This window comes from Phyllostomus hastatus, unplaced genomic scaffold (assembly GCF_019186645.2).
Source record: "Phyllostomus hastatus isolate PE091 unplaced genomic scaffold, TTU_PhHast_1.1 phas_scaffold_28, whole genome shotgun sequence".
NCBI lineage: Eukaryota > Metazoa > Chordata > Mammalia > Chiroptera > Phyllostomidae > Phyllostomus > Phyllostomus hastatus.
Window position 1 is genome coordinate 7,776,348 of NW_025334022.1, and position 247,368 is coordinate 8,023,715.

The 247,368-nt window shown below is 38.5% G+C and overlaps 2 protein-coding genes and 2 pseudogenes across 10 annotated transcripts; 1 reads left to right on the plus strand and 3 right to left on the minus strand.

Moving 5' to 3' along the window:
- Window positions 1-17,194: 17,194 nt before the first annotated feature.
- Window positions 17,195-184,195, minus strand: MID2 (midline 2). Of its 9 annotated transcripts, none has more exons than XM_045817650.1 (11): window positions 183,436-183,724; window positions 144,842-145,557; window positions 130,308-130,403; window positions 61,898-62,005; window positions 52,861-53,009; window positions 35,785-35,912; window positions 34,321-34,464; window positions 28,254-28,316; window positions 27,105-27,266; window positions 25,279-25,486; window positions 17,195-17,714 (listed from the first exon to the last, which is right to left on the minus strand). In XM_045817650.1, exons 2-11 carry the CDS (start codon window positions 145,499-145,501, stop codon window positions 17,312-17,314), a joined length of 2,121 nt encoding a protein of 706 aa, XP_045673606.1. In that variant the 5' UTR covers window positions 145,502-145,557; window positions 183,436-183,724; the 3' UTR covers window positions 17,195-17,311. The 9 variants fall into 9 exon arrangements, with proteins under 9 accessions (XP_045673606.1, XP_045673604.1, XP_045673602.1 ...); XM_045817648.1 differs by lacking the exons at window positions 28,254-28,316; window positions 183,436-183,724 and adding exons at window positions 146,348-146,433; window positions 182,794-182,993 and having other exon boundaries at window positions 34,231-34,464; XM_045817646.1 differs by lacking the exons at window positions 28,254-28,316; window positions 183,436-183,724 and adding an exon at window positions 184,065-184,195 and having other exon boundaries at window positions 34,231-34,464.
- Window positions 184,196-209,877: 25,682 nt separating this feature from the next.
- On the minus strand, window positions 209,878-210,363 carry NCBP2L (nuclear cap binding protein subunit 2 like). The gene is given in 1 exon segment (XM_045817457.1): window positions 209,878-210,363. A coding segment is annotated over 1 exon segment (486 nt).
- A 1,039-nt stretch (window positions 210,364-211,402) lies between these two features.
- Window positions 211,403-211,993, plus strand: LOC123805025 (annotated as a pseudogene).
- A 14,497-nt stretch (window positions 211,994-226,490) lies between these two features.
- On the minus strand, window positions 226,491-227,019 carry LOC123805026 (annotated as a pseudogene).
- Window positions 227,020-247,368: the final 20,349 nt, after the last annotated feature.

The window sequence follows — 247,368 nt, forward strand, 5'->3', positions numbered from 1 at the left end:
TTTACTCTCTATGTCATATAATTTTGCACTGATCTTTGTATTTCCTTCCTTCTACTTGCTCTGGACTGTCTTTGTCATTGTTCCTTGGGTTCTTGTAAGTGTAAAGTTAGGTTTTTTGCTTGAAATGTTTCTATCTTTTTTAGGTAGGCATGTATCACTTTGAACTCCCCTCTCAGGACTGCCTTTGTTGTGTCCCATAAGTTTTGGATTGTTGTGAGTTCATTTTCATTTGTTTCCAGAAACTTTTTGATTTCTTTCCTAATTTCATTCTTGACCCATTCATTGTTTAGTATTATGCTATTCAACCTCCATGCTTTTGAGTGTTTTTGTACTTTTTCCCTTGGGGTTGGTTTCTAGTTTCTGTCCCTTGTGGTTGGAGAAAATGCTTGGTGTGATTTCAATTTTCCTGACTTTTTTGAGGCTTGTTTTGTGTCCTATCATGTGGCCTGTTTTTGAAAATGTTCCAGGTGCATTTAAAAAGAATGTGTATTTATCTTATTTGGGAAGAAGGACTTTATATATATACCAGTTAAGTCCCTTTCATGTATGGTATTGTTGAATGCCACAATATCTTTGTTGATATTTTATTTGGAAGATCTGTGCATTTTTGACAGTGGGGTGTTAAAATCCCCTCCTATAATTGTGTTGCTGTCAATATCTTTTTTGAAGTCCTCTAAGATTTTCTTTATGTATTTGGGTGTTCCTATGTTGGGTGCATATATATTTGCAATGTTTATGTCTTCTTGATCGATTCTTCCCTTGATTATGAAGTAACTTTTTCAGTCTCTCTTTATGGCCCTTTTTTAGAAGTCTATTTTGTCTGATATGAGTATTGCTACCCCGGCTTTTTTTCCCTGTCTGTTTTCTTGGAAAATTTGTTTCTAGCCCTTCACATTCAGTCTGTGTAGGTCTTTTGTCCTGAGGTGGGTCTCTTGTAGGCAGCATATGTGTGTGTCATGGTTTAATATCCATTCAGCTATTCTATGTCTTTTGATTGGAACACTTAATCCATTTGCATTTAAGGTTATTATTGATAGGTACTTATTCATTGCCATTTTCATGCCCGTGTTTCTCTCTATCTCTCTTCCTTTCTTTCCTTAAAGCAGTCCCTTTAGCATCTCTTGCAGAGCTGGTTTGGTGGAGGTGTATTCTTTTAGACTTCTTTTGTCTGGGAAGCTCCTTACTTGGCCTTCTATCTTGATTGAGAACCCTGCTGGATAAAATATCCTTGTTTGCAGGCCTCTGGTTCTCATTACCTGGAATATGTTTTGCCATTCTCTTCTGGCTTGGAGTGTTTCCATTGAGAAGTCAGCTGCTAACCTTATCAGGGCTCCCTTATATGTTACTTCCTGTTTCTCCCTTTCTGACATTAAGATTCTCTCTTTGTCTTGGAATTTTGCCATTTTAATTATGATGTGTCTTGAAGTGGGCCTCCTTGTGTTCCTCTTGATTGGGACTCTGTGTTTCCTGGATTTTCATGACTTTTTCTCTCATCATTACTTTTTCAAACAGGTCTTTTATTCCTTGCTCTTCTTCTTCTCCTTCTGGTATCCCTATTATATGGATATTATTACCTTTCATGTTTTCTTGCATTTCTCTTAATCCCTCTTCATTCTTTCTGAGCCTCTTTTCCTTTTCTTCCTCTTTATGGGTGTTTTTTTCTACTTTGTCCTTTAGCTCACTGATCTGATCTCCTGGTTTATTGATTCGGCTTTTGATTCCTTCACTGTGTTCTTCAGTTCAGAAATTGTATTCTTCATTTCCTCTTGGCCCTTGTGGATAGTTTCCATTTCCTTTTTCAAGCTGATATAGTTTGCAGTGAGTTCATAGTAGTTTCCCTGTAGTTTCTTGTAATTCATTGTCAGCTCATTGAGCTCATTGATCACCACTGCTTTCAACTCAATATCTGATATTTGATTTGACTCTATTTCAGTTAGCATTCTTTGTGAGGCTTCTTCCTTTCCTTTCATTTGGGGACTGTTTCTTTATCTTCCCATTGTTTGTGAGACTCTTCTTGTTAGCCTCAGCTTCTTAAATTGATCTGTTCTGGCTACTTGCGTTTATGGTGTGAACTTCTGTGGTAGAATGCCTGTGAGATTCAGTGGTGCAGTCTCGACTTCCCAAGCTCACTGGTCTTGGGGTGTTGTTTAAGTTCTCTCTGTCTTTGCCTTTTTGTTTTGATTGTTGTTGGGTCTTTCGTTGGTGGGTCCTTCTCACCAGCTTGTTAACTGAAGGTCATTCTGTCCACCACCTCTTATATTTTGTTGTGCTCATGAGGGCAGATTGGGTTGAATCTGATTCTTCCATGTGTACAAGGTTTTGAGGATTCTCTCTTGCTCTTGCTAAGTTATTTGTACTGGGTAGTTTCTCCACTATTTGTTTGTATGTCCAGGTAGGTCCTGGATTGATGTTTGTGTCATTTCCACTCCCTCCTTCACCTTCTTATGTTGTTATCTGTTAGTGGTTCCTTTGTTGTTGGGTTTCCTCCTCCAGTGGGTATCCTGGTGTTCACCGCTTCCACCTACTCTTTTTTATGATCAGTTGGAGGGGGAAGGCAAAATGGTTTAAAACAACAGGAGATTATTCTATGATATTTACAGTAGCAGCCAGTAGAGAAGAGATAGGGGATCCTTTGGCTATGTATAGTGTTAACCGTGATCTTCCACCCAACTAGCCACTTTTTAGAAAGGATGGAGAGAAGATAAGACTCTTGTTGGGGAGCAAAGTATTGTGAGTTGGATGTAGAAAGCAGTGAGGTTGTGGGAGTTCAGATTCTGAGGTAAGGTGAGAGTAATGGATAGTAAATAGGTGTAGTGTGTGAGAGAATAGAGTTAACCACTATAGTAATAGAGTTCAGGAAACTGTGAAGTGGGCTCAGATCTGGGAGGGTTGGTGTGAAGTATTTACAATTGTATGGAACAGCTATTATTTACAATTATATTAGGCAACAATCATATGACAGAATATATGTGGTCTGGATAACAAGAATAGGGAGTATAGGACCTTGAGTATTGTGCTAAAGGAACACAAGTGAAGTGAAGGACAGTAAATTAGCAATACACTATGAAAGAGAGAACTGGGAAACCTGTCAAATGATACAATATATCCAGCCAAACAAAGGAGACTATACAGGAAGAAGAAGAATACAAAAGTACTATTAAAATAAAAGATGTAAGAATAATAATAAAAAAGAAATAGTAATACAAATATGCAATAACTTGCAGGTTCTCTGTAATAGCAAAGTGCAGTTTGTCTCACTCTCTCAGCTATTGGGATGCCCCCTCTTTGGATTCAACTCTGGTCTTTTCATAGTTTCAAGTTTTTTTGTCTCACTTGAGAGTATTTAAAAAAAAGCAGAAGAAGGAAGGAAGAAGAGAAAATTGGAAAGCAAGGAAGAAGGAATAAAAGAAGAAAGAAGGAAAGAGAAGAAAAAGGAATTGAAAGATAAAAAATAATAAAAATTAAAAAATTACTTTAAAAAAAGCCTCTTGTTTATTTCAAACCGGCCAAACCAGCTTTTCTGGTCTTGTGTGCTACAGCAGGCTGATGGGCGATTGGTATGGCTTTTCTCCCTTCCTGATCTGCATTAAGTCAGCCTCACGCACCCTCTCCCCAGAGATAGCCTTGCACCTCTTTCAGGCACCTTGGGTGTGGGATCCAAGCCTTCCTCAGCGCACACTTTCCCTGAGGTTATTACTGTGGGCTAGGGTGCAGGCCCACACGTGTTTGGCCAGATTGCCTTGGTCCCATAGGTTCAGACATGCACCCTTCCCAGTGGTATGGGGTACACAGGGCCTTCCCTGGAACCTTCCACAGATCGCCGCCCAGCTGGGTGGGGAGGAGGCCAGAGCAATTGCTGGAGGAGAATTTCCCAAACAGTGTCTTTCTTTTCGCTTTTTTTTCCCCCATAAATTCCTCCTACTCAAGCCTGCCACTCCATACAACAGCCTGGCCTCTCTCACAGCCCAATTCTCCAACCAGACCAGTGACTATCGGAGTCAGGGCCCATCACTGCGTGACTCTTAACTGTCCCCAACCAGTGTCCACAGACTCTGTGGGTGCTCACAGCCCCTGTGTGTTTGCTACTTATTCCTTATTCCCCTCTCTGCGAGCTCAAGCAACCAGGTTTCTCCTGATGCTGCTTAAACCTTGTTTTGGTGGGGAGGGAGCAGTTGACCCGGCTCTCTCCCAAGGACCCTGTGGTAGACCTAGCAGGTGCCAGGCCTGGGGCTGCAGCCACCCTGGTCCCCACACGAGTCCCTAGGATCTTATTGTCCTGAGTACTTTCCTTACTGTCTGGTTTTTCAGTGTCCACTATAGTTTTTGGTCTCTTATTTTCATATATGCTGGGTACTGTTGGCTCTTTGCTCTGTTCCTCTGTAGATGGGTTAGGTTTTTCTCCCATGTGTAGGGAGAAGTGGAATCTACTCCCTCCTACCTTGCTGCCATCTTTCTCCTCAGTCTTTTTACTTTTTCTTGCTCTTTTTGGGAGATTTTTTCTACTTAGTACTCCAAGTCAGTGATTAGGTCCTTTGTTTCATTGAGCCTGCTTTTGATTCCTTCTACTGTGTTCTTTAATTCAGAAATTTTATTCTGCATTTCTCCTTGGCCTTTGTTGATTCTTTCTATGTCCTTTTTCTTGCTGATAATAGTTTGTCACCATTTCCTCATAATTTCCTTTTAGTTTTGGTACCTCACACTGAGTTCATTGAATTTCCTTATAACCATTGTTTTGAACTCAATATCTGATAGTTGACTTGTGCCTATTTCATTTAGAATTATTTCTGAGGATTCCTCCTTTCCTTTAGATTGACAGTTGTTTCTTTGTCTTCCCATTGTTTGTGGGACTCTTCTTGTTTGCTTCTGTTTATTAAATTCATATGTTTTGACTTTCTGACTTTGTGGTGTGGAGTTCTATGGTGGCAGGCCTGTGAGATACAGTAGTACAGTCTCCTTGATCACCTTATCTTGATGTTCTTGGGATGTCCTTTATGCTTTTTATGCTGATTTTGTGGATGTAATTGGGTATTGATTGATCTTGATTCATTCTTTCATGGGTCCTTCCCTGCTGCTGGTTGACTAAGGGTCACTTCGCCCACCAGGTCTTGTGTGCTGTTGTGTAGGCACTGCCTGAACAAGACAACAGAGCCCAAGAAACAAGCCCACACCTGCAAATATAACTGCCCCCCCCCAATCCCACTATCAGTAGCAAATGAAGTAGTATTTATAACAGTGTAATGAGATTGACCATTATAAGAAAGAGAGTAGATATGATAAAACCTACTGAAAGAGAAATGATTTTGAGAGGGTAGAGGGAGGAGCACTAATAAGAGTTGGGAGTTGGAGAGATGGAAGGGGAGAAGGTAAAATTTACCCTATGAATAAAGAAAGGGAATGAGGAGTGTGGAATAGAATATAAGAAAGGAAATGTATAATATTAGGTTAAAGAAAAAATAAAATTGTATACAATAAAGTGAGAGAGAGAAAGAAAAAGGAAGGAAAATATTAGATAATTAATAAAAATATAGGAGACAAATTGGGGAGAAAAATCCACTGGAGTACTATCAACAAGAAACAACCTAAAATTAATATAGGTGGTATGGGAATAAGAGGGAAAAAGAAATGTCTAAGAGATGTTTAGAGGAATGGGAAGTGATTTTGTAATGATAGAGGGAGAGAGAATACTAGGGGTTAGGAACAAAAACAAGACTAAGTGAGGGAAAATTAAAATTTTGGGTGTAAAGGAAAATAAAAAAGGAGAATAAAGTAAAATAAAAGGGCAGGATGAAGGAGAAATAAAAGAAAGACAAAAAAAAACATGCTAAGATGGCATAATTAAAATTTGAGTTAAAAAAAAAAGAGTAGGAGAGGGGTCCAGTAAAATTTGTTGTTTGAAACACAGAATTAGTGAAGCTCTAGAGATAACCTTGAAAAAACAATGCAATAACAACTACCCTACCCACAAGCAACTAGCAAAGTTTGTTACAGGTGTAGAGAGAACACAGGTATTTTAATAGCTGGATAAAAGGTCGTGAAATTACCCTTGACAAGAGAATTCATTTTGAGAGTCTGGACAGGGGAGAAATAGTATGTGTGGAATGGAAACAAGTTGTACCTAGAGAGAAAAACAAATTTGAAATGAGAATATTGCAAGGAAAGAAGAAGGTAAGATGGGCTAAGAGAAGGGAGGGGCAAAATACGTGAATTGAAATACTCTATAGTATACAATCTAGTGACTTATTACATACAAATTTGCTGGACAAGACATGAATGTTATAAAGCTATGCAGGAACGAAAGTACTGCAAATCATGAAGAAGACCACAATGGCTTTCATATTGGTAGCCTCTTGTCTTTACCACTGTATTTTGTTTTTTTTCTTTCTGGATCTACCTCTGGTGATGTCAGATGTTGACCCCATCTGACCTAAGGCAGCCTGTTCGATACTTCCAGCGAGCTGCTGTGACTGGCTGTCTCCTTCCATTGTTAATATGGTCCCTCTGCACTCAGCAGTCATGTTTAAGCACTGCAGGGCAAGGCTGAATCCCTCCTGTGGTGGGGGCTATTGTTTCTCCTTAGGTAGCTGGAGGGTAGTGGTCTGCCTGAGCAGGATGATTGCTGCATATGGGGGTTGGCTCAGCACTGGCTCCTGGTGGCTGCTTTCTCAGTTCTCTCCCCAAAGCCTCCATCCCCAGTTTCTCTTCAAGTCTCTCTAGTCCACTCTTCCCCTCCTTTGCCAGTGAGCTAATGTCTCTGGCTGTCTCCTTCGGTTGCCCATCCAGTCACTAGGACTCAGCAGTCAGGCTTAAACACTGAAGAGACAGGGCAGAGACCCTTCTGGGGTCACGACTATTGTTTCCTCTGAGGCTCCTGCCACTCAGAGACGAGTGGTCTGCCTGAGCACAAAGGCTGGTGCTGTCTGGGGGATGACTCAGCACCAGGATCCTGGCTGCTACTTTCTCAGTTCTCTCCCCAGGGCTTCCATCCCCAGCCTCTCCTCAGGCATCTCCAGCCCACTCTGCCCATGCCTTTGCCTCAGCCCCGAGTAAGTGGCTGCAAATGACAATTTGTGTGTTGGCCCATTAAACAGCCCTTGCATCTCCAATCATCTGTCTCTGGCAGAGAGCAACCCTGCTGCTTTTTCCAGTGGTTACTATCTGTGTACTTTTTGGGCTCTGGTGTTCTAGGCTGGGAATCCTAGTTTACAGTTAATTCTCCACTCTTCTTCAGGGATCTAATCACCTGCTTAATTATCCTGCTGGCACTGCTGCCTGCAGGTATCCAGCCAGCCCTGCTGACTGCAGGCATCCAGCCAGCCCTGCTGCCTGCAGGCATCCAGCCAGCCCTCTCGAGTCTCCACTGCACTCCTTAACAGACCAGTTGTACCAAAGCTGGTTCTGTATGTCCAAAGTTATATGCCTCTCTCTGGCTATTGCTAAGTTGTTTGCTCTGAGAGGTTTCTCCACAATGAGTTGTAATTCCAGATTGGTCCTGGAAGGAGGTTGGTGTGACTTCCATTCATGCCTCTGCCATCTTCTTTCCTCCATGTATGATCTTTTTAATGTATTGTTCTATTCAGTTTGCTAATATTTTATGGAGGATTTGAGCATCTATGTTCTTCAGAGATATTGGCCTGTAATTTTCTTTCTTTGCTGTGTCTTTATCTGGTTTTGTATTAGGATAATAGCTTCACAAAAAGAGTTTGTGAGTTTTTTCTCTCCATTTAATTTTTTGGAGTAGTTTGAGGATTGGTGTTATTTCTTCTCTGAATGTTTGGTGAAATTTGTCTGTAAAGTCATCAGGTCCAAGGATTTAGTATGGAGGGAGTGTTTTTATTACCACTTCAATTTCATTCAGGTTTTCTGCTTCTTCCAGACTCAGTTTTGGAAGACTGTATGTTTCTAGAAATTTATCCATTTTGCCCCGGTTGTCCAATTTCCTAGCATATGGTTGTTCGTAGTAATTTCTTACAAACTTTTGTATTTCTGTGGTGTCAGTTGTTACTTTTACTCTTTCATTTCTGATTTTATCTTTTTGGGTCCTCTCTCTTTTTTTCTTGATAAGTCTGGTTAAAGGTTTGTTGATGTTATTTATCTTTTCAAATAACCAGCTCCTGGATTTATTGATCCTTTGATTTTTTCTTTTAGTCGCTGTAATTCTGCCCTGATCTTGATTATTTCATTCCACGTACTCACTCTGTGCGTTGTTTGTTGTTATTCCTCCAGTTCTTGTAGATTTAGGGTTAGGTGGTGTATTTGAAATGTTTCTATCTTTTTTAGGTAGGCCTGTATTGCTATGAACTTCCCTCTCAGGAGTGCCTTCAGTTGTGTGTTCATTTTCATTTGTTTCCAGATACTTTTTGATTTCTTCCTTGATCTCATTGTTAATCCATGCATTATTTAATAACATGTTTTTCAACCTCCATGTATTTGGATGCTTTTTATTTTTCTCTTGAGGTTGGTTTCTATTTTTAAAACATTGGGTTCTGAGGATATGCTTGATATGACTCTAATTTTCCTGAATTTGTTGAAGTTTGTTTTGTGTCCTGTCATGTGGTCTAGCTTTGAGAATGATCCACGCGCATGAGAAGAATGTATATTTTGCCTCTTTGGGGTGAAAGGTTCTGTCTATATCAATTAGAGTGTTGTTTAGTGCCACAATATCCTTGTTGAATTTTTGTTCAGAGGATCTATCTATTGTTTATGGTGGGGTGTCAAAATCTACTACAATGACTATATTGCTGTTTATTCCTTTATTAATGTCCTCCCAGATTGCCTTTATATATTTAGGTGCTCATATATTGGGTGCATATATGTTCACAAAAGTTATATCCTCTTGTTGGACTACTACTCCCTTAAGTATTATATAGTGACCTTCTTTGTCTCTTGTTATGGCCTTTGTTATGATGTCTCTTTTGTCCGATATAAGTACTGCTACCCCACCTTTTTTTTTCATGTCCATTTCCATAGAATATTTTTTCCATCCTTTCACTTTCAACCTGTGCATATCTTTTGTTCTGAGGTGGGTCTCTTGTAGACAGCACATATATGGGTCATGTTTTCATTTCTTTTTTAAAAAATATTTTATTTAGTTATCTCTAGAGGGGAAGAAAGAGAGGGAAAAAACACTTATGGTTGCCTCTCACACACACCCAACTTGGGACTTGTCCCATAAATCAGGCATTTGCCCTAACTGGGAACCGAACCTATGACCTTTCAGCCTGCAGGCCAGCACTCAACCCACTGAGCCACACCAGCCAGGGCATGGGTCTTGTTTTTTCATCCATTCAGCTATTTTATATCTTTTGATTGGAGTATTTAAGCCATTTACATTTCAGTTTATCATAGTTGTTTTTCCTCAGGGAGTGGCTTGCTCTTCTGAAGAAAAATGGCTACTGTGGTATAGTGTTACATCCTAGCACTGGGAACCTAGCAGCTGTTCCCCCATGCCTCTCCAGCAAGCCTCCTTGTCCAGATTCTCCTCACTGGACTGCAATCCATTCTGCTCTCCCTTCACTGGAGCCAAATTTAAAAGTGGCTGGGGATGTGAGTCCTGTGTGTTGGCCTCATAAGAAAAGAAATGGGAAAGAAAAAAAAGTGGCATTGTCTCCAGCAGGCTCTGTGTCCAGCAAGCAAAAATACCCATGGCCTTTCAGCAGTAGATACTGCATGGGCTGGTGATCCCAGCACTGGTGCTTCTCTTTGTTTTTATTTTCAGCTTGGTCGTGGGAGGTAATGTGAGATAAATTCTCCCACTCTGCCACCATCTTGCAACAGTATATTAAAAAGTAAAATTTTTTAAAGATTTTATTCATTTACTTTATGCAGAGGGGAGGGATGGAGAAAGAAAGGGAGAGAAACATCAATGTGTGGTTGCCTCTCATGCATCCCCTACTGGGGACCTGACCTGGCCTGCAACCCAGGCATGTGCCCTGACTGGGAATCGAACCAGCAACCCTTTGGTTCACAGGCCAGCACTCAATCCACTGAGCCACACCAGCCAGGGCTCAAAAGTAAAATTTTAATCTTAGAAAATATCTGAGCACTTCATCCAGATGATAAGATGATTAGCCCAGGAAAATTCACAATTATATATTGATTACTCTTGCAGTCCCCTCAAGTTACTTTCAAAATATGATACTTGTATGCCAAGTGTGTTTAGACACCTCCAATATAGCAGTGAACCAAGTAGATAAGGCACCTGTCATCAGAGAGCTTGCCATCCAGAAATAACTGTAGTTAATCAGTTTCCTTTCTGATATTTTCCATGCAAATAAATAAATGTTCAGAGATAAAATAAATTTAAACTTGTTGTACAAGAGATAAAAAGATAAATTTATGGACACTAAAGAGAGATCACCAGCTCTTCTCTAAAGATGTATGATTAATTGTATCTTTACCTGTTGAATCAGTTAGAACTTGGACTCCACCTTGCCTTGTGTGCTCAATAGCTGCTTACTGTGAATTTCACATTTTTGGCAATCAAAGCACCCTCTTTCATCACTAAGGGTGTTGAACTGAATAAAAAAAATATGCAGACAATTGTCTAATCACAGTGCTGTACACTTGAAAGTAACATAAATATATAAATGTCCATTTTAATTGAGAAACAAAATTAAAAAACTATTTTTAAAATATTTATTTATTTATTTTTAGAGATAAGGGAAAGGAGAGATAAAGAGAGGGAGAGAAACATCAATTGGTTGACACTTGCACATCCCCAACTGGAGACCTGGCCTGAAACCCAGGCATGTTTCCTGACCAGGAATTGAACTAGCAACCTTTTGGTTTGCAGGATAGTACCCATCCCACGAAGTCACAGCAGTCAGGGCTAAAAAAAACTGCATCTTAAAAAATATATGCAGATCATAACGGTTTTTTCCTGTTGCTGTACATCAAAGAGAAAGTCAGCCCAAATTCCATTTTCTGGGACTTAACACTCTGGCTGTACATTTATTGATAGCTAATTTATTAATTCTTCTAGTTATTTTCTTTGAAGCAGACTTGCCTTAAAGAACAATAGTCTCTTACTGAGAGGCAGTTGTAGGAATGCTGGACCAGGCATACATATCTGAGATGGGTTATAGGAGTGGTGATAGAGTTACTCTAAGAAAAACCTCAGTGTAAGAGGTGGCCCACTTGTCATTCTGCTTATCGGGTTTGAATTCTATTCAACCAGTATTTACTAAGTACGTTCTACGTACAAGTCTGGTAAGAGCTTCCATTGTCATACCAGCATTTCCAGTAAAGGCTTCCATTTTCAGCTACCACTAATAACTCAAGTTTATAGATCAAAAACTACCATATTTTGTTGTGTATAATGCACACTTTTTGCCCAAGTTTTTGAGGGAAAAATAAGTATGTGCATTATACATGGGTAGTACTAATTCCATATCTATATAAATGTTTTTAATTCTTTTATTTATGCTTATGAATTAAAAGTATAACTCTAGAAAGCAATAACAATATCTGTATGCAAAACAATACCTTGGAATATGATAATCAGTTTTGTTTCTAAATATAAATAAACAAAAAATTGAATTAAAAAATTAAAATGAAAGATTTTTTTCCTGAAAGTTCGGGCCAAAACTGTGGCTGTGCATTAAACATGGGAGTAAATTATACACGCCAAAATACAGTACTTGGAAATAATTATTATATTGGGTACCCCAATAGATTATAAATGTTAGGAATGCTTTCATCTTAATATTCCCTGACAGAAATGAGAAAAACACTTGGAATGTAAAGAGTGATCAATAAATGCCTCTTGAATTACCAGGCCAAACTAGGCACAATTATGATTTGTACATTATGCCCAATAGTTTTAGGAAGACCACCTAGATCTTCCACCCCTAGAAATTCAGTGGAGGAGAGGAATTCTTATTTTATTACACTATGTACACTTGCAATATCCATGTAACAACCTACTTGGCCTCTTTTACTCCTAACATTTGTAACAGACCCTCTACCCTAGCTAAAGACTCAGCTTCTCTTAGACTTTAGGACCAACCCTATTCCTAGGTGGGGGAACATAAAGGACCCAATGTCTGTTCTGGCCTGGCACATTGAATGGAGCCAGTCTTTCTAAAAAAAAAAAATCACACTTCCAAAAATTACATGAAATCTTAGCTGTGGGTAACAGGCCCAGATTTGGTTTTTGCCCAGGTTGCTCTCCAATTAGACCATTAACCCCAATATTCCAAATTCATGACTCCTTTGTATTTTAATCCTCTTGCCTTTGGGCTACAGTTCCCATAGGCCCTTGGTCTGACAACCTGTTTCAAGTTATTCCTCTAGCTGCTACCCTTGACTAGCTGGCTTTGCTTCATATTATATGTCCCCTTTAGTCTCAGTGCAACCACCAATTCAAGTATGCCCAAACCCCATATCCTGAACCTCCCAGGCTCCTCCTACAGACCAGCAGTTGAATAGCAAATCAGCTCACTTCTGACCCTAACCTGACCTTAACCAACAGGTTTCAGCACTGGGATTTTCTTTGGTTTTCCTTAATTTCCACCTTCTGCCCCAGTCCGTGAAATTGTGCCATGTTTTCTTGGGCCTTATACATTTATTTCTTGAGTCTTCCTGAATGCATACTGCTCCTAAAACCAAAGCCTTCATGATTGGATCTCAATTTCAATATGCCCTGGATCCTCTTGGCCTAAATCTCCATCTATTTCCCCCAAGTCATTTAGATAATTCCACTAACTTATGGCTTTCTTTCTTTTAATCTACCCCCCTCCACAACTTAAACTCCAGTGAGAGACAATCAATAACTCTTGAATACATATATATTTATTTAACTCGTAATATAGCATTTTGGATAGGCTAGGATGTTTTACAGGGATGAGGCTGTGTAATCCACAGATGGTCAGATTTCTGTCACTAGGAGAGGCACTATTGGGCCAGAGCTCTCAGTAACAACAAGATCTTGGGTAAAATATTTGATGAAAAATAGTCAATAATCATCTAATAAATATTCTAGCCAACAACAACACAGCATTTGTCTGAAGCTGACAAATCAGCCTATAAAAAGCAGTTTCACTTGGCCTGATGATATTCAACCTGGCTAACCTGTAATGCACAGCCAAATACAGCCCGATAGCATCAAGGCTACAATTGGCTTGAGAAATTGAAATAATTGTGGGGGTGGTTCTTATCTGTCACATTCTCCATTCTGTAGAGGAAATGGTATCAAATATTGGAACTTTCCAAAAAGACCATCCATGGATTGCTTCATCCAGGTAGTCATATATAAATGTGTAAACCATGAAACATTAGAAAATTCACTTAGTGTATTTTAGCTGAAAAGAGTATGTAAATGATTTTTCTGCAATCTGAATGTCACTGCATCCAAAGTTACACAATGGAATTGCATGGTAAAAACATACAAATAAAGTTACTCTTACTTACAAGTAGCTAGAACTCCAATGTACTATTAAAATTTCTTTCATATACTCAAAACAGGTTTGACTTTATTTTTTATTATTTTGTGCTTTCTTCAATAAGACAGTATAAAAATGGAAATAAGCATAAATTGTAGACAGATAGAACAATTTGCTAGCAGAAAGGATTGTGGTAGAATAGATTGAGTACAGCAACAACAACAAGAACTTATGGAGTTACCTTCCTTGAAGGTGTTAATTTAAATACAGGTCCTATTTCCTTTTCTTCAACTGGGTTCAGTTGAAGGTACTCAATGATTTCTCTTAAGGTTCCTGGCATTGCCAATATCCTATGAAAGTCTTAAGTTTACTGAAAGTAAGTATCTGGGGCACACCACACTCCCACTCAATACTTTGTTACCATGTTGTGTCTTGGAAAGTAATTTTCATTTCATTATTTGACCTAGAAACTTCATTGCTTACCTCAAACCCAGTTTCATTTCATACTTTATTCAGTAGGCTTAGCTCTGAGTGATTTTTGACTATAACTGAAACTTAAATCTACCTTCAAAGAACAAAGCTGGAAAAGTGATTGAAAAGAATGGTGCCACATGCTCCAGACAATTCCCCAAGTCAACTTCCAAAGAGCTTTTGAGGAGGACAATGCTCATTTATGTATATGAGTCTTGGGAAATCTGCAAAATAATATCAGTATAACCCAAATGGAGATAGAACCAAGCTCTTCTGCCCAGGAAACAACAAACACCAGTAACTTTGATTATTCACTCACTCATTCATTCATGCATTTGTTTAATAAACATTATCCAGGCAACTGCTCTGTTCCACACACTATGTCAGGTGTTAAAAATACAACAATAAAAACAAAGACACAGCCCCCACCCTCAAAGTATTCATAATCTAGTAGGGAAGATGATTATTATACATTAAATATTTGTGTGCATCAGAATTACCTGAAGAGCTTGTTAAAATGTAAAATTTGTTTAAAATGTAAAATTTCACCTGTGTGTCTAAATATTCTAAGTAGATCATGGGTGGGGTCTCAGAATCAATTATCTTAACAAATGGCAAAATTGATTCTAACAGGTGGCCTGAGGACCACACTCGGAAAAACATTGCTATCCAATATGACTATTACTGAGGCATGCAGGGTAGGGATGCTGAGTGTGCCATGGGAGCTCCGAAGAGAACATAACCCAGTCTAGAGGGTCAGAAATTAATTTGATTAAGAAGGGTGAGGATGGGGAAAGGTAGTACAGGCTAGGCTCAAAAGTAGGGTGAGGAAGTTGAAACTTTATCTCAAGGCACTAAAATCCAAAGGGCACACACAAAGAGAATGGCATGGAGACCCAAGGACAAGGTAAAGGAAATTGGACTGAGGTGGAAGTGAAACATTTTTTGCACTTTTAGCATTTTTATTCTATTCCCTTGAGAAAAATTACTACTGTTTATTTCCTGTAGGTATCAAAATCATTATGTCTCTGTTCTAGGCCCAGAGACCAACTTGTGTAAATAGTTGAGCTTGGCTAGGGTAGCCAGTGTGAGGGAGAAAGTGACATCAAAGATGAAGCTGGAACAACACACAGACCTGAAAAGCCACATCCTAAGTAACTGGGACCTTCTACTGAATGTTATGGGGTATAGGGGGCAGTGAAAGGTTTTATGAAGGGGGAAAAATAATTTGTTTTGTTTAAGAATTTGAGGATAGGCAATAAAGGAGAGACCAGAGTAACTTTGAAATGAAAGGCATACATTTTAAAACACCCCTACACTCTACTGGGGCACGGGTTGGGAGAGGTAGGGGGGAGGAGCTTAATATTCATTATACACTTAACTAAATGTCAGGTGCCATGCTTAGCAGTTTACATGGGCTATCTTTTTAAATCTTTTCAACAGCCTTGCTAGGTAGGTATTGTATAAAAGAGGAAATAGTTTCAGAGAAATGAAGAACTTGCCCTAGGTCATATCACTAGTAAACAGCAGGGGAACTACATTTATTTTTGTCCAAAGGCAATGAGTTCTCCATTACAGAGAGCTATTTCCCAGCACTGCAGAATCTTATTGAGGTTGCTCATTTTCTGATTTAGCAGCAAGTACATATGGGTTTTTTTTAAACCAAAAGGCTCACTATGTCACTAGATATGTAAGTTTGAGCCTGCTATTTGTATCTGTCTTCACCTTGCTTTCCATGTTATGTGAACAAACAATACAAAAGTGTTATTTAGAGGATTTATATACATAGTTTGTCTCTCCTACAAAATAGTAAGTCATTTGACAACAGAAACTGGGTTTTATCAGTATTTCAGCAGCAGTATAGTACCTGGCATCTAGTAGTTTGTTGGATGAATTGATGAATCAACATCCACCAAGGTAATGGAAAGAAAGACAAGAGTTTTGGCTTTGTTTCAATGCTCCAATCTGGGGGCTTGTTACAGTTACCACTTTGTACAACAGTAATGTTTTCACAAATCTCCAAAAGTAGACTCCTTGAAGCAGACTCAGCTCCTAGAAAGGAAAAAGCTCTGGTTCTGACATCTCTAATCCTTGCAGTGGAATTGACAAAAGTACAAACCATAAAGCTTTATTCCCTTTGATGATAGTGATAAGGACTGGGATAAAGTTTATAACTGCATTTGCAATGGAGGGTTGGTTAAGCAGATAAAGAGTATAAACAAAATTGTAAAAGGAATAACTATTTAACCTGTTTAAGAAGACAAACTTGGGGGGGGGGGCTGGGATGGGGGTAAAAGGCAGAAAACTGTACTTGAACAACAATTTAAAAAAATAAAAATAAAAAAATGAAGAAAAAAGACAAACTGTTCTCAGGCATTGTTAAGAAAATTCAAGTACATTTATGTGCAAATAGTTGTATTTATAACACTCCACTCTGATTATGTAAATAAAGCATATTCTTAAAGAACATCTATTTTTTAGCATAATTTTAGTAACTGTATATACTCCACAATAAAAACACACTGTTTTGAAATATTCTGTCTCAGAATTTTTAACAATTCAGAGGAACTGCCTCTATTAGGTAGTATTGATGAAACTCTTATATGTAACACTTCTACCTGGATCAATTTTCTATCCAGCAATAATATCTCCTATGCAGTGTTGTCCCTCAGTCTCTCCTAATCCAATCTAGAGCTCTTCCTACCATCTATGTCATTACTGCATGTATATGTGTGTGTGACAGAAGGGAAAAAAAGGGGATGAATGTAGGGAGATGAGTAATGTTGACTGATTTTATGTTCCTTATAGGGGACAAAAATGAACAGTATAATTTTTTTCCCTTCCAGTATATTTCTCAACCAAATGAACAAATTATAAAGTTTATTATGTATATATGTTCTAAAATGAATATATTTATATTTATATATTTATATTTATAAATATATTCATTTAATATATTTTATATACATGTTTTCTCTATCCTTGACTGTAGATTTTATTATAAGCAATTATTATTATATGCAATCATTTAACAGTTCAAAATTCTAGTGGGCCAAATTGGCCAGTAAAAAAGCTGACACCCCCCTTTCTGGCTAGCTAGCTCCTTGTTTAGAGTATCATTCTACATTTTTATCTAGAATTATCTTAATTCATTTCAATATAATTTATATTTCTAAATCACTGGAAATTTTTAATTCTCCAATGACAAAAGAGGCATTCTCTATATTTTTTCTCCAATGGCTTGAACACAGACTACTCAGATAATTTATCCTGAGAAACTCAAAACATTAATAGAAATGTAAGCTTTAATGCACAAAAATTACATCTATAATATCTAGTTATTTTAGATGCTTCAAATGAACTTTATTTTGTATCTTGTGTATTAGACACTAACTGAAGTTTAGGAGGGGAAGAACTGCTGAACTGGAGAGCCAATGAATTCTATGTTCACTTGAAACTTAATGGCAAGCTTTCATCCCAGAAACATAAGGAGATTCTTGTGGCCTGCAGTTGCATTCTTGCCGTTCAGCATAATCAATAAAATCTGGGGCAGGCAAGCCAGACAGGATCATTAGGGATTTGTTCCAGATTGTGAATGTTGGACAAACTGGAAGAATAAAGGTCACATCAAAAGTATGAAGATGAAGAGAGTTAGCTGGGTCATAGAAAGACAGCATGTTGTTGTCATAATCCAGAAGGACACCCAGACGCTTCAACTGTGGGGGTACATCCACCAGCATTTCTTTGTTGTTATGTCTAACTATGAAGTTACTATTGCATCTAGAAAAAACCCATGAAGAGGCATTCTTGCCAATCCATTCATTCTTGGGAGCTGATTTGTAAGCAATACCAATTGCATACCTGTGAGACAGTGGAAAGGAGAGAGAAATAAACATTTATTAATGATCTGAGTTATACTAAATACTATACAGACTATATACGAAATAGAATACATTTCTTCCTTAAACAGTTTAAATTTATATCCATAATGTTGATACTACTAGAGTTTTAAAAAGTTAGCTATTAGGGTTCCAAGATGGCAGCAGAGTAGCTGGCAGCTCCATTCATCTGCTCTCAGACACGAACAGGATTTGAAGTCAGAACACAGAGTGGAGAGTGAGTAAGAGTCTGTGAATGGGAGCATATGCAGAGGAGAGCATGGGGAGTAAGCAGGGTGACATAGGAACCGGCCGCCTGTGGGGTACCTGGGAGCCAACCACCTGGGATTTCTAGATGGACCACCACTGCTGCCCAACCCAGCACTGCTGGTTGCATAGAGTTGAGGTGGTTGTAGATTTGCTCAGGACCCACGAGCTACCAGGGCAGCGAGAGAAGGCCTGGGAGGTGCGGATTCCAGAAACAGCACGGCAGGAATAGGCAGACTCAAGGGTAAAGACCTCCAGAGGGAGCAGGGACAGCATGCTGTCACCGCCTTGTATTACTGTATAGCTGAGGGGATCTTCCCAACACCATCCGGGAAAGATTCAGAGAGAAACTTTATCTAAAATTGTTGTAGGCCCACCCTGGCTGGTGTAGCTCAGTGGATTGAGCATGGGCTTGCAAACCAAAGGGTTGCTGGTTCAATTCCCAGTCAGGGCACATGCCTGGTTTGCAGGCCTGGTCCCCAGTAGGGGGTGTACAAGAGGCAACCACAGATTGATGTTTCTCTCCCTCTCTTCCCCTCTCTAAAAATAAATAAATAAAATATTTTTTTTAATTAAAATTGTTGGAGGCCCTGTAAGGAGCTGGCTAGCCCTGACCATGAGAGACTGTTATTTTTGGGGGAGAGGGAGTATGTGGGGAACAGGACCCCCAGGGATTCATGCTATAGTATGCGGGCCAGAGAGAAACTCTTTTAAAAGGGGGAGCTGAGGTGAGATCCAAGGCTTGGGCAGGACCCAGGTATTCAGGCCTGTGTGCGTGGGCAGGATGCAGCAGCCTTGCTAACTAAAGTCAGAGCATACACTGAAGGAAAGAGAAGACCTTACCCAACATGGCTTGCAAGCAGAGGGCAAAGCAGAGTTGTGAATTTAGGCCAAATCTCCTACAAGAGAGCAGCAGGCTTAGTTCTGAAAGGCAGGAACTGAATGCCTGAGATTTGCTCCAGTCAACCACAGGCTTTCACAGACAGGCGAACCCAACCCCTATCTGCATGGATTATAGGCCCTGCGGAGTGGTGAGGTGAGGACCAGGAATTTCTTGCTGCTGTGTACATTTCCTCAGAGGAAAGAAGAAAAAGGCCCTACACAAGACACTATGTGCTACACTGATCCTTGGACCTCAACATACTAAACCCAGCAGAGCAGAAAAAACAGAGACAGGCACAACAAGGTTCTATCTTCTCTCCTTTATAGAGATTTGACATTAATTTCATATCCTTCAAGTTTGGGCATAATATGGCACCAAGTTTTATAGTATAGTTTACTTCAAATCTCATATATTGTTCTGCTCTTCTTTTACTCCATAATAATTCCTTCTTCCTCCTTTTGTATATTTGTTGTAAATTCTATTTTCTCTCTTGCTACAACTTGTTTCTAATCCAAACTATTACTATTTTTCCCCCTTCCAGCCTCTCGGAACCATTTGTGAATGTCATTAATCATCTCACATTCCTTCTTCCATTCTTAAAATACCCTATTCTCTCTCCATCTTTATCAATCTTTGCTCGCAGGTTGTGGATAAGGTGGTGGTTGTTATAGTTCTTCAGTCTTATTTTAGATAGTGACTATCTTTGTATTTCAAACTTCAAATTTCACTGTTCCCATCTTCCATACCATTTTGCCTTCCTCCTGCCTTTCCATTTTTTGTTTTAAATGTTAATTTTTCTCCATCTTAGCTGGATTTTCATCCCACATTCTTAGTATTCCTTCTCTCTCTAACCTCTCAAACTAACTTCTCTTTGCTCTAGACATCCCTTAAGCTCTTTTTTCTTTCCTTGTGCCCCATTATTCCCATTCCACCTGTATAAATATTAGCTCATTGATTGTTGATATCTCTGTGGTGGAGATTTTTCTGCAATTAGAGACATATTATTTTATATATAACATATATATTTCTTATATATATTGTTATTGTTGTTGTTATGGTTGTCTGTTTTTTCTCTCACAAGATATATACATATATATATATATATATATGTTTTCTTTAAATTTCAGTTTTAACATAATACTACATGCTTCTCCTCTTATTCCATTCCACTTTCCCTCCACCCTTTTTTGTTACAAAGTAAACTTTATTTTCTTTCCCACTTAGCCTTGTCTCTATTCACTACTCTTATTATTGCTCCTCTTTCTACACTTGTGAAATAACTTTTCTTTCCGTTAGCCATCTCATATTCATTTTTTCACTCTTATAATATCTAAATCTCTTTACACCTTTATTAATCTTGATGCATTGGCTGTTTATAGTGTAATTGTGGGTGGACGATACCTTTGCAGGTATAGGTCTCATTTCTGTGCTGTTTGCTTTTTGTTCTGGCAGCACCTCTACAACAGCATACGAGACATGGAGGGAGGAGTGACTCTCAGTAAGACCCCACCAAAGAACAACAAACAATAACCTAAACCCAATTATAACCACATAAAAGGCATAAAGAGCAGGGAAAGAGTATCAAGTGCAGGTGATCAAGGAGACTGCACCACTGAGTTCCACAGGTCTCCTAGCACAGAAGATCACACCACAAAGTAGGGTGTCAAAGCAGGTAAATGCAACAAGTAGAAAAAAACACAAGAGTCGAATGCTCAAGGAGCTCAGTGAGAACTTCAAAGAACTCCAGGGAACCTCCAGTGAATGACACCAGCATGAAAAAGGACATAGAAACTATCAATAAAGGGAGGAAATAAAAAATAAAATATCTGAAATGAAGTACACGGTAAAAGGTATTAAAAGCAGGTTAGGTGAAGCACAGGATTGAATCAGCAAGCTGGAGAACAAGGTAGAAAAAAAATTCCCAGACAGAGCAGCAAAATGAAAAAAGACTGAGAAAGAATGGAGAGGAGTTAAGGGAGCTGCAGGACAACATTAAATGTAATAATATCCATATGATAAGGATACCAGAAGGAGAAGAAAAAAGCAAACAATACAAAACCTGTTTGAAAAAGTAACAACAGCAAATTTCCTTAACTTGATGAGAAAAAAAGTCATGCAAGTTCAGGAAGCACAGAGGGTCCCAATCAAGAGGAACCCAACATAACAAAGAAAAAAAAACTTCACACCAACATTGCTGATGAACATATATGCTAAAATCCTCAACAAAATATTGAAAAACCAAATCCAGCAATACATTAAAAATATCATACATCATGACCAAGTGGGATTCAGCCCACGGATGCAAGGATGGTACGATTTAGAAAATCAATAAACATAATACATCACAGAAACAAAAGCAAAGGCAAAAATCATATGATCATATCAATAGATGCAGGAAAAGCATTGATAATATACAGCACCCATTTATGATAAAAAAACATTCAGCGGAGTGGGAATAGAGGGAGGATTCCTCAACATAATAAAGGCCAGATATAAGAGACCCACAGCCAACATCATACACAATGGCCAAAATCTAAAATCTTTCCCACAAAGATCAGGAACAAGACAAGGTTGTCCACTTTCAACACTTCTGTTCAACACAGTATTGGAAGTCCTAGGCACAGCAGTCAGATAAGAAAATGAAAAAAAAAGGCATCCAAATTGGAAAAGAGGAAACAAAACTGTCATTGTTTGCAGAGGACATGATAATGGACATAGAAAATCCTATAGACTCCACCAAAAAACTGTTCCACCTAATAGATGAATTTGGCAAAAAAGCAAAATACAAAGTCAATATTCAGAAAGGCATTTTTGTATACCAACAATGAAACATCAGAAGCAAAAATCAGGAAAAAATTCCATTTGGTATAGCAACAAGAAAAATAAAATACCTAGGAATAAACCTAACCAAGAAGGTAAAAGACCTGTACTCAGAAAACTACACAACACTGAAGAAAGAAATGAAGGGAGACACAAACAAATGGAAGCATATACCGTATTCATGGATGAGAAGAATTCATATCATCAAAATGTCCATACTACTCAAAGCAATTAATAGATTCAATTCAATACCTATTAAAGTACCAATGGCATATTTTACAGATACAGAACAAACACTTCAAAAATTTCTATGGCACCATAAATGACCCCAAATAGTGGCAGCAATTTTGAGAAAAAAAAAAAAAGCAAAGTAGGAAGGCTCACAATACCTGATATCAAACTGTATTACAAGGACATTGTAATCAAAACAGCCTGGTACTGGCATAAAAACAGACAGATAGGCCAGTGGAACAGAACAGAGAGCCCAGAAATGAACCCAAGTCTCTATGGTCAATTAACATGTGACAAAGGGGGCAGCAACATAAACTGGAGTATAAATAGCCTCTTCAACAAATGGTGGGAGAGCTGGGCAGCTATATGCAAAAACATGAAACTTGAGCACCAACTTACACCATACATAAAAATAAATTCAAGGTTGATAAAAGATTTTTTAAAAAGATTTTATTTATTTATTTTAGAGAGGGAAGGGAGGGAGAAAGAGAGAGAGAGAAACATCAATGTGTGGTTGCTGGGGGCCATGGCCTGCAACCCAGGCATGTGCCCTGACTGGGAATCGAACCTGCAATATTTTCGTTTGCAGCGCACGCTCAATCCACTGAACTATGACAGCCAGGGCTGGATAAAATATTTAAATATAAGTTTTGATACCATTAAAGTCCTAGAGGAGAACATAGGCAGGAAAATTTCAGATATTTCATGCAGCAGTATTTTCACTGATATGTCCCTTAGAGCAAGGGACATAAAGGAAAGAATAAACAAATGGGATGTTATCAAAATGAAATACTTCTGCATGGCTAAAGAAAACAGTATTAAAATAAAAAGAGTACCAACTGCATGGGAAAACATATTTGCCAATGATACCTCAGACAAGGGTTTAATCTCCACAATATATAAAGTACTCATATGACTCCTCTCTAAAAAGACAAGCAATTCAATTAAAAAATGGGCAAAGGACTTGAACAGACACTTCTCCAAGGAGGACGTAGAGAGGATGCAGAGACACATGACAAGATGCTCAGTATTGCTAGCTATTAGAGAGATGCAAATTAAAATCACAATGAAACACCACCTCACACCAGTGAGAATGGCCATCATAAACAAAGCAACAAACAAGTGTTGGAGAGGTTGTGGAGAAAAGGGGACCCTAGTGCACTGTTGCTGGGATTGCAGACTGGTACAACCACCATGGAAAACAGTATGGAATTTTTTCAGGAAACTAAAAATGGATCTGCCTTTTGACCCAGCAATTCCACTACTAGGATTATATCCTAAGAACCCTGAAAGACCAATCCAAAAGAACCTATGCACCCCAATGTTCTTAGCAGCACAGTTTACAATAGCCAAGTGTTGGAAGCAACCTAGGTGCCCTTCAGTAAATGAATGGATCAAAAAACTATGGTACATTTACACAATGGAACTCTATGCAGCAGAAAGAAAGAAGGAGCTCCTTTCCTTTGCAACAGCATAGATGGAACTGGAAAGCATTATGCTAAGCAAAATAAGCCAGACAGTGAAAGAAAAATACCATATGATCTCACCTTTAACAGGAACCTAATCAACAAAACAAACAAATAAGCAAAATATAACCAAAGACACTGAAATAGAGAACAGGCTGTCAGTGACTAAAGGTGAGAGGGGAGGGAATTTCAGGGGAAAAGGGGAAGGGTTTGCAGGAACAAGTATAAAGGACAGGTGGATAATAACAAGCGGGGGAGGAAATGGGAGGGAGTTGGGGAGGACTGGGGAGGTGAGCTGGGATGAGGGTAAAAGGCAGAAAACTGTACTTGAAGAACAATTAAAATTAAAAAAAAGATGCTCAATATTGCTAGCTATCAGAGAAATTCCAATTAAAATCACAATGAGATACCACTTCACACCAGTGAGAATGGCCATCACAAACAAATCAACAAACAACAAGTGTTGGAGAGGATGTGGATAAAAGGGAATCCTAGTGCATTTTTGGTGGAATGCAGGCTGGTGGATCCACTGTGGAAAATAGCATGGAATTTCCTCAGAAAACTAAAAATAGAACCGCTTTTTGTCCCAGCAATTCCACTGCTGGAATTATACCCTAATAACCCTGAAACACCAATCCAACAGAACCTATGCACCCCAATGTTCATAGCAGCACAATTTACAATAGCAAAATGCTGGAAGCCACCTAGGTGCCCATCAGTAAATGAATGGATGAAAAAACTATGGTACATTTATGTGATGGAATACTACATAGCAGAAAGAAAGAAGGAGCTCCTGCTTTTTGCAACAGCATGGATGCATCTGTAGAGCATTATGCTAAGTGAAGTAAGCCAGGCAGTGAAAGACAAATACCATATGATCTCACCTTTAAGTGGAACCTGATCAACAAAACAAAAAAGCAAGCAAAATATAACCAGAGACATTTAAATTGAGAATAAACTGACAATGACCAGAGGGGAGGTTGGAGGGGATAGTGGAGGGAAAAAGAGGAAGTGTTGTCAGGAACATGTATAAAGGACACATGGACCTAACCAAAGAGGGGTGGGATCAAGGGTGGGAAGTGGGAATGGCTGGGGTGGGGGGCAGTCATGGGGTGAAAATGGAAACTGTACTTCAACATCAATAAAAAATGTGAAAAATGAAAATAACATCGAATGTCAACTATAATTTAAAAAATCAATAAATATTTAGTTAAAATAAAATTAACAATTTCAAAAAAATACTGTGGTATATTTACACAATGGAATGCTATGCAACAGAAAGAAAGAAGGAGTTCCTACCCTTTGTGGCAGCAGGGGGGAATTAGAGAGCATTATGCTGAGTGAAATAAGCCAGGCAGTGAGAGACAAATACCATATGATCTTATCTATAAGTGGAACCTAATCAACAAAACAAACAAAAAAGCAGAAAAGAACCAGAGACAGGGAAATAAAGAACAAACTGACAGTGACCAGAGGGAGTAAGGAGGGGATAATGAGGGAAAGAGGGGGATGGGTCAAGTAAGGAACATGTACAAAAGGACCCATGGACAGGGACAATGTGGTGGTGATTATCTCTGGGAATGGGGGATTTATGGTGGCAGGGGAGAGCTATTGAGGGAAGAATGGAGACAGCTGTAAGTAAGTAATAATTAAACAATGGGGAAAAAGTTAGCAATTACGGTGATGTAGTAATTTCCAACTCCTAGCTCAGTATATATTTCATGATTTTATTTTTAAAGGCTGTCACATTTTTCTAGGAGTGGTTTTCATCACATCTTTTAACCTTGACTTATTGGTATTATATTTGTGGTATAGAAATGGATCTCCCTGGAACCTAGCAACAGGGGAGAGAAGTGAAATGAAAAGTGAGACCCACTCACCATGTTGAGGAACCCATGACCACCTCCCAGTAGTGACAACCACTGTCAATGAATATATTTCCTGCTGCCCCATAGCACCCAGTGCCACTAAATCTCTCTGGGGTATGGCTTTTTTTCAGAGAGCTTTCATCTTTCTCCATCTGCAATCCATCATTTGAGATCTTCAACTTCTTGTGAGTCATTTTGGGATCCAGTTTAAAGGGTTGGCCTGAAAAAAGTATAAAGGAGAAAATGCATGAGGATGTATTTAAGAATTCTTTGTCTTCCTGGAACATCACTACCAGAGAAGCCCCAATATGATGATTATTCTTGGGTCAGTACAAGTTGGCTGATGTTTGATTATATTAAGGAAGCAGGCCAGAAGCCACCATTTTCAATAAAATAATAATATGCTGCCCCCTTCATATATTATGAAATTGAAAGGGAATTCTTAGGGTCTCATTGTGTTCTTTACTTAGCTTTTATTTAACTGGATGGATTGGTATTTGGGTAGATTTTAGGGGAAGATGTGTTTGAGCTAAGCAAAGTGAAGAAATAGATGAAATAATTGCTGCTGGGTGACAACAAAAAGCCAAAAATAACTCAGCAACAGGACAATTTTTTCCCCTCTTACAACTGGGATGTAAAAAATATAATTAGGGAACTTCATTAGAGTGACTATTATATCATCAATAGTCAGGGAAAATATTTACTGGACAGGATCATTCACAACAGAGAATTCCTTATCGTCATATGACAAAATCAAGTTACTAAGAACCAATTGCTCTGTATTGCAAGGGCTGTATTATACAAAATTCATGTGTGCCAGCCATTGTTGGTGAACACAACATCCATTCCCTACTTTCTCTCTCTTACCCACTTTCACTATAGAGGCTGGAAAAGCTAAATATTCCAGACCTAGCCTCCCTTGCTGCTACAGGTGGCTAGTAAATGGAAGTAGTTGGAAGCAGAAGTCAGACGGGGTGGGAGAATCTTCTGGGAAAAATGCATGTTTTCTTGATGAAAGGAATACTCATCATGTATACCATCCCTTTCTCCCTTCTTCCTACCTTGAAAGAAAATATGACATCTAGAGTTTGCAGTGGCCATACTGTGGCCATGTGGCAAAAAGCCAACATAGAAAAGGGGAAAAAGCATGGATCTTTTATGACATCACAGAACTGCTACAACAGCTCTACCTTCAAACCCCTTGCTATGTTAGAAAGAGAAAAAATACATCATTAAAGCTACTAACAAATAACTATTTGTTAAGCTAAGTTGAATTTTTTTGTCATTTGAAGTCAAAAGCATTTCTAACAGGTATGGCTTCTCTGCTGTAGGATTTTAGCAGATTATTCACAAATATAGTCATGTTCCACATATCAACATTTCATTCAATGATGAAACACATATAGGACAATGGTATACCATATAGCCTAGGTGTGGAATAGGCTATATCATCTGGGTTTGTGTAAGTATACTCAATGATGTTCACACAACAATGAAATTACCTAATGATTCATTTCTCAGAATGTTTCCCCATTGTTAAGTGGTGCATGTTTGTAGTATTCTTTTATGCAACTGTCCCACAAGCATGAGGGTGGGGTGCAGTGAAATACTCTTCACTAACATCTTCCCAAGCCACCAGGTGTTTTATGTATATCTGTGTCCACATATATTCCAAGGCCTTGAACAAACCCCTTGACCAAAGCACAAACTACAACAGTAAAGCTCCTCTATCCTGGGCCTGTGCTCTCCTGCACAGCTGTGGATGTCTGCTCAGGCTAACTGTATTCCCTAGCACAAAGGGGATTCTGATGGCTCCTTTCAGAATCACTGTAACATACTGTTTGTTTTTAGTCGGGTAGGTTCACTGTTCCGGCTGCCTGCTTGATTTATGGCTTTAACAATGAAGATGTAGCGTGTCCCACTCTGGAGTCCATGCACTGTGTAATGGTTCTGCTTAATGTTGGGCACAATCATCCAGCTATCCACCGAATTATACAGGCCTGTAACATGTGGAAAGACAAGGACATTAGCTAGCAGGTAATAGAAATAGAATGAAAAATACACTGAAAATTCATTGTAAGCCCCTCAAAAGTGAATTTTATTTTGTTTTCTTATGACTCCTGGAAGACATAGTGATATGAACCTCCTCTACTTCCTTCCTCCCATAGAGCTAGGTTCATGCCCGGTAACTTGCTTCTGATAATCGAACGCAACCACTAGCAAAAGTTAGGTTAATTCAATTTTCTTCCAAACAATATAGGAAAAACTACTCTACAAAATTACAGAATCACCTCTTTTATGGAGTCTAGATTTTTTCCACAAAGATCCAATCTGAGGCTGAGTTTGGCCTCATATGGATAGAGCAGTCCTGTGCATAGCATAGGAATATTGAATCTCATATTCGAAAAGACACCTAGACATATATTTCCCTCATTTCACAAATGGGAAACAAATGGAGAGAAGAAAAGTGACTTGCCCAAGGCCACAGATAGCTGGTGGTGGTGCTGAGAGTAAAACCCCATTCATTTTAATCCTAGTCTGGTGTTCTCTCCACTACATCACAAGTCACAAGGTGAACAACAATGTTTTGCTGACTCTCTAAATTAACAACTCTTTCAGGGCTTATGACTCAACTCTTTCACCTCATCCTCACTCTTACTTCCAAGACTAGTTGGGCTCCAAGGTATCATATGGAAGCCAAGGAGATAACACAATAACCAAAGCAAAATATCATTTCTTCACTTGACACTACAGTTTTATCAGTTCCTGGTTCTGATTCCAATAGCTATTTGAGGTTAGATGGCCCAGAAACACACTATTGTCTGGAATCTTTTTTCATCCCAAGTAGGGAAAAGGATCAGAGATCTATGTTTCTGCTTTTGAAACTCTTTAGACCATAAACATTGACTTAAACAGAGAAAAACGTACATAATTAAAAACATGTATTTAGATATACATGTACATGTATATAGGTATCTGTGGATTACCTATGTTTCTTCTCTCTTCTGTTATCTTGTTTTCAGTCAGTTTACTGCCTTTTAAACACAATTCTATCAGAGGGTGGAAAGGAAAGGGCAATGAAAATGAGTAGTGAATTTAGTCACTTCTATGCAGCTATAGTAAAGAGTTTAAGTGAGGCTGAAAATAAAAACAAATTAATTTTTGAAAGCAATCTGATTGGAAGGGTTTATAATTAGTTTGAGGGGAAAGTATAAAAATTCTGAATTAAAAGTAGAAAAAGAAGGACAATGGAGGGCACACAGATATGCTATACGAAGAAGAATAATTGGTGGAAATGCTCAATGATTCTTAGAAAAAGACAATAAAGGATAAGAACCAGGGACGATGTTTGAGGGTTTGGCTGTCTATGTATCAATGCACAGTATTAACCATAAACTGCATATGGAACTTTAATACAAAGAGGGAAATATATGATCTTTCAGACACACTTCTAAAACTACGAAACAAAACAGACTTCACAATGAAGTATTATGCAGCTGTAAAAAAGTATGAGGATGACCTCTGTGAACAATACAATAATTTCCAGGGTATACTGTTAACTGAGTAAAGCAAATTTTGTAAGAGCTTATATATAATATACTAACTTTTTTCAAGAAAGAAAGACAAATAAGAAAGCATACATACATATGCCTGGAGCTATAAAAACAACAATAACAACAGGAAGGAAAAGCCAGAAAATAATGAAATTGGTTATCTACAATGAATGGGGATAGGGGAATAGGATTTAAAAGATATAAGAGAGAATGACATTTCTCTGAGTATACATTTTTGTACAGTTTTTCCTTTTGGAAACATATAAATTTGAATATTAAAATGAAATCAATATGACTGGGAAAAGTGAGGACTAAAACTGTAGGCAAACTGAAACAAATGAACCCAACTGCATTTCAAATGAAAAATATCCACACCAAAGGGATGGGGGCAGGAGGAGAATTGCAAACAAGTGTTGAACTATTGTTTGTTTTTGTAGTGGTATGGGCAAAGCAAAATCTGAAACTATTGTTGATATATTATGGGAGTGAGCAAATGAGTACATGCATTAATGTTGGGAGCCAGGGTTCTCATTGTTGAAGTAGGAACATATAAATATGGAATGGGTAAAGGCAAGAAAGAACCTATGAGGATGGACTGGAATTGGAGGTACTGACAGAAAATCATATTATCTAAATAAATAAATAAATATGTGTGTATGTATGCATGTGTATACATATGTGCACATATGTTAAGTATATGTGTATATACAGGGGTGGGCAAAGTAGGTTTGCAATTGTGAGTACATGAAACAGTTTAATCATGTATTATTATTTATTAATTATTATACTATTTTCCATATGAATAACTATAAACCTGCTTTTGCCCACCCTGTATTATGTGTGTATATGTATACATACATGGGTGGATGTATGTATTTCTAGTTGTCCAGGTCTTGGCCTCTAATACCATTCTCTCCCTAAAAGAAACCAGGATTTGTTAGGAAAACAGTTTATTAAAAACTGGGAAGGATAAGTTCAAAATGAGCCTAGAACCTCTTGCTATGCTGGAAAGTAAGGAAGTGCTCAAGAAAATGATGGGACAATATAAGGACCCAGGAGTCAGTTTAAAAGGCTTTCATTGGCTAAATCTAAGCAATTGGAGTACTAAAATAAGTAAGGACAGTAAAGAATTATCAACCATTCAAAAAAGAATCCAGGAGTCCATACAAATATGCAGATTATTAAATAAACAAATGGAGGGTGGGGCTTTTGCTTACAGTAGAATGCAGAGTGCCAGTTTGCAAATGTGGGAGGGGATGCTCAGTTGGAAAATCATCATTTTGCAATCATCAGAGTAAAGATCAATCAGGCAAGAATTATTGATGTTAAAACAGGAGTGAGAGTGGAACAGGTCTGATGAGGAAGCAAGATATTTTCATGGTCTTAAAGCATCACATAGAGATTTCTTATTATTTGCAAAAGGAAAACAGTACACAGTGAACAAATCAGTCAGCACCTTTGACCAGGAGATCAAAGTTAGCATCACCAATGAAGGATAAATGGACATCATGTGCCTCCAGATGTGATGTTCAAAGGATGAAATTTAAGTGTAATACGTAATCCTAGACAATAAAAGACAATATTGGGTCCTTTATAGGTTATAAAAGATATTATTGGGCCAACTGTTAAGACTTGAATATTAATGGTGGGTTAGATAAAAGTATTGCACCAGTGTTAAATCTCTTGAAGTTGATAACTATATTGTAATTATTTAAGAGAATTTCCTTATCTTAGGAAATGATGAAGAATTTAGGAGCCAAAGGCCATGATGTATGCAATTTACTTTCAAATAGTCAAGAAAAAAAGAGGAGCATAGAGAAATCCAGAAAATGATAAAGAAAATGGGGAAAAATAGTAACAATGGGTGAATCCAGATAAATAGTATTTGGGAATTCTTTGCACTAGTCTTGCAACTTTTCTGTAATTTTGCAATCATTTCTAAATTTAATAAAGGTAAATATGTGATCCTCTAGGTATGACTGAGTCTTGGTGAGATAGGGTTTACGATTGAATTATGGTAATGGAATTATACACCATGTTCAAAAGGGAAAGATCAGCCCTGGCTGGTGTAGCTCAGTGGTTTGAGCTTGGGCCTGTGAACCAAAAGGTCACCAGTTCAATTCCCGGTCAGGGCACATGCCTGGGTTGCAGGCCAGGTCCCTAGTAGGGGGTGCGTAAGAGGCAACCACACATTGATGTTTCTCTCCCTCTCTTTCTCTCTCCCTCCCCTTTTCTCTAAAAATAAATAAATAAAATCTTTAAAAAAAGAAAAAAATATTTAAATAAAAAAGGGGAAAGATCACAATATGGAAATCCATGAACCTGAGTGTAAATGTGTGGTGGAAAGCATTCCCATGAGAATGAAAAGGAGGGGAAATAGAAGTTACATCTTTGTGGCAGTATATTACAGACTTCCTAGCCAGACACAGGTTGTAGTCAAAGCTTTCATAATACAAAACACAAAATTTAAACAACGGAAAGCTGTATATAATGGAGAAGACAATCATCCAAACACCTGTTGGAATTCTTAGTCAGCTAACATTGTCTGAAACAAAACTGGCTTATGACTATTCCATATCTTAGATGACGTAGGGATAAAGTTAAAAATGAAGGAAGAAAGTTGAAAAAAATAATGGGAACTACTCCTGACAAAATTCTAACCAACAAGGATAAAATTTCTAGTTAAAAAAATGTGGAGTATGACTATTTTAAGATTCCCCATATAAGCTGTATCATAGTATCTGTCCTTATGTGTCTGGCTTATTCCACTTAGCATAAGGCCATCCAGGCTCATTCATGCTGTCACCAGGGGCAGAGTTTCCTTCTTTTTTAAGGCTGAATAATATTCCATTGTGTGCATATACCATATTTTCTTTATCCATGCATCTGTTGATGGATAACTTTTTGTATGCCAATCATACCTAAATAAAAAGGTTTGAAAAGACAGAAAATGTAGAAAACAAAGGAAAGTAGCTCTTGGAAGTGAGGTTCAGTCAAGAGTGGCAGGCCAGACTGGCAGGTAGGACTGGGACCTTGAACCTTCATGAATACTTATTCTCAGTAAAATAGTTTCAGCTTCTCTGCCCACCGCCATCCAAAATTTTGCTTCAGGGTCTGCTATTGTCCCAGTCCTATTTCACTTTTCTATCAATGGTCAGAAGAAAGACATGGAAAGCAGGCTGGGAGCAGAAGTAAATCTATTAGAAGGCAGAAATTTGATTCAAATGGATATTGGCAGGCTGGAATGAGGAATCAATGCTAACTAGATTAAATATAATAGGGATGAATTCAAGTTGTTGTATTTCCATTTAGACAATAAATTGAACAAGAATGGGATTTGAAATTCACAGGAATGTCAGCTGACCATATGCTCAGCCAATATTCAGTAGTCAATGTGACTACTCTTTTAAAAAAATGGTTCTGAGTGAGAGGTAGGACATCAGCTATATGCAAGATAAATAATTCAGCTATTCCCTGAACTGGTCAGACTACTTTTGGAGTGTATTCACTTTTTTTCACAGCACATTTATAAAGCATTTTGACAAAGGAGTGTGTTCATAAGAAGAATACTAGGATGGTAAAGGGTCTGAAACATGAGAAGCAATTTAAAGAACTGAGAATGTTTAGCCTGGAAAAGAGAAAATTTACAAGGGACATAAGAACTACCTAAAATTATCTGAATAACTGTCATGTGAAAGATTGATCAGGGTTGTTAGTGAGGCATAAAAGAGCAGGCCGAGGACTAACTGGTAGCTGTTGTTTAATACAAGGAGCATTAGGTTTGAAGTCTGACAGGCTTGGATTCAAATCTTGACTCCATCAGTTTGTAGCTTTGTGAACTTGGGCAACTCACTAAACTTGAGCCTCAGTTTCTTCATCTATAAAATAGAATTAATATCATTTCATAAGGCTAAGTAAGAACTCTTGAGGACTAAATGAGATTATATAAGTGGGAGTATTTGTAAATGGCAAAACATTATACACATGTAAATTATTATTGTCATTATTTACTAAGAGAAAGAATGAATCCTTTTATAAAGAAGCACTGACAATTAGTTACAGTTGCACAACAATTAAATGGGCTGTTTTGTTACAAGTGAGTGATCCATCACTGGAAATAGTCAATCAGAGACAAGATAATCATCTACTGGGTGTCTGGTAGAACAGAAGATTAGAATAAATGACTTTGAAGGTCACTTCAAATTTGAAGATGCTGTAATCTGATTCCTATTAAGACATCCTTCAAGCTTTTCTTTACAAAGAATTATATATACTTGAAAATAGAGATGACAGCCTTTAGATCTTTTCCAATTCTTTGACTTACTCTCAATTCCAGGAGACCACTGTTCTCCCCATATTGGGAAGAAGCAGCACAGTTGCTGGTTCTAAGACTTTCCCCAGCAAGAGAGACAAGTGCAGAACAGCATGTTGGGAAGGCCTTGGAGTTTGTGACTTCACAAACTGAAGAAACACCCAAGAACACCCAAGATCACAGCTACCTGGGCTAAATGGCTTAGGTTGAAGCTGCACAAGGCAAGTGTCTTTGAGAGTTTGACCCCCAAAGTCCTCTCACCTCCCCACCCCACTATGTGGCTCAGAATTCTCACAGTTCAGGAAAAGGAGACTATTGGGATGGTTTCACAACTCCTCTCATGCAAGCTTGTGAAGTCAGAAACAGAATCACAAACACACAGGTAAAAGAAAATACTAAGTTTCAGCTATGCAGATGTAAACTTAGGGTGGGAATCAGTTTCAGTCTTGAATGCAGCTTTAATTCTGCTTTAATTTCCATTTTTCCCCAGTGCATAGAGGAGAACTTGAACCTCGAACACTCTGGTTTGACAATCAATGAGTTAAGTTCTTACTCCAATTCATCAGAAGCTGAAACCATAATGTGAGAGCTAAATGATGCCTTTTTGAACATCCTTAATTTTGTGGCCCACTGATACAGTTTTGTATTTGGTGTAATTCTTGGAGGAAAGGGAGAAGGAATAAAGGGGAGAGTGACAGAGACAGGAGGCTTGTCACTATATTCACTAATACAAATGGATATGGTAAAGGAAATAACTAGTCTTTGAACATAATTATTGTATTTTACTATGATAATGAAGTGGAAGAAGAGTCAAGGAGAGAGATGATAACATGTATAGAAAGCAATGATGGTGACTTAGCATCCCAGCAATGAATTGAGTTCTTTTCTGACTTGGGAGAGTGAGGTGACAAAGATTAACTGAGAAAAGGCTAAGAATTATATAAACAAATGGGAGTGGCCCCAGTGACTTCCCTGCAAGAAAATATACAACTTTCTGATGGGCAACACTTTAGTAAGCCCTCTGCAAGGCCCTGGGAGAGTTTACACTGTCTATAAAACACTGTTCTAAACAACCTAACATGTCTTACAAACACTTGCCTCGTGGCGCCCCGGCCAATCTTGAGCAGCTTACTGCTTCCTTACATTTCCTTATCTCTGGCCACAGGCCCCAATTACACCATGACTTACTGATGAAGTTAGCCTGGCCAGTGAATATGGTGTACTGAAGCTCATAGGAGCTGATGCTGAATTCATCATCTGAGATCCAGTGGACTGTAATGGTGTCATGGGAGGCAGTACAGAGTTCTTCTCGGATAGATGGTGGGTTTGGGGCTGTAGGGAAAGGGGGAAAAAAAGGTAAGGAAAGTACATTCTCTGTTCTGGAATTTTACAATCATTACTCACACTGCCCAACCCAACATGTTATGGAGAGATTTTAATAAACAGTTTTAGATTGCACATAATACAATCTGAAGCAAAGAGCTAAGAGCTCCAGTTCCCTCAACTCACTTTTGCTTCATTGATAAAGATATTTTAGGCAAAGATATAAGCTTAAGTTATTGAGATGAATGACCAATTATCTACTCTGTCTGCATAAATACATGTAAATATTAGACCAAAATGGTCATACAGTTTTTTTATTACATGACCTTCAACCTATTTCTTTTTATGTCAAACTTATGCCAAAATAAGTTTGGCAGTATAGCCAAGTGTAAAATATGCTCTTCCCCATCTGTAAAATAGAAATGATAATTACATCATAGATTTGTTGCAAGGACTCATGATATAAAATTAATATACAATGTCTGGCACAAGTAGATGTTCAATAAATGACAGTTATTTTAATATATTAACAAAATAACTACAAATACAAAGTTATTATATGTGTGTATTTTCCTCATAAAATAATAATTCAAATAATCCTGAATGTAGTCAGCATTTTTAAAAGGCTGGTTGTATTCCTTTATTTTATAAAACTATTTGTAAGCCAGATATTTCTTACATTTTTCTTTCCAATCTGCTAATTCTTAAGTTTCCTTAAAACCATTTGAGTGGTATCTGTACCTATGTGGGGCACTCTCTAATATTCCATAAGTGTCAACTGAGTTCTACCCCCATAACAAGTAACAATATATTACTGACAGGCTCCTAAGGAGGAATCCATCAGCAACTTCTTGTTTTTTTACCTTTAAGTATAAGTGGTATCCTTATTCTGCCCCCAGAAATATTTGACAAATCATCTTTCTTTTCTGTTACATGAACTAAAATGTGTTCTATCTAAATAGATACATGTATCATCCCTGGCTGGTGTGGCTCAGTGGACTGAGTGCCAGCCTGTGAATCAAAGGGTTGCTGATTTGATTCCCAATCTAGGGCACATGCCTGGGTTGTAGGCCAGGTCCCCAGTGACCTGGGGGGTTGGTGTAAGAGGCAACCACACATTGATGTTTCTCTTCCTTTCTTTCTCCCTCGCCCCGCTCTCTCTAAAAATAAATAAATAAAATCTTTTAAAAAATAAAACGATACATGTATCATTTTATAGGTTATAAAAGCATTTTAATTATAAATATTGGCCTTTTCACATTATTTCAAAGTATAAACACAACAAAAGAAAATAATTAAAACAAGAAAAGATACACAGTATTTTCACACCTGTTAAATAATCTAGCCCCTCCAGCAATTTCTTTTCTCTAGAAAAATCTAAAGCAAAGTTTTCAAAGGCATCATTAAAATTGATGTCTGGAATCAGAACTTGAGAAGATGCAGTTGCCATAGCGACCCTGTAAAGAGAAAAGTACAATATACATCAAAATACATTTGCAGCCTTTATCCAGTGTTTGATTTCTGGTTTAACAAGGTGAAAATAAATTACTTGTATGGCTTGATTCATTAAGTGAAAAATATATCTGTTTTTTTGCCAATGAAAACATTTTAATGTTAATTATCAAGAACCAATTATGGGTTATATCATCTTTATTCACATATGTTCACCTCTCAAACACATTGCCCCATTCTGCCTTAATTTTTAGAAGTAAAAACAGAATTTTTTTCCCCTCTGCATCAATTTACATCTGGCAGGCAGCATCAAAACTAGACCTATGAAGGCTTAGTATGAGCAATTTGAGAGATTTTTTTCTCCACATATTTTTTTTTCTGCTAGTCAACAAGCCAGCACACTGGGGCTGAGTTAAAGCCTTCCCCTAAATACTGTAATTTATTTTATCTTTTTATATCATTTACATTTCATTGTATTATTCTGTAATTGTACAATGTTATGCTAGTTTTATCTCTTCAAGTAATTCTAAGCACCTCAAGAACAAGGCTCATATTTTGTACTTCCTATCTTCCATGGTCCCTAACACAGTGCTGGACATATAGTGAATAAATAATTGTTGAATGAATAACTGAATGACTAAGAACAATAACACAACTGCTAATATTTATTGAGCATTTAGTATTTTACATACATACTTTACCTACATTATCTAACTTATTCCTTACCATAACCCTGTGTAGTGTTATCTCCATTTTGTAAGTGAGAAAGTTGACACATAAAGAGGTTAAGTAACTTGCCCAAGGTCACACCATCAGTAAGGGACAGGAAAAAATATATAACTGAACTCATGTTCATTGGCTTTTCAACTATATACCCTTAATCATTTAAGACAGTTCCTTAAAAAAAAAGAATGTAGGTATGGATTCCAAGATGACTGAAGAGTAGGTGGAAGGTACACTCACTTGCTTCCAGTGCCAAACCAGATTTACAGCTAAATTATAGAGCACCCAACTTGAAAAACCAACTGAAGCCTAGCTGAACTATTATAACCAAGGATTTGCAGAAGAAGCTACACAGAGACTGGTAACAAAGGCAGAGATGTGGAAAGGCCTAGCCCCTGCACACATGTGTGGCAGTTTGGCTGGAAGAATATCTCAGCTGCAAAACTTCCTCTCCCACCAGGAGTATGGGGTGTGAATCCCATGCAGGAATCCCCAACCCAGAGTAATGGAGAGAAGTAGAAGAGTCTGAATAGCACCTGGTAGTGATAATCAGTGGGGATTCAGTAACCTGGGAGAGAAGAGCATCTGCTAAACGCCCAGATGCCACCTTCCCAGGTTGAGCTCTCCTGTTGTTACAGCACCAGCCTGGGAATCCACTGCCCAACTACTGGCAGCACCACTCTATGGTGCTTAGGTCCTGCACAGTGGCCTGCTGGTTGCACCCAGCAGGAACTTTTGGGGTGCTCTTCATCTGGAGAAGCTCTTGGTGGAGACTCAGACAGTGAATTGTGTAGCTTTGGAAAGGAGACTGTTCTTACCCACCTTGAGTGCAAAGCCAGTGCCCCTCCCCACACCTGTTGAATTGTGTGTCTTGCCCTTCCACTTCCTGTGGCCCCATCCTCCTGAATTCAGTAATGCAGGAATATAAGAGTGCCTGGCAGAGCTGAGACTTTTGGAGCATGTCTCCTTAAGAGGCTTTTTGTCTGGGAATCAGATGGGCGGGTGCTAGATCATGAGGCTACATCATGGGGTGGGGAGCATTCCTATCTCTACTGTGAGCTCAGTCCATGCTATTTCCCTAACAGGATTCATTTGAACTGCCTTTCCAGCAGCTGCAGGCCCTGCCCTTCTGAGCTTAGTCTTGGGGTATGGGGAGGCAAGTCTTCCTCAGGGGTTCTTGCCCAGAAAAGGGAAGAAGTGCCCAACCCCTCTCCTACAGGCTTACTAGCACCACCCCCAATGACATACGGTTTGGATCTGCCCTCCCAAGTCTCCATGGCCTCATCCTGTGGAGCTCAGCTCCATGGCTGGGGGTGCGGGAAGGATAGGGGGAGGTAGTGTTGCTTGGAACTGGGACATTTGGAGTGTGTCTCCCTTGGAGGCTACTATCTGGGACCAAGATGAAGTGCTTGGTCCCCTCCTACACCACTGTCAATGGGACACTCTTTTGATCTGTCCTCCATAATTCCACTGGTTCCACCCTGCTAAGCTTCATCCTGAAGAGATGATGGCTGGCTGTACCAACCTGAACCTGCAGCATGCTCCTCCTGAAGGAGCCAGAGTTGGAGACTGGCAGAGACTGACTGGCATAGCTCTGCAGTGGGAATCACTCTCCCCTCATTGACTGTCTGACCATGTGTACCCCAGCAGAAAATCGACTAGCCCCATCCTCCCGACCCCATTCACCCTGCCCTACTGGGCTCATTACCTGTTGAAGGGTCTGTGGGTCATGGCAGCCTGGGTTCATTCTATAGTCTTTCCTCAGAAGTCTCTGGTGGAAGACCAGGCAACTTTAGGAGGAGGTAGGGTAGCTGACAGGTAGAGGTGGACCTCAAAGAGCCTCAGGACTTTTACCAACCTTCCCCCAGATCTAAGCTGGAGGAAGCTGACCCTTGTATACAGATTGGCCCCTCACAGGCACACCAAGGACCAGGAGACACAGCCAAAAACATTAAATAGCATGACAGCTCCAGACAGGTAGCCCAAAGCTAGTTACACAGAACATCTGACATCTACCTGTACCTGAACTCTGCGGAAGTGGACCCAGAACCAACACAACCATTAGGGGTCTTCAGACCACACCGGAGCTCAACAAAATTAGTCACACAAGTGGTACATGTAAAGGGGAATTCCAGCAGACACCACAATCTGCTGGGAGCAACAACACCTCAGGGGGCAGTCCATGCATAGTGACTCATACACAGTGATTGAGATTTATGCTAATAGTCAACTAGCCTGAAAGGTTAACTCCACCCATCAAATAGCCAACAGTATTCAAGTCTCAACTATAACAGGAGGGGTCACACAACACACAAGAAACATTTTTGGAGCACTGAGCTCAGATGATCTGGAAGAATGCACCACTATGCCCCGAAAACACCTACATCATAAAGCCATCATAGCAAGTTTATGAGTCATAGAAGATCTATCTAATACACAGAGACAAAATAGGGAGACAGAGAAATATGTTCCAAATAAAAGAATAAAACAAATCCACAGAAAAATAATTAAATGAAATAGAAGCAACGAAGATTCCAGATAAAGAGTTTATTTTTTAACAGATTTTATTTCTTTTTAGAAAAACTGAAAGAGAGGGAGAGGGACCCTTCCTTCATATACACAGGCCCCACCCCAGCAAATACCTAAGGCTCCACCCCTTACTATGTAACAGGTGTGCCAAGACATAAAAATATGGCCCAAATAAAAGAACAGGTCAAAGCTTCAGATAAAATATAACTAAGCAATGAAGAGACAGCCAACCTATCAGATGCAGAGTTCAAAACACTGGTAATCGTGATGCTCACAGAAACGGTTGAGTATGGTCACAAAATAGAGAAAAAAAGTGAAGGCTATAAAAAGTGAAATAAAGGAAAATATATGGGGAACCAACAGTGAATGGAAGGAAACTGGGACTCAAATCAATGATTTAGAGCAGATGAAAGAAATAAACATTCAACCAGAAAAAAATGAAGAAATAAGAATTCAAAAAAGTGAGAAGAGGTTTACGAACTTCTAGGACTACTTTAAACATTCCAACATATGAATCGTAGGGGTGCCAGAAGCAGAAGAAGAAGAGCAAGAAAGTGAAAACTTATTTGAAAAAATAATGAAGGAAAACTTCCCTAATATGGCAGAAGAAATAGACTTCCAGGAAATCCATGAAGCTCAGAGTGTTTGGACCCAAGGAAGTACCCACCAAGGCATATCATAATCACATTATCCAAGATTAAAAACAAGCACAGAATATTAACAGCAGTAAGAGAAAAGAAGACAGTTAAAGGAGTTCCCATAAGACTATCAGCTAATTTCTCAAAAGAAACCTTGCAGGCAAGAAGGGCCTGGAAAGAAGTATTTGAAATCATGAAAGGCAAGGACCTACATCCAAGATTACTCTATCCAGCAAAGCTATCATTTAGAATGGCAGGGCAGATAATGTGCTTCCTAGATAAAGTCAAGTTAAAGGAGTTCATCATCACCAAGCCCTTATTATATGAAATGTCAAAGGGACTTACCTAAGAAAAAGAAGAAGATCAAAACTATGAACAGTAAAAGGACAACAAACTCATAACTATCAACACCCAAACCTAAAAAAAAGAAAAAGGAACTAAGCAAGCAACTGGAACAGCAACAGAATCTCAGAAATAGAGATCACATGGAGGGTTATCAGTGGGGAAAGGGCAGAGGAAGAATGGGGGAAAAGGTACAAAGAATATGAAGCATAAATGGTAGGTACAAAATAGACGGGGGAGCTTAAGAATAGTATGGGGAATGGAGAAGCCAAAGCACTTATATGTATGACCCATGGACATGAACTAAGGTGGGGGAATGATGGTGGGAAGAGGGTTGAAGAAAGAGGGAAAAGAAAAAAAAGAGGGAGAGAAACATTAATGTGCATGACTCCAACGAGGAACCTGGCCAGCGTACCCCCATCCAGGGATGTGGTCTGCAACCCAGGCATGTGCTCTGACCAGAAATTGAACTGGCAACCTTTGTGGGATGATGCCTAACCCACTGAGCCACACCAGTCAGGGCCAAAAGCAGAGTCTAAAACAATGGTTATAAGGATGCTCAAGTATCTTAGGGGAAGAATGGATGACTTCAGTGAGAACTTAATGAGACAGTAAGCATTGAAAAGGACACAGAAACCATAAAAAAGAACCATTCAGAAATGAAGAATACAATATCTGAAATGAATAATACATTGGAAGGAATCAGCATCAGGTTGGATGAAGCAGAGGAATGAATCAGCAATTCAGAGGACAAGATGACAGTAAGCACCCAAGCAGAACATCAAAAAGAAAAGAGAATTTAAAAAATGAGTAACGTCTAAGGGAGCTCTAAGGCAACATCAAGTGTAAAAAAACCCTTATCAAAAGGGTACCAGAAGGAGAAGAGAGTGAGCAAGGAATTCAGAAGCTGTTAAAAGAAATAATGGATGAAAACTCCCCTAACCTGGTAAAGGAAAAAGTCACACAAGTTCAGGAGTTCATTAACACCAAACCAGAATTGCAAGAAATGTTAAAGGACCTGCTTGAAGGAGAAGGGGAAGGATAAGGAGGAAGAAGAGGAAGAAGAAAGAAGAAAGAAGAAAAGAAGAAAAGAAGAAAAGGAGGAGGAGGCGGAGGAGAAAAACAAATATAATAGACAGAGGAACATAGGTCTAAAAATATAATAACAATAAAAGAGTACCTGTCAATAGTAACCTTAAAATGTAAATGGATTAAATGCACCAATCAAAAGACATAGGGTAGCTGAATAGATAATAAAACATGAGTCATATATATGTTGTCTATAAGAGACCCACTTCAGAAGAAAAGACACACACAGACTGAAAGTGAAGGGATGGAAAAAAACATTCCATACAAATGAAAATGAAAAAAAAAAAAAGCTGGAGTAGCAATACTTATTTCAGACAAAATAGACTTCAAAACAAAGGCCATAACCAGGGACAAAGAAAATTACTATATAAAATTAAAGGGATTGATCCAACAAGTGGATATTACCCTTATAAATATATATGCACCCAAATAGGAGCATCTAAACATGTAAAGAAAATCTTGGTGGACATAAAGGGAGAGACTGACAGCAATACAGTCATAGCCAGAGATTTTAACATCCCACTGACATCAATAGATAGATCTTGCAGACTAAAAAATGAACAAGGCAACAGTGACCTTAAATGACACACTGGACTGGATGGATTTAACTGATAATTACAGAACATTTGCTCCCAAAGCAGTAGATTATTCATTCTTTTCATGTACACATATAACATTCTCTAGGATAAACCACATGTTAGGACACAAAACAAGATTTAATAATTTCAAGAAGATTGAAATCATAGCAAGCATCTTCTCTGACCACAATGGTATGAAACTAGAAATCAATTGCAGTAAAAAACTTAAAAACATTAAAAAATATGGAGGCTAAATAACATGTTATTAAGCAATGAATGGATTAACAATAAGATCAAGGAAGAAATCAAAAGTTAACTCGAGAGAAATGAAAATGAACACACAACAACCCCAAATCTATAGGACACAGAAAAAGCAGTCTCAAGGGGGAAGTTCATAGCATTACAGGAATACTGTTAGAAGGAAGAAAAATCTCAAATAAACAATCTATCCTTACACCTACAAAAAATAGCAAAAACACAACAAGCAAAGCCCAGAGTAAGTAGAAGGATGGAAATACTAAAGATCAGAGCAGAAATAAATGACAGAGAGACTTTCAAAAACCCTCAAAAAGGCCCTGGCTTGTGTGGCTCAGTGAACTGAGCACAGGCCTGTGAACCAAAGAGTCACTGGTTCAATTCCCAGTCAGGGCACATGCCTGTGCTGCAGGCCAGATCACCAGTAGGGGGTATGCAAGAGAAAACCATACATTGATATTTCTCTCCCTCTCTTTCTACTTCCCTTTCACTCTCTAAAAAATAAATAAATAAAAACCATAAAAGGTCAATGAAACCAAGATCTGGTTCTTTAAAAACAACATTGATGAACCTTTAACCAGACTCATCAATAGAGTACTCAAATAAATAAAATCAGAAATGAGAGAGAATTAATTGACAGCACAGAAATACAAAGGACTGTAAATAAATACTATGAAAAATTATATGCCAACAAATTGGACAACCCGGTTGAATGGATAAATTCCTAGAAACATATAATTTTCTAAAACTGAGTTAGGAAGAATCAGTGAATCTGAGTAGAACAATTACAACTAATGAAATCAAAGCAGAAATAAAAAATCTCCCAGTAAACAAAGTCCTGGACTGGATGACTTCACAGGTGAATTTTACCAAGCATTCACAGAAGAACCAACACCTATCCATCCCAAACTATTCCAAAAAATTCAAGAGGAGGAAACACTCCCAAGTTCATTTCTTGAGGCCAGCATTATCCTAATTCAAAAACCAGATAAAGACACCACTAACAAAGACAATTAAAGGCCAATATTCCTGATGAATATAGATGCAAAAATCCTCAACAAAATATTAGCAAACCAGAACCAGCAACACTGTACATTAAAAAGATCACACACTATAATCAAGTGTGATATATTCTGGAGATGCAAGGTTGGTAAAATATTCACTAATTAATAAATGTGACACATCACATAAATATCCCTGGGTGGTGTGGCTCAGTGTATTGAGCACCTGTCTGTGAACCAGAGAGTTGCTGGTTTGATTCCCAGTCAAGGGCACATGCCTGGGTTGGAGTCTGGGTCCCTGGATGGGGGCATGTGGGAGGCAGCTGCACATTGATATTTCTCTCCCTCTCTTTCTCTCTCCCTTCCCCTTTCTCTAAAAATAAATAAATAAAATCTTAAAAAAAGAAAAAATGTGCCATCACATAAATAAAATAAAGGATAAAAACCACATGATCATGTCATGGGTGTAGAAAAAGTATTTGATAAAACCCAACACCCACTTATGATAAAAAAAAAACCTCTCAGCAAAGTGGGAATAGAGGGTCATACCTCAGCACAATAAAGACTGTATATGTCAAACCCACATCTAACATCATATTCAATTGGAAAAAACTAAAAGTATTTTTCTTAAGATCAGTAAAAAGACAGAGATGTCCACTTTCACCACTCATATTCAACACAGTACTGAAAGTCCTAGCCATGGGAATCAGACAAGAAGAATAAAAGGCAACCAAACTGGTAAAAAGGAAGTGAAACTGTCATTATTCACTGATGACATGACATTGTATACGGAAAATCTTAAGAGTCCACCCAAAACTACTAGAACTAACAGATGATTTTGGTGAAGTAGTAGTATACAAAATTAATATTCAGAATTCAGTGGCATTTTTATACACCAATAATAAACTATAAGAATGAGAAATTAAGAAAACAATCCCATTTACTATTGCAACTAAAAATAGGGTACCCAGGAATAAATTTAAGGAGGGAAAAGACCTGTACTCGGAAAATTTTAAGATACTGAAGAAATTGAGGAAGATACAAAGTAGTGGAAACATACACCATGTTCATGCATTAGGAAAAGTTGAAATCACTAAAGTGTCCATCCTAACCAAAGCAATCTACAGATTCAAAGCAATTCTTATTAAAATACTAAAGGTATATCTCACAGATCTAGAAAAAAATATTACAAAAATTTCTCTGGAAACACAAAGATACCAAATAGCTTCAGCAATCTTGAGAAAGAAGAACAAAGTTGGAGTTTTGATATCAAAGTACACTATGAGGCCACTACAAAACAGCATGGTATTGGCACAAGAACAGATCAATGGAACAGAATAAGGAGCCCAGAAATAAACCCACACCATTATGGTCAATTAATATTCAACAAAGGAGGCAAGAACATACAATGGAGTAAAGTTAGTCACTTCAGTAAGTGGTGCTGGGAAAATTGGACAGATACATAAAAAAAATGAAACTAGACCACCTTCTTACAACATACACAAGAATAAACTCAAAATGGATTAAGGAGTTAATCCAAAGTAAGTTGCAAAACTATAAAAGTCCTAGAAGAAAACAAAGACAGTAATATCTTGGACATTTTTCTAGCAATATTTTTTTCTGATATATAGCCTTGGGCGAGCGAAACAAAAGAAAAAAATAAACAAACGGGACTATACCAAACTAAAAAGGTTTTGCACAGCAAAAAAAAAAAACACACACACAAAAAAAACCCTATCAACAAAATGAAAACACAATCTACTGAATGGGAGAACATAGTCATCAATGATACCTCTGATAAGGGGTTAATATCCAAAATTTAAAAAGAGCTTGTAAAGAATTCAACACCAAAAAAAAATCCAATTAAAAATTGGGCAAAAGACCTGAATAGACACTTCTCCAAAGAGGACATACAGATGGCAAATAGACATGTGAAAAGATGCTCAACATTAGTAATCATTAGGGAAATGCAAATTAAAGCCACACTGAGATATCACCTTAATCTGTCAGAATGGCTGTCATCAGTAAATCAACAAGCATCAAGTGTTGACAAGGATGTGGAGGAAAGGGAACCTTCATGTATTGTTTGTTGGTGGGAATAAAGATTGGTGCAGCCACTGTGGAAAGTAGTATGCAGTTACCTCAAAAAATTGAAAATGGAACTGTCTTATGACCCAGCAATTCCACTTCTAGGAATATATGTGAAGAAACCTGAAACATGAATTCAAAAGAATATATACATTCTTATGTTCATTGCTGCGTTATGAGCAACAACAAAGATTTGAAAGCAGCCCAAGTGTCCATCAGTGGATGAGTGGCTAAAAAACTGTGGTACCTCTACACAATGAATTACTACTCAGCCATAGAAAGAAGGAAATTTTACCCTATGTGACAGCATGGATGGACCTCGAGAGCACTATGCTAAGTGAAATAAGCCTGTCAGAGAAAAACATGTACCATATGATTTCAGTTATATGTGGAATATAATGAATAAAATAAACTAACAATCAAAATAGAAACAGAAGCATAGATAGAGAACAAACTGACAGCTGACAGAGGAGAGGAGGGTTGTGAGACTGGGTGAAAAGGTGAAGGGATTAAGCAAAAATAAAAATATAAAAAGACTCAGACCCACACGATAGCACGATGATTACTAGAGGGGAAGGAGGGTGGAGGGAAGTAATGGAGGATATAGGGAGAATGAATGGTGACAGAAGGAGACTTGACTTTAGGTGGTGAATACAAAAAATACAGTTGATGTATTACAGAATTGTACACCTGAAACCTATGTAATTTTATTAATCAATATCACCCCAATAAATTCAATAAAAATTTAAAGTAAAAGTAAAATGAAATTGAAAACTAGTAGTATAATGATATTATTTAGCAACATAAAAATTATGCCAATAGAAACACCTAATACAGCTAAAATTGCTTGGCTTTGTTGCAAACATGTAGACTACAGTGCTGGATTTCCTAGGTTTGATTCCTTCATCTACTCCTTACTAGTTGGGTGACATTAGGCAAGTCACACAACCTCCCTGAGGCTCATTCTCCCATTTGTAAAATGGGGATAATAACAGTGTCTATGTCATAATGTATTTTGAGGACTGAGTTAATACTTATAAAGGTTTATAATAATGTCCAGCAACAAGTAAATATTCAATAGTATTATTGCTGAAGAGCAGAAATTGGGGTGAGAAGGAGACAAGTATCTCTTGCAATATGACTATTAGTAATATTGGACTTTTTAAAGGCACAAGTATTGCTTTAATATAAATAACTTTTAAAAGTTTAAGAATAAATCAGAAGCGAGGAAGTAGAAAGTCTTTCAAGAAGTTTACTCTGAAGGGAAGGAAAGGAATTGAACAATAGCTACATAAATTGGGAAGCAGAGGAAAACTGTGGATATTTTTATTCTTATTATTATTGATAAGAGAGACATGAATGAGTTTAAAAGCAGATGTGAGGCCAACTAGAGTGGGGGAGGAAAAGAAATGGGGGAGGAAAAAAAGAAGGCATGTAACCAAAGCACAAAAGAAGGAAAATCTCTTCCATGATAACCAGAAAGAAGGTAAACTGATGGATATGGTTGTAGGTATGCCCAGCAGTTCAGTATGAGAAGTTGAGGAGTTTATCATTTCATACCTACCAGTATTTACACAAAATAGGAGGTAAAGTCATTTGCTAAGTCTGAGCTGGAAGTTGGTAGGGTTGCAATTTTGAGATGAGTATGGAAAATTTGAAATAGACATTATAGAAATAAGCAAAAAGAAACATGAAAGAACTCCCATTTGATATAGCAACAAGAAAGACAAAATACCTAGGAATAAACCTAGCCAAAGAGGTAAAAGACCTGTACTCAGAAAACTACACAACACTGAAGAAAGAAATGAAGGAAGACACAAATGGAAGCATATACCGTGTTTACGGACTACAAGAATTAACTCATCAAAACATCCATACTACCCAAAGCAATTTATAGATTCAATGCAATACCTATTAAAGTACCAATGACATATTTCACAGATATAGAACAAACACTTCAAAAATTTCTATGGCACCATAAATAACCCCAAATAGCTGCAGCAATTTTGAGAAAGAAAAGCAAAGTAGGAGGGCTCACAATACCTGATATCAAACTGTATTACAAGGACACTGTAATCAAAATAGCCTGGTACTGGCATAAGAACAGACACATACCAATGGAACAGAATAGAGAGCCCAGAAATAAACCCAAGTTTTTATAGTCAGTTAATATTTGACAAAGAGGGCAGCAGCACAAACTGGAGTAAAAATAGCCTTTTCAACAAATGGTGTTGGGAGATCTGGACAGCTACATGCAAAAAAAAAAAAAATGAAACTTGATCACCAACTTACACCATACACAAAAGCAAATTCAAGGTGGATAAAAGACTTAAATATAAGTCATAACACCATTAAAGGCCTTCAGAAGAACATAGGAAAAGCTCAGATATTCCATGCAGCAATGTTTTCACTGATATGTCCCCTAGAGCAAGGCACATAAAGAAAGAATAAACAAATGGGGTCTCATCAAAACTAAAAGCTTCTGTAGAACTACAGAAAACAGCATTAAAATAAAAAGAGAACCAACTATAGGGGAAACCACATTTCCCAATGATACCTCAGATAAGGTTTTGATCTCCAGAATATTTAAAGAACTCATATGACTCAACTCTAGGAAGACAAAAAAAATTAAAAAATGAGAAAAGGATTTGAATAGACACTTCTCCAAGGAGGACATACAAAAGGTCCAGAGACATATGAAAGGATGCACAGCATTGCTAGCCATCAGAGAGATGCAAATTAAAACCACAATGAGATACCACTCCACACCAGTGAGAATGACAATCATAAACAAATCAACAAACAACAAGTGTTGGAGAGGATGTGGATAAAAGGGAACCCTAGTGTACTGTTGGTGGGAATGCAGTCTGGTGTAGCCACTGTGGAAAACAGTATGGAATTTCCTCAGAAAACTGAAAATGGAACTGCCTTTTTACCTGGCAATTCCACTTCTGGGATTATATCCTAAGAACCCTGAAACACCAATCCAAAAGAACCTATGCACCCCAATGTTCATAGCAGCACAATTTACAATAGCAAAGTGCTGGAAGCAATCTAAGTGCCCATCAGTAAATGAATGGGTGAAAAAACTATGGTACATTTACACAATGGAATACTATGCAGCAGAAAAAAGGAGCTCCCATCCTTTGGGAGAGCATGGATGGAACTGCAGAGCATTATGCTAAGTGAAATAAGCCAGGCGGCAAAAGACAAATACCATATGATCTCACCTTTAAGTAGAACCTGATCAACAAAATGAACAAGCAAGCAAAATATAACCAGATACATTGAAATTAAAAACAAACTGTCAGTAACCAGAGGGGAGGTGGGAGGGGGAATGGGGGAAAAGGTGAAGGGTTTTCAGGAAAAACAATAAAGGACACTTGGACAAAAATAAGGTGGGTGGAATCAAACAATGGAGGTGGGGATTGCTGGGGTTGGGGAGGAGAGGTGGAGGGAAAGGCAAACAACTGTACTTGAACAATAAAATTTTAAAAATGAAAAAAAAAAAGCAACACCAAACAATTTCAGGGTAGTACCAAGGGCCCAGGTGAGATTAGAGGCCATGAATTTGTCATGTAGTAGTACCAATCTCTTTGGTTATGTGTTTTTTTTTCTTTTTTTTAGTATATTTTACTGATTATGCTATTACAGTTGTCCCAATTTTCCTCTTTGCCCCCCTCCACCTGGTATCCACCTTCCCTCCAGCAATCCTCTTAGTTTACATCCATGGTTTATGCATATAAGTTTTCTGGCTTCTCCATTTCCTATACTATTCTTAACATCCCCTTATCTATTTTGTACCTACCAATTATGCTTCTTAATCCCTGTACCTTTTCTCCCATTGTCCTCTTTCCCTCTCCCGGCTGATAACCCTCCATGTGCTCTCCATTTCTATGATTTTGTTCCTGCTCTAATTGTTTGCTTAGTTTATTTTTTATTTTGTTTGAGGTTAAGTTGTTGATAGTTGTGAGTTTATTGTCATTTTACTATTCATAGTTTTGATTTTCTTTTTCTTAAATAATTCCCTTTAACATTTCATATAATAATGGTTTGGTGATGATGAACTCCTTCAGTTTCTTCTTCTCTGGGAAGCTCTTTATTTTCCCTTTGATTCTAAATTATATCTTTGCTGGATAGAGCAATCTTGGCTGCAGGTCCCTGCTTTTCATGACTTTGAATATTTCTTGCCAATCTTTTTGCTTGTAAAGTTTCTTTTGAGAAATCAGCTGACAGTCTTACAGGAACTCCTTTGTAGGTAACTCTCTTCTTTCTTCTTGTTGCTTTTAAGATTCTCTTTATCTTTAACCTTTAGCCTTTTAATTATGATGTGTCTTGGTGTAGTCCTCTTTGGGTCCAACTTGTTTGGGACTCTGTGCTTCCTGGACTTGTATATCTATTTCCTTTACCTAACTAGGGAAGTTTTCTTTCATTACTTTTTCAAATGAGTTGTCAATTTCTTGTTCTGCCTCTTCTCCTTCTGGCATCCCTGTGATTTGGATGTTTGCATGTTTGGAGATGTCCCACAGTATTCTTGTTCTGTCCTCATTTTTGAACTGGTTTTTACAGCCAGAAGTTATAAGGCTTCATTTTTTCAGTGCTGGAACCCTAGGCTGCACAGTCTGGCCTGGGGCTGGGATTGCCTGCTTCCCAGGTGTCCCTCCCAGTTTTTATCTGCCACTTGTGAATGTGGGACCACCTGTTTTGCTAGCTGCCACTGCTGCTGCCTCACTGCCATCCCCTTGCCACTGCCACAGCTCCCCAGCTCTGCCCCTCCTACCCATCTGGATAAATATTTTTTCTTTAAATCCTTGGTTGTCAAAGCAAGCAAAATATAACCAGAGACATTGAAATTAAGAACAAACTAACAGTAATTAGAGGGTAGGGGAGAGGGGAATACAATGGAAAAGAAGGGAAAGGGTTGTAAATGAACATTGTCCATAGGTCCATAAGGCAAAGCTTTTGTCCAAGGCAAAGCCCATGGACAAAGCCAAAGCGGGGTAGGATTGAGGGTGGGAGGTGAGGGTTGGTAGGGTGGGAGAATGTTTGGGTGGGAAAATGGAGACAATTGTATTCGAACATCAATAAAAAAAAAGAGGGAAATTCATTGGTTAAAATAAGACCATAGATAACCCAAAGTAAATGAGACACATGTTAAAAACTTAATTTATATATTATAAAACATATGGGAACAGCCATTTGATTCAAAATAAAGGCCATGCATTTTGTTTCGTTTTGTTTTCCTTAAGAACAATTGTTCCCATTACTGGGTTAATGTTGCTGTAGTCAGAAATCACTGTGTGGTATCAGGGGTGATGGGATACTAAGTATGAGTCTAACTTCTGCCATCTATTCACTTCTGTCACATTCAAAAAGACATCTCTGTCCATTTTAGCTTGTTTTCACCCCTATGGGATTTATCGAGAGAATAAAGTAACAAAAGTAAAAGCATTTAAGGTTTTGAAATGTTACATGTGAGTGTTGGGAACTGCCCTGCCTGGTATCAGAAGCTGTAACCCCTGCCAAGGCTAAGGCTGAGGGAACCTTGGAACCGTAAGCCAGTAAGGAGACAAAAGCTTATCTCCCTGGCAGGAGTGCCGCTTCTGCTCCTTTTACTTCATCTATAACTGGCCTCCAATGCTTGGTCAGTTAGCCAATGATGGGTAAGATTCCCCAAGGGGGGAACTACCTAAGATAGGCACGATCACGTGGGAGGCCCCCAAGGAAGGGCTTTGGGGGCTATAGCAAAAGGGGGTTGAGGACCCTTGCCCCTTGGCTTTGACATAGCCTGAGTCCTTATTGTCTGCGAGAAAATCTCCTTATCTCTTGGTTACCTTAGTTCCCTTGCTCCACCTAAGCCTGAAACAATGGCAGGGTGGTGCAGCCCTGTGTTGGAAAGGGTGGGTTCTCTGGGTGATCAGGCCTAAGAATGAATATGTAAAATCCTGTGAAACCTGCTTTGTTTAGAATGAAATGTTAAGGGTCCAGGCAAGAATTTTGTTTGTTCCTCAAAGTTTTACAGCTCTTTAGCTATCTGACCCTGACTCAAAATAGGCCCTCAGACTTCCTTGTTATCTGTTGTTTGATCCTTACTTCCTAGCAATGAGTAATGAGCTTTACCTGAATTCTTATGCAAATGAAACCAATAAAAAGCCTCTCTGGAGGGGGGCGGGGAATGGGGCGCTCCCCACTAGAGAGAGTGGCCATTCCGTTCCTACTTCCCCACAGGACCTGGTTGTCTCTGTGTATGTTTTTCTTGAGTGTTGACGAGCCATCCACAGCGTTCTGTGGTCACTGCTGGTCAGTGATCGTGTCAATGTAAGTGTTATTCAGAATATTGTCCTTTTTCTAGAAATGACATTGTCTTAACTTCCAAGCTTTTGTCTGTCTGAGTTTATATTTTCCCAACATCAATTTTAGATATTTTCAGTGCATATAGAATTCCACTTTGATAGGTCTTTGTATTGTTTCAGTGCCTTAAATAAGTCTTTCTGCTTCCATGGTTTCTTTTCAGCATCATAATCAAAATTCTCATTCCAGTGGTTCCAATGCAAGTAGAGGCACTCACAGTGACACTGCACAGGGTCTCCTGCCTTCTAACTTCTATCCAAACAGAGACGTCTCCCTACTCATTCCTTCTCCCAATCTTCTACAGTCCAGTTACCCAGATAAACCTCTTAAAGCATCAATCAATCAATCCTTGGTTGTCAAACTTCCATACACTTCAATGTTCTGGCAGTTCTGGTTATTTTTAGTTTTGAAGTTAGTTGTGATCCTCTTATGGTTGCACGAGGAGGCAAAGCATGTGTACCTATGTCTCTATCTTGACCAGAAGAGGTTATATGATTTTCTCCAACAGGATTCTGCAACTCAAATATACGCATGAAGCAGATGGGAATACCTGGGTTGGGCTATAATTAAGCTGGTATGATAAAAAGACAGTGGGGTGAGGGAACTGGGGATATGGAAGAGAGTAGATGAAATGAGAAATCACAGACCCTAAATAGGCCAAAGAAAGAAGTGAAGAAAGTCATGAAAACAGTCAGTAGCTGGTAAGTAGGAGTCAGAATTTAGAGGTTCCAGTGAATTTGAAGAATAGATATACTGAAAGAAAATCAGACAGCTTAAGTACAGAGGTTGTAGTTTGAAAGTGGAATGTTTTAATTTATGATTTATGTATAATTATGAGTGACAGTGAGGTTTAGCATGTGGACCACGGAAGTGGGTGAATGAAGTGGAGCAGAAGTGAGGGTCACTGGAGGAGAACCTGGCAAGGAGCCAGGAGACTAGATGGCTAGATTATTACATGAGTAAACCATGTGGATACTGGTAACATCACCAAGAATGAGGGCAGGAGCAGTAGAAAAGAATGCTGTGAACCTGGTGCCAAAGTCTTCAGTGAATGACAGAGATATAAGGAGGTCAAATCTAGCCTAAGGGGCTCCTATAGCCCTTTGAAGCCTTATTGAATATACTAAACACTGTTTTACTTTAGACTTCATTCTTTGCAAATGAAGAACTAATAGGCTGCAAAGACAGAGAAGGGTTCCAGAAATTCACAGGGCAATCAGTCACTGAGGCTTAGTAATGAACTAGCTGGTAAACTCTTCAGGTGGCAGCTGCTAAATACATGCCTAAATAGAATTAAGTGATTTTAAGCTGGTCCCTTTTCATAAGTGCAGGAATGTCAAAAGAATATAAGGAGCTCACCTCTCAGCAATATTTTTTGCAGACTGGAGAAACCGTGCTTGGTCATTTTCTTTCAAGATATGCTCAGCTTGGTTGATGAGGACTGTTGACCGCTCAAGACACTGGCGGCAATTAGCAACCTGCTGTGCCAACTTTCTCAGTTTCATAACCTTAAAGGAATTAGCAACAGAAAAATAAGACAAAATATCCAGTGCTTAATTAAAAATGATAAAACAACATGAGGATCTGCTGCAGTGATTCTAAAATTAAGGCCCATTAATATTAATATCCAGCCGCTCACTCTAGCAAGTACTCACCTTCTCACTCTATTCTTTATGTCTGTCATACCAAACCCTCCTCCCACCTAGAGTCCACTTACTTATCCTGGACCAGGGTCATATGCTCTAGGTTGTCTACTTCTTCTTTTTATTGATAACATTAATTTTCTGGTCAAAAAAGCAATGCATGCTCATATAGAAAATGTAGAAAATAAAAAGTATAAAAAGAAACACTACTGCCAAGGGATCACTATTATTTACACTTCATTGTCAACATATTTTCACATACATGTTTAATAAAAAGCATCTTCTTTTTTTATTGTTGTTCAAGTAAAGTTGTCTCCATTTGACCCTACCATGTCCCCCGCCTCACCCAGCCCCACCTCCCACCCTCGAACCTGCCCTCTTTGGCTTTGCCCATGTGTCCTTTATACATGTTTCTTGATGGTCATTCCCCTATTATCCCCTATTATCCCTCTCCCTGCTCCTCTCCTGTTACTGTCAGTTTGTTCTTAAATTCAATGTCTCTGGTTATATTTTGGTTGCTTGTCTGTTTTGTTGATTAGGTTCCACTTACAGATAAGATCATATGGTATTTCTCTTTCACTACCTTGCTTATTTTACTTAGTATAATGCTTTCCAGTTCCATCACTGCTATTGCGAATGGTAGTAGCTCTTTCTTTCTGATGTGCAGTATTCTATTGATCCACTCATGCACTGATGGGCAGTTAGGTTGCTTCTAGCACTTGGCTATTGTAAATGTGCTACTATGAACACTGGGGTGCATAGGTTCTTTTGAATTGGTGTTTCAGGATTCTTAGGGTATAATCCCATAAGTGGTATTGCTGAGTGAAAAGGCAGTTCAATTTTTAGTTTTCTGAGGAAAGTTCATATGGATTTCCACACTGGCTGCACCAGTCTGTATTCCCACCAACAATGTACTAGGGTTCCCTATTATCCACATCCTCTCCAACACTTGTTGTTTGTTGATTTGGTTATGATGGCCATTCTCACTGGCATGAAGTGGCATCTCATTGTGGTTTTAATTGGCATTTCTCTGATGGCTTGTGATGCTGAGTATTCTTTCGTATGTCTCCGGGCCCTCTGTATGTCCTCCTTGGAGAAATGTCTGTTCAGATCCTTTGCCCATTTTTAAATTAGATTGTTTCTCTTCCTGTAGAGGAGTCATGTGAGTTCTTATATATTTTGGAGTTCAAACCCTTGTCCGAGGTATCATTGGCAAATATATTTTCCCATATGGTTGGTACTCTTTTTATTTTAATGCTGTTTTCTTTAGCCATGCAGATTTTTTTATTTTTATAAGATCCCATTTGTTTATACTTTCCTTTATGTCTCTTGCTCTAGGGAACATATTGGTGAAAATATTGCTGTGTGGGATATCTTGGATTTTCCTGCCTATGTTCTCCTCTAGGACTTCCTTGGTGTCACAAATTATATTTAAGTCTTTCATCCACCTTGAATTTATTTTCGTGTAGTTTGGTGATTGAGTTTAATTTTTTTGCATGTAGCTGTCCAGTTCTCCCAACACCATTTGTTGAAGAGGCTTTTTTTATTCCATTTTATGCTGCTGCCTGCTTGGTCAAATATTGATTGACCAGAGAGACTTGGGTTTATTTCTGGGCTCTCTATTCTGTTCCATTGCTCTATGTGTCTGTTCTTATGCCAGTACCATATTGTTTTGATTACAGTGTCCTTGTAATCTAGTTTGCTATCAAGTATTTTGATCCCTCCTACTTTGTTCTTCTTTCTCAAAATTGCTGTGGCTCTTCAGGGTCATTTATGGTTCCATATAAATTTTTGAAATATTTGTTCTATATCTGTTAGATATATCACTGCTATTTCAATAAGGCTTGCATTGAATCGATAAATTGGTTTGGGTAGTATGGGCATTTTGATGATGTTGATTCTTCCAATTCATGAACATGGTATATGTTTTCATTTGTGTCTTCCTCAATTTCTTTCTTCAGTGTTGTGTAGTTGTTTTGTGTACAGGTCTTTTACCTCCTTGATAACGTTTATTCCTAGGTACTTTACTTTTCTTGATGCTATAGCAAATGGGATTTCCCCCCCAATTTCTGATTCTGATCTTTCATTGCTGGGGTATATCAATGCCTTTGACTTCTGAATATTGACTTTGAACCCTGCTGTTTTACCAAATTTGCTTATTAGGTCAAGTGGTTTTTTGGTGAAGCCTATAGGGTTTTCTATGTATACTATCATGTCATCTGCACACAGTGATAGTTTTACTTCCTCCTTTCTGACTTGGATGCCTTTAATTTCTCTTTCTCATCTGATCATGGTGGCTTGGACTTCCAATACTATATTGACCACAAGTTGTGAAAGCGGTCATCCTTGTGTCGATTCTGATCTTATGGGAAAGCTTTTAGTTTTTTCTCATTGAGTATGATGTTGGACATACATTTCTCATATATAGCCTTTATCATGTTGAGGAATGCTCCCTCTACTCCCACTTTACTGTGTTTTTATCATAAATGGGTGCTGTACTTTATTAAATGCTTTTTCTACACCTATTGATATGATTATGTGATTTTTGTCTTTACTTTTGTTTATGTGATGTATTACATTTATTGATTTGTGAATGTTGTACCATCCCTTGTGTCAATGGGATGAATCCCACTTGATCATGGTGTATGTTCTTTTTAATGTATTGCTGGATGCGGTTTGCCAATATATTGTTTAGTATTTTAGCATCTATGACACCAGTGATATTGGCCTGTAGTTTTCTTTCTTTGTTTTGTCTTTATCTGTTTTTGGAATTAGGATGATGCTGGCTTCAGAAAGAGAGTTTGGGAGTCTTCCCTCTTTTTAGATTTTTTGGAATAGTCTGAGAAGGATAGGGGTTAGCTCCTCCTTAAAATTTTAGTAAAATTATGTTAAGTCATCAGGTTCAGGGATTTTGTGTGCCAGGAGTTTTATGATTACTGCTTCAATTTCATCAACTGTTATTTGTGTGTTCATGCTTTCTGCTTCCTCTTAATTCAGTTATGGAAAATTATATTTTTCTAGAAATTTGTTCATTTCATCTGGCTTTCAAATTTCTTGTCATATTGTCGCTTGTAGTAATTTCTTACAATCCTTTGTATCTCTGTGATACCATTTGTAATCTCTTTAATTTCTGATTTTGTTTATTTGAGTCCTTTCTTTTTTTTCTTGATGAGTTTGCTTAAAGGCTTGTTGATTTTGTTTATCTTTTCAAAGAACCAACTCCTAGATTTATTGAATTTTTGGATTGTTGTTTTAGAATCCATGTCATTTAATCCTGCTGTGATCTTGGTTATTTCTTTCCTTCTACTCATTCTGGGCTTTGTTTGTTATTGTTCCCCCAGTTCCTGTAGATGTAGAGTTAGGTCGTTTATTTGCAATGTTTCTGTCTTTGTTAGGTAAGCCTGTATCACCATGAACTTTCCTCTCAGGACTGCCTTTGTTGTGTTCCATAAGTTTTGGACTATTGTGTGTTCATTTTCATTTATTTCCAGAAACTTTTTGACTTCTTCCTTGATCTCATTCTTAACCCATTCATTGTTTAATAGCATGCTATTCAATCCCCATGAATTTGAGTGTTTTGAATATTTTCCTTGAGGTTGGTTTCTAGTTTCAGTCCCTTTTAGTCTGAGAAATGCTTGCTATGGTTTCAATTTTCTTGAATTTGTTGAGATTGGTTTTATGACCTATTATGTGGTCTATCTTTGAAAATGTTCCATGTGCATCTGAAAAGAATGTGTACTTTGCTTCTTTGGGATGAAAGGTTCTATTTATACCTGTTAAGTCCATTTGATCTAGGACATTGCTCAATGCTGCAATATCCTTGTTGATATTTTGTTTTGAATATCTATCCAGTTTTGACAGTTGCATATTAAAATCCTCTACTATGAGTGTGTTGCTGTCTACATCTTTCTTGAAGTCCTCCAAGGTTTTCCTTATATATTTCAGTGTTCCTATATTGGATGCATATATGTTTACAATATTGATGTCTTCTTTATGGATTCATTCATTGAGTATTATGAAGTGTCCTTTTCTGTCTCTTTTTATGGACTTTTTTTGAAGTCTGTTTTGTCTGATATAAATATTGCTACTCCAGCTTTTCCCCCCTGTCTATTTGCTTGTAATATTTTTTCCAATTCTTCACTTTCAATCTGTGTTTTCTTTTTTTTTTTTTTTTCCTGAGATGGGTCTCTTGTAGGCTGCATATGTGTGGGTCATATTTTCTTATCCATTCAGCTACATTATGTCTTTTGATTGAAGCATTTAATCCATTAACATTTAAGGTTATTGTTCATAGGTATTTATTCATTTTTCCTCCTTTGTACCTGTGTTCCCCTCTCGCACTCTTTTCTTTCCTCTTCTTATAGCAGTTCATTTAGCATATCTTGCAGTGCTGGTTTGGTGGAGGTGTATTCTTTCAGCTTTCTTTTGTCTGGGAAATTCATTTCACCTTCCATTTTAATTGAGGGCCTCATTGGACAGAGTAGTCTTGGTTGCAAGGTTTTGCATTATTTGGAATATTTTTTTGCTATTCTCTCCTGGCCTGAAGTGTGTCTGTTGAGAAATAGCTGCTAGCTTTATCAGAGCTCCCTTGTATGTTACTTCTGGTTTCTCCCTTGCTACTTTTAAGATTCTGTCTTTGTCCATGTGTTCTTTATACTTGTTCCTGTAAACCCTTCCCCATTTCCCCTGAAATTCTCTCCCTTCTCCCCTCTGGTCACTGTAATCCAGTTCTCTATTTCAATGTCTTTGGTTATATTTTGCTTGTTTGTTTGTTTTGTTGATTAGGTTCCTGTTAAAGGTGAGATCATATGGGGAGGGGTGGAAATGGAAGGGAGGTTGGGAAGACTGGGAGCTGGGCTGGGATGGGAGTAAAAGGCAGAAAACTGTACTGGAACAACAATTAAAAAAGAAAAAATAAATAGAATAAAAATAAAAATAAAGATTCTCTCTGTGTCTTTAAAACTTGGCATTTTAATTATGAAGTTTCTTGGAGTAGGCCTCATTGGGTTCATCTTAATTGGGACCCACTGTGCTTCCTGAATTTGCATGGCTTTTCATTTTTCAGGTTTGGAAAGTTTTCTGGCATTATTTTTTTCAAACAGGGTTTCTATCCCTTTTTCCTTTTCTTCTCCTTCTGGTATTCCTATGATTTGAATGTTGTTGTGTTTTATGTTGTCTTGGAGTTCCCTTAAACTATCCATATTTTTTTAGTCTTTTTTCCTGCAGCTGCTCTACCTGGGTGTTTCTTTCCACCTTGTCTTCCAGCTCACTAATTCAGTCCTCTGCTTCATGCAGCCTGATTGTAATTCCTTCTAGCATGTTTTTTTAAATTTCAGAAATCATATTCTTCATTTCTTCCTGGTTCTTGTTTATAGTTTCTATTTCCTTTTTCACACTGTTTTAGTTCTCACTCAGTTCTTTGTAGTTGTCTCTGAGTTCCTTGAGTATTCTTATAACCATTCTTTTCAATTCTGTATCTGATAGTTGGTTGTCTCCATTTCATTTAGTTCTTTTAGTGGAGAGTCTTCCATTCCTTTTGATTACAGGTTCTTTCTTTGTCCCCCCCACATTAGGTGACTCTTTTTGTTTGTTCCTGTGTTTTCTGATGTTCTGCTTTGCTAGCTGTCTTTGTAGGGTGAACTTCTATGGTAGGAGTTCTGTGGGATTCAGTGGTGTGGTCTCTTTGATCTCTTTGTCAAATCCAGATGTTCTAGGGTTGCCCTTTCTTCTGTTTGTGTGAGTTCTCTTGTTGTACTTAGTTTTTACCTGTTGGTGGTTCCTTTGTTGGTGGGTTCTCTTCTTCAGCAAGTTTACTGATGTTCACAACTCCCACCTTATCTTGTATGTGATCAGTGGCAGGGTGAAGGCATAATGGATTAAGACAGTGGGAGAGTATTCTATGGTATTTAAAGTATCAAGAAGTAGAGAACAGATAGGAGATCCTTTGGAGAAGTATAGCAATAACTGTGATATTTTACCCAACTAGCCACTTATTACAAAATCTCAAAAATAGATAAAAGTCTTATTAGAGGGGAGAAGGAATGTGAGCTATATCCAGAAAACTGAGCATTGGTGGGAGGTTAGATGGTGAGATACAGTGAGAGTAAAGGATAGAAACTAGGCATAGCCTGTGAGAGAATAGGGTTAACCACAACAGTAATAAAGCTCAGGAAGATAGTGAAATGGGCCCAGAGTAGGGAGGGGTGCTGTATAGTATTTACAATAATATGGAACAATTATGTGCAATAATTCTGGAATAAGAATAATATGACAAGAAATATATGATCTGAATAAAAAGAATAGAAAGTAAAAGACCAAAAGTAGTGTGTTATTGGAATGAGTGAAGGAAAAGAAAAATTAAAATGCAATATGAAAGAGAGAAGAAGGAAAACTAGTCAATGTAATTAAACAAACAAAACAAAACAGAAAGAAAATAAAAAATAATCAAATAAAAGAAATAAAAATATCAAAAAATAATAAAAGTAAACAATAAAATGAGTTCTATAGGATAACCAAGTGAAATTTTTCTCAGTTTCTCAGTTGTTGGTGTTAGCCTTGTGATGCCTCTCTGGATCTGTTTTTGGTCCTTTCACAACTCCAGGTCTTATTGTTTCACACTTGGGAAAAGAAAAAAAAAGAAAGAAAACACCTCCTGCTGACTTTAAACCTGCTAAGAGAGTTCTGCTGACCTTCCTGGATACTGCAGGCAGGGGGTGGCTGGGCTTCACTTTTTTCTTTTGCTGTGGTTTTGCCAGGATGGAGGCTAGGTCTGGGCTGCAATATTTACAGATGCCCACCTCTAGCCCAAGCCTTCAGAGTGCTGCCAGGCCCCCATTGTCCATCTGCACTAGGCTGGTGCCTTTAATCCACCGTGTTGTTCCGCCTGTGAGGTGCCCTGATTAGGAGCAACTCACACTCCAACTCCTCCCTCTTTGCTGGCCTGGATGCTGCACACTCTCAAAGTCCCTTCAGGGCAGTTTAATTCCCCTCTTAAATTAAGTCTCTCTGGAGACTGCTACCCCTCTGAGCCCCTACTGTACCACTTTGATCAGTCCATGAGGCTCCCTGATTTGGAGCAAATCATGACCCTCCTCCTCCTTCTTTGCTGGCCCAGCCACTGTGAGAGTTCCTTAAACAGCAGCTGAGAGCCTTTTTTTTTTAGTAAATTCCTCTTGTTTATGCCTGCCATTCTTAACAAGTGCCTGACTTTTCACACAGCCAAACTCTCTGCCTAGTTTGTAGACTATCTGGGTCAAGGTCTGCCATGCCCCAACTCTTCGCCCTTTTCCAGGTGTCACCCAGCTCCCCAATTTCTCTGGTAATGTCCTATCCAGTGACCACAGTCCCATTGGGGGCATACTGCCTCTGTGCATCTCCCACTGCATCTTTCTTCTCTGTAGACACTACGCATCTAGGTCTCTCCTGGTGTGGGTCTGCCTTCCCTACTCTGGTAGGGGAGGGAGCTGCAGAGTTACAATCACTTATCTGGCTCTCCTTCAATGCTCCTGTGCCAGCCACTGACCCTGGCACCAGGCACCAGGCCTGGGACCACAGCAGCCTTGGTCCCCACTCAGGTCCCAGAGACCTTACAGTCTCAACACAATCTCCTTACCATCTGGCTTTCAATGTTCTCTACAATTTTGGCTTCCAAATTTCATAAAAGCTTGGATTCCATTGGCTGTTCACTGTGTTCTTCAGAAAATTGGCTAGGTGTCCGAGTTGGGTACACAAGCAAGTAGGTTCAGTTCCCACCTACCTCACTGCCATCTTCAGTCCCAGCATCTCCTCTTTTTTATTGAGATTCTACATTTCTATATATATATTTCTCTAAGTATCTTTGAACATACCTTTGTGTTTACAGACCTGTGCTCTTGAAACCTTCAGTTTCTATGTTAGCTGGAACCACCCAACATGACATAAAATATTGGTCATCACTCTGGGCTCTAATAACTTCTTACATTGTATGCACAGCATGAGATTCATAATAACACTGACCAGCAAACCAACAAGCCTAAAACTGTATAAATACATGGAGGCTCACATATGACCTTCTTGATCATCATTCTTTAGTTCCCAAGCTAAAAGTCTGGAAGTCTTCTCTGTGCCCTTCATCTTTTCTATCTAATTAATCAATGCTTCCCATATCTTCCTTTCTAAAAATGCCTGTTATATGCTTCTCTTCCATTCATGTTGTTACTTTATTGGTTTAGGTCTTCATCAACTCATACCAAGAATTAGTCCATAAGCCTCCTAACTGGCTTCTCTGACTTCAGTATCATTTCATTCTGATATTCCCTGCACACCTCTACCATATCAATCAGTGTTCTCTCTTCCTAGGAAACTAGAATGATTTACCAAGGCATTTCAGATTAAGCTCAAAGTACTTATGGCATTCATAGGCCTTCCATAATTCTGGTACACATTTCTACCACTATTTTTTTCTTTTTGTATTGACTTATACATACAGTTAAGTACTCTTATCTGAAGTGTGCAACTCAGTGATTTTTTTGCACAGACACACACCCATGTCACCACTACCAGGTCAAGTTATAGAATGTTTCTAATACCCCAGAAGTGCCAGCTTTTTTATGGGATTTATAGCACTAAGCCAGACATTGCTTCTTGGCCTTCCTCCCTAAAACCACTTTTTGTCTTGCTTTCATGATCTAAATTCAAACTGGAACAATCATGATGAAACCTTGACATTTGTAAAGTAAACTATGCCTTGGCCTCACTGAAGCACTGTGCTTTACCTTTGTCTCTTTGATTTTGACAGCAATCATTTGCTTCCTCTGCTGGATGATCTCTACCAGCTCGTCACATTCTTCCATAAGTTTTGCCTCATGCATAGCAGTATTCACCTGTCAAGAAAGTCCAGAATGTTACACAGTGATTGCTGCCTTTGTCCCCTGCTGGCTCTCTAAAAGGTTTGGACTGACAGCTAAGCATGCACAACTCCTTCCATACCTCCCTCATAAGATCCACTCCTAGAAGAAGAGTAGAGATGATGATATTAATGATGCAAGGGCATTGAAGCACCACAGACAGGAAACTCTCTGGCTTCTGGTAGATCATGATGGTTAATGGAAGGCTAGGCAGAAGGACAGATGAGATGGGGGCATGTTATTCCCACTGTGCAATTCTCTTTACTCCAGCACCCTGTTCTCCTGCTGTTCTTTTGGAAAGAGAGTAAGGAAATTTAAGTATGTCATGGAAAGTGTATCCCTTTTTATCGGCTTCATAATATTAAGATAACACTACAACACATTTTTACCATCCTAACAAACATGTTTTCAGCTTTCTTTATTCCCTTGTAATTTTAAAACATGAATGGGCAGGTATATCTTCACATTAAATACATATGTGTATAGGTGTATTTTCACACAGTTGTCATCATGTCTTAGTGATATTTCTCACCTTGGGCTGGCTGTCCAGTATCTGAATACCTTTCCGATTTGGGGACAATTGCTACATCAAAGTATCTCCACTGCAAAATCAGGGTTGGGTTGGGGAAAAAGCCACCATTGATTATTGTTTTTCCATGTACTCATTTTTCCTTATTTCTATCTCCACTACTATTGACATTAGATGACATGAAGCTCCCAAAAGGGTTAAATGAAAGCAGAGGATCTTTATGCTGCCCAAGTGTAAAGGGAAAGGAAGGGGAAATCAACTTACATCTTTTAAGCACTTAATGTGTCAACTACTTTAGAGATCAATTATTTCATGTAATTATCATAACCATTTTACAACATAGAGCTATTTTGATTCCCATTTTGCAGATGGGGAAACTGAAGCTCAGAGAATTTTAGTGACTTGCTCAATATCATACAGCTAGTAAGTGGTAAAACCAGAATTCAAACCGAGTCCTGTCAAAAGAGACCCCTGGGCTGGTTGGGTGGGCAGACGAGGTTTAGTTCCATTTCAGCTGTACACAGAGCAGTCACACAGGGAAGCAAAATCATTCCAAGAGTCTATTCAAGGATCACTTGGGCAGAGCTCTAGAAGACTGAGGAACAGACAATGGGTTACTTGAGAGCATCAAATCTCAAGGGCCTAGATGTGCTTCATTAGCAAGGTAGGACTGCATTTCCAATTGCCAGCTCTCTTCAGAGGGTTCCTTTATATATTCCAAACCCAGAAAACTACCTGTCATTGGTTCTCCTGCCTCCTCTCTCATCCTCTAAGGTTACTATTGGCAAATTTTCTGTTTCTTTATTTTTTTTGTTTTTTAAATATATTTTATTGATTATGCTATTACAGTTGTCCCATTCCCCCCTTCACTCCCCTCCACCCTGCACACCACCTCCCACCCACATTATCCCCTTTAGTTCATATCCATGTGTCATACTTATAAGTTCTTTAGCTTTTACATTTCCCATACTATTTTTTAATGCATTATCACTTAACTTTTTTTAAAGATTTTATTTATTTATTTTTAGAGAGGGAAGGGAGGGAGAAAGAGAGAGAGAGAGAAACATCAATGTGCAGTTGCTGGGGGCTGTGGCCTGCAACCCAGGCATGTGCCCTGACTGGGAATCGAACCTGCAACACTTTGGTTCACAGCCCGTGCTCAATCCACTGAGCTACGCCAGCCAGGGCTCCCATACTATTCTTACCCCGCCCCTGTCTGTTTTCTACGTAAAATCTATGCTACTTATTCTCTGTACCTTTTCCTCCTCTCTCCTCCTCCCATTCCCCTGTTGCTAATCCTCCATGTGATATCCATGTCTGTGATTCTGTTCTTGTTCTAGTTGTTTTCTTAGTGTGTTTTGTTTTGTTTTAGGTGTGGTTGTTAATAAGTGTGAGTTTGCTGTCATTTTACTTCACTTGTTTTTTATATTCTTTTTCTTAGATAAATCCTTTTAACATTTCATATAATAAGGGCTTGATGATGTTGAACTCCTTTAACTTGACCTTATCTGGGAAGCACTTTATCTGCCCTTCCATTCTAAATGAAAGCTTTGCTGGATAGAGCAATCTTGGATGTAGGTCCTTCCCTTTCATGACTTGGAATATTTCTTTCCAGCCTCTTCTTGCCTGCAAGGTCTCCTTTGAGAAATCAGCTGATAGTCTGATGGGAACTCCTTTGTAGGTTACTGTCTCCTTATCTCTTGCTACTTCTAAGATTCTTTCCTTAATTTTTATCTTGGCTAAGGTAATTATGATGTGCCTTGGTGTGTTCCTCATTGGGTCCAACTTTTGGGGGACTCTCTGAGCTTCCTGGACTTCCTGGAAGTCTATTTCCTTTGCCAGATTGGGGAAGTTCTCCTTTATTGTTTGATCAAATAACTTTTCCACTTGTTGCTTTTCCTCTTCTCCTTCTGGGACCCCTACAATTCAGATGTTGGAACATTTAAAGATGTCCTGGCACTCCCCTCATTTCTAACACTCCCCTCATTTTTTTTTTTGAATTCTTATTTCTTTCTTTCTGACTGGGTGTTTCTTTCTTTCTTCTGGTCACTCCATTGATATGAGTCCCAGTTTCCTTTCCATCACTACTGGTTCCCTGTACATTTTCCTTTATTTCACTTAGTGTAGCCTTCATTTTTTCATCTAATTTGCATTGATCTTCAACCAATTCCATGAGCATCCTGATTACCAGTGTTTTTGAACTGTGCATCTGATAGGCTGGCTATCTCTTTGTCATTTAGTTGTATTTTTTCTGGAGCTTTGATCTGTTCTTCCGTTTAGACCTTTTATTTTTCTTGACACACCTGTTACGTAGTGAGGGGTGGAGCCTTAGGTATTTGCCAGGGTGGGGCAACCCAGTCACTGGGTTGTGAGGCTGTATGTAGGCGAGGGTCTGAGAGGGAACTGTGACGCTTGCTCAGCTCTCTGCTGAATTTCAGTCACTTCCGCCACTTCTCCTAAGCAAATTGGGCCCTTCTGGTGCTGATTACTGTGTGGATGGGTTTGTGTATGTTCTGTGGGTCTCTCCAACAAACTCTCCTGTGAGGTTGGGAGTTTCTCCCGGCACCTCAACCCCCACAGGTGTTTTCAATCGGTGTTTTGAGACTTTATTTCCTGGTCCTGGGATCCTGGGTTGTGTGGTCTCTCTGGCTCCCCCAGTTTTGCCTGGTTTATCTGCTCATGAATGTGAGACCACCTGGTCCACCAGCTGTCTTGTGCACCATGCCCCTCCACAATCCGTGTCCTCATTAGGTCTACCTGATGCTGCCTTGCACTCCTGAGGTCCACCAGCTGCCCTACTGCAACCCCTCTCCACCTGGCTGCCCGACTCTGCCCCTCCTACTGGTCTGGATGAATGTGTCTTCTTTAACTCCTTGGTTGTTGGACTTCCATACAGTTCAATTTTCTGTTGGTTCTGGTTGTTTTGTTTTTAAATTGTTGTTGTCCTTATTTTGGTTGTGCAAGGAGGCACAGTTTGTCTACCTATGCGCCCATCTTGTCCAGAAGTCTGTCTGTTTCTTAACTGAAGTGAAATATACTTGCTAAATTTCAACCTTATTTTGTTTTATTTCCAGAATGAACAGTTGTACTTTGTCCATTCTAATATTTTTCTGACCCCTCACCCTTTCCCTAAATTGGATCTACCTTTCTAAGGAAATAATCTCACCCTCTCAAGGGACTCCTACACATCTCTTCTAGATGAGAATAAAAGATTCATCTAGTGATCCTTGGCTCTCTGCTTGGAGTATCTGGAGACTTAGATCATCCTTATTTATAGTTTCTTTTTGAGGCTGCTGATGGTGTAGTATACAATGGTTTACTGTCTTGTTTCTTGTACTTTTTTCCTTAGACTAACCTTTACATAACACTCACTGTATGCCAGGAACTGTCCTAATCAGCTTATATGTAGAGTCGGCCCTCCATATCCACAGGTCCTGCACCTTTGAATTCAACCAACCACAGCTTGAAAAATATTAGGAAAAAATGTTACATTGTTGCTGATATGTACTATGTAGTTAGGCCTATGAAGGTCGTGTCTGTACTGAACATGTACAGACTGTTTTCTTGTTATCATTCCCTAACCAATACAGTATAATAACTATTTACATAGTAATTACATTGCATTAGGTATTATAAATAATTGAGAGATATTTAAAGTATAGGGGAGGATGTGTGTAGGTTATATGCAAATGCAATACCCTTTTATATATGAGTCTTGAGTATCCACAGATTTTAGGATCTGCAAGGGGTCCTAGAAGCAATCCCCTACAGATACAACTGTACTAGTTCTCCCGATCACCAAAAAAACTCAGTGAGGCAGGTATCATTTTACAGGTGAGGAAGCCTGGACACAGACAGACTAAGTGACTTGCTCAAGGACGCACTCCTAGTAAGTGGCAGAGATGGGATTTGGATCCAGGTAGTGTGACTGGAGTCTACACCTTTAACTGTTACACTATACTTCCTCCTGAGTGAAGGAGGCAGTAACAAAATTCCTACCTTCAGTTTTTGACAATTGTTACCTCTTTTGTACAAGACATTATTCTGTTATTCCATTCTCTTTAGTCAGACTACTTGTTGTTGCCTTAGACTCTTTGTACCTCCATATCCTGTGCCTTTGATTGAGACCTTCCTTTCGATTAAGTAATGTCTCTTTTTGTTTCCTGAACAAACCTCTATTTATCTTTCCATGCCCTGCTCAAAGTTCATCACTTCTGCAATTATTTCTCACCTGCTTTGAAAACAATTGGTCCCTTATTTACATTTTTATAACTTTATATATAATTTGATCATACCATTTACTACCTTATACCATAGATATTTATTAGTCTGTCTTTCCCATATAAGCATGAGCTCTGGAGGTCAAAGACTGTGTCTTATTTGACTATATCACAAGGATAGTGAGTGGCATATGGTAGATGTTCAGTAAATATTTGTTGAATTGAATTAGAAGGGGAAAATATCTCACTGCTTGCTAGACATATTTATGTGGTTACTCAAGTTACCCTAAACTCAGAGTGTATAAAAAAAAAAAAACCTCATCATCTTCCTTCTAAATCTAGCTTCCATCCTTGATTTCCACATTTTTGTTAATGTTACTGTCATTATTGCAGTTATTCAGGTTTAGTTACCTGTGACTTCTATTTCTATCTCATCTCCCACATAAATCCAAAGCAGTCCCAAAGTCCTGCTTTCCTTTTCAATTTCACTAAAGTTCTTCTGGTAATACAGTGAGGCTCTGATTCAAAGGACCAATAAGTTGAAGTCCTTATCACCCTTTTGGACTGTTATTGTAACAGCCTCATTAATTCATTCCCCTTCCTTCAGAATCTTTCCTTTGCCCCATCCTATACCCTGAAACCAGAAAAAATCATCACCATCTTCATCATCAACCATGAATTACATATTTCCTTTATGCAATGCCCTCAAAAAATTTGCAATTTGGATGCTCAAAAGCCACATACATATAAAACAAACAAGTCAAGGCAGCATAAAATAAATATCAATGAGTGATATAGACTATAATCTACAGAAATTTAAAAAAATATCATTCTTGGTAAGGAAATGGAGAAAAAATATTTGAATAAAATGGGACTTGAATTGAGCCTGAAAAATAGATAGCATACAGATTAAAAATATGAGAAAGATGAAAATTTTGAGCCAAAGCTAATACTCTTGAACCTTGTACTTTATGTAATATAGTAACTTTGGAAAGTATTTTTGGGAGAAGGAGAGTAAGATGGTGAGAATATGACCACAGTTACATTTTTTAAGAAGATGAACTAGGTCCAGATCCAAGATGGCAGTAGACTAAGTGTATATTATACTCACCTCCTCCCAGGAACAAACTGGAATTACAACTAAAATATAGAACAATTGGCCTGAATAACCAACTGAAGACTAGCTGAACAGAAGCCTTATAACCAAGGATTTACAGAAGAAGCCACATGGAGACTGGTAGGAAGTATGGAGATACAAACAGGGTTGGCTCCACTCCCACAGGTGGTGGCTAAGGTTCTGGAGAAATATATCAGCAGCAAAGGTTCCCTCTTATCAGTGTGAGGTCTCAACTATCTGCTAGATTCACTAGCCCAGAGCTCCAAAACCTGGAAGAGGTGCCCACATAAAATCTGGTTGTGAAAATTGGTGGGGATTCTGTTTGCCAAGGAGAGACAGGAGTCTGCTAGAGACACAGGTACCCTCCTAAAGGGCCAGCACATAAAATGTCACATACACAGTCAGCTACCCTGGGTTCCAGCAGAAGGAGGGCAGAGTAGACTAAAGTGATGTGAGGAGAATCTAGGGTTTGTGGCTCTGGGGAGAGAGCTGACCAGAGAGTTGCTGGGCTCCCTATTCTTAGCATATGCCTACCCAGCAGATGCCATCTTCCTTGGGTGGAACATTCTCCTCCTTATGCCATCAGCTGGGGGAAATGCAATAGACCACCTTCTGGATGCCCTGCTGCTCCACTCTGCAGAGTGCATACCTAGATGAGGGGTCAGCTGCCTTGGCCATAGTGTAGACATCCAGGAAGACTCAGGGGGCATCAGTGACTAAATGGTGTGGTTCTGGGGAAGGGCCATTTCCCCTCCCTTTCCCATGACCCTGACTGGTGCCTCCCCTTCATGGGGTTAGTGGGGAGATCCACTAACCCCATTCTCCTGACTCCTAGTGGCCTTGCTATGCTGATATCGGGCTCCTGGAAGAATATGGGACAGTCTAAGTTGTGTGGCTCTAGGACAGGGGCTATTTCTCCTTCACATTCCTGACCAGTACCACAGCCTCCCTTCACATGGCCAAATCTTGGTCTATTTGGGCCTGATGAACTCACCTGGCCTCATCCTGATGACTCCCTGAGACCCTTCCCCACCACAAAAGTCTTCAGGAAACCAGTAGGTACCATGTAGACTCTGTATGCCCTGGGATGTTTGGTGAGTGGCCTCAGACACGGCACTGGCTCTGAGTTTGAACCTGTATCAATCTGGTGAAATCACTCACCCTTACTAGGTGACTCACTGAAAACCTACTTTGCTGGGAACCGCCCTGCCTGATTTCAGAAGTTGTAACCCCCCATGGCTAAGGCTGGGTATAAAGACCTTGGGACCATAAGCCACTAAGGAGACAAAGATTATCTTCCTGACAGGGGCACTGACTCTACCTCCTTTTACTTCACCCTACTTGGCCTTGGGTGGATGACTGGTTAGCCAATGATGGGTAAGATTGCTCAAGGGAGAGATGACTCAAGACAGGCATGGTCATGAAGGGGCCTTCAGGAAAGGACTTGGGGGGCTATAGAAAAAGGGGGTGTTGGACCTTCACCCCTCAGCTTTGAGATAACCTGAGTCCTCATTTTGTCTGCAAGAAGTCTCCTAATCTCTTGGCTGTCTTACTTCCCCTGCTTGACTTCAGCCTGAAACAAAGCCAGGGGTGGGTGCTGCCCTGTGCTGGAAATGGCGGGTTCCCCGCGGCAATCAGGCCTAAGAAAGAATACATAAAATCCCATGAAACCTGCTTTGTTAATACCCTCAATTTAAATGATGAGGGTCCAAGCATAGAATAAGTTTGTTTCCCCAAAGTTTTATGGCCCTTTGGCTATCTAACCCTGACTCAGAATAAGTCCTCATAGTTCTTTGAATGTTATCTATTGTTTGATCATTACTACCTGACAATGACTGATGAACTTTACCTGTATTCCTGTGCAAAATGAACCCAATAAAAGCCCATTGAGGAACAGGCTCCTGGCTCTTCTCCTTTGAGAGACTGGCCACTTTTCCTCTCCAAGCAGATCATGTCTTGGTAGACTTACTCTCATCCATGGTGGATGGAGCCCCCCACACTACTTCATGCAACTTGAGTACTACCAGAGGCTATTTCAGTGACTGAGCATAACAAGCAGCAGACAGATGAAGGCAGGTAGGAGGCTCTCAGGAGGCCTTTGGACTTTTGCTGACTTGCTCTTGGGCCCAGTGCAGATAAAAGCCAGCTTTGGTACACAGCTTGATCCTCCCTGCACCACAAACTGTATATAACTTTGTAGCTCCAAACAGGTTGCCCAGGGCCAGTCACAGGCAGCATCTGACATTGGTTTGTACCAGACTCCCTCCCAAGAGGTCCCAGAACAAACACAACCAGTGGCCAACTCCAGATAACATCAGAGCAGAATCCAATTAGCTTCACAAGCAGCATATCCAAAGGGAGATCTTGTCAAGGACCAGATCTAATGAAGAGAATTCTGCTTTATGTGGTCAGGGCCTGCATAGAGGCTGTCACTCAGCCTGAGGGTCAACCCCACACACAAACAGGCCAATAGCAATGAACACTGAATTACACCAGGAGGGGCCACAAAAGGGATATTCCTGAACCACTCAGGTCAGGTGATCAAGGAGACAGCGACACTGGATCCCATAGGACACCTACTACATAAGGCCAACAGACTAAGACTGGGAGTCATAGTACATCTACCTAATATATAGAAACAAACATAAAAAGGCAGCCAAAATGGGAAGACAAAGAAACCTGCCCCAAATAAAACAGGAGAAATCTAAAAAAAAAAAACAAAAACAAACAAACAAAAAAAAAAGCTAAATGAGATGGAGGCACGCTATCTACCAGATATAAAGTTTAAAAAATGGTTAGAAGGCAACAGAAGGAACTTAGTGAGAACTTCAACAAAGAGATAGCAGGCATAAAAAAGGACATAGGAGCCATAAAAAAGAACCATTCAGATATAAAGAATATAATATCTGAAATGAAGTATACAGTGGGAGGAAGAAACATTAGGTTGGATGAAGCAGAGGACAATGCCAGCGATTTGGAAGACAACATAGCAGAAAACACCCAGTCAGAACAGCAAATAGAAACTAGAAATCACTCACATGAAAACAAATGAAAAGACACAGAGACCTGTATGATAAATGATGATTGACTCAAAGAATGAGTTAACAAAGAGATCAAGGAAGAAATCAAAAGATAACTTGAAACAAATGAAAATGAGAACACAGTAACCCAAAACCTATGGTCACACACAATGAAAGCAGTCATAAGAGAGAAATTGTAGCATTACAGGGCTACCTCAAGAAACAATAAAAATTTCAAATAAACAATCTAACTTTACACTTAAAGGAATTAGAAAAAGAACAATAAATGAGGCCCAAGGTGAGTAAAAGAAAGGAAATAATATAGATCAGAAAATAAAAAAAACAAAATAGAGTCTTAAAAACAATACACAAAAATCAATGAAACTGAGAGTTGGTTCTTCGAAAAGATAAACAAGATTGACAAGCTTTTAACAAGATATAACAAGAAAAAAATAGAGAGGACCCAAATTAATAAAATCAGAAATGACTTTCAGACAACATGGAGACATAGGTAGAAATGCTTTACTTCCTCACACAACCAAAAGGAAGACAACAACCAATTTAAGAACAAAAAATAACTAGGACTGCCAGAAAATTGAACTGGATGGAAATTTGAAAACCAAGGTGTTAAAGAAGAAACACTCATCCAGCCTGGCAGGAGGGGTGAAGATGGGCAGGTGGGGCAGATAGGACGCATGGCAAGGTAGCAGCTGGTGGATCGGGCAGGTGAGGTGACACCTGGTACACCAAGTGGCCCCACATTCGTTTGCAAATAAATCAGGAGGAACAATTGGGGAGCAAGACAGACTGCACAGCCCAGGGTTTCAGCATGGGGAAATAGAGCTTCAAGACCTTGCTGTAAAAACCTGTAGGGGTTGAGGCAGCGGGAGAAACTGCCAGTCTCACAGGAGAGTCTGGTGGAGGGGCCCACAAGGCTCTAGAATATACACAAGCCCACCAACCCAAAAATAAGCACCAAAGGGCACAATTTGATTGTGGGTAGCAGGGGAAGTGACTAAAAGTGGGGCAAGAACTCAGTAAGTGGCATTGTTCCCTCTCTGACCCCTTCCCCAGAGATAGTGGAAAAACACAGTGAAGTGGGTTGCCCAGCCCTGGGAAATACCTAAGGCCCCACCCCTTACAATGTAACAGGTGCGCTGGGACACAGAAATATGGCCCAAATGAAAGAACAGAGCAAAGTTCCAGAAAAACTTCAACAAAGTGATGAAGAGATAGACAACCTATCAGATGCAGAGTTCAAAACACTGGTAATCAGGATGCTCACAGAAATGATTGAGTATGGCTGCAATATAAAGAAACAAGTAAAGGCTATATAAAGTGAAATAAAGAAATATATACAGGGAACCAATAGTGAAGGAAAGGAAATCATGACTCAAATCAAAATTTGGAGCAGAAGGAAGAAATAAACATTCAACTGGAACAGAATGAAGAAAGAATTCCAAAAATTGAAGAGAGGCTGAGGAACCTCCAGGACATCCTTAAATATTCCAACATACAAATCATAGAGGCATCAGAAGGAGAAGAGGAAGAACAAGAAATGAAAACTTATTTGAAAAAAATAATGAAGAAAAATTTCCCCAATCTGGCGAAGGAACTAGAACATGTAGGTCCAGGAAGCTCACAGAGTCCCAAAGAATTTGGACCCAAGGAGAAACACACAAAGACACATCATAATTAAATTACCCAAGATTAGAGATGAGAGAATCTTAAAAGCGGCAAAACAAAAGGAGTTCCCATAAGACTATCAGCTGATTTCTCAAAAGAAACCTTACAGGCAAGAAGGGGCTGGAAAGAAGTATTCTAAATCGTGAAAGGCAAGGACCTACATCCAAGATTACTCTTTCCAGAAAAGCTATCATTTAGAATGGAAGGGCAGATAAAGTGCTTCCCAGATAAGGTCAGTTAAAGCAGTTCATCACCACCAAGCCCTTATTATATGAGATGTTAAAGGGATTCATCTAAAAAAAAAAAGAAGAAGATCAACAGTATGAACAGTAAAATGACAACAAACTCCCAACTATCAACCGTTGAACCTAAAACAAAGCCCAAAACAAACTAAGCAAGCAACAGGAACTGGAACAGAATCATAGAAATGAAGATCACATGGAAGATTATCAGTAGGGAAGGGAAGGGGGGAGAATGGGGAAAAAGGTCCAGGGGATAAGAAGAAGAAATGGTAGGTACAAAATAGACAGGGGAGGTTAAGAATAGTATTTTCCTAGAAAATGGAAACGCCAAAGAACTTATATGTACAACCCATGGACATGAACTAACTGGGCAGGAGGAATGCTGGAAGGGGTTGCAGGATAGAGGGAAATAAAGGGGAGGAGAAAATGCAACAACTGTAAGAACATAATCAATAAAAATATACTTAAAATCATAAATGAAAGTAACTACCAATATCAAAGAAATACAAAGGATTGTAAAAAAAATATTATGAAGACTCTATGCTAACAAGTTGGACAATCTAGACAAAAAGGACGAATTCCTAGAAACACACAATACTCCAAAGCTGAACCAGGAAGAAACAGAGAATCTGGACTGATTACAACTAGTGAAATTGAAGCAGTAATCAAAAAACTCCTAACAAACAAAAAGTCCTGGATAGGATAGCTTTGCAGGTGAATTTTACCAAACATTTAAAGAAGAACTAACATATATTCTTTAAAAGTATTCCAAAAAATTCAAGAGGAGGAAAGATTCCCAAGCTTACTTTTTGAGGCCAGCATTATCCTAATTTCAAAATCAGATAAAGATACAGCAAACAAAGAAAATTACATGATAGGCTTCTGGTTAAGATGGTGATGTAGGCAGACATGGCTCACCTCGTAGCACAACCATAGCAAAATTACAACTAAAATGTAGGACAACCATCACTAAGGAATGTCAGAAATCAAGTTGAATGGAAGTCTGACAATACAGAATTGAAGAGAGCACATCCATCCATACTGGTAGGAGGAGTGCAGATTCAGAATGGGATGGCCCCACACCCACATGGATAAAAATTGAGGAAAATCTTGGGAGCAAGGAGTCCCAGAATGACACCAAGCCCCCCAGCCAAGGATTCCAGTGCCAGAAGCACACATCTCCACAACTTCTGGATGTGAAAACCAGCAGGGACAGAGTGTTGGAGGAGGATGCTGGACCCCTAAGCACTTCCTCTTGGGGAACCTACACACAGACTCACCTACTCAGACTCACTCCCTCTGTACTCTAGCACTGGGGTGGCAGCTTGAAAGGCACCAGTGGCATACAGGAGAGACTCTAATGTCTGGTATCTGGCCAAGCAGAGGCCACTGTCCCTTTGATGAGCCTTCTCCCCACAGAGCCCATAGATTAGTGCCATATCTGAGACTCCATCAACCTGGCTAACACTGCATAACCTACCTTGGAGATCCACAGAAGCTCGACCCTACTCAATTTATGGGCCCACTCAAGCTGCTTTTCCATAATGGCTCATAAATCCTATCAAAAAAGCAACAGCTGGCTTCAGTGAGCCCTAGCAGCAGCCAGATTAAACTCAGAGCTTGGCCCACCCAACCTTCTTTTCCATATGAATGGCTGGTCTTGGTTCATGCTTCACAACTTCCTAAATCCTATCAAACAAGCAATATCTGGCCTTAGTAGGCTCCAGGCCTGGCATTAACAATAGCCAGCCTAGATTCACAGCTTGTCTTCACCTGGGAATCTCCAAGCCCAGCATAAGTAGCAGCCATCTCAGATTGCTTTATAGCTCAGGCAGGGTGGTCCTGGGAAAAACACAGGTGGGAGCTGACCATGGTCTCTACCACCTGCGACACCCCAGGGCCAGTGCACTCAGTGGAGAACTACAGACCATGTTGGAATATCACCACCTTGCCCCTACACAGCTGATGCTCCAAGGAGGACAGAGGTTGGTGGTCAGTGGTCACAGCCTGTCCTTACAAATAACTGGCCTGAGTTAATCCCTCCCATTGATATGCCAACAGCAACCAAGGCTGAACTACAAGAGGAAGGTGTAATCAACCCTCAGAAAGGGTGCACCTTCAGTACCCATCTTGGTTAATGGTGGGGGTGTTGTGCCACTGGACCCTACAGGACACCTACTATATTAGGCCATGCTACCAAGACACAGAATCACAGCAGTTCTACCTAATACATAGAAACAAAGACAGGGAGGCTGCCAAATCCAGAAGACAAAAAAACATGGTCCAAATGAAAGAATAGAACAAAACTCCAGAAAAAGAGCTAAACAAAATGGAGATAATCAGTCTATTAGATGCATAGTTCAAAACACTGTTTATAAGGATGCTCAAGGAACTCAGTGAGGACCTCAGCAGCATAAAAAAGAACCAGTAAGAAATAAAGGTTACACTAATTGAAATAAAGAACAATTTACAGGGAAACAACAGTAGAATGGATGAAGCCAAGAATCATATCAATGATTTGGAACATATGGAAGGAAAAAACAACCATGCAGAAAGACAAGAAGAAAAAGGATTTTTAAAAACAAGGATATTATAAGCAGCCCCTGGGACAACTTTAAAAGGTCCAATATTCACCTTATAGGGGTGCCAGAAGGATAAAAGAAAGAGCAAGAAACTGGAAATCTATCTGGAAAAATAGTGAAAGAAAACGTCCCTAATATGGTGAAGGAAATAGACATGCAAGTCCAGGAAGCACAGAGAGTCCCAATTATGATGGATGCAAAGAGGCCCACTTCAAGAAACATCTTAATTAAAATGCAAAAATTTAAATATAAAGAGACAATCTTAAAAGCAAGAGAAGTTAGCTACCATAAGGTTGTCAGATGGGTGGAGGGAGGGGAAGAATGGGTGAATAGATGAGGGGATTAAGAAGTACAAATAGGTCTTTACAGGATAGCCATTGGGATGTAAAGTACAGTGTAAGAAATGGAGTAGGCAAAGAACTTATATGCATGACCCATGGACAGGAACAATGGTGGGAGAATTGCCTGAGGGGGGAGGGGATGCTGGGTGGAGGGGCATAATTAGGAGAAAATCAGGACAACTATAATAGCATAACCAAGAAAATATAATTAAATAAAAGATTATTACAGGCCAATATACCTGATAAACATAGATGCAAAGTCCTCAACAAAATATTAGTGAACTTGAACTAGCAATGCATAAAAAAATTCATACACCATGATCAAGTGTGGGTGGAAGGTTAGTCAAATATCTGCAAATCAATAAATGTGATATGCCACATAAACAAAATGAAAGATAAAAACCACATGACCATATCAATAGATGCAGAAAAAGCATCTGATAGACTCAGCAGCCACTTATGATTAAAAACTCTCAGCACAATGGGAGTAGAGGGAACATACCTCACTGTATTAAAGTCCATATATGACAAACCCACAGCCAACATTACACTCAATGGGAAAAATTTACAAGTGTTTCCCCTAATATCAGGAATGAGACAGGGACGCCCACTTTCACCACTCTTATTCAATATTGTACTGGAAGTCCTGGCCACAATAATCAGACAAGAAGAAGAAATAAAAGACATCCAAATTGGAAAGGAAGAAATAGCTGTCATTATCTGCTGATGACATGAAACTGTACAAGAGTGGTCCCCAACTTTCTTGGCACCAAGAACCAGTTTTGTGGAAGACAATTTTTCCATGGACTGTGGTGTGGATGCGTGGGAGAGAGGAGTATGAAGCACAGGCAGAAATGTGATGCTCGCTCACCCACCCTGATAGGAAGCACACATCCTGCAGCAATGCTAGCTTCACTACTCACCCACTGCTCACCTCTTGCCGTGTGGCCCCATTCCTGTTAGGCCACAGACTATTGGTCCTGGGGACCCCTGCTGGGGACCCCTGCTGTACAATATATAGAGAACCCTAAAGATTCCACCAAAAACCTACTAGAACTGATAAATGAATTCAGGAAAGTAACAGGATACAGAATAAATATCCAGAAATCAGTTGCATTTTTATATACCAATAATATACTATCAGAAAGTGAATCTAGGAAAACAATCACATTTATAGTTGCATCAAAAAATACCTAGGAATAAATTTAATGAAGGATGTAAAAAGCCAGTATGCAGATATCATGAGACACTGAAGAAAGAGAGAAATTAAAGAAGATACAAATAAGTGGAAGCATGTACCATGTTCATGGATTGGAAGAATTCACATCATTTAAATGCCCATACTCCCCAAAGCAATTTATAACTTCAATTCGCATCAAGATACCATTGGCATATCTCACAGAACTAGAATTAATATTCTGAAAATTTATATGGAATCATAAAAGACCCCAAATACCATGGCAATCTTGAAAAATAACAAAGAGAAATCATGCTACCTGATATCAAACCATACTATCATAGTAAACAAAGCAGCATGGGACTGACATAAAATCTAATATATAGATCAATTGAAGAGAATAGAGAGCCCAGAAATAAACCTATGCCTCTATGATCAATTAAGATTTGACAAAGCAAGAAGACACAAATGAATGGACGCATGTACCATGCTCATAATTGGAAGAATTAACATAATCAAAATGACCATGCTATTAAATAGATACTATTAAAGTACTAATGACATATTTCACAGATATAGAACAAACATTTCAAAAATTTTTATGGAACAATAAACGACCCTGAATAGCTGCAGCAATTTGAGAAAGAAGAACAAAGTAGGAGGAATCACAATACCTGATATCAAACTGTATTACAAGGCAACTGTAATCAAAAACAGCCTGGTAGTGGCATAAGAACAAACACATAGACCAATGGAACAGAACAGAGAGCCCAGAAATAAACCCAAGTCTCTATGGTAAATTAATATTGGACAACGGGGGAAGAAGCATAAAATGGAATAAAAATAGCCTGTTCAACAAATGGTGTTGGGAGATCTGGAGAGCTATATGGAAAGAAAGAAAAGAAAGAAAGAAAAGAAAGAAAAAAAAAGAAAAAGAAAGAAAGAAAGAAGAGAAAGAAAGGAAAGAAAGAAACTTGATCACCAACTTACACCACACACAAAAATAAATTCAAGGTGGATAAAAGACTTAAACATAAGTCATGACACCATTAAAGTCCTAGAGGGAAACACTGGCAGGAAAATCTTAGATATTCCACACAGCAGTATCTTCACCCATATGTCCCCTAAAGCAAGGGACATAAAGGAAAGAATAAACAAATGGGACCTCATCAAATTAAAAAGCTCCTGCATGGCTAAAGAAAGCAGCATTGAAATGAAAAGAGAACCAACTATATGGGGAAACATATTTGCCAATGATATCTCTGATAAGGGTTTAATCTCTAAAATATATAAAGAACTCACATGACACCACTCTAGGAAGACAAAAAAAAAATTAAAAATGGGCAAAGGACTTGAACAGACACTTCTCCAAGGAGGACTTAGAGAGGATCCAGAGACACATGAAAACATGCTCAATATCACTAGCTATCAGAGAGGTGCAAATTAAAACCACAATGATACCACTTGACACCAGTCAGAATGGCCATCCAAAACAAAGCAACAAACAACCAGTGTTGGAGAGGTTGTGGGGGAAAAGGGAACCCTTGTGCACTATTGGTGGGAATGCAGACTGGTGCAGCCACTGTGGGAAACACTATGGAATTTCCTCAGGAAACTAAACATGGAACTGCCTTTTTACCCGGCAATTCCACTGCTGGGATTATATCCTAAGAATCCTGAAACACTGATGCAAAAGAACCTGTGCACCCCAATGTTCATAGCAGCACAATTTACAATAGCCAAGTGCTGGAAGCAACCTAGGTGCCCATCAGTAAATGAATGGATCCAAAAACTATGGTACATTTACAAGATGGAACACTAGGCAGCAGAAAGAAAGGAGGAGCTCCCACCCTTTGCTACAGCATGGATGGAACTAGAGAGCATTATGCTAAGTGAAATGAGCCAGAGTCTCATGGGAAAGACAAATACCATATGATCTCACCTTTAAGTGGAATGTAATCAACAAAACAAACCAGCAAGGAAAATATAACTAGAGACATTGAAATTAAGAACAATCTGACAGTAACCAGAGGGGAGGTGGTAGGGGATGATGGGGAGAAGGGAGAAATGGCTTTCAGAAACTATTATATAGGACACATGGACAAAACCAAGGGGGCAGGGAAACAAGGGAGGGAGGAGGGTTTGGCTTGGGTGGTGGGTAGTGGTGGAGAGTAAACGCAGACAACTATAATTGAAAAACATGAAATAATTTAAAAAATTGACAAAGTAGGCAATAACATACAAAGGGTAAAATAATGTATTAAATAAATGGTGTTGGGAAAATTATACAGATATGTGCAAAAACTAGACCAACTTTTTACACCATATGCAAGACTAAACTCAAATTGGATTAAAGATTTAAATGTTAGACTCAAAACCATAAAAATCCTAGAAGAAAACATAGGCAGTAAAATCTTGAAAATTTCTTGCAGCAATATTTCTGATGTGTTTCCTTGGGCAAGTGAAACAAAAGAAAAAGTAAAGAAATGGGACTATATCAAACTAAAAATAATTTGGACAGCAAAGGAAACCATCAACAAAATGAGAAGCCATCCCACTGAATGGGAGAATATATTCACCAATGATACATCTGGTAAGGGGTTAATATCCAAAATTTATAAAGATCTTATATAGGAACAACCATAAAGGACACATGGACAAAACCAAGGGGGGGTGGTGGAAGCAAGGGAGGGAAGTGAGGATGGCTGAAGTAGAGGGGAGTGGTGGGGAGTAAATGCAGACAACTGTAATTGAACAACAATAAAGTAATTTAAAACAATTTATTGAAAATTTAAAAAATCTTATAAAACTCAACACTAAAAAAACAAACAAACAATCCAATTAAAAAGTGGGCAAAGGATATAAACAGACACTTCTCCAAAGTGGACATACAGATGGCAAATAGGCATAAGAAAAGATGCTCAATGTCACTAATTGTCAGAGAGATGCCAATTAAGACTCCTATGAGATATCACCTCATGCCTGTCAGAATGGTTATCATCAATAAGTCAACAAACAAGTGTTAGTGAGGATGTACGAAAAAAAGGAATCTTCATACACTGTTGGTGGGAATGAAAATGGGTACAGCCAATGTGAAAACTGGATTTTCCTCAGAAAATGGAAATGGAACTGCCTTATGACCCACTGATTCCCCTTCTGGGAATATATCAGAACACCAAAACACTGATTTGAAAACAATATGTGAACCCTTATGTTCATTTTGGCATTATTTACAATAGCCAAGGTTTGGAAGCAGCCCATGTGCCCATCATTAGATTAGTGGATAAAAATGCAGTGGTATACTTACACAATGGAACACTACTTGGTTGCAAAAAAGAAGGAAATCTTAACCTTCGTGACAGCATGGATAGATATGAAGAGTATTGTACTAAGTGAAATAAGTCAGTCAGAGAAAAAATATTTTTTCACTTACATGGAGAATATACTGAACAAAATGCACAAACAAAAACAGAAACAGACTCACAGATACACAAAACAGACTGACAGTTGTTGGAATGGAGGGGGTTTGGGAGCTGGGTAAAAAAGGTGAGGGATTAAGCAAAAGAAATCACTCATAGACACTGACAACAGCATGATGATTACCAGAGGAAAAGGGGGTTAGGGGAGGTAGAAGATGGTAAAGTGGAGATAAATTGTCATGAAAGGAGACTTGACTTTGGGTGGTGAACACACAATACAGTATACAGATGATATATTGTAGAATTTTACACCTGCAACTTATGTAATTTTATGAATCAATATCACCCCAATAAATTCAACAAAAATTTAAAAATAAGTACATAAATTTTAGTTTATGAAAAAAATTGCCACAATTGCTATTCAATTATTTTTTTTTCAAAACCCATCTTAGGTGAACAGAGTTAAAAACACTTTGTAAGCAAATGTTAAATTATTTTTCATTTTTATAACTGAAAAACATATTTGGTAGTTAGTATTATTCCCTTTTTAATGTCTTTAAATTTTTTTTTTTAAAGATGAAGTGGGTTGAGGCTTGGGGATAATTTAGGAGGCTGTTGTAATGTGAATTTGGCCTAGCTAAGGAGACAACAGGAATAGAAAAGAAAGGTCAAATATGAGAAGCACTCCATTTCCTCAAAATCCTCAATTAGATATTGTTGGGAACCGCCCTGACTGGTACCAGAAACTGAAACCCCCGCCTAGGCTAAGGCTAAGGGAACGCCCTTGGAACTGTAAGCCAGCAAGGACACAAAAGCTTATCTTCCTGGCAGGAATGCTGCTTCTGCTGCTTTATTCATGACTGAGCCCCAAAAAGCTTGTTCGGTTAGCCAAAGACGGGTAAGATTCCCCACGGGGGGAACAACCTAAGACAGGCACGATCACTTTGGGAGGCCCCCCAAAAGGACTTGGGGGGCTGCAGCAAAAGGGGGTGATGGACCCTCGCTCCTCGGCTTTGACATAGCCTGAGTTCTCAGCGTCTGGGAAAAAACCCTCCTTGTCTCCCAGTTGCCTTAGTTCCCTTGCTCCACCTAAGCCTGAAACAATGACAGGGTGGTGCAGCTCCGTACTGAGAAGTGCGGATTCCCTGGGGTGATCAGGCCTAAGAAAGAACATGTAAATTACTGTGAAACCTTCTTTGTTTAGAATGCTCTCGGTTGAATGAGAAGGGTCTTAGGAGGAAGTTATTTTGTTCCTCAGTCTTACAGCTCCTTGACCCCCAACTCAATAGGCCAGCAGAGTTCTTTGTTTTCTATGGTTCCTTACTTCCCCCTAATGAGTACTGTACTTTACCTGAATTATTATGCAGAATGAGCCCAATAAAAGCAGGTATGGACTGTAAATCGGCGCGCTCCCCACTGGGGGGGTGGCCATTTCGTCCCTACTTCCCCACAGAAACTATTTTGTCTCTGTGCATGTGTGTGTTTTTCTTGCGTGTTTATCGTCGAGCCATCCACAGCATTCCGTGGTCACTGCTGGCCGGTGACCCACGCGCAACAAGATATCAAGCTCCTTCAGAAAACTTTTTATGCCATTTTGTTTCCCCTGCTGTTACAGGTACAATAACTTACACAACAAACACTTAAATTTTTACTGATTGATTTAACAAACTAAAAAATCACAATAAACATGACAAACATTAGGAAATATACTATAATAACTGTATTCTGTAGAGGTAATATAGATTGAAGTGAGAGAGCTATGGACAGTTGCACTGAGTGAGATATAACAGCCAGGCACAACTAGGAGAACAGAGAGGAAAGTTGCCTGAATAGGCAAAATCCCAAACTAAAGGTAAAGCGGTAACATTAAAATCTTTCTGTGTCAAGAAGCAGCCTAAAAGAGCAGGGTTCTTAAGTGTTTTCTGAACAGAAAATACTCCAGGAAAAACTGTCTTCATGATGTGAATAAAACATCTGAAATTGCTTGGAAGGCACTTGAAAGCCCTGGTAGTTTCCTAGTCTGTAGTTTTCTCTGAAAATACAGTGCAGTATTTCACTTGCTTATTAACTCTTAGTTGAAAACAACTAGAGTTATCTTGATAAGAATTCTTGGTTGGTTAGTTTGTTGGTTGATTTGCAGAAGACTCCAGCGCCTTATTTGGCATTTGCTCTTTGGTTTGGGTAAGTGGGTTTGACTAAATGGCTTCATTCTGTGGAAAAACCTATGCTCCCTGAAAATACTATAATGATAATCCTGTCAACCTACTTGTTTAAATCTCTCCACCCCCAAAAGTCTTCTGGGGCAGTTTCTGATGCTTAAGACTGATTCTCAGAGGCAGTCTTCCAAGGCCTTACAGGGGTGTACAACCTGTGGCCCACAGGCCACATGTGATCCAGGACAGCTATGAATGCGGCCCAATGCAAAATCATAAATTTACTTAAAAAATGAGAGTTTTTTTTGTGATTACAGTACATGTAGCAATGTATTTAATGCGTGCCCCAAGACAACTCTTCTTCCAGTGTGGCTCAGAAATGCCAAAAGGTTGGACACCCTTGCTTAGCACCAGGGAACACAGGCAGTCCTATGAAGTCTCCTCCAGGTCCTCTTCTCCATTCTGTGCTTTTTTCTTTCTTCCTAAAGTCATCAAGAATTTGACTTGTATGCTTCTTCCCAACCTCCCCTTGTCTATTTTGTACCTATCACTTATGCTTCTCATTCCTTGTATCTTTTCCTCCACTCTCCCCACTCCTCCTCCCCACTGAAAACCTTTCATGTGATCTCCATTTCTGTCATTCTGTTCCTGTTCCAGTTGTTTGCTTAGTTTGTTTTTCTTTTTAGGTTCAGTTGTTCATAGTTCTTTGTAATATTTTTGTTCATAGTTTTGATCATCTTTTTCTTAGATAAGTCCCTTTAACATTTCGTAAAATAAGGCCTGGTGATGATGAACTCCTTTAACTTGACCTTATCTGGGAAGCACTTTATCTGCCCTTCCATTCTAAATGATAGCTTTGCTGGATAGAGTAATCTAGATAATTGCCTTTCATGACTTTGAATACTTCTTTCCAGCCCCTTCTTGCCTGCAAGGTTGCTTTTGAGAAACCAACTGATAGTCTTATGGGAACTCCTTTGTATGTAACTATCTCCTTTTCTCTCGCTGCTTTTAAGATTATGTCCTTATCTTTTATCTTGGCTAATGTAATTGTGATGTGCATTGGTGTGTGCTTCCTTGGGTCCAACTTGTTTGGGACTCTCTGAGCTTCCTGTACTTGTATGTCTATTTCCTTCACTAAACTAGGGAAGTTTTCTTTCATTATTTGTTCAAATAAGTTTTCAACTTCTTCCTCTTCCTCTTCTCCTTCTGGCACCCCTATAATTCAGATGTTAGAATGTTAAAAGTTGTCCCAGAGGTTTCTAAGCCTCTCATTTTTTTTCTGAATTCTTGTTTCTTCATTCTGTTCTGGTTGAATGTTGATTTCTTCCTTCTGCTCCAAATTTTGATTTGAGTCATGGTTTCCTTTCCTTCACTGTTGGTTCCCTGTGTATTTTTCTTTATTTCACTTTGCATAGCCTTTATTTATTTCTTTATGTTTTTGCCATACTCAGTTAATTCTCTCTGAGCATCCTGATCACCAGTGTTTTGAACTATGCATCTGCAAGGTTGGCTATTTCCATTTTGTTCAGTTCTTTTTCTGTTTTTTTTTTCCTGTTCTTTCATTTTGGCCCTATTTCTTTGTCTCCTCAATTTGGCAGCCTCCCTGTGTTTGTTTCTGTGTATTAGGTAGAGCTCCTTTGACTCCCTGACTACCACACCTGTTAAGTTTCATGGGAGGTATTCACTAGGTCAGGGAAACCTGCTTCACTCTTTTGTGGCTCTGTGTGTGAAGAGGTCTTGGAGAGGTAACAATGCCACTGAGTGGCTTCTGGAGGTTTTCCTAGCACTTGCACCATTTCCAGTCACTTCGCCCACTTCCTGTATGTGACTAGTGCCCTTCAAGCTGCTGCCCTGTTGGTGAAACTCAGAGCGGGTTGGTTTGCCTACCTTCTAAGTCAGTGATTTTTTAAGCAGCAAAAATCCTGCCATTTTCTCTTCTACCCCAACACTCTTTGGTTTCTATAGCCAGAAGTAATGGGGGCTCATCTTCCCAGTGCTGGCACCCTTGGCTGTGCATTCTGGCCTGGGGCTGGGATCGCTTGCTCGCTCCCAGGATATCCCTCCTGATTTTTATCTACCACATGTGAATGGGGGACCATCCATTCCACCACTGCTGCCACCTCTCCACCCCACACTGTGCCTCTACTGGTATCTGCAACTCTCCCCCCTTGCCCCATCTGGATCAATGTGGTTTCTTTAAATTCTTGGTTGTCTGACTTCCATACAGCTCAATTTTCAGACAGTTCTGGGTGTAATTTGTTTTGAGATCTGGTTGTAATTCCTTCAATGTTTGTGTGAGGAGGTGAAGCTTGTCTGCTTATGCCTTCATCTTTGCTGGAAGTCCCCTTCCTCTGAAAAAACTAAGCAGAGCAGGTGTGAACTCTTCTGTTGTCTCAAAGGCCATGTTTATGTCTAATGAAGAAATAAATACTGTTGTTTCATAGTGATAAAAATAGAAGATTCAATAAACACCATGCACCCTTTCCACTGTAATTACTGACACTTAAAATTCTGTCTTGGGAAATGTATGTCCTTTATAAAAATGCAGATGTCTGTAAAGCACTTTTCACTCATTCATGAAGGATTATAGATTTTGGTGTCCCAGAAAACAAGTTTCAAAGGAGATATTGGAGAGAAGAAAAACTCATCACTGGGCAAAAACAGAGAGTAAAAATGTTGGGGAATGCAAGAAAGGGAGCCCCAGAAATTGAGGAAGGAACACCATAAGGACAAACAAGGGGATACTTAATTGCTTAATCAAAACTACTTCTGATTTCTCTTTCTTCCTCTTTTGAAGCAACCTAGGCTACAAAGACTCGATGGTCGTATTTGAAACAGGAGTACTAGGCTTACTGGAAGACATATGTCAGTTTTGTTGACCCAAACCATAATATAGCACAAGTTCCTCCTCTCAACAAATGCCTGGCATCCAAAATCTTTTTTCTTAGAGAAGAGACAAAAAAAACTAGGTGTAAGTAACTGAATTCATAGCATTCCGAAACAGCATGGTAAAAGGAAATATAGAAAAGCCTCCATCTGCTCCCTTCTACATTTCTGGTAGGAGTATAAATTGCCTTGGAGAATAGAGATTGTTGACAACATGTATTTTTTTTTATTAGTTGCTTATTTATTGTAATTTTCTTTTTTTTCTTTTTTTTTAAATTTTAATCATTGTTCAGGTACAGATTTCTCACTTTTACTTCCATTCCAACCCACCCACCCAACTCTCCCCACTTCCCTCCCATTATCACCCTTCCCCTAGCTTTTGTCCATGTGTCCTTCAAATTTGTTCCTGTAAACCCTATCCATTCTCCCCTGAAATTCCCTCTTATCTCCCCTATGGTCACTGTCAGTCTGTCCTCTATTTCAATGTTTTTGGTTATATTTTGCTTGTTTCTTTGTTTTCTTGTATCGGTTCCTGTTAAAGGTGAGATCATATGGTATTTCTCTTTCACCGCCTGATTTACTTCACTTAGCATAATGCTTTCCAGCTCCGTCCAAGCTGCTGCAAAGGGTAGGAGATCCTTTCTTTCTGCTGCATAGAATTCCATAGTGTAAATGTACCATAGTTTTTTGATCCATTCATTTACTGATGGGCATCTAGGTTGCTTCCAGCACTTGGCTATTGTAAATTGTGCTGCTATGAACATCGTGGTGCAAAGGTACTTTTGTATTGGTGTTTTAGCGTTCTTAGGATATAATCCCAGCAATTGAATTGCAGGGTCAAAAGGCAGATCCATTTCTGGTTTCCTGAGGAAGGTCCATACTGCTTTCCATAGTGGTTGTACCAGTCTGCAGTCCCACCAACAGTGCACTAGGGACCCCTTTTCTCCACAACCTCTCCAACACTTGTTGTTTGTTGCTTTGTTTATGATGGCCATTGTGACAGGTGTGAAGTGGTATCTCATTGTGGTTTTAATTTGCATCTCCCTGATAGCTAGCGATATAGAACATCATTTCATGTGTCTTTGGATCTTCTGTATGTCCTCCTTGGAGAAGTGTCTGTTCAAGTCCTTTGCCCATTTTTTACTTGGGTTGCTTGTCTTCTTAGAGTGGAGTCATGTAAGTTCTTTACATATTTTGGAGATTAAACCCTTGTCTGAGGTATCATTGGCAAATATGTTTTCCCATACTGTCGGTTCTCTTTTTATTTTGATACTGTTTTCTTTAGCTGAGCAAAAGCTTTTTATTTTGATGAGGTCCCATTTGCTTATTCTTTCCTTTATGTCCCTTGCTCTGGGAGGCATGTCAGTAAAAAAGTTTCTGCATGAAATATCTGAGATTTTCCTACCTACATTCTCTTCTAGGACTTTAAGGGTGCCACGGATTATATTTAAGGTTTTTATCCACCGTGAATTTATTTTTGTATAAGGTGTAAGTTGGTACTAGAGTTTCCTTTTTTTGCACGTAGCTGTCCAGTTCTCACAACACCATTTGTTGAAGAGGAAATTTTTATTCTATTTTATGTTGCTGCTCCCTTTGTCAAATATTAATTGACTGTAGAGACTTGAGTTTATTTCTGGGCTCTCTGTTCTGTTCCATTGGTCCATGTGCCTTTTTTTATGCCAGTACCAGGCTGTTTTGATTACAGTGGCCTTGTAGTATAGTTTAGTGTCAGGTATTGTGATCCCTCCTACTTTACACTTTTTTCTCAAAATTACAGCCGCTATTTGGAGTCGTTTATGGTTCCATATAAATTTTTGAAGTGTTTGTTCTATGTCTGTGAAATAAGCCATTGGTACTTTAATAGGTATTGCAATTAATGTGTAAATTGCTTTGGGTAGTATGGACATTTTGATGATATTAATTCTTCCAATCCATGAACACGGTATATGTTTCCATTTGTTTGTGTCTTCCTTGATTTCTTTCCTGAGTGTTAGGTAGTTTTCTAAATACAGGTCTTTTACCTCTTTGGTTAGGTTTACTCCTAGGTATTTTATTTTTCTTTTTGCTATTTCAAATGGGATTTTTTCTTGATTTCTGCTTCTGCTGTTTCATTGGTGGTGTACAGAAATGCCTTTGATTTCTGGATATTGACTTTGTATTCTGCTGTTTTGCCAAATTCATTTATCAGGTCAAGCAGTTTTTTGGTGGAGTCTATAGGATCTTCTATGTACACTATCATGTCATCTGCAAACAGGGACAGTTTTGTTTCCTCCTTTCCAATTTGGATGCCTTTTATTTCTTTTTCTTGTCTGATCACTGTGGCTAAAACTTTCAGTACTATATTGAATAGAAGTGGTGAAAGTGGACAGCACTGTATTGTTCCTGATCTTAGTGGAAAAGCTTTTAGTTTTTGGCCATTGAGTATGATGTTGGCTGTAGGTCTCTCCTATATGGCCTTTATTATTTTGAAGAATGCTCCCTCTATTCCAAGTTTGCTGAGTTTTTTATCATAAATGGATGCTGTACCTTATCAAATGCTTTTTCTGCATCTATTGATATGATCATGTGGTTTTTGTCTTTGCTTTTATTTATGTGATATATTACATTTACTGATTTGCGAATATTGTACCATCCTTGCATCCCTGGGATGAATCCCACTTAGTCATGGTGTATGATCTTTTTAATGCACTGTTGGATGCAGATTGCCAGTATTTTGTTGAGGATTTTAGTGTCAATGATCATCAGTGATATTGGCCTGAAGTTTCTTTCTTTGTTGTGTCTTTATCTGGTTTTGGAATTAGGATGATGTTGGCCTCATAGAGTTTGGGAGTCTTCCATCTTTTTGGATATTTTGAAATAGTCTGTGAAGTATAGGGGTTAACTCTTCCTTAAATGCTTTGTAGAATTCTCCTGTGAAACCATCTGTTCCAGGGCTTTTGTGTGTTGGGAGTTTTTTTTATTACGGCTTCAATTTCTTTTGCTGTTATTGGTCTGTTCAGGCTTTCTGCTTCTTTTTCATTGAGTTTTGGAAGATTATATTTTTCTAGAAATTTGTGCATTTCATCTAGGTTTTCAAATTTCTTGGCATACATTTCTTTGTAGTAATTTCTTACAATCCTTTGTATTTCTGTGGTATCTGTTATAATCTTTCCCCTTTCATTTCTGATTGTGTTTATTTGGGTCTTCTCTCTTTTTTTCTTGATGAGTATGCGTAAAGGCTTGTCAATTTTGTTTATCTTTTCAAAGAACCAGCTCTTGGATTCATTGATTCTTAGAATTATGCTTTTAGTCTCTATGTCATTTAATTCTGCTCTGATCTTGGTTATTTCCTTCCTTCTACTTGCTCTGAGCTGTCTTTGTTGTTGTTTTTCGAGTTCTTATAGGTGTAGTGTTAGGTTGTTTATTTTAAATGTTGCTCTTTATTAAGTAGGCCTCTATCGCTATGAACTTCCCTTTCAGAACTGCCTTCACTGTGTCCCATAAGTTTTGGGTTGTTGTGAGTTCGTTTTCATTTGTTTCCAGAAACCTTTTGATTTCTTCCCTAATATCATTCCTGACCCATTCATTGTTTAACAGCATGGTATTTAATCTGCACGATTTTGAGTGTTTTGGGTTTTTTTCCTTCGGGTTGGTTTCTAGCTTCAGTCTCTTGTGATCCGAGGAAATGCTTGGTATGATTTCAATTTTCTTGAAATTGTTGAGACTTGTTTTGTGTCCTCTCATGTGGTCTATCTTTGAAAATGTCCCGTGTACATTTGAAAAGAATGTGTATTTAGCTTCTTTGGGATGGAGGGCTATGTATATATCAGTAATGTCCATTTCATCTAGGGTATTGTTCAGTGCCTCAATATCTTTGTTGCTATTTTTTTTGGAAGATCTCTCCATTTTTGATAGTGGGGTGTTAAAATCCCCCACAATAATCTTGTTGCTCTCAATATCTTTGTTGAAGTCCTCTAAGATTTTCTTTATGTATTTGGGTGCTCCTATGTTGGGTGCATATATATTTACAATATTTATGTCTTCTTGGTGGATTCTTCCCTTGAGTGTTATGAAATGACCTTTTGGGTCTCTCTTCATGGTCATTTTTTGGAAGTCTATTTTGTCAGATATGAGTATTGCTACCCCGGCTTTTTTTTCCTGTCCATTGCTTGGAATATTTGTTTCCAGCCCTTCACTTTTAGTCTGTGTAGATCTTTTGTCTTGAGGTGGGTCTCTTGTAGGCAACGTATGTGTGAGTTATGCTTTCTTATCCATTCAGCTATTCTTTGTCTTTTGACTGGAGCATTTAATCTATTTACATTTAAGGTTATTATTGATAGGTAGTTATTCATTGCCATTTTTGTACCTGTGCTCGTCTCTCTCTCTCTCTCTCTTTTCCTTTCTTTCCTTAAAGCAGTCCCTTTAGCATCTCTTGCAGAGCTGGTTTGGTGGAGGTGTATTGTATTAGACTTCTTTTGTCTGAGAAGCTTCCTATTTGGCCTTCTATCTTGATTGAGTGCCTTGCTGGGTAAAGTAACCTTGGTTGCAGACCTCTGGTTCTCATTACTTGGAATATTTCTTGCCATTCTCTTCTGGCTTGGAGTGTTTCCATTGAGAAGTCAGCTCTTAGCCGTATTGGGGCTCCCTTGTATGTTACTTCCTGTTTTTCCCTTGCTGACTTTAATATTCTCTCTTTGTCTTGAAATTTTGCCATTTTAATTATGATGTGTCTTAAGGTGGGCCTCTTTGGGTTCCTCTTGATTAGGATTCTCTGTGTTTCCTGGATTTATGTGACTTTTTCTCTCATCAAATTAGGGAAGTTTTCCATCATTACTTTTCAAATAGGTTTTCTATCCCTTGCTCTTTTCCTTCTCCTTCTGGTATCCCTATTATACGAATATTATTACATTTCATATTGTCTTGCATTTCTCTTAATCCCTCTTCATTCTTTCTGAGCCTCTTTTCCTTTTCTTCCTCTTTCTGGGTGTTTTCTTCTACTTTGTCCTCTAGCTCTCTGATCTGATCTTCTCCTTCATCAATCTTGCTTTTCATTCCTTCTACTGTGTTCTTTAGTTCAGAAATTGTATTCTTCATTTGCTCTTGGACCTTGTTGATAGTTTCTATTTCCTCTTTCATGTTGATGTAGTTTTCAGTGAGTTCATTGTAGCTTCCCTGTAGTTTCTGGTAGCTCATTGTGAGCTCATTGAGCTTCCTGACGATGATTGCTTTGAGCTCAATTTCTAATAGTTGAATTGCCTCTATTTCATTCAGCATTCTTTCTGAGGCTTCCTCCTTTCCTTTCATTTGGGGATTGTTTCTTTGTCTTCCCATTGTTTGTGAGACTCTTCTTGTTAGCCTCAGCTTCTTAAATTGATCTGTTCTGGCTCCCTGGGTTTCTGGTGTGAACTTCTGTAGTAGAATAGCAGTGAGTTTCAGTGGTGCAGTTTCCTTGATCTCCTGAGCTCACTGGTCTTGGGCTGTCATTTTAGCTGGCTTTGTTTGCCTTTGGGTTTTGATTGTTGTTGGGTCTTTCTTTGGTGGTTCCTTCCCACCAGCTGCTTAAATGAGGGTCATTCTGCCCACCACCTCTTGTATTTTGTTGTGCTGGTGAGGGCAGGTTGTGTTGAAGCTGGTTCTTCCATGAGTACAAGGTTTTGAGGATTCTCTCTTGCTCTTGTTCAGTTGTTTGTATTGGGTACTGTCTCTGCTATTTAGTTGTATTTCCAGATAGGTCCTGGATTGATGTTTGTGTCATTTCCACTCCCTCCTTCACCTTCTTCTGTTGTTATATGTTAGTGGTTCCTTTATTGTTGGGTTTCCTCTTCCAGTGGGTATCCTGGTGTTCACCGCCTCCACCTATTCTTTTTTGTCTTGTTGCAGCACTCTTCTTAGGGTCTGGTTTTTCAGTTCCGCCACAATCCTTGGTCCCCTATTTTAACATATGCTGAAGTATTTTGGTTGCTTGCTTCTGTACTCCATAGATTGGTCAGGATTTTCTCCCCTGAGCAGAGGGAAGCCAAATCTGCTCCTTCCTACTCCGACGCCAGCTTAGCCCCTATTGTTGACAACATGTATTAATAACTTAAAATATGCCTTTGCTTTAAACTGCCAGTTGCACTTCTAGGAAACAAATATTCTCAGAAATAGGAGAAATGATAAAATTAAAAGATAAAAAAGATATAGTGTGAAACCAACTGATTAAGCAGATTTCACACACATACAAAAGCAAGGATATAGAGGCTTTGAAAACAACTAACAGTGTAATAGTTACATATAGAACTTTGTACCCAATAGAAAATACAGTTGACACATAAATAACATATGGGCTAGAACTACACTGATCCACTTAAAGTATTTGTCTACCTTCTCTGGTCATAATTCTGTAAAAGGGGAAAGAAAATAAAATATGTGAATGCCTAAATCCTTATTCACTTGGAATTTTAGAAACATACTTTTAAATAATTTTGGAGTTAAATCAAAATTAAAAACTAAAATTCTTAATTTTATAGAAAATAATGAAAATGCACACACTTAATAATAAAATGTATAGGATACAATCAAAGCTCTATTCAGGAAAATCTCTAAAGATTGAAAATAAATAAATTAATTTTTCAACTTAAGAAACTGGAAAAAGAAAAGAAGTCAGAAGGAAGAATTTCATTTTTAAAAAGCTGAAATTAATAAACTCAAAATGAAACAATCAAATGATAATTAAGATTAAAAGTGTGTTCTTTGAAAATTCTGGTTAAGTGAAAGGAGAGAAAGCAAGACAACACAAAAAAACATGATACTAACAATGGAAGAGGAGATACACTCATAGATACAGACAATAATGTGTGAGTAACAATAAAAATGGGATCTCAAAAAAAAAGCCACCATTTGTAGTGTTTGCTGACTTTCACTGTGCAAAAACTCCCACTCTGGTGGACTTTAAACTAACAATGTGTAAGTCCCTAAAACCAAAGATAGGAAGAAATGTGCCAAGTAGTGAGCCAGCTCCAGCACACCACTTGGTAGATATAAAAGTAATTATATAGGAATATTATGTGCAACTTATATTGCATGGTTGAAAAATCTATTAAGTACACCCAATTTTACCCCCTACTCCAAAGTAACAAAACCTCAATACACTGATTGATGCAGACACCAGCCTGCAGTGTTTGCATCATTATGGAGGAAATGAGACATTCACATGGACTACAGAGTCCAGTGGAGGACAAGGGACAGCATGGCTTTTCTCTCAAGGGGAGCAAAAGCCTTGGCCCTTACCGTGACCGGTCTTTATTGGGTTTCTCAGCACATTACATGATGGTCCTCATTTACTGTGCACAGGTTCAATTTAGGTGGTTGCCTTTTACAGAAAACATAGTAGCCAATACTGCTAATCACATCACAGAAGAGGGATATTTGCAAATGAAAAGGCAAAAGTGGTTGAACTGGTTGCACTCATCCTTGGAAGGTTTAGCATGGATTTTAGGAAGTTACTTTGCAGTAAATGTCCTCAATTCAGGGTGAGGGAGTTTTTTAGCAAGAACAAGACTCAAAGAGGCCTAGGCACATTGCAGGCCTGATTCCCCACGGGAGAACCTATCTGTGGGCATGGGTCCTGTGTATCTCCAAGTGGGAGCTGGGCCCACACCATGCAGAACAGTCTCCTACAACTGATAACTTTAGTCCAGGTTGGAAAGGTGATTAAATATGTGTAATTTTTTTAAAGACTCCAAGTTCAAATGATTTTAGAGACAAGTTCCATAACTCTTTAAAGAACAGATCATTCCCATGGTGTTCAAACTATTTAAGACCACAGAGGAAGATAAAAAGACCCCAAACACATTTAGTGAATCTAGTATAACCACAATACCAGAACCCTAAGAAAGATATCGGAAATAGTAAGAATACTGATTGATTTCACTTCTGAATATATACAAAAAAATTAAATTACATAGAAAATGAAATCCAAAAGGGCAACAAAAGAATAAAATACAATAACCAAACAGGGTTTATTCCAGAAGTAAAAGAATGATACAACCTTGGAAATATATTAACATATAGGGCTATAATACATTCTAATGGGGTTTTAAACAAAATTTAGCAGTCAATCCAAATAAAAACTATAAAGGAAGACAATACTGAAATATGATTAAAAAACAAATTGCAAACATCACACTAAGTGGAGAAAATGCTAAAGTCCTTCTGAGATCAGGAACAACAAAAAGATGTGTGGTATCACCACTATTATTAAACAGTGTTTTTAGTGTTTGAGCTAAGACAAAAAAAAGAAAATTAAATAATTGGTATAAATATTGGTAAAGAAGAGATATAACTACTTCAAATATACCTAAGAGATGCTAGTCTTTTTAATCTAAAAGTATTAATTTGATAAGATTATTACATGCAAGATAATATATAAAATCAAGAGCTTGTCTCTATATGATTTTTAAAATAAAAATAGAAAAGTAACTCACTCACAACAGAGAAAAGACTATAAAATACCTAGGGATCAATTTAATAAGAAGGGTATCTATTTGAAAAATAAAATAAAATAATAAAGATAAGTTCGGATAACTAAAACCTTACAAAAATGTAGAGCATGATTTTATTTGGGAAGATGTAACATCATTTCATCCAAAAATAAATATATAACTGTAATACAATGATAATCACAATACAAATTCAGTATATTTTATAACTGGATAAAATTATTTTAAACTTCAAGTTCCAGCCAGGATGGAGGCATAAGTAGAGACCCTTTACTTCCATGCACAACCAAAAGGAAGACAAGAACCAATCTGAAATCAATAAACATCCAAAGGTGCCAGAAAATCAAACTGCATGGAATTCCAACAACTAAGGAATTAAGGAAAAACCTGAACAACCAGACCTGTAAGGTGGCGAGACCAGGCAGGCCAACTCAGAAAAACCACAGTCATGGGCAGACGTTGGGAGCTAGGCAGCCAGCCCCAGGGACTGCATGGGAGGGGCTCACTTAAGTGGACTTAGAGCTGACTATTCACTATGGCTGGGGTTGCTGTAGTAGGAGAAGCTCCCAGTCTTGCAGGAGAGTCTGAGAGGCTGTGGAAAAGTGAGTTAGAGATGAGCAGGCAAACCACACTGTTCCCTCTAGCCTCTCACCCACAGGCATCACCACTGCACAGCAAAAAGGGTTGCCCTACCCTAGTGAATACCTAAGGCTCTGCCCCCTTACAACCTATCAGTTGCACCAAGACAAAAAAATATGGCCCAAATGAAAGAATGGAGTAGAGCCTCAGAAAGAGAGCTAAGTGATGAGGAGATTGCCAACCTATCTGATGGAGAATTTAAAGCCCTGGTAATCAAAATGCTCACAGATCTGATTGAGGTTGGTCAAAAAATGAAAAAACAAATGAAGGATACCCAAAGTGAAATAAAGCAGAACATTCAGGGAACCACCAGTGATGGGAAGGAAACCAGGACTCAAAGCAATGATTTGGAACAAAAGGAAAAAAATAAACAACCATCCAGATCAAAATGAAGAAACAAGAATTCAAAAAAGTGAAGAGACTCTTACAAACCTGTGGGACAACCTGAAATTCTCCAATATCCAAATTATAAAGGTGACAGAAGGAGAACAACAACAGCAAGAAATTGAAAATTTATTTGAACAAATAATGAAGAAAAACTTTGCCAATTTGGTGAAGGAAATAGATTTCCAGGAAGTCCAGGAAGTCCAGAGAGTTCCAAGAAAGTTGGACCCAAAGAGGAAGACACCAAGGTACATCATCATTAAGTTACCCAAAATTAAAGACAAGAAGAGAATCTTAAAAGCTGCAAGAGAAAAGGAAAGAGTTACCTACAGAGAAGTTTCCATAAGACTGTCAGCTGATTTTTCAAAAGAAACCCTGCAGGCAAGAAGGGGCTGGAAAGAAGTATTTGAAGTCATGAAAGGCAAGGACCTACATCCAAGATTATTCTATCCAGCAAAACTTTCATTTAGAATGGAAGGGAAGATAAAGTGCTTCCCAGATAAGGTCGAGTTAAAGGAGTTCATTATCACCAAGCCATTATTATATGAAATGTTAAAGGGACATATCTAAGAAAAAGAAGATCAAAAATAGGAACAGTAAAATGACAACAAACCCACAAGTATCAACAAATGAACCTAAAAGAAAAGAAAAACAATGAAAACAAAAACTAAGCAAACAATCAGAACAGGAACAGAATGAGAGAAATGGACATCATCTGGAGGGATTTCATTGGGGAGGGGGAATAAAAGAATAGGGGGGAAAGGTACAGGGAAGAAGCATGATTAGTAGGCATAAGGTAGACAGGGAGAGATGAAAAATGGCATGGGGAACAGAGAACTCAAAGAACTTATATGTACAACCCATGGATGTGGACTAAGGGGGGAATGTTGGAGGGTTGGGGGAGCAGGGCAAAGGGAGAAAACTGGGAAAACTGTAATAGCATAATCAATAAAAAATATTTTTAAAAATTTAAAAATTATTTTAAACTTCATACAGAGAACAAACTATCCAGGAGTAGCCAGAAAATTATGAAAAAGAAATACCAGGTATGTCTTATATTAAAATATTAATATTAAAACTTACCAAAAAGGCACTATAATACAAAAATAGTAAGGGATTGGCCTAAGAATAAAAAAGAAAATCAATGGAACAGAGTATAGAGTAAGTCCAAGTACATAGGGAAACCCAATATATGGCAAAGTTGGCACATGTATTCAATTGAGAAAAGACTGTTTGAGTAAATGGTCTTGCCACAGTAGCAATTTATGTGGAAGAAAACAAAACTACATATCCTGAAATGAAATTCAAAACCTCATATCCTAAAATAAATTCCAGATATATTAAATACTTAAAATAGAAAGAAGAAAATTAATGAAAATATGAAAAGAACATGTATGGAGAGACCTCCCTCTACAAATGAGAAAAAAAGTCATGCAGAAAAATAAAGATAAATGACAATCTGTAAAAAATTGCAATGTGTGACAGAAAAAAAGTTTAATATCACTAATAACACAATGATATAATACTGAAGATATTATATATATATATATATATATATATATATATATATATATATATATATATATAGAGAGAGAGAGAGAGAGAGAGAGAGAGAGAGAGAGGGAGAGGGAGAGAGAGAGAGGGAGTGTCAGTCAGTGGGAGCAGTAGATGCCACTGAGTGAGCATGTGTACTCACTCAATGAGCATGTGGCTGTCCCATTCAAAATGACTGAGCGAAGGTTCCAGCCAAGATGGAGGCATAGGTAGAGACGCTTCACTTCCTCGCACAGCCAAAAGAAGGATAACAACCAATTTAAAAATAAAAACATCCAGAACTGGCAGAAAATCAAACTGCATGGAAGTCCAACAACCAAGGAGTTAAAGACACATTCATCCAGATTGGTAGCAGGGATGAAGACAGGCAGCCAGGGCAGAAAGGATGCACAGCAAGACAGCAGACCATGTGGGCAAGGTGGGGGCTGGCTGATTGTGTGGTCCCATATTCCCATGCAGATAAGCCAGGAGGAACAGCTGGGAAGTGAGACAGACTGTGCAACCCAGGGTTTCAGTGTGGGAAACTAAAGACTCAAAACCTCTGGCAGTAAAACCTGTGGGGGGTACAGTGGTGGGAGCAACTCCCAGTCTCATAGAAGAGTCCGTCGGAGAGGTGCATGTGGTCCTAAACTATACATAAGCCCACACACCCAGGGATCAGCACCTGAAAGGGCACAATCTTCTTGTGAGAGAAACAAGGGAAGTGACAAAAAGTGGGGTGAGAGCCGAGCAAGCAAGCAAGCAGCATTGTTCCCTCTCTGACCCCTCCCCCATAGACAGCTCAACAACAGCAACAAAGAGGTTTGCCCCCCCCTTTGATAACACTTAAGCTCTTCCCCTGACAACATAACAGATGCACAGAGACAAAGAAATATGGCCCAAATGAAAGAACAGATTAAAACTCCAGAAAAACTAAGGGAGAAGGAGATAGACAACCTATCAGATACAAAGGTCAAAACATTGGTAATCTCACAGAAATGTTCACAGAAATGATTGAGTTTGGTTGCAAAATGAAGGAAGAAATGAAGGGTTTACAAAGTTCAATGAAGGAAAATATACAGGGAACCAACAGTGAAGGGAAGGAAACAGAATCAAATCAATGATTTGAAACAAAAGGAAGAAATAAACATCCAACTGGAACAGAATGAAGAAAGAAGAATTCCAAAAAAAAAATGATGAGAGGCTGAGGAACCTCCAGGACAACTTTAAATGTTCCAACATCCAAATCATAGGGGTGCTAGAAGAGGAGGAAGAGTAAGAAGTTGAAAACTTATTTGAAAACATAATGAAGGAGAACTTCCCCAATCTGGCAAAGGACACAGATGTCCAGGAAGCTCAGAGAGTCCAAAAGACATTGGATCCAAGAAGGAACACACCAAGACACATCATAATTAAGTTACCCAAGATTAAAGATAAGGAGAGAATCTTAAAAGCTGCAAGAGAAAAGGAAAGAGTTACCTACAAAGGAGTTCCCATAAGACTATCAGCTGATTTCTCAAGAGAAACCTTGTAGGCAAGAAGGGGCTGAAAAGAAGTATTCAAAGTCATGAAAGGCAAGGACCTAGATTACTCTATCCAGGAAAGCTATCATTTAGAATGGAAGGCCACATAAAGAGCTTCTCAGATAAGGTCAAGTTAAAAGAGTTCATCATCACCAAGCCCTTATTATACGAAATGTTAAAGGGGCTTATCTAAGAAATAGAAGATCAACAACTATAAACAATAAAATGACAACAAACTCACAGCTATCAACAACTGAACCTAAAAACAAAAACTAAACAAACAACTGGAACAGGAACAGAATCACAGAAATGAAGATCACATGGAGGGTTAACAGTGGAGGGTGGAGAATGGAGGGAAAAAGTACAGGGAATAAGAAGCATAATTTGTAGGCAGAAAATAGACAGGGTGACATTAAGAGTAGTACAGGAAACAGAGAACTCAAAGACCTTATATGTACAACCCATGAAAATAAACTAAGGGGGGTACATGGAGGAGGGTGGGGATTGCAGTGTGCATGGGGATAAAGGGGAGAAAAATGGTACAACTTTAATAGCATAATCAATAAAATAAATTTTTAAAAAATGACTGAGTAGAGCAAAAAATCTGCATAAAATTTTGCATTAAGCTTGCACATTCCTCTGTGGAAACTATTCGAATGATTCAGAAGGCTTTCAGGGATGATGCAATGAGTGCAGCACAAATAAAAGTGTAGCACAAGTGGTCGAAGATGGTTGAGAATCTGTTGAAAGTGATCCATGTTCTGGAAGGCCTCCAACAAGCAAAACACCTAATGTTGAATGCATACTGGCTGCAATCAGCAAAGATCATCAACTGACTGTGCAAGAACTAGAAGATGATCTGGGGATTCCAAAAACTATTGTGTCTGAGATTTTGATGTAGGATCTTGTCATGAAACCTGTTGTGGCAAAATTCGTTCCATGGCTTCTGCTACCGGAACAGAAGGAACATTGCACTGTAGCTGCTGTTGACTTGATTCAAACCTCTACCAATGAACCAAATTTCCTCAAGAAGGTCATAGCCAGAGATGAATTGTGGGTCTAAGGCTATGATCTGGAGTGAACACTGAGTCATCCCAAAGGAAGGCACCTGTTTCTCCATGCTTGAGGAAGGCACCGCAAAGTTGCAGCAAGATCAAGATGATGTTAACTGTGTTTTTTGATTGGGAAGGTGTTGTCCATCTTGAGTACACCCCTCTAGGTCAAACAATTAATAAGGAGTACTACAGCAATGTTCTTCATCAGTTGATAGATGCAATACGATGAAAACAGCCATAGCCACGGGTAGCTGGTGATTGGCAGCTTTGTCTCGACAACACATACGCTCATGCATCACATCTCATGCAAACAATTTTCATGTTTTGGTGAAACATGAAATCACCCAGGTGACTCAGTACCCTTACAGTGCAAATTTTGTGCCCTGTGACTTCTGGATTTTCCCCAAACTAAAATCACTTGTGAAAAGGAAAAGATTTGAGACTGTTGATGAGATTCAGGAAAGTATGATGGGACAGCTGATGGCGATTCCAACAAAGGATGCTGAAGAGTGTTTTGAACACTGGAAGAGACGCTGGGAGAACTGTGTGAGGTCTAAGGGTGCCTACTTTGAAGGAGACTGAGGTATCATTGTCTATGTACAATTTTTCTTGTATCTTGTATCTTCTTCCATAAATGTCTCTATTTTTCATATTACATTGTTGGATAGAACAAGAGTTGTATCACAAGTACTCAGTCTTAGGTGATTTCATCCATTTCTAAGGCCTCAATACCACCTATACATGGTGGAACAAAAGTAGGTTTACAGTTATTCATATGGACAATAATGCAGTAATTAATAAATAATACAAAAATAAACTCCATGTTTTGTGTACCAACTGTAAATCTACTTTTACCCACACCTGTATGGCCAGTGACTTGCTTATCTTCTTTTTAAAAAATGTTTAAGTTCTCTATTGAAATGTAATTTACTATTTTATTGTATTATTTCCATTATATTTAATATCCTTATGCCCCAACTACCCCTCCCCACAATCACTACACTGTTGTCCCTGTCCATGAATTCTTTTTCCTTTTGTTCAATCTCTCTACCCTCTCACTAGCTGTCATCTTGCTCTCTATGAGTATGTCTCTTATTTTCCTTGTTAGTTCAATTTGTTCATTAGATTCCACATATGAATGAAATCATATAGTATTTGTCTTTCTCTGACTGGCTTATTTTACTTAGCATAATGTTCTCCAAGTTCATGCACACTGTTGCAAAAGGTAAAATTTTCTTCTTTTTATGGCTAAGTTGTATTCCAGTGTGTAAATGTCCCATAGTTGTTTTATCTACTCATCTACTGGTGGACACTTGGGCTGCTTCCATATTTTGACATTTGTAAATAACACTGCAATGAACATGGCAGCAGTATGTCCTCTTGAACTTAGTGTTTTGTGTTCCTTCAGATATATTCCCAGAAGTGGGATCACTGGGTCAAAATGTAGATCCCTTTTTAATTTTTTGAGGTATCTCCATATTGCTTTCCACAGTGGCTGCACCAAACTGCATTCCCACCAACAGTGCAAAAGGGTTCCCCTTTCCCCACACACTTGCCAGCACTTGTGGTTTATTGATTTATTGATGATAACCATTCTGACAGGTGAGAGATGATATCTCACTTTGGTTTTAATTTGCATTTCCCTGATGATTAGTAATGTTGAGCATCTTTTCATATGTCTATGGGCCATCTGTATGTCCTCTTTGGAAAAGTGTCTATTCAGGGCCTTTGCCCATTTTTTAATTGGGTTATTTGTTTTTTGGTTTTGAGTTTTGTAAGTTCTTTATAAATTTTGGATATTAACCCTTTATCAGATTTATTAGTGAATATGTTCTCCCATTCTATGTATTGTCTTTTTATTTTGTTGTTGTTTTCCTTTGCTGTGCAAAAATCTTGTAGTTTGATGTAGTACCATTTGTTTATTTTTTTTCTTTTGTTTTCCTTGCCTGGGGAGATATATCTAATAAAATATTGCTATGAGCAATGTCCAATATTTTACTGCCTGTGTTTTCTTCTATGATTTTTTTTGGATTCAGCTCTAACATTTAAGTCTTTGATCCATTTTAAATGTATTCTTGTGTGTGGTGTAAGAAGGTGGTCTAGTTTCATTTTCCTGCACGAATTTGTCCAATTTTCCCAACACCATTTATTGAATAAACTATCTTTAGCCTATTTTATGTGCTTGCTTCCTCTCTTGAAGATTAATTTACTATAATGGTGTGGGTTTATTTCTGGACTCTCTCTTCTGTTCCAGTGATCTGTGTGTCCGTTTTTATGTCAGTACCATGCTGTTTTGATTACAATAGCATTATAGTATAGTTTGATATTAGATAGGATGATTCCTCCAACTTTGTTCTTTCTCAGGATTGCTGTTGCTACCTGAGTCCTTCTGTACATATATATAAATTTTTGAAATATTTATTCTAGTTTTGTGAAATATGTCATTGTAGTCTTGATGGAAATTGCACTGAGTATATAGATTGCTTCGGGTGGTATGAACATTTAAATGATGTTAATTCTTCCTATCCCTGAGCTTGGCATGTGCTTCCACTTGTTTGTATCCTCTTCAGTTTCTTCAGTGTCTTACAATTTTGTAAGTACAGGTCTTTTGCATTCTTGGTTAAGTTTACTGCTATGTATTTTTTTAAGAAATTGTGAATGGGATTGTTTCTTAGTTTCCTTTTCTGATAGTTCATTATTGGCATATAAAATACAGCTGATTTCTGGATATTAATATTGTATCCTGTCACTGTGCTGAATTCATTTATCAGTTCTAGTAGTTTCTTGGTGGAATCTTTGGATTTCTCCATATACAGTTTTATGTCATCTGCAAATGAGGACAGATTTACTTCTTCCTTTCCAATTTGGATGCCCTTTATTTCTTGTTGTTTTCTGATAGATAGGCCAGGACTTCCAGTACTATGTTGAATAAGAGAGGTGAAAGCAGACATCCCTGTCTTGTTCCTGATCTTATAGGGAACACTTGTAGATTTTGCCCATTGAGTATGATGCTGGTAGTGGGTTTGTTATACATGACCTTTATTATGTTTAGGTATGGTACCTCTAATCCCATTTTTCTGAGAGTTTTTATCATAAATGGGTGCTGGAGTTCATCAAACGTTTTTTCTGCATATATTGATAAGATCATGTGGTTTTTATACTTAATTTTGTTTCTGTGGTGAATCAAATTTATTGACTTGTGACTGTGGTACCAACCTTGCATTCCTATAATAAATCCCACTTGATCATGGTGTATGCATGGTGTATGCATCTTTTTGATGCATTGCTGTATTCAGTTTGCTAATATTTTTTGAGGATTTAACATCTATGTTCATCAGGGATATTGGCCTATAATTTTCTTTCTTTGTAATGTCTTTATCTTGAAATATAACGTAGATGCTGTAAAATTCATGTGTTTTCAGTGGATAATTCAATAATTTTGGTCAATTTATAGAATTGTTCAGCCATTAGCACAATCCAATTGTAGAATAATTTCAGTATCCATAAAAGATCGCTATTTGCTTCAATCATCTTTATTTCCCTCTTAAATCCCTCTCCTGAAATTTAGACCCATATATGTAACTGGTCATTAGACATTTTCATTTGCATAACCACAGGCACCACAAACTCAGTGTTTCCAAAATGGAACACATATCCTTCCCACATTCTTTTCTGTTAAATCTTATTCTTTGCTGAAGTTCCCTAAATGAATGAATGGCACCACCAGCTTTTCAGAAATCATAAGTGGGCATCGTTCTTAACTTCTGTTTCTCATCCTCTACACATCCAATTAATCATGGAATCCCATATATTTTACCTCCTAAATATAACTCAATATAAATCTATCCTTTATTGTCACTTCACTAATTCTGTCCACTGGAATATCTTCCCTAAATTAATCTATCCATCTATCCATTCAAACAACAAATATGCATTGAATTTCTACTATGTAACAGGCATTATGCTACAACAGTCACCTAACTGATCTCTGTCTCTGGTCTTGTATGTTCCTGATATGTTTAAAAGATTATGCTGTCTTTCTACTGGATTAATCCAGTAGATTAATTAAAAAAACACACTACTTCCATGCTTAAAATGGCTTCATACTAACTTTCAATGGCCTTGCCTATAAATTTGGGATAAATTCTAAACTTCTTAACATGGCTTTTAAGGTCCTTTGTGATAAGGTCCTTCTTTGCCTCTCTAAGTCTAGCATTTCATCACTCTCCTTGGATAAGTCACTTAGTTATCTGAGTTTCCTCATTTAAAAAATGGGGATAATAATAGGGTCTATCTCTGAGGTAGTTGAAAGGATTTAATGAACTACTACATGTAAAGCACTTAGCACAAAACCTGGTACATATTATGTTTTAATAAATGTTAGCTATTGATGATAGCAATGATACTGTTAGCCTTTGATATCCCTGTCCTCTGAACTCACAACAGCACTTATACTTGGTATCACACAATTTAGCACTCAGTCATTTTCTTTTGTGTTGCTTAATATTGCTTCCTACTGTTAGTTCTCCTTCCCCAACTATACTATAATGTCCTTGAAGAAAAAGGATAATGATTTACATACCTCCTCTAATCCCTTGCAGAGCTTAGAACAATGGCTGAGCATGCAATGGTATTTAATAAATAACATTTTGATAAAGGCTCACAAAGAAAAAAGTGGCAGAGGTTTTATTGATTCTCTGTAAGGGTAGTTATTTTTTAAAGACCGTAACTAATAAATACCCAGCTCTAGGAACACCATTTGCTTTCTCCTCCTGGGCTAATGATGTATCACTGGGTTAGCTACTGTATAGCAGGTTAGCATTAACCATGGAGCTTTCAGGATTCACTAGAGGTCACGTTTTTTTTCAGATGGTTTGCTGCCAATAACCTGTTTTTGACAGAAATGGAGTGTTAAAGCATAATGATGTTTAATTTTATTCCCTGGTATGCCAGCAGTATGCAATTGCCTACTCCTCTGTGAGATCAGATTTTTTACTTAAATATAAATGTTCTTTCTGTGCTACCACTCACTATAATGTAAATTCTATTTCATTAAAAAGCCAATGGTTTGCATTTCTTGGCTGATGACTGGGTGACAGTCAGAATCCCAGAATAGACCCAGGAGATTAGAAGATTCAAAGCTCTTCAGATGCCAAAACACCCCACAAATTTGGCAAGAAGTTTGTTGTATGTGCATTATATAGTAAACTGGCACATTGTGATTGTTTTCCCTTTACTTTTCACATACTTTCTTGTCATCTACTGTGATTCTTTCCTGCTTAGTCCCCTCACCCTCTACTCTAATACTCTTCATGCCCTGTGCATACCCCTCTACCTGCCCTGTTTATAAAAAGACATCTAGTTGCACTTGTACCCCTGCTGTTCTGTTCCAGTGCTCAATTACCCATATAAAGATTGGGGGTGCAGGAGCTAAAGGTGGAACTGTGTGGTTCTATGTGACATTGGTGCAATATAATCTTTTTAAAATTTTTTTTACTGTTTTTCAAATCAGTTGTCTCCATTTTCACCCCACCCCAGCCATCCCATTTCCCACCCTTGATGCCATCCCTCTTTGGTTTTGCCCATGTCTCCTTCATACATGTTCCTGAAAACCCTTCCCCCTTTTCCACCCATTATCCCTTCCCACCTCCCCTCTTGTTACTGTCAGTTTGTTCTTAATTTCACTGTCTCTGGTTATATTTTGCTTGCTTGCTTGTTTTGTTTATTAGGTTCCACTTATAGGTGTGATCATATGGGATTTGACTTTCACCACCTGGCTTACTTCGCTTAGCATAATGCTCTCCAGTTCCATCCATGCTATTGCAAAGGGTAGGAGCTCCTTATTTCTTTCTGCTGTGTAGTATTCCATCATGTAAATGTACCATAGTTTTTTGATCCACTCATTTACTGATGGGCACTTCAGTTGCTTCCAGCATTGGCTATTGTATAGCTAAAGTTTTATTGGTTTGGAAATGATTCCAAAAGCAATGATTACCTTGTGCCTTTGATGCTACCAAACAGAAGATGAAACAGTCCCAAGAAAAGGGGGATAACCTGCTCTGAACACAGACAGTGTTTCCAATCAGAGGAAACAAAAGGCAAACTCCTCCAGTTATGTTCAAGTTTCTCCTTCTATATGTGGAAAATACCAAGGATCAAAGCAGTCCTCACCACCTAGTTTAACCATTAATTCTCTCACTGGACATATATTCTTCTTTCCACATATATCCTCTTTACAATACACCCTACCATGTACATGAGATGAATACCCAAACAGCTATCTATGAAACATACAGATGCATAGCATGTGCAAGGGTATTAAGATACATACTCTATAGAAAGCTTATCACCACAAAGAAAGGCATGCTCAAATACTGCTCGTGATACATACTGTGCCATTTCCATACAAACATATACCTCATACAACACACTAAGACTCATAATACAGACAAATGTCTGTCCTTATCTAGGCCATAGGCACAATAACCAGCAACTTGCAAAACACTTCACATAGAGCCATTGATTGGTGAACCTTGTTAGATTTGCCCTTCATTTTTAATACAGCACAGTGGTTAAGAGCGTGCACTCTAAAGTATGACTGGATGCAAACCCTTACTGTCACTTACTCCCTGTATGTGCACAAATTAGTTACCTGCTCTGTGCTTCAGTTTACACTCCTGTAAAATGAGAATAATAACAGTACTAACTTTAAAAGTTTATTGTGAGGATTAAATGAGCTACTGTTAAGAGTAACAAGAATTCCTAGAACTTTAAATGGGGTAAATTTGGATTCAAGACGTGACTTAGGTGAGAGGAGAAGTACTGGGAATGGGCTAAGTTGTGGAATTTTCTTTCCGTCATGAGGTAGTAAATAGCTTATTGCTTGGGCCTATAGAACTCCTCAATAATCATTCCATCAAAGGACATGGGTCCACCATTAATAGTAACAATGTAGCCACTCTTTATATAATTTGCAGCCATTGTAGTATTATATTTATTATTTATATTCTGTTTAAATGTGATAAGATTAACTACACTTTCAACAGTAAATCTTTACTGCCAAACTGTTTTGTGTCTGTTCAGAAAATCTTTCATTGCATTGAGACTACTTTGACCTTACAGCAGGTCATGCACAACCCTAGAAAGAAAATCCAGTAAGGCAGTCTCAGGAAGGCAGTGCATGTCCCACAGTAAACTGACTGTATAGCTGGGGTCAGTATAGATACCTGGAGATTCCCATTCTATTTTCAACCCTTACTTGGGTCTCATGGCACAAAAATAATGTGAGCGAATAAGTACTTTAATAGTGGGTACTACTGCTTCCTTCTGAAAACCGTACCAGTAGTCCTCTCCTCTTCTCCCTACCCCATGAAAGTTTGTTAGGACAGAGAGCTGCTCTTTCCTATTTCTCTTTTGCTCTCCTCCAGAATTCACATCCCTATCTCATACCACTTACACACTACAAGTCATCCTCATGGGGTGGCTCAGGAACCACTGGTGATGTGCACAAGAGACATCCAAATGGTATGTACCTTAGCTTTACAAAAGGAAGTATAATGATGTGTTTAGGGGTACAGGCTCTGGAGTTAAAGTGCCTGGATTCAAATTCCCACTGTGTTTCTTAGTGGCATGACCTTAACAAATCACTTCAATCTCTTTTACTTTCAATGCCTTTATCTGTAAAGCAGAATAACAACAATATTTACCTTATGGACTTGTTGTGAAGATTAAATGGGTTAGCAGATATAAAGTGTTTACCTAGAACATGGGAAATGTTTATCAAGCATTGCTTAGTCTTTATGAAGGTAATATCTAAAAGGTCAATTATTTCCACAAATTAATAACTTACATCTGATATCTAAATTTTTAAATGCACAGTTCCTTAGTAATCTCATAGAAGGCTCCACAGTCTTTCATTTATTTTTGGCAGGTAAGTTTGTCAGTGTATTCCGAATGGAAAACAATTATATTAATCTGTCCTACACCTTCTTCTCATTCTATATATTTTCTGTGGCTCTAAGCACTATTTGGATGCTGATGACTCACAAGTCTTCATCCTTTTCCCAGACCTGTCTCCTGACTTCCAGGTCTACCCAGTCAGCTGCCTACTATGCATTTACAACCTGACTCTCTGACCCACAGCACAACAAACCTCACATATCTAAAAAGAATTCTGTCTATATTTGCTAACCTAGTTAAAAGCAACATCCATTCAGTTACCCAAGCCAGAAACCTGTGGATCATCCTACCATTTTCTCACCTCTTCACCCACTGTATCTGACTGATCACCAGGAAAAACTGATTCCATCTCCTAGAAGTATTTTGAATTATCCCCTCCTTCCTAACCCTATTGCCACTGGGCCTTAAGCTGGGCCTTGGTCTTTCCCACCTAAATGGTCTCTTTGCTTTTACTTTTGACCCTTGACCCTTGCTCCATATGGCTCCATTCAGGTTTACCAGAGCAATCCTGAAAGGCAGATCTTATCCACCTGCTTTAAATCCTTCCATGGCTTCCTGGAGTCTTCAGGATAAAGTCCAAACACCTAGACATGTTACACAAGGCCTTCCATTATGTAGGCCCTAACAACTTCTCCACACTCAGCTCCTGGGAATGATTCTCACATTTCACATTCTGGCTGAGCCTAAGTTCTGGTAGTTCCCTGAATATCTATATCCTGTTTACCCTTCTATGTTCTTGCATGTGGTCCCCTTCATTCCTTTATCTAATGTTTGTTGGTAAAATTCTACTTTTATTTCAAATTAACTCCATTTTAAAATCCATTATTGTCTTCCCAAGTCCCTCAAGCAGACTGAGTTTTTTTTCTCTGTGCTACCTTGTAATGTTACACTTACCCTCATTATAATAATTATCACTTCACATTACATTTGACATTTTACCTGTCAGGTAAGTTCTCTGGGGGCAGGGACCATTTCTATTTATCTCTATATACCCAGTATATGTTCAGAGTTTAGAGTACCATTTTGCCTATAGAACTTGCTCATTTCTACCTCCACTAATATGTCTACTCTCTGTCTTAGCAGATAGAATAATTTATTTTCCTCCTTCAACATTTGACTAAAATTAATTTTCTTTACTAAATTTTCCCTGACTGCATTCACTTCACTCTAATCACTCCTTTATTTAATCATGTCCTCAGTGCTTGGAGAAGACTCCTCCAACAAACATTTGTGTTTTAATAATTTAGATTTTATTCTTTCTTTTAGCTGAACAACTCTAAAATATTTAAGGATCAACTGCTGATATCATCTATTAGCAGTGTTTTTTAAATTAATTTCTGTTAAAACACCTATTTTTATGCTTGGGGAAGCAGTTAGCCTCAATTCTTGCTTTCGCCAAAACAAATCCCCTTTCAGAGAGCAATAGAAACATAAAGGGGAGAACATCAAGTCACTTACAGTTTGAACTCTAAGAGAAAGACTTCTGAAAACTATTGAAGCTAAGACCTGTTAGCAAGGGAGAAACCTGAAATTTCCCAAACTACTGAAAGCTTCTCCTTCTCATACAATTTTTCTCCTTTCTTTCTTTTCTCTGTTAATACTAAAAAGCAGTTATCACCCAGCTCCTTAAAAGGTTTGAGAAGACCCAGAAAGAAATTTATCTGCCCATGGAGTTCCTGGGATGGACTAACCTGTGGTACTATAGCACATTTGGAGGGGTGGAAAACAGGTGAAACACACTTATCCAAGAAAGTGCTTTACTAAACTCAAGTGCCCTAAAAGCTAACAACAAGGCTAAATAAGTAAAAATAGAAGAGCTATGCTACATTTGTTTGTACTTGATGCTGTGCTCACTGCATGCTGCTTTGTAAATACTCTCCTTTCTTGCTAGACACTGTGTTTTCCTTAGCTAGGCTAAAAGTTCCTAGAGGCCATCTAAAACATTTCTTTTGGCCCTGGCTGGTGTGGCTCAGTGGACTGAGTGCCGGCCTGCGAACTAAAGGGTTGCTGGTTTGATTCCCACTCAGGGCACATGCCTGGGTTGCCAACCAGGTCCCCAGTAGGGGTTTTGTGAGAGGCAACCACACATTGGTGTTTCTCTCCCTCTTTCTCTCTCCCTTCCCCTCTCTCTCACAATAAACGAATAAATAATATTTTATGTATTCTTTTTAAAAGACTTATTTATTGTAAGAGACGGGAAGGGAGGGAGAAAGAGAGGGAGAGAAACAGCAATATGTGGTTGCCTCTCACGTGCCCCCTACTGGGGGCCTGGTCTGCAACCCAGGCATGTGCCCTGACTGGGAATCGAACTGGTGATCCTTTGATTCCCAGGCCGGTGTTCAATCTATTGAGCCACACCAGCTAGGGCATAAAAATTCTTTTAAAAAAAGAATCTGAAAAATGTTTCTTTTGTAGCCCTCAAATTGCTCACTGCAGTAAGTCATAGTATTTGCTCAAGAAATGTTGACTGACTGATTATGAAATATTTAGCTATTTTTCTTCCCCTCAATATCTTCAGGATTGCTAATTATTTACAAAACTGTACAGTCTTGGAAGACAAAAGGAAACAGTCATTTGTTGGTATACATTTTGCTTTGGCTATGCATTAAACAGATATTTCCTTTGGAAATGTAAATAAAAGATGCCTGATGAGACAGAACAAAGAACTACAAATAGAGATGAAGTGGCCAAAGTCACAAGGTCAAAGCACGACCTTCTCTAACTAGATTAATGCAGTTGTGGTTCTGCCCTAACCTCCCTCTCATGCTCTTCAGCCCCAGAAGAAAAATTTCCAACTGCTTATCCACTAAATTCTGAAAGCTGGGCAGCATCTACAACAGGCTACATTGCCAAAGACTTCAGCTAACAAATCTGCACTGATCCTAATCTTCATTTCTGTAATAATAAGAAGACTGCAGCTTTGTTTACTTTCTAAGCAGAATAGAGAATAACAAAAAAGAACCAGGAGATGGAGGCAGTATTTACAGCTCCTTTATGAAAAGTCAATCTGTGACAAAACCATCTGCAGACAATATGGAAGGGGAAAAGGCTTGGCAGACAAATAGACTCATTCAGTTTTTTCAGAAGTGACTTAGCTGGTATTTTCCACCCCTACCCAATGCAAAATGCCTGGTTTACAGTATGAATATAATAACTGCTATAACAAATATGGATTAGAAAAATTGAAATACTTTCAAATCACCCTTCAGTGTCTGGCTCTCATGAAGAACAGTATGCTATTATTTACTTCATTTTATAAAGTATTTATAAGCATTTATGAAGTCTCTAGCACTTTTTAAACTGCATTTCTAATGCTGGGGCTTGTTCTGAAGCCTTCTGGACACATAAACTCGGTGCTGACTGAGTATAATAAGTACCCTGGATTTACCCTATTATTATGGGGAAGTTTAGGGCACATCCCAAAACTTTCAAGAAGGGATGATGTCATAGAAGACAGCCATGGTCTTCCATAAACCAATTTGTAAGGCCATTATCAAAGACAGAACCTTAAAATGAACTTAACTCCCAAAATACAATCTCACCCTTGACACATAATGCCGTGTTTCATGATTCTTTCCCAATTGTTAACATTTTAATTCCATTGTCTATAATTCCTGTGCATGTGTATCCACATTAGGGTGGATTTGGGTATCATGTAAGCCTTCCAATATGAATACTGTGTTTATGTGATGTTTCTTTGTACATGGTACAATGCCATACATAGCTATTAGTAAAAGGTGACCTTTTGTGTGTCAGAGCAAACAACAACCTACAGGATGAAGTTAATAAGCATCCCTAAGGGAGCCTCTTAAACACCTCCTTTTTTTCATGATGGGGCTGCTCTTCCCCCCTACTTCACTTACATTTATAAGCACTAGTTTCATCCTTTGAAGGCTAAGCAGGAATACTAACTTCAGAAAGGTTGTGTTAAAAATCACCTGTTACCTAGAAGGCAAGAATGAGAACTCCTCTATTAACACAATGATACATTGTTTTATGAGACTAGCTCCTTGCCACTTGAAAAGAGAAGGGCCCTGAACATAAAGGTCTGATTGGCTCAATGGGCTGGGAAATGTTGGAACAAGGCTAGGTTTGGGTGAGTCTGGCCAGAGTGATAAGCTTCCCAGGAGTAATATAAGATGTTAGACAGGTCCTGAAGTGAACAAATAATGAAAATAAACTGCTTACTTTGCTAATTTGACTACACAATGCTCTATTCTTAATAGTCTTTCTGATGAGAATGAGGAAGGCAATGATTGTAATTTATAACCAGAATTTATTCACTATTAGCTATTACCCCACTCTCAATCATGCAAATTCTGAACCAAAGGATTCTTTATCTTGTCTCTTACTTACAATACTTCCTTGTCTCTTCTCCAGTGTGGATTTATTATACTCTAATCTAACAGAATAATCACAAGCTTTGATACAGTGAAACATAGAGGAATTCTGATTAGCTGAAAACCACTCTAAAATGCCTTCTCTTGTATTTCTTCCTCCTTGGAAAGGATGAGACTGAAGAGAGAAAGCAAAGAATAAAGAAAGTACCGTTCACAGAGTCATGAGCTGTGAAATCTGGGATAGACATCAAAGGTCATGTAGTCAGTTCAACTGTTCATTTCATAGGTAAGGATACTGAAGCTGAGAGGCTAAATGACTTTTCAAGTTTATACTACCACTTAATGGCAGACTTAAGTCTAGAACCCAGTTTTCTAACTTACATTCCAGTATTCTTTCTTTCCATTCCTTACACTTCCTCCTAAATTTCCAGCCATTGCACAAAATTGCACCTGAGTTTAACCAGTATCCTATGTACCCTACATATAACATCATTCTCTTCCACAAATGGAGTACACAGCAGTGATTAAATTCCTGTCATACAAGTCCATCATGCCAGTGTGCTGTACTTTAAGAAACACAATACTTGACTGAGTGCTGGGATCCAGGATATCATCAGAGTAGGTGGAAGCCATAACTAAATTATAAAACAATCAACCTGAATAAAGAACTAGACTAGCTAAAGAGAAGTCTTAAAACCAAGTATTTACAGAAGAGGCCACATCAAGACTGGTAGGAAGGGTGGATATGTGAAAAGGTCTGGTTCTGCTCCCACAGGTAGTGGCTGAGTTTCCAGAGGAATATCTCAGCTGCAGGGCAGTCTGTATGAGAAGCATGGGGTCTCAACCCCAAGCTGGTCCCACAGCCTAAAACACCAAAGCCAGGAAAAGGCACCTACATAATATCTGGCTATGAAAATCAGCAGGAATTCTGTCCACCAGAGACAGGAGTACACTGGAGACACAGGAGCCCTCTTAAAGGGCCAATGCATAAAATTTCATTTGTAGCCACTTACCCTAGGTTCTGGTAGAGGGAAGCAGACAAGACTAGAGTCATATAAGGAGAATCTGGGGTTTGTGGCTCTGGGAAGAGAGCTGAAGGGACAGCCTCCAGAATCCCTGTGATGAATTCCTCTCCTACATCACAGACACCATCTTTCTTGGGTGGAACATTCCCTTCCTTGCAGCATCAGCCTAGGGGAAAGCAATAGACCCATACTCTGGACTCTATCTTGCTCCACCCTGCAGAGCTTTCACCCTCCTGAGGAATCAGCTGCCTTGGCCAGACTGTCGAGATCTGGGCAGACTCAAGAACTGTCAATGACTGAGTTGCATGGCTTTAAGGTAGGAGCCTTTACTTCACTTTCCCATTAACCTGATTAGTGTTTCTCTATATTGGGAGATGACTAGTCCCACCCTCCAGGCTCATGGAAACCCCACCCACCCAACTCCTGGTGGCTCCACCCTGCTCAGGGATGAGCAAAATCCATGGCAGATTGAGTTATGTGGTTCTGGGGTGGCAGCCACAGCCCCCATTTTCCCTGAAGCCTGACCAACACCTCCACCTCATGGGAGATCCACTAGCCATATCTTCCTGAATCATGGAGGCCCTGCCCTGCTGAGCTCAAGTTCTTCCCTGAAGAATCTGGAATAGACTGAGTAGTGTGACTCTAGGACAAGGGGTAGTTTTCCCTCACATGCCCAAGTAGCGCAAAGCTCTCCTTTCACATGGGCAAATGTTAATGTGTTTGGGCCTGATAAAGTCTGCTGGCCTCACCCTGACAACTTCCAACACCCCACACCAACATGAAGTTATGCAAGCACACAGATGGTGGCAGGTAGACTTGGTTTACCCAGGGACATTTACTGAGTGGCATTAGAACCAGCACTGACACTGAGTTTAAACCTGTATCAATCTGCTATACACCACTCATCTCTACCAGGTGACTCACTGAGAACCTACCTCAAGCAACTCAAGTACCACCAGGGGCTCTTTCAATGACTGAGCCCAAGAGACAGCAGGCAGGCAGAGAAAAGCAGAGAAAAAAATTCAGGATACCTTGGGAATTCAGTTGATCTGAAACCAGGCCCAAAGTTGATAAAAGCTGACCATGGAACACAGCATGGTCCTTCTCATGAGCAACCAGACCAAAAAGAGGAAACCAAAACCTATAGATGACTTACAGCCCCAAACAGGTTGCCCAGGTCCAGTCAGAGGCAGCATCTAACATTAGCCTGTAACAGACTCCCTCTCAAGAGGCCTCAACACTAACATGCCTAGTGGCCAGGTTCAGACAACATGAGAGCAGGATCCAATAAGCTTCACAAGTCGCATATCCATAGGGAGATCTAGGCAGGCACAAGACCTGCTGAAGTGAATTCTGCATCATGTGGTCAGCACCTGCAGAGCAGCTTGAATGCCATGGTCAAAGTTTAGCCTCAGAGTCAACCAGCCAGAGGGTTGATCTCACGCACTAACAGGACAATATAAATCAAGACTCAATTACAAAAGAAAGGCCCACATAGCACAAAACATGGACATTCCTGGAGTTCAGGTGATCAAGGAGACAACACCACTGGACCCCACAGGACAATTATTACATAAGGCCAACCTACCAAGACTGAGAGTCATAGCAGATCCACCTAATATATAGAAACAAACAAAAAAGGCAGCCCAAGTGGAAAGACACAAAAAACAAGCCCCAAATGAAAGAATAAGAGAAATCTCCAGAAAAAAAAAATAGCTAAATGAAATGGAAGCAAACAATTTACCAGACATAGATTTTCAAAGCAAAGGTTATAAGGTTGCTCAAAAGCATGAAGAAAGACATAAAAACTATTAAAAAATGACCCATCAGAAATAACACAATAACTGAAATGAAGAGTACACTAGAAGGAATAAACAGGAGGTTGGATGAAGCAGAGGGCTGAATCAGAGATTTGGAAGACAAGGTAGAAAAATACACTGATTCAGAAGAGCAAAAAAAGTTTTTTTTTAATGAAGATAATTTAAGGGATCTTTGGGACAACATGAAGCATTAAAAACATGTGCATCACAGAGGTGCCAGAAGAGAGGAGAGAGAGCAAGGGATTGAGAATCTATTTGAAGAAATAATGAACAAAAAGTTTCCTAACCTAGTAAAGGAAAAAGTCTCACAAGTTCTGGAAGCACAGGGAGTACTGAAAATGATGGACCCAAAGAGACTTACATCAAGACACATCATAATTAAAATGGCAAAAGTTAAGGACAAAGAGAATTTTAAAAACTGTAAGAGAAAGACAATTTTAGTTACCTATAAGATAGCTCCCATAAGACTTTCATCTGATTTCTCAACAGAAATACTTCAGGCTAGATGGGATTGGCATAAAATATTCAAAGTGATGAAAAGCAAGGGCCTAAAACCAAGATTATTTTACCCAGCAAGCATATCTGTTACAATTCAAGGAGAAATAAAAAACTTCCCAGACAAGAAAAAGCGAAAGGAGTTCTTTACCACCAAATCAGTACTACAAGACATGTTAAAGGGTCTTCTTTAAAAGGAAAAAGAAAAAGAAAAAAAAGGGGCATAGTTAAAAGAATAAAATGCCAATAAATATGTACCTATCGATAGCCTCTTTAAATGCAAATGATTTAAAAGCTCTAATCAAAAGACATTGGGTAGCTGAACAGATAAGAAAACAAGACCCATATGTACACTGTCTAAAAGAGATAACCCTTAAAATGAAAGCTACAAAAACACTAAAAGTAAAGGGTGGAAAACATATTTTATGCAAATTTAAATTTTAATAAAAGCTGGGGTAGTAATACCTATATCTGACCAAATAGATTTTAAAGTAAAGGCTATATAGTGAGAGACAAAAAAGGACATTGCATAATGAGGAAGGGAGCAATCCAAAAAGAGGATATAACCCTTGTAAACATTTATGCACCCAACATAGGAGCACCTAAATATGTAAAGCAAATCTTGACAGATACAAATGAAAAGATCGGCAGTAATACAGTCATAGTAGGGGATTTTAAAACCTCATTAACATTAAGGGATAGATGATCCAGATAGTAAATCAGTAAGGTACCAACAGGCTTAAATGGCACACTTAACAGAGACTTATTTAATTGATATCAACAGAGCATTACACACCAAAGCAACAGAATATACATTCTTTTCAAATGCATATGGAACATTTTCTAGCTTAAAACACATGTTAGGACAGAGAACAAATCTCAATAAATTTAAGAAGACTGAAATCACATCAAGCATCTTCTCTGACCATAATGTATGAAAATAGATATCAATCACAAAAAAACTGAAAAATACATGAAGATATGGATGAAAAATAATGTGTTACTAAGCAATGAATGAGTTAAAATGAAATCAAGGAAGAAATCAAAAGATACCTCGAAACAGTAGTAATAGTAATGAATAATAATAGTAATTATAAAAAAAAATAAAGTACTTAGGAATAAATTTAACCAAGGAGGTAAAAGACTTGTGCTCAGAACACTATACGGCACTGAAAAAAGAAATTGAGGAAGATACAAGTAAGTGGAAGCATATGCTGTATTCATGGATTGGAAGAATTGACATCATTAAAATGTCCATACTACCAAAAGCAATCCATAGATCAACACAATTCTTACTAAGATGACAATGACACACTTCACAGATATAGAACACATATTCCAAAAATTTATATGGAAACAAAAAAGACCCTGAATAGCCTCATCAATTTTGAGAAACAGGGACAAAGTTGGAGGGACCACAATAACTGATATTAAACTATACAACAGTATAACGCCACTGTAATAAAAAAAAAAAGTCTGGTACAGGCATAAGAACAGACACATAGATCAATGGAACAGAATTAAGAGCCCAGAAATAAATCCATGTTTCTACGGTCAATTAATATTTGACAAAAAAGGCAAGAGCATACATTGGGATGATAGTTTCTTCAAGAAATGGTGTTGGGAACCTGGACTTGTACATGTAAAAAATGAAACTAGACCACCATCATACACCATACACCAGAATAAATTGGATAAAATGGATAAAAGACTTAAATAAAGTTATGATACCATATAAATCCTAGAGGAAAACATAGGCAGTACAATTTCAGATAACTTGTGTAGCAATATTTTTGCTGATATATTTCATAGGGCAAGGGATTGAAGGAAAAATAAACAAATTGGACTACACCAAATTAAAAATACTTCTGCACAGCAAAAGAAACCATCATCAAAATGAAAAGGGAACCAATTATATGGGAGAACATGTTTACCAACAGTAAATTGGACAAGGGTTTAATCTCCAATGTATATAAAAAACTAATACAGCCCTGACTAGCATGGTTCAGAGATTTGAGCACCAGCCTGAGAATCAAAGAGTTGCTGATTGGATTTCCTGTCCAGGCACATGCCTGGGTTACAGACCAGGGCCCTGGTTGGGGACGTGTAAGAAGTAACCAATTGATGTTTCTCTCTCTTCCTCCTTCATTTCCCCTCTGTCTGAAAAGAAATAAATAACATGTTTTACAAAAAGAACTAACATGACTCAATAGCAGGGAAACATACAATTCCATTAAAAATGGGCAAAGAACCTGAATAGACACTTTTGCAAGGAGGGCATACAGATGGCCCATAGACATATGAAAAAAATGCTCAATGTCACTAGCCTTCAGAGAGATACAAATTAAAACCACAGTGAAGTATCACCTCGCACCTCCCAAAACGGCTATCATTAATAAATGAACAAACAACAAGTGCTGGCATGGATGTAGAGAAAAGGGAACCCTAGTGCACTGCTGATGGGAATGCAGACTGGTATAACCACTGTGGAAAAAAGTATTGAATTTCCTCAAAAAACTAAAAATGGAACTGCCTTTTGATCCAATGATTCCATTGTTGGGAATATACCCAATGAATCCTGAAACACCAATTCAAAAGAACTTATGCGCCCCAATGTTCATAGCAGTGCTATCTATAATAGCCAAGATCTGGAAACAGCTTAAGTGCCCACCAGTGGATAAATGGATAAAAAACTGTGGTACAGCCCTGGCTTGGGTGGCTCAGTGGATTGAGTGCCAGCCTGTGAACCAAAATGTCCCTGGTTCAAATCCCAGTCAGGATGCATGCCTGTGTTGCAGGTCGGGTCCCCATAGAGAGTGTGTGAGAAGCAACCATACATTGATGTTTCTCTCCCTCTCTTTCTCCCTCCCTTCCCCTCTCTCTAAAAATAAACAAATAAAATATTTTTTAAATCAGGTAAAAAAAAAAACAGTGGTACATCTACACAGTGGAAGACGATGCAACAGAAAGAAAGAAGTTGTTCCTACCTTTTGCAAAAGAATGGATGTAAATGTAGACCAATATGCTAAGGGAAATAAGCCAGTCAGTGAAAGTCAAATACAATATGATCTCATTTATAAGAGGAATCTAATAAGCAAAATAAATTAAGGAGCAAAATGGAACCAGATAATGAACAAAATAAATTAATGAGGCATGGAATCAGAAAATAGACTGACAGCTGTAAGGGTGGAAGGGTAAGGTGGGGAGTGATTGAAAGAAGGTGAAGGGATTAGTCAAAGAACATGTATGAAGGACCCATGGATATGGACAACAGTGAAGGGACTGATTATGGAAGTGGGTGGCAGGCTGGGTGGAGGGGGACAGGAAGAAAAAGTGGAACAACTTTAATAGCATGAACAATAAAATATAAAAATTAAGAAAAAATTTAAAAAGATATCTTGAAACAAATGAAAATGAAAACACAGCAATGATGAATATATTGGACTCTGTGAAAGCAATCCCAAAGGGAAATTCATAGCATTACAGGACTACCTTTGAGAAACAAGAAAAATCTCAAATAAGTAATCTAAGTTTACACTAAGAAGAACTAGAAAAAGAGCAACAAACAAAGCCCAAAGTGAGTAGAAGAAAGGAAATAATAAAGATCACAGGAGAAATAAACAAGATAGAGTCTAAAAACAATACAAAGGATCAATGAAACCAAGAGCTGGTTCTTTGAAAAGATAAACAAGATTAACAAACCTTTAACCAGACTCATCAAGAAAAAAACAGAGAGGATGATGCAAATAAATAAAATCATAAATGAAAGAAATAACAAATGACATCATAGAAATATAAGAGATTGTAAAAAAATATATTATGAGGAACAGCATGCAACATATTGGAAAATTTGAACAAAAAGATAAATTCCTAGAAGCATACAATCTTCCAAAACTGAACCAGGAAGAATCAGAGAATCTAGACAGACAGATAACAACTAGTGAAACAGAAGCAGTAATTAAAAAAAAAAAAACTCCCAACAAACAAAAGTTTTGGACTGAATGGCTTCATAGCTGAATTGTACCAAACATTTAAAGGAAGACTAACTACTCTTCTCAAACTATTCCAAAAATTTCAAGGGGAGGAAAGACTCCAAAGCTAATTTTTCAAAGCCAGATTTATTCTAATTACAAAACCAGATAAAGACACTACAAAGAAAATTACAGGCCAATATCCCTGATGAACATAGATGCAAAAAATCCTCAAGAAAATATTAGTGAACTGGAACCAGGAATACATTAAAAAGATCACACACCATGATCAAGTGGGATTTATTCAGGGGATGGAAGGTTGGTATAATATCTGCAAGTCAATAAATGTGATACACCACATAAACAAAATGAGGGTAAAAACCACATGATCATATAAATAGATGCAGAAAAAACATTTGATAATACCAAGCACCCACTTAAAAGAAAAACTCAGCATGGTGGGAATAGAGGGAACATACCTCAATGTAATAAAGGTCTTTTAAGACAAACACACAGCCAACATTATACTCAAGAGGAAAAATTTACAAATGTTTCCCTTAAGATCAGGAATAAGACAGGGATGTCTGCTTTCAGCACTCTAATTCAATATTGTACTTGAAGTCATAGCCACAGCAATCAAATGAGAAGTAAAAGTCATTCAACTTTGAAATGAAGAAGTAAAACTGTCATTATTTGCAGAAGACATGATACTGCATATAGAGAACCATAAAGATTCCACAAAAAACTACTAGAACTGATAAATTCAGAAAAGTAGCAGGATGGGAAACAGATATCCATAAATCAGTTTCATTTTTTACATACCAATAATAAACTATCAGAATGGGAAAATGAGAAAACAATCCCATTTATAATTGTATCAAAAAATAAAATACCACCCTGGCTGGTGTGGCTCAGTGGATTGAGTGCTGACCTACAAACCAAAGGGTCACCAGTTCAATTCTCAATCTAGGGCACATGCTTGGGTTGCAGGCCAGGCCCCCAACAGAGGGAGCATGAAAAGGCAACCACATATTGATGTTTCTCTCCCTCCCTTCTTCTCTCTAAAAATAAATAAATAAAATTAAAAAGATAAAATACCTAGGAATAAAGTTAACCAAGGTTGTAAAAGACCTGTTCTCAAAAAATGATAAGACACTGAAGAAAGAAATTGAAGAAGATACAAATAAATGGAAGCATATACTGTGTTCATGGGTAGGAAGAATTCACATCATTTAAATGTCCATACTGGGGAAAAAAAAGATGACAGCAAAGTAGGTGTGGGCAGAGCTCATTTCTCCCTGTGCCCAGCTGGAACACCTAGCCAATCTTCTGAGGAACAGAGTGAACAGGCAACAGAATCCCAGCTTATATGAAATTTGAAGGCCAAAAATTGTAGAGGACATTGGAAAACAGATGGTGAGGAGATTGCGCTGGGATAGTAAGGTCGCTGGGATCTGTGCAGGGACCTAGGCCACTGTGGCCTCAGGCCCAGCACCTGCCACAGGATACCAGGAGAGATAGATAACCAGGTCCCTCCCCTACCAGAGCAGGCAGGGCAGCCAGGCAACAGGAGGGACCTGGATGCTGGAAGTCACTGTGGGGAATAGAGATGAAGTGGAACATACACAGAGGTGGTATACATCCCCTGGGACTGTGGATGTCGGCTAGGTCATTACCATAGAAATTGGGGTGCCGGGCAACACCTGGAGAAGGGAGAAGAGTTGGACTGTGTTGGACCCTGACCTGGATAGTTTCCAGACTGGTTAGAAGATTGGGCTGTGTGAAAAGCTGTGCACTTGTTAAGTATGGCAGGCAGCTACTTTGTAAGGAACTTGGGAACAGTGACTGGCTAGCCCCCAGGATGATTTAAGCTGCATACCCAGAGGCTGAGTGGCTGATTTGAGCCTGTAAACTCACAGAGGACCTGAGCCAGAGGATAGGAAACTGAATACTGCTGCCCAGACCTGGTCCCCAACCTCTCAAAACCATAGGAAGGGAGAAAAGTGAAGCCCATTCTCCCTCTTCCTGTGGCAACCAGGAAGACCAGCAGAACTCACTCAATGGGATTAAAGTCAGCAGAAGGCTTATTTTTTTGCTTTCCTCTCTCTTTTTTCCCTTTTTCTTTCTTCCCCCAAGTGAGACAATAAAACACAGAGTTACCAAAAGTCCAGAGACAAATCCAAAGGGGAAGCACAAAGCTAACTCCAAAAAATGAGAAACTGAGAACTGTCACTTTGCTACCCCATAGAACTGGTATTTTATTGCTTATGTGTATTATTATTATTATTATTATTATTATTATCATCATCATCATTATTATTTCATTATTTTACTACTTATATTTTATTAGTATTGTTTTATTTCTCTTCTTTATATTTAGTATATTTTGTTTTATTTCTCTAATTGCATTGTTTGACTGGTTTTCCTTATTCTCTCTTTATTGTATTTTAATTTTCCTTCTTTCACTTCACTTGTGTTACAATAACTCACTACTCTCGATTGTGTACTTTCTATTCTGGTTATCCAAATGATATACTTCTTGTCATATTTTTGTTGCTCCAGTACTATTGTAAATAATTATTGTTCCATACAATTGTACATGCTACACAGCAACCCTCCATGATCTTGGCCCATTTCACTTTATCCCTGAGCATTATTATTGTTGTGGTTAACTCTATTCTATCTCACACTATGCCTACTTTCTATCCTTTACTCTCACTATATCTCATCATCTAACCTTGCATAAAGGCTCTGTTTTCTGGATTCAGCTCACAATCCTCCTCCCCTCTAACAAGAGTCTTATCTCTCTTTCACCTTTCATAAAAAGTAGCTAGTTGGGGGAAATATCACAGTTGATACTATACTTATCCAAAGAATCATCTATCTCTTCTCTACTTGCTGGTACTTTAAATGCCACAAAACACTCTCCCACTGTCATAATCCATTTTACCTACCCCTCCCCCCACCACTGATCACATACAAGAATAGGTGGGAACTGCAAACACCAGTAAACCTGCTGGAGGAGAGAACCCACCAACAAAGGAACCACCAAAAGGTAAAAAAATAAAATAAAAAAAAACAAGTACAACAAGAGAGCCCACACAAACAGGAGAAAGGGAAACCCTAGAGTGTCCAGACAAAGAGATCAAAGAGACCACACCACTGAACCCCATAGAATTCCTACCATAGAAGTTCACCCTACAAAGACAGATAGCAAAGGGAAACAACAGGAAGCATAGAAACAAACAAAAAGGGTCACCTAAAATGGGGAGACAAAAAAAGAACATGTAATCAAAAGCAATGGAACACACCCCACTAAAAGAGCTAAATGCAATGGAGGTAAGCAAACTATCAGATATAGAATTCAAAATATTGGTTATAAAGATGTTCAAGGAAATTACAGACAACTACAAGGAACTGAGAGAATTACAACAGTATGAAAAACAAAGTAGAAACTATAAACAAAATCAGGATTAAATAAATAATAAAATCTCAGGAATAAAAAACACACTAGAAGGAATTACAAGCAGGCTGGATGAAGCAAAGGATTGAATCAGTGAGCTGGAGGACAAGGTAGAAAAAAACACCCAGAAAGAGCAAGAAAACAAAAAGAGACTCAGAAAGAATGAAAAGGTGTTAAGGGAACTGCAGGACAACATGAAGTGTAATAATACTGGTATCATAGGGATACCAGCAGGAGAAGAGCAAGGGATAGAAAACCTGTTTGAAAAAGTAATGATGGAAAACTTCCCTAATTTGATGAAAGAATCACACAAATACAGGAAATGCAGAGTCCCAAACAAGAGGAATCTAAAGAGGCCCACTTCAACACACATCATAATTAAAATGGCAAAACTCAAACACAAAGAGAGAATCTTAAATGTAGCAAGGGAGAAACAGGAGGTACTATACAAGGGAACCACCATAAGACTAGCAGCTGACTTCTCAGTGGAAACGTTCCAAGCCAGAAGAGAGTGGCAAAGAATACTCCAAGTTATGAAAACCCGAGGGCTGCAACCAAGACTACTTTATCCAGAAAGGTTCTCAATTAAAATGGAATGCCAAATAAGGAGTTTCCCAGGCAAAAGAAACCTCAAAGAATACTCCGCCTCCAAACCAGTTTTTCAAGAGATGCTACAGGGTCTGATTTCATAAAAGGGAAGAGAAAACAGTGAGAGAGAGAGGAACACAGGTACAAAAATAAGTACCCATCAATAATAACCTTAACTGAAAATGGATTAAATGCTCCAATAAAAAGATATAGAATAGCTGAATGGGTAAGAAATCATGACCCACACATATGCTGCCTACAAGAGATGCACCTCAGAACAAAAGACCTTCACAGACTGAAAGTCAAGGGCTGGAAACAAATATTCCAAGCAAATGGACAGGAAAAAAAGCCAGGGTAGCATTATTCATATCACACAAAATAGACTTCAAAAAAAAAGGCCATAAAGAGAGACCCAGAAAGTCACTTCATAATGCTCAAGGGAAGAATCCATCAAGAAGACATAAACATTGTTAAGATATATGCACCTAACATAAGACCACCCAAATACATAAAAATAATTTTGGAGGACTTCAAGAAAGATATTGACAGCAACACACTTATAGTAGGGGATTTCAACACCCCAGTATCAAAATGGGTAGATCTTCCAAACAAAATATCAACAAAGATATTGTGGCATTGAACAATGTCCTAGATCAAATGTACTTAACTGATATATGTATATATAGAGCTTCCCATCCCAAAGAAGCAAAATATACATTCTTTTCAAATGCACATAGAACAGTTCTAAATATGGACCACATGATAGGACACAAAACAAGTCCCCAAAAAGTCAACAAAATTGAAATCATATCAAGCAAGCATTTTCTCTAACCATCAGGGACTGAAACTAGAAACCAACCTCAAGGAAAAAACTCAAAAACATACAAACTCATGGAGGTTTATTAGCATGCTATTAAACAATGAATGGGCCAAGAATGAGATTAAGGAAGAAATCAAAAAGTTTCTGGAAACAAATGAAAAATGAACTCACAACAACCCAATACTTATGGGACACAGTGAAGGCAGTCCTGGGAGAGAAGTTCATGGCAATAGAGGCCTACCTAAAAAAGAGAGACATTTCAAATAAGCAACCTAACACTACACCTATAAGAACTTGAAGAACAACAAAGACAGCCCAGAGCAAGTAGAAGGAAGGAAATAACCAAGATCAGAGCAAAATTAAATTACATAGAAACTAAAGGCACATTTATAAGGATCAATAAATCCAGGAGGTGGTTCTTTGAAAAGATAAAAAAAGTTGACAAGCCTTTAAGCAGACTCATCGAGAAAAAAAGAGAGAGGACCCAAATACAATCAGAAATGAAAGAGGAGAGATTACAACTGATACCACAGAAATAAAAGCATTGTAAGAAATTACTATGAAGAACTATATGCCAAGGAATTTGAAAACCTAGGTGCAATGGACAAATTTCTAGAAAAATATAATCTTCCAAAACTGAATGAAGAAGAAGCAGAAAGGCTGAACAGACTAATAAGAGCTGGTGAAATTGAAGCAGTGATAAAAAAATCTCCAGGCACACAAAATTCCTGTACCAGATGGCTTCACAGGAGAATTCTACAAAGCATTTATGGAAGAGCTAACCCCTACCCTTCACAGACTATTCCAAAAAACCCAAAATGATGGAAGACTCCTAAACTCTTTTTATGAAGCCAGCATCATCCTAATCCTCTCCCCAAACCAGATAAAGACACAAGAAAGAAAGAAAACTTCAGGCCAATATCACTTATGAATATAGACACTAAAATCCTCAACAAAATATTGGCAAATCACATCCAGCAATACATTAAAAAAGATCATACACCATGACCAAGTGGAATTCACCCTAGGGATGCAAAGGTGGTACAATATTCGCAAATCAATAAATGTAATACATCACATAAACAAAAGCAAAGTGAAACATCACATGATCATATCAATAGATGCGGAAAAAGCATCTCATAAGGTACGGAACCCATTTACGATTAAAACTCTCAGCAAAGTGGGAATAGAGGAAAATTCCTGAACATAATGAAGGCCACAGAGGAGAGCCCTACAGCCAACATCATCTTCAATGTGCAAAAAGTAAAAATTTTCCCACTAAGATCGGGAACAAGACAAGGTTGTTCACTCTCACCACTTCTATTCAACATAGTACTGGAAGTCCTAGCCACAGCAATCAAACAAGAACAGGAAATAAAAGGCATCCAGATCAGAAAGGAGGAAGCAAAATTGTCATCATTTGCAGATGACACGATAGTGTATATAGAAAATCCTACAGACTCTGCCAAAAAACTACTTGAACCTAATAAATGAATTTGGCAAAAAATCAGGATACAAAGTCAATATTCAGAAATCAAAGATCCTTTTTTAAAGCATTTTTATTGATTATGCTATTAGTTTTCCCAATTTTCCCCTTTATCCCCACTTTACTTTGCACCCCCCAACCCTCTAGCATTCCCCCCTTAGTTTATGTCCATGGGTTGTACATATAAGTTCTTTGAGTTCTCTGTTTCCTATACCATTTTTATCTTTCCCTGTCTATTTTATGCCTACTAATTATGCTTCTTTTTCCCTGTATCTTTCCCCCCTGTTCCTCCCTTACCCCTCCCCACTGAAATTCCTGCATGTGATGTCCATTTCTCTCATTCTGTTCCTGTTCTGATTATTTGCTTAGTTTTTGTTTTCATTGTTTTTCTTTCCTTTTAGGTTCACTTGTTGATAGTTGTGAGTTTGTTGTCATTTTACTGTACATAGTTTTGATCTTCTTTTTCTTAGATTACTCCCTTTAACATTTCATATAATAATGGCTTGGTAATAATGAACTCCTTTAACTTGACCTTATCTGGGAAGCACTTTATCTTCCCTTCCATTCTAAATGAAAGCTTTGCTGGATAGAGTAATCTTGGATGTAGGTCCTTGCCTTTCATGACTTCAAATACTTCTTTCCAGCCCCTTCTTGCCTGCAAGGTCTTTTTTGAGAAATCAGCTGATAGTCTTACAGGCACTCCTTTGTAGGTAACTCTCTCCCTTCCTCTTCTGCTTTTAAGATGCTCTCTCTATGTGTAATCTTGTGTAACTTAATTATGATGTGCATTGGTGTCTTCCTCTTTGGCTCCAACTTCTTTGGGACTCTCTGAGCTTCCTGGACTTCCTGGAAGTCTATTTCTTTCGCCAGATTAGGGAAGTTTCCTTCATTATTTGTTCAAAGAAGTTTTCAATTTCTTGCTGTTGTTGTTCTTCTTCTGGCACCCCTATAATTCAGATATGGGACTGTTTCAGGTTGTCCCAGAGGTTCCTAAGTCTCTCTTCATTTTTTGAATTCTTGTTTCTTCATTCTTTTTCAGTTGGATATTTATTTTTCTCTTTTGCTCCAAATCATTGCTTTGAGTCCTGGTTTGCTTCCCATCACTGTTGGTTCCCTGAATATTTTGTTTTATTTCATTTTGTGTATCTTTCATTTGTTCTTTCATTTTTTGACCTAGCTCAATCAGTTCTGTGAGCATTTTGATTACCAGGGCTTTAAATGCTCCATCAGATATGTTGGTTATCTCCTCATTGCTTAGCTATCTTTCTGAAGTTTTTCTCTGTTCTTTCATTTGGGCCGTATTTCTTTTTCTTGGCCCACCTGTTAAGTTGTAATAGGATGGAGCCTTAGGTATTCTCCAGGGCAGGGCAACCCTCTTTGCTGTGCTGTGGTGCTGCCTGTGGGGGAGGGCCAGAGAGGGAACAGTGCAGCTGGCCTGCTCATCTCTAGCCCACTTTCCAATGAATTCTCATGTGAGACTAGGAGTTTCTTCCACTGCAGCAACCTGCAAAGTTCACAGTCAACTCTGAGTCTAAGATTCGGCTTCAGCCATGCCCACCTACGGGGTCCTCAGCCTCACTGTGGGTTCTTACTGGTCTGGTTGTCCTTGTTGACTTTTTCTTTAATTCCTTGGTCGTTGCATTTCCATGCAGTTTGATTTTCTTATACTTCTGGTTGTTTATGGATTTTAAATTGGTTGTTATCCTCCTTTTGGTTGTATGAGGAAGCAAAGGGTTTGTACCTATGCCTACATCTTGGCCAGAACTCTCAAAGGTCCTTTATATATGTTCCTTGATTACCTTTCCCCTTCTTTCTCCCATTTCCCCATCCCCCCTCCTCTGTGGTTACTGTCAGTTTGTTCTTTATTACAAAGTCTCTGGTTATATTTCGCTTGCTTGTTTGTTTTGTTGATGATGTTTCACTTATAAGTGATAACATATGGTATTTGTCTTTCACTGCCTGGCTCACTTCACTTAGCATAATGCTCTCCAGTTCCATCAATGCTGTCACAAAGGGTAGAAACTCCTTCTTTCTTTTTCTTTTTTTTTTTTTTAAAGATTTTATTTATTCATTTTAGAGAGGGAAGGGGGGGAGAGAGAGAGAGAGAGAGAGAGAGAGAGAGAGAGAGAGAGAAACATCAATGCGCAGTTGCTGGGGGTCATGGCCTGCAACCCAGGAATGTACCCTGACTGGGAATTGAACCTGGGACACTTTGGTTCCCAGCCCGCGCTCAATCCACTGAGCTACGCCAGCCAGGGTTTTAATTTTTACTTATTTATTTTTTGAGAGAGGGAAGGGAGGGAGATAGAGAGAGAGAGAGAAACATCAATCTGCAGTTGCTGGGGCCTGTGGCCTGCAACCCAGGCATGTGCCCTGACTGGGAATCGAACCTGCGACACTTTGGTTCGCAGCCCGCGCTCAATCCACTGAGCTACGCCAGCCAGGTTTTTTTTGTTTTTGTTTTTTTTTTCCTTCTTTCTGCTGCATAGTATTACATTGTATAAGTGCACCATAATTTTTTGATCCACTCATTTACTGATGAGCACTTAGGTTGCTTCCAGCATTTGGCTCTTGTAAATTGTGCTACTATTAACATTGGGGTACACAGGTTCTTTTCAATTGGTGTTTCAGGATTCTTCAGGTATATTTTTTCAGTGCAATATTTTTTTCTGATATATCACCTCAGGCAAGGGAAAGAATAAAAAAATAAACAATTGGGAATACATCAAACTAAAAATTTTTTGTACAACACAGGAAACCATGAACAAAATTAAAAGGCAACCCACTGAGTAGGAAAACATATTTGCCAAAGATATATCTGATAAGAGGTGAATACCCCAAATTTATAAAGAGCTTAAAAAACTCAACACTAAAAACAAACAATCCAATTAAAAATTGGGCAAATATCTGAATAAATACTTCTCCAAAAAGAACATACAGATAATAAAAAGACTTATGAAAAGATGCTCAACATCAGTAATCATCAAAGAAATCAAATGAAAACCACAATGAAATATCATCTCACACCTGCCAGAATGACTATAATTAATAAATCAACAAACAAGTGCTGGTAAGAATGTGGAGAAAAGGGAACCTTCATGCACTGTTTGTGGGAATGCAGATTGGTTCAGCCACATGGAAAACAGTATGAAATTTCCTCAGAAAGCTAAAAATGGAACTGCCTACTTACCTAATGATTCTCTTCTGGGAATATACTGAAGAAACCCCAAACACTACTTTGAAAGAATGTATGTACCACTATATTCATTGCAGCATTATCTACAATAGTCAAGATTTGGAAGCAGCCCAAGTACCCATTAGTAGATGACTGGGTAGAAAATCTGTGGTACATATACACAATGGAACACTACTTGGCCATAAAAAAGAAGGTAATCTTACCCTTTTTGACAGCATGGATGGACTTGGAGAGCATTATAGTAAGTGAAATAAGCCAAAGAAATGCAAATGTCTTATTATTTCACTCATATGTGGAATCTAATGAACAAAATAAACTAACAAATCAAATAGAAACATACTCATTTATAGAGAACAGACTGACAGCTGTCAGAGGGGAGAGGAGTTGCAGGGCTGGGTGAAAATGTGAAGCAATTAAGGAAAAAAAAACCCTCATAGACACGGACACCTATATGGGGATTTCCAGAGAGATTCGGGAGTGGGTAGAGGTATAAGAGTGTACAGGGGTGATAAATGGAAAGAGTCTTGACTTGGGGGTGGTGAACACACAATACACAGATGATATATTATTGAATTGCACATCTGAAACTTCTATAGTTTTATTAACCAATATCATCTCAATAAATTCAATAAAAAGGTAAACAGAAAGAAAAAGAAAGAAAGAAAGAAAGAAGCCTAACACTTTAAGAAATCCAAACAACCATGAGTAATTACTCATAAAAGAAGATTCTTTACCTTACAAGATTCTCTACACTCTCTTAAATAGGAATCCCTAGGTGAGATTAAGAGATGAGATCGTAATAAAATTCTTATTACTTAAAATAAAACTGGAACCATTATATTTCTTTGTCATACAAGTAAGATTAGAACTAGACTATCAGGTTGTGCAATACACAGAATTAGAAACATTTTTATCCAACCACTGCCCATGAGGAGTTCTATAATATTTTACCTGATTTTGTTTATACTTTAAGCACTACCATTGGCTTTTCAACAAAATCAGGGGAAAACCAAGAGAGAGAGAAATAATACCTTCATTTTATTGCATCCACTTAAGAAGAGTTTGATTCCTATCATAAGCTGTGCTCTGAGATTTGATGTAAACACTTTTTGAAAACTTTGTATTTGTGTAACATTTTATAATTCACAACTTTCACATAGATATCATTTGTTGATGACAAGAATAAGTGGAAAAGTGATGAGTAAGGACCAGGTAAGGGACATGGGGACAAAGGCAGAAGAGACTAGGAAGAGGAGAAACATTCTTGATAATATTGTTACACAAACAATACTGCACTGAAAAAGCCTCATCCTACCATGAGGACCCATATTCCCAACTTCCCTTTGGCACCACAGCAATCTCTTCAAGGAAATATAATGTCTAGTTTGATGAAGGAAGAAACATATTTTGTGTCAGATTCTCCTACTGCCTGCTATTTGGAAAGGAGAGGGGATTGCATCTAGCATTGTTGTCTCACCAACTTATCACCACTCCCTACCCATTTTTTGTTAACAATACCTATCTTGGAACACAAGCATCCTAAAGGTTTGAAACTTCCTAGAATTATCAGTCAGTCCTTTATTCCAAATGGCTGAACTACATTATGACAAAACTCAAGTCTCCCTTGAGATTCCACTTCTGGAAATATATTTGAAGAATCCCAAAACATTAATTCAAAAGAATATATGCACCCCTTTGTTCATTGCAGTATTTTTGTTTACAATAGCCAACATTTGGAAGCAGCTCAAGTACCTATCAGCAGAAGGGTGAATAAAACAAGTTATAGTATATTTACACAATAGAATACTATTCGGCCATAAAAAAGGAACTCTTACCTTTTGTGACAGCATGGATGGACCTGGAGAGCATTATGCTAAGTGAAAAAACCCAGTTAGAGAAAGATATGATTTCACTTATATGTAGAATCTAATGAACAAACTAAACTAACAAGCAAGATAGAAACAAACTCATAGACACAGAGAAAAGACTATCAGCTGTCAGAGGCGAGCAGGGTTGGAGGCTGCGTAAAAAGGTGAAGGGATTAAGCAAATAAATAAACTAACTAACTAACTAACTCAAGACCCCTCCACACACACACAAAGAATCTATATAGGTCCTCTGAAGAAATCACAAACATTTCTGTTACATACCTCAACCTGCTGGCAGATCTGTATTAGCTTGGCCATTTGATTTTCTAGTTCGCTGTTTCGCTTAACCAGGTTGGTGAGGTTCATCTCCAAAGTTTGCTGTCATTGCAGAGTATAAAGCAAGAGGGAAAAGGGTAAGATGGGAAAAAAGAACATACATTCAATGAGTTTCTGAACCAGTACCATGTAGAGATCAGTCAGTTGACAAATACACTATTTCAAAGATTAATTGAGCCCATGCTATAGGCTTAAGCTCTCTTCTTGGTGCCACTTAATAAAGTTGACATTCATGACTTTGTGGATATATGGTTTTAATGACATTAAAATAACTTAATGTTTTCTGTAATATTTTCAACTTTTTAAAGTATGTCATAGCCAATATTTCATTTTGCCCTCATAGTAAATCTGGTGACATAGGGAAAATATACATTATTTTCTTTTACAGATAAGTAGCCTAAAAAAACTACATTTGTTGAATAATTACTACTTGCCAGACACTATGCTAGACATTTTCATATGTATCATTGAAAAATCGTAACAATGAAGTAGGATATCCATGAAGAAGGATATGTTAACATTTCGCAGATGAGAAAATTGAGCTTCAGAGTTAGGATAAAATGTTTGCACAGTCACGTAATTAGTATATGGCAAAGCTAAGGCTGGAATCCAGGACTCTAGCCTTCATTCACAGCTTTGCTCCAGTATTCCATGATTTTTGTGGTTAGTTTTTGTTGTTTTCATTGTTGTTATTAATAACATTTAATATTTATCAGTAGATTTGTTCAGGAAAAATGGTATTTTAAGTTTGGTATTAATCAAAATTTTGCATTGTATCTCAATTTCCCTTCTTTGGCACTAAGGAATAGTTCATGGAGATGCTGGCTTTCCAAACACAAAGCCTGACAGTATAAAGCTGGGACATCCATTGCTTGTTGCTATATAGATCCTTTTAGGGACACATTAGAAACACTTTGCAAATCTTTAATATAACATAGTTCAACAGTACTCAGAACTCTTAGCATATTTTCAGTTCAGCAAGCTACTCTCTCCCATTCCTTATGTAAAAAATATACAATGTTATTGACTCTAGATTGATAATGAGTTTTTTATTCTATCCCATTCCCAAGTCTTCAGCTCTGGTGGCTGCTTCTACCCCAGGACCTGCCCTGATATCCATTTCTCTCTCACTCACCATCCCAGCACCCCCACAAAACCTGTTCCAAATGGAATATCCCAACTTCCTGGCTCTTATTCTGTTAGAATTCTTTCCCTTGGTTGTGTTCATTGCTTCATTGCTGTCTCCATAGTTTTTATGGTTTGTATTGTAGTTGTTCAAAGTTCATGTTTTCAGTGGGGGAGGAGGTTGGCAAGAAGTGGGGGAGGGAGAGAGGACTCTTGTACTTGGCCTTTTGTCTACTAAGTAGCTGTTTCTCCTTAGTATCCTTGGCACTGTCCCATGAATCAATCCCAAGGATGTAATCCCCTGGGTATGTGTATTTCTAGGACAGGCAGTTTGATTTCACTTGTTCTCAAACCAAATTATGAGAACCAGCTTAATTTTTGCTTCCCTTTTTGCCAGATCTCTCTTGGATTTTTGGCTTTGTTACAGTGGAAGTAAATTTTCACAGCTTATTCCATTTTTTGTGGCTTGGGCACAGTGTCTCCCCTAGTCTTCTTTAACTTCATGACCATCTCAACTATAGCCTTCTCCTTAGCAAGGACATAGAGGGAAGAAGGAAAAAAAGGGTAGCAATCATTGATTCAGACATGATCTGTAAGCTAATAGATGTCAGAAGAGAAAAAAGAAATGGCAGTTAAGATATTTAATACAACAAAGTGTATTGGATACCTACTCTGTTCACAGTCAAGTGACTTCAGAAATAAAGAGGAAGTGAGATTAAGATGGGTCTTGAAGGATAAGTAGGATTTTAATAGAGATGGAGTAGGTCAGGATGTTGTAGGCACTATGAATAGCATGATCAAACGTAAAAGGGAATAAAGTACAGGACATGTTCAGGGAAAAGACTTTGAGTTTGGCTATAACAAAGAATACAAAAGAATAGTGGGGGGCAAGACTGGAAATGGAAATCAAGGCTCTGTTATGAAGGTCATGAATGCCTCAATGAATAGTTTGTACTTATTTCTTTAAGTAGTGGGGAGTTACCAAATGCGTTTGAGTAAGATAATGATATAATCAGGGTTGCAATTATGAGATTAATCTACCAGCAATACATGGGGCAGACTGAAAAAGGAAAGTCTGGGGACAGGGGCAATGGTTAGGAGGAGACTGTAGTCTTCAAGGCAGTTGGGAATGCAGGTATGGGCCAAGGTAAGGTGATAATTGAGGAAAGCTTGTTTCAATAAAGGATTTGTCACTGTCATATACACAGCGATTGTAAGAAAGGCAGATGGAGTTGGTAATTAGGGGTCACTGGTGACCTTTGAAATATGAGTTTCAATAGAGTTTTGGAAGCAGATGTCAAACTCTACAGGGTTAAGTATGGAGGTAGTGATAAAGTGGAGGCTATGAGTCTGGACTCCTCTTAAATAGTTCAACTGTAAGAGGAATATGATAGAGCTTGTTTGATGAAAATATCCACCTTAAGTTATAGAGTGGGCATTGGTAATGAGCCCATCAGTTTGATTACCTCTTGCAGAGTGATCCAGATTCCTAGATCAGTGTGATCCCTATGTATCGCAAATGGCTATATTGATATATTAGGTAAACATATATAGATTGATGAACTCAAAGCAGATATAATATTAGAAATCTGTGTTTCAAACTGTAATATGTTTCCATTCAAATATAAGATGTCATGGAGAGAATGTTCTCTAACAAGTACATGCAACCCACTGCAACACTTGTCATGAAACTGTTATCTTAGATCACTGCTGTATGCTCCTAATTTATGGCCCAGAACTGAGACTTATAGCTTCTCTAAAGCCACTGGAAAAAAATTATGGCTGAGCACATAGTTTGTGGTCTGATTAGACTATGGACCTTGGGTTACCATCACAAAATTATAGCAAATGGTTATTTCACTCTGTGCCCCCCAGCAATTTGCAGAAGGCCAGTACATTTTAACAACACACACAACTAGAACTGACAAAATGACTCCAATTTCAACCTGACTTCATTAATATGAAAATGCTTTGAAAAATAAATATTTGGTTAATAAAAACACCATCTGTTGATGGTTTTTTGCCAGTTTTCTTACATTATGAGAGATAATTTGAGGAAAATGCCAGACATTTACTTACTAACTTCCTATTCACACTAAAGCTTCCTCTGAAACTGGAATTCTCAGTAATGGACATATGCACAGGAAAGGGGAGAAGTGAAACAATTATGCAGTTCCCTTACTCACCCTTACTTCTCATACCCAGCACTGACAAATAATTTAGAATTAGATATTCTGGGCCAGTCTAGGTTTTACAGATTTGGTCAAGTAATTATCATGTCTATACTCTGACTAAGTAAACAAAGAGGATATGTGTATATGTACCTATGTCTACACACATGCACACATGTGTATACACATGATTTTGTAAAAAAACATCTCTCTCTATTATTGTTTTGTTTGGTTTTGAAAAAATTGATTTACTTTGCTCTTTTCTTTTGCATTCCAGTTAATAACTGGGCCAGGTTCTCTCTGTATAAGCCTGGTTAGTGCAGTTTTCTAAGAACAATTGAACCATGATAGTGAGAGAAAGCCAGTGTCAGGGAGATTGGAATGGAGATATCTGCTGGCAGGAAACAGGGACAGGAGGTTGGCAGGGGAAGCAGGGTGAAGTTCTCATTTCCTGCTAAAGGAGGTTACCTGCTGCTGGGTCCGCCTGTGCTTCCCCTGTGTGAGGGTTAGAGAAGCCATTTGAGCTACGAAATATGAGACTCTCTTCTGCTTCAGATGATTGTATCATTAGAGCTCTCACGAAATTTTACGTATGCCTAAACAGCACAAATTGAGGGGAAGATTAGGTTTGTTTGCATAATTGAAATTTTAAAAGACCCAAGTTAGCTAAATTGGCAGTGTCCTACATGGATACCATTTTTACTCAAGTTCCACTTCATTTGTGTCATATAGACTCAACCTCTTTGTCTTTTTTACACCCTTCCTAAAGAGGAAAATGTTTTGCTACTTCGGAGGAAGCCAGGCAAGGCTATTTTTCTTCTGGACAGCATCCCATAAAAAGAAACGGCTTCTCTAAACTTCTCAAGTTATTGCTGGGGTTTTTAATTTTAGTTTTCTAGACACAGGTTATTGCCAGTTACTTTCCCGTTGGCTCCCGCCCACCAAGAAACCTAACTATACATTAAAACAGCAACTTTTCATTAAAACCAGAGCAATACTCCTGATGGCACACACTGGACCATGATACCCATTTGTCATGTTCCATGAAGGTAGATGTACTCGCACAATATGAGCACACTTATAGATACCTACCTGAAACAGCAAGTCTTGAAGCCTAAAATACTACATCCTATCAAAACATGTAGTATTGCCACTGAGCGCCTACATAGACTCTTGCTTTCTAAAAGGTATAAGGGGTCAAATCCCACCAGAGCTGATTATAAAAAAATAAATAAATAAAAGGTGCACAAGGGGATGTTTTCTAAACCTAGGCAAGATCCCAACTGTTGTGAAGTGACAATTGAAACTTGGGGGTGCAGGGAGAGAAAGGAAGGGGGAAAAACTGCCAATTCATTCCAAACTTGAGCCTTTCCAACTGACAGAAGATAATTTCATCTTTAAAAATAACCCAAGCAAGTGATCCCATTATTATTCTTTGACATACTCTGTTTTGACATCCTGTCTGCTCGCAGATGTTTCCAGCTCTTCCACAAGCTGGGAACCAAAACCTTAGCACAATTTTTGGGGTCACATTCTGCCTTCTTTTTTTAACTGCTTGTCTTAATATACCTACTTTGCTTTTGCTTTAGTCTGTCACATTATGTACTAATTACATATAGCCTTTACACAGCAGAACACAGCAACTGTTCTACAAAAGAAAGCTCATATACCTTCATGCCAGTTTATTCCTTCCTCAAACATTTATTTGCTGCTGCAGGTGATATACTGCATGTATAAGATTTACTACACCTGAGGCTTGTTAGAGATTATCAGACCAGTCCTTAAGCCAGGTGAAATAGATTGCCATTTCTCTTCTTTTCAAAACTTTCTAGGGACTTCCGGCAAGATGGAGGTATAGGTGGACGCACCGTACCTCCACACACAGCCAAGATTGGAACAACAACAATTTAGAGGTAGAATAACACCCAGAACTGACAGAAAATTTATCTGAATGGAAGTCGGACAGCCAAGAAGTTGAAATAGACCTGTTTATCCAGACTGGTAGGAGGGATGGAGATAAGCAGCCGGGAACGGGTCGCGGCGAGGAGAACGGGGAGAGTTGGGTGCATAAGGCAACCTGGAGCGTGTAAGGCAACTGGGGTGCGCAAGATCGCAGCGGATGGACCCTGAGTACACAAGCGGCAGCTGGCAGACCCAGTGAGGCGGAGATTGTGGAGCAGGGCAGAGCGCACAACCAAGGATCCCAGGGAAGGGAGTGAGGTCCCACGGAGAACGGAGCTACTGCCATTGTTCCCTCTCAACCCTGCCCCCACACACAATGTCACAATCTAGAAACTGGGGTGCCCAGCCCTTGTGAACACCTAAGGCTCCGCCCCTCACTGTAACAGGAGCAACCAGACCAAAAAAAAAAAAAAGGCTCAAACAGAAGAACAAATCAGTACCCCAAAACTCATCCTTTTGAGTGACCAAGAGATAGCTAACCTATCAGATGCACAGTTCAAAACACTGGTAATCAGGAAGCTCACAGAATTGGTGGCTTTTGGTCACAAATTAGATGAAAAAATGCAGGTTACCATAAAAGACATGAAGGAAAAATGCATAGAGAACCAATAGTGATGGGAAGGAAACTGGGACTCAAAACAATAGAGTGGACCAGAAGGAAGAAAGAAACAACCAAACAGGAAAGAATGGAGAAATAAGAATTCAAAAAACTGAGGAGAAGCTTAGGAACCTCCAGGACATCTTTAAACATTCCAACATCCAAATTATAGGGGTACCAGAAGGGGAAGAGGAAGAGCAACAAATTGAAAACATATTTAAAGAAATAATAAAGGAGAACTTCCCCATTCTGGCAAAGGAAATAGACCTCCAGGAAGTCCAGGAAGCTCAGAGAGTCCCAAAGAAGTTGGACCCAAGAAGAAACACACCAAGGCATATCATAATTACATTAGCCAAGGTAAAAATGAAAGAGAGAATCCTAGAAGCAGCAAGAGATAAGGGGACAATCACCTACAAAGGAGTTCCCATCAGACTGTCAGCTGATTTCTCAAAAGAGACCTTGCAGACAAGAAGGGGCTGGAAAGAAGTATTCCAAATCATGAAAGACAAGGACCTATGTCCCAGATTACTCTATCCAGCAAAGCTTTCATTTAGAATGGAAGGGCAGATAAAGTGCTTCCCAGATAAGGTCAAGTTAAAGGAGTTCATCATCAACAAGCCCTTATTTTATGAAATGTTAAAGTGACTTATCTAAAAAAAGAAGATCTAAAAAAAAACATGTATAGTAAAATGACAGCAAACTCACAGTTATTAACAACCACACCTAAAGCAAAACCAAAAGAAATGAAGCAAACAACTAGAACAGGAACAGAACCACAGAAATGGAGATCACATGGAGGGTTAGCAACAGGGGAGTGGTGGGGGGGGGAAGGTACAGAGAATAAGTAGCATAGATTGTAGGTAGGAAATAGACAGGGGGAGGGTAAGAAAAGTATGGGAAATATAGAAGCTAAAGAACTTATAAGCATGACACATGGACATGAACTAAAGGGGGGAAGTGGGTGGGAGAGGGTGCACAGGGTGGAAGGGAGTGAAGGGGGAAATGGGACAACTGTAATAGCATAATCAATAAAATATTAAAAAATAAAAACATTTAAAAAAGAACTTTCTAAAATCATCCATCAAACACCTACATTTGCCCATTCACCTTATCAGAAATTCTACACAAATCATTGCACATACTTTTCTTTCCTCTCTCTTTAGGTGTATAACACTGTTAAATCTCTAGCTTATACATGTAAATTATTATATTTGGACATTCTAAATGAAAACCTGTACTAAAAACCTAAATCCAGTGTTTATTTAGATAATACTTAGAATAGTGAGTCGAAGCCAAAACTACTTTCCTGGAGGCCTCAATATTATATTCCACTTTCACTATTCCTCTTCAGTCCCTGCGTTTCACACATATCTTCTTCTTGCTCGTCTTTCATGTTGAACTTCTAGACCATTTGTGTGCTGCAAGGCTCAATGCAATGCCCTCACTCAGCTCACCACCGCATAGCTTTATCTCCACACTAAAGACACCAAATTTATTTCTCCAGCCCTGATCTTTCAGACACCATAAAGGTCTGAATTTTAACTCCTAGAACACTTTCCCTTTCAGTTCTAAGAGGATCCCATGCTTTCTCTCCTCCAGATATTTGAACAAGCTCTTTTATCTTGACTATAGCACTCCCTGTCCCTTACTGTAACCCTTTCTCCCAATGGGGGGGGGGCAAAAACCCACCCAAAGTCTATTTTGATATCCCTCCTATGTTCTCTCACAGCCCTCCTGTGCTTCTGCTGTCATAGCACTCACCACACTGTCTTGTAGCTGTGTCCTTATTTGTCTGTCTCCCCACACTAAGCTGAGAACTCCATTAAGGTTTGGACTATGGTGTCTTTATAATTGTAACCTCTGCATCTCTTCTGGTGCTTGGCACCTAATAGGTACTCAGTAAATGTATGATAAATGAGTGAACACTGAATGACTCACAATCATGTCAAACTTAACTCTAGTCAAGTCATCCCTCCAAAATTGCTAACCCCTTCCCAATTCCCTCATTTTTGTCCAATACCACCATTATTTTTGTCTAATTTCTTTATTTTATTTTTTAATTGTTCAAGTACAATTACAAGTACTTGTACAAGTACTGCTTTTTTCCCCCACCCTAGCCCAACCCCCCAGCCCTCCCCACGTCCCTCCTGTTTCCACCCCCCTGTTATTGTCCATGTGTCCTTTATAATTGTTCCTGCAAACCCTTCACCCTTTCCCCTTGAAATTCCCTCCCCTCTCACCTTTAACAGGAACCCAATCAACAAAACAAACAAATAAGCAAAATATAACCAAAGACACTGAAATTGAGAACAGGCTGACAGTGATACCACCATTATTCAAAACATCTACTCAAAGATCACTTTTCAGATTCTTTCCATCCATTGTCTATAACCACTATAATCATTCACCAAGTCCTAGTAATTCTTTCTTCACACTCTTTCTCCAGTTTGCTTTCTTCTCCAACCAATCCATTCATGATTCCCTGTTTTTGAGCTTGGTGACTTCCTTCCACTAACTCTTTCTCTGTGCTTCAGAGCATCTGTGAAAACCTCCATCAGGGCACTTACTATACTGAATTAGAATTTTCAGTGTATGTATCTATTTGCCTTACCGACTAAGCTCAGAGAACTTCAGGGCAGGAATCATACTTTATTTTCTGTGTCCCCAGCTCCTCCTACAATGATTTGTGTTTTTAAGTCATTTTAAGTGTTCAATGAAAAAAATGAGCATTCATTAATTTTCTGTAAATGAATGAATGAAATCCTGGCCTAAATCCCTAGTGCTACAGTTTAATTTATTGTTTGCTATATCTTTGGAGGAGATAAAGAACAAAACATTACATCATTATATCAACCTTCATGAACTTGAATGTCATTATTACATTTCCCTTTAAACTTCACTTCTTTTGGTTCAATAATCCTGTTTCCTTAATATTTTCTCACTAATATTATATTTCTGCAATATGTTCTTTTGTCCAATGATAACAGACAAGATTTTCATCCACCCAAGACCAATCTCTGAGTCAACATTTTGAAAATTGTTCCCAGCCTGATTGTTAGCTCCTTTCAGATGCTTATGGAGAAGACTTAGGACAATAAAAGTGAGATAAGAACAGAAAGATAAGAGCACAGATCATTGGAGTATCTACTTGCTAAACTTGCTGTCAAACCAAAGAAATAATAGAAATCATCTTCCAATGTAGGCCCCTGTTAATATTACATGAGAACAGAGCCAGAGAATCAGTATAATTATTAGAAGGAAAAGAACAGAGGTTCAAATGAGTCTTAGCACACAGTTTGAGTAGAGATGAAATAAAATGAGTTTTTATGCCCATACACAAGCAAAGCACATAAGGATTTATACATATTATATGTAATAAGGATCAAGTCTTAAATAATTAAGAAACCATAGAGAAACCAGATCTACAAGAAAGAATGATTTTACAATTCTGAGTTAAAGGCTGGTTTTGCAGAGACATCTTGTGACAGATATTACTCACAAGCCCATACACACCCATCCACCACAATAACCTAGAAAGTGTAAAGCTGGACTCAAATTCTTTGCTCTTGTTATATTTAGCTACTGTGATTCAGTACCTAAGTAAGTGAAAGCAAGAAACAACCTTTTTGTTCCCCCACCTATGATAACCAGCCAGAGTCTCCACTGGAGATTTTTTCTTATCATGAAGATATCTGAACTTGTTCCTTTATTAGGGAGATCTTTAGTATCATGATAGGTTCTACTGAGGTCCTAACCCTCCCTAGGGTGGCCACAGAAAACTTGCCTTACATTCAATGTTCTCTCATATCCAACTTATCTACAGATATACCCACAGAAAATTAACACAGACATTATCTCCTCCTCTGCACACTGATACGCATTTATAGATACACATAGGCACACACAGAGTCACTCTCAGCCACTCATCCATGCAGAAACACACACCTTCCTATATAGTGACACATACATATACATGCAAATATATCCTCTCTCAAGTCAGTCTCATAAAGGTATTTCTCTTTCTTTCTCTTATATTCATACTCATACTGGTTCAAAACCAGTCAATTGCTCATTGGTTGGTAAATTGAAAGGGTATCTGTGTTAGCAAACAGAAGTGGGTGTCAAGTGGGTAAGTACATGATTGCCAGGGAGAAGGCAGTAGCTGAGTGAGAATGGGTGGGTAGATGACAGAGTGACTGAGTAAGAAGGACAAGCAATCAGCTATGATAAGATTCCAGAATATCATATTTTCCAACCTTTTAAATCTCAGTGTGGCTTTCCTCTGAACATTCTTCAAGTCTCATATCTTCCTTCTTTGTCTGGCAATCTTTAGCTCTGTCTCAGTCTCTCCTCCTGTGTGTGTGTTTGTGTGTGTGTGTGTGTGCGCGTGCATGCGCACGCTCATGTTTTACTTTCCCATAACAAAAAGCTAATCCTAGCACCAGGTAATATTTTATAACAATGAGATCCCTGATGTGTAAATGTAACTGCATTTAAGAATTTTTGGTAGTAATGAATTTCTGGAAATATAATGAGAAAAAGAATATGTGCTTGTCTATCCCTTTCAGGAAATTCCTCTATTCCCTCTGGTTTTCATCAGCTATATTTTTGGCAGGCTGTGGGCATGGAAATGTGAAGACATCACTCTCAAAGAGAATTACAATAATCATATCTGATTTATACAGATGTCACCATAGGGTTAGGCAGTTGGAAAATCCAGCAATGAAAATGAATATGCACTTAAAATTAAGGACATGTCATATTTTTAGTAACACTCTGGTTTTTACACCAGTAGTTCAAAGGAGATATTTTTTAAGACTCTGAAAGTATTCATCATGGCAAGACAGATTTATATCCTATAGGATGAGCACCAAAGCAAGCTAGAGATGCTGCTATACTTCCTGCAAATCCATTAGAAATATTTAATCATTTGGATTTCTTAATCTATATAGACTATGTATGCTAGACACTAGGAGGATGCTGAAGAAATATAAGACATTGTGCCTGGCCTCCAAGGATTTATGGTGTAGTTGGAATGTGTTGTAGTGGCCTTCTTGGGTTTCAACTGAGCACTAAAGAATAAGTCAAATTCCTAAGCAGGCCAAGAGTAGAGCATTGGTGAGAATGAAAGTTCAGAGTTGGAAAAGAGAATGGTATGTTTAGCAGACAGTTAGGAGGCTACCCTGGACAGATGAAGGTAGCATGTTTGAGATAGTAGGGGGAAAAAGAGAAGGGCAGCATGAGGACCAAGATGTGTAGGACTTAGAATATGAGTCTGAGATCTGTCACCATCTTTTTAAAAAGCCAACATGTATGAATACAATAATGCCAATATTTTCTAAGGAAAGAAACTTATGTGACAATGAAAATTCTAAAAAATGAAACAGTTTATAGAAAGACAGCACATATCATGAACTAATTTATATACTGGGACTAGTAAGTAAGTAAAAAGATAGGTAATAGAGAAAATAACTACTTTGATAGGTCTACTACTATAGTAACTGTCATGAATACAATTATATTCTCAAATTGAAGAATTAATTAAACAACTGGTAGTCTTCAGAAGACATGTAAGTAGACTAGAAAACTAAATAAGGATAATAAACTATGCTAAGTATCCCAAACCCTCTAATCCATTTTGAGTACATGTTAAGAAGACAGACTAGCTTCTGGTTATTCTGACCTTGCATCTATTATATAATGGTTAGTTTATTCTTTATTTAACTAATAAGTATTGTAGACCACTAATCCTAATGGGGGACATTTGTACAAAGGAAAGTTATAAGTACCAATAATGAAGCTCTAGAACCAAAAAGTACAAATAAATACCATATCAGTTACTGGCCAGAAAGTCAAACCTATCATTCTTCCCCTTCTTTTATAGAACTACTGTGCTTTCCTTGGGGCCATAAGAGGATGCTCAAGGCCATCACCCACCAACCCCCATACCTTCTAACAGCCAGCATTCTTTCTCCTTGGTGAAGAATCAAGCAGATTAAGGGGATAATCCTAAATGCTTCTCTAAATTAAAATTAACCTTTTAAAAAGTGAGTATATGTGACACTGAAAGTCAGATTTTTCTACTTTACGTGGAGAATTAATATCCTTTCACACTTGGCATCAAACTGAAGTGACCCACCCCCATGCACACACAAGCAACACATTCCTCTCCCTCCCCAAAGTCCAAGATATTGCAGACAATATAACAAACCATGAGGTTTGGAATGGTTCATATGTTTCCACTTTCCATCCAAAAATGACCAAAAAAAGTTCCCATTTAATTTATAATCAGATTTTTCTGCACATTTCCTTAAAAAATTAAAGGGGAACGATCCAAAATCTGGCCTTTCTTTCTCCAAATATTTTTGATTACTTATACACTAAAGTATCTTTTGGTAAAATATTTTTCTGCTCCATCCATCCCTAAAGACAAGAGCCATAGCTGCACTATGCCAAATATCTAATCAATCATCCATTGTTTTCATGTTTTTGGATGTTTTCAAAAAGCTGATGTTCTGTAGAAACAGGCTTATTCTATCCAATCTTTTGTTATCTCAATAGTACATATGGGTACAGATTTTTCTCTTTGGGGTACTTCTTAAGGCCAATGACTGACTATAGTTCCAATACCTGCAAATATTTGGCAGAGATTGTTTCATCCTCTCTATATCCGTACTCTTCCTGCAAACCTGCCCCCATCTATTGCCATTATGAAATTGTAAGTTTATATAATATGCCCTTTCATTGATGCCATTAATGATTTATCTGTGACCCATAAGATGTGCAGTTGCTGGAGGATAATGTTTACTTTCAAATCACATTTCATGGGGAAAACGTAGGTCTAAAATAAAGTGGCAGCAGGATGCAGTAAGAAGGATCCTTAACTCACAATCTAGAAGCCTAGTTCCAGTTTCAATTTTGTGACTTTGACCAAATTGCTTAACAATTTGTCAAGCTTTCAGTTAATACCACTTTAAAGAATAAGGCTTCAACTAGACCAAGATCAAGGCCTAACTTCTTATGATTCTAAGAATGGAAGTCAATAAGATTATTCTTCTCTGCAGTCTTAACATGAATGAGAATATTACCTTGAATGAAATCAACAAAAACACTGAACTTTGTACAAATTTATAAACATTAGATATAAATAACAATAAAAAGGCACAAAGCATTGTCAGTGTGACTATTCTCAATACTGCTTGCCACAAATTACAGAAGAAAATATGTATCCTATTCTGAGTATTGCTGCCCTCACCAACACCATAAATTTTACCTAAGTTACATTGATTGTTCCAGAGTATGGCAAGAAGAAACTCTCCATCCTCTTTTTGCCCTCCCTCCATCCTATCTAGAGCTTCCTTATAGCTTGTCTTATATATTCAGGCCCTATTAGCAGTGGTAATCTTATTCATTTACACATTTTATTTTTCTGGAATTTCTAAGTTGCTCCCTTTTTAACGGAAGGTAAACCATATATCAGGCAGACAATGGGAATAAAACAATTTGTTGGATCTGACATTTTACCATCAACATGAAGTAGCAGGGCTCTATTAATAGGCACTCAGAATTGCACATAAATATTATATGGCCCAACAACTTCAAAAAACTGCCCACTTAACACAAATGAAGGACTAGGAACTTCCAAGGCAGGGACTGCAAACAAGTGCTTCAGTCCATAAACCACAAAAATGAACACTGGCACAAAATCTAATACTGGATTAAATATTTATGGCCTTCAGTTTAAATGTTTAGTTCAGGTATTTGATCATTCCTCCTGACTTCATGGTACACTGAAGTTCCTTTGTTGTCTTTGTTCTGTTTTGATTTTTTAAATTTTAATTTTGTTTCCTTTTGTTTTTTAAAGCAGGCTTAGAATTAGCCCCATCCATGTTAAGGGCTTCATAGGAATTTGTAGTAGCCAGTGCCAAACTTTTTTTCTTTAGATTACTGAATGTGCAAACATACTACTGCTCTCCATAAAAATCTCTCACCTATAGAGATATATGCAGACACCTCCACCCACACATACACAGAGATACGCCCAACATTCTCATGACTAGACACATAAATATGTAAATCTGCACAAATGCTAATTGTAGCACACCTACACAGGTACTCACATACTTAAAACAAATGGAATGATCATGGCAAAGATATGTAGTGTGCAATATATCACTGAAAGAGTAAAGAGGGTGCTGCCTCCCTGAATGGACTACTGATGTAGTGGGCCAGGGGCTAACTTCCCCAAAATTGGTCAGATGCAAGCAGGTTTATACAATAGATGAAATAGGTTCCAGTGGGAGCTTGCAGGTGAGTAGGTTATTCTTCACAAGACTTATATGACAAGTGGAGTTAATTCACTTGCCATGTTAAAAAAACAGGGAACCACACCTATTCAATTCCCAGTTTAGGGCACATGCCTGGGTTGCGGGTCAGGTACCCAGTGGGGGGCACATGAGAGGCAACCACACATTGATGTTTGTCTCCCTCCCTTTCTCTCTCCTTTCCCTCTCTAAAAATAAATAAAATCTTTAAAAAGTGACCCATTTTATCAGAGAACTTGCTAACTGTATAACTGTATAAAGAGACAAAGTTGTGTAAGGGACATTCCCCAGATCCCTTACCTTGAGTTTCTCAAATCTATCATTCAGTGATGCAACCTGATGGTCTCGGTGACGCCCCACCAGTTTGCATAAGGCACAGATCAATTGGTCATCAGATACACAATACATGTTCACTTTCTCATTCTCATGGTCCAGGCAGGTGATCCCTCGAAGATGTGCATCTGGCACTGGTTCCACCAGGCGGTGGCTGGTGAAAGGTTTCTTGTTGGGGTGTGTGGCCCTCAGGCAACGGTCACAGTAGGAGACTTCACAGGTGATACATGTTTTCACTGCATCCCTTGGTGGGTCCTGTTCACAAAATTGGCAAGTAATTCGCTCACTAGACATGGTGGTGCTGGGCCTGTAAGTCCTCTCCTGGCGGCTCTCACTTGGGGAATTGGGCCCACTGACTGAAGCCTTCTGGAAGCGGTCAATAATGTTCTGCAGAGTCACATTCCTCTTGAGGCCATCCAGACCCCGGTGGTTCAGTGAGATAACATACCTGCACGTAGGACACTGGAAAGCAGTAATGGGTTCAATGTGTTCACCAGAGCTGCAGTTGGAGATCAAGATACGATGGGCACAGCTGAAGCAAAGGCTATGAGCACAAGGGAGCAGAAGGGGGTCTTCAAACAACTCTAGACAGATTGGACAGGTCAATTCAGATTCCAGTGTTTCCATCTTTAGTGAAAATAATCCTGCTGAGGCATTAACAACCACAGAAGCTGGGCTTTCACCTGCAAGGAATACAAAGCAAGAGTCATTAAGCACTTCTAAGGGAAAAGTGGATGTAATATAATTACTAACCAATGGGACTTTACATGTTGAATTCCCTGGGAATGCTGAAGTAATGGAAAAGTAACTCAGGAATTAATCAGAAAGACTTTCTCCCCCTTCAAAACTTGTTTTTGACAAATGCCTGAGTTTACTTGCCTGTACTAATAAATAGAACCTAGTGGCCACCTCTGAATCCTGGTTTACTTATTAACACTACTCTTCCAACTCACAACACTGGCATGTACCATTACCTCACATTTTCTCCACTGATATTCCTTGTCATCAACTATTATGAGCCTGCGGCCCTGAAAAATTCTCTATATCCATTCTCTGATATTGCTCTGTATTTTTCATCAAGGTAAAATATAATATAGAAGCTGCTCCCATTACACATCTGGTGGAAGGAAAACAAAACCATATTACAAACTAACTCTCCAGTTCTTGAAATGATTCCAATCTGTGAGCCTGCATAAAAAGAAGAGAGAACTTTAGAAGACTGTAGTTCTTGTTTGCAGGATAATAAATTCTTCAGAGTCTGAACTTGATTTACTTCTTATTAACACATAGACATTTCTGTTCCATCCCATTTCAAGTAAACGGAGGTACTAGAAACAAAAGATGATCATTTTCATTTTCACATTAATGCCTCACCTTCAGAAAATTCTTCATTTCATCAAAATAAATGAGCAATGATTATACCTTTTCAACTTACTCAGAAATAGTTGTTGATCAATAATGAAGACAAATTACCTTGTGGCTTCAGTTGCTTTTAAGACCTGCTGAACTAACACAAGCCTGTTATGAGGCTCACCTCCCCATGTGTCTTTTCAGAGTTCCTAAAACATAACAAGATGAATATCAAGACCTAGATATAAATTAGCAGTGAGGAACTGGAAATTTTAAGATTAGGTAATCTTTCTTTTCATTTAATCTTTATTATATTTTCCCATTACCATCTAGTCCCCTTATACACCCCTTCCCCAAACCACCACCACACTTGTTGTCCAAGTCCATGAGTCCTGTGTCCTTTTTGCTTAATTCTTCCACCTCCTAACCTTCTCACAACCTTAGCTGTCATCCTGGTCTCCATCTATGAGCCTGTCCCCATTTTTGTTAGTTCTGTTTTCTCATTAGATTCCATATATGAATGAAATCATATGGTATTTGTCTTCTTCTGACTGGCTTATTTCACTCAGCATCATGTTCTCCAGGTCCATCCATACTGTTGCAAAGGGTAATTTTTTTTCTTTTCTATTGCTGAGTAGAATTCCATTGTGTAAAGGTCCATAGTTGTTTTGCCCACTCATATACTGATGGACACTTGGGCTACTTCCATATCTTGGCTATTTTTTTGAATTAGTGTTTTGAGTTTCTTCAGACACATTCTCAGGAGTGAGATCACTGGGTGGAAAGGCAGATCCATTGATAACTTTTTGAGGTATCTCCACACTGCTTTCCACAGTGGCTGCAACAATCTGCATTCCCACCAATAGTGCAAAAATGGTTCCCCTTTCTCCACATCCTCACCAGCACTTCTTGCTTGTTGATTTATTGGTGATAGCCATTCTCACAGGTGTGAAATGATGTCTCATTATGGTTTTAATTTTCATTTCTCTGATAATTAGTGATGTTGAGCATCTTTTCATATGTTTATTGGCCATCTGTATGTCCTCTTTGGAAAAGTGTTTATTTGAGTCCTTTGCCAAATTTTAATTGAGTTGTTTGGGGTCTTTTTGGTGTTGTGCTTTGTAAGGTCTTTAAAATTTTGGATATTAAAACCTTATCAGATATATTGGCAAATATTTGAATGAGAGAAGATAGAGTGAGTTGGCTTTTTCTTTTTTAAATCTATTTTATTGATTATGTTATTACAGTTGTCCCATTTTCCCCCTTCACTTGCCTCTACCCTGCACACCCTCTCCCACCCACATTCCCACACTTTAGTTCATGTCCATGTGTCACACATGTAAGTTCTTTGGCTTTTACATTTCCCATACTATTCTTACCCTCCCCGTCTATTTTCTACCTACCATCTATGCTACTTACTCTCTGTACCTTTTTCTCCCTCTCTCCTTCCACTCCCCTGTTGATAAACCTCCGTGTGATCTCCATTTCTGTGGTTCTGTTCCTGTTCTAGTTGTTTGCTTAGTTTGTTTTTGTTTTATGTGTGGTTGTTAATAAATGTGAGTTTGCTGTCATTTTACTGTACATACTTTTTATCTTCTTTTTCTTAGATCCCTTTAACATTTCATATAATAAGGGCTTGGTGATGATGAATTCCTTTAACTTGACCTTATCTGGGAAGCACTTTATCTGCCCTTCCATTCTAAATGAAAGCTTTGCTGGATAGAGTAATCTTGGATGTAGGTCCTTGCCTTTCATAACTTGGAATACTTCTTTCCAGCCCCTTCTTGCCTGCAAGGTCTCTTTTGAGAAATCAGCTGACAGTCTGATGGGGACTCCTTTGTAGGGGACTGTCTCCTTATCTCTTGTTGCTTCTAGAATTCTCTCCTTATTTTTAATCTTGGGTAATGTAATTATGATGTGCCTTGGTGTGTTCCTCCTTGGGTCCAACTTCTTTGGGACGCTCTGAGCTTCCTGGACTTCCTGAAAGTCTATTTCCTTTGCCAGATTGGGGAAGTTCTCCTTCATTATTTGTTCAAATAAGTTTTCAATTTGTTGCTCTTCCTCTTCTCCTTCTGGTACCCCTATAATTTGGATGTTGGAATGTTTAAAGATGTCCTGGAGGTTCCTAAGCCTCTCCTCATTTTTCTGAATTCCTGTGTCTTCATTCTTTTCTGATTGGATGTTTCTTTCTTCCTTCTGGTCCACACCATTGTTTTGAGTCCCAGTTTCCTTCCCATCACTGTTGGTTCCCTGTACATTTTCCTGTATTTCACTTAGCATAGCCTTCATTTTTTCACCTAATTTGAGACAGAATTCAACCAATTCTGTGAACATCCTGATTACCAGTGTTTTGAACTGTGCATCTGATAGGTTGGCTACCTCTTCGTCGCTTAGTTGTATTTTTTCTGGAGCTTTGATCTGTTCTTTTGTTTGGGTCATTTTTTTTTGTCTTGATGCACCTGTTGCATAGTTATGGTCAGAACCTTAGGTATTCACCAGGGCAGGGTAACCCATGTTGCTGGGTTATGACGCTATATGTGGGGGAGGGGTCTGAGAGGGAACAATGATACTTGCTCCACTCTCTGCCAGATTTCAGTCACTTCCTCTGCTTCCCACAAGCAAAGTGGGCCCTTCTGGTGCTTCGTCCCGTGTGGGTGTGTTTGTGTACATTCTAGGATCCTATGGGTCTCACCAACGAACTCTCCTGTGAGGCTTCGAGTTTCCCCCGTTGCCGTCTCAACCCCCACAGGTGTTTTAAATCATGGTTTGAGGCTTTATTTCCCTGCATTGAGACCCTAGATTGTACTGTCCATCCCACTCCCCAGTTTTGCCTGGCTTATCTATGCATGAATGTGGGTGTTGCATGCTGTGCCCTGTTCCGCAATCCACTGCCTTGCTGAGTCCACCAACCACCACCTTGCCCACCCCAGTCCACCAGCCACCACCTTGCTGCAAGTCCTCTCTGCCCCAGCTACTCAACTCCACCCCTCCTACATCACCAGTCTGGATGAATGTTTCTTCTTTAACTCCTTGATTGTCAGACTTTCATACAGTTCGATTTTCTGTCAGTTCTGGTTGTTTTGTTTTTAAATTGTTGTTGTCCTTCTTTTGGTTGTGCAAGGAGGCACAGTCTATCTACCTATGTCCCCATCTTGGCTGGAAGTGGCTTTTTCTTCTGTTGATGATTTCCTTTGCTGTGAAAAAACTTTTTAGTTTTCTGTAGTCCCATTTATTTATTTTTTCTTTTGTTTCTTTTGCCTGGGGAGATATATCTGATAAAATATTGCTACTAGCAATAGCCAAGATTTTGCTGCCTATGTTTTCTTCTACAATTTTTATGGTTTCAGGTCTAATATTTAATCTTTGACCATTTTGAATTTATTCTCTCTTTTTTTGGCATTTAAATAGTTGCCTTTAATTTTTTATTGTTGTTCAAGTACAGTTTTCTGCCTTTTATCCCCATCCCAGGCCAAACCCCCAGACCTCCCCATCTCCCTCCCATATCTACCCCTCCCCATTATTGTCCATGTGTCCTTTATAATTGTTCCTGCAAACCCTTTACCCTTTTCCTCTGAAACTCCCTCTCCTCTGGTCACTGTCAGCCTGTTCTCTATTTCAGTGTCTTTGGTTATATTTTGTTTTTTTGTTTGTTTGTTTTGTTGATTAGGTTCCTATTAAAGGTGAGATCATATGGTATTTGTCTTTCATCACCTGGCTTATTTCACTTAGCATAATGATTTCCAGTTCCATCCATGCTGTTGCAAAGGGTAGGAGCATCTTCTTTCTTTCTGCTGCATATAAGTCCATTTTGTAAATGTACCATAGTTTTTTGATCCATTCATTTACTGATGGGTACCCAGTTTGCTTCCAGCAGTTGGCTATTGTAAATTGTGCTGCGATGAACATTGGGGTGCATAGATTCTTTTGGATTGGTGTTTCGGGGTTCTTAGGATATAATCCCAGCAGTGGAATTTATTCTTGTGTGTGGTGTAAGAAGGTGGTCTAGTTTCATTTTTCTGCATGTATCTGTCCAATTTTCCCAACACCATTTATTGAATAAACTATCTTTAGCCCATTGTATGTGCTTGCTTCCTGTGTCAAATATTAATTGACTATAAGGGTGTGGGTTTATTTCTGGGCTTTATATTCTGTTCCATTATCTATGTGTCTGTTTTTAGGTCAGTACCAGGCTGTTTTGATTACTATAACCTTATAGTATTGTTTGATGTTAGGTTGTGTGATTCCTCCAACTTTGTTCTTTTTCAGGGTTGCTGTTGCTCTGCTGGACCTTTTGCAGTTCCATATACTTTTGGAAAATTTGTTCTAGTTCTGTGAAATATGTCATTGGGATCTTGATAGGAAATGCACTCAGTATATAGATTACTTTAGGTAGTATGGACATTTTAATGATGTTCATTCTTTCTATCCATGAACACGGTGTATGCTCCCACTTACTTGTATCTTCTTCAGTTTCTTATAATTTTCCAAGTACAGGTCTTTTACATCCATGGTTAGGTTTATTCCTAGGAACTTTATTATTTTTAAAGCAATTGAAAATGGGATTGTTTTCTTAATTTTCCTTTCTGTTAGTTCTTTATCGGCATATAAAAATGCAACTGATTTCTGGATACTAACTTTGTATCCTGCTACTTTGCTGAATTATTTATCACTTCTAGTAATTTCTTGGTAGAATCTGTTGGGGTTCTCTGTGTACAGTATCATGTCATCTGCAAATAAGGACAGTTTTACTTTTTCCTTTTCAAACTGGATGTCTTTTGTTTCTTTTTCTTTCTGATTGCTGTGGCTAGGATGTCCAGTACTATGTTGAATAAGAGGTGAAGCAGACATCCCTATCTTGTTCCCAATCTTAAGGGGAACACTTTTAGTTTTTGCCTGTTGAGAATGCTGTCAGTGGGTTGTCATATATAGCCTTTATCAAGTTTAGGTATGCTCCCTCTAATCCCATTTTGTTGAGAGTTTTTATCATAAATGGGTGTTGGATTCCATCAAATGCCTTTTCTGCATCTATTGACATGATCGTATGTTTTTTATCCTTCATTTTGTTTATGTGGTGGATCACATTGATTGATTTGCAATTGTGGTACCAATCTTGCTTTCCCAGAATAAATCCCACTTGATCATGGTGTATGATCTTTTTGATGTATTGCTGTATTTGGTTTGCTAATATTTTGTTGAAGATTCTAGCATCTGTGTTCATAAGGGATATTGGCCTATAATTTTCTTTCTTTGTACTGTCTTTATTTGGTTTTGGAATTAGGATAATGGTGGCCTCATAAAACAAATTTAGGAGCCTTCCTTCCTCTTGAATTTTATGAAATAGTTTGAGAAAGAGAGGTATTAGTTCTTCTAGGAATGTTTGGTAATATTCACTTGTGAAGCCATCCATTCCAGGGCTTTCATTTGTTGGAATTTTTTTTATTACTGCTTCAGTTTCACTAGGTATAATCCATCTATTCAGATTCTCTGATTCTTCCTAATTTAGCTTTGGAAGATTGTATGTTTCTAGGAATTTATCCATTTCACCCAGGTTGTCCAGTTTGTTGGTATATAGTTGGCCATAATATTTTCTTACAATCTTTTGTATTTCTTTGTGTCAGCTGTCACTTCCCCTCTTTCATTTCTGACTTTATTTATTTGTGTCCTCTCCCTTTTTTTCTTGATGAGTCTGGTTAAAGGTTTGTCAATCTTGTTTATCTTTTCAAAGTACCAGCTGTTGGATTCACTGATCTTTTGAATCACTTTTTAGACTCTATTTCTTTTATTTCTGCTCTGATCTTTATTATTTCCTTCCTTGTACTTACTTTTGGCTTGTTATGGACTTCTTTTCCATGTTCCTTTAAGAGTAAAGTTAGATTATTTGAGTTTTTTCTTTTCTTTTCTTTTCTTTTCTTTCTTTCTTTCTTTCTTTCTTTCCTTTTTTTTTTTGAGATAAGCCTCTAATGCTATGAATTTCCCTCTCAGGATTGCTTTCCCAGTGTCCCACTGATTTTGGATTATTGTGTCCCCATTTTCATTTGGTTCAAGTTATCTTTCAATTTCTTTCTTGATCTTGTTGTTGACCCATTCACTGTTTAGTAACATGCTATTTAGCTTCCATGTCTTTGCATGTTTTTCAGTGTTCTTTGTGTCATTAATTTCTAGTTTCATAGCATTGTGGTCAGAGAGGATGTTTGATAGTATTTCAATCTTCTTAAAATTATTGAGACTTCTTTTGTGTCCTAACATGTGGTCTATTCTAGAAAATGTTCAATGTGCATTTCAAAAGTATGTATACTCTACTACTGGAGTGAAATGCTCTAAAGATATGAATCAAATCCATTTGGTCTATGTGCCATTTAAAACCACTGTCTCCTTGTTAATTTTGTGGCTGGAAGACACCTCCATTGAAGTCAGTGGGGTGTTAAAATCCCAAACTATGACTATATTTCTGTCCATCTCTCCCTTTATGTCCATCAAGATTTGCTCCACATATTTAGGTGATCCTATGATCAGTGGAAAAATGTTTACTAGGGCTATGTCCTCATGTTGAATTGTTCTCTTTATCATTATGTAGTGTCCTCCTTTGTCTCTTACTATAGCCTTGGTTTTAAAGTCTACTTTTTCAGATATAAGTATTGCTACCCCAGTTTTTTTCCTTTCCATTTGCATGAAATATCTTTTTCCATCCCTTTACTTTTTGTCTGTGTGTATCCTCCCATCTGAGGTGGGTCTCTTGGAGGCAGCATTTATATGAGTCTTGTTTTCTTTCCATTCTATCCTATGTATTTTGGTTGGAGCATTTAAACAATTTACATTTCATATGATTATTGACAGATATGTATTTAGTGCCATTTTTTGTTAGACTATTTTCCTCTGTTTTATTATTCTTTCATTTTTTTCTTTTTCTTCTCCTCCTCCTCCTCTTTCTCCTTCTTCTTTAAGCAAGCCCTTTAACATTTGTTACAGCACTGGTTTGGTGTTAACAAACTCCTTTAGCTTTTTCTTCTCTGGGAAGCTCTTTATTTCTCTTTTGATTTTAAATGATAGCCTTGATGGGTAAAGTAGCCTTAGATGTAGGTTCTTGCTTTCCATCACCTTGAATATTTCATACCACTCCCTTCTGCACTGCAATGTTTCTGTTGAGAAATCAGACGACTGTAATTGGTGCTCCCATTTATGTAACTACCTGCTTTTCTCTTGTAGCTCTTAGGATTCTTTCCTTGCCTTTAAGCCTTGTCATTTTAATTATGGTGTGTCTTAGTGTAGGCCTCTTTGGTTCCAACTTATTTAAGACTCTCTGTGCTTCCTTGACTTGTATGTCTTTTTCCTTCACCAGAGTAGGGAAGTTTCAGTTATTATTTCTTCAAATAAGTTCTCGATCCCTTGCTCGCTCTCTTCTCCTCCTGGTATTCTCACGATGCAGATGTTGTTATGCTTCATGTTGTCCAAAATGTTTCTTAAGCTCTCTTCATTTTTTAATTCTTTTTTTCTTTTTGCTGCTCTGCCTGTTTTTTCTACCTTATCTTCAAAATCACTGATTTGACCTTCTGTTTCATCTGAACTACTGTTTATTCCTTCCAGTGTATTATTTATTTGAGATATTGCATTTTTTATGTCTGGCTGGACTTTTTAAAATGATTTTTATCTTTTTTTCATGCTCTTGAGAATCCCTGTAATAATTACTCTAAACTCTCTAACTGATAAATTGCTTGCTTCCATTTCATCTAGCTCTTCTGGAAAATTCTCTTGTTCTTTCATTTTGGGTCTGTTTCTTTGTCTTCCTATTTTGGCTGCTTTTTTGTATTTGTTTCTATGTATTAGGTAGATATTCAAAGACTGTGATGTAGGCCTTTGTGAGACACTGCTTGTGGCTGGCCCTGGTTTACCTGTTTGAAGCTCTCAGCAATCTACAATGTGTGGCTCTCTCTGCTGAGCCTGTTTGTGTGCAGAAGGAACCCAGCTGTGCACTAAGGCTGGATTTTTATCAGCACCAGGCCCAGGGGATAGTCAGCTAAAGTGTTATAGAGCTCCCAGAAATCCACCTTAGTTGTTAAACTAATTAATGATATAGCCTCAAGCTGTAATCAGCATCAGCCTAAGCTCCACAGGGTGGGGCTGATAATGTCTCTGGGTGTGCCTATTGCTTCCCCTCAGGCTGATGCCACTTTGAGAGGAGTGATCTTCCTGAGAAAGATGGCTCCTGCAGTATGGGGAATGACTAAGCACAGGAATGCTGGTGACTGTTCCTTAAGTTCTCTCCCCAGAGCCACCAACCCCAGACTCTCCTCAGATGTCTCTAGTTCACTCTGCCCTCCCTCTACCAGAGCCAAGGGTAAGTGGCTACAAAGGAAATTTTGTGTGTTGGCACTTCAAGAGGCTCTCTGCATCACCAGCCATTTCTTCCCAGCAGACAGAAACATTGGTGCTTTTCACAGCTGGATGTTATCTGGGTTCCTTTCTATCTCTGGTGATGTAGACTTGGGAGACCACCTTGTGGTTTATACCCCACACTTCTCAGGAGGAATCCCCTGGCCACTGAAATATCCTTCCAGAACTTCAGCTGCCACCTGTGGGAGTCCAGCCAGCACTCTCACACCTCCTCTGCACTCTCTACCAGTCTCACTGTGGTGAAATGGTTTCTTCTGTCTGACCTTGGTTACAAGGCTTCTCTTTGGGACTTTGAAGATGGTGACAAGGTAGGTGGGAGCTGAACCCACTTTCTCTTGCACCCAATTGGGACACCTAGCTGATCTTCTGAAGAGCAGAGTGAAGAGCCAACAGAACCCCAGCTTATATGATGTTTGGAAGACAAAGATTGTAGAGGATGTTTAAAAGCTATGGTAAGGAGATTTTTTAGGCTGAAGGGAAAGTCTCCAGGCCCTTTGCCAGGGACTGTGGCTGCCTCAGGAGCTTTAGGGGAGAGCCAGGTCAGCATGTAACTTTGCAGCTCCCTCCCCTCCCAGAGCAGGGAAGCCAGTCCCACACCAGGAGAGACTTGTATGGTTGAAGTCTCTGGATGGATAAAGACAGAGTGGGAGACAGACAGCAGGTGGCATTTCCTGCCTAGGACTATGGTCACCAGCTTGGAAGGTACCAGAGAACCTGGAGAGCTGGGTGACACCTGGAGATGGGAGAAGAGTTTGGCCATGACTGACTGTGATCCAGATAGTCTCGGGACTGGTCACAGAATTGGGCTGTGTGAAAAGCTTGGCACTTGTTAGGAAAGGTCTCCCACAACCAAGGGGAATTTGCTCAAAAAAAAAAAAGTCTTGCAGTAGCCACTGTGCAAGGACCTCTCATGTGCAGCAGCCAGGCCAGTGAACAGGGAGGAAGAGGGGCATGATTTGCTCCAAATTAGGGAGCTTCATGGATTGATCAAAGTGGGGCAGCAGGTGCTCAGAGAGGCAGCAGTCCCGAGAGAGACTTAATTTAATAGGGGAATTAAACTGCCCTGAAGGGAGTTTGCGCATGTGTAGCACCCAGGCCAGCAAAGAGAGAGGAGGAGTGTGAGTTACTTCCACTCAGTGCACCTCACAGACTAATCAAAGGGTGGCACAACAAGGTGGGTTAAAGGCGCTGGCCTGGCACATAGGGACAGTGGAGGCCAACAGTGCACAGAAGGCTTGGGCTGGAGGCTGGACACCTGTGAATATTGTAGCATAGACTGAGCCCCCATCCTTGCAAGACCACAGGAAAGGAAAAATTGGAGCCCCCTCCCCCTCTACCTACACCATCCAGGACAACCAGCAGAACCCACTTGTTGGGTTTAAAGTCAGCAGGAGGCTATTTTTTCCAAGTGTGAAACATTAAGACCTACAGCTGTGAAAGGACCAAAGACAGATCTAGAGAGAGATCAGAAGGTTAATTCCAACAACTGAGACAAAATTAACTATTCTATCCTACAGAACTTGCATTCTATTTTCTATTTTATTATTATTTTTGTTATTTTTATAATTAAAAAAATTCTCCTCTTTCCATTTAGTTTTCTTTGCTTTGTTTGTTTACTTTATTTCATTGTTTGGCTGGTTTTCTTGGTCCTCTCATATTGCATTTTAATTTTTCTTCTTTCACTTCACTCTAATCCAATAACATACTACTTCTTGGTATTTTATTTTATATTCTCTCTATCCAGATCATATATTTCTTGTCATATTATTGTTGTTGCAAATCCCACACAGCACCCTTCCCTGGTCTTAGTGAATTTCACTATCTTCCTAAGCTTTATTACTATTGTGGTTAACTTGATTATCTCTCACACTATGCCAAGTTTCTATGCCTAACTCTCACTATATCTCATTATCTAATCTCACATAAGCAGTCTGCTTTCTGGAGTCAGCTCCCATTCTTTTTCCCCTCTAATAAGAGTCTTATCTCTTTTTCAATTTTTATAAAAAGTGACTAGTTGGGTGAAGTATCACAGTTTTGCTGTACTTCTCCAAAGGATCTCCTATTTGTTCTCTTCTTGTTGGTACTTTAAATCCCATCAAATATTCTCCCACTGTCTTAATCCATTTTGCCTTTTCACTACACCTGATTACTCACAAGACAAGATGAGAATTGTGAATACCAGTAAGCCCACTAGAGGACAGAAACCACCAACAAAGGAGCCACCAACAGGTAAAATCCAAGTATAATAATAGAGCCCACACAAACAGAAGGGAAACCCTAGAACATCCACACAAGGAGATCAAAGAGACCATACCACTGAGTCCCACAGAACTCACACCATACAAGTTCACTCTACAAAGACAACTAGCAAAGCAGAGCATCAGGAATCACAGAAACAAACAAAAATAGTCACCTGTTCTGGCCAACATGGAGGCATAGGTAGATACACTGTGCCTCCTCGCACACCCAAAAGAACAACAACACATTTAAAAACAAAAAACAACTAGAACTGTCAGAAAATCAAACTGTATGGAAGTCCAGCAATCAAGGAGTTAAACAAGAAATATTCATCCAGACTGGTAGGAGGAGCACAGATGGGCAGCCTGTGCATGGAGGACTCACAGCAAGGCAGTGGAAGTAGAACTGGGCAGACAAGGTGGCAGCTGGTGGACCATTGATCCCACATTCACTTGAGGATAAACCGGGAGGAACAACTACAAAGCAAGACAGACCAAAAAACCCAGGGTTCCAGCACGGGGAAATAAAGCTTCAAAACCTCTAACATAAAAACCTGTGGAGGTTGTGGAGGCAGGAAAAACTCCCAGATGCACAGGAGAGTTAGTTGGGGATACCCACAGTGTCCTAGAATGTAGACAAGACCACCCAGCAAGGAATCAGCACCAGAAGGGCACAATTTGCTCATAGATAATGGAGAAAATGACTGAAAGGTAACCGAGAGCTGAGCTAGCAGCACTGTTCCCTCTCTGACCCAGCAGCATTGTTCCCTCTCTGACCCCTCCCCCACAGCAACACAACACATCCATGGTGGATTGCTCTGCCCTGGTGAATACCTAAAGCTCCGCCCCTTACTATGTAATAGCTGAGCCAAGGAAAAACAATATGGCCCAAATGCAAGAACAGATCAAAGCCCACAAAAATACAACTAAGCAGTGAAGAGATAGCCAACCTATCAGATACAAAATGCTGGTAATCAGGATGCTCAGAGAAATGGTTGAGTATGGTTGCAAAATAGAGGAAAGGTGAAGGCTATGAAAAGTGAAATAAAGGAAAATATACAGAGAACCAACAGTGAAGGGAAGGAAACCAGGACTCAAATCAATGACCTGGACCAGAAGGAAGAAATAAATACTCAACCAGAACAGATTGAAGACACAATTATTCAAAAAAAAAAATGAGGAGAGGCTTAGGAACCTCCAGGACATCTTTAAACATTCCAACATCTGAATTATAGAGGTGCCAGAAGGAGAAGAGGAAGAGCAACAAATTGAAAACTTATTTTGAAAAAGTAATGAAGGAGAACTTCCCCAATCTGGCAAAGGAAATAGGCTTCCAGGAAGTCCAGGAATTGCAGAAAGTCCCAAAGAAATTGGATTCAAGGAAGCACATGCCAAGGCACTTCATATTTATATTACCCAAATTAAAGATAAGGAGAGAATCCTAAAAGCAACAAGAGAAAAGGAGACGGTTACCTACAAAGGAGTTCCCATAAAACTATCAGGTGATTTCTCAAAAGAAAACTTACAGCCAAGAAGGGGTTGGAAATGAGTATTCCAAGTCATGAAAGGCAAGGAACTACATTCAAGATTACTCTATACAGTAAAGCTGTCATTTAGAATGGAAGGGCAGATAAAGTGTTTCCCAGATAAGGTCAAGTTAAAGGAGTTCATCATCACCAAGCCCTTATTATATGAAATGTTAAAGGGACTTAGAAAAGTAAGAAGATCAAAAGCTATGAACAGTAAAATGACAACAAACTCACAACTATCAACAACTGAGACTAAAAAAACTCAAAAACTAAAACTAAGCAAACAACTAGTATTAGAATAAAATCACAGGAATGGAGATCACATGGAGGGTAATCAGCAGGGAAGGGAATGGGGGGAGAATGGGGAAAAGGGTACAGGGAATAAGTAGCATAATTGGTAAGTACAAAATAGGCAGGGGGAGGTTAAGAATAGTATAAGAAATGTAGAAGCCAAGGAACTTACATGTACAACTCATGAACATGAATTAAGTGGGGGTGGGGAATGCAGGTGGGCGGGGGGATGCAGGGCAGAGGAGAATAAAGGGAGGAAAAGTGGGACAACTATAACAGCATAATCAATGAAATATATTTAAAAAATAAATAAAAATAAATAAATTTTAAAAAGTCACCCAAAATGGGGAGACACAGAAAGAACCTGTGATTGAAAGGAGTGGCAGATTCCACACTAAAAGAGCTAAATGAAACATAGGAAAGCAAACTACCAGACACATAATTAAAACAATGGACATAAGGATGCTCAAGGAACTCACAGGCAACTACAAGATTCTGTGTGAGAACTACAATATGAAAAATGAAATAGAAACTATAAACAAGAAACAGGTAGAAATGAAGAATACGATTTCCGGGGGGGACACACACACAATAGAAGCAATTACAAGCAGGCTGGATGAAGCACAGGACTGAATTAGTGAGCTGGAAGACAAAGTAGAAAGAAATACCCAGTAGAGAAACTCCAAGAAAAAGACTAAAAATAGCTTAAGAGAACTGCAAGACAACATGAAATGCAACATTTGAATCATAGGAATACCAGAAGGAGAAAAAAGGAGCAAGGGATAGAAGCCCTGTTAGAAAAAAATAATGACAGAAAACTTTCCAAATCTGAAGAGAAGAAAAACCCACAATTTTAGGAAGCACAGAAGGTCCCAATCAAGATGAACCTAAAGAAGCCTACTCTAAGACACAAAGAGAGAATTTTAAAGGCAGAAAGGGAGAAACAAGAAGTAACATAGAAGGGAGCTCCAATAAGGCTAGTAGCTAATGTCTCAACAGAAACATTACAAGCCAGAAGGGAATGGCAATAAACACTCCAAGTAATGGAAAGAAAGGCCTGCAACCAACAGTCCTCTGGGTGAAATGAAAAAATTTCCAGAAAAATATACTTTTTCAAAACTGAATCAAGAAGAAACAGAAAGCCTGAACAGACTGATAACAGCTGGTTAAATCAAAGTAGTAAACAAAAAATTCCTGGCACAGAAAAGCCCTGGACCAGATGGATTCACAGAATTTACAAAATATTTAAGGAAGAGCTAGCCCATATCCCTCTCAGAATATTACAAAACAGTCCAAGAAGAGAGAAGACTCCCAAACTCTTTCTATGAAGCCAGCATCATGGTAATCCCAAAACCAGATAAAGACACAAGAGAAAGAAAACTACAGGCCAATATTGCTGATGAACATAGACGCTAAAATCCTCAACAAAATATTTGAAAACCAAATCCAGCAATACATTAAAAACATCACACACCATGCTCAAGTGGGATTCACTTGGGGATATAAGAATGGTACAATATTTGCAAATCAATAAATGTAATAAATAACAAACAAAAGGGAAGAAAAAATCACATGATCATATCAATAGATGCAGAAAAAGCATTTGATAAGGGAGAACACCCATTTATAGTAAAAATACTCAGCAAAGTGGGAGTAGAGGGAGGATAACTCAACACATTAAAGGTCATATATGAAAAACCTATAGCCAACATCATACTCAATATGCAAAAATTAAAAGCTTTCCCACTAAGATCAAGAACAAGACAAGGATGTCCGCTTCCACTACTTCTCTTCAATATAGTACTGGAAGTCCTAGCTACAGTGATCAGACAAGAAAAGGAAATAAAAGGCATTCAAATTGGAAAGGAGGAAGTATAACTGTCACTGTTTACAGATGATATGGTAGGGTACATAGAAAACCCTATGTTTCCACAAAAAAACTCCTCTGCCAAATAAGTGAATCTCACAAAACTGCAGGATATAAAGTCAATATTCAGAAATCAAAGGCATTTTTATACACCAACAATGAAATATCAGAACCAGAAATCAGGGGGAAAATTCCATTTGCTATAAGAATAAGGAAAATAAAGTACCTAGGAATAAACCTTACCATAGAGGTAAAAGACCTGTACTCAGAAAACTACAGAACACTGAAGAAAGAAATTAAGGAAGATACAAATAAATGGAAGCATATACTGTGTTCATGGATTGGAAGAATTAGCATCATCAAAATGTCCATACTACCCAAAGCAATTTATAGATTCAATGCAATGCCTATTAAAAGGCCAGTGACATATTTCACTGATATAGAACAAACATTTCAAAAATTTATATGGAACCATAAATGATCCCAAATAGCTGCAGCAATTTTGAGAAAGAAGAACAAAGTAGGAAGGATCACAATATCTAGTATCAAACTGTATTAAAAGACCACTGTAATCAAAACAGCCTGGTACTGGTATAAGAACAGACACATGTACTAATGGAACAGAATAGATAGCCCAGAAATATACCAATATCTCTATGGTCAATTAATATTCAACAAAGTGGGCAGAGCATAAAATGGAGTAAAAATAGCCTCTTCAACAAATGGTGTTGGGTCTGATCTGGACGACTACATGCAAAAAAAATGAAACTTGACCACCAACTTACACCATATGTAAAAAAAAAAAAAAATCAAGGTGGATAAAAAAGTTCAATATAAGTTGCAACACCATAAAAGTCATAGAGGAGAACATAGGCAGGAAAATCTCAGATATCCACGCAGGAATATTTTCACCAATATATCACCTAGAGCAGGGGTGTCAACCTCATTTACACCAGGGCCACTTTGGCCTCAATTATAGCCTCTTGGTTGACTTCAAAGGGCTGAAATAATTTTAGGACTATACAAATGTAACTACTCCTTAACTTTTAAGGAGTTAAAATTACATTCAGCCCTCTGAAGGTAATGGCAAGTTTGATGTGGCCCCTGGTGAAAATGAGTTTGACACCCCTGCCCTAGAGCAAGGGACATAAAAGAAAAAATACACAAATAGGACCTCATCAAAATAAATACTTTCTTCATGGCTAAAGAAAACTTCAGTAAAATGAGAAAGGAACCAACCATATAGGAAAGTAGAGTTGCAAATATGGTTGGAAACCCTCGCACAAGGGTTTGATCTCCAAAATATATAAATAACTCACTTCTCCACTCCAGGACTACAAACTCAATTTAAAAATGGCCAAAGGACCTGAACAGACACTTCTCCACAGAGGACATGCAGAGGCCCCAGAGACATAGAAAAAGATGCTCAGCATCACTAGCCATCAGAGAAATGCAAATTATAACCACAATGAGATACCACTTCACACTGGTCAGAATGGCCATCATAAATAAATCAACAAATGACAAGTGCTGGGGAAGTTGTAGAGAAAAGGGAACCCTGGTGCACTGTTGGTGGAATGTAGTCTGATGCAGCCACTGTGGAAAACAGTATGGAATTTCCTCAGAAAACTAAGAATGGAACTGCTTTTTGACCTGGTGAGTCCATTGCTGGGATTACACCCTAAGAATCCTGAAACACCAATTCAAAAGAACCTATGTACCCCAATGTTCACAGCAGCACAATTTACAATAGCCAAATACTAGAAGCAGCCTAACTGACAATCAGTAAACAACTGGACAAAAAAAGAAAAACATCGTACATTTACACAATGGAATACATGAAATACTACACAACAGAAAGAAGGAAGGAGCTCCTGCCCTTCACAGTAGCATGGATGGAATTGGAGAGCATTATGCTAAGTGAAATAAGCCACGTGGTGAAAGACAAACACCATATGATCTCAGTTATAAGTGGCACTTAATCAACAAAACAAACAAGAGTGCAAAATATAAACAGAGACATTGAAATAAAGAACAAACTGGCAGTAACCTGGGGGGAGCACGGAGAGGGTTAATGGGGGGAAATAGGGGAAAGGTCATCAAGGAACATGTATAAAGGCAAATGGGCAAAGGCAAAGGGGGTAGGTTCAAGGGTGGGAGGTGGGGATGGGTGGGGCGTGGGTGGGGTGTAGTGGGGGAAATGGAGACAACTGTATTTAAATAACAACAAACGAGATATTTTTAATAAAACAGTGTTGACTGGTGTGGCTCAGTGGATTGTGCACTGTCCTGTGAACCAAAAGGTCACCAGTTCAATTCCCAGTCGGGGCACATGCCTAAGTTGCAGGTTAGGTCCCCTGTTGGAATTGTGGTGGAGTCAGCCACACATTGATGTTTCTCTCTTTCTCCTTCCCTTTCCCTGTGTTTTAAAATAAATAAATAGAAAGTTTTTAAAATAGTATAATCATTAAAAAAAAAAAGCTTCTCTCCAGTTAGTGCTCAGCTAGTCATTCAGGATGATTTCTCTACAGTTTAGTTCTGATTCCAGATTGGTCCAGGGAGGAGGTTAGTGTAGCTTCCACTTACTCCTCCATCATATTGGATCCCTCAGTAATCTTCATTTTAAAGATTTTATTTACTTATTTTTAGAGAGAGGGGAAGGGAGGGAGGAAGAGAGGGGGAGAAATATCCATGGAAGAGAGGAACATCAATCAGTCCCCTCTCATACACTCCAACTGGGCACTGAACCCACAACCCAGGCTTGTGCCCTGACTGGGAATCAAATGGGTGATTTTTTGCTTTGTGGGATAATGCCCAACCTACTAAGCCACAATAATCATGTCATGATAATCTTCATTTTAGTGTGCATCAGAGCAAAAGAAGTCACCCAACCAAAAAGTACCCAACCTCTTGGTCAATCTATCTCTTCTCTCACATACACTTCTGAGCTGAAATATACATACTTGTTGTCATAAGTTTCCCATTAATTAAAATCAACACACATAAATATTCTAAGCTATACTTACCTAAGGAACAATATAAAATATCTTATTGACTGAAAGTGTTAATCCTATTTCTCATTTTGATTTTTTTAATCCTCACCAGAGGACTTTTTTTCATTGTTTTTTTTTCTTTAGAGAGAGAAGGAGAGAGAGAAACATCAATATGAGAGAGAAAAAATCAATTGGTTGCCACCCATACATACCCCAACCAGGGGTTGAACCCACAACCTAGGTATGTGCCCTGACAGGGAATTGAACCTGCAACCCTTTGGTTATGGGATGATGCTCTAACCAATTGAGCCACACCAGCCAGAGCTATCCTTTTGTTTTTGAACTTTTGTTCATCATCTCACTATCATTGGTAACACTCAACAGAGATTGAGAATGTGACTCTGCCATTGATTTCATAATCTGTCAGAGATACCCACATAGCCTTCTCACAGGATACTTAAATACTGAGCACAATTAAACCTTCTGCAAACATACAATAGATGTTATCCCTAAAAGCTGTTTCTAAATCAAAACTTCTAAGTATACTGAACTATTTTGTAGAAAGCTATAGGAAACTGGGCTGTAAAATTCAAGAATATTTTTGTAAAACAGTCACTCTCAGTTGATTTGGTAAGTTCAAATGTTTGTATAACCACTTTTTAAATAAGACATGCAGTATTTTTATTCTACAATGCTTAAAAATTGTTGCCTAGTATTCTGTCACTTGTAACATCTATTAGCATTCACCTACAAGATAAGTAAAACAATTAAAATGTACATATATCATAGAATCTCAGATTAGAAGAGACTTGGGAGATGATAGATTCCAACTTCCACTCAAGGCAGGAACACTGCCTTTGAGAGCTCCACAGCTCAGTTCAATGTGTCTATAAGTGAACTTGTTATTCTTCCCTCCCTGAAAAAACAAAAAACAAAAAAACACCTGCTCCTCTTCCAGTTTTCCTTATCTGGTGAATATCACCATCCAAGCCTAGTAAAGACCAGTCTTCTCATTTGCATGTTTATCATCTCGACCACTGGTGGCTTCCAGAACATTCTGCATTATTTGATTTACATAAGTGTCTTCAGCTAACTCTCCCTGCTCTTTAAGGGTATCAACTATTTCATATTTTTATTCAAAGTATGGTGGTTTGCACACACTAGGTATTCAATAATTGTTCAAAAAAATCCCTTAAAGTCAGAAAAGGACCTAGCATTTATAGAGCACTTCCTGTATTCTAAGTCCTATAGTAAACACTTTACACACATTATTTCATTAAATTCTATGAAGAAGCCTGTGAGAAAGATACTACTGCAATACTCATGTTATATTTAGGAATTTGGTGCTCAGCATTGTTAAGTAAATCAATCAAGAACATATATACTCAGACCACTGTCACAATGCCTGTACTCTTCCCAACACCTCTATTTCAATCACTTCACCTCCTTCACTAAAGTTTATCTTAACTATTTACAAGAGGGTTTCTTAACAGCATATTTCCACTTCTAGTTTTTGTCTCTATCCCTCTGAGTTTCTCTGAATTTGCCTCATATTCTGAGTCCCTTCCAGAATTATATCCCTCTTTTCTGGGCCTATCTCCATCTCATACTGCATTTCTATTACTGTCATTTCCAGAACTGTATGTCTTCATCCCTCAATGTCTGTGTTGAAAGCTACCTGAGAGGATCGAATATGGCCTCCCACCAAAATGACAATTGGTCAGGAGCACTGCTAAAATATATGTCTATGTGCTGAAAGCTATATAAAACAATTAGAGTACCTAATTGTCTTCTAAGTATTCTAAGTCTTAAGATGGTGTTGTATAAATTCTTCTGTACTATGGGAAAGCTCTTTAAATTTTCCTAGAATCATAAAAATTTCTCCCAGTGTAACACTTGAACATCACTATAAAATTAAGCTTGGGAAAGTATGATATGGGTCAAGATTGCCTTAGATAAAATCAAAATAGGGTATTTAGGGATTTCTGCATCTTCTAGAACTGTTTGGATAATGTTGTGTCTATGTCATATGAGCATTTTCATGAGGAGGGTTGTTGATAGCATTAAAAATGTTCTCAAAAGAATCCTTCACATATAAAAAGGTCAAAGATAAGTGCTCTAAAATAACCTACCATAACTGATTTCAGCTCTATAACAAATAATGCATAGTGATTACAGTGTTGTTTATGATAAGTAACTTTTCTATATGGTTCTGTTTTATCATCATGTGAGGGGGAACCCCCAAAATTGAAATTTATTTATAAAAGATTGTGTATTTATTCTTACATGTTTAAACTTTAGTCACCTTTAATTACTCTCATTTGATGCAATACACCTATCGAGACTTTTTCACTGCTCAAAACATTTCTGAATGCATTGATTTTGATGGCCTTTAGTGTTTCTGCCATTTTCTGTTTCACCTTTTCCACATCAACTAACTGTTTCCCTTTGAGGACTTTTTTTATCCAGGAAAACAAAAGTCACTTGGGGCAAGATCAGGTGAATAGGGAGTGGGGGCATGGGCGTCATGCCATTTTTGGTCAACACTCAGCATGGTATGGGCAGATGCACTCATAAATCACCCATCATGAAATGGGCAAACACGTTGAAAGAGTCTTCAAAAAATTCACTGAAGGTGAACGCAGCCTCTCAGAACAACACCAGCTGATACACTGATACAGATGGGTTCCTAGAACACCTACCTAATGGGGAAAGCCTGTACTACAAGGGACCCACCCTCCAGAAGATAATTTATGTTTTGGGGGTCCCCACTTGTAAAGCAATTGCTTTAAATAATTTGGGGGAACTGAATATTTTTTAAATTTCTTCAAACATCTGTTCAACTCATCTCTTACTTATAAGGCCACCTTATAAATGTATTGTTCTAATGACTCCTAATATTTCAATATCCTTTCAACTATTTCCCATTTTTCCTACTGCCCTGATTATCTAAGCATCTTTCCCCTTAAAAATTATTGGGAACTTATTATGTGCCAGATACTAAATAATTGCCTTTACATACATTTATATGCATTATCTCATTTAATTTTCATAACAACCCTCTAAAATGTAGGTACATATTTATTTAAGAAGGTAACTTGTCCAGGGTCACATTTGTTTGCAAGAAGCAGAGCTAAGATTGAAACCCAGAATACAACTGAGAGGTGAAATAAACTTATATACTCATATATGTATGGCCAATTGACTTTTGTCAAGGGTTCCAAGACCATTCAATGGTGGAAAAATAATCTTTTCAACAAATGGACAGGGTCAACTGGATATCCAAAGCAAATGGATAAATTTAGAGCCCTACCTCACACCATACATCACAGTTAATTCAAAGTGGATCAATGATCTAAATATAAGTGCAGAAACTATAAACCTCTTGGAAGGAAATACAGGTGTAAATCTTTGAGAACTTAGGTTAGACAATGGTTTCTTAGATGACACCAACTGTACAAATAACTAAAGGAAAAAATAGATAAATCAGACTTAATCAAAACTGAAAATTTCTATGCTGCAAATTATACCATCAAGAAAGTGAAAATACAACTCAAAGAATGAAAAAAAATATTTGTAGATCATATATGTGATACAGTCTAGTATCTAGAAATATATATAATTGTTACAATTCAACAATAAAAAGAAAAAAAACTAAAATATGGGGAAGGATTTGAATAGATATTTCTCAAAAGAAGATATGTAAGTCACCAACAAATATATGAAAAGATACTCAACATGATTAGCCATTAGGAAAACACAAATCAAAACCACATTGAGATAGCACTTCAAACCCACTAGATTAGCTATAATTTTTAAAATATAGCAAATGTCAACCAGGATATGGAGATATTGGAACCCTTATATGTTGCTGGTGGGAATGTAGAATGATGCAGCTGCTTTGGAAAATATTGTGGCAGTTCCTCAATAGGCTAAAGGTAATCAAATGTTTGAGAAAAAGTGAAGACATGCTTACTCAAAAACTTGTACACTTTAACATCACTTTCCTTTCTTCTAGACACCTCTTAAGCTTTTCTTTCTTTTTTTCCCTCTTATTACCATCCTACCTATATTAATCTTAGCTTATTTGTTGTTGATAGTGCAGTGGTGGATCTTTTTCTCCAACTTGGTTCCTACATTTTATTACATATCTACTTTTTTTCCTCTTCCTTCTCTCTCTCACTTCATTTTTTGAATTTGTGTTTAAACCTAATACTATAAGATTCCCTTCTCTTACTCCATTCTGCCTTCTTCATTCCCTTTTTTATTTACAATGTAAATTTTACTTTCTTTGCATTGCTCCAATTTCCTAACCTTATTAGTGCTCTTTCTCCCTCTACCTTCTCAAAATCATTTTTCTATCAGTTAGTCATCTCATATCCACTTCTCATTTCTTATAGTAGTGTTAATACCTTCACACCCTTACTAATACTGATTCATTTGCTGTTGATAGTGGGATTGTGGGTGGGAGTTACTTTTGTGGGTGTGAATTTGTTTCCTGGGCTTTAGTGGTTTTCTTCTGGCAATATCAGCACAACAGCATACAAGAAGTGGTGGGTGTGGTGACACTCAGTCAGCCGGCTGGAGGGGGGGACACACCAAAAAATGACCCAACAACAAACAAAACCAAATTACATCCAGAGAGCCAGCATAAATGGCATAAAGGGCATCCCAAGAGCATCAAGTTCAGGTGATAAAGGAAACTGAACTACTGAATCCCACAGGTCTCCCACTATAGATGTTCACAACACAAAGACATGGAGTGAAAGCAGATCAAATTAAGAAGCACAAACATGAAGAGCCTCCCCTAAAATGGGGAGACAAAGAAACAACCTCCAATTGAAATGAATAGAGGAATCCCCAGAAAGAGAGCTAAATGAAATAAAGGCAAGCAATCTATCATACTTTGAGTTCAAAGCAATAGTTATAAGGAAGGTCAATGAGCTCAGTGAGAATTACAAAGAACCACATCAAAACTATAAGGAACTAACTGTGAACCACATCAGCATGAAAAAGGACATAGAAACTATCAATAAGAGACAGGAGGAAATGAAAAAATATTTCTGAATTTAAGAACACACTAGAAGGAATTAAAAGCAGGATGGATAAAGCAGAGGACCAAATCAGCAAGCTGGAGGATAATATAGAAAAAAAAATTCCCAGAAAGAGCAAGGAAAGGAAACAAGTCTCAAAGTGAACGTGGAGGAGATAAGGGAGCTATAGGACAACATGAAACATAATAATATCCATATAATAGGGATAACAGAAGGAGAAGAAGGGAAACAAGGAATAGAAAACCTGTTTGAAAAAGAAATGAGAGAAAACGTCTCTAACTTGATGAGAGAAAAAATCAAGCATGTCCAGGAAGCATAGAGGATCCCAATCAAGAGGGACCCAAAGAGGCCTACTCCAAGACACATCATAATTAAAATGGCAAAATACAAAGACAAAGACAGAATCTTAAAGGAAGCAAGAGAGAAACAGGAGGTAGCATAAGGGACCTGTGATAAGGCTAGCAGCAAATTTCTCAACAAAATCACTACAAGTCAGAAGGGAACGGCAAGAAATATTTCAAGCAATGAAAAGCAAAAGCCTGCAACCAACACTATTCTACCAAGCAAGACTCTCATTTAAAATGGAAGATGAAATAAGGAGTTTCAAGACAAAAGAAGGCTAAAAAAATATATATACTTCCACTAAACCAGCATTGGAAGACACGCTAAAAGGACTATTTATTTTTCTTAAAGTTCTTTGTTTTTCTTTTGTGGGCAATGTTAGTCTTCTGGATCTTGCCACTCTTTCCAATTTGTTTTCCCTTCTTTCATTTCTACCTGAAACTGCCTGAAGCCCAAAGTTTGTGAAATTCAGACTCTTCCTTGTTGTCCCTTACTGCCTGCACTGAGATGGTGGTGGCTAAGCCTAGAGTTAAAAGGACTGTTTTAAGAAGATGAAGGAAAAAGAGTGAGAGAGAGAGAAACACAGGTACAAAGAGGAAAATGGTAATGTACCTATCATGAATAACCTTAAATATAAATGGATTGTATGCTCCAATCAAAAGACATAGGGGAACTGAATGGAAAAATAAACATGATGTGCACATATGGTGCCTAAAAGAAAAACTCCTCAGCACAAAACACCTTCCCTGGCTGGTATGGCTCAGTGGATTGAGTGCCAACCTGTGAACCAAAGGGTCACTGGTTTGATTCCCAGACCACATGCCTGGGTTACAGGCCAGGTAACCAGTAGGAGCACACAAGAGGCAACAACATGTTGATGTTCCTCTCCCTCTCTCCCTACCTTCCACTCTCTAAAAAATAAATAAATAAATATTTTTTATAGAAGAGAATTAACTAGGATATTGTGGCACTGAATGATGTAGCAGGTCAAATGGACATAATATATATACCCAGAACTTTTCACCCCAAAGAAGCAAACACAATTCTTTTCAAATGCCATGGAACATTTGCAAACATAAATCACATGGCAGGACACAAAAAAAGCCTCAACACATTCAGGAAAATTGAAATCATGTCAAGAATTTTCTGGGATCACAATGGATTGAAACTGGAAACCAACCTAAAGGAAAAAACTCAGAAAGAGTCAAATGCATAAAGACTGAATAACATGTTATTAAACAATGAATGGATTAACAACACAATCAATGAAGAAATCGAAGAGACAACTGTATCTGAATAACAATAAAAATAATAATAACAATATAAATAAATAAATTAGTTTCTGGAAACAAATAAAAATGAACACACAGCAGCGGAAAACCAATGGGACACCACAAAGGCAGTCCTGAGAGGGAATTTCATAGCAATACAGGTCTACCTAAAAAATATAGAAACATTTCAAATAAACAACCTAGCCCTACATCTACAAGAACTGGAGGAACAAAAACAAACAAACCCCAGAGTGAGTACAAGGAAGGGTATAATCAAGATCAAGGTAGAATTAAATGACATAGGGACTAAAAGAACAATTCAAAGGATCAATAGAAACAGGAGCTGGTTCTTTGAAAAGATAAACAAAATTGACAAGTCTTTAACCAGAATGATCAGGAGTAAAAGAGAGAGGACCCTAATAAATAAAATCAGGAACAAAAGAGGATAAATTACAACCAATCCCACAGAAATACAAAGGTTTTTAAGAAATTACTATGAACAAGTATATGCCAAGAAATTTGAAACCCTGGGTGAAATGGACAAATTTCTAGAAAAATATAATATTCTAAAACTGAATGAAAAAGAAACAGAAACCCTGAACAGACAGATAACAGCTAGTGAAATTGAAGCAGTAAACAAAAAATTCCCAGCACATAAAAGCCCTAGACTGCATGGTTTCGCAGAAGAATTTTACAAAACACTTAAGCAAGAGCTAACTCCAATCCTTCTCAAACAATTCCAAAAAATCCAAGAAGAGGGAAGTCTCCCAAATTCTTTTTATGATGCCAGGATTACCCTAAACCCAAAACCAGATAAAGACATAACAAAGAAAGAAAACTACAAGCCAGCATCGCTGATGAACATACACGCTAAAATCCTCAACAAAATATTGGCAAACCACATCCAGCAATACACTAAAAGATCATACACCATGATTCAGTGTGATTCATCCCACAGTCGCAGGGATGGTACCATATTCTCAAATCAATAAATGAAATATATTACATACATAAAAGGAAAGACAAAAATCACTTAATCATATCAATAGATGGGAAGAAAGCATTTGATAAAGTAGAGCACCCATTTATGCTAAAAAAACACTCAGTAAAGTGGGAGTAGAGAGACATTAATATAATAAAGGTCATATATGAGAAACCTACAGCCAGCATGCATGATACTCAATGGGTAAAAACTAAAAGCTTTCTCCCTAAGACCAGGAACAACACAAGGGTGTTCCCTGTTACCACTTCTATTCAACATAGTTTTGGAAGTTCTAGCCCTAGCAATCAGACAAGAAAAGAAATAAAAGGCATCCAAATTGAAAGGAGGAAGTAAAACTGTCATTGTTTGCAGATGATGTGATAGTGTACATAGAAAACCCTATAGATTCCACCAAAAGTTATTGAACATAATAAGTGAATTTGGCAAAACAGCAGGACACAATGTCAATATTAAAAAATCAAAGGTATTTTTGTACACCAACAACAAAATATCCAAAACCAAAGTTAGGAAAAATCACATTTACTATATCAACAAGAAACATAATGTACCTAGGAATAAATCTAACCAAGGACATAGAAGAGTTGGACTCAGAAAACTACAGAATACTGAAGAGAGAAATAAGAAAGACACAAATAAATGGAAGCATATACTGTGTTCATAAATTGGAATAACTAACATCATTAAAATATTCATACTACCCAAAGCAATTTATAGATTCAGTGCAATCCCTATTAAAATACCAATGACATATTTCACAGATATAGAACAAATATTTCAAAAAATTATATGGGACTATAAAAGATTGCAATTAGCCTCAGCAATTTTGAGAAAGAAGAACAGAGTAGGAAGGATCACAATACCTGGTATCAAACTAGATTACAAGGGCACTGTAATCAGAAGTCAAGTATTGGTATAAGAACAGACACAAAGATCAGTGGGACAGAACAGAGAGCCCAGAAATAAACCTATGTCTCTGGGTCACTTAATATTCAACAAAGGGGAAAGGAGCATAAATTGGAGTGAATATAGCCCCTTCAATAAATGATGTTGGGAGATCTGGAAAGGTACATGCAAAAAAATGAAACTCAACCACCAACTTATTCCATACACAAAAATAAATTCAAGATGGATAAAAGACTTAAATATAAGTTGTGACCCCATAGAAGTGCTAGAGGAGAACATATGCAGGAAAATTTCAGATGTCCCATGCATCAATATTTTCACCAATATGTCCCCTAGGGCAAGGGATATAAAGGAAAGAATAAACAAATGGGACTACATCTAATCAAAAACCTTCTGCATGGTTAATGAAAACATCAGCAAAAGGAAAAGGGAACCAACCATATGAGAAAACATATTTGCCAATGTGGAAAAATATCTCCAAAATACATAAAGAACTCCCACAACTGCACTCCAGGAAGATAAATAATCCAAAGAAGAAACGGGCAAAGGATCTAAACAGATACTTTTTCGAGGAGCACATGCAGAGGGCCCAGAACCATAGGAAGGGTTGTTCAACATTACTAGCCATCAGAGAGATGCAAATTAAAACCACAATGAGATACCACTTCACACTGGTCAGAATGACCATCATCAACAAACAACAAGTGCTGGTGAGGTTGTGGAGTAAAGGGAACCCTAGGACACTGTTGGTGGGAATGCAGACTATTGCAGCCACTGTGGAAAACAGTATGGAATTTCCCCAAAAAACTAAAAATGAAACCGCCTTTTTACCTGGCAATTCCACTGCTGGGATTGTATCCTAAGAATCCTGAAACAGCAATTTTAAAAAACCTATGCACCCCAATGTTCATAGAAGCATATTTACAATAGCCAAGTACTGGAAACAGCTTAAGTACCCATCAGTAAATGTGTGAATTAAAAAACTTGGTACATTTTCACAATGGAATAATATGCAGCAAAAAGAAAGAAGGAGCTCCTACCCTTTGTGACAGCATGGATGGAACTGGAGAGCATTATGCTAGGTGAAATAGCCAGGTGGTGAAAGACAAACACCATATCATCTCACCTATAAGTGGAACTTAATCAACAAATAAGCAAGCAATCAAAATAGAGCCAGAGACATGAAAATAAAGAACAAGTTGATAGTGACCAGAGAGGATATGGGTGGAGGATAATAGGGGAAAGAAGGCCTTCGAAGGTCAAGTCAAAGAACATACATAAAGGACTCATGGACTAGGACATTGTGGAAAGACTGAATGTGGCAGAGGGAGTGTGGGCAGGGCGGGGGAAAGCAATGAGTAAACATGGGACAACTGTAATTTAATGACAATAATTTTTTTTAATATGTATGCAATGGTCATAGCAGCATTATTCATAATAGCCAAATGATGGAAACAACACAAATGTCCATCAACTGATGAATATAAACAAATGTGGTATATCCATATAATGAAATATTATTCACAAAGTTCCTTTCACTTAGAATAATGCTCTCAAAGTTCATCTCAAAGGCAGATGAATGATCCCTGACCAGTGTGGCTCAGTTGGTTGAGCGTCGTTCTACAAGGCGAAATGTCACCAGTTTGAGTCTCAGTCAGGACACATGCCTGGTTTATGGGTTTGGTCCCCAGATGAGGTTCTTAGAAGAGGCAACTGATCAATGTGTTCTCTCTGGCATTGATGTTTCTCTCTCTCTCCCTCCATTTCTCTCCTGAAAAGAAAGAAGAAAAAAGAAAGAGAGAGAGATTCTCTCCTGAAAAGAAAGAAGAAAGAGAGAGAGAGAGAGAGAGAGAGAGAGAGAGAGAGAGAGAGAGAGAGAGAACTAATACATTCTATAACATTATTCTAAATGAAAGGATCCAGTTGCAAAGGCTTCAAATTGTATGATTCCATTTATATGAGATATCCATAACAGGAAAACTCATAAGAACAGCAAATAGATTAAGTGGTTGCCAAGGGCTAAGGTATTAAGGGGATAAAGAGTTATTGCTAATTGCTATAGGGTTTCTTTGGGAATGATGAAAATGTTCAGAATTTAGATAGTTGTGATGCTTGTATAACTTTCTGAATATACTAACAACAAGTGAATTGTATATTATAAAATGGTGAATACTATGACAGTGAATTATATCTCAGTTTTAAAAAGTTTCAAACCCAGGTCTGACCCCATAATGTAAACTGTTAACTACTACACTATACTGCCAATTATGTAGCATTTCTAAACTCTATTGGATTGCTTACTCCTGTCAATCATCTTTCTAGCTATGTGATTCCCTGTCTAGGTTTTCAATATTCTGGAATATCTTTAATGACCAATGGGTGTGAGGAAATTCTCAGCTCCTAATTTTATTCATTTAAAAAATATAAAACTCCTAAAATAGTTGGTGCCTATACCACAAAATACTTTTAGGGAGTACAGGGGTTGGGATGGTGTAACAAAAATAAAACAATGGCAGAGTGTTGCAATTTCCAAGTTTGTGAATCATTAATCTATGCAGAATTAGAGTGTTTTCTAAGAATAAAGGCAGGATGTGAACCTGATAGGATGCAACCCAATGACAGGTAATCATAAAGCATTTTCCAGAAAACACAATGGTTTGTCATAAAAATGCACTGATGAAATGGCTGGGAGAGCAGTCCAATTGCCAGGTTAAGAAACAAATGTCCACATCCACATACACTGATTTGTTTCCTTCCATATCATTTAGTTACTTTCATGTTGTGAAATAAGTATGTCTATGTATTTGCCCTTGCTCTATTATAAAATTGTTTATTCATGGCTGATCTTCATCCCTCACCTCTTTCAGGCTGAGACTCAAAAAAGTTGATGAGAATAAACTAAAAGAAGGTACAATACTGTGCGAGTAGGTAGAAATAGAAAAGAGGAGTTTAAAAGTAAATGATTAAGATAAAAATAATACATTCTACATTATAAAGTGAAAAGACTGATTTCAGTATCACCATTCAAGTGCACCATTCAGTTATTTCTGTTCAGAGAGAACTCATTATCTGTACTTGGCAGAGTTCCATTATTTCAAATGCTATTTTAACATAATTAAGTGCCCAATTATTTCAAAAGTTTATATTCTATCTAGTTTTCATCTTTTAGATCTACAGAACATGGCTCTGGGTTCTCACTACCTCCCTGAAGAGCCACATTCTCCCTTTCTTCAGAGAAAAGCCATGAGTATGAAACCAAGCCTGACCTCTGAGCTGTATGTACAATGAGAACTGAGCTGAGTTGTAGGATTTGCTTTAAAAAGTTAATATAAAATAGAGATAAGCAATTCCAGCCAAGATGGAGGCATATGTAGATTTGCTTTGCTTCCTCGCATAATCAAAAGAAGAACAACAACCAATTTAAAAAACAAAAACAACCAGAACTGCCAGAAAATCAAACAGTATAGAAGACCAACAACCAAGGAGTTAAAGAAGAAAAATTCATCCAGACTGGTAGGAGGGGTGGATACAGGAAGCCGGGGTGGATATAAGAAGCCAGGGTGGAGAGAATGTGCAGCAAGGTGTCAAACCAGGCTGGGCAAGGCAGTGGCTGGCACACCAGGTGGTCCCATATTCACGTGCGGATAAGCCAGGAGGAACAACTGGAGAGTGAGACAGACAACACAACGCAGGGGTCCAGTGTGGGAAACTAAAGACTCAAAAACCTCTGACTATAAAAACCTGTGGGGGTTGAGTGGCAGGAGAAATTCCTAGCCTCACAGGAGAGTTCATTGGAGAGACCCACGGGGTCCTAGAATATATACAAGCCCACTGACCAGAGAATCAGCAACAGATGGACCCAATTTGCTTGTGGGTAGTGGGAGAAGTGACTGAAAGTTGGCTGAGATCTAAGTAAGCCGCATTGTTCCCTCTCACACCCCTCCCCCACATAGAGTGTCACAATGCAGCAACATGGTTTGCCCCATCTTGGCAAATACCTAAGGCTCTGCCCTTTACAACATAACAGGTGTGTCAAGACAAAAAAAAAATATGGCCCAAATGAAAGAACAGATCAAAACTCCAGAAAAACAACTAAGCAATGTGAAATAGCCATCCTATCAGATGCAGAGGTCAAAACACTGGTAATCAGGATGCTCACAGAAATGATTGAGTTTTGTCACAAAATAGAGGAAGAAGTGAAGTCTGTGCAAAGTGAAATAAAGAAAAATACACAGGGAACCAACAGTGAAAGGAAGGAAACTGGGAATCCTCATATCAAGGATTTGGAACAGAAGGAAGAAATAAACTTTCAACTCAAACAGAATGAAAAAACAAGAAATCCAAAAAATGAGGAGAGGCTGAGGAACCTGCAGGACAACTTTACACTTCCCACCATCCGAATCATAGGGTTGACAGAAGGAGAAGAGAAAAACAAAGAAATTCAAAATTTATTTGAAAAACAATGAAAGTGAACTTCCCTAATCTGGCAAAGGAAATAGACTTCCAGGAAGTCCAGGAAGCTCAGAGAGTCCCAAAGAAGTTGGATCCAAGGAGGACACACCAAGACACATCATAATTAAATTACCCAAGAGTAAAGATGAGAGAATCTTAAAAGCAGCAAGAAGAAAAGCAAGAGTTACCTACAAAGGAATCCCCATAAGACTATCAGCTGATTTCTCAAAAGAAACCTTCAAGGCAAGAAATATTCAAAGTCATGAAAAGCAGAACCTACATCCAAGATTACTCTATCAAGCAAAGCTATTGTTTAGAATGGAAAGGCAGATAAAGTGCTTCCCAAAAAGGTCAAGTTAAAGGACTTCATCATCACCAAGCCCTTATTATATGAAATGCTAAAGGGACTTACCTAAGAAAAAGAAGATCAAAACTAAAAACATGAAAATGACAACAAACTCACAACCATCAACAACTGAACCTAAAAAAACAAAAACAAATCAACAAACTAAGCAAACAACTAGAACAGGAACAGAATCTCAGAAATGGAAATCACATGGAGGGTTATCAGCAAGGAGGCAGAGAGGGGAGAGTGGGGGAAAAGGTATAGAGAATAAGAAGCATAATTCATAGGTACAAAACAGACAGGGGTGGAGTTAAGAATAGTATAGGAAATGGAGACATCAAGGAACTTATATGTATGACCCATGGACATGAGCTAAGGTAGGGAACTAATGGTGGGAGTTGGGTGGAGGGGGATAAAGGGAAGGAAAAAATGGGACAACTGTAATAGCATAGTCAATAAAGTATACTTAAAAATAAATAAAAATTAATATAAAATAAATATTATTCAGGATATTAGCATTAGTGTCCTAAGAGCTCTTCCTTAAAATGCCAGAAACTGTCTCCTTGCTTGAGAAATAAGCAAATAAGTCCTGACTTAATCTGATTTTTCCTTAACTGTAAAATGTCATTCAAGTTGGACTAAAATCACCAGATGATCTCTTTAAGATGCTTTCCAGGGCCAACATCCTATTACTATAGAGCTCTTGCTATCTGTTATCACATAGAAAAGACATCTTGGATTATTAAAAACTGTCCCCTGAAAACATAACTCTCATTTATTAGTGTGGCTACAAGGGCTACCAAGCAACAGGCTTCATTGTTAAAGGAACTGGAAAAAACCAAAATGCATTAATTTTCCTTGGCTAATCCAAGATGATGAAGGACAGTGCCTAGTTTTGCGTGTTGTAAGTCAAGAAAGATATAATGGGCATTCCCAAGGGAAACTAAAGGGTCAAGGGGAGTCACATAGGTGTATAAATGAGTGAGAACATCTTTTGGAATTGAAAAAGAAGACAACAAAATCCTAGAATACTATTCATAGGAAAAGAAAAACTTGTGCCTGGCTGGTGTGCCTGGGTGGATTGGGTGCTGGCCTGCAAACCAGGGGGTCACTGGTTTGGTTCCTGGTCAGGGCACATGCTGGGGTTATGGACCTGGTCCCCAGTGGGGGGTGCTCCAGGGGAAGCCACACATGTTTTTCTCCTTTTCTTTCTCCCTCCCTTCCCCTCTAAGTATAAATAAATTAATTAATTTTAAAAAAACTTGTTGGAGCTCAAAAAGGATAATTTGGGAACATAAAAGGCAACCAATGCATAGACTTCTCACCCTAAAAGGATAAAGACAGAAAATAGAAACTCCCAAATAAGAGACTAGGTGGTCAGTAAGCATAATTAATAGTAACCGTCATCTTAAGTTTGTGTACTATTTTATACTTTTCAAGTGGTTCCAAAGCCAATATCTCATTTGATCCTCATAATAAAACTTGGTCATAGTGCTGGCTCTAAACTTAATAAGCTGAGTGATCCTAGGTAAGACATGTAAACTATTTAGGCAACAGCCTCTTCATCTGTGAAATGAAAACTACCTGCCTTACCCATATCAGAAGCTCTTGTGAGGATCAGATGGAATACAATAATTAATTTGCTTTACAAATATAGTCTCATCATGCATTCACAGATGACAGATGCAAAGCAAGTTATTAAGAAAAGCAGCAAATGTTTGAAAATTTGTCCCAAACACGTGGTTGATATAATAGAGGACAATCACACTCCCCCACAGTTTTTCTGGAGGATTATGAGTGTTACCAGGGTACTCATTATATTCATATGTCTCCCTTGTTAGACATGAGTTCCCCAAGGGAGGTACTGTCTCTCTTCTTTACTCTTAAGCTTTTATCATGCATAGGGAGAGCTCAGAACTACAGGTTGAGTACCAACTGACAGAGAGCATCAGAGTCACTTCCTGTCTAATAGGTTATTAAAACCCACTTAATATTTTATAGTATGTAGACTTAATGATATTTTCTTTACAATAATTAGCTCCTAAATACAACCATTGGGTATTTTGTACAATACAGTCATCATAAACATTAAAATGAATATCACAATAGCAGAACTAAAAGCCCTAAATATGCTATAATTGTAAAAAATATAATCTAAGTTACTAAGAAATGGATTTGCCAGGGTAACACATGATAATTGCCAGGAATTCTAAATATAATTCATAACACCTTTATCTTAATGCAGATTGCACTGGCAATTGCAAGGTTAGGGAACAAATGGAGAACAAACAATTTATTTACTGCTACCAGTACAGCTTTTTATCCATCCTAGGACTGTTTTTTCCAATCTCTGTTACCCAAGGAAATATTTGTAAATGTCTAAATGTTCAGTGGCACACCTGAATGGGCAGGCGCCTCTGCTTCCACAGAATAAAATTGTCATTATATATATATGTAGGGCATGCTGTTGAATGTTAGACTAAAAGGACCCCAATTTCAGGTCAGAAACAAGGGATAGAGAACAGAAGCCTATTTGAAATCAAGCTTCTACTCCCCTGGGAACCACATGGATCTTAGCAACACTGAACAAAGCGCTATAGACAAAGTGATAGAGGATTCTGGACCATAAACCATTTACTTCTGGGATATATGCATTCGGATACTTGACTGTCCTGCATGAGCACTGTCTACCATACCCAAACATTATGTTCCTAACCCAGCAAATTGTAAATACTGGTATTTTTTGTTACAGGAGGATTTTAGATTATACGTTTGTTATCAGATCATTTGGTCTCTGTAAGAGTAAAATTCAGAGACTGAAGACACTGTTCTTTTCATCAGTTAAAGGAGCCTGACCTGCAGGAAAGAGGCTGAGAAAAAGCCCAAGGTCAGGCAGTCAGAGCTCTGCAGTGAGACAAGAACCCAAGGAGGACAAGCCTTACAAAGGACATTTTGCTAACCCACTTATGTTAAACCAACACCCTAGTGTGCATTCAGGTGAACCGCACATGGAGAAGGGAGTGGTAGGATGTTGGCACATTACTCAAAATCCCTCCATCACCCATACTTTAACCAAATGGTAGTTTTAGAAGCCTATAGGATTTCTAAGGAAAATGAAAAAAGCTGGGAGATTGACTTTTGAAAAGATGTCTGCCTATGGCCATGGAGAAGGAGAAGATGAAAAAAGACAAATGTCAGAAACAGCCACAAACCTCCAATGCACATGGAAGACTCTTAGCAGACTTTTACTTCATGACAAATGGAGAGATAAATATTTCCAAGGATCTATTTATCCTTGGAAAAGAGGGAATATAAAAAGGGGACTAGTAGCCTGCACAGAGGGATAATTGGATTTAAATTTCTTTTCTCAACACCACTTATCTGGTATTTTTACTTTTTAGCATGATCCAATAAAATGGTTGAGAAACACTCTTCTAGTCTTTTCTCTATCCTGCTCAGAGATGAACATATTTTTTTTTGAGAGAGCTAAAATACAGACATTAGTGCAACACCACCTTGGTACCAAAATTTCACTCATCAAAAAATGAACAACTGTGAACTCTCCTGAACTATCATATACCCAGTATCAACATGTTACATGTCATATTTTCATGCAAGACTCTAAGTTAAGACACCCAGCTTAAGTTAGGAGTTGCTTTGCAAACACACTGCTTCATGTTCCTCTTTGCACAGAAGTCAAAAACTTAATGCTAAATGGAAATGCAGTACTCCCTGGGTGCCTCCACAAGCACCCAAATCCCATGGCCTAACAGCTAGGGAGTTTCCAAAATCCATAAAGACTGAGTGACAGGCACACATAAGGCCAAGCAGGTACCTCTGAAAATAGCATTTAAGACACATTCGGTGACTCAGCCCTGTCTTTACCTTCTTTTTTAGGGCATTTCATCCATATTGGGAAAGAGAGAGCCTAGTGCTAAGGAAAACAGTGAAAAGAAGACATTCTCACCTCTTCACCAACCCAATGAGGTTTGATGAGTGATAAAGACATACTCCTCCTATAGTTTCCTTCTCAACTGTCATGGAGTCAGCAGATTTTTATGGGAGGAGGGATGAGGGAATGGATAGGCTCACTATCCAGAGCCATTTTGGCACTGCTTTAGGATCTGCAAGCTGGAGCAGGTTGCCCTGTACTTAAAGAGGAGGGATTAACTAAACCAACTTCATCTAAATCAGTTTGCACAGTTCAGATGATACCTTTGTGAAGCAATCAAATCACTCTGATTTGTGGCAGTACTTCCCAGGGGGTGGCCATGCAAGGCACAACATGCTAGATGAGAAGTCTAGTAGTCAGAAAAACAAACAAGAGAGAAACAATCGCCCCTTCATGTCCCTAGCCTCTACACCTGCCCTCACAGCCCCAACCTGTCCTAATCCTGGATCTGCAAGTAAGGAGATAGGCTTCAAACAAGCAGGAGGCCAAAATACTAGGCCAAGGCTAGGGCCTCAGCCCAGTCAGCAGAGGTATCTGTACATTGTAGGCACTTAGTAAATAACTATTATTGACTCACTGCTGCTAGATGCTAATCATGCTTATATAAATAGCCATGCCTAAAATTATTTATACCACTTTTTAGTAGAATTTAACTAACTGCCTCCTTAAAGGCTAAAAATGGGTGAGGTTATGTTTTCAAATGAGCCTGATTCAGATTGTTAGGTTGGAGTATATTAGATATGATTTAAGCTTTGACTTAAAATAATCATTGCTACTCTGTATGTCTAGTTTTATGTATGTTTCATGTAGTTGTATGTGCATTAGGCACGAAACACAGACTTGGAACCTAAGTACTGTGAAAGATTTGGCTCCAGGGGGGCTAATAATGGAAAGTTAAGGTTTCCAGAAACTAAGGTTTCTACTTAACACCCAATCTATTATACCGATAAAAAGGTAAATGAAGCACTTTCTTTAAAAAAATATAATTCTGAGAACTTATAGAACCCTTTCATCATCAAAAGACCAAGACTCACAATACTTAGTACACAGTATTATGCCTTTTACACAAGTGTATTAACTATGAAAGAAAAGTCATAAGAATGTCCTAAGACCATAAAGCCAATGCAACATCAAATTTAGGATGAACTCTCTGATCATCTTGGCCCTTGACCTGTATTTCAATCACATAAATCAAGCTGTGGGAACAGTCAGGAAAAACTAATTCACATCATATATCTGTATTAAGTTAATTGATTGGCCAGAAATACATAACAATAGCACATTGTTTCCCCCTCAGGGCATGATGAGTGGAGAGGGTTGGGGGTATGTGAAGGTTAGGGGTAGAGCAGGAAGTAGGGGAGGAACTCTCTTCAGTATTTCCCTTCTATTGGAGCATGGCCAGATAACTGATTACAGTACTGGGAGGGCAGAGACAGGGTTTAAAGGCAGCCCTTATGGCCCAACCTGAGAGTCAAAGGAATCAGCTCTCACACAGCACTTGTCTGTTTACATAGTCTCCAATATATTTTTTATTAGAGCTCCTCAGAGACATACAACCCATCACTCACTACCTACCCCACACTCAGAAATCCCGAAAAAGGCATACTGGCTGAAAAGCAAGAGGCTGTATGGCTGGGAAGCTGGGAATACACAGGTTGATGGAGGAAAGGTATGAGGTATAAGTGGGTTCTGGTGGGAGATCTGGGTGGGCAGGCAGGTGGGTGATAATGTAGGAAGAAAGTGAATGAGGGTGAAGGCAGGTGGGGAGTATGGAAGAGACAGTGAAGAACCCAACGAACCCAGGATTCAAATTTCCTACTCTGAGAAACACCTCCAAGAAATAATGTGCTGCATACAAAGTGCTAAGTAACCTAGATCTTATCATCATCAAAGATATTTCTATAAATCTATTCCACCACTACTTATTTAATTCTTACGAACCTGAAATGGAAAACCTCCACCTCTCCGCAATTCAGTCGCAGTCTATCCAGTGGACAGAAGTTTCCCCTCATCCTCCACTAAGCTGGTTTCAGAGCTAGGCCAGAAATTAAGGAATCGCCCAGACATTCAAGCATCACTCCCCTTGCAGAAAAAGATGGAGTTTCGCCGGGCCTCCCCGCCGGCCGGGCGTCCTCAGCAACCCTGGCTGCCACAGCAGACACAACCGAGCAGACAGCAGGTCAAGGGGCGTTGCCCCGGCCCAGAAGGCTATGGGCCGACTGAGCGTGGGAAGGCACACCTGGCATAGGAGTGGCTAGACTGGCAGCGCCCAGCCCTGCCGGGCTGCGCGGGAGGCCTCGTGTCCTCCCTGCACGCACCTCAGAGTGCAAACTCCGTCCCAAGAGGGCAGCAGAGACGAGCGCCCGGGCCCCAAAAGCTCAACCGCGTGCCAAGGCCAGACCCGGGCCCCTGCCGCCACCTCGAGCCTGGCCGGGGCCCGTCACCCTGCCCCATTGGAACCCAGAAGCCCTATGCCCGCGCCAGGCTCCTGCGACACCTGAGAGGCCGCTGGAGCTGGGGTCCAGGGGAATGTGGGTGGGGGCCGAGAGATCCCAGGGTCCGTGGCGAAGGGGCACGTTTTACCCAGTGCATTCCCGGGTGCCAGCCGTCTTCTGAGCGCCCCCAGAGCGCAGGGCGCTCGCCTGCTTCTACTGCGACCTGGTTCCGGCTCCGGCTCCGACTCCTGCGCGAGCTCCAGGGCCGCAGCACCTACCGCTGCCCCTCTAGGCCGCCGCCCGCCCTCGCCTCAGCCGCCGCCGCGCAGCATCCGGGATCCTCCCGCCTGTGCGCCCTGCCACGGACTGCAAGGCAGCAGCGACGCTACTGCGCCTGGGTCTCTGTAGCCAAACTTAAGAGTTTTCGCCCCCGCAGCCCAAGCGTAACACCACAACACTAAGACAGCACCACACTGTCATTTCCGCCGCCGCAGAGGAAAAAAAAAAATAAAAAGACAGTCCCTTAGAAAAGGGAGGTGAGATAGAGGCAAATAGGGCTGGAGCTGAGGCTCCGATGAAGCAAGGGGAAGCTCCACAGTAGCACGAGCACTCGGCCACCTTCCTGGCCTCACCTTCCGCCGCCTCCGCCACTCACAGCTCCCCAGCCCCTCCTCTGGAGTCGAGTTTACTCGTTTTCTCCCTGGACAGTAGTGACCGGAGAAACCTGAGCGAGCAAAGGCAGAGAGTGGGTGGGGTTCGGGTTACTACTGTACCTACCAGCTGACTCCAGCAGCCTTTTCTCCAGTGTCCTGTCATCTTGAAGGAAGACACACGAAAGGGGACGGGCAGGCGTGCGCGCGCTGGCCTTCTACTCTGTGTGTGTGTGTGTGTGTGTGTGTGTGTGTGTGTGTGTGTGTGTGAGAGAGAGAGAGAGAGAGAGAGGAAGAGGGGAGGGGGGAGGGGAGGGCAGGGGAGGGGAGGGGAGGGCAGGGGGGAGGGGAGAGACCGGGCGAAGAAAATGCACAATGCAGATTATGGCCAAACTCTTCTCCCACCCGCCACCCCTCTGGACACATAAACCCCAAGTTAGAACAACGAAAAGGTCCTTGTAACTGGCAATGAGATAAGAGCCCAGATCCACAGCACAGGTCCTCTGATGAAGCTACTCTATGCAAAGTTAAATACAGAGTGAAACAAAAATAGTGGAGGAGACAGAAAAAGGCAGACAATGGAAGGAAACCCAACCCCTCTTTCCTTTTACAAAGGGTGAGTGGCTGTGTTTTATTGGCTTTAGTCAAAAGTTGTGGGATGGATTAAGCCACCAAAATTTAAAAAACAACAGCAACTACAAAAACAATGTAAAGTTTCATTTTCACATTCAGATCTTTGATGGGCAAAACTAGAGGGTCCTTACTCAGAGGACAATAGAACAGATGCCAATTGTCCAGTTATTCAATGTCCTTAATAAGCTAATTGGTTCATCTGGAACCTAGAAGCCTTCACTGGTCTGAAAACAGCCTCGTGGCTGACCTGTCATTGGCTCAGAGGGCACGCCCCACTCACAAGGAGGATTCCAGAGGTAAGAGGAGGTGCGAAGTAGATTCTGTTCCAAACATGGAGTAAAATGGGAGATGAAGGGGAAAGAAGCTAAAAACATGGGATGAACCCCCCCCCACCCCACATACACATAGGCTTCTCATTACTGTGCATGCAAACAATCCAGAAAAATTAAGGTAGCTCTGGGTGTATTCCTTAAGGGAACCAATAGTAATTAGGAAATACCTCTGTTAAACAATATGCTACAGAGCATTGGGGTGGAAACCAGAAGGCAAAAATTACAACCAGGTAATCCTGATGAAAGTCTGGCCCTAAGAGAAATAAAAGTTAATGAGTCACACCAAAAGCACAGGCAAGGAAAGCAAAAATAGAAAAGTGGGACTACATCAAACTTAAAAACTTCGACGCAGCAAAAGCATCAACAGACTAAAAGGGAAAGAATGAAAAGAGAATATTTGACAATCATATATCTGATAAGAAGTTAATATCTGGAATATAAAAAGAACTACAACACAATAACAAAATAACCAAATAAAAATGGGCAAAGGGGACCTGTCCAGGTAGCTCAGGTAGCTCAGTTGGTTGGAGCATCCACTTGTACACCAAAAGGTTGTGGGGTTCGATTCCTGGTCAGGGCATATACCTAGGTTTCGAGTTCAATCCCCCATCAGGGTTCATATGGCAAGCAAGTGATCAATGTTTCCCTCTCATTCTCTCTCTCTCTCTCTCTCTCTCTCTCTCTCTCTCTCTCTCTCTGTCTCTCTCTCTCATCCTCCCTAAAATCAGTAAACATATCCTTGGGTGAGGATTTAAAAAAATAGGGAAAGGAGTTCAATAGGCATTGCTCCAAAAAAGATATAGATATACAAATGGCCAACAAGCCTATGAAAAAAAATGTTCAACATCACTGATTATCAGGGAAATGAGTTTAAAACCACAACCACATATCACCTCACACCTGTCAAAATGACCATTATTAAGAAATGAAACAAAGCAGAAAGAAAATGCGTTGGCAAGGATATGAAAAATTAGAACCCTTGTACACTGTTGGTGGGAATGTAAAATGGTGCAACCACTGTGGGAAAAGCTCAGGAATCTGGAGGTTTCTCAAGAAATTAAAAATAGGACTAACATATGATTCAGCAATCTCAATTCTGGAAATATATTTAAAATTAAAAGCAGACTCTCAAACAGATATTTGCACCCCCATGTTCATTACGACATTATTCACAATAGCCAAGAGTTAGAAGCAGCCTAAATGTCCACCGACAGATGAGTGGATAAAGAAAATGTGGCATATACATACAGTGGAATGTGGCATATACATTCAGCCTTAGAAAAGGAGATCCTGCCATATGCCATGACAATAGATGAATCTTGAGGATAATATGCTAAGTGAAATAAGCCAGTCACAGAAGGATAAATGCTTCATGATACTATTTATAGGATGTATCTAATGTAGTCAAACTCATAAAAACAGAAAGCAGAATGGTGGTTGCCTGGGGCTCAGGGGATGGAAGGTGGAGAGTAGAGTTTCAGTCATGCAGGATTGGAGGGGTTCTGGGGAATCTGTTGCACATCAGTGTACAATATTTTACAGTTTAAATTGTTGGGAGGATAAGTTTTATGTTAAGTGTTTTTTGAAAAATAAACATTAAATAATTTTTAAAAAGTTAATTGGCGAGAAGTAAGTTGACCGTAGCATAAGATAGGAGTACATAAGAATTATACATATATGCCTTTTATATATACATTTTATGTACATATTATATATTCATTATTTACACATGCATATCAGATATTGCTAAATGAAAAAAGCAAGTTGTGTATGGTTGGTTACCGCTTTGTACAAAAAAGGGGGTGGTATATGTCCATTTATGCTTTTTTATACAAAGACTGTTTAGTAAAGATACCCAAGAAACTGATTACACTTGTTGCCTGGGGTTTGAGCATAGGAGGGGAAAGTATTTATCATTGTATGTGCCCTTCCCTATTGTTAGAATTTTTAATAATATCTGCATATTACCTCTTCAAATACAACTATAAAAGAAGGGAGAGCATAGAGACAAGATAGAACAGATGTTACCAGGGACTGAAGGGAGGAGATAATGGGGGCTTATTGTTTAATGTGTACAGAGTTTCTATTTGGAATATTGAAAAAGTTCTGGAAATAGAGGGGATGGTCACACAACATTGTGAGTGTACTTAATACCACTTACCTGTACACTTGAAAATGGTTAAAATGATAAATTTTATGTTAGGGTAGATCCCACCCTCATCCATGGTTTAGCTTTCCATGGTTTCAGCTCTCTAAGGTCAATCACAATCTGAAAATATTAAATGGAAAATTCCACCTCACTTCATCTCATCACATAAGAATTTTGTCTTCTCACATCATCACAAGTACAATAAATATATAATAAAACATTTTAAGAGAGACACCACATTTACATAATCTTTATTATAGTATATTGTTACAATTGTTCTATTTTATTATTGGCTATAGTTGTTAATCCTTTATTGTGCCTAATTTATAAATTAGGTTTTATCATAGGTATGTATGTATAGGAAATAACAGTATATATAGGATTCAGTACTATCTGCAGATTCAGGCCCCGTGGAACACATTCCCTGTGGATAAAGTAGAGAGCTACAATATCTATATTTTTCCACAATAAAAAAATGTAAGAATATAAAAGAACAAGTTATGCAGAACAAATACAGTTTCTTGTATTTGTATAATATGTTAGGTATATATATATATATATATATATATATATATATATATATATGCCAGTAAGTACATAGAAAAGAATCTGGGGTGGGGCACACTGTAAATAGTGTGAGCCTGGAATTGTGGTGGGTGTTGAGGGGGATCTTTCGGGCTTGATTCTATATATTTTATAAATGTTTCAATATTATACAATGAGTATTTGTTTTGTAGTTTAAAAAAGTTTTAAAAGTTATGTTTCAAATCCCCCCAAAGTTGAGTCAATTGATCCCTGAGAATTCTTTAACTTTATTTGATATGATCTTCACAGAGAGCTGGAGAATTTTCTAAAATGTGAAGAAGTGACCACTTTCTTTTTTTTTAAGATTTTTATTTATTTATTTTTAGGGAGGGAAGGGAGTGGGGGGAGAGAGAGAGAGAGACATCAATGTGCGGTTGCTGGGGGTTATGGCCTGCAACCCAGTAATGTACCCTAGCTGGGAATCGAACCTGGGACACTTTGGTTCCCAGCCCACACTCAATCCACTGAGCTACGCCAGCCAGGGCTTAAGAAGTGACCACTTTCATCTCAGACATGCCTGAACCAAGCTAACTAGCTCTTGGCAGAACTGGCACTTAGAGATTTGCTTTTAATGGCTTTTGTAGTCCTTTAGAAACTACGTATTTTCCCACTTTTTAGCAGTGCCCCCTCTACCTGAACTGCCAGTGCTTTCACACAAGTCCCTGGATTACCAGAGCATTCTACAGAGTGCTGAACCCTACCTTCCCTCCCCAGGCAGCGGCCCATATTCTGGACCTTCCTTTTCCTCCTCAAACTTAATTACTTCTTGGTCCCTTTCACAAAGGACCTCACTGATTAAGGATTAGTTCATCTGAGTTTACTGTTAATAGCTTCATTTGTCTCTCTACTGGTAAATAATGTTTGAATTTTAACGAAGCCTTCAATGTATGAACTGAAAGGAACAACTAATAGTGTGTGGGTGTGGGGAGATTTTGATAATAACATCACATAAGCAATTGTTTTGAACATATCCCCACTTTGAGTGGTTTATGCAAATTATTGTTCTAAATGTATGAAAGTAAATGTTTTGTATCTGGCAGGAGATGCAGAATGAGCTGGGAGTACATGATTAAATGATTTGTTTATAATTATTTAATGGTTACTTTTGTATATAACATGTGTGGATCTTATTAACAAAATAAATTAGGCCCATGAAAAAAAAAGATGTTTGATAGGTCCAGCATGAGGTGTATAATTGAATTAATCTGAGGGAGACTCACCACACCACAGTCCTAGAGTACGAAAGGTACAGCTCATGGGCTCTTTTTTTTTTTCCAGATAAGAAGAGGGGAGGGAGAGAGGGAATGGCTGTAGATTACTTTCTGCAGAGACAAGCACAGAGTCCAGTCTGTTTCTGAGGTAAAAATCACAGAAGGAAAATTTTGTTGCACAAGAGAATTGTTTCTTCTGCAGAAGGGAACCTTCATACAGCTCTTAAAAGAAGCAACTGGTTGTCTGAAACCCAGAAGTTGACCTGAAAGCTTTTCTAATCAAAAGGCTCTTAACAGGATGACGAGAAGTACTTTTGGCATGGGCTCATCAATAGGACATTGTTCTAAAACTAGTTGTGAATGGGCCTGTTGGCCGCTTAAAAAACACTGGTTCAAAATAAATATGCTCATAGTATGGAGTAGTATGCTCCAGGTACTTTTTATTCTCCTTTGATATTTTGGTATTGCTTTTGTTTATTTTATATTTTATCTAAATTTCTCTGTTTTTTACAATAAACATGTGTCTTGCAACCTTTCAAGGCTGGGCAGGTTCACTCAGTATTTGAGCAGATGGAAGAATGCCTGACATGCCTTTATTCAAGAGTGGGGTAATCCTCAAACTCTCCTGTTAGGCTAGGGTTTTCTCCTGCTGCCACAACCTCCACAGATTTTTTCACTCAGAGGTTTTGAGGCTTTATTTCTCCGCTTTGGAACCCTGGGTTGCATGACCTCTCTCACTCCTTAGTTGTTTCTCCCAGTTTATCCACACGCAAATGTGGGACTACCTGCTCTGCCAGCTGCCGCTGCCTGCCCCAGTCCTCCAGCTGGCACCTTGCCACATGTCCTCTCCACCCCAGCTCCCATCTCCTCCCCTCCTACTGGTCTGAATGAATATTTCTTCTTTAACTTCTTGGTTGTCAGACTTCTATACAGTTCTATTTTCAGTCAGTTCTGGTTGTTTTTTGTTTTTAAATTTATTGTCTTTGTTTTGGTTGTGCAAAGAGCTATAGTGTATCTACCTACACTTCTATCTTGGCTGGAAGTCCTCCAATTCCTTTTCATTTCTTCAAGGAATCTTTTCCTTCAGTTACCTCCTTTCTTGTCTGAAATACCTATCTCTCCCTCTCATTTGTCATTTCTATCAGTGTTCAAGTATGGTCTAGTACTGTTTATCTTAAAAAAATAAACACTCTGTCTTGGCCTCCAACTTTTATCTCATTTATCATTCCCCTTTATTGCCAATTGTTTTCACATCTAGAGCTGTCTACATATGGAGTCTCCACTTCCTGACTTCCTATTCAACTCCCCACCTTTGCCATTTCATCAAAAGTGCTCTTGTCACCAATAACTTGGATGCTGGTGGATTTAATAGGCATTTATCTGTCTTCATTTTATTCCCCCTCTCAGCAGCATTCAATACTGTTGTCCACTCCTTCCATTATGAAACACACGTCTCCCTGGCCTTTCTTGATAACACAGTCTCATGGTTTTCCTCCTAAGTTCTTAACCAGCCCTCATTCTCCTTTGCTTTCTTCTCTTCCTGTAGCTAATTTTTAATATTGGTATTTTTCAGGGGTATGTCCTATATCCTCTTCTCTTCTCATTCTATATTCTCTCATTGGGTGATGTCATCCATTCCCATAGATTTAAATACCATTTTTATTCTGATGAGCCCCAAATTTAAATCTCCATATCAGAGTTCTCCTCTGAGTTCCAGTTGTCCACTGACTTCTATATAGATATATCTCACAAAGATATCACACTTTATGTATCCAAAACCGACTTCTGAATTCACCTAATCATCTCTTTACTTTCAGTAGAGAGCACTACCATCAATCCTATTGCCTAAGCCAGATATCTAGGTATTATCATTGAGTTTTCCTTTTCTCTCTTCCTGTCCATTTCTCACTGATCAGCAGGCTGTATCTTCATAACAAACCTTCAGTCTAATCACTCATCTCCATCTTCATTGCCATCACTCTAACCTGGCTACTTTCAACTCTAGCTTAGATTGCAATATGACTTAATTTGTCCATTTGCATCCTTGTCCCCTCTAATCTATTCTCTCACAGCAGCAAAAGTGACCCTTTTAAAACAAAAGATTATGCCCTGATCAGTGTGGCTCAGTTGTTTGGGCATCATCCCACATGGTGAAAGAGTTGCCAGTCTTATTCCCAGTCAGGGCACACGCTTGAGTTGCAAGTTCAGTCCCCCATTGGGGTGCATGCAGGAGGCAACCAATCGATATTTCTCTACCACATCATTGTTTCTTTCACTATTTCTCCCTTCCTCTCTGTCTAAAAATAAATCAATGAAATATTCAAAATGACTCAATCATAATATTAAAAACCAAAACAAAACAAAAGATTATATCACTATACTGCTTAAAACCCTAGGAAAAAAATGCACATTCTTTACTAACTGGATAGGGCTTGTATAATCTTGTCCCTGTCTATCTTCTGGTTTCATATTCCTTGTTTTAGCCCCATCTCAGATCTTCTCTAAGTGCTTGAAACTCACTAAGCTCTCTGGAGTCAGGGTCTTTGCACTTGCTCTTCCTTCTGCTTAGTACACTCTTACCACCATTCCTTTAAGTCTGAACTTAAATGTCAACACCTTAGAAATGCCTTCCTTTGCCAGTCAATCAAAAGAATATCCTCTATGTTATTCTCCTCCTTAGCCTCTTGGTTTGTTTCCTTCATATAATTTATTGCAATTTATAATTATTCTATTTATTTACTTTTTTTGGTATGTCTCCTCTTTGGGCAGGGTTCAGTGGGGATGGCTCATCTCTATTCTACATGGTGTCAGATGGGCCAAGTTGACTGGATCTAGAGGATCACAGTTGGCCTCACCCATATGACTAGGGCTTTGGTGCTGGCTGTCAACTGTAATGCTTTAATTCTTTTCCTTTTTTTTCCAGCAAGAAAACTTGGACTTCTATATAGCAGCTGTGTTCCAAGAGGACAAAAACAGAAGTTGCAAGACCTCTGAAGGCTTGGCCATGACAGTTTTAAAGATCACTCGTGTGCCATTTTATTGGCCAAAGCAAGTCACAGGGCCAACCCAGATTCAAGGAGGTGGGGAAAATTTACCTATTAATAGGAGGAGTAACAATCACATTACAAAATGTGCACACTAAATGGAAGGAATTATTAAAGTAATACAATCTATCACCTCAAGTATTCAAATGGCTCATTCCTTAATCTCTTAATGATTTTTGCTCAAGTGTCACCTTCTCAGTGAGGCCTTTCATGACCACTCTATATTAAATTGTAATTCTACCCTGAACATTTCCTATCTCTTTCCCTTGTTTTATTTTAACACTATGGAAATTATCATCATCCAAAATATATATTTTACTTATTTAGTGTCTGTCTTTTCTTTCTAGAAACCAAAGTTCTAAGAAGGCAGGATATTTTATCCATTTTTTTTCATTTCTATATTTCTAGAACTTATGGAGTGGCTGGCATGTAGTAGGCAGTATATAATTATTTATTTAGTAAACATGAGTTCAAAATAGTGAAACAAAAAAACACATAGTGGAACCACTTTTTCCATAAAATATTTAGATCTCTACTATGAGCATATTAAAAGATTTCTTAATTACAATTTTTTGCATCTTTTTCATTTCCCTTATTTCTTGGTAGGCCTTGAATAAGCTGTTATCTACAGTTCCTATCTTCCCAACAGAAAATGAACCTGTATAATAAACCAATGAGCAATTTCACTAAGGGACTTTTGGGGAATCCTAGGAAATGAGATGCAAGATCCTATGACATAAAATGCAAGGCCATTTTCAGCTCATTATTTTGTATCTTGTGCCCAAATAACACCCACTGGGGACAGCTAATATAAATTACACTGGGATTTTTTGGGGATCGGGAAAATTGGTGAAGATGGAAATTTCATTGGCTAGAATGAAACAAATAAATCAAGAGTATCAAGAGAACAGAGAAAGTGTCTTTTAGAGAGGAGGTGATCTAAAGGTAGCATTATATATTCATTCCAGTTATCTCTGGATTGACATCAGAAATTGGTCCAGTGCCCTAGCCTTACCCAGGCAAAGAGATAGCTCTGCTAGGACAGAATAGAGCAAAGAATCCAAATAGCTGACTAAGTACAATGGAAATAATTCAAATCAGAAGGTTTGAAAACAAATAAATGCAAAGTTACTTTATATTGAACGATGTACTCAAGACAATGATGTTTGATTTCTGGCCAAAATGGAAGCATAGGGAGATACAATTTGCTTCTTCACAAAACCAAAAGAAGGACAACAACAGATTTAAAAACAAAAAAAATAACCAGAACTGCCAGAAAACTGAACTGTATGGAAGTCTGACAACCAAGGAATTAAAGAAGATACATTCATCCAGATGAGTAGGAGGGGTGAAGATGGGCAGCCAGGATGGAGAGGACTCATGGCAAGGCAGTGGCTGGAGGACCCAGCCAGGTGGTGGCTGGCAGTGGGGGCGGTGCCACATTTGCACACAGATTAACCAGGAGGAACAACTGGGAAGTGAGAGACACTGCTCAACCCAGGTTTCCAGCATGGAGAAATAAAGCCCCAAAGCCTCTGACTATAAAAACCTGTGGAGACTGAGGTGGCAGGAGAAAATCACAGCCTCACAGGAGAGTTTATTGGAGAGACCCATGGGGCCCTAAAACATACACAACTTGACTCACCATGGAATCAGGACCAGAACAGCTCACTTTGCTTGTGGGTAGCAGAGGAAGTGACTTAAAACCAGCCGAAAGCTGAGCAAGTGGCATTGTTCCCTCTCAGACTCCTGCCCCACATACAGTGCCACAATGCAGTGAAGTGGGCTGCCCCACTCTGGCAAATACCTAAGGCTCCGCCCTTTACTACATAACAGGTACACTGAGACAAAAAAAATATGGCCTAAATGAAAGAACAAATCAAAGCTCCAGAGGAAAATATAACTAAGTAACGAAGAGATAGCCAACCTATCAGATGTAGAGTTCAAATCACTGGTAATCAGGATGCTCACAGAAATGGTTGAGTATGGTCACAAAATAGAGGAAAAAGTGAAGGCTATGAAAAGTGAAATAAAGGAAAATGTGCAGGGAACCAACAGTGACAGGAAGGAAACAGGAACTCAAAACAATGGTTTAGAGCAGAAAGAAGAAATAAACATACAACCAGAGCAGAATGAAGAAACAAGAATTCAAAAAAAAAATGAGGAGAGGCTTAGGAACCTATGGAACAACTTTAGTCATTCCAATGTCTGAATCATAGGGGTGCCAGAAGGAGAAGAGGAAGAGCAAGGAATTGAAAACTTATTTGAAAAAATAATGAAGGAGAACTTCCCCAATCTGGCAAAAGAAATAGACTTCCAGGAAGTCCAGGAAGCTCAGAGAGTCCCAAAGAAGTTGGACCCAAGGATGCACACACCAAGGCACATCATAATTACATTAGCCAAGATTAATAATAAGGAGAGAATCTTAGAAGCAGCAAGAGAAAAGGAGACAGTTACCTACAAAGGAATCCCCATAAGACTATCAGCTGATTTCTCAAAAGAAACTTTGCAGGCAAGAAGGGGCTGGAAAGAAGTATTCCAAGTCATGAAAACCAAGGACCTACATCAAAGATTACTCTATCCAGCAAAGCTTTCATTTAGAATGGATGGGCAGATAAAGTGCTTCCCAGATAAGGTCAAGTTAAAGGAGTTCATCATCACCAAGCCCTTATTATATGTAAGGTTAAAGTGACTCATCTAAGAAAAAGAAGAGCAATCATATGAACAGGAAAATGACAAACTCACAACTATCAATAACCGAACCTAAAAAAAAATGGACTAAGCAAACCACTAGAACAGGATAGATTCACAGAAATGGAGATCACATGGGGGATCATCTGCAGGGACTTGGGGGAGAATGGGGGTAAAGGTACAGGGAATAAGAAATATAAGTGGTAGGTACAAAATAGACCAGGGGCGGTTAAGTATAGTATGGGAAATGGAGAAGCCAAAGAATTTATATGTATGACCCATTGACATGAACTAAGGGGGGAAATGTTGGTGGGAGGGGGTACAGGATGGATAGGAATGAAGGGGGAAATGGGACAAGTATAATAGCATAATCAACAAAATATATTAAAAAATAAAATATGTGACGATGTTTAGAAAAAATAAAAATAAAATTTTTGTCCATAGTTAAAAGAAAAGGAATTGGATTCAGAGGACAATAGGGGGACTGAGTGTCTACTTGAAATTTAAGTTCATGAACTTAAAGTGAAACCAATGAGTTTAATTATGTGATACTCCCCTGCACTATTCAATGGCTTGGTACATGCCCTAAGAATGCAGGTCGCAGAGTTCATTAAGGATTGTATTTTTGCCAGTAGAGTGAACAGAGAGAAAGATGACTGAGGAAATTGGATGTATTTGCAAGGATGAAACACGGATTCAGGATTGGTTAAGGAATTAAATAAAGTAAGTAGGGAGGCTGATGGATAGTGAGAAAAGTGATGGCCAATGAATTGGAGGTGTGTGTGAGAGAGAGAGAGAGAGAGAGAGAGAGAGAGAGAGAGAGAGCGAGAGTGCAATGAGGATGGGTGGCAGAAGTATAGCATGTTTCAAATGAAAATGCCACACATTTTTTGTGATTATCAAGTCCAGGCTATAACCATGGAAGTAGGGAGCTGAGTTGGAGTGGAAGGAAATATCATGGGAGATGAGTAGGTAGCTCAAGCAACCAAGAATCTGTTGTTGAATGAATGTGAATGCTGAAGCACCAGATTTGTGGAGCAGAAGGCAAAGTCATCTACAGAGTTTGAGTCAATCAGTGTGTTTGCTGTTTGCAAAGAAGTCAGTTTTGTGTTTGGATTTTAACTCCCCCAAACCTCAGCTGGGCTCTCATCAATACTAGGCAGCTCAACATTTCCCCATTATCTCCTTCTCCCACTTCTCAGAACAGCTATTTTGGCTATATTCTATTTTCCAAATTAGGTATTTCTCTCCTCAAACTTCACAGATGACTGTGCCTCTTACAAGAAAATAGGCCATCAGAAGGGAAATCTTTCTCAGCATCCACTTACATACAAAGCTACCTACATATGCACACTTCCATGTTTTCTTCCTTTTTACATGGGAATTTCCCTTCCTCCTAAGTCTAATTCTCCATCAATGTGGAGCTCCACCAATGTGCTCCATACTGGCAATATCTACTCTTTCCTGTATCTTTACCCTATTTCTACTTGATGATTCCCCTGAGCCTATAAACTAGCATAAATCTGCCCCATCTGTACAACAGGAGCAGAACCGTTACTACCATTGTCCTTCCTCTCAACTTGCCTTCACAGGCAAACTTGTTGAGAGAAGTTAAAAGTAAGCTGGTTGAGAAGTTTCTTTTCCACTTCTTCATCTCAGAATCACTTTTTTTCTTTAACTTTTTATTTTGACATAATTTCAGACTTACAGAAAAGTTGCAATAAGAATGTTTTTGTGTTTATTTTGTTTATTCTTCTATGACTGGCCCTCTCCAAACTTTAATAGTTGGATCTTAGGGATCTGGTTAAACTTGAAGGTGCAAATGGATAGAAATAAAAGAGTTTTTAAAAAATTTCCTTTGCCCTTTGCCCAAATTCCCCAAATGTTAACATTTGCTTATCCTTGCCTGTCTCTATCTCCTTCCCTCCTCCCCTCTAATTTTCAAACATTTGAGATTAAGTTGCAGACATGATGCCATTTACCCTTAGAGTATACTTCAGAGTATATTTCCTAAGAATAAAGACACTGTCTTACATAACCCAAGCCCAGTGATCAAAATCACAGTTAACATTGATACAGTGTTAACCTATCTATTGATCTAATTCCTAATTCAAATTTCACGGAATTCATTATCCCTATGATGTTCTCTATAGCAGAAGAAAATTTTGGTTCATGTGTAGCACTCAGCTTTCATTTCTCCCTTAACATGGAATTTTTTTACAGTCTTTGTGTTTTATGACATCAATTATTTTGAAGAGTACCAGTTAGCTATCTTATAGAATGTCCTTCAGTTCCAGTGTATCTGAGTTGTCCTCATGATTAGGTTCATATATGCACTTTCAGAAGGAACACCACAGAAATGCAGTGTCCTCAGTAGGTACATGATGTTAATGTGTCCCATTACTGGCCATTTTAACATTGATCACTTGGTTAAGATTCTGTTTGCTGCTGGGGTAGTGATACTCATATCAGACAAAATAGACTTCAAAAAAAGAGCCATTAAAAGAGACCCAGAAGGTTACTTCATAATACTCAAGGGAAGAATCCATCAAGAAGACATAAACATTGTAAATATATATGCACGCAACATAGGAGCACTCAAATACATAAAGAAAATCTTGCAGGACTTCAAGAAAGATACTGATAGCAACATAATAATAGTAGGCAAATTTAACACCCCACTGTCAAAAATAGATAGATCTTCCAAACAAAATGTCAACAAAGATATTGTGGCATTGAACAATGCCCTAGATTAAATGGACTCAACTGATATAGATAGAGTCTTTCATCCCAAAGAAGCTAAATACACATTCTTTTCAAATGCACATGGAACATTTTCAAAGATAGACCACATGATAGACCACAAACAAGCCTCAAAAAATTCAAGAAGACTGAAATCATAGCAAGGATTTTTTCTGACCACAAGGAACTGAAACTAGAAACTAGCCTCAAGGAAAAAAAACCCAAAACATTCAAACTCATGGAAATCAAATAGCATGCTATAGAACAATGAATGGGTCAAGAATGAAATCAAGGAAGAAATCAGAAAGTTTCTGGAAATGAATTAAAATGAACTCACAACAATCCAAAACTCATGGACACAGTAAATGCAGTCCTAAGAGGGAAGTTCTAACTTCCCTAAGAGGGAAGCCCTAAGAGTGAAACAGGCCTACCTAAAAAAGATAGAAACATTTCAAACAAACAACCTAACCCTATGCCTACAAGAATTTGAGAAACAACAACAAAGACTGCCCAGAGCAAGCAGCAGGAAGGAAATAACCAAGATCAGAGCAAAATTAAATGACGTTGAGACTAAAAGCACAATTCTAAGTATCAATAAATCCAAGAGATGGTTCTTTGAAAGAATAAATAAAATCAACAGACCTTTAAGCACACTCAGCAAGAAAAAGAGAGAGAAGAACTAAATAAGCACAATCAGAAATGAAAGAGGAGAGATTACAATTGATACCACAGAAATACAAAGGACTGTAAGAAATTACAATGAAGAACTCTATACCAAGAAATTTGAAAACCTAGGTGAAATGGACAAATTTCTAGAAAAATATAATTTTCCAAAACTGAAACAAGAAGAAGCAGAAAGCCTGAACAGATCAATAACAGCTGATGAAATTAAAGCAGTAATAAAAAAGCTTCCAATACACGAAAGGATTCCAACCCCTGGACCAGATGGCTTCACAAGAGAATTCTACAAAGTATTTAAGGAAGAGCTAACCCCTATCCTTCACAGACTATTCCAAAAAATCCAAAATGATGGAGGACTCCCAAACTCTTTTTATGAAGCCAGCATCATCTCGTAATCCCAAAACCAGATAAAGACATAACAAAGAAAGAAAATTTCAGGCCAATATTCCTGATGTACATAGATGCTAAAATCCTCAACAAAATACAGACAAAAAGCATCCAGTGATACATTAAAAAGATCATACACCATGTTCAAGTGGGATTCATCCCAGGGATGCAAAGATAGTACAATATTCACAAATCAATAAATGTAATACATCAGATAAACAAAACAAAAGATAAAAATCACATGATCATATAAATAGATGTGGAAAAAGCATTTGATAAGTTACAGCACCCATTTATGATAAAAACACTCAGCAAAATGGGAATAGAGGGAGCATTTCTCAACATAATAAAGGTCATACAGGAGAGACCTACAGCCAACATCATACTCAATGGACAAAGACCAAAAGCTTTCCCACTAAGATCAGGAACAAGACAAGGATGCCCACTTTCACCACTCCTATTCAACATAGTATTGCAAGTCCTAGCCACAGAAATCAGGAAAAAATAAAATAAAATAAAAGGCATCCAAATTGAAAAGGAGGAAGCAAAATTGTCATCATTTGCAGATGACATGATAGTGAACATACAAAATCCTATAGACTCCACCAAAAAACTACTCAACCTAATAAGTGAATTTAGCAAAACAGAGGGACACAAAGTCAATATTAGGAAATCAAAGGCATTTTTGTACACTGACAATGAAAGATCAGAATCAGAAATCAGGGAAAAAAATCCCATGTACTGTAACAAGAAAAATAAAGTACCTAAGAATAAACCTACATAAGGAATTTGAAGACCTGTACTCAGAAAACTACACAACACTGAGAAAGAAATTAAGGAAGACAAACAAATGGAGGCATGTACCATGCTCATGGATTGGAAGAATTAACATCATCAGAATGTTCATACTACCCAAAGCAATTAATAAGTTCAATGCAATCCCTCTTAAAGTACCAATGACATATTTCACAGGTATAGAATAAACATTTCAGAAATGTGTATGGAACTATAAACAACTGTGAATAGCTGCAGCAATTTTGAGAAAGAAGAACAAAGTAGGAGGGATCACAATGCCTCATGTCAAATAGTATTACAAGGTCACTGTAATCAAAATAGCCTGGTACTGGCATAAGAACAGACATGTAGACCAATGGAAATCAACAGAGAGCCCAGAAATAAACCCAAGTCTCTATGGTCAATTAATATTCAACAAAGGGGGAAGTATAAACTGGAGTAAAAATAGCCTCTTCAACAAATGATGTTGGGAGATCTGGAGAGCTAGTTGCAAAAAAAAAAAAAATTAAACTCGATCACCAGCTTACACCACATACAAAAATAAATTCTAGGTGGTTAAAATGCTTAAATACAAGTCATGACACCATTAAAGTCCTAGAGGAAAACCTCAGCAGGAAAATCTCAGACATGGCACGCAGTAACATCTTCACTGATATGTCCCCTAAAGCAAGGGACATAAAGGAAAGAATAAACAAATGGGACCCCATCAAATTAAAAAAAAACTTCTGCATGGTTAAAGAAAACAGCATTTAAATGAAAAGAGAACCAATTGTATGGAAAAACATATTTGCCAATGATACCTCAGACAAGGGTTTCATCTCCAAAATATATAAAGAACTCACTCGACTCCACTCCAGGAAGAAACAAAACCCAATTAAAAAATGAGCAAAAGACTTGAACAGACACTTCTCCAAAGAGAACATACAGAGGACCCAGAGACATAGGAGAAGATGCTCAGCATCACTAGTCATCAAAGAGTTGCAAATTAAAACCACAATGAGATACCACTTCACACCAGTCAGAATGACCATCATAAACAAATCAACAAACGAGTATTGGAGAGTACATGGAGAAAAAGGGACCCTACTGCATTGTTGGTGGGAATGCAGACTGGTACAGCCACTGTGGAAAACAGCAAGAATTTCCTCAGAAAACTAAAAATAGATCTGCCTTTTGACCCAGCAATTCCACTGCTGAGATTATATCCTAAGAATCCTGAAACACCAATTCAAAATAACCTATGCAGCACAATGTTCACAGCAGCACAATTTAGAATAGCCAACTGCTGGAAGCAACCTAGGTGCCCTTCAGTAAATGAGTGGATCCCCAAACTATGCTACATTTACACAATGGAATAGTACGCAGCAGAGAGAAAGAAGGATCTCCTACCCTTTGCAACAGCATGGATAGAACTGGAAAGTATTATGGTAAGCGAAATAAGCCAGGTGGTGAGGGAGAAATATCATGTGATCTCACCTTTAACTGGAACATAATCAACAAAAGAAAAAAGCAAGCAAAATATAACCAGAGACATAGACATTAAGAACAATTTGACAGTAACCAGAGGGAATGTGGGAAGGGATAATGAGGGGAAGGGTTTTCAGGAACTGCTATGAGGGACACATAGAGAAAACCAAGGAGAAGGGAGGTTGGAAGCAAAGCGGGGAGGTGGGTTTGTCTGGAATGGGAGGGAGTGGTTGGGGGGAAATGCAGACAACTGTAATTGAACAACAATAAAATAATTATTTAAAAAGATTCTGTTTGCTAAGTTTCTTCACTGAAAAGTTATTTTTTTCCTCTTTTACTAATAGATATCTGGTAGGGAAACACTGAAACTATATAAATATCTTTTTACCCCTCAAACTTTCATCCTCTAGTTTAACATCTACTGATGATTCCTGCCTATTCCAATTATTGTTAGGATGGTGGCCAAATCTTTTTTCTAATTTCACCAACTTTCCTGTATTTATTATTACTGTAGAGATGAGATTTCCCTTCTCTTCCATATGTTTATTTCTATCAGTTTTGACCTAACAGATTTTTATAATACTTTTATATTATTATGGTTTTTTATTTTAATGCTCAAATTTTGCAGATTTGGCCAGTGGAAGTCTCTTCATGCTGGCTCTTGTGCTAGTTTGGCATATCCCCATCATTCATTGAGTACTTTATTATTTTCTTTAGTAATAAACAAAATATTCCAGGCTCATCATTTACTTCTCTTGACCTGGTGGTGCTGGAATCAACCATTTCTCAAAGAACCCTGTTCCTTTTAGTGGAGAATGGAATTTAGAAACCAAGATCTTATTGAGCTCATTGTCTATAGAACCTCTCAGGAAACAAAGCTACAAAATGTATCTATTTGGACCTACAAATGTATGTATATGTGCATATACATATGCATAAAAGAACACTCACATACATCTAAATCTACTTATGTATCTGTCTCTCTATATATCTATTTTTAAAACCAGTGAATTGATACTGATTCTCCATTACCAGTTCAATACCACAGGATTCATTTTGCCCTTTTCTGTAGTTTAAGTCACTTCACCAACAGTGAGAAACCTACCAATATCCACAATATATTATTTTCATTTCTTAAACTACTATACTCTAACTTGGGTTCTACAAATTCACCAATATTATTCTTGCCAAAACCTCATTTTTTTTATAATTGCTGAATCCAAAGGCTACTCTGCTCCCAATTTTCCTTGATGTCTCCTTTGTGTCTGAATTTGCTGAAAACCCTCCTTCTTGAAACTTCCTACTTCCTTAGTGCCATAGGAAGAATAATGTTCTCCAAAGATATCCACCTTCTAAATCCTGGAATTTATGATTTTTATCTTATGTGGAAAAAGAGACTTTTAAGATGTGACTGAGTTAGGGATCTTGAGATGGAGATATTATCCTGTATTGTTCAGGTGGACCCAATGTAATTACAATGGTATTTATAAGAGGGAGTCAAGAGAGCAGTGAGAGAACTTGTGACAACAGAGGCAAAGACAGTGAAGGAGATGTAACGACACTGTGCATCTGGCTTTGAAGATGAATGAAGAAGCCATAAACCAAAGCATGGAAGTGGCCTATGGATGGTGGCAAAGGTGAGCAAATGGATTGTTCCCTAGAGCCTACAAAAAGAACCAGCCCTGTTGACACCCTGACTTTAGTTCAATGAAACACATGTTGTTGTTGTTGTTTTTTATTTCTAACATACAGACCAACAAGATAAGAAATGTTGGTTGTTTTAAACCTCTCACTTTGTGGCAATTTGACACAGCAGCAATGAAAAACAAACTCTCTTGGTTCCATGATACCACAGTGTCCTGCTTCTCCTACTCCTCTGACTGCTCCGCTTTCTTTCTTCCAGGGCTTCCCTTCTCTTCCTCTGCCACTTAAATGGCGATGTTCCACAGGGTTCTGTCCTCAGCCCATGTCTCACCTCACTCTGGAGTCTTTTCCTAGGTGAATATACCTGTTGTCATAATTCCAATGTGCATCTCATGATTTCTACATCTGTCTTTAGTCATTAACTCTCTTCTGAGCTCATCAGCTGCATATCCATTTGTCTATTCACCCATTTCACCTAGTTGTTCCACAGACTCATCGAACTTAACATGTCCAAAGTTGATCTCATTATTCTTCTCCCACATTTCTCTATCTCCATTACTCCCCCATAGTCTGCTACTCCTTCTGCATTTCCCTAACCTAGTTAGTGGCACCACCATTCCCAAGTATATGTGTCTATTAGACTGTGGGCTTCTTTAAGACAGAGTTTAACCACAAATCTGACTCTTTTTTATCTTTTAATTATTTTGTCACAAAGTTCCATTCAGCTTTCCAAATCTCACTCATGTTATGTGCTCTCTTTGTGATCTTGTGCTTAACATTTTGAATTGTTTCTGAACAACTATACAGCTTCAGTCCCAACCCTTTAGAATTCATTCTTCCCATAGCTACCTGAGTAATTTTTTTCTAAAATACAAATTTCACTGGGCCATTCCCTTATTTAAAACCATTCAAAGACTGCTTATAGCTTACAGATAATGTCCAACTTCTTGGAATGTCATATAGAGTCATTTGTAATCTATCTCAAACTTCTTCATCAGTCTCTTCATTCTACTCCACACTCAGCCTATGTACATACAATATTATACATTCTTTGAAGTTACTATATTCCCTTTGGCTGCTGTACCATTGTGCATGCTGTACTATTTTCTTTTTTCTTGTTTTAAATTTTACTTATCATGTAGTTTACATTCAACATTATTTTGTATTAGTTTCAGGTATACAGCATAATGATTAGAGAAGCATACATTTCACATAGTGATCCCCCTTGTATTTCAAGTACTCACTTGGCACCATACATAGTTATTACAAGCCATCTTTCTGAAATGTCTTTCTCCTGAATAAATTCTACTCTGCTTTCAAGACATCTTTCCCTGACTATCATCCTTCCACTTCCACTATCTATTAAGATCCTATCCTACATGCTCTGTAGCAGCTTGTATATATCATAGCTCGATACTTTATAACACATTATTGTAATTGTCTGTTCATTTATGTTTCCCCTATTAGACTGTAGGGTCCTTTGAGGAGAAGGGTTCAGGATACACTGAAAAAATAAACTCTAGTATAATGAGTTTGATTTACATAAGGCACCAATGAAAACCAACCTAATTGTTTTGTAGTCACAGGCTTCTACCTTATATTATTGTGTATGTATACATTGACAACCCTTAACATAAAATATAAGATTTATGTATTAATCATCATGTGCTTTGATATATTTGCTAATCCTCTTATTTTGTCTATCTGGACTCCATTTTCACTCTTTGAAGGTTATACTTCCTTAGGAAAAATAAAGTCCCTTCTAAATGAGTACCTTCTGTGAACTGGTAAGTAATTTTCTACAGTTGCACATAACTGAGTTCTTCATTCTTTCTTGCAAACTTATTAGGAATGAGATAATCTAAGAGTTGAAAAATATCTTCATAGGCCTCATTTTCCAGTGTATCCCAAACCTGATAGTTCATCTGTGGACACCTGTAAATGTAGATTTTCAGACCCCACTCAGAGGTACAATACAGTACAATCTGAGATCAGTATTTCTAAAATTTTCTTAAATTAGTTCAGATGAACAGCCAGGGTTTAAAACCTTTGATTGGGTTTAATCATTTTGCCAGTGCTTAAATATCCTGGTTAGCAGAATAGCACATGCAATTCTTTTGAAATTTTAATGTGGAATTTATTTTTTTAGGTCTGGTTAAGGTGTGAGACTGTGCATCTCTAGGAAACTCTCATATTATATGATACTTCTGGTCTTTGGGCACCACTTTCAATAACAAGGGCACTGAAAGCACACAACAGTGGTGTCAAGTAAAGCTGGGTTTAAATCTTACTTCTGCTATTTGGTAGTTGTGCAATCATGGGCAATTTACTTCACTTTCTGATCTTCAGTTTCTTCATTTATAAAATTGAAACACTAGTCCCTCATTAGACTTTTGTGGAGATTTCTTTTAAGTATGCAAATTGATAAAGATATATTCTTTTGAAAATTCAAACAGTCCAAACAAATTAAACTCTCTTCATCTGGATATGCAGAATATTCAAAGGTAACATTCTTAGAGTACTGTGCCTTCCTATACAGGAACATGTCACTTTTTATTTAAGTCTATTTTATGTGCTAAGATTAAATTAAATAATTAAATTAAATTAAATTAAATTAAATTAAATAATGCTTTAGCCCTGGCTGGTGTGGCTTGGTGGATTGAGTGCTAGTCTGCAAATCAAAGGTCTGCCAGTTTGATTCCCAGTCAAGGCACATGCCTGGGTTGCAGGCCAGGTCCCCAATAAGGCACCCATAAGAGGCGACCACACATTGATGTTTCTCTCTCTTTTTCTCCCTCTCATCCCCTCTCTCTAAAAGTAAATAAATAAAATATTTTTTGAATTTTTAAATAATACTTTAAAAACATTTAACAGGGTTTCTGGACACCTTAAGTGCTCAGTACATGGTAGGTGGTAGCTATTTTTTAAAAATTACTTGATTATGAAAAATTTCAAATACAATCAAAGTAGACAGGATAGTATGAGTGAACCCTCATGTATTCATAACCTGGTTTCAACAATTATCAACACATGGCCAATCATGTTTCATCTGTATATCAACTTAACTCTCCATCTTCCAGATTATTTTAAAGCAAATCCTATACACCATGTTATTTCCTCTGTGTGCATCTCTAAAAGATAAAGTGTCTCTTTCTCCTTCTCTCTCTCCCTCACCACAAACATTGACATTATTTTCACCTATTTTGTACACTAAATCCTTAATATAATTAAATATCCAATCAGCATTCACATATTTCTAATTGTCTCATAAACATCTTTTTGAAGTTGGCTTGTTAAAATCAAGATGGGGTTGAAATTGTATTATTATTATTATTATTATTATGGTTTTTGTCATATAAATCTTTATCCTGGACCTCCAGTGATAGAGAACTTGCCAGTTCCCATGGCAGCTCATTTTGTCTTTAGATAGCATGACTACAAGATTTCTGTTCAGCTTCTTTATGTTGAACTTCTGCCACCCTGTATCTTTCATTCATTGGGTATTACACAGAACAAATCTGCTCCCTGTACACCATAATAGCTTGTATTGGTTTACTGTGGCTGCTGTAACAAAGTACCACAGACTGAGTGGTTTAAAACAACAGAAATTTATTGTCTCACAGTTCTGATGGCTACAAGACTGAAATCAAGGTTTTAACAGGGCTATGTTTCTTTTGAAGTCTCTAGGGGAGAACCCTTCCTTACATCTTCTAGCTCCTGGGGGTTCCTGTTCCTTGGCTTGTGGCAGCACGATACCAATCTCTGCCCCTGTCTTCACATGGCAGTCTTCTCTTTGTGACCATATTTCCCTTTTCTTATAAGAACACCAAACATGTTGGATTAAGGGCCCACCTTACACCAATATGACCTCATCTGAACTAATTGCATCTGCAAAGACTCCATACTCAAATAAGGTCACATTCTGGTGTTCCAGGGGTTAGGACTTCAACATATCTTTTTTGGGGAAACACAATTCAACCTATAGCACAAAACTTCAAATGTTTCAAGAAAACCATTAAATCCCATGTAGGCTTCCTTATCCTGGTTAAACCTTTCCTGTTTCTTCAACCATTTTTGAAGTTTGGCATTATTTTTTCCAAACCACTGGCTTTTATCAAGTAATCCAACTTAGCTTACTGTTGAAATGTTGTTCAAGTGTATTCTGACCATACAAGAATAAACCCAAACTATCTCTTCTCTGGTTTCACATACTCTACTTCTATCACTGCAGTCTAAGTTTGAATTAGTACATTTTTTCTATCTCCCCCATCTCAGACCAAGTTAGGTGTCTCCCATTTCTATTATTTTGTTCTACGTTTATCATTTTACTTACCACATTATGTGATTATTGTTTGTATGAAGAAAATAATAAGGGTGTTATAAGTCAGTTCAATGAGCTGACAGTGTGTTATAGTCACAAAATAGCTGACTCATCAAACATTAATTGATGTTCCTACTATGGGTTAATTGGGTTCCTACTATGTTCCAGGCACTGTACATGATATGATGGATACAATTTTGAATAAAACATAGTCACTGCCCTCTGGAAGCTCATAGTCTAATGAAGGATACTGGCATACAGACAAAAAATATGGCAGGACAAGTGCTGTAATCGAGTCAAGCTCAGGGTACTTTGAAAGCACAGAAAAAGGACACCTAACCCAGTCTAGGATAGACTGTTAGCTTAAAGGAAGCCTTCCTTGAGGAGATGATGCCTGAACTGAGTCTAAGAGGATGACAAGTAGTCAGCCAGGCAAAGCAGGAGAAGTAAACAGTGGAGGGATAGGCTTCAAAGCAGAGGCTGAAGCATGAGCAAAAGAATAGAAGTGTTTAGAGAAATGTAAGGCTGCAAGCATTTTGGTATTGCTGAAACATCAACTATGAGTGAGACGTGAAGCTGGGAGATGAAGCTGGCAAGTTTGAAGAACTGTGTATGTTCCTGACAAAGCTTGAACTCCATCTTGTAGGCAATGGGGTGTTACATGATCATGTTTGCACTTTAAAAAGCTAGTTCTGGTGGCTGTGTGGAGAGTTGGATAAGGTGAAAACTGGAAGCAGAGAGGTCAGCTAAGAGTTGGTTACAGCTACTAGGTATATGATGAATGAAGAAATATTTGAGAAGTAAAATCAAGATTGGGTCAGTATATAGCGATGAGGGGAGTAAGATAAAGTGAGGAGGCAAAATGACCAGTAGATTGCTGGTGTGGGGTGACTGGGTAATGATATCTTTTGAGACAAAAAAAATATAACAAAAAGAACAGGTTTGGGGAGGAAAAGATAATGAGTTTGGCTTTGGTTATGTTAAATTTCAGGTACCTGTAGGATGTTTCAGGTTTGGAGTAAAGTTATGGCCTGGAGACAGAGCTTTTGATGTAATCAGAGTGAAGATTAAAAAAATAGAGACAGTAGAATGTATGGGACCATCTGAGGTTATTTGAAAAGCGGGAAGAACCAAGGACTTAGGATAGAATCTTGGTCAACAAACACATCTTGGTATGGAGGAGGATCACATGAAGGGCAAAATAAGAATACTTATAGAGGGGAACTGGAAAAGTGTGGTGTCATGAAATCAAACAAAAAAAAAGCAGCAGCATTAAATAAATAGCACTGAAAGTTCAGTAGTATAAGGGTTTCAGGAGAGAACTTGTTTAATGCTTTGCTAAAATCTAAAAGAAAAATCAAAATTCTATTCTCATTTTCTTGTTTTCCCTATCAGTTAACATCATCAAAGAAGGAGTGCTTGAAAGAATGCCAAGGTACTCCTCCAGAAACCTCCTGTAATAGGAAACAAATTTTAATCTCATGGCTATTAAATTCTTTTTTTTTTCTATTTTAGGGAATTTGCAAAGGGAAGATGCTAAAAATTAATAAACTCCATTGCTGTAATTTAGTAAGCTAAATTGGTCAGAAGTGCATGCCAGATGTCCTTCTTTCTCCTAGATAGTAAAGATAAGTATGGCTGAGTTGCATTAGATGAGGAGATTTGTGATCCTGGACAGCAAGGCAGAAAGGAGAATATACTTGAGAGGCTTGCTTGGGGGAGAGAGGGCTCAGATATGTTGTATGTAGTCAGTGTGTTAATTTCCTGAGAAAAAGGAAACACATAGGTTTGGACCTAGTGGCCTGAATGAAAGTAAGGGAAAGAGACAATAGAGTACCATGATTAATGGCACCAACTTTGACATAGACTCCCTTAATTTGTCCTCCAGCTCTGACACTTACTAGTTGGTGGCCTTTCCTAACCAATAATCATGTATCTCACCTAGGTAATGAGCATAGCATTTTTCAGAGTAAAGGAGATTGTGTTTTAAAGCCTCTGGCAAAGTGCACAGCACCTAGTAATCCTCCATAAAAATCAGCATCCCCTTTCCTCCCCTGCCCAAAAAAGATTCTTACTGAGTAGAGAGAATGACCTCAGGTTACAGGATGAAGGAGTCAGGAGTAAAAAAGGTGATTTTATCTAACTTTCCAGATGAAAAGTCATGAACCATGTTGAGGTATGCTTGAGTTCACAAGGGACCAGATTAAATCCTTTACACAAGAATGAAATTAAGAAAAAATATGGGATGGGAGTAAAAGGCAGAAAACTGTACTTGAACAATTAAAATTAAAAAATAAAAAAAATACTTGGTATCAGAGTATATTCAGCTATATGTTAACAAACTGGCTTAAACAATATGTATTTTTTACATAATAAGACATCCAGACATAGTGTGTGCTGTAAGGTTAGTTGATTCAGCAGCTGTATAATTTCATGAAGGACACAATTTCCTAACCTATGTTATATAACAATAGAAAAGGTAAGTAAAGTATTGTAAACTGCATTAGGAGGAGAGACTTGTAAATGGGAGTGTAAATGAGCTAAGTCCTTATCTATGAAAGCAGGAAGTCAATAGCTGATGTTTAAAATGAAAATAAATAGTACAGAGAGTTATGTTATTTAGAAATTTGGAGGAAAGAAACAAACAAAAAACACTACCAAAAAGAAAAGAAAAGTTATTGCCCAGGAAATAAGTCTAAGATAGGATGAGGTGGGCTGAAAGGATTTTTGCTTTCATTATAAACTCTTCTGTAATTGTTCATGTTTTAAAATAATGTGCTTTATTCCTTTGATATTTTTTTAAATTTTAAGTCTACATAATTCTTTTTAAAAATTATTTTATTGTTGTTCAATTTTTACAAAATTTTCCATGTATTTGACTTTATTTCATGCAAGCTCTAAAAATTGGTCATTTTCAAGTCCTGGGAACATGGTCATAAAATCCAAGTGATGTCTTTCTGAAAGTGAGTTTGCTCTGGTTGACTCAGATATTACACACCTAATTTGTTCCTGAATACAATTTTACTTTTAACAACCTGATGGTCAAACTGATAATCTGACAACCAGCTTCAAAATTGCAAGAATAAAAGAACATTATTGTTTGTATAATTTAATAACTTTTCATAGAGGAAATATATCATAAGAGTTTCTGGTCAGCAAATTAAGTACTTTAAACTTGTTATGAGATGATGAGCTATTTACTTACCTGGGGTTTTTCTTTAAAACACTTCTCGAGGGGCTAGAGCTGAAGGTTTTTCACTAAGGAGCTCCTCTTTTATCATGGGCCTCAACTTCTTTTCCAAAGTCTCCTCTACCAGCATCAAAGTCTTCATGAAACTCATCTCTTACCTAGCCCCCAGATTGGCCACAACCATACTGTCTGCCCTCTCTAAAGCCTGGATCCCAATCTCTGTGAATGATATAGTCATCTAAGATGGTTCCATTTAGGAATAGCATGGCATTTTCAGCATCAGTTCTGTTGTGGTATTCTACAAAACAGAAACCACATGCCATTTTCTTTATTTTATCCAAACCCACAAATATATTCCTGACATTGCCACATCTACTAAAGAGCTCAAATATTTGTTATTTGGTTGTAGAAAAAGAAAGATTCCCCACATACAGAGTGCAGCTTTCTTTCAGAACTTTTTCATGCTCTTTGTTATCACCACTGAAATGCTGGTACCGACCTTCGCTCAGCTCCAGGTAGGAGTCACTGCACAGAATTTTCAGGTCCTTGGACATGATGCCCAACAAGCTCTGTGAGGGCAGCAGGTCATGATCCAGCTGGCAACAGTGACACCAACAAAATCCTAAATTAATTTTTTTTAAAGTAAAGCTACAAGGAAGGAAGAAGAAAAAGAAACCTGTGGATATTTAAGAGGTTTGTGCCAACATGCACTGACACCTCAGCTCTTGACCAGGAGGATCATATCAAGGCAAACCCCAGAGAGAATGTTCCAGGTACCAAGAACATGGTCATGAAATCAGGAAGTCTTCCTGGAAAGGAAGTTATGCTGTCTTTGGTTGACTCAGATCTTACCTACCTAATTGATTACCAAAGAATATATTTAATAACAGTATGCTCTTGAAAAGTATGGCATAAAATAGTAAAAATGGGTCTAATTTTCATGGACAATGAGTACTACTATCATTCCTGATCTAGGACTAGACATCAGATATGCCACATAGATAACCAAGGTTAAAGTACAAATACCTTTGTGACATACTCTCTCTTAATTTAAAACAATAAATTTGTGATTCATACCTATAGTATGAGAATCAACATATTGTAGTTAGATAAGACACAGTCCCAATATATACTATCAAGTATACAAATAGCTCTATAAAAATGAAAACTCTCTTGCATCATAAGTTTAACTTAAATTAACATTAGATTTTATTAGCAATAATTCCACTTGTCATATTAGACTTTAGAAGGACTCTTGCTTAATTACTTGAATATTCCAAGCCTATTTTTCAAAACCTTCCCAGAGAATTTTAACTGATGTCTTTTTCTTCCTTTATTAAAATTTCCTACTGTGGTGAGAGGCACTAAAAATGATTTAAACAGTCTTTGCCAGGAGTCACCGTGGTTTCCTGCTTCAACAGTACTTGAACAGAACCCAGCCGGGGGAATACTTGACCCCGTATTCCAGCCAGCCACCCAGATTCATCCTTCTGCCACCTCCTCACAACATCCTGGAACCACCCCAAGGCTGCCACCAGCACTCAAGCACCGCAAAGCTGCCTGTCCACAGCCTCCCATCTTTAGCTGCCCATCATGACTACCACACCCACCTCGCAGATGCCCCAGAACTACCACCAGGACTCGAGGCTGCCATCAACCATCAGAACAACCTGGAGCTCTATGCTTCCTACATCTATCTGTCCATGTCTTACTATTTTTACCACAATGTTCTGGCTTTGAAGAACTTTGAAGAACTTCAAAGAAGTTCTTCAAATGAAGAACTTTGTCAAATATTTTCTTCACCAATCTCATGAGGAGAGGAAACATGCTGATATTCTGATAAAAGCTGCAGAACCAAGGAGGTGGCCAACTCTTCCCTCAGGATATCAAGAAACCAGACCATGAAGACAGAGAGAATAGGCTGAATGCAATGGAGTGTGCATTACACTTGGAAACAAGTGTGAATCAGTCATTATTTGACTTGCACAAACTGACCACTGAAAAAAATGACTCTCATTTGTATGACTTCATTGAGACTCATTACCTGGATGAGCAAGTGAAATCCATCAAAGAATTGGGTGACCACAACCCAGCCTTCACAGGTTGAGGGCCCTTGAATCTGGCATGGCACAGTATCTCTTTGACAAGCACACTCTGGGACATAGTAAAGAAAGTTCAGCTTAGGCTTCTTTCCCACAGCCACAAGAGTGACTTCCCTGGTCACCAAAGTGGTACATGCATGTTGGAGTTATCTTTACCTTTTCCATACCTTCTACCAAATCATCACTTATTTCTCTCATTTGTACCATTCCTTCAAATAAAGTAATTTGGTACCCCCCCCAAAATATGATTCAATTGGTTTTAGCCATGCTTTTCAAAAAAATAAGCATTAGTACCCCCACCTCTCCTATTTTGTAATGATTCCCAAGTTTTAATGTGAAAAAAAGCTGTAGAACTAGATAAAATGCAGATTCTTACAGCCTGTCTTTAACAGATTCTGACTCAGTAGATCTAGTGCAAGACCCAAAGAACTTACATTTAGCATTTAACTTGCACCTTTCAGTGATCCAGATGCAAGTTGTCCACAGACCACACGTGGAGATTTCTTTTAACAAACATTTAATGAGCACTCTTTATTTGCTAGGCACTATGCTAGATGCTATAAATATATCCATGAATAAGACACAGTGAAAGTACAATTTTCAGAAAGTATTATATCCCCAGCACCTCACATTAACAATGACTTGTGCACACATTAAACATGCAATAAATATCTGCTAAATGTATGAACACATGAGTTCACAATTGGTGATGAAGCTATACAGATAAATACAAAACACAATATGATGTGATCAGTACTATTTTAGAGACATAACATGGAGGAAAGGGAGAAGGGAACTAATGTTTTCTGGGAATCTACTTCATGATGAACACTGTGCAATTTCTACTATATCCCACAGGAGGAGAAGCAATTACTTGGCTTGGGGACATCAGAGAAGGCTTCCAGAAGATGGACTGAATACACTGATTCTGAAAACACAAAGTGTGTGTGTGTGTGTGTGTGTGTGTGTGTGTGTGTTTAGTGAAGATGTAGATATTTAGGGAATGAACCAAAGAAAACATGTGCAAGGGCAGAATGTAATCAAAGAAAAAATAAAAGTATAGAAAACTAAAATGGAAGCCTCAGTAAAACCAGGTGCAAACAACAGTGCTGTACAATTCATAGCAATGAAAATGGGGGCCTCTGCCTACTTAGATGTCATTTGAAGGCAGTGGGAAGCCCAGTGCCCAAAAATCATCTTTCTGACAGTCTGTCAATAATGTCTGGAAGTCTGCCACTGGAAACTCATTACTTTGAATCATTGATAAGTTGTCCCCCCAAAATAAATATCCCTCCCAGACTTCATTTCCTTTTTAAAAAAAAATCTGGTTACTAGATTGGCAGATCAGATAATTGATAGCTATAGTGGATCTCACTTCATACAGGCATTGGACAAAGTTTCCCATAATTTCCTTGTAGATGAATTGGCAAAATATAGGCTGGATGCTTCAGCTGTTTGTTAAGATGAATTTGTAACTAACTAGTTGAACAAATGAATGGTTTGGTGTCAGATTAGATGGGAAGTTCTAGCAGTGAGTCAAAAGGCTCTATTCTTAGCTGTGTGTCTTGTTTGACTCCTTTATAATTTGGCTTACTACAAACAAGAGTTTTTAAAACAGACCTGTCCAAAGCTAGAGTGGGCTGCCTTGAGGTGCAATGAATACCAGACACTAAGGGGTTCAAGCCAACACTTGCCTAGTAGTCAAACAGTGGAGAGGCCCCTTTTAATCAGCATAGTGCTAGGAATCAAGCATGAACTTAAAAATCAAAGAACTTCAGTTCACCTTGCAATGTGACTTTGGACAAAGTGCTTAACCATATTGATTTCAATGCCCTATTCTGTATCAAATGCTGTGACAATGTCATCTGTAAAAGCATCTAACACAATGCTGAACACACTATAGTTGTTCAATAAATAGAAGGTATTAGCCAAATTATTTCAATTCTGTGATTCAATGACTCAGAATAGAACATATAAATATATACTAAATCTGCCAATAACACAAAGGTAGGGGGGACTTTAAAAGAAAGTGGAAGGTACAGAGGATCAAATACAAAGTGACAGAAGGAGATTAGACTTTGTGATAATGAGCACACAATACAGTGTACAGATGTCACATTATGAAGTTGTATACCTAAAATTTATATGTGATTGACCAGTGTTACCCCAATAAAGTTAATTTAAAAAAAGAAAATGGAAAGGATCTCAGCAGCCATGCATGATGCTGAACTCAAACTGAGAGTGATGGATAACACTTAAGAATAAATATAAAGTGTTACTTTCAGATTTAATACATGACAAAGGGACAAAGTAAAGACAATCTAGAAAGAGCACAGGCTTTGGAGCCCTGCTTTATAATTGGGCCTTCCCATACTTCATTCATTTCTTCATTCATTCAATGAACATTCATGGAGCACTATGCTAGATTCTGGGAAAATAACCAAAAATAAGATGCAACCCCTGCCCCCAAGATGCTCACAACTTGGGGAGGCAGACAACTTAAAATAAAAATTTCAACATAATGTGATTACTTACAGTAGTGCATACTAGGCCCAGAGGTAGCACACAGAAGGGGGGGGAACTTCAGGAGTGGAAGGTGGGGATGGGGCACAGCTTTCTAGAGGATATACCCCCGACTCTTTTTTTAGAAAAATACCACTTTATATTTTTTGAACAACCAATTAAAACTTATGTTGCAAAAATACAAGTACAAGAGGATAGGCAAAGTAAATCTGCCCTTCACCCTTGTGCCCCTGCTACCCAGTTCTCTGTAGAGGCAAGTCATTGTCACTAATTTCTTGAACATGTATTCAGACCTACTCCAAGTCCAATTTTGAAAGCTGAATAAGGGTTTGGTTGTTAAGACAAGAAGTCATTCTAGTCAGAGAGGACAATGTGTACAAAAAGCATGGAGACATGATGGACTGTGTTCAGTGTGATATTATTTAGGCAAGATAATAAAAAATAATAGGAGATAAGAATAGAAGGGTAAGCAGGGCCAGGTTGTAAAAGGCCATTATAAGGCATGTGGAGAAGCTTGGACTCTACCAGTAAGGAGTGGGAGGCCATGATAAAGCTTGACACTTAGGAGTGACGTGATCTGGTTTGTATTACAGAAAACTCATTCTAGCTCCAGTGTGGAGAACAGATTAAAGAGGAGTAGGCCAATAAGCAAAAAAGACCAGTTGGGAAGCTATTTAAGTAGTAGTTGTTGTTTTTGTTTTTTTTTTAAGAAATGGTGCAGATTCTGGACTAATATGCTATAGTAACATAAAGAAATAATATATCAGATAGATACTTAGAAGACAGACTTAACAGGTCTTGGCGACTAGTTGAACAAAGAGTCTAGGATGACTCCCAAGTTTTAGGCCTAGACAACTGTGTGGATAGAGGTCTGAGTCACTAAAATGGAAAGTTTGAGGTTCATAGAGGAAGAGTGGCAGATTTGTGTAAGGAAGATAAGTTTGTGACATATTGAGGTGTTTTGTTTTTCAGTTTTCCTTAGTTCATATTTTTTATTTTTTATTATGTTTTTTCATTACCATTTAGTTCCCCTATACCCCTACCGCCAACAATCACCACACTGTTGTCCATGTCCATGAGTCCTTTTCTCTTTTTGCTCAATCTTTCCACTTCCCTACCCCCCCCCCCACCTTAGCTATCACCCTGGTCTCTATGAGTCTGCCTCAGTTTGGAATCTAATGAACAAACTGAACTGGGTTTGTTTTTGAGGTGCCTGTGAGACATACCATGTCCCACAAGTTTAGTTGCAATTGAGTATTCATGTCTGAAGCTCACAAGAGAGGTCTGAGGGTATAGATATAGATTAGGGAATCAAAAGCACAGTAGATAAAAACATGAAAATACAGGACATGATATAGGGGAAAGGCATAGAATGGAAAAAATCATGTGAAAGACTAGGATGTCAGAGGAAAATCCACAAAGGAACATTATAAGAAGGAACCAAAGAGGAAGGAGAAAAATTATGAGAGGATCAGCATCACCAAAGCCAAGGAGTAGACATTTTCAAGAGAAGCATGAAGACAAAAATAGAATAAGAGTGATCAATTATGTTCAATGCAACAGAGAAAGGTCCAGTAAAATTTTTTAGTTGGATTGGCAATAAGCATGTCATTGGCTTCCTTAACAAGAGCAATAACAATGGCACTACGGGCCAAGATGGAGACATAGGTAGACACACTTTGCCTCCTCACACAATCAAAAATAGAACAACAACAAATTTAAAAACAAAAAATGGAAGTCTGACAACCGAGGAGTTAAAGAAGAAACATTTATCAAGACTGGTAGAGGGGCAGAGACGGGCAGCTGGGCAGAGAGAACTTGCAGCAAGGCTACAGCTGGAGGACAAGGATGGGTGAGGCAGCATCTGGTGGACTGGCTGGTCCCACATTGGCATGCAGATAAACTGGGAGAAACAACTGAGGAATGAGACAGACCAAGCAACCCAGGGTTCCAGCATGGGAAGTAAAGCCTCAAAACCTCTGACTGAAAAATACCTGTGAGGACTGTAGCAGTGGAAGAAACTCCAGGACTCTCAGGAGAGTTCATTGGAAATACTCACAGGGTCCTAGAACATACGCAAAACCATCCACCTAGGAATCAGCAAGAAGGGCCCGATGTGCTTGTGGGTAGTAGAGGAAGTGGCTGAAAGCCTGCCAAGAGCCCAGCAAGTGTCATTGTTCCCTCCTGGATCCTTTCCCACATACAGCAAAACAATGCAATGCCATGGGTTGCCCCACCCTGGTGAATACCTAAGGCTCTAACCTTTACTACACAACAGGTGCACTGAGACAAAACAATATGGCCCAAATGAAAGGACACTTCAGGGTTCCAAAAAACATACAACTAAGTGATGAAGAGATAGCCAGCCTATCAGATGCACAGTTCAAAACACTGGTAATCAGGATGCTCACAGAAATGGTTGAGTATGGTCACAAAATAGAGAAAAATGTGAAGGCTATGAAAAGAGAAATAAAGGAAAATGTACAGGGAACCAACAGTGATGGGAAGGAAACTGGGACTCAAATCAACAGTTTGGAGTGGAAGGAAGAAATAAACATTAAACCAGAACAGGATGAAGAAACAAGAATTCAAAAAAGCAAGGAAAGTTTTAGGATCCTCCGGGACCACTTTAATCATTCCAATGTCTGAATCATAGGGGTGCCAGAAAGAGAAAAGAAAGAGCAAGAAATTGAAAACTTACTTGAAAAAATAATGAAGGAGAACTTCCCCAATCTGGCAAAGGAAATAGACTTCCAGGAAGTCCAGGAAACTCAGAGAGTCCCACGGAAGTTGGACCTAAGGAGGAACACACCAAGGAACATCATAATTACATTACACAAGATTAAAGATAAGGAGAGAATCTTAAAAGCAGCAAGAGAAAGGGAGACAGTTAACTACAAAGGAGTTCCCATAAGGCTATCAGCTGGTTTCTCAAAAGTCACCTTGCAGGCTGGAAAGAAATATTCAAAGTCATGAAAAGGAAGAACCTACATCAAAGATTACTCTGTCCAGCAAAGCTTTCATTTAGAATGGAAGGGCAGATAAAGTGCTTCCCAGATAAGGTCAAGTTAAAGGAGTTCATCATCACCAAGCCCTTATTATATAGAATGTTAAAGGGACTTATCTGGGAAATAGAAGATCAAATCTGTGAACAGTAAAATGACAACAAACTCACAACCATCGACAACTGAACCTAAAAAAAAAATGAACTAAGCAAATAACTAAAACAGGAACAGATTCACAGAAATGGAGATCACATGGAAGGTCACCAGCAGGGATAAGGTGTGGGGAGAATGGGGGAAAAGGTACAGGGAGTAAGAAGCATAAACAGTAGATACAAAATAGAAAGGGGGAGAATAGTATGGGAAATGGAGAAGTCAAAGAACTTATATGTATGATCCATAGACATGAACTAAAGTGGGGGAATGGTGGGGGAAGGGAGGATACAGGGTGAAAGGAAATAAAAGGGAGAAAAAAATGGGACAATTGTAATCGCATAATCAATTAAATATGTCTTTAAAAAGAGAAGTAACAGTGGTGTTCTGAGGTCAAAAAAGCCAGACTGAGTGGTGAGGCAGGCTTAGTTTTGATTGGGGGGGAAGCGAGGAAATGGGGAAAGCAACTATAGACTGCTCTTTGGAAGAGCTTCCTTGATAACTGAAGAGAAGAAATAGGGTGCACAACAGTTGAACACAGACTCAAAGGAGAGTTTTGTTTGTTTCTGTTGTTAAAATTGAGCATACTAAATGCTAATGGGAAACAGCCAGTGAAAAAGAGTTATTGAAGATACAGATAAGAGAGGGAATAACCAATGACGAAAGGTCCCCAAGGAGGTCAGAGACAATTGGCTCCATAAAATAAGTAGATGGATTAGCCTTGAACAGGAGAAGTTATGCCTACCACTGCAAGATAAAAAGAAAAGAAGTTAGGATATGTAGGGACACAACTGTGTCAGGGTGGGTGAAGGCAGGAAAATGAAAGTTAGCATCTGATGACGTGCATTTGCATAATGAAATAACAAGTGAGGTCATCTGCTGAGAATAAAGAGGATCATAGGAATAGGTTGGTGAAATGGAGTGGAGGTGAAAATGATTGAAAGGATGAACCTTGTAGATGGGTAATTTGCAAGGGTACCGAAGTCACTCACGAAGGTGGCCAGTGTCGGGGAGATAATAAGTGAGGTGCAGAAATCCTCAGTAAGTAAGAGACCTGCAGGACAGTAGAAAACAGTAGGAAGGAATGGAGGAGGGTAGTTGTACTATCTCCTGGAGCCATGAGTTAAGAAAGAACAGAAAAGCTCTACCACTGAAACTGGAGAAGTTGCTTAGAAGATGTTAAGTACCTGACCCAAAGTAGATATTTGATAAATGTGAAGTGACTTACTCTTTAAGCCAACATGATCATATAATTAAAATATCATGGGAAGGAAGTGTCCTAATGGACACAGCGCTGGTCAAACCACACATAGAGTACTAGGTCCATTTCTAGGAACCTTATTTCAAAGTGAACAATCACAAACTATAGATGGATTACAAACCAGAGATGGTTAAAGGAAGATATGACAGCCCTTGTGAAACATTTGAAGGGTTATTTCTGCTCCATATGTTAAAAGTTAAGTTAATGGATAGAACTTACAAAGAGAAGATTGCACGTGTTTTTCAGCAGTTTTTATTTATCCAATGATGAAATGTGAACCTATCTAGCATATTCAAGTGGAGGCTGGATGAACATTTACATACAAAGGGTGCTAGAAATGCCAGAGTTGAGAGAGAGAGGGAGAAGAGGGAAAAGATGGAAAAGCAATGGAGTCATTTGTGGGCCTCAGATCATCAAGTTGATTTGTAGAGACTGTGAGAGATTATTTCCTACTTTAAAAAGTAGAGTTTGGCTACAAGGCGTTCCCCAACTCTTGTTATTGGGGGAGAATGAGTCAGAGAATCTAAAAATAGAAGAAAAACTTGAATGGTGCAAAATGATCACAATCAAAATCTTAGGAGGAGGGAGGAAATAAGGTGTCAAGATAAAGCAAATAACCTTCCAGGAAACAAATTTTACTAGCCTTCTGGAATTGCCAGGAGGACTCTGCAAAGAACCCTTTCAATGGCTGCCTTCAATAAACTCTTGGTATTATTTCAACTATGTAGAAAAAATAAAGATCTGTACTCTTAAATAAACCAGGCTGTTTCCTGCTCCAGATGCAGGCAGCAGCCCTGAGAAAGGAAATTAAAAAGAGCTGGGACATCAGTGTTATATGTCATAAGACTGTTCCTAGTGGTAGAGAGAGCTAAGAACAGCTGTTGAGATCTGGAATCCCATAGCCAAAGACTTAATCTTGTGCCAAGGGAAACTAATGTCTGATTGAGACTGCTTAGAGCTCAACATATATGCATCTTCTACATATGCATATGTTTTATGCATGTATCTCTTTAACACCTATATTTTTAAAAGTAGTTGAGGCAACTGTAATAGAATAACAATAAAAAAGTACTTGAGCATAAGCTAAAAAAGATAGGCAGACCCAAAGCAGAGGCAACGGCCTGGGGACAGCCTACAGGAGAAAATATAATAATTGGTGACTATTTAGTGTAAAAGTTGATCCTGATAAAATTAGGAATGAGGTGTTAATAATGCTTAATTTTTTGCCTATTTATCATTTACACCATATAGCCTTGCTATTCAAAACATTGTCCATGACCCAACATGAGCAACAACACCTGGAAGCTTGTTAGGAATGCAGAATCTCGGGCCCCTCCCTAGCTGCTGAGTAATAATCTGCATTCCAACAAGCATCTGGTTATTGGTATGCACAGTACAGTTGAGAAGCACTTTTTTACCTGGTTTCTTAGTTGAGTTTTTGCCTAGCAAAACTCTTTTTATTCTTCCTTCCTTTCCTCCCTCCCTCCACCACTCTTGAATTCTCTGATCTTTGTTTTCTTTGTGAAATAACAAGCAATTCTAGTTATGACTAATAACCCAAGGAATAGTGCTCCAGATAAGGAAAATAAAAGGATGGCCAGGTACATATTGTAAAGCATAAGTTTGGGGAGTGGGAAACTACTGCTTTGGTTTTTAATTCTGCTATCTGAGTAACATTTATCAAGCTCATTAACTTTCTAAGCTTCAGTTTCCTCATCTGTAAAATAAAGGACCTTATAGTATTTACCTCATAGTGCTGTTCTGAGGGTAAAATAATAAGCAGGTATGTCAACTGCCTGGTACATTGCCTGACACAGAGTAGGTGCTCAGTATATAGTAGTCATTATTAATGAAAGCCATCAGTTTTGAAGTAAAGTTAGAAATAATGAAGAATTAGTGTTATGACCCTCTCCAGCCTTCCAAACTCCATAAAAGTCCCCATCTACCTCACCCAACTCCACCTCCTTGATTCCAGGGCCAGCCAGCAGTCAAGCTAAAGCATTTCTTATTTCATTGGTCCATCTTCTGGTTTTTGCTGAATTAGTAAGATTTCTACTTTTGCATTGTAAATGGACCACAGTTCTAGTACATTGCTAAAGGCAATCTTTTGTGGACTTGTCTGGAAATATAACAATCATTTATGACAGTTTGTTTCTCCTATGGAAAAATACATGTCACCTTCCAAACAATTAACTTCAGAATTAACTTTGAGATCTCACCCTGTGTACAAGTTGGAGGCTACCTGTATGTCAACATATTGGAGTAGTGACAAAGAGATAGATAAACCAAGTCCAGAATTCCAGAGATTACAGAAAGATAAATAAGAATGCTTCAAGGAGTGGAAAGCAGGGCAAATAGATCAATATGAGTGCACACTATCAAGATTTTTGAAAGCTAATATAAGAAGGGAGATACACCTCAGGAAAGATATTAAAAAAGAGCAACAGCACAAGCCATTTTTACATTTTATTAGGTAAGGGGCCCCTAATCAGCCTGGGATCTACAAACCTCATGAAGGCCTTACAAGAGATCTTTGCAAGATGTTTGCCTTCCTTCTGCCCTGCAATCTGTTATTTGCCTGGATTCTCAGTTCAGATAGAAAACAGAAAGCCACATTCCCATTGCCCGATCCTCCTCACCCCCACAACCTGACAGCTAGCCCCCAGTTTGGTCAGCTTCCCTCTGCCCTTACTCTCTTTCTTTCCAGGGGAGATCAAGGCTTCAGGAAAGTACAACACAGGATTTTCTTTTTAAAAAGAGTATTTCTTTATTTATTTTGAATTTTTTAAACATTGTTTATTGTTCAATCACAGTTGTCTCAATTTTTCCCTGATTGGTTTTTATAATAAGAAGGAATAGGACTCCTGCATTGGGCAAAATGAGATGACTGGTAAAAACAAGATCCCCAGGATGGAGAGGGATGCAAAGCTGGTAACAAAGGACGATGGAAAAGCCAAGGACCTTTGCACTTTTTCACTGTAGTCTTTAGTGAGAAGAGAGTATACCCAGAAGAATTCTGGGTTAGTAAAGCAGCAAGATAGCAATGTCTGATATCCACCATTTACAAATGCCCATTAAAATACCTATGAAGCTCAAAACAGAAACCCAAAACACAACACTAAGAGTTGTGTTAGGTAGCTTGTTAGGGGAAATAAAAAGGAGAAATAAAACAGGGACCCTTCCCAGTACAATCTAATAAAGAACTTAAAATAAGAGGCTAGAAACAAAAGGGAGACATATCTCACCCATTGATTCAGCAGTACTGAGCCCAGTCTGATTAAGATTGCCAGGTGTTCCAAACATCAAAAGCAAAACTACGAAAGTGCAAGAGGAGGGGAGCCCTTGAAATTCTGTGTGTGTCATCTCTGCTAGCTGGGAAAGAAAGCCTTTGTAACTGCCCCAAGGTCTGGAGCAGAGAGGAGGGGGGGGACCTAGAAATTCACTAAGGCATATAACCCCTGAACCCCAATAGCCTGTTCACTCAGATTAGCTGAGTGCCCCTTATAGCCAGGTGCTCAAGTGTATAGAATAATCTTACTAACAAACCAACATACTTACTAACAAGTATATTTCCTCTATATATGGGGCATTCAGATTATCTGAGTACCTGCTTACAGCTTCACGCTTGCATGTTTTCATAAATAAAATTGCTACTCATTCCACTATATACATTTGTCTCTTGTCTGAATTTTTCTCTTGCAAGCAAGGCAAGAACTTAGGAGGGGGAGTCCCCTGACTTGGGTCTCCCCAGTAACAGTTTCACTAGCATGTAAAACTGGGGGGGAGGAATGACCACCAACTGCTAGTGGGGAAGGAGTTTCTACTGGTTCTGGTAGGGAGATGGGGTTGGGCTAAGGAGCATAGTTGTGGTCTACATACAAACTACCCTCTGATCCAGACAGTGAAAGTTCCAAAAAAGGTGCTGAAGGCTTTTGATTCACTTCCACCATCTGATTCAGTTTAGCAATATAGGAGCTGTGCTACTCTGAAAACCAGAGACTATCCCATTATTACACATAAAGTATTTTCTAAGGACCAGGGTTCTGCTTCATTTCTTCTACAATCAACTCCTCTATTTTCTATATGCTTTTGAAGACTACAACTTGAGTACAGCACATGGCCAGTAATAGTGGTAGTGATGGATGGGCCAATAGTTGTTATAAGTAAATGCTCTAAATATAAGTATGCTTGGAGACATTGTATCTGAAATAATATAACAGGACAAATTGCAGAGTCAGATAAACCAGAAAATTAGAGACAGAATATTCCATCTCAGTGAGGCAGAACCTAAAATAATAAAACCACCACCACCAACACAATCAACTGCCTAATTTACTGTGCACTGATTATGTGCCAGACACTATCTTAAGTACCTTACATACATTATCACATTTATTCTTCATAGCAAACGCAAGTTATTGTTCAAGTTTGCTTGAAAGGGGCAGGCAATGATAATGATATCTATCATGTATCAAGTCTATACTATCTGTTAGGCACTAAGTGATTTTAGGTCCACCATCTTATCAGGTGGTGCCTACTAGGCACTAGAAAATGTTTTAACTTCCCAATTCATCGTTCACAGCTCAATTCAGGCATCACTTCTTCCAGAAAAACTTCTTTGATTCTCCCAGTCTGGGTTAGGTATGCCCACTCTTCATTCCTCCCATTACCACCTTGTGATTTCTTCTACCACAACTTTTATCTAATAAAACACATACACTCACTGAAATACCAGACTATGAGCTCCAGAAGAAAACACTGTAAATGTTAGGATGTGATAATATATGACCTCTATGAAACAGATCTATAAATACAGAGACTAACATAAAAGTTGTACTTTTAAAAATATATTTTATTTACCATGCTATTACAGTTGTCCCAATTTTCCCCCTTTATCCCCTCTGCCCAGTACCCCTATTTCCTCCATCAATGCCCCCTTTGTTCTTGTCCATGGGCCATGCATATAAGTTCTTTGGCTACTCCATTTCCTGTGCTATTCTTAAAATCCCCCTATTTTGTACCTACAAATTTATATTTCTTAATCTCTTCACTTTTCCCCCATTCTCTCCCTTACCCCTCCCAACTGATAACCCTCTAAATGATTTCCATATCCATGATTCTGTTTATATTCTGTTAGCTTGCTTAGTTTGTTTTTAGATTCAGTAGTTGATAGTTGTAAATTTATTGCCATTTTAATGTTCATAGTTTTGATCTTCTTCCTTTTCATATATAATTATTTCTAACATTTCATATAAAAATGGCTTGGTGATAGTGAACTCCTTTAGTTTTACCTTGTCTGGGAAGCACTTTATTTGCCCTTCCATTCTAAATGATAGGTTTGCTGGATATAGCAACCTACATTATAGGTCCTTGCCTTACATCACTTTGAATACTTCTTCCCAGTTCCTTCTTGCCTGAAAATTTTCTTTTGAGAAATCAGCTGACAGTCTTATGGGAACCCTTTTGTAGGTAACCACCTGCTTTTCTCTTGCTGCTTTTAAGGTTCTCTTTACCTTTTTTAAAAGACTTTATTTATTTATTTTTAGACAGAAGGGAAAGGAGGGAGAAAGAGAGGGAGAGAAACATTAATGTGTGTTTTGTCTCTCATGCCCCACACTGGAAATGTGGCCTGCAACACAGGCATGTGCCCCAACTGAGAATTGAACTGGTGACACTTTGATTCTCAGGCCGACATTCAATCCATTGTGCCACACCAGTCAGGGCAGATTCTCTTTATCTTTAACTTTTGGCTTTTTAATTATGATGTGTCTTGGTATGGTCCTCTTAGGGTCCATCTTGTTTGGGTCTCTTTATGCTTCCTGTACTTGTATGTCTAAAGCCTTCACAAAATTAAGGAAGTTTTTGTTCATTATTTTTTCAAATAAGATTTCTATTTCTTGTTCTTCCTCTTCTTCAGGCACCCCTATCATTTGGATGTTGGTATGTGTAGAGATGTCACACAGCCTTCTTAGTGTATCCTCATTTTTTAAATTATTTTTTCTTCTTGCTCTTCTAACTTAATGCTTTGTCCTTCCTTATATTCCAAATCTTTAATTTGATTCTAGGTTTCATCACCTCTACTGTTAGTTCCCTGTAGACATTTTTTATTTCACTTAATGTAACCTTAATTTCTGCATGAGTCTTTTTTCAATTTTTGTTGTTGTTCAGCTACAGTTATCCCCATTTATCCCCCATTACACTCCCCTGCCCTCCCCTCTCCCATCTTCAATATTAAATCTATCCTTACCCATTGTCTTGGTCCATGAGTCATATTGCTTGACTCTTCCCCTTCTTTCCCCCATTGTCCCCCTTCACCCTCCCCTCTGATCACTGTCAGTATGTTCTTCATTTCTATGTCTCTGTTTCTATTTTTCATACATGTTTGTTTTGCTGATTAGGTTCCACTTATAAGTGAGAACATGGTGTCTGTCTTTCACCACCTGGCTATTTCACTTAGCATAATACTCTCCAATTCCTTCCATGCTGTTGCAAACAATAGGAGTTCCTTCTTTCTTTCTTCTGTGTAGTACACCATTGTGTAAATGTACCACACTTTCTTGCTCCATTCATTTACTGATAGGCACTTGGGCTGTTTCCAACACTTGGCTATTGTAAATAATGCTGCTAAGAACATTGGGGTGCATAGGTTTTTTGAATTGGTGTTTCAGGATTCTTAGGGTATAATCCCAGCAGTGGAATTGTTGGGTCAAAAGGCAGTTCCATTTTCAGTTTTTTGAGGAAATTCCATACTGCTTTCCATAGGGGTTGCACCAATCTACATTCCCACCAACAGTATACTAGAGTTTCATTTTCTCCAAAACCTCTCCAGCACTTGTTGTTTGCTGATTTTTTTTTATGATTGCCATTCTGACTGGTGTGTAGTAGTATCTCATTGTGGTCTTAACTTGCATCTCTCTGATGGCTACTTGTGCTGAGCATCCTTTCATATGTCTCTGGCGCCTCTATATGTCCTCAGAGAAGTCTGTCCAGATCCTTTGCCCATTTTTTTAATTAGATTGTTTGTCTTCCTGGAGTGCAGTCATGGGAGTTCTATATGTATTTCAGAGACCAAATCCTTGTCTGAGATACCATTGACAAATATATTTTGACATACAGTTGGTTTCCTTCTCATTTTGGTGAAATTTTCTTTAGACATGCAGAAGCTTTTAATTTTGATGAAAGCCCATTTGTTTATTCTTTCTTTTATGTCTCTTGCTCTAGGAGACATATCGGTGACAATATTGCTGTGTGGAAGATCTGAGATTTGCTTTACTATGTTCTCCTCTAGAACTTTTATAGTATCATGACTTATATTTACGTCATATTTTTTTTAGTTTTGGCAGAAACTTTCTTATTCAGAATGTAAATACTGTCTACTTCCTTTTGCAAGACTTCAGAAATTATCAAAATTGATCAATGTGCAATTAATAAAGATTCAAATACTTAGGCAGTATTTCCCTCTTAACTCTTTCACAAGTGTAAAAAAAGCATCAACATTTATGAATGGCATAAATCTAAAATGAATTTTCTTTCTTTTAAAAAGGAATATATCCAGTTCACACAAATGATGGTTCTGATGATTCTGCTGATGTCAAGGAGTTCCTGGTTTTCTACGCGGGTGGATCGCTAACTTCCCCAAGTTAAAATTGCATTGCTCTTTCCAGGCTTTTTGAAACATCTCTGTTTCCCCACTAAGTCCTGTAATTGTTTCATGTTGCAACTAAAACTAATTTCTGGGTGGGATCGGGAATCGGTGTTCTTTATCTGATACTCAAAATTCCAAGACACATCAATTATATGCGGGAGAGATCTGCCCATACTTCCCAGCAGGATTTCTAGGGAATGCTTATTATTCAGATATTCCGTGCAAAACAGTTCTGTTCACTCTCTATCAAGTTTACTGTCTTCTAGAGAAGGGCATAGAGACAATTTGTCAGCTCTTTGCTTTCCTACTTCCAGTATGTAAGTTGCAACTGCTGCATGACAGTGTTTTAAAACCACTGGGTTGATATGTTTCAAGTCTGGGTAATCTAACACAGCCTTGTCCACCTGGGCATCCAGAAGGCTCTAGAAAGCCACCCAGAGGAGAAGCGTGAAGGCATTGGAGTCAAAAGAGCCAGAATCAGCCAGCATCTGGAAGCCTTTCTGCACATACTTCAGGAGCTTCATTGTGAGAGCACTGTGACCTTCAACCTATATTTAAGCGTTTTATCCACCTTGAGTTTATTTTTGTGTATGGTGTAAGTTGGTGGTCCAGTTTCATGTGTTGAAGAGGCTATTTTTATTCCATCTTATGTTTCTTCCCCCTTTGTTGAATATTAATTGACCATAGAGACTTGGGTTATTTCTGGGCTCTCTGTTCATTTCCATTGGTCTACATGTCTGTTCTTATGCCAGTACCAAGCAGTTTTGATTACTGAGGCTTTGTAATATAGTTTGATGTCAGGTATGGTGATCCTTCCTACTTTATTGTTTCTCAAAATTGCTGCAGCTATTCAGTGTTGTTTATGGTTCCATATAAATTTCTGAAATGTTTGTTCTATATCTGTGAAATGTCATTGGTATTTTAATAGGGATTGTGTTGAATCTATAAATTTTTTTGAGTAGTATGGATATTTTGATGATATTAATTCTTCCAATCCATAAACATGGTACATGCTTCCATTAATTTCTGTCTTCCTTAATTTCTTTCTTCATTGTTGTGTAATTTTCTAAGTACAGGTCTCTTACATCCTTGATTAGGTTTACTCCTAGGTACATTATTTTTCTTGTTGCTATATCAAATGGGATATTTTCCTGATTTCTGTTTCTGATATCTCATTGTTAGTGTACAAAAATGGTTTTGATTTCTGAACATTGACTTTGTATCCCGCTTTTTTGCCAAATTCACTTACTAGGTCCAGACATTTTTTGGTGGAGTCTATAGGATTTTCTATGTACACTATCATGTCATCTGCAAATGATGACAGTTTTACTTCCTCCTTTCCAATTTGGAGGCCTTTCTTTTCCTTTTCTTGTCTGATTGCTGTGGCTAGGACTTCCAGTACTATGTTTAATAGGAGTGGTGAAAGTGGGCATCCTTGTCTTGTTCCTGATCTTAGTGGGAAGCTTTTGGTCTTTGTCCATTGGGTATGATGTTGGCTGTAGGCCTGTCATATATGGCCTTTATTATGTCAGGGAATGCTCCCTCTATTCCCACTTTGCTGAGTGTTTTTATCATAAATGGGTTCTGTACCTTATCAAATGCTTTTTCCACATCTATTGATGATCATGTGATTTTTGTCTTTCATTCTGTTTATGAGGTATATTACGTTTATTGATTTTCAAATATTGTCCCATCCTTACATCCCTGGGATGAATCCTACTTGATCATGGTGTATGATCTTTTTAACATATTGCTGAATGTCGTTTGCCAATATTTTCTTGAGGATTTTAGCATTCATGTACATCAGAAATATTGGCCTGAAGTTTTCTTTCTTTGTTATGTCTTTATCTGGTTTTGGGATTAGGATGATACTGGCTTCATAAAAAGAGTTTGGAAGTCTACCATCTTCTTGAACTTTTTGGAATAATTTGTGGAGGATGGTGGTTAGCTCTTCCTTAAATGCTTTTTAAAATTATCCTTTAAAACTGTCTGGTCCAGGGCTTTTGTGTGTTGGGTACTTTTTGATTACTGTTTCAAATTCATCAGCTGTTATTGGCTTGTTCAGGCTTTCTGCTTCTTCATTGAGTTTTGGAATGTTATATTTTTATAGAAACTTGTCCATTTCACCTAGGTTTTCAAATTTTTTGGCATGTAGTTCTGCGTAGTAATTTCTTACAATCCTTTGTATTTCTGTAGTATCAGTTGTAATTTCTCTTCTTTCACTTCTGATTTTATTTATTTGGGTCTTCTCTCTGTTTTTGTTCATAAGTCTGCTTAAAGTCTTGTCAATTTTGTTTATCTTTTCAAAGAACCAGCTCCTGGATTCATTGATCCTTAGAATTGTTCTTTTAGTCTGTATGTCATTTAATTCTGCTCTGATCTTGATTATTTCCTTCCTTCTACTCACTCTGGGCTTTGTTGTTCTTCTTCCAGTTCTTGTAGATGTAGTGTTAAGTTGTTTATTTGAAATGTTTCTATCTTTTTTAGGTAGATGTTTATTGCTATGAACTCCCCTCTGAATACTGGCTTTGCTGTGTCCCATAGGTTTTGGACTGCTGGGAGTTCATTTTCATTTGTTTCCAGAAACATTTTGATTTCTTCCTTGATCTCATTCTTAACCCATTCATTGTTTAATAGCATGCCATTCCATCTTCATGAGTTTGAGAGTTTTAGGGTTTTCTCCTTGAGGTTGGTTTCTAATTTCAGTCCCTTGCGGTCAGAGAAAATGCTTGATATGATTTAAATTTTCCTGAATTTGTTGAGGCTTGTTTTATGTCTTATCATGTGGTCTATCTTTGAAAATGTTCCATGTACATTTGAAAAAAATGTGTATTTTGCTTCTTTGGGATGAAAGATTATATATATATAACTGTATATATATATAACTGTATATATATTTTGTTAACTATAACTGTATGTGTATATATATATATATATATATATATATATATATATATATAAAATCAGTTAAGTTCATTTGATCTAATGCATCATTCAGTTCCACAATATCTGTGTTCATATTTTGTTAAAATGATGTATCCATTGTTGAAAGTGGGGTGTTAAAATCCCCTACTATAATTGTGTTGCTATCTATACCTTTCTTGAAGTCCTCCAAAAATTTCCTTATATATTTGGGCTTCTTATGTTGGATGCATATATGTTTACAGTATTTATGTCTGCTTGATGGATTCTTCTTTTGAGTATTATGAATTTTCCTTCTCGATCTCTCTTTATGGCCTTTGTTTTAAAGTCTATTTTGTCAGATGTAAGTATTGCTACCCTGGCTTTTTTTAACTGTCCATTTTCTTGGAGTATTTTTTCCAACCTCTCACTTTCAGTCTATGTAGGTCTTTTGTTCTGAGGTGGGTTTCTTGTAGGCAGCATATGTGCAGGTCATGTTTTCTTATACATTCAGCTACCCTATGTCTTTTTAGTGGAACATTCAATCCATTAACACTTAAGGTTATTATTGATGGGTATTTATTCATTGTCATTTTACTCCCTTTGTATTTGTGTTCCTCTCTCTCTCTGTATCGCTCTCTCTTACTGTTTTTCTTCCTCTTCTTAAAGCAGTCCCTTTAGCATATCTTGCAATGCTGGTTTGGTGGAGGTATATTCTTTTAGCCTTTTTTTTTTGTCTAGGAAACTCCTCATTGCACTTTCCATTTTAATTGAGAGCCATACTTGGTGGAGTAGTATTGGTTGCAAACCTTTGCTGTTCATTACTTGGAATATTTCTTGCCATTCCCTTTTGGCTTGTAATGTTTTTGTTGAGACGTCAGCTGCTAGCTTTATCAGGGTCCCCTTACATGTTATTTCTTATTTCTCTCTTGCTACCTTTAAGATTCTCTCTTTGTCTTGGAATTTTGCCATTTTAATTACGATGTTTCTTGCAGTGAGCCTCTTTGGGTTCCTCTTGATTGTGACTTTCTCTCCATCTTGGAGTTGTATGTGTCTTTTTCTCTCATCAAATTAAGGAAGTTTTCCACCATTACTTTTTCAAACAGGTTTTCTATTCTTTGCTCCTCTTCTTCTCCTTCTGGTATCCCTACTGTATGGGTATTATTCCATTTCATGTTGTCCTGCATTTACTTTAACATTTACTTTAACCTCTCTTTATTCTTTCTGAGTCTTATTTTCCTTTTCTTGCTTTTTTGTGAGTTTTTTTCTACCTTGTCTTCCAGCTCACTGATTCAGTCCTTTGCTTCATTTAGCCTGAGCTTGACTGTTTCTACTGTGTTCAATTCAGAAACTGTATTCTTTATTTTTTCTTGGCCCTTGTAGATTGTTTCTATGTCCTTTTTAATGCTAATATAGTTTTCAGTAAGTTCCTCATAGTTTTTCTGTAGTTTTTGGTAATTCCCAGTGAGTTCACTGAGCTTCCTTATAACCATTGCTTTGAACTCAACATCTGATAGTTGTCTTGCCTGTCTTTCATTTAGCATTCTATCTGAGGATTCCTCCTTTCCTTTCAATTGGGGATTGTTTCTTTGTCTTCCCATTATTTGTGAGACTCTTCTTGTTTGCTTTCACTTCTTAAATTGATCTGTTTTGACTTCCTGACTTTGTGGTGTGAGCTTCTGTGGCAGAAGGCTTTTGAGATTCAGTGGTGCAGTCTCATTGACCACCTGAACTTGGTGTTCTTGGGATACCCTTTATGCTGTTTATGCTGGTTCTCTGGATGTAATTGGGTTTTTGATTGTTGTTGGATGTTTCTTTTATGGGTCCTTCCCTCCAGCTGGTTGCCTGAGATTAACTATGCCCAGCACATCTTGTGTGCTGTTGTGCAGGTGCTACCAGAACAAAACCACAAAGCCCAGGAAACAAACCCACATCTACAAGAATAACTCCCCAGAGAATCCTACTATCAACAGTAGATAAACATGTATTAATAAGAGTGTAAATAGATTAAGACTATGTTTAAAAAGGAGAGGAGATACGTGATGACGTACTGAAAGAAAAATTATTTTGAGAGGGTAGAGGGAGGAGCACTAAGAGTTGGGAGTTGGAGCAAGCAAGAGAGAAGGTAAAATTTACATCATGAATAGAAAAGGGAATGTAGAAAGTGGAATGGAGAATGAGAAGGGAAGTGTATAGTATTAGATTTAAACAGAAATTAAAATAATATAATATAAAGTGAGAGACAGAGAGAAAGGATGAAAAATAGTAAATAATTAACAAAAATATAGGAGCCACATAGGAGAGAAAGATCCAGCACTGTACTATCAACAACAAATGAGCTGAAATTAATTTAAGTGGTATGTGATTAAGAGGGAAAAAAGAAACGAGGTATAGTCTAAAAGATGGTTAGAGGAATAGAAAGTGATTTTGAAATGATAGAGGGAGAGGGAATACTAAGAAAGAGGAATAAAAACCAGTCCAAGACAGGGAAAAATTAAAATTTGGCATATAAGGAAAAATAAAAAAGGGAAAAAAGGAGAACAAAGAAAAATAAAAGAGCAGGATGAAAGAGAAATAGAAGAAAGACAAAAAAGAAAAAAATGGCTAAGATGGTAAAATTAAAATTTGAAGCAAAAGAAAAATAGGAGAGGGGACAAGTAAAATTTGATATTTTAAATACAGAATTAGTGAAGCTCTAGAGATAAAATTGAAAAAAACAATGCAACAACAACTACCTAGTCCGCAACCAACTTAACAAAGTTTGTTAAAGGTGGAGAGAATGTGGGTATTTTAAGAGCAGAGAAGAAAAGATGTTAAAGGACCCTTGATTAGAAAATTGGTTTTGTGTGTCTGGACAGGGGAGAAATAGTGAGAATGCAGAATAGAAACAAGTTGTAGCAAGAGACAAAACAAAATTTGAAATGAAAATAAGCTAGTGTAGCATCCAGCAAACGCGAGAACAAATATTGGAGACTTTCAGGGTATCAAAGATGTTACTTTATTGGCCAAGTTTAACCTGCGCAGGGGCGAACTCTCAAAGTGTCCAGCGACACAGTGCCCACAAGCTGCTGCAAACGAGAGCCGCACTGAGCGCTTACAACTACGTTCTTATATATGGGCGGGCAAGCAAGCGTTATAAAGAAGCAGACGTGGCAGTTAGTAATTCGCTTACAAAGACCACGCGCGGGAATTTCAAACCAAGCATTCTTTCATAAGGCGGGAAGGCAGGATGTTTGTTCATTAACCTAGTAATCTCTTGGCTCTAGCTAGCTAGTTTTCTATTTTCTCATTAAAAACTACAAAGCACTGCTTATCTGGCCTACCCAGGGGAGAGCGTCTGCTAGGCACAGGATGTTTGCTTTAACTGTACTTTGTCTCTTTTATCATTTCTTTTTAGCTACAATGTGGTTCTTGTCTATTAAGGTTAAATTTAGTTCTTAATTTCCTTGTTCCCAACACTAGGAAAGAGGAAAATAAAATGGCCTAAGAGGAAGGAGGGGCAAAATATGTGAATTGAAATACATTATAGTATAAAATCTAGTGACTTGGTATGTACAAACTTGCTGGACAAGAAATGAATGTTAAAAAAAACTATGCAGGAAAGAAAACATCGCAAATCATGGAGAAGACCACAGTGGATTTCATTTCAGTAGCCTCTTATATTTACCACTGTTTTGTTTTTTTTTTTTTTTTTTGTGTGTGTGCTTTCTGGATCTGCCTCTGGTGAAGTCAGATGATGACCCCATCTGACCTTAGGCAGCCTGTTTGATACTTCCAGGGATCTGATGACCCTGGCTGTCTCTTTCAGTTGTTAATCTAGTCATTATGCACTCAGAAGTCAGGTTTAAGCACCTTAGAGCAGGACTGAATCCTTCCTGGGATGGGGGCTATTGTATCCCCTCAGGCTACTGCCACTTGGAGGGAAGTGGTCTGCCTGAGCAGGATGGTTGCTGCTGTATGGGGGATGGCTCAGCACTGGGATCCCAGTGGTTACTCTCTCACTTCTCTCCCCAAGGTCTCTGTCCCTGGTCTCTTCTCAAGTCTCTCTAGTCCACTTTGCCCCCACCCTTTGCCAGAGATCTATTGTTTGTGGCTATATCCTGCTGTTGTTAATCTAGGCAGTCAGTACTCAGCAGTCAGGCTTAAGCACCATATGGCCAGGGCAGAGACCCTCCTTGGGTATGGGCTATTGTTTCCCCTCAGTCCGCTGCTGCTGGGAGGGTGTGGTCTGCCTGAGCAGGATGGCTGCTGCAGTGTGGAAGATGACTGAGAACCAGAGTCCCGGTGTCCACTCTCTCAGTTCTCTCCCCAAAGATTCAGTCCTCATCGTCTCCTCAGATGTTACCAGCCCAGTCTGTCCCCGCCTTTTCCAGAGCCCAGGGTAAGTGGCTGCAAATGAAAATTTGCATGTTGGCCCTTTAAATGGCTCTTGTGTCTCCAGCTGTCTGTCTCTGGAAGAGAGCAACCCTGCTGCTTTTCACTGCTGGCTATTATCTGTGTACTTTTTGGGCTCTTGTACTCTAGGCTTGGAATCCTAGCTTAGAGTTTAGAACCCATTCTTCTTAGAGGGATCCAACCTGCCACTTAATTATCCCTCCAGTGCTGTTGCCTGTGGGCACCCAGCCAGCCCTCTTGAGTCTCCACCACACTCCTTACCAGATAGGTTGTGCCAAAGCTGGTTCTTCTGTCTGTACTATCCTTGTACTTTTTGAGGGTTTTTTTTTTTTCATGCTGCTACTCTACCTGGATATTTTTTTCTTCCTTATCTTCCAGCTCACTAATTCAGTCCTCTGTTTCATCCATCCTGCTTGTAATTTCTTCTAGTGTATTTTTTTATTTCAGATATTGTATTCTTCATTTCTTCCTGGCTCTTGTTTCTATTTTCTTTTTTATGTTGTTGTAGTTCCCACTCAATTCCCTGTAGTTGTCACTAAGTTCTTTGACCATCCTTATAACAATTTTTTTTTGAATTCTATATCTGATAGTTTGTTTACCTCAATTTCATTTAGTTTTTACTGGGGATTCCTCCATTCCTTTCTATTGGGGGGCTCTTTTTGTCTCCCCATTTTAAGTGGCTCTTTTTGGTTATTTCTGTGTTCCAGGATGCTCTTCTTTACTAGATATCTTCATGGAGTGGATTTCTGTGGTAGGAGTTCTGTGTGACTTGGTGGTGCAGTCTCTTTGACCTCTTTGTCTGGATGCTCTAGTATTGCCCCTTCTTCCATTTGTGTGGGATCTCTTGTTGTACTTGGGTTTTACTTGCTGGTGGTTTCTTTGTTGATGGTTTTTCACCTCCAATGGGTTACTGGTAGTCACAACTCCCACCTTGTCTTGTAAGCGGTTGAATAGGTATTAGTTAAAAAAGCAGTACTACCAGGCAACAGAACTTATGCCAGCAAATCAGACTGCCCTACCACATCAGCAATCTCAGCCTCACTTGAGCAAATATTGATAAAGTGAAGAGAGATTACAGATATTAAAATATATGATAAATGGAATATGAGATGATTGAATGAGGGGAAAATGTTATTGAGTGGAAAGACGGAGGAGAATCAATAACAGTGGGGATAGAACTGAGAAAAAATAGGGGGATAACAAAATTTTAAAAATAATAAAAATAGGTAAGGGTGATGGGAACAAAGTGGTAAGAAAAGGTAAAAGTATACTCTGATGTCTGAAGTACAATTAAAAAGGTATTGAACCACTGGGAGCAAAATTGGAGAAAAACCACAGCAGAGTCAGTAGCAATAACAGCTGAAATAAATTTAATAAAGGTGGAATGGGAATAAGAATATTGTACTAAAGAGAATATTGAATCTGAGATGTGCAGTATAAAGTAGATGATTTTAAGAACATGGGGGAAGTAAACTAATAAAAGTAAGGAGTACACCCCAGGTTGAGAGAGGGAAAATGAAACAAATAAAAAAATGAAATAAGATTCCTAACTCCACTGACCAGGAGCAGGGGGAAGGTGAAATGGAATAAGACAGGGGGAGAGTTTTCTATGGGGTTTAAAGAACCAACAAATAGTAAACTATGAATTCTGTTGGAACAATCCAGCAATAACCATAGTATTTTGCCTAACTAGCCACTATTTATATAAGGAGGAATAGAAAAAAGAGTCTTGTAAGGGGGGGAGAAGAATGTGTGCTGACTTAAGAAAGAGGAGTGCTTATGCGAGGTTAGATGGGGGAGCAATAGTGACAGTAGAGGATGAGATGTTAGTGTAGTATGAGAGCAAATAAAGTGTACCACAACAGTAATAAAGCTCAGGAAGATGGAAAAATTGATTAATAGCAAGGAAGGGTGCTGCATGGTCTTTGGAATAACAATAATATGATAAAAAATACATAATCTCAATAAAAAGAGTAAAAAATAAAAGACCAAGGGTAGTGAGTTATTTGGAATACAAGTGAAGTGAAACAAGAAAAGATACAATATGGCAGGGAGAAAAACAAGCCACAACAAAACAAACAGAAAAAAAACAAACAAAGAACAATAACCTATCTAATGGAGGGCAAGGTGAGCTTTGTCTCAGGTGTTGGTTTTCACCTTCTGACTTCTTTCTGCATTTGTCTCTGGTTTTAACTTAGCTCCAGGACTTATCGTGTTACTGTTTGTTTTTTTTTTATTATTATTGTTGTTCATACACTTGTTCCCATTTTCCATTAGTCTCCTCTGCCCTAAACACCCCCACTTCCCACATTCAATTTTTCCCCTGTTGTCTTTATCCATAGGTACTTTATATATGTTCCTTGATGACCCTTCCCCTTCTTTTCCCCATTATACCCCTCCCCTCTGGTGACTGTCAGTTTATTCTTTATTTCAATGTCTCTGGTTCTATTTTGCTCACTTGCTTGTTTTATTGATTAGGTTCCACTTATAGGTGAGATCATATGGTATTTCTCTTTCACTGCTTGGTTTGCTTCACTTAGCATAATGCTCTCTAGATCCATCCATGCTGTCGTGAAGGGTAGGAGCTCCTTCTTTCCTTCTGCTGTGTAGCATTCTGTTGTGTAAATGTACCACAATTTTTTGATCCACTCATTTACTGGTGGGCTAAGAAAGAAGAAAAAAGTAGGAGGGATCACAATACCTGATATTGTGTTATTCTTGAAGAAAAAAAGAAAAAGAAAAGAAATGGGGGAAAAAAGAAAAAGATAAGAGAGGGCCCCTGCTTGTGGTTGCTAAGCATGCTTGGCTGGTTTTTGCAGATCCTCCTGGCTGCTGCAGGCAGTGGAGGTTGGGCTCTGTTTTTACTTGGCGAAGCTTCCACTGGGAAGTGGGCTCACTCTGGGCTGCAATAATCACAGGTGCCCAGTTTCCATCCCACACCCTTGGTGTGCTGTACAACTACACTCTCCACTTTGTGCATTTGCATGTGGATAAACAACCTCACTCTGCACCCCCTCAATCAATCTCTGAGGTGCACCCAGTGGGAGCTACTTGCACCCACAATCCTTCCTCCTTGTGGGCTGGGAAGCTATGTGCATGACATCCCTGTCCAGTGCACTTCAGTCCCCATTTTTAAAAAAAGTCTCTTTGGGCGCTATAGCTGCTCCAGATTACTGCCTGGCTTCCCACTCCCTCCAGTTCTCTGGCAAGATCAGAGTTTATCTCAGATATGGCCAGTGGTGGTCCTCCTCTTCTCCAAGCTCCAGGTACAGCTAGGGTCTCCACAACTCTCTGGCACTGCCCCAAACAGCAGTGACCACCACCCTGGCTTGGGTGCACAGACAGCTGCTTATGTGCTTGCGCACCTTTTGTTTCTGCCCCAGTGAATTTGCACATTCAAGCCTCTCCAGGCGCAGGTCTGCGCATTGCTCGCCTTTGGCTCCCAAACTTCATATCTGATCAGATTCTGTTGACTGTTCACTTTATTCTTCCAAAGGACAGCTAAGTGTTCCAGTTGAATGTCCAAACAAGTACACTCAGCTCCCACCTACCTTGCTGCCATCTTAAAAGTTGCCTGGGTCTTTTTTATGCTGTTGCAGTTCCCAATGATTTCTTTGAGCATCTTGATAACCAGTGTTTTGAACTCTGCATCTGATAGGTTGCTTATCTCCATTTTGTTTAGTTCTTTTTCTGGAGTTTTGTTTTGTTCTTTCATTTGGGTCATATTTCTTTGTCTCATCAATTTGGCGGCCTCTCTGTCTTTGTTTCTGTGTGTTAAGTAGAGCTGCTTTGACTCCCTCTCTTAGTAGTGTGGCCTATCTTAGAAAAGTGTGCCTATAAGTTGTATGGGGTGGAACCTTAGGTAATCGCCAGGGGAAGGTAACCCATGTCACCACCCTGGGATCTGTGTGGAGAAGGGCTCAAAGAGGGAACAATGCCACTGCCTGGCCTCTGGAAGTTTGCCCAGGAGGAAGCTCTCTCCCGGCACTTGCCCTGTTACCAGTTACTTCACTGTCTCCCTGTATGCCTCTGGTGCCCTTCCAGCTGTTGCCCTGGTGCTGAATCCCAGATGGGGTGGGTCTGTGTAAGTCCTAAGACCATTGCATATGCTTTAAAAGGAGTCACCTAAGAATCCTGCAGTTTCTTTCACTGCCGCAACCTCCACTGGTTTTTACAGCCAGAAGTTATGGGGATTTATCTTCCTTGTGCTGAACCCTGGGCTGAGTGGTCTGGTCTGGGGGTGGGTTCCCTTGCTCCTGAGGTATCCCACATGATTTTTATCCACTACACGTGAATGTGGGACTGGCTGTTCTGCTTCTCCATGCCTCTCTGAGCCACTCTACGTCTCCATACCTCTCTGTGCCTCAGCACCTCTCCACACCTCTTTGCACCTCTCTGAGTGTCTGGCCCTCCTACCTGTCTGGATGAATGAGGCTTCTTTAATGCCCTGGTTGTTGGGCTTCCATACAGCTCGATTCTGACGAATCTGGGTAATATTTTCTTTGTAGTCTAATTGTAATTTTTGCTATAGTTGTGAAAGGAAGTGAAGCATGTTTACCTATGCCTCCACTTTGACTGGAAAACATTGGTCTTGAGTGGCAGAATTGCAGGTGAATTTTGAGACTTCTTCAATACCTGTAAAACAAGCTATAAAATAAAAGATCGCCTCATAGGTTTCCTATGAGGTCATTGATTTTAGAAAGAGAGAAAGGGAGGGAGAGAGGGAGATGTGAAAAACTTTGATTGCCTCTTGTACCCACCCAAACTGGGAATCAAACCTTCAACCTAGTTATGTGCCCTGACTTGGAATGGAAACTGCAACTTTTTGGTGTACAGGATGATTCTCCAACCAACTGAGTCACCCAGCCAGGAATTGTGTTACTTTTAGAATAAAAAAAAATCTTTAATTTAAATAAGCAGAACATACTAATTTTGTGGCAAATGATAAAACTAAAAAGTCCCTCTCCTTCACTCTTTTCCACATACCTAATCTCACCCCCTCCTTAGAAGTAACCACTGCCAACAATTTCAGCTGGAATCCTTCCACAGGTGTATGTATTTGAATTTAAGCAAGACAAAAATGTGTCAATTCTGAATACAGTAAATCCATCTTGTAATAGGAGGATGGAAAACCAAATGAAAGTAAAATAAATCAGTATTTAAAGATCTAAAAACTAAAGATTCTTGAGTACCAAAGCCTTATAGCATTACTACTACTATTTTTTTTAATATTATAATGGTAATCATTTATTGATCTCTATAGGGGAAGAGTAAAGTGTCCCTCACATGAGATTAAGAAACCTGATAAAAGTGCCATTCCACACACCTTTCTATACAAATATGTCTTACTTATACACATCATATACACACAATATCCTCAAACAGAGGCAAAACTCCATGTAGAAATATACTCGTAATCACAAAGATTAAAATATTCTACATATGTAGGATCTTACTTTTGTTCTCTTATTAACTCTATATCAGTTCTTGGTTAATGTTCTCTTAACACTTGCATATAAAATTGCACCTTGTTATTTTGCATAGAAAAGTGGAAAGTAGGAAGGGATGGATACTGACATTTTCTGTTCCACCTCCCTATTTGAAAACAGAGGTGTCTATACTATTTGAGACCTTAAACTAATTTCTGCTGATGAGTACTAAAGACACTTTAAAATTTCTCCCAGTTGCTCATCTCCATACTTTATTTTCCCTTGGTCAATCAATCAACAAACGCTTTTTGAGAATCTACCATGCCTAAGCACTGTACTAAAAAGTTTGTGTTTGGGAATATAATAGCTCCTAAACTGGGCTGTCTATAAGAATCACCTGGGAACCATTAAAAATTATAGATCCCACCCTGGCTGGTATGGCCCAATGGATTGAGTGCTGGCCTGAGAACCAAAGGGTTGCCAACTCGATTCCCAGTCCTAGGGCACATGCCTGGGTTGTGGACCAGGTCCCCAGTAGGGGGAGCATGGAAGGCCATCACGCACTGATGTTTCTCTCCTTCTCTTTCTCCCTCTCTTCCCCTCTCTAAAAATAAATAAATAAAATGTTTTTAAAAATGAAACTTAAAAATAATTATAGATCCCTTGTCTCTTCCCAAGACCTAATAAATCTGAATTCTTATGGTTGGGATCTATAGAGAACCATTCTACATGGCATGGAAAATGTAGCCCAGATCCCACTTGGAAAAGCCAGTGCAGAGTGAGGTCTGGCACACAGGACCCACACCCACAGATAGGTTCTCCCATGGGGAATCAGGCCTGCATTGTACCTGGGCTGCTATGAAGCTTGCTTTTGCTAAAACTCCCTCACCCTGAATTGAGGCAGCAAATGTTTACTGCATATCTTTAAAGTAACTTCCTAAAATCTATGCTAAACCTTCCAAGGATGAGTGTAACCAGTTCAACCACTTTTCCTTTGCATTTGCAAATATCCTTTTTCTGTAATGTAATTAGCAACATCCTCTCCTTTGTTTTCTGTAAATGGTAACCACTTAAAGTGAACCTGTGCATAGTAAATGAGGACCATCCTCAATGTAACATGCCCAGAAAAGCAATAAAAGCCTGTCCAGGCAAAGGTTGTGGTCCTCTCTCTCACTTAGATAGCAGCCGTGCTGTCCCTTTTTCTCTATAGGACTTCTGTAGTCTGTGTGAATTTGTTCATTGTGGCCACAACACAGACACTGGTGGCCAGGGATCTGTTATGAGCTATATTGTTCTCCCCTCAAAAAACCCATATGTTGAAGTCCTATACTCAGTACCTCAGAATGTGACTATATTTGGAGTGTTGTGCTTTAAAGAGGTAAGTTAAAGAGGCAAGTGAAGTCATTGGACTTCTGGTCAAGATGACAGCATAGGTAAACACAGTTTGCCTCCTCATACAACCACATTAATATTGCAACTAAACTATAACAACCATGATTCAGTACAGTCGGAAATTTAGCTGAATGAAAGTCCTATAACTACAGAATTAAAAAGAAAACCCATCAAGACTGGTAGGAGGGGCGGAGGTGTGGAGGTGTAGAGGTGTGGAGTGGAGGTATGGGATTTTTATCCAATATCCATATGTGGTAGATAAAAATCAGGAGGGATATCTGAGAAGCAAGCATCCTGGACCCAAACCATGCCCCTTAGCCCAGGGTTTCAGTGCTAGGAAGATAAGCCTCTATAACTTCTGGCTGCAAAAAACAGAAGTTATGGCATTGAGGCATGTGGCATCAGGCATTGAGTCTGTGGAAGACAGAAACTGCTGGAATACCAGGCAGTTCCTCCTAAAGAGCCCACACACAGACTTACTTGGACTCACTCCCTCTGAGCTCCAGTGCCAGGGCAGCAGATTAAAAGGCCTTGGAGACATACAAGGCAGAACTGAATTTTCCAGCATTAGGGCAAGAGTTGGGGGGCAGCTTTCTCCCAGACAGAAGTGCTGGCAGAAACCATTGCTCCTTTTTGGAGCCCTCCCCCACACAGAGCCACATAGCCAGCAGGCAGGTGCCTTATTTGAGACCCCATCAACCTAGCCCACACTATTTTTACCACCCTGGTGATTCCCCAAGGTCCTTCCCCACCCAACTCTCAGGCCCACCCAAGTTGTTTCCAGTGATTTTTCCATACAAATAATTTACTTTGGCTCATGTTTCAGATTTTCCTAAATTCCCTCAAACAAGCAGATTCTCACTTGAGCGAGCTGTGTATCTCTTTTTAAGTTGCCCCAGGCTTAGCACTAGCAGCAGCTGGCCTTGGTTCACAGCTTGGTCTCTCCTGGGCACCTCCAAGTTCAGCACAAGTAGCAGTCATCTGAATATTGCTTTGTAGCTTATTTTGTGTGAACCTGGACAGAACACAGTTGATAGCTGACCTTGGACATGCCAACAGCAATCAAAGCTCAACTGCAATAGAAGAGTGGGCACACTTTGAGTATCCAGCTTGGATAACAAGGGAGGCTGTGCCCCTGGACCCTACAGGACATCTACTACATAAGACCACTCTATCAAGCCTAGGATATGTAGCAGCTCTACCTTATACATAGAAACCAATGCAGGAATGCTGCCAAAATGGAAGACAAAGAAACATGTTCCAAATGAAAGAACAGAACTAAACTCCAGAAAAAGAACTAAACAAAATGGAGACAAGCAATCTACTAGATGCAGAGTTCAAAACACTGCTCATAAGGATGCTCAAGGAACTTAGTGAGGACCTCAAGAGCATAACAAAGATCCAGTCAGAAATGAAGGATACACTAATTGAAACAAAGAACTATTTACAGGGAATCAACAGTAGAGTGAATGAAGCCAAGAATCAAACCAGCAATTTGGAACATAAGGAAGCAAAAAACAACCAATCAGAAGAGCAGGAAGAAAAAAAATTACAAAAAAAAAGAACAGCAAGAAGAAAAAAGAATCTAAAAAAATGAGGATTGTGTAAGGAACATCTGGGACAACATACCAAGTGTACCAACATTCGCATAATGGGAGTGCCAGAAAGAGAAGAGGAAGAGCAAGAAATTGGAAACCTATTTGAAAAGATGACAGAAAACTTCCCTAACTTGGTGAAAGAAATAGACATACAAGTCCAGGAAGAGCAGAGAGTCCCAAATAAAATGAACTCGAAGAACCCACACCATGACACATCATAGTTAAAATGCCAAAGGTTAAATACAGAGGATCTTAAAAGCAGCAAAAGAAAAGCAGGTAGTTACCTACAAGAGAGCTCCCATAAGACAGTCAGCTAATTTCTCAAAAAGAACTTTGCAGGCTAGAAGGAATTGGCAAGAAATATTGAAAGTGATGAAAAGCAAGGAGCTACAACCAAGATCACCCTATCCAGCAAAGCTATCATTTAGAATTAAAGGACAAAGTTTCCCAGACAAGAAAAAGCTAAAGGTGTTTGTCACCACCAAAGCAGTATTATGCAAAATGTTAAAGGGTCTTCTTTAAGAAGACCAAAACTATGAAAAATAGTCCTAGCTAGTGTGGCTCAGTGGATTGAATGCTGGCCTGCAAACCAAAGTGTTGCTGGTTCTATTCTCAGGCAGGGCACATGTCTGGGTTACAGGCCAGGTCCCCAGTAGGGGGCACATGAGAGGCAACCACACATTGATGTTTCTCTCTCTCTCTCCCTTTTCCTGCCTCTAAGAGTAAATAAATAAAATCTTTAAAAAATAAATAAAATCTTTAAAATATATATGAACAATAAAATAACAATAAATACATATCTATTAACAACTGAATCTAAAAATCAAAGTAAAAAAACAAGCAGAACAGAAACAGAATCATAGATACAGAGAAAGTTTTAATGGTTGACAGAGGGGAGGGGCATTGGGGAGATGAGTGAAAAAGGTGAAGGGATTAAGAAGTACAAATTGCTAGTCACAGAAGAGTCATTGGTATGTAAAGTACTGAATAGGAAATAGAGTAACCAAAAAACACATATGCATGACCCATGGACATGGACAACAGTGTGGGGATTGCCTGAGGGAGTGTGGGACTGGATGGAGGAGGACAATGGGGGAAAATTGGGACAACTATAATAGCATAAATAATAAAATATAATTAAAAAATAAAGCCATTAAGGTGAGCCTTAATCCAATATGACCGCTGTCCCTATAAAAAAAGAAAATGTGGATACAAACACATACAAGGAAAGACCATGTAAAGGCACAGGGAGAAGACAGCCATGTTTAAGGCAAGGAAAGTGACCTCAGTAGAAACCAGTCCAGTCAATATCTTGATCTCAGACTTCCAGCCTCCAGAAATGTGAGAAAATTAATTTCTGTCATTCTCTTCCACTTGCCAACTGTATAACCTTGGAAAATTAATTATATCTCTCTGAAAGCTATACAACAAACTCACCTCATAGGCTTACTATAAGGAATAAATAGAAAACACTTATAAAACCTCTTAGCACAGTGCCTTGCATATAGCAAAGGCTCATTCATGTTAGCTATTGTTATCAACACTATAATTGGTTGGTCTAGAATAAAGATTCTTAAAAAAAAAAGAGGATAATAAGATTTAATGGAAAAACATGAGATCTTTATTTTCATCAACCTCTAACTGACATTTAGATGTCTTTCAATTACAAATACAGAGAGAAGATCACAATGATATAAGCAGTACCTATGATTTTGTCACCAGTAGAAATCAAAAAGAGCTTTATGTCACATTTCTGTCATTACAGGTGACTTTAAATATATTTACACTCATCATTACTTTGAAGTTACCATGGTTATCAGAGCTGCATCTAGATCTTGTTAGTCACCACATTAATATTTATATAACTATATAAAAATTTTATTTTTAATATTTTAATAATTGTATAACAATATAATTGATTTCCTTTGTAATCCTATGCATTTTATATATCTAATACCATTGCTCCTGAGAAGGGGTTCATGGGCTTCCCTATACTATCAAAGTGGCCTTAAGCACAAAATAAAGGTTAAGAACCTCTGATCTAGAAGTTTTTTAAACCCTTCTTGGCTATAGTCTACAAATCTGTGATAAACAATTGTGAAAAGTTTCAGAAAGGATAATCTTCCTTTCCTAGTTAAGAAAGGTTAATAAAATTGAATATCTATGGTAGGGAAATAGGCTTGCCTAAAACTCACTGTCATGATTTTTTTTACTAGACTCTAAGTACATGGAGGGCAGCTGCCTACTCTCTAGGTGAACTGTATAACCTTTCTGTGACTCAGTCTCCTCATCTCTTAAGTGGGGATGATCATAGTGTCCATCACACAAGGGTTGTTGTGATAGGTAAATTGAATGATGCTATGTAAAACACTTAGCACAGTGCCTGGCACATGGTAGTTAATAAAAAAGTCAGCTATTATAATACTAATTATTATAACAGATTTGTAAATTTTCTTCTTGGCTCTCCACAGCACAGATAAAAAACCTTTAAATAAATTTGTCAGTAAATTCACTATTGAATATTCAATCCTCTTAAAACAGATATTATGCTTTATAATGTTGGGCTAATCCATCATTAAAAAGTTGCCTAATAGTTAAAGTCACAAGCTTGGAAGTCATAAAGCTGTGAATTCAAATCCAAACACCACTATGTATTACTTACGTGACCTCAGAGCTTCTTTAACTTTTCCCAAACCCATTTCATCACTGGAATCATAATACCTACTCCATGGAATTGTTATGAGGATTAAATGATATGATATATGTAAAGTACCTGACATATAGCCCGGACTCAGTAAGTGATACCTGTTCTTTTAAAAAAAAATAATTGCTAAATGCATAATAAAGTTTTAAAGTGGAAGGACGTCCTTAATGTTTCACATGAGGTTCCCTGACACCTGATCCCCAAATCCCTTCCCAGCTTCCACTCTCACTGTTCTGTCTCTCACATCTTTTTCTCCAGTAACACTCACCTGCTTTGTAATCCATATCCGGCCCCAAGCACTCACAGTGTTCTCACCTGCATGCCTCTGTTCTCCACTCTCTCCACCTGGATTGCCCTTCCCACCTTCCAGGGCTAGCCTCTGTTCCACACTCCCACAGCACGTGCTCTCCCCCAGCACACACACACACATACCAAGCCTCCATCATCACATTCCATTTGCACTGTTTTTGTCTGTTAATGCATCTGTTTTGACAGCTAGACCAAGAGTTCTTTGGGGGCTTGAATCTTCACTAACACCATACCAGGCACAGGGCAAATGCAGAGTAAATGATTGTCAAATGATTCCATCAGAAAAGGAGACATCCCTTATTATCTTCTTTCTGCTCCACCTAGAAACCTAGCAGTGCTCTCTGAAAATGGGTCTCCCCTCTGCCCACTGGGTTTAAGCAAAAACCTCTTTGCTGGTTGGAATCTCCCTATCCAACACAATATATGTGAGCAAAGCAAGGCTTCACAGACAGGAGCCAAGAAAGCCCTGTCCAGTCAGCCTTTCGGTGGAGGTCGGCTGTATTTCAGTATAAGCTAGACGTGTATATAAACACATGGCAGCTTTCTGAACTCTATCTCTAAACTATCTGGATTTTTGTATAACTAAGTTATATTTGTTCTTGATCAGCCTGGATATAGTATGCAAAGCTGTACTGAATTATCAACAATACTACTTGAGAGCAAGGACACCAACAAGAAATGTCAAGGGGACAAAATCTTGTGTTTAGTGGTGCCAAATGCCAAGAAGAAAATACTTCTACCAGGGCCTTGTCCAAAGGTTTTGCATAAAGATAAGATCACCAAGGCACATATAAAAGCAAAAGGCCCCAGAAGTTCTCAAAACGTAACTTAAATAAACATTTATAGAGGTAATATATTTTGTTTTAACATTTAACATAAAATAATTATAAACAAGAGGAGAAATCATAAAAACTGTAATTAAAAACAATTCAGTAGGGCATAAGTCTACACAATGCATATGAAATTTCATATTCTACTACCTCTCTGGCTTTTACCCAAGGACACTTTTTAAAAAGATAATGAAGAAGAAAAGGGAAAATTAATGCAACTAAAGGATTGGCTTTTGAGAAATCCAACTGAAGAATACTCAGCAATTTGTGAGTACACAGGGACTATACCCTTAGCTCAGCTGGTCTGGACAATGAACTCCAAATGTTTCTTTCATCTCTGATCTTGGGATCTGATCAAGAGCCAGGTACACAGCTTGTTTCTGGTTTTCTGGCCCTTACAGAAAACCAGAGGAAGCACTGCCCTCCCTCCATTTCCAGAAACTGTGGAGACCCATATAAGACCCACAGAGCCTTATAGACTCCATATAAGACCAGTTGGGAACAGGAGTTTGTTGACTGCCCTTTGCTCCTAGTAACAGGACTGTTGTTTGTGGCATATGAAGAGAATTTCAAATCTACGGCAATCCACTCTACAGGGACTGAGGCAAATGCAACTCCATTAGAAAGAGGATGGCTCTACCCTGATTGGCATCCAGGTGTACAACTTGGCCTTGGGACCTCTTAGTGTAAAGGATCTGCCTTCCCTTTTCTGTTACTCAGAGCCAATGCAGTGTATATTCCACTAGGAAGCGCCTCTGGCTTCTCCCAAAGATCTGTTTCCCTGGTAGGTAATGTTCCATGTCTTAAACACAAGATGGCACTGTACACTGCTCTATTGCAAGGGCTGTGGACCTGTGAATGAAGCAAGCTGGAGTGGGGCAGAGAGTGCCGACTGAAACTGAAATCCATTTGAATTTTATATGAAAACTTAACACCATAAATATGTGGGATTTTCTGAGGAACAAATAATTATTGAGTCCTATATATTCAAAATATTCCAAGTTTTCAGATCCTGAAAGTCTACCGCAGTACACATTACTACCACAAAACTGGGGTATGATCCCCGGCACCAACCTGCCTTGCTCTCCATAAATGTAACCTTTAACCTTACGCCAGACGCTCCAGAGTAGCCTTCTTTTCAGAGCCAAGAACACCTCAGCTGGCAGTTTCAGGGCACTCCTGTGTTCATGAATAGCCAATCACATGTCTTGAAAGGGTAAGGGCAGAGATGACGGTTAGAAAAGATGAGGGGAGAAAAAGTTCGAAAAATAGAGTAAGATAAGTGAAGTGAGGAGAAGGAAGCAAAATCGAGGTG

What these genes read in the sequence shown, in the direction of transcription:
- MID2 (XM_045817646.1), bottom strand. Translation starts at nt 145,501, where the DNA reads ATGGAAACACTGGAATCTGAATTGACCTGTCCAATCTGTCTAGAGTTG. An exon ending in TCAAAATCAAAGAGACAAAG is followed by an intron (nt 53,010 to 61,897) that starts GTAAAGCACAGT and finishes AATTCCTTTAAG; the next exon opens with GTTATGAAACTGAGAAAGTT. An exon ending in TACCCGACTAAAAACAAACA is followed by an intron (nt 25,487 to 27,104) that starts GTATGTTACAGT and finishes TACTTTTTTCAG; the next exon opens with GCCAACCCTTTAAACTGGAT.